At 39.9% G+C, this 288358-nt stretch overlaps 1 protein-coding gene, 1 long non-coding RNA gene and 1 pseudogene across 7 annotated transcripts; 1 reads left to right on the top strand and 2 right to left on the bottom strand.

Annotated features, from left to right (window-relative positions):
- Positions 1 to 12194: 12194 nt before the first annotated feature.
- On the bottom strand, positions 12195 to 12840 carry LOC114105016 (large ribosomal subunit protein uL6 pseudogene; annotated as a pseudogene).
- A 58301-nt stretch (positions 12841 to 71141) lies between these two features.
- LOC114105017 (transducin-like enhancer protein 1) lies at positions 71142 to 162849 on the bottom strand. Of its 6 annotated transcripts, none has more exons than XM_071600539.1 (20): positions 161532 to 162849; positions 160642 to 160742; positions 159141 to 159204; positions 158976 to 159020; positions 132062 to 132124; positions 130342 to 130446; positions 117060 to 117264; positions 116309 to 116325; positions 104195 to 104311; positions 100689 to 100742; positions 99932 to 100084; positions 98276 to 98420; positions 97086 to 97273; positions 95566 to 95642; positions 80147 to 80396; positions 78155 to 78402; positions 74934 to 75081; positions 73273 to 73423; positions 71904 to 71980; positions 71142 to 71758 (listed from the first exon to the last, which is right to left on the bottom strand). In XM_071600539.1, exons 1-20 carry the CDS (start codon positions 161553 to 161555, stop codon positions 71651 to 71653), a joined length of 2340 nt encoding a protein of 779 aa, XP_071456640.1. In that variant the 5' UTR covers positions 161556 to 162849; the 3' UTR covers positions 71142 to 71650. The 6 variants fall into 6 exon arrangements, with proteins under 6 accessions (XP_071456640.1, XP_071456641.1, XP_071456642.1 ...); XM_071600540.1 differs by having other exon boundaries at positions 117060 to 117261; XM_071600541.1 differs by having other exon boundaries at positions 130372 to 130446.
- Positions 162850 to 163158: 309 nt separating this feature from the next.
- LOC114081378 (uncharacterized) lies at positions 163159 to 281339 on the top strand. Its single transcript, XR_011704083.1, has 7 exons — positions 163159 to 163270; positions 235130 to 235236; positions 238241 to 238364; positions 239027 to 240247; positions 275241 to 275311; positions 277908 to 278010; positions 280536 to 281339. It is a non-coding gene; the product is annotated as an uncharacterized lncRNA (long non-coding RNA).
- The last annotated feature ends 7019 nt before the right edge of the window (positions 281340 to 288358 follow it).

Here is a 288358-nt window from a genome sequence, read left to right as displayed (position 1 = left end):
GATAGCTATCTCAAATGAAAGCAGATTTAAAACTACAGATTAAAGCTTACATTATACCCTAAGAAATAATAAATCAGAGAAATAAATATCAAGACATACTCTAAGAAAATAATTAAATTTAAAAGTTAATGAAATAATTATTTGTGTAGCCATCCAATATCAACCATGAAACTACCAAAATATTATCAATTTAACCTATTAAAAATGGCAATTTCTTTGGGTTCCATTTAATAATAAAAGTTTGAAAATAAAAGCCAAGAGAACATGAGAATGTAGTGTAATTACATTGACTGAAATTAAACATATTACTTTATTCTGATGAATACAGCAATAGTCTTATTATTAAAATTTATAGTAAATACTAGGAAAACAAAAGGACAATATAAGCAGATAAAATCGGGGTGGACAGAAGAAAAGGTGGGTAGAAAAATAGCAGGAATACTTATCAGTGTTCACAATAGTGAGGATTAACTATACACATATGAAACAATTCAAAACTTACAAATTATCAGTTATCAAGCAAAAAAAGGACAAACAATGCAGAGAATAAATGAGAAACAAATTAGCAAAGAAAACTTAACATTGCACAACATATATTATGGTGCCAATAAGAAGTTCCCCGCCCCCGAGAAACAAGTCTGTCATTAAAAATTGTAAATGGTTTATCTTGCATATTCAAAATATATTCAGATACTCAGGTAACAAGACAAAACTCAACCATTAGCATTATTCAAGGGCTACCTCTAATACAGTGATTCCAGAGTGGCAAAAGCAAACCTAATTGGTGGGGGGAGAGAGGGGGAGAGAGAGAGAGAGAGAGAGAGAGAGAGAGAGAGAGAGAGAGGAGAGAGAGGAAGCAATGTAGATGAAAACAGAAATCAATGACTTGGATACAGGGGTGGGTCAGGTGGTAATACTAATACTTAAATGCAAATCAAATAAATAAACCATTCACAAATCAATAGAAGACATGAAAAAGATGGCTCGGAGAAAAGGAAATAAAAATGACTTTTAAACATTTGAAAAGATATTAGATATAATTAATAAGAGAAATACAAATAACAGGAGTCCATGGTGTACACAGCATATTGGCAAATATCAATACACTTGGTAACGTCCCATGTTGGCAAAGGAAACGAGGAAACAGCCACTCCTGTGTATTGTAAATGGAAGTGTAAACTGGCATGTTCTTATTGAAAGATGATTTGGAGGTATCTTTCCAAATTAAAATATTCACATACCCTTGACCCAGCAATTGCACTTCCAGGAAACTATGCTACTAATACACTTACAGATGAACACAAAGATGGATGCACAAGATATTTATTTAGAGCGCTCCCCACAAAAAGGCCATATTTGCATATTGGAAGTAATCCAAATGTTCAATAATAGAGGATTATGTTTTAAAACATGATGGTACATCAAAATAATAAAGTATTATGACACCATTGAAAAGTGTGAGGCAGCCTTATATGTACCATGTAACAGTATCCAAAATATACTAATGAACAAGATTCAGAAGAGTTCATCTGGCATGGGAAAAGTGTGTACACAATAAAAAAGGAAGTATCCCAAGAGATGTCATAAAATATATGGAGTTGAACACTTCTGTTTTTCTCAATAGATGAGTGTATTTAGCTATGCACAAACACTACTTTGGTCCTGAGCATGAATTTCTTTACCCTTTGGTAAAATCATCCCCTTTTCTGCCTTTCTTGCTAAAAAAAAATAACCAGTGCAAATATCCATCCTCTTCAATATGACTGAGTACATTGCTCAGAACTACCTGGTTGCATGCAGGCACTCAAAAAAAGAAGTTTTAATAATGTCACTCAAAATTGGGAGGGAGATAGACAATCTTACAACAAGATTCAGGAGATATCCTTGTGGTACATTAATCTCCAGCATGTACAGGATGCCTGATTGTTTTGTTATTAACTGTTTACTGCCAAGTCAGACCCACAAAGCCTTTTCCACTCCCTTGCACCCTCCCTGACCCTAACAGCAGAACCCTGGAGAAAAGAAAACATAGTAACAACTGTGCCCAGAGAGAAAACCTTCAGAGTGGATGGAGGTGGATGGAAGAGAGATTTGTGAGATATGCTGCAAATATATCTTTTCAACAGTTTCTAGGGTTATGTGTTTACATGGCAGTTGGCTTATCATGAAAAGTTATGACAGCAAAGACCTTTCTGTTCCACACATGATCTAAAGATCTGTTGTCAGACAGCAGTACTTTCTCCTAGACTTGCATTCCTAGTAATCACAGCCATTCATCTCCAGACCTCAGTCCCAGGCCCCAAGCCTGGGAGCCAGAGGCCTAGGCAGAAGCCACCACAGAAGACAGAGAATTACTGTCCTAGTCTCTTGAGGTGCCCTCAGATATACACCTCAGAGTTTATCTGACTTGACACAGGATTAATGCTTCTGTTTGTATGACTGTAACATGTGACATTTAATCATTATGCCCTTCCTTCCCTTTGTTGAAAAGGACTTTCTAAACCATCTCTTGGTCTACTGAAATTAGAGATGGTTTAGAAAGTCCTTTTCAACAATCCATTAGTCCAACAGATCTTTCCCTAGGCCATCTTTTTGGCCACACTTTCAAAAGTCAATCAGGGTAAGCAAGACAATGCCCTATTCTGGAATTGCATGGAGTAAGTAAAAGTTTTGCCTAAATTAGGAAGTTAATTGGTTTCTGTGGATTCTATGAGGAAACAGTTTAATCCTCACAATGGTCAAGATGAAATTACCTAAAGATCTTCCTCACATCTGGATCAAGAAAATGAGGGTCTCAGCCCTTGCTTTGAACAGTTAAATCACAGTAACACCTTCTCAATTAGAAAAAACATTTAATTCAACATTTGCAGTGATTGAAATATACAGGGTTAATGTTTGCTCTCTTTCTACTACATACCAAGTATAGGAAAAAAAACTCGCTTACTAAAGAAATCCCCATCTTAATTTACTCTTAGCATTATTTTGTGCTCATTTGCATGCATATAATATTCCAATTATAAATGTTACATATGTAATCATTGAGGAAATCCATGATGTTCTTGGCAAACTCTATTTTAGATTTTTGAACGGAGAACGACATACTTAAAGCTATGTATTCATATATGTACATATGCAAGATCAAGAATTTAGGCACTTTTTTTCTTCATCTTTTATTGTTCTCAACAAGCAAATGTATGCTATATATAATATTTCTGATTTTATATCTGTCCGGCTTACAATTTCTTGAAGTTTTACAAAATATTTAGTGGAAAGGCTGGAACCCAAAAAAGTGCATGAGATGTCATGGCTTCCAAAATGTCCACAGAATATTAGTGTTTCTTGAGCAATTTCTTCATGCCTATGAAAATATGTAATGGCTCAGGTACAGTGGGGATAAAAGCAAGGAAACCAAATGACTCTTGGACAACATCCTCTGAAATGATACTTTTTCAATAATTATAACTATAATGAAAACATAAAAGAGCAACAAGAATGGCATAGAATCGATTCATTAAATAATTTACCAAATGCATCTGCTAGGCATTAGCCTGGGTTTGGGGTATACAATAGTGAATTAAAGAGAGTCCCTGCCCATGTGGAACATATGTTCTAATGAAATAGATACTGCACAAAGAAATGGAAAGAAAAATGAAGCAGATTCGGGAAAAAGAGGGTAGCGGAAAGATATAGATAGGGTGATCAGAAAGGGCTTTGAAAACTGGGTCTTGTACAGAAATCTGAGAGAAGTAAGAGGGTAAGCCATGAAAATATCTGCAAAGAATACTCCAGGCTAAGAATATCAGATGCATAGGCTCCATAAAAGGCCATGCCTCCGATGTGGTAAACTCCTGGAAGTGCTTTCTATCTTGTTCCAACCATGATAGGAGACCACTTAAGGGTTAAAGCAAGAAAATAATATTTAAAAGAGGCTACTGTGCAGTGATCAGTGTATTATAAGACAGTAGCGGGAAAACAAAGGCTAGTTGAAGCTATTGGCACAGACCATGAAGAAATTATTGCAACTTGGACTACACTGGTAGGGATGGAGATGCTGAAAGATGGTCACAGTCTGGATATATTTTAAAGATAAAAGCACATTTTCTGATTGAATGATATGGAACACAAAGGTAGGGAAAGTAGTCAGAATTTGTGGCCTGAACAATTGATAAATGGAGGTTCCATTTTTTAAAATGGGAAAAACATTTGAGGTATGGAATTCATGATTTCAGTGCTACACTTTTTAAGGCAGAGTTATCAAATTATTTCCAAGAGGATCCGCCAAAAAGGCAAATTGCGCTCAAGAATTGGAAGGCCAAGGAAAAGATCTGGAGTGGAGGTATAATTTAGACTTATTGCATTACTAACGATACTTAAGGGAACACATTACATGAGATCACATCTGCCAACATGGAAAACAGTTAAGAGCTGAGTGCGGTAATCCCAGAAACTCAGGAGGCAGGAGAATCACATGTTCAAGGCCTGTCCCTCAGCCACTTAGCAAGGCCCTAACCAACTTTTCAAGACCCTATCTAAAATAAAATTTAAAAAGGGATGGGGATGTAGCTCAGTGGTAAAGTGCCCCTGGGTTCAATCTCTAGTACCAAAAAAGAAAAAAAAAATAGGAAATGGAAAAGGAAAGAAACAGGAGGACTAAAACCTTGGGTACAATGGCATTAAAGTTCTGGAAGGTGATTCATAGATGAATGAATCACAATGCATTTTGATTTTATATATAACTATAACGCACCAGTTAAAAAAAGAAACGATTTTTTTTAAATATCATTTGTTGAGAAGATGAAGGTCTAGTTTTCTCAAAAGAGACTATGTTGTCCCTGGAAGCCAGATGAGGAAAGCATTTCAAGGAGGGAGTGGTCAACTGTGTCAAATATTCTAAGACTAGAGTAGGCTGAAGACTGAGTATTTACTCTAGAATTTGGCAATACATAGCCACTGGAGACTTCAACCAGAAGGAATCCGTGGAGCTTCAGGGGGAAAAAATTCTAATTGGAATGAAAAGTGAAACATCAGTAATTAGAGAGGGTAGTTGGAACATAGCTCCTCTGAAACATGTTTATCTATACCGCCAGCCACAAGTGTGGCTCTGCCTTCACACACACACACACACACACACACACACACACACAGACACACACTCCCTTAGTCATGCTTATGGGCTCATTTTCACCAAAGTTAAAACCTAACTCAACTTCTAGGACAATTAACTGCTTTGTGGTATATTTTGCTTTGATGTACAACTTTACACAGACACATTTTTATTTGACTATTTGGAATAAATTCTTAATAGAGGGTGTCAGAAGATGAAGAGTCTTAAAGAAACTGGACAATACCATTTATATGGGGGATTAATATAACTAAACTAAAATAACTGCTCCATTCAGTGTGACAGGAAGATGACCTCAAAGACCTTAGTGTCATTACTCTGTTGACTTTGCTAATAAGGGTAAACACATTTTCTCTGACAGAAGCCACAAAAACTTCCTTCTACAGCCAATGGAGTGAAAGGCAAGCTATGAATACAGAAGCCTAAACATGGAAATAATCTCTGTTCTGGTTTGTGTCTAACAATGCCAACCAAGTTAAGGTAGACACATGAGCTACCCTGTTCTTGATGAATGAGCTGTTTCATGTATGTCTTTTATTTAGGGTTTCTGAGTTCGCCAGAGGGTACAAACATTACCTCTAAGCAATAAGGGGATAAAAGGATAAAGCACAAATTTGTCACTTTACCTGGAAGGATAAATCCTGTTAATTTGCTAATCTCTGATGAAGATGGCAGATAATGGTGAAGTAAGCAAATCACTGGGGTGGAAATAGAAATGCTGGGCATTCACAGATCTACTGATAGCTGCTAGATATTAGCCACATCTACAAATGCAAAAATGAGAGGAGTAAAATGTGATCTATTTCTAAGACTGAATGTTTTGACGCTTTTAAATAAAGTTAATTAGCTCTATATTTTTTAAAAAAATGAACTAGGTGTATCAACATGGCTGACCTCAAAAGCACAAGGTCAAAGAAAGGGAGATGATCTTCAAAAACAATGTCACCATGTGTTATCATTTACATAAATAATACTTCAAAAAGTAACTCACAAAATAATGGTACATCTTGGTTATGTATATGGAGAGAGATAAAATAAGTTTTCATAAAGGTATATAGTGACACATACCCAACTATTGGTGGTTGGTTGCCTTTGGAGAGGTTGGGAGGGGGCATGAAACAGGAAATGATGCCTAAACAGGGTATTAACCCATTGTGTCCCATCATCCCATTTATGGAACATCTAAAAAACTTATATTGAGCAACAAATATACTACTTATGTTAACTTTTAAATGAATATTTATTTTTAGAGTTCTGTTCTTTTGAGAAAAGAAATAGATGAATGATTATTGATAGAGATCTTGAATATTACTAATGATAATAAATTATATAATAAGCTGTAGGTTGTGATTTTCAAGCTATTTTAATGAACCACGATAATTTCATTAAAATATTTGCAGAATTGAAAAAAGTGGAATGTAGTGAATTAACAGTTAATTCTGAGTAATGAGAATACAGATAATATTTGGTTTTTAAAAGATTTCTAAAATAAAGGATCCCATATTGAGAAGATGATTCAGAAAGTTCTCTGCACTGTCAGGAATCATGGAGCCCCGCAGCCCACAAGAGGAGAGGATCCATGAACAGCCACCACATCATTAGTCACACGGATTTGCCCATGCATCACCCTTAAGTCCTCAACCACTCCAGGCAGTCTATCCATCACTATGTAGTCTTCTTATACTGGGATGGTCTGATCATGGAGTTTAAGACAGGGAATTGTTTAACCATAAAGAACTACTGATAGTACAAGGAGTTTAGAAAGTTCAGCCCAGACTGTCTTTCAGGAACAGATTCTCAGCCATTCAACAACCCATTAGAAACCCACCCAACCCCCTGCCCTTGCCATACATCTGAGTACCAGGGAATGAGCCTGGAGTAGTAGCATGTGCCTGTAATCCTAGAGACCCAGGAGGCTGAAGCAGGAAGATCACAAGTTCAAGGCCAGTCTCAGCAACTTAGCAAGATCCTGACTTGCTAGGACCAGGAACATCGCTCAGTGGTTAGTGCCCCTGGGTTCAATCCCTGGTACCAGGGCAGTGAAAGAACTAGGGGATGGACTTCTGACCCCTCATTGGTCAAGGATTGCAAAGAAGGCTAGGAAATGCAACAAGACGAAGACTCAGAAGCAGCCACTGAGTAAAAGCTAAATAGCAAAGCAGCAGCAAAGCTTGTTAACACATCAGACTCAAGAACAGTAAAGTATCAATTATGTTAAAATCCAAATTATCATTTTGGCGGGTGCAATTTGGCATCCAGATGGACCACACTAAACAATTCCATTCTATTTAATTATTTAAATATCATTTTGTGAACCACTTACTTGGCAAGTAGAGCTGTTTTAAATCTGTTTTATAGGAACCACATTTTGCTATGTAGGGAAGAATTGCTATAGTCTCTGCATCACTTACAGTAGATAACTCTGTTTCAATGGACTACATGTTCCAGCAAAGAGGAAGAGTACAAAAATTCACTGATTTCCTCATATGTGACAGACCCTGTACTCCCTATCATCTCAATTCATACTAACAGATTAAGATTAAGATCATCCCCATTCTAGAGATAAGAAAAAACTAGTCTGCAATTGTTGGAATAACTCGCCTGAAGTCATATAGCTGGTAAGTGGCAGATCCAGACTTTAAACTTAAGTTGCTCAACTTCATGAGTAGCTATCACAGTAAAAGGAATTGAAATTTTTGTGAGAAAGCTGAAGGACTTGGGTTGACTGAACCTGTAGAAATCCAGATTCTTTTGCTAACTCCCCCGTCCCCACCCCCAGCGGCAATACTCTGAACTGTGCAAATCTCTCTAATTGAGATTTAGCAATCTGTGATCAAATTTAACGAGCACATGAGTCCCCTGGGAGCCTTGTTAAAGGGCAGATTCAGGTTACTTCAGGTCAGTAGGTATGGGATAGAGGTGAGGTTCTGCAGGTCGAACAGGCTTCACATGATAATGATCTTGCTTGTCCATGGACCACACTTTGAGTAACAAGGAGTTGCAGAATATTTAATTATTTTCAAGGGATGATGTCCTCCAGTGGCAATCTTCTGCTGATGAAACTCATTATACCCTGTTGTGAATGACAGGGTTTAAACTTTTTTTTTTTTTTGCTTTGACCTTAATCTTCTAGAACACACCCTATGGGATGATTTATTTACAAAAGGAGTTTCTCTCAACTTCCCAGAAATTACAGATCTGTTGTTTCACCAAATATGGGCTCAAACTCTTTAGTTTCTTTTTTAAAATACGTTGCACACACTGTCTTCTCAGTTAAACATTCAGCATAAGGAATAACCTAGTTTTGAAATAAAGTTTTTACCCGGGACCCTTGGTATACTATACTTCACTTAACTTTACTGATTTATCAGGGCTAAGGTGTAGCTCAGTAGTGCAGTGTTTGCCTAGCATGTGTGCTATCCTGGGTTCAGACCCCAGTACTGTCCTAAAAAGAAACACAAAAGAACAGGCTAAACACAGTAGCCACTCCGGACATTTTCTTAATAGAATCTGTCTCTCATAAAATGCTCCAAGACACTTAAGGACCTTTCAAGAGACTTTTTTTGTGTTTATCACCTTGAGAACAACACTGAAGTTTAAGTAATCCAAAGTAATGTTTCAAATGGCGTTTTTAAAGGACTGCATTCCAAAAACTTCCTTTTAAATTCATACCACAACAATTTGATACAAATCTTTAGATAAACTAGATATGTGCTCTCCTATAATTAAAAAAGAATTGTTTTCATTCTTATCCAGACTGAAAACATAATCCTCTCCTAATGTTTTAAAGAAGATAAACATATTGGTCAATTATAATCAGGTAGAGTGTTAACTTAGATTATAATTAAACCAAAATCATAATTTTGGGCCAAGATGTCTCAGCTACAAAATAGATAATACTAAACAATTCTACCCCTTGGGTTTGCTCATTTAATTAACTGTAGTGTATTTTGTGGCTGAAATAATCCTAATAAATCTACCTGAATGTTTATCTCATCAAAATTTAAATTTTTACATAGTAGAATTAAAGAAACTCATTCTCAAAACCAATAATGGTGAATATTGTGCTTGCCTACCAAATATGCACTCCCTCTTCTCTTGTTATTTATATTTTTGAGAAATACATATATATGAATATAATCACACCCTTCTGACTCCAGGAAGCCAATATGTTTTGGAGAAAGATGATTCAGGCCCTAGTTAATCAGCCTTAAGCTAAGCTAAAATTCTTTTCCCTTGGGCAGAGAAACTGACCCAGAGAGGGACTCTTAATCTGGTTGGAAGTCAATAAAATATGAGAAAAGTTTTGTTATCACAATGTGGGGTAGAAGCTTCCTGACTACTGAAAGGAAGCTCCCAGAGGAGGACCCCGGTCTACACACATGGCAAGTATTAACCATTTTCAACCACAAGGGGGAGCCAACCCTTACCATGGAGAGGGCTCCATGACAAGGAATGAGGGAGAGCTAGCGTGCTGGAAACTCTCCTTCACACACCCTTTCCATCTTCTATCCAACGGATGTTCCTCTAACTGATCTATGGAGACATCTTGAAAACCTTTCAAATGCAGTACTTTAGTTTCAAAGTACACACAACCACATCTGCCCTGGCACCCTAGTCTAATATATCTGTCACATTAGGAAATGAGGCCTCCCCAATGATGATCCAACCACTTCCTCTTCTTGGAACTCCAGGAAATAAAATAAAGCCCATAATTCAATAGTTTGCACAATCTGTCTTCCTCTTTTTGAAAACTGGAATGACAAAATGGCATGGGACCATATCTGATTCTAGTGTACCTTGTGTTTGCTGGGATTACTCAACAATCTCATTTACAAGGCTGTCTTTTAAAAGACGTTGAATTATACAATCATCCGTTAGAATCCATGGGAGATTGGTTCTAGGACCCCCAATCTGCATAAGCTAACATCTTCATATAAAATGTTATATATACATAAGCTACACACTCCCTTCCATATACTTCAAATCATTTCTAAATCACTCATAATACTATTACAATATAAATGTTATATAAATTATTTTGTATTGTTTAATGAGTATGACAAGACCAGTCTGGACATGTTTCAAAACATACATGATTATTTTTTCAAAATATTTCAATCCTTGATTGGCAGACTCCACAGATGCAGAACCCTCAGAATACACATGTTCCACTGTAATTTACAGACAAATTTAAAACAAGGGAGTTCTTTATCCTCTCTTTTCATTTTCCCTACCTGTTTGCCTCTCCCCACACCCCTTGTCCAATCAGAGCTCTCTGAAACACAATCCTAATTAAGGAAGTTTTGTCCTAATTTTCCCTTCTGTGTTAAATTAGATAGAAGTTTCTTTTTCCCATGTAGGCAAGACAGTAAACATAGCAGCCATCCTTAGCATGCACCTCACAGTGCAAGCTAAGAATGTCAACCTTCTTGTCCACATCCCAAGCAACATGAAGGAAGAAGAAGGACAGAAGAATGTGCTCATCTTTTTACCAGACTGTACTGATTATCTTATGCTACACTAAACTGAAACAAGAAACTCCAAAATATTAGGGGCTTACAATGTCTTTTTTTTCTCACTTTATTCCACATTTACTACTATTTCAGGATTGCTGTAAGCTGAATTTGTCCCTTCAAAATTCATGTAATACCTCAGTATATAGTCATATTAAGAACCAGGGTCTTGAAGGAAGTAATTAAATTCCATCAACAGCCCCAACTCAATGTAACTGATATCTTTATAAAAAGAGGAAATTAGGACACAGGTGCAGAATGAAGTCAGGGAGAAGGTGAGCCTTCATAAGCCTGGAACAGATCCGTCCCTCATGGCTCTCAGCAGGAACCAACCCTGAGGACACCTTGATGTATGACTTCTGTTCTTTATAACTATGAGAAATACATTTCTGCAATTTAAGCCACCTACTCAATGGTATTTGATCAACTTCAGAAAACTCATACAGGAACCCAAACTGAAGAGCAGCCTTCAGTCTGATGACAGAGGAAGGAAATGGCTGATCTACACAATTTCTCTTAAAGTATCTACTTGAGTGGGCCATTTGTCACTTGTGCTCATATTCCATTAACCAAAGCCAACCATGTGACTAGACTTACATTAACTGAGAAGCAGGGAATACTTCTCCTAGAGGGAGGCATTGTATGTAATGTGGCGATAGGAATGAATGTATAATCCTCTCAAAGGAAAGACAATAAAAATGAAAACAACAGTGCCATCTACCACAAAGACACCAGTCTAGTTACCTGTTGCTGTGTAGAAACTGTACCAGAACATAATGGCTTAGCCTTCTTATTATCTTCAGTTCTGTGGATGGAATGTGTTCAACTGGGAAGTTGTCACTCAGAAGCAGTTACAGTTAGATGGAACTGTGTCATTTGAAGGCTCAGTTGGGCTGGATGTCTATGACATTTTCCACACATAACTGGCTGTCAGTAGAGAGCTCAACTGGGACTCTTAACTAGGACATCTGTGCATGGCCTCTATGTATAGTTTGTGTTTCTCATCTGACCAATTCAAAGGGGGTGGGGGCTATAGACCATCTTTCAGTTGAAGGAGGGCCAAATAATCTGTGGCTATCTTGAATCCACCATTGGCCAGAATAATTTGGCCCCATCTAGTTTGAAGGGAAGCTGGGAAAATACTTCCTGAAAAGCAATGTGCCCTGCTAAATATTGAGGTTCCATTATTAAGGGGGAAGAGGTGAATGGATGTTATGATGGGCAATTGGCAGTCTTTGCAGATATGCTTCATTTCATTTTATCCAGTTTTCTTTCCATAAAATAATTCACATCCTCTCTAAAAATTATGAATATGTTTTTTTTATTTCTTTGCTTTTTATCATAGCATAAAAATATATAGTTTTTTTTTCAATTAAGCAGCTCCAAAAGCTTATTATAAAAAAATTCAAATAACTCTTAGCTGTCTCTTATCATTCTTCTTTGAATATTTACCTCAAAATTTCTAAACAAAACTCATCATTTGGAGAGACTTCTTATTTCACCCACTCTTTTTTTGTTAAAGTCAATAGAGATCTTTCATTGCATCACTGAAATATCAAATTGACTCCAGGACGTGTTTCTGTGACTGGACAACTCTTGGATCTTATTCATCAGCCTGCTGAACTGTTCCTTTTTCAGAAACATAAATACCATCCAAAAATTTTCTGATATCCTTGGTTTTCACTGTTGTGGCTTGCTGAATTAAAGCGGCTGAATTTGAAACAAGTTCAATATCATTTCCTTCAAGGATTAATGCATCTTTCTGAGCTTGAGACACTGAACAAGCAACACCTGTCCTCATTCCGAACCCTGTGGATGTATTTTTCACTCAAGAAATTTCGGATTTCAACAAGAGACCCATTCTCCTGAATAACAACGTTGATGGGGAAGTGAGCATACACAGACCTCATCTTGTAACGGAAGCCCAGTGTAACACCCTTGATCATGTTCTGTACATGATCAGTTGGGCTGGATCAGATGGTGCGAACAGTGGCCAGTTCCTTTCTATTTCCCCACCATTTGTCAACCCGTAGCCTCTTCTTTTTCTTTCCAAGGAGGCTGAGTTCCGCATTGATATAATTGAAATCCCTCCAGAGGGTTCCTCTTGGGCCCTTCACAATAACTGTGCGTCCCTTCAGAGTAATATCGACATTTTCTGGACTGTCAACAGTCTGATTGCTGAGAATGGTCTTCATTCTCGCAGTAGATGCGGCAAAGCTTCACCCACTCTTAAAGTTTCCATAACACAATGTAAGGAACATCCAGAGAAACTTTTGTGTACCTCTCAAGATCATCTCATCTCACTCGGGCACAACTCCAACCTCACATTACACATTATGTAACAGATATTTCCTGTTATAATTTGGATATGAAATTGTCCCCAAAGGCTCTTGTGTCAAAGGCTTGATCCCCAATGCAGCAATGTTTAGAATACAGGGAGTGGGGGTGGGCCATTGTGGTTCTGATCTCATCAGTAGATTAATACATTGATGGATTGATATTCCATGGACTATCAAGAGGTAGTTAAAAATGTAGGAGGTGGGGCCTAGTTGGAGGAAGTATATCACTAGGACCTGTCCTGGAAAGATATATCTTGTTTTTAACTACTCCCCCCCCATCTATCTATCTATCTATCCCCCCGCCTCTTTGCCATGAAGTGAGCAGCTTTCCTCCATCATTTCCATCTGCCATGATGTTTCTGCCTCCTAACAGGCCTAAAAACAATGGAGCCAGCTGACCATGAACTAAAGTTCTGAAATTGTGAGCCAAAATAAATTTTTCTTCCTTTAAGTTGATTTTTCTCAGGTATTTTTGTCACAATGATGAAAAGCTGACTTTCATCATTCACAAAGTGGAAGCTATGGTAAGATCTGATTTCCATGGCTCCTCAAAATTATCAGAACTACTTGAATCATGGACTGCACTCTGCCATTGCAGTCTGGACAGAGTCCACTCTTCAGATTCATGTCTCATTCCTTATGCTGTATCCCCATGGGAATCTGTACTTCCTCTAATCTGACTCTACCACTTCTCATAACTCCTTAACACCTTTCTCTGTTCCCTGTACAACTCAAAATCCCCTATGCTTGCAACCTTTTCTCTGAAAGTTGCCTTCGCCTCCACTTCAAGGTCAGCCTTTTCAAGCAATGGCTGCTTTTGTTTTCACACCCAATGTTCAACAAGGCTTGAAGATGAGTAGGTTCTCCCCTTGCTCCTTACCTCTGCTTCTAATCTATGCCCCCCATCTCTAAACCTGCTCAATTACATAGAAACATGCATTAGCAGATTAAATAATCAGATTAACTTGCCCTTGTTGCAATAATCTACCTACCACTCATGAATGTTCTAGACCATGTCATTCCTCTACTAACTCCAAAATTTTCACTTTAAGAGGTTACCTGGGGTCTGGGATTGTGGCTCAATGGCAGAGCCCTTGCCTCGCATGTATGAGGCCCTAGTTTTGATCCTCAGCACAATAGAGGTATTGTGTCCATCTACAACTAAAAAAAAAAAAAAAAAAAAAAATTTTAAAGAGTCAACCTGAATCACCATCATGATCATCTCTTTTCTTTCTTTCTTTTTCTTTTCCTTTTCCTTTTTTTTTTTTTTTTTTTTTTGTATCCCTCCAACAATCTTGATTCAATATTCTTCAACTGCCACTGGAATCTCCCATTGGCTGCTCCTATCATTTTTCAGCGTCCTTTATACCTTTCATGACCTCATTTGTCTTCTCACCCTGTTGAGATTCCACAATCCATCATCATGTTTCCCCTGCAGACACTTGCTGTGCCCTTGTGCCCTCTCCTTTAGTTGTACCCGCCCAGCAAAATCCCAAGCCAACAACATGCCTGCACCTATGTCCTGAGCACTGCAGAAGAAAACCTCATAATCTCCTGACACAGTTTTCTCTCCTACACTTTAGGGGGCCCATTTTGCCATGTCTCTTTTTTCTTTTTTTTTTTTTCTCTCTTTTTTACTAGTTCCTTTTAGTTATACATAATATTAGGATTCATTTTGACATAATCATATACAAGCATGGAATATAATTTGCTCTGATTCAGTACCCAGTACTTCCCCTTTCTCACTCTTCCTCCCTCCCTCTATTCCCTTCCCTGTACTGAAGGGAATAGATATTTATTTACATATTTTTTAAATTAGTGCCTTGTGGACATACATGAAGGTGGAAGTCGCTGTGAGATACACGTGTGTGTGTGTGTGTGTGTGTGTGCATGTGCACGTGCATGTATGGAAAATTTAGATTCATTTCACCATTACTTTCCCCGCCCCGCCCCCCCCCCCCAGAAGGCTTGAGCCGCTCTTCCCCTATAGCCTTGCTGGCTGAAGCCCACATGAACTCTCTTTTTGGTTGTCTCTGCTCTCTGTCTGAAGCTTTCCTTGGTAGATGCTCCACATTCCTGATATCTCTAATTTCCTGGGGTCTCCAGTTCAGCTTCAGTTTTACTCTCACAACTTCATTTTTTTCCCTTTTAGGGACTAATTGCAAGCTCTCTGACCCTGCTGTGCTCTGCCTAGCCCCCCACACTTTCCTTTGAAATCTCTGCAGAATCCTTCATGATCCAACTCCTGCATTCTGCTTACCTAAAAACCAGCATCATGCCAGGCTTATAAGCCTAGCAACTCGGGAGGCTGAGGCAGGAGGATTGTAAGTTCAAAGTCAGCCTCAGCAAATTAGTGAGGCCCTAAGCAACTTAGTGATACCCGGTCTCTAAATAAAATATAAAAAGGGCTGGGATGCAGCTCAGGAGTTAAGCACCCCTGGGTTCAATACCTGGTACCAAAACAATATGAAATAAAAACAAGCATCACATGGATAACACAAAGGTCTGCTTCCAATAGCTGAGTCTGTTTGGGCCACAGCTGCAGCCACCTATTTGTGCTTGGGTAGTTGAACAAGGGGAAATTAATCCAAAAAACAATTCCCTAGATAGCTCAATGCAAAAAAATATATATATATATATGCTGGGGAGTCTTTTAAATGAGTTTATGGGATAGGCTCTTGAGTCCTGGAATGGGTGAGTTTTCTTGATTTCTGCAATGCCTTCAAGGCATCTTTCTTATTTTCTTTTTGTTTAAACATAATTAATTATATTTTATTTATTTATTTATTTTACAGTAGAATGCATTTTGACATATGGTACCACTTTTTATTTGTTCTAAATGTTCTAAATGACAGTAGAATGCATTTTGACTCATACATAAATGGAGTATAACTTCTCATTCTTCTGGTTGTATGTGATGTAGAGTTACACTGGTCATGTAGTCATATGCATATAAGGTAATAAAGCCCGATTTCATTTCATCATTCTCCCCTTTTCCTGTCCATCCTCCCTCCGGCTCAATCCTCTTCTTCTACTCCACTGATCATCTCCTTTCTATACAAACTTCTAACAAATCTGTATTCCTTATTATCAGCTTTTTCTTTTTTTCTTTTCTTTTTTCTTTTTCTTTCCTAAGAAAATAAAAGCAAACCAAAAGGTTAACCACTCTGACAACCCATCTCAAAATGTCATTGTGAAAACCATGAGCACTCTGAATACCTGAGAAAAGTAAGGAGACAGATGGGAAAATATAGAATAGAGGCAGCGTCATTAACAGACTTTCTCTTCTTTCCATCTTGAAAGTAAGCTCTGATTTACCGAGTGGGACACCCCAGGAAGAGGCCCTGCAGATACGGAGATTAAAACTCACCCCTACTCATGGAACCTGGACTCTTGGTTTCACTTCCTTAGCATTATACAAACTTTACTGCTCGAGCCTGGAAGATTACCAACCAAATGAATGACTTGAAACTGCAAGTCATTATGCCTTATAAAATGGCATAATCAACTCCTGTGCTTTCTTTCTTTTAATGTATGCAGATTAATGGGAAAATGGGAGTGGTTTAACTTCTGTAAATCTATTTCAGCTCCTCTGGGGAAAGATGTAAATAAGCAGAGCTACATGTTCATTGTAAAGTCACAGACGTGATATTATCACCATTAGTAATAATTTAATTATATTAACTAATTGTTATTACATTCTTAGGCATTCATGTGAAAATAAATTTTGTCTTCTTGCTATCTCTGCCATTAAAACAAAAGAATAATGCTATCCTAGCTGATAAGAATAATGACTGCACCTGTCAAAATAGATTTATATCTTGAACCTTAGCCTCTGAAGCATGTTTTTGCCAGGAATGTTCATTTGTTCCTCCCTCCCTATCTTTCTTTCTCTCTTTCTCTTTCTTTCTTTCTTTCTTTCTTTCTTTCTTTCTTTCTTTCTTTCTTTCTTTCTTCCTTTCTTCCTTTCTTTCAAGGGAGGAAGACAGAAAGCAGATTTCCACCCCTGCTCTTGAGCCTCCCTCTCCAATGATGCTTGGGGCAACAACCCTTCAAAATTAGGTACCAATCAGTGCCAATTCCTTTGATAACCACTGTAATAACATTAACATGATGAACTAATGAGATATTAATGTGGTTGTAATAGACATTTCCATAGGAGTTCCATTGTAATTGAGTAGGTTAATAATGTGCCTTAATCTGTGCTTGGCGAGTGTAATGCATGATGAATAGGGAAAGGCAGAATTTTGATGACTTTCAGCTTGTAAGGTGTTCCCACTTTCAAAAAGGAAAGAAATACCTGCTTTTTAAAAAGCAGGTGCACAAGTGAACATTTGACAACGCTGAGCCCAGACTACCATAACCTCTACCCCCTCAAGGCACCCCAAGGCACTTTGTGCATTTAACTTTCTAAACAGCAATGGATTTGGAGAATGAATATTTAAGATCTTCATGTATATAGCAGTTCATCCATTCATTTGACTTTCAGTTTATGAATACTTAGTAAATTATAACTGTGGATGGCAGAGCTTTAGAAATTCAGCAGTGAAGCAATCAGCATTTCCTTTAAAGGAAGGAAACACCACACACTCAGACACATTTACACAGACACATATGTCCACACACAAAAATACAGACACACAAAGATACATGCATTCCCATAAAAGCCCACATGCATGCACTCACACACAGGAGAGCTCCGATCATTTGAAAGAAATAAAGAAATTTTAAAAAAGGTTGTGGTAAAGGAAAAGAAGGCACAAGATTGTAAGCTGAGATACTCAGAGTCTTTCAATTGGATTCAACAGGATACCTGCAAATAACCCTGGTTTGAACTCTGCTGGAAAAAAGAGGAATGAAAAAAACAGTCCTTTGTATGATTATTTATTCCAGCAAACAACAGCACATGGCAATTTAGAGCCTTTCTATTCCCTGAGCTAATATTTGGAAGACACTGTGTCTCAAGGGCAAATTCTAAGTGTTCCTCCTCTCTCTAAAGTAAAGAAGAAAGAAGGGGAAAAATGGAGGTTTCCATCATCCAAGGATAAAAAAGAAAATATTGATGAAATTCAACATTGAACATTGTACAAGGAAGATAAAAAATTAAGGGGAAAGTGTGATGATAAGCTTTGCTTAGCAAATACAGATGAAGGCTATGTAAACCCATGCAATATTTTTTTTTTAAAGCAGACTGTTGTTAAATTAACTGGCAGCATTTCAAAATCTCCTGAACAGCAATGTTGTTGCCAATTCTGTTCTTAACTCAGCCCCCTCCAGGAGAGATTACTTTCTTGGACTGCTCCTGCAGCCTCAGTTCTGAACACAGGAGGAGGTCGCTGAGCTTCCTCCTGTCTTCCCCAATTCCATTTTAAACTCCCATTAAAATGGTCCTATTTCTTTGCTCCTCTTGGAAGTGGTGACTTCCTTAGGGAGTTTCAGTGCCACCTCACATGTTGCCTGGAGGACAGTTTCCAGGGCCCTCCAATTCTCCATCCTCATAGCCAGCAGGTTCTGGATTTTCTTATTATTCTTCTCTATCTGGCCTCATGTTCATCCAACATTTCCTTCCTTCCTTCCTTCCTTCCTTCCTTCCTTCCTTCCTTCCTTCCTTCCTTCCTTCCGGTACTGGGGATCATATCCAAGGGTGTTGCACCACTACATCCCCAGTCTTTTCTATTTTTTATTTTGAGACAGGGTCTCACTAACTTGCAGGTCTTACTAAGTTGCTGAGGCTGGCCTCAAACTGATAATACTTCTGCTTCCACCTCTGAATCTCTGGGATTACAGGTGTGCATCACCATACCCTATTCATCCTGCATTTCACCACCTGCTAGTGGCCTTGTCAAGTATTTTTATTTGCCTGTAACAATGACGGCAGTAACAGTTTTTAACACAAAAGTTCTGGGGATATTAAGTAGCTAGACTAGGTAGGATAAGCTCTTCATTTTATAATTCAGGAAAGAGGATCTATTTTCAAATTCTGATTTTTCTGCTTCATATCTTTGTAATCTATTACTTAGTCTCTCAGCATTTCAGCCTCCTCATTTAAAAAAATATGGGACAACAATAACAAAGTGTGTATAATATGTAAATGAGACAACCTATGAACAGTACAGAACACTAAGTCAAGGACCTTGTACTTATCTTGACTGAGCTCCTTTTCCCTTTCAAGCAATGTAGTTATGTTTAACAGGCACTTTGCCCCATAACAGTGAATAATAGTTCAGATCATAGAGCTGCAAGATTTACTCATTTCATCCCAAGCGAAAAGAAGTTCAAGGTGGGGGGGTGGAGCCATACATTTCCCAGTGGTCTTTAAGTGACTGAGAAGCTCACTCAGGAAGTGAAGAGGCTAACTGTCATCACCTCTGTGCTGCTGATAACTGGCTGGTGCATTTTGAGGGTGCTATTCCTGAGATAAGACCTGCAGCTCTCAGAAAGACCTTTCTTCAAAGCAGCCTTTGCCCACAGGCCCAAACCACTCCACCAAAACCTCTTTCTTGCCAGACGAGCTGAAAACCCATGTTTACATGATTATCCTTCTATGGTCCTTTGTAATTCTTCTTTGAGGCTACTTCCTAAAACAGTGAACTGGAGATGAATTAACTTAGGGGTTGATCCCGCCACCACCACCGTTTATTTCACCTTTTGATCAGTAATTATCACATGGTGGCCCTGAGCTAGACCCTGGAAGTTCAGAGAAAAAGTCAAGGTCACAAGCTGGAAGGAGGTCACTGTGTAAGAGGAGAGAATGGTGAAGGCACAGAATGTTCCTGCTGATAGAGGTACTGTGGGAGCACAGAGAGGGGAGATGAATCCAGATGTCTTTCGGGTGGAGAAGTAGGAGAGGATAAAAATATAATAAAATAAAATGATATTCTTGATGTTTCTAGAGGATATGATACTAAAGGGAATTTATAATTATTAGTAAGAGTTACCAAGGTAAAGATAAAAAAAAAAATATTCCAGATAAAGAGAAGACTTTCCCAACAAGGTTTTTTTCTTAATCACCAACCCAAACATGAATCTTGTGTTTTAAAAAATACAGTGTCAGATTGGGTTCTCCAAAAAGCAGATTCCAAGAAAGAATTAATGTGCAAGAGATGGATTTACTAACCAGGTGCAGTGGCGTACGCCTGTAATCCCAGTGGATCAGAAGGCTGATACAGGAGGATCTTGAGTTCAAAGCCAGCCTTATCAACAGTGAGGGGCTAAACAACTCAATGAGACCCTCTCTTTAAATAAAATACAAAATAGGGCTGGGGATATGGATCAGTTGAGTGTCCCTGAGTTCAATCCCTGGTACCCACTCCAAAAAAGATAAAAAATGGATTTACTAAGCAAGCCACCTATGAAAGAAAACAAGGATGTGTTAGTCAGTTTCTCATCACTGTGGCCAAAATATCTGACAAGAACAAGTTGGAGGAGGAAAAAAATGATTATTTTGAACTCAGGTTTCAGAGGTTCAGTCCATGTCAGTCAACTCCATTGCTCTGGGATGAAGGTGGAAAGGAGCAACATGATAGAAAGGAGTGACTGAGGATAGCTGCTCAGCTCTTGGCATTTGGGAATCAAAGGGAGGGGAGGGAGAGGGAGAGAGAGAGGAGCCAGGGGCAAATAGAGTCCAAAACCACATCCCCAGTGATATGCTTCCTTCAGCCATTTTCATCTGCCTTATAGTTACCACCCAGTAGCCCCTTCACATTCTTGATCCATCAAGTTGATTAATCCACTCATGAATTTTACCACTCAAAATCTGATTTTTTTATCTGTGAACATTGATACATTGCCTAACACATGAGCTTTTGGGGGTACATCTTTAGATCTAAACCATAACAAAGTTCCCCTTTGCCAGAGGAAGCTGAGAGCCATCAAACCACGGGTAGGTCTGACTCCCATAAAGTAAAGAGGAAAGAAAGGCAAAGTAGAGAGGAGGAAGCCTGGACTGCCATGACGTTCAGGGGAAATTGTAGCAAAGCAGATGGGTATCCTAGAGCTAGGATTTCCTATCACAGGAGTCTCCACCAGGAATGGGTCTGACTTAGCACCTCTACCCCAGTCAATGGCAGGGAACAGCTAGAACAAGTAGGATTTTGGTGATGGACTTCAGTGTATAACAGCTTAGGTTCTCTGTTGATTATGCTCCTTGAAGTCTAATATCTGAGAGGTACATGTTCATAACTACTCTATTTGGTCTACTTTTTTTAAAAAAATAGTTATATCTTTTCTATTTAAAAATATACTATAGGTAATAAGTAATAAGAAATGAGCTATCAGTGCAAATATTCAATTGACTTGTTTAATTATATGACATGTGTTAGCCTATGTTTTTCAACCAATAGACATAACTCCAAAATCCCCATTCTATAGTAGTTTACTAGGGCTGTCATAACAAAATACCACAGAGTAGGAGGATTAAACAACAGAAATTTATTTCTCATAGTTCTGGAGATTAGAAGTATAAAATCAAGGAGCCAGCAGAATTATTGTCTCCTGAAGCCTCTCCCCCTGATTTGAAGATGGCCACCTTCTCGCTATGTTCTTACCTGGTCATTCTTCTGTGCTCAGGCATCCAGGTCTCTCTCTCTCTCTCTCTCTCTCTCTCTCTCTCTCTCTCTCTCTCTTCTTATAAGGACACCACTCATGTTGGATTAGGGCACTACCTCATTTAACTTTAATTACCTCTTTAAAGGCTTTTTCTTCAAGAAAAATTACACTGGGAGTTAGAGCTTCAACTTAAGTTTTGAAGGGGACATCCAGTCTACAACACTCACCTTAAGTGATTTTCTAGAATCCAGATACATGGCACACACCTGCAATTGTAGCTATTCATAAGCCTGAGGAAGGAGGATCACAAGTTTGAGGCCAGCCTTGGAAACTTAGTTATGATTAAAATAAAATAAGAAGAACTAGGGGTATCGCTAAGTAGTAGAGGGCTTGCCTAGCATATGTGAAGCCCTGGGTTCAGTCCGCAGTACCAAAAAAGGGGATTAAAAAAAAGAATGTGAGATTTTGATTCCGTGATGAGAACTCCTCCATTAAAATGTACATGGGAATAAGAAGAGGTAGAAAAGACTAAATCAAGTAGTATTATTTTGGGAAATTCTCTGTGAAGAAGAGAATAGGTGGAGCAGATGTAGCAGTCAGAAAAGAGACTGAAAGATGCTACACTGCTTGCTTTGAATATAGAGAAGGAGTCGTTAACAAAGGAATGCAAGAAGCTTCTAGAAGATGAAAAGGAAATATAATACTCTACTAGAGTCCTCAATTCTAGTTCCTCCAACTCTATATGCCCTGAGTCTAGAGGTAAGAGCTTCCAGAAAGAACATATTCCTGCTGATACATTTAATTTTTGCTCAGTAAGACCATTTCTGATTGGTGAACTGTGGAAATACTGGTCATGGTTTTTAAGCTACTAAAGAAAAAGAAGAAGAGAATACGGTAGAGAAAGAGAAAATTTAACTCATATGTTTTCTCTGTCCTTTCTCCCTTATTAGCAAAGATTCTTTATTTATCAGAGATAACTAAATAATGGATAATTTTATTCTTTTCTTGTATTAAGAAACATTGGCATAACCATTGTCCATATGGCCAGAGTATGCGGCATTCTAATTTCTGTCCCTGCCATTGACTAATATGGTCATTTTGAATATTACAATTTTCCTCTATTTTTAGAGGAAATCAAATATTACATAATAAAATATAGTACAAGCAAAATGATGTTATGCTTCTCGCAATTATAAGTAACCAGATCAACCTTAATCAAATTGGAGGAAGTTTTAGTCTATCAAGTCCATCAGCTGTGGTGTAAAACAAAGAGAATAGAAAGGTTATCACTAACAGAGGATAGAGATCACTCTGCCCACACCCTCCTCTGAAGAGATAAAGTGATATACAATACCTTGGGACCTTTACATGATTGGACCCAATGGATCCAAAGTTTGCCCAAACCAACATTATTAAGGGAAGATCAAGGTTCCTATGTCTTCCCAGAAATAGGACCTAGAAGTTCATATTGTTAACTCTATTTCCTAACATACCTTCAGAAACCTCAGAGAACCCTTTTTCCTTTCTTGGGATGGCTACAATGAGTTTCTCTTTCTGCATTCAAGGGAACTATCACAACCAATTCTGGGTCTAGAACTTCAGCTTTTGTGATTCTTTCAATGCCATCAAATTTAGGCAAACGCACCAATACCTGAATGACTCTCAATTCTATACCTCCTAAAGGATTTTTTGTTGGTATTTTGTTTACTAGATGTCATGTGACTTCTTTTATTACTTACTCCACAATCGATGTGTTTGTAGGCAAAAGTCAGTGCTATATCATCATAGCAGGGTTATCTCCATTTGCAAAGAATTTGTCTTAACATCTGTACATGGATTCACTGATAAATAATAAAACATACCTTTATTTAGAAAAATACTGGTCATTGCTCCCCAGCAGAATAAAGAATCAATAAATGAGTTTTAAAATCAATATTCTTACCCTTCATTTTGAAGCTTAGTAGAAGAATGGTGTATATAGAAGAGAAGAAGGTCAGAACTAGGAATCAGGAGACCTAGACTCTGGTGCCAAATCTCCCATTAACTAGAAATTGTCCACCTGTACTTGCAATTACCTTACCTTTCTATTGAGGATAACAATAGTTTCCCAAGCTGTTAACATAGTTATTAGAGGTAACTGAATAGTTAAAACACAATGTCAATAATAGGCTTTTAAAAATTATTATTATTTACTGGTATAATATAATATAATATTAGTATTATTTACTGGTCTGGGTACAATTCTGCCTTGATTATTTCAAAGTAGTGATTGTGCTTCCATTTTGACATGCAAGACTGTGACATTCAAAATGTATAGGAATATCCTTTTATCTAGTAAGTCTCCACTTCATGCGAATTTTTCTCATCATAATCAGAAAGTGTGATCTCCTTGCTGTTCCTGCTCTCAGGTCTGATCTGGACGTGACTTGGACATGATGGTTGATATCAATTTTTTCCCCCTCAGCCATACTCCTACTTCTTGTCTCCCTAATTCAAACTTAAGCATCATGTGGATGGAAGATAAATCTATTTTACTTTACACTATATGCCCCATGATCAAAAACACTGGTGTTCAATTAATATTACCAAACATTGTTTAAATGAGTATAAAAACTTTCTTGAAAACTTCTTTCTTGTGTACTGAGCTACTATAACACATATAAAAATTTTCTCTTCCTCTCATTTTATTTAATATTGTTAAATATATATTTAATATATATATTATATATTAAATATATATTTAACAATATATATATATATATATGATTTTACTTTTCTAAGTTACTGAAGCCAAGAAATTTGTTCTTGTCTTTCTATGCTCAATAAATAATGGCTGATTGAAAATTCAGCAAAACAACTATTATTCTAAAGAACACGGTCAAATCAATCATGCCACGAATCAAATGATCAACTCTTCAATCTCCTAACACCCTAATAAATTCTTCTTATTTTTTGAGAAGCAAGGATTTGAATCAATATATCCATATAGGGAATCAGGAAATTATAATTAGGAAAGTCATAAGATTTTTAATTCTTATCCTTCTTATTCATATTTCATACTCTCTTATTACCTACTCTGTATCCCAAAAGTCTTATTTTAATGAAGAAAGAACGGCAGAAGAATATATAAGAGACATCTTTGAGAAAAAAAGAAACAAATTTAAGATTTTCTAGTTTAAAAAGATTTGCGGGAGTTGAGGGGGGAAGCATTCACAAAATAAAACAAGTCAGCATTCTCAGTGCTGGAAGATGACAGTGACTAAAACAGTCTTTCTGCCTGTATGAGCACTGCCCTCTGTCCCCATCCTGGTGCTGGGTAACGCAGAAATATAATTTATGATGGATTCACAAACAAAATGGTCAGTGGTTCAGCACAAACCAAACATGAGCAGACACATTGCTAAACCCAACCGTCATGCTGCTTACACAATCTGTTGATCCATTGAACAAATATATGTTGAAAGATTAAGCAGGAGTTGACTGCCATTCAGGAAGATAAATGTAGAGTAGACTCATTTTCCGCCTGACTTAATGCTTAAGGATTTGTATTAGCAGGATGTTGGGGAGGGGATGTCTGCGGGGGATGGGAGGAAGGGAAATTCCAGTCACCCAGATCTTTAGAATGAGATTATCTCGCCAAGGACCTCACACAGAGGCTTTTACCAGCCATCATACAAACCCTGAACCTTAGTCTTTTCCCCTTATTCTTTTATTGTGATGGTGGGGAGGGGGGGTGGGGGGGGAATCCAAGGAAATACATGAATACGGCAGGAGTGCTTGCCTGGCTATTCAGGCCTTGTTGATGGAACAATGGGAGACAGAATGTTTTATACAGTACAGTTTGAGATTTCAACAGGGGGAAAAAAGAGTCAGGCTATCAAAAAGGTACATTGTTATCCAGCTGTCTCAGAAAAGGTCTGTGAGCCATTAAGCTATAGGGAGAACTGAAAGCCTGAAGCTGGAACTCAGTGTTCCCGCTGATGGGGCCAATGCCACCCTGGCAGAGAGCAGGGCCAACCTTGAGGCAGCTCAGACTTGTTGACTCCTTCCTCCATTGAGGTGGGAGGCCCGGCTTCTGGAGATGCATTTGTCTAGCTGTGCGGGGCTGAAAAAGACAGCTCACTGCCCTTGATCCCGTTAGGAGTGTCTGAGCTTCACAAGAGAGCTTTGTTAGAAAGACAGTAAAAGAAAGAGAGGAGGGAGGGGAGGAAGAAGGGAAGAAAAGACAGACGGAAGGAAGCAAGGGAGAGAAGGAGGGAGGCCAGGAGGAAGAAGAAGCAAATGGGAACAAAAGAGAAAGGACAACCATTTGTACAACCTAAGTGGAATTTCTTTGATTTGTAAAACCTGGAGCATGGAGGCAATGCAGTAATACCATCATGTCGCCTCCTTGTTCAGCAAGCTGTGAACAATTTTCAGAGACCTCCAACAATTCTGGCCTAGTTGGGAATGCATTCAAAAAGAAAAACCACTGAGCACTGCAGAAAGAGATGGATCTTGACCCACCGGAGTACATGTGCCAATAAATGCCCTGAAAAGCAATTCACTTTGATTTAACATTTATTGAGCACCCACACGGGTCATGACACAGGAGCAGAAACCACAGAAGCTTACAAAAGACATGGTTCTTGCCCTTACACAGCATATGCCAACTGAGACCGCACAGACATGTACAGAATGATGTCTGGAAGTCCAGGAAAGATATGTGGCCTTTTGTATTGAAGAATAAGTAGGATCTTCTAAATTGGGAAACATTTTAGGAGGGTGCTACATTTAAACAGTGCTGTCAAGAAGCCAGGGAGGGGAGCATGGGAAGTGAAGGGAGTGAGCACGGGGTAGACAGGAAGGCCATTCAAGGTAAGCTAAAAAGTCCTCCCACCCTTTTTATTTTCCCACTCCCCCCTCCCCCCCGCAACTTCCACATATAAAATATAAAAAATACACATGAAAATAGAAGACAGGCCAGTGGATTAGAGGAGAGCAGAGGAAGAGGATCCAGGGGGCAGAAGAGAGTCGGGAAAGGAGAGGTACGGGTAATAACATTGACCAAATTATGTTAAGTGCATGTATGAATATATAACCACAAATTCCACTATTGTGCATAATTATAATGAATGAATAAAAATAAATATGTTTTTTTCTTCTTTTTTTAAATAGGCTAAGAATATCCTTATTTGCCAAGCAAAGCAATGAGTTTAAAAATCAAGTGGTGTTCGGTAAAAATGACTGATGAGTGAGCTTAAAATTACTTTTACCCAGTCATACAAAACCCTCAGCTTTCATTTTTAAACACATCTCGAGCAAAGTGAAGAATTGCTAAAATGTAAACAGAAGTCAGGCTTCTCTGAGTTTTCATTCTTTTTAAAATTTCTAATTTCATTTCTTCTCATGAATATTTCCTACCTCAGGATCACAGGCCTCTATGTTCAAGATGTAAATGATCGACATATGCCAGCCCACTCTTAATTTCTTATTGTTGTCATTTGATTTCACTGGGAAATTCTGCTGGGATTTTAAATGAGGCCACACTATCAGTGAGTTTAGACCATCTCTTTATATAATGCATCCATCTTTTCTTGATGCCACTATCATTAGCTTAATCTTTCATAACCATTTGACTTCCAAGTAAAAACCAACTATCTAATAAGCATAAATCCCAGTCAACAAGTTTCAGCTTTGGGGCCTGGGTGTCTGCAGTCCATTTTATTCCACTTGTTTATTTTAACCAAATATCATTGACTTTGAACTGTTTAATCTTAAGCATCTGATCTTTCCTCTTCTTGGATGACTAGAACTTGGCAAGCCAAAATGTTAACTATAAGAATAGAAAAGAAGAAACAGTAAATTCACTGGAAATGATTTACAGTCTAAAGAAAATATAACAATCTGGATTAAGTTATTGTAGGTTATGGATTGAGCTTTCTGTTTGGTTTGGGTAGCGGAAGTTTTTCTTCCCATCTCCCTTTTACATTATGTCTAGCAGTACAGCGTCTGATATTACTCTTCTGAGAACAGACTTAGTCCTTATACAGGGCTTCCCCCTGGATAAGCAAATCTATGTGAATCTTGCCCATGGTGGAAGTCAGAAAATATTCTCAGGTAGATTCCTACAGCCTCCTAAACCTTTTCTCCTCTTCCCTGAGGTGCACAGGAAACATGGAGATATGTTGTTTTCTCACCAGATCAAGTCAGCAGGCCCAGGTGAGCAGTTCTGTCTTAAAATACCCCCATAGGTGAGCATAATCCCCTGTAGCTGAACATAATCTGAAAAGTCATTTTAACCAACATGGGCAGGGACTAGTACAACAACGTTCCCTGGCTGATTTGTGGCTGTCCTGGGCAAGAGATCAGGATGGATATGCGCCAGCCCTACTTTGGCAGGAGCTAATACTGGCCTAGATACCCTTTAATAAAGGTATACAGGATCACTGAAGGATTTCAAGGAGATGAAAAGTCAATGATTCTGCCACAAATTTTATTCTGGACTGAAAAATGAACTCTGTTTTTATCCCTTAAACCTTGAAGAAATTCTTCCAGAATAGCAAAACTAATGGCAGCCAAAGCTAATGGAGTGTTCTAAAAAAGTGTTTTATGCTTTCTCAATGAAGCTCCATGTGCATGATGACATTTTCAGAGGACGCTAGAAGCTATTTTGCCAAAATTAAAAGCACAGTTAGAAAATCTGCTCCAAACACAATGGTCTGCTGGATTTGAAATATTGTTCCAGAGACAAGCCCCATGGTGCAGGAGAATACCTGAATCAGCAGAAGGTGGAAGGAGCATGAAGACAGTATTTATTATGTCTTGAGACGACTCCATAGGTCATTGCTGATTTCTGTTTACAGTGCGCTGACCCTTCAGACTCCAGAGCAGTTTGTTCAGCTGTGATGTACAACCAAGATTACACGCAGCACGTCATCGGCTGGGCCCTACTCTAGCCAACTGGTATACCAAGAACAGAGGCAGTACATCTGGGGAAATGCCCACCCACCTACAGTTCTATGAATTATCTGTTGTCTTCTTTTGCACTTTTATGCTAATAAAAATTCACATGTAATGGGATACCAGAATAAGCATGATCCTAATAGACTGGATATTAACCAAACAATTATTTCCACTTTACATTGTGCTAAATGGAAAATGAGCTTGTAGAAACAGTCCTATCTCTGGGTTGTTATTTTACCCATCCCAATTCAGAACTCTTCAAATACTGAAGTGTAAGATAATACTTTTTGTAATGGCCAGTGCCAACTCTTGTAAAAAGAGCTACTTGAGGTCAGCAAGCTGTGGTTGTAAAGAACCCATGGAGAGTGCTTTTATTCTTTGAATTGATGTCTGCATTTTGACTTACTGAAGGTTTATTTTTTTAATTCGGAGCTCCCTGGTCAGTTTACACAATCATTCAAAGCAGATTCTTCTGTTCTCCCTGAATGTGAAAGCAAGCTTAACTGTACTGCCAACAAGAAAAACGCTTTGTGATTTTCTTTTTTAGGCTAAAAACAATCTCATACAAATGTAATAAAGCAATAATTAGATGATGTTTGTTTCCCAGATAAAAATCCCAATTCCAGGGACCAGACTATGCCCGTCACTCATTCCTAAACTTCATGATTAGCTCATGGGGGAGAAGGGGTCTCTTAAAGAGGACAGATTACCTCATAAACAGATTACCTTTAATAATGTCCTCTTCTAGAAAGTTCCTCTTCTGCCCCTCCTCTGTGTTCACTTAGCACCTGGTGCTTCCCCCATTATGGCTTTCAGCATCCGTGCACTGTATACCCCATGCAGCTTGCTATTTAGGGGCAGGAACTTACTCATATAATGGAGTCCCAGTGCCTACCACGGTGCTTCACACATAGTAGGCTCTCAATAAATGTGCGCTGGGTAAATAAATGAGACAAAGTCTCCGGCAATTGTGCAATGATACTGAAAGTCTAGTGAAGCCCATTGTGATGAGATAAGAAGGCTCATTTCCTTTGCCAAGAGGCTATCTGTCCTGTTCTTCCTGTCTCTAATCATTGGCACTGTTCTGAAGCCAGGTGAGAGACACACTTTGTAGGAGGCAAATGCTTAGTGATTAAAGTAGTGTGTGTCCCTGAATTGTAAGGGTTTCATGGGCAGGGTCCAAGCCTCATGTTTTCTTGGGTCCTCCGTCACTGGTTTATAGCAGATACTTTATGGATATGTATTAAATAAATCATATTCTTTAATCTATACAAAATTATAAGATGCGATAGATATATCTTATGTAATAAATTGAAGGTGTCCCTTCAAAATTCATGTATGGAAATTGTAACCCCCAGATGGATGATAAGAGAATGTGAGGACTTTGGAAGGTAATTAAGTCATGAAGGTGGGAGCTCATGAATGAGAGTAGTAACTTTTTAAAGGAGATCCCAGAGAGCTCTCTCACCCTCCTTTCACCACATGAGGATATAATGAGAAGATGGTAGTCTTTTACCCAGAAGAGGATTCTCACTAGATCTGAATCGTGTGGGCACCCTGATTTTGGACTTCTAGCCTCCAGATCTATGAGAAATTTCTGTTCTTTATAGTTTACCCAGTCTACGGTCCTTTTTTATAGCAGCCCACACTGACCAAGACATCTTGTAATATGAATGAACATAAATTGAGAATTCACTATTATTCCTGTTTGGAGCAGTAGACAATGATTATTTTAGTTCTCCCTTTAAAACACACTGGCGTCTTGGGCTCTGGGGTTCTAGATTCCTTAAAAGGAAAGAAAGAGAAATGGAGAAAAGGAGGGGAGGGAAGAAAAGAAAGAATGAGAGAGAAGGAAAAAATAAAATAAGAGATAAAAAAGAGAAGGAGGAAAGATGTTAGGAAAGAAGAAAATTAAGGGATACCCATAGCTGTCTGTGTCCGACATACAGAGACTAGTCTGAAAATGCTAATGAATACAAAGTGATCAAGTAAGCACTATTTTTGAAGATGAGACAAAACAAGATTTAGAATTCTATTTCCAGAAACATGGCAAACTAATCCCTCCAGACAGAACTAAAATGCTGAATAAAATATTTAAAATGTCATTTGAATGCATGACTTGGCTGGCAAGAAAATATAGAGATGGATTGGAGGCCAGAGATGAAGTGTGAATCTAAAAAGATAAGCAAACAGTAGAGAAGCCATCTAACAACCCTCAAGGGGCCTACAGCTCATAGTTTACTGGGCTGTGCCCAGTACAACTTGAAGCTCTAGCAAGGGAACAGATCTGATTAGAGAGCTTGGGCACAAGGCTGGTTCACCCAGATATGCACATTCTCAACCCAGGAGGAAACCTATTCCACATACACACGTTACAGAGGAGATGTTTGGCATTTATGCTTCTGTTGGCCTTGCCTTGGAGTTGGGTGAAGTAGGGTGGAAAAAAATTAAACCTTCTCAAGAATTTCTAAGTACAAGTTTTATTTCCGTGGGTTTAATGTCAGAATTCCCACTGTCCCTGTGGCTCCCCCAAAAGAAAGACACTCTAGAAAAAGGTTTTCTTTAGATAGTCCAGCCAAGATACAAAAGGAAAAAGAAGAGCCCTTTCTATTTCCCAGAAATTCTACATATCAATTCTGGCCACAATCTAGCTATTAAAGATACTGGGAGGCCGGGTAAGGTGGTACACCCCTGTAATCCCAGTAACTCGGGGGCTGAGGCACAAGGATTGCAAATCTGAGGTCAGCCTGGGAAATGTAGTGATAGCCTCTTTCAAAATACAAAGTAAGGGGCTGGGACTGTGGCTCAGTGGCAGAGCGCTTGCCGAGCGTGTGTAAGGCAGTAGGTTCAATCCTCAGCACCACATTAAAAAAAAAAAAAAAGCAGATAAAATAAAGGCATGCTGTCCATCTACAACTACCAAAAAAAATCATTTAAAAAAAATACAAAGTAAAAAGGACTGAGGATGTGGTTAGTGATTGAGCACCTGGGTTCAATCCCCAATACCACAACTCCCCCCAAAAAAAGAAAAAAAAAAGAATGCAAGAATGCTGGGAAATGTTTCTTTATTCTAAGTTCCAGGGTTCTATTAATGAAGAAAAAACTGAAGAATAAATATGGGAGTGGGGAATTGGGAGTAAGCTCTGCCTTTATCTTCAAACCCTGTGATGACTCCCAAAGAGAGAATCAAGGTAATGCTTGTCCCTGGGACATCTTTCTGCTGAGTAAGATAGGATTTGTAGACATATTGTGAAATAAATCAGTTTTATTTTGTTTGTTCTCAATGTTCCATTTTAAAAGTTTCGAAAATATTTGAAATCGGAGGGGTCAATTTCTTTCTTTTCTTTTTTCTGATTTCTTAAATAGTAAGAAAAAGAGAAGAATCCAAACCAAGAAATCATATAGGCTGCAATTAAATTACAGTTCTTTTTCCAGGGAACCTGAAGTCCCTAGGAGAGACAAAGCAGATCAGAACAGAGGCGGCCTTGACGTTTCTTTTCTGTTTCCTTTCATTTTGCTTCTTATAACACAAGTTTCCTCAAAAGAGGATGATGGCAACGCCCTCCCACAGAGCTGGAAAAACAAGGAAATAATCAACCAGGGTTTTCTTTCTTTCTTTCTTTCTTTTTAAAGTGGGTTGTTGTTTTTTGTTTTTTTTTTCTCTTAGGCTTCTGACTAATGAATAGAAAAATGCAATCTTAAATTCTTTAGGTTTGAAAAAGAACGTGTTCTGTAATAAGGGAGCATCTTTTAAAAAAACACACAGTTAATGTTTTAAATGCTCTTGGTGAAAAGGGTCTGTGAATTTCTCTTTGCAGGATTAGCTTTACAATAAAAAAAGAAATCAGAGCAACAAATCAGAAAGTTCACAATATGGTTGTACACGATTTCTCAGAAATCAGGGATATGGTTTATTCATTCTATGGCACTTATGGTAATTTATAAGAAAAATCCAAATGCACTGTGGTGCACATATTAAAATGACAGTGATGTAGTAATAATTATCCTAGGTTTTTTTCTTTCTTTCTTTTTTTTTTTTTTTTTTTTTTGGTAGCACTTGGGGTTGAACCAAGGGGTGCTGTACTACTGAGCTACATCTCTAGCCTTTTCTATTTTTTGTTTTGTGGCAGGGTTTCATAAAGTTGCTGAGACTGGCCTCAAACTTAAGATCCTCCTGCCTCAGCCTCCAGAATAGCTGGGATCACAGGCATGTGCATGGTGCCTGGCTTATCCTGGCTATTTTCAAGAAAGAATTAAATATTTGAGTTGATTCAGGGATATAAGGAGGAAACGTCTACTGTGGCAGACTCTCACACCTTCTCACACTCTTACACACTCAACATACATGTGTATATGTAAATCATGTGTGAGTCATATTAGCACAAAAAAACTTCCAGATGATTCAGCTTTATTACAGGAAATTTCAGCTATCAGATCTATTCTTGGTCCCTAAACATGCACAGCAAAAAAAAAAAAAAGAAAAAAAAAATCTATCATACTCTAGTGTCAGAAGAGGGGAGGAAACAAACAAAAAGAAATCTGCTAGAAATAGGTTGCTTTTTGAAGAGCAAGTATGGTAGATATGTTTCGTCATCTACATTTTAAATGAATCCAGATGTCTTTGTTAAGTTGATGCCTTGTAGCAGATAATACTGCCATCCTCTGCACTCTAGGCATTCCCCCTTCTATTTCTGAGAACACCTGGGTTCATATTAATAAGGCACCAAGATGTACAATTATTCCAGTCGACTTAACTTCTGAAAAATTGGAATTATGAAAAATACTAAAGTTAACTAAGGCATGATTTGACATGGGTGTATTTTCTAAGCTTGTTTTCAGTCAACGTAATGTAGATCCACATAAAAAGTCCTCGCCAAGAAAATTTAAATGTTTCTCATAACAAGTCCAGGAATGTGCATGCCATCCTATTCTATTTCTCTTTTCACTCTGCCACTTTTAGCAGTTTACTTTCATCCCCATGGTTTCAATATAGCAGCCATTCCTCCAGGCATCACATCCACATTCCAAGGAGGAAGAAGAAAAAAAAAATTGATGAAGAGGAAATGAGAATATCTTTATCAGAAAAAAAAAAAAAAAACTTTCTCAGATACTCCAAACAAAATTTGACATATGCCTTGCTAATGAAGTGAGAGAAAAACCACAAGAAATTTGGAAAAATGGGCTGTTTGCAGTAAGTGATTTGCTATCTAAAAAAAAAAAGAAAGAAAAGAATCTGCTGGGAGGCTGAAGTAGGAGAATGACAAGTTTGAGTTGAGTTTAGGCATCTTAGCAAGATACTGTCTCAAAATTTAAAAAAATAAAATAAAAAGGGCTGGGGATGTAGCTCAGCAGTAGAGTACCCCCAGGTTCAATCCTAGTGCTGATAAAAAATTATTAATAATAAAGAATCAAGATTGTGAGAGTAAGGACAGGAAAGAATCTCATAAATATTGAATGCCAAGATTCTAGAATTTCAATCCATGGAGAAAGTAATTAAGCTCCACAGGGGAGGGTATAATGTCATACTCAGTTTTTATTCTCCAAGTGCTGACACACAGTATGTACTCATTCAAAAACTATTTCCCAACTCCTCTTATATGCCAGGTGCTATTTTAGGTGCTTGGGATACACCCAGATAAAAATTCTTGTCCCCTTAGATCTTCTAGCAGGTGGAGACAGATAATAGACCGTAGTCACAATAAATAAATATGGTCTACAGTTTGTCCAAAGGTGATAAGCCCTATGGAAAAAAAGCAAAAGTACAGCTGAGAACAAAGAATTGGAACAGCAGAAGGAACAGGTTGAAATAAAAATAACACAAGAATCATGCATTAACCTATTCCTGTTTCCTTCCTCGGACCCTTCTGATTTCCGAAGAGCATGGTACATTTTATCTTGAAAAACAAGAGTTCATTATTTTTTCAACCCCCCTTTCTTGAAAGTGCTGAGTTTGCTGCTGTTATTTACACGAGAAATGTCAACGATTGTGTCAGGCAGTATGAGCGGCTAGACATCGCTCCACACCAGGGGGGAATGTTTGCAATTTACTTAAAGGGTTTAATTCCATAAGGAAGAACGAAAATTCAGTGGGATAAAAGCACAATCAACAAAGAGAAATGCTCTCCTGACCTTGTGTCTTTTGAGTGTCAGTAGCAAGGCCTTTCTGGGCAATGTGACTTTTCAATAGACATAGGTTATTGGATTAACCCTCTTCTGCTCTTAATAATAAAAATAAGAACTACCTACACACACACACACACACAAATAAGGAGTCACATTTCAGAGTTTAGGAAAAAAAAATTCCAAAATTAACATCTCCCAGGGGATTGGGGTTGATTGATTTTATTTAAACTCTGAGTGGGTTCTGACCACTAAATATTTGCTTAATTATCCCAGCAATGAAGAGTGATGCTCTCATTAGCAGGGGTTAGAAGCCCATCTGTGTTCTCTGTCGGTTTTTTACACAGGATTGTAAACCTGCAAATTGCATGTACAGTTGGGGGGGAGTCAGAAAACTATAATTGCAGCTCTGATATTCATTATCCCATGAACTTGGGGAAAGCAAATTTTTCCCCCTGGGCCTTAGCCTATTTGGGCATAAATTTTAGTTAGTAATACTCCACTAAAATACACAATTTTAGCATTTTGGGGGCAAGCCCCAAAGCCTTGCCTTGTGTACTGCTCACCGGCAAAAAACGATGCCCTATCAGATTCCAAAGCTGGATCCCAGAGAAACCACCACACAATTAGAAAGCAAGAGGAACGTTATCACTCTGGAATTGAAAACAGAGAGATCTCAAACATGTCTGTCCCTGTCCCTGAAGAAAACCGAAAGGGAATGCTTCTCGGGAGGAAACACTAAGAGTTGAATTTCACAAGTGTTTTGGGGAATGACCTAACAAAAGTCGTTTGATACTTATTCCCCTCAGGGACAAGCCCAGATTTTCTGAGATCTAAAGCCTTTATATTTTTGTGAGAGAAAGGCAGATGCTCTTTAGTAAAGGGAATACTTAATGACTATGTCTATAGAATGAAAAAAGTCACAACACACTATAAACTTTCAATAGAAAATATCACAAAATACATGAAGATACTAATATATGTAACTGTCTGGTACTATGCTATAATATTTTCTCTACATTTTTTATCTAAATTCCCAATCCATGTCTTCATAGCACATCAATTTTGAAAAAAAAAAAGACTTTTTCCAGAGGTGGATTTACCATGACGCTCTAGCATCAAAGCCCCTCACACAAGGTTCCATACTACTCTTGTAGCTCCCCTAAATCCTACAAAGAACAAAAAAACTTTCTGTGTCCCAATAATTTTGCATGTTGCATTATTATTGAATTGTATTCTTGAGAAAAAAGAACTTCCATGTGCTAGGCTTCAGGGAGAACTAAATTTTCTACTTAGAGACGAGGATTGGACAAATTCTCCATACCAGCTTCTGACTCTATGCTTCAAACTTCATTTTTCCCAGCTAGGAATGGTGGCACATGCCAGTATCTCAGCTACTCAGAGGCTGAGACAGAAAGATCACGAGTTAAAGGACAGCCTCAGCCACTTAGCAAGATCTAGTCTCAAAATAAAAACAAAGAAGAAAAAACAGAGGCGGGGACAAGGAAGAAGCAAGGGGAAGGTGGCTGGGGATGTAGCTCAGTGGTAGAGCACTTAAATATGAAGCCCTAGGTTCAATCCCCAGTGTAAAACAAATCATTTTGCATCTGTTTCTCCCATACTTACAATGCTGGGCTCTACAAGACACACTCATAGTGCAATAATTCTTCCCCACATCTTTCTAGCACACTAGGTCAATAGACAGTATTCCTAGAAGATTCCCATAACAGAACAGTTGGCCTAATTTCCCTTCTAGGTAAACATTTACTATGTCTTCAAAAGTGACTGTGAATCACAGAAATACATTCTGCTAAACTCAACTTCCTCTTACCTAGATTGCCAGCATTCACAGCCATCCCAATGCCATCTTGAACAAGAGAAAGAATAGTGGAGGCAAAGTTGGAATGATCTTAAACAATGTGTTTAAATTCATTTACTTTTGCCAGTTTTATGGAGATCTTACAAGTGAGCAGCCCCGAAGTTTAAGCATCTTTCATTCAGCAGTTAGTTCTTTCCTGATTCTGAGTTCTCGTAGCTCCACGCTGCCCCTTGAAGGAGCAGGGGAAAGCCCAAAGGAAATGCATGTCGAACAGGTACACAGTGTTGTGGATTGCAGCTATGGGGTTTTTTGGTGTCTCTAGATTTCTTGAATCTGAAGATGTGTATTTTGGTTTGGACTTCAGAGGACTCAAATTTTCACTCAGCTGTGGTTTACTCATCTATCAAGTCACCCCCAAATTCCTGTGGAACTCTATCATCATTAAATGTGCCAAGAGTTGTGATTGATTGAAAAATAAGTAAGCCATAGTCCCTGTCCTCAAGGAACCTAGCCTAGGAGAGAAGAGGAAAAACATACATAAATTACAATGCAAGGCAGACTGACTATAAGAACAAAGGAAATAGATGTCTGAGTTGGAGTCCAAATGATCAAACTCTTGGCATATTCCTTTGAATAATCTTATAACCTCTGATCCTCTCTGATCCTCAGTTTCCCTATTTATAAAGTGCAGATGTGATGCTCATGTCACAAGACTAATATAAGGATTAAAGGAGATAAAAATTATACAAAATTGACAAAACATAAGGCTTCCTATAAATATGATTCCCTAGACCAAAAAAAAAATTCTTATTTTTATATCTACTTCTGTTCTATTGCTTAATAAATCTCTGTTGAAAGTAGAATAACGAATAACATGGTGAATGAAATTAAAAATGAGATGCTAAGGGCTTCCCAGAGAACACTGGCCCTTACCTGAGTTTCAGGGGATCTTTGTACATGATGAGGAGGTACCAAGAATGTATAGGACCGGAGGAGTCTTTCAATACCAAGTGGCAGAAAGCCAAATCAGCTGGCTCAAGCAAAGAAGAGGAAATGGTTAGCTCATAAAAATAGGAAGTTCAGGGGCAAGCTTAGCTCTCGGTTTGCAGGATCTTGGATCTGAGCAATATTTCTGGAACCAGTCTCTCTCCATTGCTTGGCCCTGCTTTTCTTCATGTTGGTCTTATTCCCAGGCAGGATCTTTCCGCACCGTGGCAAATGGTCACTTGCCTGTCCAAGGTTTATGTGGGCCCCAAATTTGCCATCACTGTGGAAAGTGTCTCAGATTTGGAATCTGCTGATGAGCTCACCCATGGAGATGGTTTGGAGGAACAGGGTGTAAACAGGGAGGCAATCAGCCCAATCTGGATCAGGGCCTGAAAATCCAGCAGGTCAGCAGAAGGAGGGGAAAGGACTGCTGAGAAATTCTCCTACGAAGCACATTTCAGGTAGAGAAGAAAACAAGAGCCCAAACACAAATGTTTACTGAGCACATACTGCCCTGGTGGCTGGGAGGATAGGAAGGTGAGGAGAATTTGATTCTGGCCTCAAGTAGGGGAGGTAAGACATGTCTGAAAAATAAACAGCCCTAATCCACAGTAGGAAGTGAGTAAAGCCCTAGAAGGGTCGATAAATGCCATTTGTTCAGAGAAGGCTGAGATCTCTTTCAGCTGGAGGGATTGGAAACTTTTCAGAAAAGATGTGCCACTGGAATTGGATTTTGAAGGAGCTTGTAGGAAAAATGATGCCCATAAATCATCTGAAAATTGAAATATCTCAGAGCCAGCCCTAGCGTTGGCCTTTGAAGCTGTGGAGTTATTGAGGGTCCTGACACCTGACAATTTCCAGTCATTTCTCACATTATTGTCATGGTCAAAGACCAGAGTGGGAACAAAGGCAGATAAGAAAGGTGATAGGGTAGTTTGTATCCCGCCAAGAGTTACACTGCTGGGCCAGAGTCTCCGGTTTATGTTTGAAATAATTATGGCTTCTTGCATTTGTTTCTTCGATCATTAATTTAACTAGAGTGCTTTGTCTTATTGAGGTAAAATTTGGACCATATAAAATCAACCATGTTAAAGTATACAATTCGGTGGCATTTAGTAAACCCACCACGTTGTTCAATCATTGTCTCTCTCTACTTCCAAAACATTATCATCACACCAGAGGAAAACAGAACCCATTAAGTAGTCTCCACACACCCCCTCACCTTAGGCTCTGACAACCACTGATGTGTTTGGTATCACTATAGATTTACCTATTCTGAATATTTCATATAAATGAATATGTTTGAGACATTTTTGTGTCTGGCTTCTTTCACTAAACATATATTTCAAGGTTAACTTGACCTCTTTTGATATTCCTTCCTATATTTGTAACGTGGAGCTGTATAGACTGACTCTGTACCTAAATTCTACACCCAAACAGTTCACTGTGGAAGTCAATGTCTCCAGGGGCCATGTCTTAAGAATTCCTTGGGACTCTTCTGAGTTAGACAAGAGGATTCTTTGATATATAATGATTAGTAAATGAGCTGGTTGCATGTTGGGTACAATAGGCTCCTGAATATATTGGTTTGGATAAACAGAAACCCTTCTCCAAGGACAGTCAGTCAAACATAAGAAGTCGGCAGCTGCAGGGTGGCAGAGCCTGATTTAGGATTACCAGTTCAGTTTTCATTTCTTCCACCAGGTTCGGCCCTTCACCACAAAATTTTGAATCTGGAAAAATTCTTAAAGCTCATCCTTTTTTTCCCCTAGTAATCAAACTGATGCCTTAGAAGGTTAAAAAAAAAAAAAAAAAAACAACAAAAACAAAAACCTTTTCAAGATCATAGCTATCACAGCTACAGCATCAACATCCATTACATCTAATACAACATGGTGCCCAATACTTTTCTCTCCAGAAGCAAAAACTAATTGCAAGAAGGCAGCAGATCTCAAGAAAACCTATAGACCCAGGAAAAGTAGGAAGGAATTCTGTCCAGCATTTTTTTAAATCTGTGTAAATAATAAAGGGGATGATACTGCGCTTCACAAAGGCAGAGAAACCAAAACTGGGAGAAATTTTGATTTGAAATTATGAGCACGGGAATGAATGGACAAGGCTTTCTACCATGTGTCCATGTGAAGCTACCTTTGGAGTCATTTTTGCCTGAGTGGGGTTTCTTCTTGTCAACATGGCTTATATCTTCCTGCTTTCTAGCTCTAACGATCTTCATCCTGCCACCTCATTTCAGCTTTGTCCTCAAGGGTACTGAGAATAAATGACACAATAACAGGGAGGGGTGTGGGGATGATGCTGAGGGGACAATATTTAGGGTATGGCAGCAGCTAGGGCATTCTACCCACTGAGGAGCCGCTAATGTGCTCTTCTCCCTGTCCAAAATCTCACTTGTAAAAGGGAGCTCAGATCCTTCTAGGTAGAAATGCAGGCCTGTAAATACCATGTCAGGATCTTTATTTTTTTGTAACATAAAGTTAATGATGCTTAAAATATGCACAATATGTACCCCTGTGGAACACTGAATTATCTTGATGTCTGAACTTCTGGGGATGGTCTATAAAGAAAATAATTCAGAAGTGAGTAGAAATAGATGGAATTGTAAAACGCAATTAGGGAGGGGAAGAAAAGCCCCAGGTGTATGCGCAGCAGAACAGAGGGAGAAACGAAACAGTGCTCAAATGTGCTCATCCTTGTTTTTTAATCTCCTCTTTGAAAGATTGACTTCCTGGATTTTTGCCTCAGAGATTCGTGAACATTTCCTTAAGATAATTTACTTCTTGCTTTTTTAACTCCGGGAAAAGGTGCTTTGAAAAACAAGCTAACTGGACTGTTTTCCCCTGCAGAGGTCCAGCACTCAAACCCTCTCCGCCTAAAACAAACAAATAAATCAGAACCAAACCCAAACAACAGTAACGACAAACTTCTAATATTTAAGCTTTCAAAAGCAGGTTGGCCGCGAGTCTCACTAGGATAATCATTTGCACCCTCCTTCAGCCACATATAATACAGTCTTTATTCAGCAAATAGCAAAGTCGTTTCCCGGAAAGTCAAAGGTCAGTTTTTGCTGTATTAATAGCTGCTCTGGGAGGGTCAGTGTTGTGCTATCCTACATTTTTTCCAGGGCCTGGAGATGCAATTTCCTACAATCTGCAGGCAATTTCCCACCAATTTTCTTGGGGAGCTAATAGGCTGTGACAGGAGATGGAGCTAGCAAGCAGCAGGCGGCTTCAGAAAAGACAAATTGCATCTCTGCCACCTAACTGGGCAATCTAGATCGACAGAGTTTATAGCTTTGTAGTGTTATTGGGCCCCATGCTAACAGCAAATCATTCACGCTGCTCGCTGAATTTCATATTCCCTTCCTACTGAATTTGTTATTGCCACATATCACTTTGTAGCACTTTCCCTGGAAATTGCAATAAAAAGAGGGATCATGTGTGTGTGTGTGTGTGTGTGTGTGTGTGTGTGTGTGTATTAAATGTTTCCTGAATGCTAACGAGAAATAATTAGCATTCAATAATTTCTGTTTACAAAGTTAAGGCTAAGCCAGTAATTTTTAAGCAGTGGTATAGGAATGTTGGAAAGAAGATCCAAAAAGAAATGAAGGCGGCACAGGACAACAGGTTGCAGTCTTTGGCTGTCAAATAGACTGTTCTTACATGTAGTAGGTCCGTGGGCATATATTATATATATATTCATTTTAAAAAATAATATAAATGCTTGCAAAACATGTTAGCAACACTGATTTACACTTTGCCTAGATTGTTGTTGTTTTTTTTTAAAGCTAATAGTTTAATGTAACAGTAGAGATTTTTTTCATATAATTAAATGGAAATGTCCATATTTTATTTAAGTTTTGTTTTTTTTTTTTTTTTTTTTTTTTTGCAGTGCTGGGTAATTAAACCCAGGGTCTTGTGCATCCTAAGCACGTGCTGTATCACTGAGCTACACTCCCAGATCTAAATCTTTTCTTTTTTTATTGCTTAAATAATCCATGTTGAATCTAAAAGATTTAAAGAGGATGGTTCTGATTAAAGAAAAATCTAGTCATTATAGTAACTCAAGCATTATTTAAAAATTAATTTATAGAAGACCTACTCTGTGGCAGGCAAAACAAGTTCTAAGCTGCAAAGTTGAATAAGACAGGAGCCCTGCTGCTGGGATTTCACAGTCTAGTGAAGAAGACAGGCATGTAAACAGATAAATTGCAAGATGTTGTGGTGGCTGTTGCCTGAATGCTACTTTTGAAGAAAGGGGGAACAGACGCCTGCAGAAGTCAACTGTGATGGAGGCTGATGAGCTCAGATGAAGCTAGGGCAGGTAAATCAACAGCCAAGACTCAATCATCTCAGCTTTCCTAACCTTGTTCTATTTGAGATGACTGATGTGGAAATTGTAACCAATGCATTCTATGATTATTTGCATCTAGAGATTGTCCTTTGAAAAGTGTGTAAACAAATGTTTTGGACAGCCCAATTTGTGCTCTGATGATTGCACTAACATTAGGGCAATTGCACACTCCTGTTCTGGTGTAGTGTCAGGATGCTTTATCTATCAGTTCATTATCATACTGGGTATACATAACATGAGGCCAAAAGATCATTTCAAAGAGGAAAAAGAAACAAGTTTTGGCTGGATTGAGACTTCAGGTAACAGGAGCCCACACAGCTAGGGATTAAGAACCTTTGTGTGCCAGAGAGAAATGCAGAATTCCTAGTTAATCTTGTAAACCTCATTCCCAACTGATGTCTATCTCCAAAGAACTTTAATTCGGGGGTGGGGGGGGGTGGGGGTGGGGAGACTCCAGAAAGGTTAATCACTTCCTAAAGATTAGGAAGCACCTAATCTTTACAGATTAGTAAACAATGAGGCAGAAACACCTCCCATCTCTCTGGATGGCTTGGCTGCTTATTAGAAGGAGTATGTAGTCTCTGCTATATTTGCTGATACTGCAGATATGTTGAAAAAGTACTATGAGGATGCTTTATTTATTAGTTTATTATCATACCAGGTATGCATGACATTAGACAAAAAAAAAATCATCTCAAAGAGAAAAAGAAACAAGTTTCAGCATGGAAATTTTCAAACCTTGTGATTTGCAGGGTTGATTCAAGGAGCTCTTCAGGGCTCATTTTGCCTCACTTGAGGAAGGCAGGGAGATTTGCCCAAGCAGTAGAAATGTAAGGAGTCTCAGCAAGGTCACTTAACCCAAAAGATCTCTTCTACTCACCAGTTGTGGGATCTTAAACTTCACCATCCATACTTATTCACATTCTGAAGACTTATTTTGATTATCATGAGTCTTACAGAGTGTTTTTAATCTCAAAGTGTCCAGAGCTAAGCCTCTAATAATCCTCCATATATATTGATTGACAGAAGAGAATGAAGAGTCCCTTAACTAAAATATTAATACAGCCATCCCTTAGCATGCACAGGGGATTGGTTCCAGAACCCCTGCAGATACCAAAATCCATAGATGCTCAAGTTCCCTTATGAAAAAAAGTGTAGCATTTGTACATAACCGATATACATCCTCCCATACTTCAGGTCATCTCTAACTTACTTATGATACCTAATACAATGTGAATGATATATAAATAATTGTTATACTATATTGTATAGAGAATAACAAGCAAAAACGTTTGTATATGTTCAGTACAGAACAATTTTTCTTTTTCAAATATGTTTCACCCTTGGTTGAATCCATGGATGTGGACCCTGGAGATACAAAGGACTGACTGTACTCTCCAAAGAGCAAGCCATTTGGGAATTTTATTACTCCATGAATAGATGCCTCCAGTTCCTTCTTGTCATTTGTAGGTATAATGGTTTTTAATCAGATTCTGTATCATTTCTTGTATGCTACATTCACTTCTCTCTTTCTATAAGTAATTGAAAAGTTATCCCTAGAGTTAATGCCAGTGAAACAATAGTACACAAAATGGCCCCCTTTTGACTCACTGAGTTCTGTACTTGCGACTTGAAGACAAGGAATTAATTAATTATGGGAGAGAATTTAGCTCATTAAGTTTCTTTCATAAGGATACATCAAAGACTTGCCCAAGATCACACAGCATTTCATATACTCCACAATCTTAAAATTTAAAAAAAAAAAAATATGACCACATTTTTAGAAACCTAGGAACAAATGGTTTAGACCCTATAAATTCTCTGAGGGCACCCAAGAATTAGGAATAAATTAGTAAACGTCACTGGTAAGACAAAAATATACATATTTCATTTATGTTTAACCTTTAATGCTATATGTATATTATTAAGTTCTAGGATATTTAGAAGGACATGATATTTACTAGATTAGTAAGGTATACATTTCTTTGTGATAAGAATAAGTGAGATAGAATTAAAAATAGTTTCTACTTAAATTAACTCTGTCCAGTGGGAAAGAAAATTAGTTTATGCTTAGTATAAGGATACATAAAATTTTACTATAATTCAGCCCCAAGGAATTTTTTAATTACCTCAGTAATGAAAAATGTAGAATCACCATTAGTGCCTGTGCTGGGATCTCACAACACCCACTCCTCAGCTTAAACCACTTATCATTTTAATATTCAGTTTGATAAATATGATATTTCCAAAATGTTTGGCCCTTCAGAGCAAAACAGGAGTGAGTAAACAATAACATCTAGCTAGAATTTGGACCTGACAAGGGGAAAAAAAGGTAATGTCCATGGATTGTGCTAACCCTACTATGTTTAAATGCAAGCCAGTCATTTCTTAATGAGGGGCAGTGACAAAATCACAAATTCCACTGCTGCTCTGTCTTCAGAATTAGGTCCAACAAATAAAAAATAATGACCTTTACTAGGTTGTGTGGTCTGGCAAAGGATTAAGCCAAAAAATAAAATATTGTCCCAATCAGCAAATGTTCCTATGAATGGACTGGCCAACAACCCCAAGTGTATTTCTTTGAATTATATCTTGCATGCAATCCCATTTTTCCAATGATCCATTAGTTAACCAGAAATACTGTACATATTTTAATGGGTTAGGAGACCTTAAGGGAATCGATGCATCTCAAATGAATGCCTCAGGGGACTCTGGTTTATTGCACAGAAGATAATTCTTTCCTGAAAAGGAGCAAGCTTCATTTGAAATTAAGATTTGGAGATCATAAATGGAATCAATTGAGCCAAGAAGTCCTTTGTAATGTATGGCCCATGGGAGGCAAATAGGCGTTTGCAGGTTATTTGAGGAGTAAGAGAAAGGTCTGAAAGAGCGACAGGAATCTTTTCCCCTACTTGTGGCACTTCAGAGCCTGTTAAGAGTATGTTTTGTGAAGGAGACTTAAAGGATTTTCCCTGTCAATGTGTCACACTAACAGAGGAGAGGAAGAGGGAGAGGGAGAGAAAGGAGGAGAAAAGGAGGAAGAAAGAAAGAAAGAGAATGAATGAATGTTGGTCATGTTCCAGAATATCTTGATGCAGTTAACCACAAAGTAAGTTATTAGCTTATTGTAAGTGCAGCCAGTTTTTAAAGTAATGGAGCAGTCCACTGTGGATTGCAGCAAGGAAATGGAACAAAGGGTGTGAAATGAACAGATGGATTTGATTTTAAACAAATTAGACCCGTGACAAGGGATGTAGCAAGTCATTTTTCAGTTTTCCATGCTATGGGTTAACTTCCCTTTGTGACCTTTCCAGCCTGCAAACTCATTGTTCTACCAGGAACTCAGAACTTTCTGGAAGAGCAGCTTTTATGCTTTGCAGTTGTAAACCACTGTCTCCTGCTTCTGCTAAACTGATCAAACGAGGCACCGCGGGGACTGCCTTAACAGTGCTTGATTACTTAATCTCCAAACTATTTGTTCTCTTAATCTTGTACTCATTCCTGGACATGTTGATAAATACCAGAACAAAAGTTCTGGGGACACCACCCCTTTGTCACCCTGGATTCTGAGTATTTCAATGTCCCATATTGACATAACCACTTATGGGGCTGATGCCTACCCTAGACAGACTCAGGACCCGGGATACCTTGGTCCATTCCACTCTTCCTTTAGTCCCACCCCAACCTCCTTGTCCCAACTTTTATGTGTTCAGTGACTGAAAGTTTTCAGGGCAGTCACCATTGCAGCAAGGGACATTCCTCCACCAAGCCTGAACAACCTAAAGATATCCACTGGTCATTTCTAAAATGTTAAAAATGTTAATGCCAACTAGAGTTTTGGAGGAAAGGAATATATATATATATGAGGAATATATATATATGACTTGTTTGACCTAAATTGCATGACCCCTAGCTGACCCATGCCTTCTAGGCCACCTCCATAGAGCCATATAGGATGATCTTTTGAAAATGAAAGCATGGTCAGATTCTGGTGGTTTCCTGTGACCCAAAGAAAATGTTCAAGTCCCCACCTTCAATCCACCTGTATCCCATCCTCCCTATCTGGATACCACATCTGCCCAGGATTTAAACTTCTTCTTTTTCCTGTCATTGAACACGAACTGAAGCATTTACCTTTCTTCTAAACTTTCTTAACTTAGGGCACACTTCCTGTATCACAACATATTATTTTTCTCCTTAACTGGAGATTGAACCCAGGGCCTCATGCATTCCTAGGCAAGCAGCACTATACCACTGAGTTACAACCCAAAGCCACTCGTGACCATTTAGCAAAATCTGAAGTCAAACCAGGTGTGGTGGCACATGCCTGTGTAATCCCAGCTACTCTAGAAGGAAAAAAAGTTCCAAGCCAACCTCAACAATTGAGCAAGACCCTGTTTGAAATCGAAATTTAAAAATAGTCTGTAGCTTAGTGGTAAGAGGACCCCATAGTATCACAAAAATATAAAAATTTTAATTGAAAAACCTCAGTTCTAGCATCACCTCCTCTGGAAGTTTCCCTGAATCAGATCCACCCAAGTAAGGTCATTCCTCACTAGTTGATGTCGAAATCTTAGTTATGACAGTGATTCTCAGAAACATTCACTTCTTTTCTGCAAGTTCAGCCCTATTTAAATTATTCCATTAATCACCTATAAAAAATGACTGACATGACACTTTTGCATTAACAAGAAAAACAAAATAATTCAGGGTGTGAATAAGTGTCATAAAATGAGAATATATGATAGAGAAGAGTCAACATAAAGGCTGAGAGCTTGTTCCTTTTCCTAGAACAAGGGACCCTGGGGCCTTATCCTTTAGTCTCATCCCATAGATATCAGATAGAAACCTAATGGAAGGAGACAGGAAATTGCTATCAAAGTTCTAAAGATTATATCAACCCCAACAGCTGCTGTACAATCTGGTGAGGACTATCAACCAGGTTTCCCAAATATGCCCTCCAAACCCCTTTCTTCCCTCCAGAGATGTCTGTTTTTGTCAGCCTAACTCTGTTTTGTGGTCATACAGAATCCAGAAAATATGTGGCAGGAACAGCATGAGAGAGGCAACAGGAATGCAGAATGATATCTGCTTGCATGGTCAGCTCTTGTTTCCTAATTTCTGTAGAGGGAATCAATCAGTGGGGCAGAAAAAGCAAAAAAAAAAAAAAAAAAAAAAAAAAAAAAGCTGAGTGGGTCACAGAGAATGATAGAGGAGAGGGAGACCAGAAATGTACATAGGTTGGGTCTAGGAGATTCTTGAAGTTCAGAAGTAACAGGCTTTGTGGTCATTCAGGGGAGAAACAAATTAGGCAATAGAGGAAGGATTTGTTGAGAAATGCTGCTATGGGTTTCACAAGAACATAAAGATGGACTTCATTCAAAATGGCAGCTGCCTTGGCATGAGTATTGACTGAAAAGGTCACACAGGAACCTTCTAAGGTTCTGGAAATGTTCCATATCTTGAGCTTAGTGGTGTAGCCTTGCCTGATAAACTACAGGACACCCCACCAAATTTTGAGGATGCATTGGTATAAAAAATTATTTGTTGTTTATCTGAAATTCAAAGTTAACTGGTTATCTTGTATTTTTACTGGCTGAATATGATAACTTTAGGGTCATGATTCTTACCTGAGAATGATTTTGCCCCAGGAGATATTTGGCAATGTCTGGAGACATTATGTGACTAGAGGTAAGGGGACATGATACAGGCACCTATAGGGTAGAGACGAGGGATGCTACTAAAAATCCTGAATTGCACAGGACAGTCCCACACACAAAAATAAAATTAACCATCCCAAATGTCAATCATGAACACCTCTGCAAACATTCAGTAAAATGACACTCGCCAATATATTCTTTTTACTATACATATAACAACAACAAAAAAATCATGACAAAGCATAATTCTGAACCAACAAAATTATTTACTCTGTAATATTAGAGACCTTAAAATAGGTGAAATTTTGAATTTGTTGGGATAATGAATCTCAACAACATCAGAAAAAAAACTGTACTCCATTTATAGCTACCCATGTTAATTGAAATTTGCTTCCCCTAAATTTAAGTCCATAAAGAGACAGAGCCATAGGGGGGCATCCACATTTACATAAGACCTCATGGTTCCCTAAAACACCCCAGGAACTCCCAGGGATGCCCTTAAATATTTTAAATTTTCAAGGGAAATGCAGAGAAACTCAATATCTGCCAGACATTGTATCAAAGGCTCACTCCAGCTAGTTCACAATTTTAACATTAGGTCACAAAAGTTAGTATGAAACAGAAACTGAGGGATGTGGTACACAATCTGCTTCCAAAATTGAAGACGTTGTTAAGTTCCCAACTAATAGGAACATCCCATTAGTAGGTGTGGTCATCTAATTTTTTCCTGTCATTTTATATGTATTTGTTTAAACATCTACCGAGTGTATAGATATGGGTATGACTAAGTTGTTTGGGCCTAACTACTTAATAAGCAGAGCTATTAGAAAGTTCTTTAAGGTTTCTGGTATCATCAAAATATTACTGTGAAGCTGGGAATGTAGATCAGTGCTAACTTTTGCCTAGCACGTGGGAAGCAATGGGTTTGATCCTTAGTGAAAGAGAAGTGGCGCAGGACTGATCAAACACACACCTGGGATAAGAAGTGGGTTTATTATCAGGAGCCTGACAAGGCTGCTTTGCACAAACAGAGGGACAGCAGCAGCAACTCCCCCTTGAATGTTACCATTTATACTCTAGAATCATGGCTGCATACTAGGGGTGGGTTTAGTCTTGACTGACATAGTAAGCATCCCCTGATCTTGTGGAAGGCAAGTTTTGTTTCTTGGGAACACAGACAGGCAGTTTTCCTATCTCTCAGAAGGGGAGCAGGAAAATCGGCATGTCCCTTTACTTTCTCAAGGAGAGAACAGGGAAACCAGTATGTCCCCATCTCAGGGCCCTGTGAGTTGTCTCCTATCTCTCAGTGAAAGAACAGGGAGAAACCGGTATGTCTCCAGGTCAGTAGGTTTTATCTCGGGCTAGTTTCTATTTCTTGGGAATACAAACAGTATTCATAAAGTGGGGGTGGGGGAAAAGGAAGATGGCTACAATTATGCTAACACTCAGTAGTACCACATAGAAATAATAAATAAATTAAATAAAGGTATTGTGTCCATCTACAACTAAAAATTTTTTAAAAATTACTGTGTTCTGCAAAAGAGAACATTTGGGAGCCTCTACCTAAGAGAATGGAATGGTTGCAAAAATTCAGAATTTATATACTATATAGCATACTATTTTGCAGTTTTTAAAAATAAGCATGTCTCTCCTCCTTGAGGGAAGGGATGGTCTTATTTAGCTTTGTCCAAAGTCAGTAAAAAGACTGTTGAACAAAGAGGGGAAATGGCTTATTTTTTGCTTTATTTTTTTCTCTTCTTCTAATTATTTATTTATTTGCAGTGATGAGCACCCTACCACTGATCTATATCTCCAGTCTTTATTTTATTTTTTGAGATAAGGTCTCACTAAGTTGCCCAGGCTGGCTTCAAACTTGCCATCCTCCTGCCTCAACCACCCTGATAGCTGGGATTACAGGCCTGCACCACCATGCCCAACATAAATCCCTTTTTAAAGAGGGAGCTTGTTATTCCCAGAAGAATGAAATCGGTGTGTGATTCCAGTCAATGGGATAAAAATGTTAAAAATGTGAAACCCCACAATAAAGAAAAAAGGAAGGAAGAATTGGGATCAGAAGATTTGAGGAATGGGGCTTCCCCTGTGTCCTGACATGACCTAGCAGATTCAGTCACCTCCTCTGCTTGTGGGAAGGCCACTTCCTGTCAGCACAAAAGGCACAAGATAAAATTCCTTGGTTGAACGTTGGAGCAGCTAATGTCACCATATCTATCTCATAATCAGCAGAGGAAGACAGCCCATTTGCCTCAAGTTAGCAGAGAATTTTTCAGTGTGTTTCATGCATTGCCACAGGCAGGCTCATTTTGTCACCTGCTTCACACTTAGCCAACAGCATGAACATCATTGGGCTCCCCAGCCTGGCCCAGGTTCAAATTCCCTGGCTTTCCAGAAGCCTGGCCTCTCTGCTTTTGTCCAGGGCAGTAGCCCCTTGACCTTTTGCAATTTTCCATGATTGTGTCATATCCAGTCACTCGAAGGCAAGCACTATTAGTTGTACTGCCAAGTGCTGGTGGAGAAACGCCAAGCTGGTGAGGAAGTGAATCAAAATGAACTGAAACTACACACAGAGAACTGATGAGGAAGACACAGGCTGCAGAAAAAAATCAATGAGTTAGGGAGGAAAAAAGTGTGCCCAAGAAAATCAATGAAACCCAAGTGGGGCTGACCACAGAGAAAAATTCTCTCTTTACAGTCTGTGCCTGACTGCAGATGTGCAAGGCAAATCCAGCTCTTAACACTCAGTAGTACCACATAGAAATAATAAATAAATTAAATAAAGGTATTGTGTCCAATTGTGTTGAAGAGAGCATAGCCCATCTTCCTTGTGTATTTTACAGGACTTCTTAAGATTTCATGTGTACAAGAGTCATCCAGGAATCCTGGTTAACTTCTTGTTATCTTACAGATTCCGATTTTAGTAGATATGGGGTAGAGCCTTAGAGGGTACGTTTCTAACAGGGTTCCAGGAGATACTGCACACTTTGAGTAGCTGGCAAATAAAGGAGCATGGCTTCTCAAAGTGGGGTCGTTGGACAAGCATCATCAGAGAAATTGTCATAAATGTGTTTTTGAACTTCCAACCCAGACAGACTGAATCAGAAACTCTAGGAATAGGATCCATGAGTTTTAACAAGCCCCGCAGGTAATTCTGATGTGTTCCAACGTTTAAGAACCACAAATATTCTACACCTAGATTGACTTCACATAGGTTTTTGTCCATCTCTACCATGAAAACTTTTCATGTTAACCAAACCCTAAGATGCTAAGATCTGCTGCTTTCCTGTAAATCATCATTTCCCCCATTGTTGTTGTTGTTGTTATGTTAGTACTAGTAGTGTGTGGCCATACTTGGGAACCCAGAGGCACTCCACCTCTGAGCTACATCCCCAGGCCTTTTATTTATCTACTTTAATTTGAGACAGGGATCTCACTATGTTGTTGAGGCTGGCCTCTAACTGGTGATCTTTCTGCCTCGGCCTTTGATTAGCTGATTTACAGGCATTCACCACCATGTCAAGCTAAAATCATCATCTCTTATATTTTTATTTCTTGTTAACTTTCATATGTTCTTATTTGCCTTCCAAATTATATCAATAGATATTGTCTTATCTTGCAAACTTCATCAAGAGCTACTTGCGATCAAGCTACCACCTTGTTCTGCTCTGCATCTCCAACTTAGTAGTGTTTGTCATATGGCATGTGCTCAATAGACATTTCTTGATAGGTTGATGGATATTATGTTGAAGCCAAATTCAATCAAATAATATGCAGGAATGAATTCATTTATAGTTTGAGCATCCTTCTCAAGTGAATAAATATAAGTATTTATATTAATTATCTAATGCTGCAAACACACACAAAAAAAACCCCACCAACAATCTTAGTGGCTTCAAGCAACAATATTCATTTTTCACCTTTCATGGTTTTTATATGCCAGGAATTTTGGACCAGCAAAACTGGCAGTTCTGACTTAGCTTAGGGTTTCTTATGAGTTTACAGTCAGATATTGGCAGACTGAAGTCAACCAAAGACTTGGCTGGACCTGAAGAACCTGCTTCTAAGATAGGTCACTCAGATGGCCAAAAAATTAGTGCTGACTATTAGCAAAGACCTCAGTTCCTCTCCACAGGGCTCCTTCCAACATAGCAATGGCTTCCACCTAAAGGAAGCAATCTAAGAGACCAAGACAGAGTCCCATGATGTCATTTTATTTGTATTCTATTGGTCACATAGGTTAGCACTGATTCAGCGACAGCCAGGCACGGTGGCACACACCTCTAATCCTAGTGACTCAGGAGGCTGAGGCAGAAGCACCACAAGTTTGAAGCCAGTCTCAGCACTCAGTAAGACTCAGCAACGAAGCTAAGGACCCTGTCTGAAAATTTAAAAAAATAAAAAACGTCAAGGAATGTAGCTCAGTGACAAAGCACCTCAGGTTCAATCCCTAGTGAAAAAAGAAAAAAGATAAAAAGTAAAAAGAAAAAGACACCATAGAAACAAAACTACACAAGTGCATGAATTACAGGAGGCAAAGATCACCGGGGCCATCTTGGAGGCTGGCTATTGCAGCACGCACCTTGGGGTTGTTACAGAGAGTGTATTTTGTTTTCAAGGACTTCATATTCTTGTGGAAGAAAACAAACAGTAAACAAGTTCACAAATAAGGACTTCAGATTGAAACACATGTGAAATAATGTAAAAAGGGGGATGAGGCAGATGGGTGACATTAAATAATGAGAGCAGGAACACTATAAGGTCATGGTATTCAGCTGAATCGTGAGACGGAACCTCCATGTGGCACCAGGCAGTGTGGACAGCATGTGCAACAGTGCTGGTCTGGAAGGGGAAAGGACTGGCATGTTTCAGAAACTGAAAGAAGCAAGTGTTACTAGAACACAGCAAAGAAACGAGAAAGTGTCAATGAGGATAAGCCAGAACCCAGAGAGGCAAGAGGCAAACGGGGAGGATTGGTGTCTCTGTAGCCTAGAAAAGGGTGTGCTGTTAGCAGGGCAGTCTCATCACTTGTTTTAAATAAGATTCTTGAAGAAGATCATAAAGAATTGACCAGTGAGTTTGGCAAGGAGTGCATTGGAGACCTTCTCAAGAGCAGCATCCATGGCAAGAGTGGGGTTAAAAGCCTAATAAATGTGTTGAATTAACTCCAGAGATTGAAGAAACGGAGTGGTGAAATTATTCTGAAAAGATCTCACTTCATCAGAAGACTAATGCAGCAGTGCCCTGGGGGCCATAGAGTTCAGAAAAATTTTGTTTTGATTTGGTTCTGGAACTTGGGTTTTATGTTTTTGGTTTGAGTCTTAAGATAGGAGATGGGCCAGGCATAGTGGCACACTCCTGTAATCTCAGCAGCTCAGAAGTCTGAGGCAGGAGCTTTGTGAGTTCAAAGCCAGCCTCAGGAACTTAGTGAGGACCTAAGCAACTCAGCAAGACTCTGTCTCTAAATAAAATACAAAAAGCACTGGGGATGTGACTCAGTGGTTAAGCACCCCTGGGTTCAATCCCCAGTACCAAAAAAAAAAAAGAAAAAAGATGGGAGGTGGGACAGGCTACTGTCCCATCATGCTGAAGGGAATGAGTAAGATGTAGAAGTCCCTGGAACACAGCAGTTACTCATCCTTACCCTTGTGATTGAGTTGCATCTAGACCCACCTAATTTGAGAGAGCTAATGGGTACGCTCAGAGATTTTTGTTTCTGATTTAATTAGGATTTGTACTTCCTTTTGTTAACTTCTCACTTAACTCATGAATAGCTACTTATATTCTTGCATCTATTTTATAGCTTATGGAACTAATAAAGGAATCTTTTGTCAAAAATACAGAATTTTAAATTCCCATGGATTTAGACTTGTCTCCTTTCTTCCACTCTTCTGCTCATCCCTACTGAGTATTTTTGCAAATAAATCTGGTTGGATTCAAGACCCACAGACCAGGCTGTGCTCTGCAGAGAGTGTTTCCAGTGAACTTAAGAGGTATTTTCCTACAGATTATTGAAACAATTAACTTTCACTTAGTTAATTATGAAAACTATAAATTAGGACTCTTTAATAAAAAACAAATATCCAAAACAGCCCTTTGTGGTTGGATACACAGTACCAGTAGTCTCTATTTTCTATAGTTTGTTTATTGAGGTATGGGGAATCAAACCCAGGGCCTTGCGTATGCTAGGCAAATGCTCTACTACTGAGCTACATCCTAGCCCTATTACTCCATTAGATTTTTTGTTTTAGTCAGCTTTTTGTTGCTATGACTAAAGGACCTGAACAGAACTACTGTAGAGGAGGAAAGGTTTATTTAGGGTTCACAGTTTCAGAGGTTTCAGTCTATAAGTGGCTGGTTCCATTTCTAGGGGCTCAAGGTGATATCATGGCAGAAGAGTGTAGCAGAGGGAAGCACCTCACATGGTGATCAGAAGGCAGAGAGAGACTCCATTTGCCAGATACAAATATATACCCCAAAGCCAAGTCCCAATTCCCACCTCCTTCAGCCACATCCAACCACTACAGTTAACCCTCAGTTAATCCCTATCAGGAGCTTAATTCACGGATTGGGTTAAGACTCTCACAACCCAATCATTTCTCCTCTGAAACTTCTTGCACTGTCTCACACATGAGCTTTGGGAGGACACCCCACATCCAAATCAGAACAATCTTACACATATTTTCCTTTTGTGGCTGTGCCAAGACCTGGAGAAGATTGAGAGTCAAAAGACAGCCCAGGCCTGCTTGCTATTTTCATGGCTTCTCCTTGGTGGGCCTGAGAAAGGAGCTTAAGGTTACAGAGAAAACACTGAGTCACAAAAGAGAAATGCCCATGAACCCTTGGCAGAGTTGCAGAACAAGCAACTCATAAGCAACCCAGCAAATGTCCTTATGCTCACATTCTTGCCTGCAACTTGCTGATTGGCTGAAAAAGCAAACAAACAACAAGTCACAAGAAATCATTCTTTTTTTAGGAAGCATATGCATCAAAGACTTTGGTAACCCAGAAATGATTCTAGGCTCATTATAATAGTAAGATGTATACCCCTGGGTGGAGACTTAAGATGTTAATGAGATGTGCAAGGTAGGAAGTAGCATGATTAGATCATTCAATGCTCACGGAAAACTGGAGAAAAATTGTGTAATTCTGCACTGACTCCACCTCTGGTTCAGTCCTCTAGTTACTGTCCCTGTATAAATGTTAGATCTCAGACCAAGATAACTTATTCTCTCTCTCTCTCTCTCTCTCTGATTGTCTGCACTCCCATTCTTGTGTGTACTTTCCTTTTATAGTAAATCTTTTTCACTTTTACTCATATCTGATACTTCTTTAAATTCTTTTCTGCAACATGTTAAGAGCCTGGAAGGTCTATTAGAGGTCTCCTCTACCTCTGGAGAACCCTCCTGGGACTACCTTACAGTGATAGGCTCCTCCTCCATCAATCTTACTTGTTCCCCTTGAATAATTCCTATCCTCTTTCAGCTCACCAGCCTTGTATAGGACAATGTTAGCGTTGTTGCCTAGAGAGAGAGAAAACAAAATCAGTGATACACACATATGTTAGTTAACATCAGTCTCCCTGGTAACTGGGAGTTAACACAAACTCTAATCGGGAATCTCCACTCAGGGACAGATAATTAGGAAGTAAAAGACTCTAGACTGAAGTCCACTCTTCAGATTCTGCAGATGCTCCAAATATTATCATCTATATCAGCACCAGAGGGTTCCTTAGTTAACACTGGAATGTTAGATTGAACTTTTTCATGAGGAAAACAAATGTTTTCAAGAGGTATGTTTGGTTACTATGATTATGCAAGTTTTAGTCAGCTTTTGCATTGCTGTGACCAAAATATCTGACAAGAACAACTTAGAGGAGGAAAGGTTTATTTGGGGTTCCAGATTTCAGTGATTTCAATCTATAGATGGATGACACCATTGCTCTGAGCCTAAAGTAAGATAGCATATCATGGGGGAAGAGCCCAGCAGAGGAAAGTTATTCAACTCATGGTGTGATCAGGAAGGAGGGTGGGCCTCAGGGAAGATGCATCCTACCAGGGTTTGCAACTTCTGACCCACCTCCTCTGGCCATGTCCCACCTCCCTTCAGTTATCACCCAGTCAGTCGATTCAAACTAGGATGGACCAATTAGGTTACAGCTCTCATAATCTAATTATTTTACCTCTGCATATTCCTGCATTATCAGGAGTTTTCAGGGTACCTCATATCCAAACCATAACATGCAACACAATTATTCTGCAAGAATAAAGCAAAATAAACGCCCAAGAAATGCCAAAGCTCAATATCTTCAGAGTAGTATCCCAGTTGCAGAACCCCATGTGGTTAAATGACCCCATTAACAGAGTTGTCTAGTTGCCCCATCCAAGGAGAAGACTTGCTGATCTGTTGACTTGATCACTGACTTGTCCTTAGCATGCCTGGCTATTGGTGCTGACTGTTGATGGGGGCACCTCTGTTACACTACATATAATAGATGGACCATATGTCAGTCCCCAAGCTTTGTCACAGCACGATGACCTCATGCTTCCAAAAGTGGAAGCTAAATGGTCTCTAGAGGAACCAGCTCAACATCACTCTGACATATGCCATTGGTTAAAGCAAGTCAAAGCCAGCACAAACTCAGGGGGCAGAAAAATAGATCCTGTCCTGTGATGGGACCAGTAGCAATGTCATATTGCAAAGAGACTCTGTCACAGGAGATGATGCAGAGGAGTCATTTTTATAATGACCAACTCCATTATCTGGTGGTGAGATGATGGGGAAGAAGACAAAGAATTCCTACCTCTGATCATTTAACAAAAGAATCCAACAATTAGATTAAGTGCATCCACAACTAGAGTGGATGAAACACCCTGTTGTTTTTTTTCCCCATCGTCTTGATAATTCTGGAATTTTCTTCAGGACGAACTTCTTATTAGATCTGATGAAAACCTCAATATTTTTAACCTCTTAATTTGGCTAATGATGAGTTCCAACCATTCCAAGAAGGAAAACTGTCAGCTCTGGCATTTTTTTTTAAATTTCTTATGCTTGCTTTATTAGTATTATCTTCTACCTCCAGCTCCATTACCAGAAGATTTTTAAGATACCTGTACAATTGGTAAGGGTTAATACAGAAACTTGCCTTACCTGCTTACAATCTGCAACACATCACAATTTGCTATGGTCAATTCCCCTTCTCTGACCCTGCCATCCTTTGAGGTAGCTTGTAAACTGAATGGGACATGTCCCCCGCTGACACATGAACCAAGTAAAGGTTATATTGTCAAACCTAATATTAAATATTAGTAAGCCTTATTATTTTAGATATATATTTTAATCATGTACATATATCTTATCTTTCCATACTTCTACTGGATCCTCTTTCACACTTATCTTTTTAGACTACAACAATTACCTTAATGCAATACACTATTTGATAGTTTATTTTATAATTAGTATCATAAGAAACAGTTGCACTGCCCCACGAATCCTCTGTGTTTGCTTATTCATCCCTCCCTTTTTAGTAACCAATGGTAACCACTGATGTTTTAATTGCCTCAAGAGTTTTACCTTTTCCAGGATATTATATAGTTGGAATCATACAATATGTAGCCTTTTCAGATTGGCTTCTTTCATTTAGTAATATGCATTCAAATTTCCTTTATGGATTTTTATGGCCTGACAGCTCATTTCTTTTTAGTGCTAAGTAAGATTCCTTTGGATGTACCACAGCTTATTTATCCACTGGGATGTATTAGTCTGGGTTTTTTAACAGGACATGTGTATGTGTGTCTTTGGGAAGGGGTGTTGATTATAAAGAATTGTCTCCTGCAATTGTGTAGGCTGAGAAGCCTGAGGATCTTCAGTTGGCATGCTGAGACTCAGAACAGGAGAAATGATGGTAAAGTTTCAGTCCAAAGGCTTGAGAACCAGGAGAGCCCAAAGGCAGAAGAGGATTAGTGTTGCAATTCAAGGATGGTCAGAAAACAAATTCTCCCTCACCTTTTTTTTATCTGTACATGCTTTCAAAGGGAGTGTAATCTACTTTGCTCTGTCTACCAAAGTGTTAATCTCATCTAGAAACACCCTCACAGGCATACTCAGAATAATGATTAATTTAAATATCTGGGCACTTCATGACCCAGCCAAGTTGACAAAATAAATTAACCACTATATTCACTCACCTGCTATAGAACATCTTTAGTTTCCAAGTTTTGGCAATTATGAAGAAATAAAACATCTGTGTGCAGGTTTTTGTGTGCACATACATTTCTACCCAATTTGGGTAAGAACCAAGGAAAATGATTGCTGCGTCCTACAGAAAGAATATGGTTAGTTTTGTAAGAAACCACCAAACTGACTTCCAAAATGTCTGTAGCATTTTGTATTCCCACCAGCAATGAATGAGAGTGTTCCTGTTATTCCATATCACCATGTATATTCTTGTATTAACTATAGTATTTAAAATATTGTTGTAAAATATTACTTTTGATTGTCACCGAGTTTTTTGGTGCCATTCTAAATTCTGAGCCAAGGCCATTGCTTCCTTACTTTACCCTAGTCCTGCCTCCTGGCTCAGCTTTTCCAGGGTAGAAACAATTTCTTCTTCTTCTCTTCCTCTTCCTCTTCTTCTTGTGCAAGAAATAGAGCAAGAAAAGTCCTAGTGAAGTGTCTGACATACATTAAATGCTCCATGAATTTTAATCATAGTAATGAATATTATGTCCCTCATATAGTACCTGCCAGTTATTTTCATACAGTAAATGTTTGTAGAAGTAAACGCTTTTTATGTAATTGAAATACAGATGCCCCTAGACTTACAATGATGTTACATGCCCATAAGTACATAGTAAGTTAAAAGTTATCATTAAGTTGAAAACACACTTAATACACCTAACCTACCAAGCATCATATTTCAGCCTAGCTACCTTAAACATACTCCAAACATTAACACTAGCGTACAGTTGAGTAGAATCATATAACACAAAGCCCATTTTGTTAAAAAGTGCTCAATATCTTGTTTATACACACAGATGGGCAGTTTATACAGGACGGGTGCAAAAAAAAATCACCCCAATATCGATAAATACTGGCAACACAATACACTGCAGAGTATTGGTCATTTATCCTGGAGATCGCCTGGGTGACTGACAGCTGCTACTGCCCTGCATCAGAAGAGATTATTGAACTGCATATTGCTGACCTCGGGAAAAAATAACTCAAAATTTGAAACATAGTTTCTATTGGCCATCTATTGCTTTTATACCATCTCTAAGTAAAAAACAAAAACAAAAACAAAAAACTGTAAATTAGACCATGGTAAGCCAAGGAACATCTGTATCCTATTACTTCATTTACTTCTTTTCTGTGGAGTAGGGTGCATTGTTCCTGGGTACTGCAATACAAGGTCAATGAATGGAATAGATGGAGCAAGCTCTTATTCCATCTCCCTGCTCCTAAAATCCTGTCATCTATGTTAAAAGCATCTTGTAGTCTGTTCTGTCAGTCCCTGCCAATCTGTTAATTGGGACCTATCTGCATCTTTTTTAGGGGGGGTGGTGGGAGATATTGGGATTGAACCCAGGGTACTAACCACTGATCAACATCCCAGCCCTCACTAAGCTATTTAAAGTCTCCCTGAGTTGCTGAGGCTGGCTTTGAACTTGCCATCCTCCTGCCTTGGCCTCCCAAGCTGCTGGGATTATAGAGATGCACCACCATGCCCCAGCACCTGTTCATGTATTATATTCATCTCTAACATTTCAAAGATGACATCTGAAAAAGTCTAGTCTTATGCTTTAGGTAGCTAATGCTTCCACTAAGTTTTAGATGCAGAAAAGATCTCTGGTTTAGGCTGGAAGAAAGCCAGTTTCTTTTGCCTTTCTTGTGATGGAGTGCAATGAGGATTTGCATTTTCTCTGAGACTCTCTTGGTGATGAAAATAACATTATGATTCAATAAAAAGTGCGCCAGGCAGCCTCTCTTCCACATGGCTACATGTCACTGTGGTTGTTTTCTATTTAAAGTTTTTAAAAAATAAAGTATATAATCCAATCCTGACTTTAGAGTTTGTTCCAATGTTTTTAATCAACTAGTTTTATTTAAAAAGATCAGTATTTATTTCTTCTGTAATTTTCCTCAAATTTCTAGAATCATTGAATTGTTGATTTGAATGACTTAAAAGATTCCAAGGACTGGCAAATTATGGTATTATAATTGTTAAGCTTGGAATAGCCATAAACCAGATTAGCTCAAAATGCAGACAGTGGATGTGGTGGTACACACCTACAATTCCAGTGACTTGGGAGTCTGAGGCAGAAGGATTGCAAGTTCAAGGCCAGTCTCAGCAATTTAGCAAGATCCTGTCTCAAGGTAAAATAAAAAGGGCTGAGGATGTAGCTCAAAACAAAACAAAACAAAAAAACCAAAAAAAAAAAAAAAAAAAACCAGTTGTCTATTATGACACTTTGACCATTGAATTTTGTGAGAAGGCCGATGGAAAGGCTGAGAGAACACTTCCCATTCTAACAGGATAATCACTGATATTTTTGTGACTGTGCCAAGAAGCTATCCCAGAAGTTCTCACAATTACACATGGCAAGTCATTTAATAACCTGCTTTTGAACAGCTGTCAATTGCCCACACAAGGAACTACATTTACTACATACAATGAAATCTCTGTTCAAATCAAATCAAAGGCTTATTTATACACATCAGCATCTCCTAACTCAAAAGAAATCATATGTGCATCAAGGGCTTGAGCCCAGGTAGGAAGACCACCTAGCCCATTTCACAGTCAATTGGAGGAAGGTACAAGAGGAGGGGGAGAAGAGAAAGCAGTGTAGTCTGTTTAATAGTTTTTAGCTTCAGATAATAGCTAACTATTTATTTTAACATTTGTCCGCACCCAGAAAGGGGGAGAAAGACAGCCACCGAAATCCATTTCAGCACTTTCCCCATGTGAGTCATTCAACCAAACAACACTTCATCACCCAGTAGCCCTCAGAAACCTCCTGAGTTGTGGCCACCATGAAGCCTTCCCTCAGCTGTTGATGCCAAAAGTGGCCGTCAGGACAGTCTGGCCATGGTGCTGAGCTCCTCATACCTAGGGGTTGCAGTAGGAGTTATCACACACACCAGAAAACAGTATTGACCAAATCATATTATTATATCATGTTCACATATGAAATGTTACGAATAAAAAAGAGTTATGACACAGGTAAGCATTGTGCTAAGTATAGTTTATATATGTATTTTCCTACCATCAATAGGTAGCCATTGGTATATACTAAGTGTATGTCATTCATTGAGGTTTAAAACTGTTAAAGTGACCTTTCAATAGACTTTATTTATTTTTTGTACTAGAGATTTAACTCACGAGCATTTTACCACTGAGCTACAACCCTAGCCCTTTTCTTTTCTTTTCTTTTCTTTTTATTTTTTGAGACAGGGTCTCACTAAGTTGCTTAGGGCCTCACTAAGTTACTGAAGTTGACCTGGAACTTGCAATCCTTCTTCCTCAGCCTCCAGAGCCACTAGGATTACAGGTGTGCATCACTGTGCCCAGTTCTTTTTTTTTTTTTTTTTAAACAATTTAAGTCTCATGTTAATAGAGGAGCTCAGAGTAGATTATATGTTACATTGTATCTTTATTTTAACCAAAGACAACTGGAAAGGCTAAAATTCATAACATGAGTGATTCAGCATTTCCACATGGCAAAGCTGAGAGTTGAAATTCCCTGATAGCACACTGAAACTCTCTACAAGAGTCCAGTCCCCAGCACTGCCTAAAAAAGATTTCCAATTATTATATCCTGAGAACCCATGTCTTCTAGAAGTCAAAATATCTACAACAGAAATAAATTAGACAATGTGACCAAATTTTTAGGCACCAATGCAGAGATTAAAAAACATACCACTGAAAGTACAGGAAGTCCACATCTTTCAAATCTGAAAATATCTGATATAAGTTACAGCACAGAGTAGAAGGTTACCAGGTTGCTAACTATTAGTGCAGAATTTAGAAACATAAATATTGTAGAAAAAGTGTTTTACACATTGGCAAAGTGGGTACCATGGAAAGCAATAAAAATCACCTGGGCCATATTCCAGAATAATTATTTTTTGATAAAACATTGTAAAATGTTCAAAAAAAACGAATGTCTTGATTAGGTGTACTCTATTTTATCCACTCTTCAAATAAGAGTCTTTCCAGCCAGATGATATGTCATGGGATTGTACAAATTGGCATTTGCAGATATCAAAAGGACACCCACCACCTAGAGAGACACTTGAGTGTACTGTCGGTTGCTGGCTGTCAGTGGCCTTTCTCATTCTGTTTCTATGGAAATTGACATTAGATAGGTGGAGGAAGGAGGAGTTAGGTGTTTTTATTACATTATTTCAAATATAATGTTGCTGTCCTTTTCCTTCTTTGTACCCATCTGAAACTGGTTACCCTGGCAACAGAAGCAGGGATGCCACCCTCCGGGAGCTGAGAGGCTTACTTTGCTGGACCAGAAGGCCAGTTACCAGCTGGCTAACTATTAGTCACAATTCCTCACAACCAAAAGGGCATAAAGAAGAAAAAGAATTGGAAGTGGCTTGGAACTTCCTAAGCAACTTTGAAAAATACAAATTTTCTTTATTCTAAAATCTAGTCATTCAAGTAAAACAAATATAGAGGCAGGGAAGTCTAACCACCTAACCCCTAGGGCCACATAGCTCCTTTCAGGCTTGGTCCACCTGCTCATGTATGTTCTTATTTATTTTTGTAATATTGGGGATTGAACCCAGGGCCTTGTGCATGCTAGGTGAGCACTCTACAACAAAGCCACATCTCTAGCCTCTGTTCAGCACTTTCTTATACAACATGCTCACTTTTCTTAGAAGAGAAAAAGGGAAATTGCAGACAAGGACTCATTAGGTCATTTTTCCCCAAAGATCAATGTTTCTTCATACGGAGTGCTTGGCTTTCCAAGGGACTATAGTTGTTTTTAAAAAGATTTTTTCACTGCAGAGGGTATGTTAAATGGAGAATGTGGTAGCACTAAAATGGCTGTCTGCTTAAAAAAATAATAATATTCAAGAAACCATAGGGGAAAGAAAAGAGTAGCCATTAAGCTAAACTATTAAGAATGGTTGCACTTTACATTCCAAATGTAAAAGCTATGTATCGGGGCTATTACAATTGCAGAGTGCTATGCAGAGGATTCAGTAGAATGGCCATGTAAATTGAAAAGCAAACTAATGTCTTTTCAAGCTCTGGAAACCACAGAAGGAATTTGCTCCCAAGTGGAAAACTCTAGGCAATCAACCAATGAATCACTCACCCAAAGAATAAGAGCTTTCTTTGTCTTTTTCATCAACTGTCTTTTTATGCATAGTAGGATATGGGTCACTTCATGCAATACCAGAACTAGAAGGATGAGGCTTTGGTATAGACCCCACTGGTGCCGATGGTTTCTTTATGGAGTTTGCCCCTTTTCTTTAATTTTGCCACATAAAGCATTCTTTATGAAAGGTTATAAGTAAAATGCTTGATAAAAAAATAGAACTCTTGATTGAGATGCTTGTGTTGGACGGAGTTATTAGATTTTTACATGCAAATAAGAGAGCCAACTATACAAATGAAAAATACATTTATATTCACGCCCTATGGTCTGGCAATCCTGTTTTTGAGATTATTCCAAGATAATAGTTCAAAAGAAAGAAATTCTATATGTGAATATGTGCCGCAGTCTGGCTGCAGCAAAATAACCGGGGGTGGGGGGGTGGGGGTGGGGGGGGGTGACGAATAACTTGTGTACGTTGATACAGCAGGAGTGGGAACAGTTTATTGCAGGCCAGGAGCAGTATTTATACATTCCACACAGCTTATCTAATAAACTAGATACAGCAGTCAACCAATCAGGAATCTCCACACTTAATGGCTCGCTTTTGTTACTTCTCAAACCACTCCCTCTGGCATTTTGGCAGGCACCATCCAGACTTGTTTACGAACTCTAACATTCCCCTGGCAAAATGCCAGGTGTTATTTTGACTTGTTTACAGACTCTAACAAAGATGTTTAATACAGCATTAGATATAAAACATGGTTAGAAATAACCATGAAATATTGCAGAAGTAGTCTAAATATGATGCTGAGTCATTTGAACTGCAGACTATGCAGAAATGAGGGAAAAATAAGGACTAGCTAATGACAAAATCAGAATGTGAAAAGCAATGTATATTTGTGTTTATGTATATGAGCTTGTGAAAACAAAGGAAATATTCCAAAGATAGCATCATTAGGAGGGAAGTTTTTTTTTTCTTTAATGCTTTGTTACCTCTATACTAGTTATTTTTCTAACTAGACACACTGCAAGGAAAATAGGATAAAAAAATAGCATAGCCCTGTTCACCGCAAAGGCAATGACCATTTACATTTAAAAAAATTGTTGACATTTTGACAACTAATGAAGCAGGTGGAAATTGTGCTCACTACTTTTGACTAAAATGAGTAGAAAAAACTTTAAAATTTGCCACCCAGACTCTAAGAGATACTGAAACACATATTTTCTTCTGAGGGAGAATGGTCTGAATGATCATTGCTCTAAGAAATGAAGGGTACCCTCCCAGCTCAACCCATTAAGTAAAACCACTTACTGACATCAGGAGCATCTTTTTTTCAGAGATAAGTGAGGCTGTGCACAGAGAAGACAAATACCAGTTGTCAACCAGTTATGTCAGAACTGAAAAGTGTGCACGCTACGAAGCTCTGCGAGTTTCTTTAGAAGATAACACATGGATTTGCTTATTTCTAGAAGACACCAAAGTTCTAAGGGTCCTGGACATTGTAGTGGGGTCTGACTTCACTACAACCACCAAGGATGCGCTTGAACAGACTAAACAAGTCACCCATGGCCCTAGTCACATGGTCTGCAAGGTGTTGTTAGCGTCTACCTTGGGATGGCTTCCCAACTGCCCTAGGCAATCACAAGTTATGACAAGTGGTAGGTTCATTAATCAGCCTAACTGGGCCCTAACTGGCAACTTCTCAAAGAAATTCATGTTATATTCACACAGTATTTTATTTAATCCCTTCAACAACCTTGTGAGGTAGGTACTTTGGTTCTCCTTTTGCAGTTGCAGAAAGATTCTGGGATGGGATACTACATTGCTCAGGGCTACAGAGAAATGATAAATATATATCACACCTGGGAACTATAGCTGGGGTCGACTTGATTCCAAACAGAGCTCTTCCTAACACACCAATCTCCACTGGGCTGTTTCTAATTGTTGTTCTCATTGAAAAATGGCTTATGGGGCCATAGAAATACTTTTAATTTTATACTGAGGTAGTTTTTTTTCTATTATTTAGGTTAAAATAGATCCCTACTTTTATTATTAAGGTTTACAATCACTGCAGTTCCTAAATGCTATAATTTGGATCTGGAACATCCCTTCAAAGGGCCCAAAGGCCCTGTGTTAAAGGTTTAGTCCTCAGCTGGGCATTATTGGGAGATGGCGGAATACTTTAAGTGGGGCTTAGTGAAGTCTTCTGGTCTTTGAAGGGATAATGAAACCCAGCCCCTCCATATCCTCTTTTGTTCTGGTCATAGGGTGAATGGTTGGCTTTGCCACGCGCTCCTCCCATGATGTGCTGCCCACTCTAACTGAAAGCAATAGGTTTGCCCAATCATGAACTGGAACCTCCAAAACTGTGAGTCAAAATAAACCTTTCTTTTAAAGTTGATTGTCCCAGGTATTTTGTTACAGTATTAGAAAGCTGACTAATGTACTGAAATATCCCTTTGAGGCAAGAAAGGGATAATGATGAAAAATAATTATCACACTAATAAATTCTTGAAAACAATAGGTTCTTAATATTGAAAATAGAACACAAGTTTATACAACAAAAGCATATTGAGAAAATTAGACATTTACTTTGTCTAAAAAAAGCTATTAGGAGTATAAAAAAGTCTATGAAAGCTTTTCTAGGAATTGTTAGAACAAACATCTATTGTTCTTAATGATGGGAATAGACTAACTTCTTCAGAGTCCTTTAAAAGAATGAGTCTAAGCTAGAATAAAACTAAATAGGAAAATAAGATGCCATTTATTGGCTATCATTAGGGAAAAAAAATTGTAAGAGTAAGATTACTGAGGTTGACCTGGGGCAAGCTGGCATTCCCATGCTTTGCTGGGGACAGTATTATTAAGCTCAATATTTCTGGAAAGCAATTGGTAGTGTGTTATATCAAAGGCCTGAAATATTTTATCTTTTATTGCAGCAATTCCTCTTCTTGGGAGTATTCCTAAGGACAGGAATAGAAATAAGGAGAGAAAAAGACACATGAACATTTTCTTTATAAGGACTATAATATCTCAATGTTCAAAACAGTCTATATAGCTAACCTAACAAGTGAAAAATAAGCAAATAATTGTATACCCAATTTTAAAAATTGTGAAAAAAAAAAAAAGAAAAAGAAACTGAGGGATGTAGCACAGTGGTAGTGTTTGCCTGTCTATAAGGCCTTGTGTTCCATCCCCAGCACTACCAAAAAAGTAAAACACCAAAATAAGAGACTTGAGTGTGACTATCTGGGTTAAAATCTTACTCTACACTGGCTGTGTGACCGTAAGCTAGTTATTTATGCTTTGTGTGCCTCAGTTTCCTTATCTGTTAAATGATCTGAACCCAGTTAACTATCTTCATTAGGCTTTTGTGAAAATCAGTTGAGAGAACATAAATTGCTTAATGATCCTTTGGCATGTAGTAAACACTCACTGTATGTTAGCAATGGTAATAACTTTGATATCTGACATAGCTTGCATAAAAAAAAAAAAAACAAAACCAGAAAACAATAGTTACTGGATGGAACAATGTTTTTACTTTCTTCATTGCATCATGTTGTATTTTCCAAATGGAAAAATCAGATAAATAACATGTTTGTGATTTTTTTTTTAAAGCATCAATAAAAACAAGTATTTTTCTTAGTACACAGGGATACCTAGTATTTAAATGTAATTACATGTGAGAATATACGGAATTATTTGGCACATTGCCTGGATGACACACAAGAGTTATCCCAAACACTTGCTGGGATGGCATTGTTGGGTGCTCACACCCCTTCCTTTATTATTGGTAATTTCTTCCCATTTTCTCTCACTGGAAAAATTCCACATTAGTCACCTGCCCAGAGGCCAACTTATTGAAGTTGCATTCTCAATAAACTTTGGATTTTTGAGGGAATTTAATGTGATCATTCAAAGAATGAAAACACTCTAAAAAGCTTTGGTGTTTTACATGTAGTAAGTGTTCTAATTTTCAAAGAATAACTTCTAACTATGCATCACCACCCCAGTAAAACACTGTGTACATTCTTGAGGCCTCCCCTATATTTAAAGATTCATATTCCTTTCAGTTATGTGTAAGCGGAGAAGCACCTTTTTAATAATTCAGTTACAGCCTGGACCTATCATAATGTTCTGCATCATAAGTTTTCAGAAGAGACTATCAGAACAGATGTCAAACAAAACTTCAGTAGAGTTAACCTTGCATTCTAATTCTTGGATACAAGGCCTAAAGCATAGGAGGGCTCCACATCTTAGAATACAAATGCACGCTGTTATTATTATTAAGTTGACAAGATATACTGTACATATACTTGCTCGAGATCAGCAGTTCTCCAGTGTAGTCTCCAAACCAGCTGCCTCAGGACAACCTGAGAATTTGTTCTGGCAATGCCCTGACTAGAATCTGAGAAATCTAATTTTGGAGTACTCCTTCTGATCAGACTCAAGGTAGACAACTTCCCTAGAAATGCGAACCAATTAAGAACAAAACATCTAGCTGTTTATTAAGCACTAGGATAAAAACATGTAGGCAAAAAAGTTTTGGCTATCTGGATAAAGTTCCCTGGGGAAGAAAAAGAACCTTATACAAGTTTCATCTTACTCTTCCCTAATTAATTGGACAATTTGATTAGATATCAAGAAGTCACCAACCCATGGGCCCATAGCAGAATGGAATGTGTGTTGTTTTGGGGTTGTTTTTTGGGGGGCAGAGGGTGTTTGCGGGGCAGGAGGCCTGGCGACTGAAACCAGTGTGCACTCTACAACTGAGCTACACCCACAGCCATTTTTATTTTGAGACAGAATCCCACGAAGTTGCTGAGGGTATCCTTAACTTGAGATCCTCCTGCCTTAGCCTCCTAAGGAACCACCAGCCTGGCAGAGCAGAGTTTAAAAGAGGACCACTTAATTAACTTCTCATCATGATAGAAGCAGCAGTCTCTTGGTGGAATGAAACCATGTACAGTTAAGGCTCCAATGCCTCTCTGTGGTCTGTTGGAAAGCTCTGGGAAAGTCACACCATATAAATGAAACGGCAATTATTCATATACCTGTTTGAATAGTCTTCAGTTTTGAAACAGCTGCTGCTTACCAGTCATGCCATCTTAAAAGAGTTAAAAATAAAAAATACCATCTCTTAACCACAAAATACCTCCCATATCACTTTGTACAGGAACTTAATGCTAATTATCATGCTGATAATAGTTTTTGTCCTATGAAATACAAGAAATAACTAGCTATAAAGAAAGTGTTAACAAACCAATCTTACTAGGATTTTTTTTTTTTTTTGCTCAGTTTCATAGAAGAGCTATGTGGTAGAAACCAACAAACAAGGTGTAAAGACAGAGAGGTTAAAAAAAAATCAAGATATATAATTTGCTGATAAAAATAATGAGGAAAATATTTACATAAATCAGTGAAAACAAACTTATTGATATACCTACAATATTACATTGCATGGTATGTAAGAGAATTGTGCACACTGTAAATATTTAAATTAAATGAAGAGGAAACTTGGGAGAGTTAGGGGAAAACATACACACACACATCACTCTTAAGATGTAAAAGAATACAGAGCCCATAGTAAAACCAGAACTTAATTCTATGTCCTTTGAGCCCATGGGGACATTGCTTCCCTGAGATTTGGTTAGTTTTTAGGGACAATGATACCATTTCCTGAGATTTTTATATGTAAAACTGCCTAGCAGCATAGTCCTTGACACACAGAATGACCAGTGTCCCACTGACTCAGAATTGCTGACTCCTACTTTGTACTCCATGTTCAAGACCAAGGGGAACATCTGGCACATGGGTTCTTGCTGAGAGCCACGGCTGAGTCTGCAAATGCCGCAGTCTGGCTGGGCACAAATCACGAGCCACTGAAGCAGGAACAAACTTTATTTTTAAACTGCAGGAAAATACTTCACACAGCTCCCGGGGAATCCTCCAGAACGCGCCACGAGGCTTGTCCAGGAACCCCCAGCCGGAAATAAATCTCCCGGAAATCCCTCCTCCTGCACTTCCCCAACCAATGGGAACTCTCGGGGAATCCCCGGAAATCCCCACGAGAACTCCAAAATAGTGCGAGAACTGGGCAGAGGCGGATAGTAATGCCTCGCCTGTCAATCAATACTGTTGGCAAAATGCCAGGGGCCATACAGACTCAGCCGTGGCTCTCAGCAGGTTCTCAACAATCACATGATCCCAACCTTCTGAGGGAGAGGAGAGGCAACTGCTCACGCCACAGCTCAGGAAAAAATCTTCCCACTCGTGCCCTCCAATAGCAAGACAACCACCACTCATGTTCCTGCTCACATGCCCACTTCTGACCCCCAAGACCCTGAAAAGCAGGCACAATTTTTTTTTTTTTTTTTTTTAATCATTTTCACTAAGTAAGAAACAAGTGTCTGGCCCATTTTCCAAGATTCTAAATTCCATGAACAATGGGCCTAGCTTGCATTAGAATACCTCATACAAGACTCCTGCCATCAAGCCAGTCTCCCATCCAAAGTCAAATGGAATTGGTTTCATTAGATTGAAGACAATCTATGAAGTCAGGCATAGTAGTGTATGCCTGTAATTACAGCAACTCAGGAGGCTGAGACAGGAGGATCGAGTTTGAGGTCAGCATGAGCAACTCAGTGAGACCTTGTCTCAAAATAAATAATAAAAAGGTGCAGCGATGCAGTTCATGAACCCCTGGGTTCAATCCTCAGTACCAAAAAAAAAAAAAATTGTATGAATTAAGATTCTCAGAAAAACCCTATTAGAAAAAGAATACCTGAGGCTAGAAAACTGTATATAAAGCATGAAGGAAGATAAAGAATGCCCCCACCCCCCACCCCCAACAAAAACAAGACCATTTCTTTACCAGGAAACCTTTTCAATGTGCCTCCCCTTCTCAGCGGACTGTGGTTACACAACAAGGAACCAACACTTCCCAGTCTACCTTTTGTCAATCTGCCCTGGGACTTCATCTCTGCCAGTGGACTGGCAAATGGAAGCAATGAAATAAATCCTTTCCCTAGACATCTGTTTCGTCTCCACTGCTGCAATTACACAGCCACATTGTTGCCTTGAGTCCCTGGGTTTTAGATGGGAGAGAAACAAACCCTTGTGGCCTTTAGTCATTTAGAGTTTGTTAGCCCTCTGTCACGGCAACTGAAACTTTAACTTACAATTAGAGAAAACCAGAAGGCAGGTGGAAGAGAGAACAGAAAAAGTCAATGCTACATTAATAAGCCACCCAAATCTGGAGCATAAAAATCTACTTCATCTTACAAGGAAGGGGTGAGAGAGAAATCAGCTTTAGTAATTAGGGGTTTGCCATTCACTTAGTGAAAAGTGAAAATATTTAATACACTTTGTACATAAATATTTCTTTTGGCAAAAAGCAAACAAAGTAACATTTTTAAGTATAAAAAAGGCCTTAATGACAAACGAAAAATATTAAGACACACTGCCAACAACTTGCTGCATCATAAGAAAATAAGAACATTAAAAATTCCTTAGGTGCTATTTTTAAATAGCTAGGAAAATTGGCTTAAAATTATTAGCCATTCTTTTCTAAAATACAACAGTAAATAACAGGTACATGAAGAATAAGTCATGTAGCCTTTCCAGGGGGAAACATGCTTGGCAACTTATTAAAAGCCTAGGGTTACAGATTTCATCTAATCAAATTAGTAAAACCTTGTTCACAAAGATAAAGACCAAAGAATAATGACAGATTGCAATGGCTGGAAATGCAGGGATAGCCTTAATGAGAGAGTGGGGCTGAGTGCTAGATATGGCTGGATTAAGTAAATTATATAATAGATTAAATAAGTATTAATGAAGTTGAAGCAGGTCAGCTTTCCACCTTTCTCTTATGGGGACATGAACTCTGGAGCTCTCTGAGCAGCATAAATTATAATATAAAACCCAAGTCACCTAACATTTTTTGAAATGTGAAGCTTATGAAGACATATAGATTTGAAAAGATGGAACTTTCCAGAGAAAAGAGATATTCTGCCGTCCAATGAATCACCAGGAAAAAGTAGACCTTAATTTGTGATCTTGAAGCACAAGAGTTTCATAACAACAAACAAAAAAGACTCTTGAAGAATAAGTAACTGTAGTTTCCTAAATTAAACTGCCATTAATATACCTTCAGTTCCTCGCGATTCTTACTCTTGAGTTTCCAGAAAGTCAGAAGCGTTTGATGGGTTCTGTTTTCACGAGCAGGAGTCCACAACCACACGCACGAAGAAAGAAACACATTTTCAAACTTCTTCTACAAATGTATGGACTCTACTTACCAAACCCACGTGGATGATCCCAAAGCTTTGATTAACAACAGTAAAGAAGGAGAAGGAGAACCACTTATTGGTACTAAAGGTTTTACTGTATTAAACCAAATATATTTACAATTTATACAAATGTTTAACCTTCAACAAAAATACAAAAAAACATTTCACAAGATGCAAAACCAGGAAACAAGTTCATTGGAGACACCACTGCTCTACAAAGGACGGAACGCAAGGTGAAGTGCAAGGACAGGAAGGAAATCTCACTCAGGCCAGGTGTGGGCGACAGATCCTCCAGCGAGACTAGAACCGGCTGCAGCTCAGGTTGGCAGATTCCGTTCCTCAGTCCTACGCCCCTTGGCCCCTCTGTCCAGGTGGTCGCGGTGCTCCATTTGGTCTAGGTAGGCGACCTTCTGTTGAAGGAGTCGTTGCCTCCTCTTTGTAGACTCAAAGTAGTTTTGTGTCAAGGTTTGGAAACAGGTCTGTGTGTGTGTGTGTGTTTTCTTTTAAAGTTACAACTTTTCTATTTCTACAAATTCAAAACATTTTGGCCCAATTCAACTATAAACGTTAAATCACATGTTTTCAGTAGATGACTTCATAGACTGTGGCCTTCTTATCCCCTGAGCCAGTGACTATGTATTTATCATCCACAGAGATGTCACAGCTGAGCACTGACGAGGACTCTTTGGACTGGAAGAGAAAACAATGGGCAAGTGTTTAATGTGGAACCTGGGTACAAAGGGGCCCTGCTCCCTCCATGGTTCCTTCACTTCTGGTTTCACAGGTGACGCTGTTGTCGAATTGCCATTCTACTAGGTAAGGAGTTTTTACATACCTGGAATATACTGGCTCCATAGGGGGTTCGCCAAGCATTGAGGAGGTTATCTTTTCCAGTACTCACAAACCACTTACCTAGAATTAACAAAAAATACGAAGTTTTTAACAAAATTAAAATTCCTATAATAGTGTTGGCACCTTGAACTTAATCAAACAGAGCACTGCTATTGCATGAATAATCATATCAAAAGAATTGGTCTATGACCTGAGTAGAGGTTTTAAATCTGGGCTCCCCAGTGAATTATCTGTATGATCCCAGTAGAAGAGGGTGACAACCTCATTAGTCACTGGACACGACTTGTACGACCATATTCAACACATAGTAGCCCCTCAAATATTGAATCAGTGAAGTTGTTTCACTTTGGACAGTCTCCTCATGACTAAATGGGATTGCAAAGAATTAAATATTGAATTTAATAGGGCACAGTGGCACACTTCTATAATCCTAGTGACCTGGAAGGCCGAGGCAGGAGATTGCAAATTCAAGACCAGCCTCAACCACTCAATAAGGCCCCAAGCAACTCAGCAAAACCCTGTCTCAAATTTTAAAATAAAACAGATCTGGGGGCTGGGGATGTGGCACAAGCGGTATCGCGCTCGCTTGGCATGCGTGCGGTCCAAGTTCGATCCTCAGCACCACATACAAACAAAGATGTTGTGTCTGCCGAAAAATAAAAAACAAATATTAAAATTCTCTCTCTCTCTCTCTCTTTCAAAAAAAAAAAAAAAAAAAAACAGATCTGGGTATGAGTCTCAGCAGTCATGAGACCCTGGGTTCAACTCCCAATACTGCCTAACACCCAGCCCCAAATGTTGAACTTTTGTAAAATGCCAGTCATGTTATACAGCATATAGATTGTGCTCAATGAATGTCAGCTAACTAATCCCTTTATCCTTTCACCTATCCACCCAGAGCACAAGTACAGTCTTCACATGAACTTTTCTCCTTGCTGTAACATGGAAGAATAAAGGTATAACTAAAACCCCCCCTTTTTTTAACCCTGGGTTCCTCATCTTGGCCAGTTCACAATGACTTCCACTGTTCCTGCCCAATTCTTCTAAAGATTCCTGCCTGCCCTTCTTCTGCAGAGTGGTAACAATTGACCCACACCCCCACTCAAAACAAGTATGTGTCCAAACCTTGTATTAGGCAATTTTATCTCCTGCTGACTTTTCTCAAATTAGCAAAACAGACTGAAACAGACATTACCATGCTTGGAGGAACACATTAAAACAATAGAATTATTGCATCCAGCTGCTCGGAGAACAACATTTTTTCCAGATAGAATCTCTAACCAGATTTTTTTTAGAAGTATTTTCCCATTTAGGCCATCAATGACCTCCAGTTTCCTTTCAGTGGAACTCACCACAATAAGCAAATTTGAGGGACAGCACACAGCTCTCGTGGAGATGCAGCTGGTACTTGTCAGGCTTGTTCACATGCAGCACTTCCACGTTGCTGCTCTCCATGCCCACAGCTAGCCACTCCCCAGTCGGGCAGTATCCCAGGGAGAAGATCTGTAAGAAGCAGAACAGGGTCACTGATTATTTTGCTCAATAAACTTAGGAAGTGAAAAGGCAACCAGAAAGGCGGGTGGGGGGAGCAGGAGTAAGGACGAGAGGGGATCAGCCAAATCCAGACTGTGGGAAAGTGGACAAGGACAAGAGACCCAGCCCAGAGGAACCAAGTGTCAAAAACCTTCATGGAACAGCTGGAAAACTTTGAACACTTCCCTCATACGTGATGAAATTAAGGAATTATTCTTAATAATAGTGGCATCTGTTTGTGTGTTTTAAAGCCATCCCTATCTTTTTAGAGTCACTGATGAAAATACTCAGGGATAAAATGACATCTAGAATTTACTGTGCTTGGGGTGAGGATGACACAGTGACAAGACTGGCCATGAACTGATAACCACCAAAGCTGAAGGATAAGCATCTACAAACAGTACTCTGTATTTTCAGATACATTTGAACACTTTCTATATTTGTATAAATTTGAAAATTTCCATAATTTTTTTTTAAAAAAGGAGAAGCCAAAAATAATATCCTACTTATTAGGATATAAGGAAAGGGTACCACAGGGAAGATTATGAAAAAAAAAAAAATCAACCAAATGTTAATAGAAACATAAAATGTGTTAGGAGTCTTATTTTTCTGGGCTGCATTATTTTAATGCCAAAAAAGGGTCTGAAAGTGCCAAGTGATGATCAAAAGAACAATTCTACCAGCAGAAAGCACTTAAAATGGCAAGCACACTCTTAACCCAAAACAATTCTAGAGCCAGACACTCAAAAAACTACTTTCCACAATCCACAAAGTTGCCATTTTTATATTATTTCAAAACTCTATAAATCTAGCTGGCCATGAGTCCATTTTTCATAGGATAAGTAATAAGATGGGCATCCACTGAGATAATGCTGCATTTTTTTTTTTTTTTTAAAGTACTGGGGATTGAACCAATGGGCACTTAACCACTCAGCTACATCTCCAGCCTTTTTTATTCGAGGACAAGGTTTTACTAAGTTGCCAGCTGGCCTTGAACTTGAGATTCTCCTTCCTCAGGTTCCTGAGTTGCCGGAATTACAGGCATCTGCCACTGTGCCTGGCCTACTACACTTTTTAAGGCTCCTTGATGCAGGGCAAATGAATGAACTTTCAGAGCTGTTGTGACTTTCCCTACCCTGAATATTCTTCAAGCTCTATTTAAATGAGAATCAAATAATCATCTCTCACTCCACATTAGATGGTAAGAATAGGTACCACACACCAGCAGAGCTGGATATAGTCTTCACTGTATGAATTCCCTAAACAAACACATCTGGAAATAAAGCAGTTAACATGTTTTAACCCACAGGATTTTAGAAGCCACTTGAGGAGTTTCAGGGGGTTTTGGTTTGTTTATTTGAATCAGTTCTCTCAGATTTAACCCCGATCTGTTTGTCCTACTGCCATCATCCTGGGGTGGGAAGGATGTCCCACACAGGCCACCTCAGAGATTCCAGGGCAAGCGAAAGCCATTCAGTACCTGTGAGGTGAAGTCATGCTGCTGCAGCTGCCGCCCCTCGCGCAGGTCCCAGGACCTGACTGTGTTGTCCAAACCGCCCGTCCAGAGCTTGGTGCCATCATTAGATATATCAATACAGCTGGCTCCGTCTGTGTGGCCCTGGAATTGCCTGATAAAACAAACCAGATTGAATAATGATTTCCTGCCAGAGCTCAAGGTAAACACTGTTGTGTTGTTAGTTTTGGACTCTCTGTATGTCATCTCGTCAGTGTCTGCTGATGTGTAAGATCAAACTAACCTTCCCCCGAGGAGGAAAGGAAACAGCACCTGCAGATTTTATTTTCTTTTTTCACAATCCAAGGGCTAAACAAATGCACTGCCATTGGAGGTTGCTACCCAGAGGTCAAATATGCTACTATGGCTTCTTTGATGAAATCTGTCTAGAAGAGAAAACTCCTCCCAGCTCTGGAAAGTGTTTAAGTGTTAAAAGAAACAAAGGACAAACACACAAAATCTCAAGTGTATGCCTTAAGGAAAGATTAAGGTACTGTACTTCAGTGGTGAAACTTGAATCCAGGAAAGTGGCTACCTTGTAAGCACTGGGACAGAAGTATTCTCATTCAATGAGCAAATCAACATGGCAATGCCCTTCCTCCCAGCAAACCATGAGATCACCTGTTTGCTCAACCTTGCTTTCTGAATTAAAAAGAGCCCTGTGTTAGGAAATCTGGACTCCCCGAGACAAAGGGTCACGCTGGCCTCCTGACCTCAGAGGCACAGGGCAGAGACCAAAATAATTACGGAGGCAGATTGGTGGACACTTTGGCAAGACCTTGTCTTCAAGCTGAGCACAAGGTTTTTCATGACAGGAAAATCTCATACAGCATTCAAAAAGCACCACCCAAACCAACTAGGACAGGGATTTGCTGAGCACAAGTGGCATACAAGGCAACAGGTGGGACCTGCTATGGGGAGGTCACCAAGGCTGGTGGTCCATGATGGTGACTATCAGGGACTTGGTTCTGTATGCTGAGAGGGAGTTGGCAGAAGTGGCCAGGACAGATCAGGATCCACCTTCAGAACCTGGCAAGACCTGGCAAAGAAGTGCTTGGGAATTCTGACATTCAGAAGAAGGTTTCCATGCCTTTTCTTCCTCTAGAATGCAAACCTAATTATTCCCACCGAGCTCCAAATTCTTTTTTTTTTTTTTTTTTGGGGGGGGGGGGCGGGGGTAGGGGGGGTACTGAGAATTGAATCCAGGAGCATTCTACCAGTGAGCTACATCCCCAGTCCTTTTTATTTTGAGACAGGGCCTCACTAAGTAGCTGTGGCTGACCTTGAACTTGCAATCTTCTTGCCTCCGCCTCTCAAATTGCTGGGATTACAGGTGTATGCTACTGCACCCACTCAGAGCTCCAAACTTTTAAGACGAGCTTGGAATTTGAAAGAGTATAAGGGAAGGAAAAATTACCACTGTTGCCCTGAGCCAAGACGAGAACCATTATTTCAAAAAATTTACCCTCTATAAGCTATTCTGAATGTCTACAATTGTCCCAGGACCTCTTTTCCCACATGCCCCAAATCTTTCCCCCACTGTAGCCAGGCACAGCATCCCAACCAGGCCAGTACTCCTCCAAGTCCCCCCTACAAGTCCCCCAGGCACTGCCTTGCCTGTATTTCTTTCCTTCAAATTTTTTTGGCAATTCAGGGATTCCCTCTTCCCTCCAGTCTGACTTCTTTTCATCTCTTCAACTCAGCAAATGTTTAATCCTTCACCCTAAATATCACTCTCTATCAACTCACAGCCCCCAATGGATGTTCCTCCATCCTACCACCCTCCAAGAGAATATCTCCACATTACTCCCAAGCTACCAGACCAGAAGGCAGAATGTGCAGGGTCACAGGCGCACAAAGATTCTTCATTGCCCTGTCACACACAGCAGTCACATGCAGTCAGTCCAAATTGAGAAAGAGATGTGTCGAGCCCTACCCTCTTACATCTAATAGGCACTGACTTCAAGAGAGCCAGCACAGAGCAGGGGTTCTGGGCACAGACAGGAGAGCAGGATGTCTGGGCTCCAATTTCAGCTCTTTCGTATCTGACTGTGTGACCCATGGCAAATAACTCTGTACGTCAGGTTTTTCATCTACAAAATGTGGAGAATAGCAGTGCAGATGTTATAAGAACTAAATGGGCTAATATCTGAAAAGTGCTTACAATTTGAATTTGGGAGGGAGGGAGAAAAGGAGGAAGGAAAAAAAAATTAAACCAAGTAACTGTAGCTAGGCTAAAAGGGACTTTGGGCTCCAGCTCCACAAGTCCATTTTGCTCACTCTGCACTATGTCACAAATGTCATTCGCATGCAGAGACAGAGCTGGGCTTGGTGACACTGGGTTTCTACAAGAAGGTTTAAAGAAAGAGTGCGCTGCTTCGATGATGTCTCTGGGTCATCCCTTTTCTGTGCACACACACAACCAAAAGCATTAGAGGGGGCCAGCCTAATGAGCCACAGGCCTCAAACTACAGCATGAACAAGATGGTTTCTGAGCACAGATAAAATGTGGCAAAAAGCCAAGCACACCCGGACTTCTACCATTGATGTTTTGTTAGTGCTTTACTTTTAGAAGACTTTCCCGTAATGCTTCTGTGTGAGCACCAGCCAGGGCAGCCGAGCCACAGCAGTTGCCAGGGTGAGGAGGGCAGATTCCAGGAAGCAAGCAGAGCCCTGTTCACTCCTGAGTGGAATGACCCCTAAATGAGTCTTTTATTTACTTATTGAGAAACATGGATATTTTAAAACCATTTTTGTGGATTCAATTCATGGACTCTCCTTTTTTCCTTTCTGATGTCCTTTTGTTGACTTTTTTTTTTTTTTGGTTATCTTATCAGTTGACTTCTGTTTGCATAAACAAGGTTCTAGACAAGGCCAAAAACATCTAGAATTGAGAGCCCTTCATGCTTCCATGTAATTCATGTTATGCTATGCCACCCCTTGGCAAAAGCTAAACTTGGCTTCTATATGCACACTGAAGAATAGGAACAAGAAAAGGATGAAGTCCTGGTCACCGTCCGGCACAGCACCAGGACCAAAAGTTCCCCGGAGCACCTAGCTCCACACCTGGCACACAGTAGGCTCTTCACAGATGGACTGCTGCCTGGGGGCAGCCAGAGAAGCAGAGGCGCAGAGGGATCTTCTCCTGAGGCCATCCACTCCTCTCTGAGTAAACCGCTGGTGCTCACCTCACAAGTGTCTGGTTGTGTAGGTCCCACACGGCGATGTTGCCATCACTGCAGCATGAGAAGCAGACCTTGGAGTCAGGGCTGATGGCCAGGGCATAGCAGGCAGGGGCTGATGATGTCAACTCTGCCTTGATGCGAGGGGTTGGAGCAGCCAGGTCCCAAATGGAAAGAGTGCTGGCTTCCCCTCCCACAATGAGAGTGCAGCCATCAGGGAGCAATTTACACGAACGGATATAATTATCTCTATTCTGTGAAATAAACATAATTCAATTGCTATGATGCATTACCAAGCAATAACAGTGCCGCATTCACTAACTGCTATCATGGGTTTTGACTTCAGAATGGCATTTCACAGACTCCCATTTCTATAGTAAATATAAGGGCCCAACTGCCACTGTCCCCTTCCAAACTAACTCATAGGCTTGCTCAGTCATGTGTGATGTCAGATCACTGTTCCTGACTCCCTGCCTCAGAAAGCCCTGAAAGTAACCAGGTGGTAAGGCAGCTCTGCATGCCCTGCTACACCTAGAAACCACTTTTGAATCTGGTCAATCAATCATTTACCTCTTCCCCTCTGTTTGGAAAAAAATGCAGACCCACTGTGCATGTTCTGGTTTCCATTATTCTTAACTATATCTTTCTTAGTTGGAGGATCTTAAAAATGTAACAGCTGCTTCTCTAATTGTAACATAGCGTTTATCCATGTGTGAGCCCCTCAATCCAAAAGCCCAGGAAATCAGTCCAAGAAGGCATCATGCCATCAACCCAACATGTATAAAAAAGGGCCTAATATGACCCACCTCTAGAACCTCAATGGATGTGCTATCCTCCAACCCGAATCCCAATGGGTATGCTTAAAAGGTGGCCTATCTTTCAAAGATCAGAGAAACTTTAAGCACCAACTTTAAAAGAGAATAACTCCTACTACTACAGAATATGTTGAAGTGTAAGTTTCATTAAAGGAGGTCTTTATCTTAGAAATTTTCTTGGTGTATTATAATTACACATACTAGTGGAATTCAGTGCAATATATACGTACACACATGTGACATCATTTGGTCAATTTCATGCCCTGAAATTAACCTAAATGTTCCCACTCCTCCTCCCTCCACAGGAGATATTTTTATGTTGTTTGATTTAAAAAATACAGTAATAACTACCCCAAGTCTGTGTATCTCAAAAACACTGCCACTCTGCTTTTTGGAAACACTCTTCCAGTCAGGCAGGGAGTGGGTAAACTGAGCCATCTGAGATGGTGGAAGGCAGGCTGACATCATCCTGGATGGGCAAAGCAGGGCAGCCCAGTTGACAGTGTGCGTAAGGGCAATGGTATAAGGTCTGTAAATCCTAGGGTTACACTTTAGAGACCAGAATATGTCCTGGAGTGTCTATGTCCCAGAAAAATGCAAACTGGCATCCTCAGATGCTGGCTTATGTGCCCTGTAAAAGTGTTCCTATTGCTCCTGTTTGACTGACATCCTGATCCCCTGCAGTGTCTCCCTCAGCCCTTTCCTGAACTTAAGGTAGTGAAACCAAACCAGCTCTCCAGCTCTCCCTAACAACACAGACCCTGTTCAGAATGGCTTTCATGCCACATTATCCAATGTTTACTATTCAATATTTATTTGAAGGCTGTAGGGAAATTAAAAGTGGAATGGATTGCAGGGATCAGAGTCCAGGCCTCACTGTGTTTTCTTGCACTCACTGGAAAACCCCCCTTTATAATACACAGCTACACAAGGACAGCTTTCTGCAAACCACTGTAAAATATTTTAAAAAAGAAATCCATCAACACTGGGCTCTAACCACAGCAACAGCAACAAATGAAACCTTCACTTTTAAGGGAGGGGTGGGGGGTTATGCAGCTAACACAGGAAACAGAAGGGGCTTCCATTTCCTCCTAATGGGAATAAAACCCAGGCCTGGACAGCGATTTCCTTATTGAGTCTCGGGGGAGAAATTACCCTTGTGCACCAGTTCCTGCTCACTCACCAGACAGTCAAGCTGAGAGACAGGGCTCTTGTTGCCAGGGTGGCTGATGTCCCAGACCTTGACACAGCCCTTGCCTCCTGTGTACACGTGCCTCGTGGGGTTGCTGATGGTCACTGCACACACCACCTCCCCATGGTTGAGGGTGTTGATCTGGCGAGCGTGTCGGGGGATTCCGGGTCCAATGAGGGCATCGGGGGGAAAGGGCACAGGCTGCATCTGACCATCTGCAGTGACGTGGAAGGAGTAGGCACTTTTGGAGAGGGGAGAATTGGAGAGAAGAGAGAAAACACACTGAGCGTGAAGGAATCAGTCATGACCCTGGTTCTGCTCTAGAAGGAAGGCAATGAAGAGCAAAGCTTCCCTTGGGATGGTTCCCCTTTTGAAATCAATTTGAGAGTTGAAGAGCTTACTGATGGAACACATCTAAAATAAATGATAGCTGGAATCTAGGACGTGCCAAAAGAAACTTCTCTTGAACTCTATTTAAAAAAAAAAAAAATTAAGACTAAAAAACTGTGCTTACCCATTCTATAAAGCATTCTGTCAAATCACATTATAAAACAATGTGCTTCCAAATTAGCATAAAATATCCCCTCCCATGTATCTCATATAATTGTATGATTTCTTAGTATGATTTAAAATGATCATTTTCAGGGTTTAAAACAAAGCCCTTAAGAACTCATAACTACACATAGTAAGTCGTGTATTTCAATGCTAATGAACAACAACAACAAAAAACACAACTTTTAAAACACACTCATTTAAAGCTGAGGCTCAAACTATTTCTAAATAACCAAAAAGAGATTCTCTTACATCAAGTGGCTCTGTGACAAGAGATTTACTTAAGTAATTTTTTTAAAGTGGGTCTTGCTATGTTACCCAGGCTGGTTTCTAAACTGCTGGGCTCAGTGAGACCATGGCACGTGCCACTGCTCCCAGTAAGACTTTTGTTTTGTTTGCTTTAAAGATTTTAGGTAACCTAAAATCTTTAAAGCAAACAAAATAGAAAAAAAAAAAAAAAAAGCAAATTAAATAGGAAACCTAAAATCTTTGCGATAGAGATTTTAGGTTTCCTATTTAACAATCTCCCTTGCCTACCTTCATCACTAACCCGTTTAGCCTCAGGCAGCAGCAGAGCTCCCAGCTAAGACTGCTCTTCCCAGCTCTGCTCTGGCCAGGTAGTGCCCATATCAGGACTAATGAGGTGTAGGCAGAAGCTGCTGGGTGTCACTTTACCTAAGTTTTTCATTTGAAATACAGGTGAGAAAAGGTCATAAGGGAACTCTGTGCTTTCTGCTCAATTTTGCTGTGAACCTAAAATTACTATTCTAAAAACCGAAGTTTATCAATTTTTTAAAAGAAAAAAGAAGTAAAGAGAGGGTATGCCTGGTCTCTTCTCTTGCTCCTTCCCAATGCCTGAACTACAAGCAAGATGACTGGAGTTTCTGCAGCCTTTTGGGACCACAAGGTCTCTTTGAAGATGGAAATTAACTGCTAAGGGAGGGAGAACAGAAAGATAGATGCAGAGACCCTGTTATATCATGGGGCTCTGATACCTGCCTTGGGCTGCTGGCAGTGTCTTTTATAGGAAAGAGAAAGAAATAACTTCTATATTACTTAAGCTACAAGGTTGTCTTTCCTCCCATTACAAACAAATGAACTGAATCCTAGTTGCACATTTCTATTTCCATGCCAAGAGTCAAATTATTATTTAAGCTCCAAGAAAAAAAAATATTATGGACATTATAAAACATGCACAAAAACAGGAGAGAGGATGGTAGAAAAAAGAAGTGTTTTCACTCCACCTCCCAGTGGATAGAGTTCTGCATACCCCAGGTGAACATTACAACTTTCCTTGTCTTATCTGAGGCATTACCAGGACAGCTAGAAGTTCAAACAATAAACACTAAATGGAATATGTACAATCTCCTCCTTCTCACAACCCCACTGGGTAGGCCTAGGTCCTTTCTGGAACTTGTCATTGACACCTTTACATATGTAAACATCATGAGTTATTAATGCAGAGCTTAAATTTTCATTATTTATTTATTTATTAAATACATGACAATAGTGGAATGCATTACGCTCATTAAAATTTTCATTTTAATACTAACTCAAATTCTGTCCTATAAATTAGCAGGTACAAAATTGAAAATTGATAATAAGATATCAAGTCTCTATTTGCCTAAGCTATAAACTCACATACTTTTCCTTGGAAATAAAATGCAGGCTATTATATTCCCTTTATAAAAGCAAGATATCACATACATGGACTTTAATATTCCCAAAAAACACAATCTTTTATATTTGTTATCTCCTGGAAAACTGGTTCCAATAACTCATTTAATATCACTCTTGGTTTGAAAAATGAGCACATATCATAGGAACCATGTATAATATTCTGAGAAATTATTATGCATGTAAAACAATATACCTCAAAGCCCTCCCATCACTGAATCATTACATCCTTTTTTTTGGGGGGGGGGTGGTACTGTGCATTGACCTCAGGGTGTCATGTGTACTACTCAAGCACTCTGCCATTGAGTTACATATCCAGCCCTTTCACTTTGAGACAGGGTCTCACTAGGTTACTCAGGCTGCTCTCAAACTCGCCATTCTTCTGCCTCAGCCTCCAGAGTTGCTAGGATTACAGGCGTGCACCACCATGGCAGGCTAAATCTCATGTTTTTATCCAGCAGGATTCTTTGGTTGTCTTAGCAATATACAAAGTTCACATAACATTTCAATATATGAATATTACAGTTAGATGAATGGGTAGCTATGCCACTTAGTATGGGAATTATAATCAAATCGTACTTTGTTGTTTTTAAAGATGACTGCTGAACTGCAGGGGTTTTAGTTTATTCAATCCTATTCCTACAAGAATTTTGGACTCCCAATAACTCTAGTAGAGTGAAGTCCAGTGGCTAGCTCTATGACCAGATATCAGGCACCATGACCAGGGTGCAAAAGTGACAAACTTTCTAGGTGATGTTGAAGAAATGACAAGTGAAATTCTACAAAATAAAACAACTGGGTTGTATACATAGCTAAGGAGGAGAAAGGAGCTTCTTCTGAAAGTCCCCTTGCTATGACAGCAATGGCATAGGTGGAGGTAGGTCCTGCTCTCTGTGCACCTTCAGTTAAGGTGGGCACCTACTGGTGGGCACCAACTTCCCATCAGATGCCCCTTCAGTAATCCCAGATTTTCAGGGGAAGAAAATTTTATCTTACTTCAACTGGAACCCTGCTTATTATAGAATTGAATGTTCCAGATTAAAATAGATGCACGAAGTACAGACGGGAGATCTGTATGCTGGTCTTTGGAAGACACCCACTTCTCTCCCAGGTGTCCTCTTCTTTAAACTGCACAGGAGGTCTGTGATCATCATACTGAGGCAATTTAAAATTGATTCACAGTGCAGCGAACTGCTGCCAGAAGCTGTGAACATTTGTCTGTCCCAGGGGAAACCCATATGGATGTTAATACATCAGTCAAGGGGGCCTCTGAGGAAGCAGGCAGCACCCGCTGTGCTGGGGAGCCGCATCGAATGAACAAACCAGAACAAAGCAAAGGGCTGATGATGGTCTCAAGGAGAAATCCAGCGGAAGGTAAAAAAGTGGGGTGAATCAGATGTAGGCATCACTTATTCACCTACAAAAATAACAGGAACCTCCTCAGAGACCATATTAATGGCACATTATGACAATGTTAAAGAAGTCTGAAAAGGAAACTTCTCTATTGGTTGATGAATTATAAAAAGTAAAAACAATCAAGGAAGGGAATCTATAAAGAGATAGGGGTAAGTCAACTCCCTTTATTCATGGCGGGTATATTTCCAAACCCCTGGAGGATGCCTGAAACCAGAGAGCACAGAACTCTCTATATACTTACTGTGCTTTTTTCCCCTGTACATACATACCTATGGTAAAGTTTAATATTCAAAAGAGGCATATTGGGATTAATAAAATTAATAATAAAATCAATGATTATAGCAATGCATGCTAATATAAGTTATGAGAATGCGATCTCTCTCAAAATTTTTTACTTTTTGCCTTTCCACATAGAGGAAACACTTCACAGCTTTTCTTCAGTATATCTGAATTGCCAGCATTGCTACTCTTGTGCCTTGGGTCCTCTAGTAAGTCTAATAAGGGTTACCTTAGCACTACAGTACTATAACAATTGATCTGATAACTAAGGCAGTTATCAGATCAATTGTTATAGGGCAGGTAGCATATACAGTGTGGATACACCATACAAGGGGATGATTCACATTCCAGGCAGGATGGAGTAGCACAGTGTGAGATTTTATCACACTACTCAGAAATGCACACAATTTAAAGCTTGTGAATTATAGTGGGTGCAGAGGTGCACACCTGTAATCCCAGCAACACATGAGGCTGAGGCAGGAGGAGTCCAAGTTCAAGCCCAGAATCTTTTAGTGATACCCTGCTTTAAAACTGAAAAATAAAAAGGGCTGGGGATGTAGCTCAGTGGTACAACACCTCTGGGTTTAATCCCCAGGACCAACACACACACACACACACACACACACACACACACACACACACAGTAAATTGTTTATTTCTGGACTTCTGCTTAATACTTTCAGACTGCACTTGACCATGGGTAACTGAAACCATGAGAAAGAATACTACAGATAAGGGTGAACTGTAGTATTTATAAATATCCCTCAAACCTGAATTCAGAATGAGTCCAAACACAAAAGACTACACATGGTATGACTGCATTTACACAAGTTCAGACACCAGCAAAGTCATCAGTGATACTGAAGGTCAGGGTGGGGGTTACTGTTGGTGACGTGAAGGGAAACATGAAGGCTTTAGGATCCCTGATCCAGGGCTGGTTCCATGGGTGGGAGCCCTTAGTTAAAAGCAGCTGAGCTATACATACATGAAACACACATCATATCTCAATTCTTAAAATTTAGATTTGTTTATTTATTCAAGACAAAGCGGAGAAAAGGCCTCTAACCTATCAGCAATTAGATTAGGTCCACAGCCAAGTTGACAGCCTAGCCTTTGGCGTTCAGTGGACCTCACATGCAGAGCTCTGGGTCCCCGAAAGCACCAACTGTGGATTTACTACCTGGCTAGCCTGCAGACCGTGTGTCCGTTTCCTGATCTATAACACAGGAATAATAAAATGTAAGAGTTGCCTTATAGTAAAGTATAAAGTTATTAAAAGGATTAAAAGAGATGCCATCTGTGAAACATTGTCATTACTAAACCATGACTTTAACAAAAGGAAAGTAGGCTGTGTTGAATCAAGGCAAATGTCTGCAAGTGGGCAAATGTGAGCATCAGGGTGCTAAAGGGGAGGAAGATGCAGAGTGGGAATCGGGAAAGCAGATGAAGGGACAAGGAAAATCAAAAAAATTAAAGAAAATGAGCACCGGAGAGACGACACTTGGCAAAGTTATGTGAAAACTTTGAGATGAGGTTGTTTGGACAGGTGTGTGGCAAGCTGTGGGGCAGAAAGATGGAGTCCCTGGATCCTTGGCGAGGTCAGCAGCCCACTCCTAAGACAGCCTCACAACTGAGTCTGGCCCTACTCCACCTTCTGACCCCAGCACCAGCAGGTCAGGCTCACTTCTCATTCTGAACTCTGGTGGTGGAACTCAAGAAGAAGGGCTGGGCACGGTGTGCACACCTGCCATCCCAGCAACACAGGAGGCTGAGACAAGAGTAGCCAAAGTTCTCAGCCAGCCTGGCAATCACTTGAGACCTTTTCTCAAAAAGGGGCTGAGAGTGTAGCTCAGTGGCAGAGCATCCCTAGGTTCAATTCCCAGTGCCTTCCCCCGCTACACACACAAAAGAAAAACTGAGTGAAATCAACACTCATTTGGAGCAAGGGACTTTTCATTTACTGGGCACGTAGCACAGGTGAAGGAACTCAAAGGAAGGAGCCCCCTCTGGGCTTCCTCACAGCAGTGGTGAGCTGGAAAACAAGACTGAGTCTGGAGGAAGCAGGCTGTTTTTCCTGGGCAGAGTGGCTCCTGTTAATAAAACAATGCTGTGTTCTGCAGCCAAAGGAAAACAGGTGTTTACAGAGTTGTCAGTTTGCTAGAAATAGATAGAACTGCAGTGGCAGAGTCCAGTAAACAGTAATGAAGAGGCACGGACCCCAAGAGATGAGGACTGCGGCCAAGCCCCTGGTGCCTGGGGACTCGGCACTGCTGATGTGAAATTTCTTGCTGTATTAACAAGTCTCAAAAATCCGATCACGACAAAAACCTCCACTCGAACTTCAAGCTTTTTAAAGCTCATGAGGCCCTTTACAATTTAGTGTCAACAAGTCTTACTTGATGTGACCCTAAACTTCAAGCCATGTGAGACAGCAGGCCATTCCCATAAAATATCACATGTCACTTCCCCAAGGTGTATACAGACTGTTCCCTCCTGCCTAGAGTAACACTACCTCCCTCCTGGGTACATGTCACTTCCTCCCTCCCTCTTCCTGCCAGTACCTCCCCAGGCAGAGTGGTTATTTTCCATGGTCCTGGCTTTCCCTATGAATTTCTACTATAGCATTTATCACACTCGACATTTCTGTCCTTTATTCCAGAGTTCTTCAGGAATGACTTCACCAGCACATATACAGCTGGTGCTCCAACAATGAATCAGAACCCCACAAGTCATTGACTGCTACCTGGTCACTTATATACTGAGACATGAAAGAAAGGTGGCTCCGGTGAGAAAAATAAGCTAAAATGAGAAGGTAAGCAACTGTATTCTAACCATCTGGGTCATGCCAGCCAACTTCCAAGGAATATCTAGCATTCATCCCAAATGTGACTAAGAGTTGGTATCAACCATCCCAGGGATAAGGCAGTCCCTGGAGAGATAATGTCAACCACGATAAGACACTGAGGCAGCCATGGTTGAAGGAGAGCTAAATCTGGTGGATGTTGGATGCTCACAAAGCAAGCCAGGCAGAGACAACCACAGTGCACTGGGGACTGGCTCCATTCTGGGTCTCAGCATTGGAAGCACAATTCAGACACCAGAGTCCAAGAGGTAAGGAGACACAGGTTACGGCTCGATTTAGTCATTAGAAAGATGGGGGAAAACCAGGCGTGTAATCCTAGCAATCTGAAAGGCTGAGACAGTTCATAAGCTTGAGGTCAACCTTGCAAACTTAGCAAGGCCCTAAGCAACTTAGTGAGAGCCTGTCTCAAAAATTTTAAAAGGGCTGGGAAAGTAGCTCAGTGGAAAAGTGCCTTTGTGATCACGCCCCAGTATCCTGCCCAAAAAAGTGGGGACCAAGTTTCATTTATTTGGACCTCATTTTTCCTATCTATATATGTCGTGTCCTGACAAAATGTGTCTATGAACAGGTCTGCTAAGGTGTGGAGTACATGAAGCTACATTGGAATGTACTTCAAGAGAATTATAAAATATAATCAATATTCAATCTTTAGTTTCTATAACAAAAAGATAATTTGTTGGCCCTCATTACTTAGAGATGGAAGAAGTGGCTCAAGAGAAGCTAACACACTTACAACCATGTAGCTACTAGGTGGCACAACCAACCTACAAGTGGAGCACCTAAACTTGAACTTGGCACCTACATCAGCACTAACTCTGACTTACCCCTCAAGAGGGATAATGTGGAGCCTGTCAGGACAGAGGCACCCACCCTACATACAAGGAACATGGCCAGGCAAGTCACCATGATCAGTGTGGTTCATTATGGAGCTCAGAGTCCAGAGACCTGGGTCCAGGAGACTTTGAGAGCTGGGCTTACCTGGTTCCTTCAGAAATTGATGAAAATTTATATAATTACAAGTACAGGACTTCAAAGCATTCAGATGGGAGACTTTTTATTCTATGTGTCAGTTTGACCAGACCAGCAGAGGCCCAGATGGCCGGCAAAATACTTCTAGGTGTCTAGAAGGATGCTCCTTGAAGAGATTAGCATTCTAGGTGGTAGGTGGTAAAAAAGACCCACCCTTTCAATGCAGGTGGGCCTCACTGGGCATCATCCAATCTGCTGAGGGCCTGAACAGAATAAAAAGTAATCTCTAAAGTAAGGGTATTGTCCCCTGGTTCTCGGGCCTTCAGACTTGGAGTGGAAAATGCACTGCTGGCTTTTCTGAACCTCTTGCCTGCAGATAGCAGATCATGAGATTTCTCAGTCTCCATCATCATGTGAGCCAATTCCTCCTAATAAATTTTGGTTTAGCTATCACATTGGTTTTGTTTCTCCAAAGAACCCTGATATAATCATGCAGAGTGTAAAGAGAATTGGATTTTCAAGTCCACTAAATAAGACAGCTGTGGAATTGAGACTGGTCAACAGAGGAACCAGAAGAAAGATCAGGAACAGAAAAAAAGCGGGTGTGGGGAAAAGCTCCCGGCCACAGAGCTGTCTCCTCGGCTAGAAGCCGAGGGATGGTCTCCAGCCACTGCTGCAAAACATGTTTTCCTAACAAGCAATTTTACCCCAAAAGCAGTTATGACTTTCTTTTCCCTTTAGGCTCCAAATCCTAAAAGGTATTTTAAAGGTTTATTTAAGCACTAAACAAGTGGGTAGAAGATTTCTGAATTACATGTCTGGTATTAAAACATAGGGTGAAGGGACCTGGAACTAACCTAGAATCTGAAGCCAAGCTGTTATTAGTCTGAGTTATTACTGACCTCAAGGTGCTAGTATACGAGACTGGGAGACCTTGGCCCCCAGGTATTTGGAGGGAAAAAAGTAATGCTATCGGGTCAGGAGGAAAAAAAAAAAAAGTCTACCTTAACTTTCAAATTTCCCCACCAGAGCTCAGGGGAATAAATTTCCTAAAACTAAAAATGAATTCAAGTTAAGCTGACTGAACAATACCAATTAATTCTAGCCTTGAGGGTTTAAAAACAAAGTTTGGGTGATCTATTATAAATCAACACTACTTATTTCCAAAGTGCAAAAAAATACGAGTCTTCTTTCAAAAAGAATGAATCACACAGTCTCACCCCGTTCTGGACTCACCTACCACCAACTAAATGCAACTAACATTTGTTAACTGGGTATCTCTGCTCGAGGGGACAAGGAAACTTCAGGAACTTCAAATCTACCAGGACAAAGCAGATGGAAATGTACGTGTGATTATAACCCAAGGTCCAAGTGTGAGTGTCTAAAGACGTCAATTACTAAGTGCTACTAGAGAGACATCATGGATGGGAAGGCGCCCACAAACACTTCATGAAGAAGGAAGCAACTAAAGTGTCTTTGAAGGACTGAAAATACTCAAAAACAGTCCTATGGTGTGGATAAAGTCCCATATGCTAAAGGCTTGGTCACGAGACTGTGGTGCTAATAGGAACTGGTAGAACCTTTAGGAGATGGGACCTAGAGGAAGTAAGTTAGGTCACTAGGAGAGTGTGCCCTGGAGAGGTATTGAAACCACCACCCACTTCCTGTCCCTCTTTGCTTCCTGGACAGCATGAAGAGAGTAGCTTCACTCTTCCACACACTCTCCACCATAATGTGCTATCTCACCCAGGCCCAAACTTAGCAAGGCCCAAAGCAACTGGGTCAACCCATCATGGACGAAAAACCTCTGAAATTGTCAGTTAAAATAAATCTTTCCTCCTTTTAAGTAGATTACCTCAGGCATTTTGTTACATTAACAGAAAGCTAACTAACTCAAACAGGAAGTGAAGACTATGAGACGGGAAGGGAGGATATAAATAAACAAACAAATAATAAATAAACTCAGTGGAAGAGTGCTTGCCTAGTATGTGCAAGGCCCTAGGTTCAATCCCCAGAAATACAAAAATAAATAAGAAGGGAAGGTGCTTCTAGCAGAAGAGGCATTTGATTAACACAAAATAAAAGATAGAACATGAGGATAGAAAAGCAGGCTGGGGCCATATCACCGGTGGGTCCTGGAACATCACATGTCACATCACTTATTAGTCAACAATGAAAGATCTCTGCACAAAAATGGGACCTAACCCAGGTGCAGTGGGGTACCCCTGAAATCCCAGCTACTTGAGAAGCTAAGATGGGAAGATCACTTCAGCTTGGGACCTCACTGGGTCCAGCCCAGACATCACTGCAAGATCGCATCTCTGATAAAACAGGATGGGATAAGATAAACAGAAATCCTATCAGATAAGTGCTTTATTTTCTTAAACCCAGGGGTGCTCTATCACTGAGCTATATCCCTGGTCCTATTTTCAATTTTCTACTTTGAGGCAGGGTCTCAAATTGCCCAGGCTGGCCTAGAGCTTGTGATCCTCCTGCCTCAGTCTCCCGAGTCACTAGGATTACTAGAAAATGACACCATATCTGGTTTGTTTGATAAGTGGTTTCTAATAACAATAAACTAACAGGGATTTGATTAGGGTGAGGAGAGAGAACACAAAACTCACCCAGGTTCTTGTTGACAAAAGTGGTTATGAGAAACATATGGGGTCCTAACAAAGGATAAGACTGGGTAAAAAATAAATGAATTAAGTAAGGATCTAAGGCTGAAGCTTGGGCCTGAGTGTCAGAGAGAAGGGGACAATGCCTTAATAAAGAGCAGTTGGGAAACATTGGTGTGAGTATGAGGGATGGAAAACAACCAGGGTGGTTGGGAAGCTCTACTGAGATCTCAGGTCATTTCTACACCAGAAGCCAGTATGGAACAGGGTGAGGCTAAAGGGCCTTTGCATCAGCTGGTGCCTCCCTGCAGAGGTTCACTTCCTGCCCCTACTAGGTGCATGGAGCTCTGGACACAATTCTGCAGAGATTTCCTTTTCAGTGGGATCAGCCCCTCTACCCACTACCTTACACGTCCATACAACAGTTCCCTTCTGCCATAATTCTTACATACACTACGTTTCTATATTAGTTTTTGAGATTATTTGATTAATGCCATCCCCCTGAATATGCCACTCCCAAATATGCCACTTTGACATGGTACTTTGAGCTGAAGGCAAGAGAGCAAAGGGAGATACAGGAAAGACCTTCTAACCTCCCCTTCTGCATAAAAATGGGTCCCTCCCAGGCATAGTGGTGGACATCTGTGCACCAGCTATTTCAGAGGCTGAGACAGAAGTATTGCAAGTACAAGGTCATCCTCAGCAACTTGGTAATACCCTGTCTCAAAAAATAAAAAGGTGGGGCTGGGGTTGTGGCTCAGTGGTAGAGTGCCTGCCTAGTATGCATGAGACATAAGGTTCAATTCTCAGTACCACATACAAAAAAATAAAATAAAGGTCCATCAAAAACTAAAACAAACAAACAAAAAGGGCTAAGGATGTAGCTCAGTAGTAAAGCACCCCTGGGTTTAACTCCCAGTAGCAAAACAATTAAAAAATTAAAAAACAGGTCCTAAAACTTCTCATGATACGTCTTTTTGTCCCTTATTGCCAGTCAGGGAATCGGCGCTGAAATGGACGTGTACAAACAAACCTATCAACATAACTCTCACCTTCCCTTAGTTTTTCCAGTTTCTGTCTCAGTTACTGTCCCCTAATTGACTACCTCCAGTCCAAACCCCTTTCTCTTGTCATTACTTCACAAATTCATCACTCCTTTATATAAAAGGTATCTGAGCTGCCTGCTTTGGTTCCCTCTTGACCTCTTTCTTTTCTTGTATGGATTCCCATATACATGTAAAATTTTAGTAAAATTTGTGTGCTTTTCCCCGTTAACCTGCCTTATGTGATTTTCATTCCTATACCCGTTAGAAACTCTAAGAAGGCAGATGACAAATATTTCTTCCCCTAGACACCATTCCCAGACTGTGAGCTCCTACCAGAGTCCCTTCTGCCTGTGAGTAGGTCTAAATAAAATCTGTAGAAGCATGAATGGGAGGTGATGGTCTAGAATTCAGTGAGCAGATGATGCAGGAACTTGAAATCACATCCTGCAGGACAGGGCTGAAGCAATGGGCAAAATCAGCCAGAAGAGAAGCCTCATGGTGAAACAGAGGTCTCCAAATATCTGAACAAAGAAAGGAGGATGGAAGCTGGGTGCAGTGTGCATGCCTACAGCAACTCAGGCAGCAGGATTCAAAGTTCAAGGCCAGGCTCAAAACTGGAGGTGTGGCTAAGTGGTAGAACACTCCTAGGTTCAATTCCCTAAAAGCAGAGGACAGATTAGCAGTCCATATAAGGTCTGAGGGTTAGAAAGGCAAACACAGATGGGTCAATGTTCCAGGGAGACCCATTCTGCTCAAGGGTGAGAAGAGTTTTCACAGAGCCACAGAAAGTACACTGCTTTGGACAGCAGTGGATCCCTGTCCCTGGGCATGCACAGAGGCACGCGGGTCAGAGGCACGCTGTCACTTGGTAATGCCATCATAGCAGACTTGAACCACAGATGCATATTCATAATAACGAGACTTGAAGGTCCCTCCAGCCTCAACTGAACTGTCAGCTGTAACACTCTTGGGAGGCACTCGTCCATCTGCACATGAATCCTTCAAGCTCTCTCCCTGCATGGCATGCAGCCCCTGCCCTCGGCCTCCCAGACCCATTCTTTCCTTCACAGGCTTCAGCTTCACGAATGTGCCTGACCCCAAGGAAGGCGTCCCCATCTTAACTTTGGTCACTTCTTGACATGTTTGTCTATCACCTACTGTTCTGCCTCCACAGCACTAGTCATAAGTTTAACTACAGTATTTGCTGCTCTTTTAGTGACTACATCATCAAGCCCCAAAGCCAGAGGAGCATGCCCAGGGTATGCACCACGCCTGACCCTCAGGTCATAAACAGAGTCCAAGAACAGCCATCATGCCTTCCGGTTGCCCTACCCAAACATCTGATGAACTGGCATTTCCCAGAGAATTATTTACATAACCTTTAACACCTTGTTCATACACCCCACCCTGGGCATATTGGTTTGCCCCCATTTCTCAAAGTAGACCATACATTTGTCTGCAAACATTAGCCACGGCCTGTAATGGATGAGCACAGTCATGGAGGGCAAGCATCTAGAGACCTTCACACAGCAACTTGCCAGGCATTTATGACTGTTGACAAAACTTGGATTTCGTGACTTTCCCCCCTGTTTATTCTTATTATATGTTTCAAACCTATCAATCTTTGATATGCTGGGAAAATACCAGGCTGTCACTATAAATGGTTTGGGAAATACTGTGAGGCAACATTACTTTACTAGATGATTAAAAACAGCAAGTCCTCCCATACTAATTAATGGATTAATATTGGCAATAAGACTGTATAGCCCAGATCCTGGCAATGGGGAAATTCACTTAACCCTCTGTTATTAATTAATTCCGTCTTCCTCACATAGTATGGCTCACCTCAAATATCAAGAGAATCTTAAAAAATACATTGACTGTTTGAGAGACAACAGGAGGCACAGATACAGAGACCAAAGGTCATTTTGACCAAGACAAGAAAAGCACCTTTATATATGAGTCTCACCACTTTACCACTGTGTCCCTGTTCATGTCTACAGGCACCCTGTAATCCTCGTTCACACAGCTTTGAGAAAGGTAAGGTGCACACAGCCAAGGACGAACCACTTGGCTCTAATTGGCATATCACTTTCTTTTGCATCAAATATCCCTTCCCTCACCCCACACCTCTATAAGGAACAGAGTCCAAATTGAGCATACCCTGAATGCCAGCCTTCTAACCAGCACTGAAACTCACAGTTCTGCTTTCCAGCCCCAACTGCCCTCATCACTTTCTTCATTTTTTAAAAAATATTTTTAGTTGTAGATGAACACAATAACTTTATTGTTTATTTTTTAATGTGGTGATGCCTCACATATTCAAGGCAAGCACTCTACCACTGAGCCACAACCCCAACCCCCTCAATATCACTTTTAAGATAGGGTCTTGGCAGCTGGACAATCCCCCATACTCCCCTAACTCGTGAAGCTGGCTTTCTCTAAGGCTTAGCCAATGTTGGCCTTTTTTGCCTACTAATCCCCTCCCAAAGACTCACCAGTTAACATTATCATGGCTTCTTAAGATGGCATTACCAGTCTGCCCTTCATCCATTGACCAATCCATTTGGATACCAACAGCTACAATGTTGTAAATCATAGGGGAAAAGTACCCACAATTGCCCCCAAGGACCTCCCAGGCTGGAAGCAGTGAGCATTCCCAGGAAAATGCACATCATGGCCGTTGATGGGTGTTGTCCCGGAAGACATGGACCACCAACACTGCCCCTCTCCCACCCACCCTGCCCTGGCGGGACCTCCAGGCCATCTTAAATTCTCATCCTCTGTACTAATTTCTAGTGTAGACAAAGCCTTGTTTCCTCATGAATCAAATCTCTGTCAAATTGTCAGAACGACACAGTAAAAGCAGAACAAGGGGAATCTGCTTCCCTAAAAAGCAGGTGAGAGGCCAAGAGATTTTATTTTTCCTCAGGTTGGTGGTTTCTTTGTATCAAGGCTCCAAACAAAATCACACAAGGCTGAATGGACAGTTGAGAATGGTGCCGCTGTGACGTGCAAGTGACACAATGAAGAAAGCAGCCACGTTGACACGGGGGTGACAAAGACCAACCTGTGGTCTGAGACTCGACCACAGTACCTCTTATATTTGGAAAGACAATATTTCACAAGGTCATCTGCCATTTCTATCATAAGAAAAGGCAGCATATTTGCTGAAATTATAGACTGATTCCCCCCTCCATTATTTCAACTCCATTTTGTATAAAACTTGAGAATTTCAGAAACTCTTTCAAATCAGGCCTTGAATAACTAAGATAATGGAAAGCAAGTGATTTTTAAAAAAGTGATCCAGAAAGAATAACCAAGTTTTTCCAAATTCTGAGTGCTTTTGTGCCACTTAACCTCTGTCTTGCTTTCCCATAAAGCTGCTTTGCTTTTTGTAAGTCCAAGTCTGAGAGTAAATCACTCCTCAGAACTGTAATTGGGGGAAAAAACACAAAAAGCAACTGTAACTGGGGTTTCACCTGGGATGTTGGCCTCCCACAGGACCTACCCTTCAAATATCTTAGTTCCAGCAAAATAAGGAAAAGGAGGTACTGAGCTGGGTACAGAGATAACACACTTCAAATCTCTGAGGTTAAGAGTTCGTAACAACTTACTACCCACTCACAGCGCCAGTGAAAATCCAGCAGCCACCTTCCAACCAAGCAGCAAAGCCGAGCAGCTTTCTGAAGACAGGTCAAGCAAGGAGGGCTAACCACCTCCAGCTCTATCCTCCCACCTTGCCCTCGTCTCCAACAGCTTCCCTCCAGAAATAACTAAGTGTATGAGCTCACCCACAGGGAGAAGACAGAGGCATGACACCTACAAGTTGCCTATTTATAGAAAGTGTTAACACTTCTTGGGCAAAGACACCAGAAGTCTCCTTGGAAACACCCAGGCCTGTACTCCCTTTGGAATCCCAGTCTGCTGACACTGTGGCTGGGGAACCGCCTGTGAAGCAAACCAAAACCGAGGCATAGAGATACTTACGGTTTTCCCCCAGGGATTCCCGCCAGGTTCGGAGGGATGGTAGGTACTCTCATGTGGGGAGGAGGATCAAAACCAACCTGCAAATAAAAATAAGGCATGGCAGACTCATTTATGCAAGGTAGGCACTTTCTCAGCACTGACTTTCCATTAGAAACTAGTGTATCCCCAGAGCAATATAAGTGGGAACAATATCAGGGCTAGCATTTTTTTTTTTTTTTTTTAAGAAAAAGTCTAATGTAATTAAGTAACATAATCACCTCTAGACACCACAAGACACACTTCCTTTTGGAAGGTGGAACAGGGGTGCGATCTACTTGTGCAATGAGAACCAGCTTCGGATGATAAATCCTTCCCATAGACTTGATCTTTCCCTAATCAGGTGCAGAGAGAGCAATGCTGATAACCTTCACACTGCTGATGCTTCAGGCCAGATAGTTCTTTTCCTTGTTGAAAGGTGTCCTGGCCATTGCAGGGAGGCCTTTATTTTCAAGTGGCAACAGCGTCTCCCCAGTTGTGATCATCAAAATGTCTCCAGGGGGCAAAACTCCTCAGTTGTGCACCACTTATCTAAGTTCATGCATGGATTCCCTATTTCTGTCTACCTTAACGGCAGCATCTAGTCCCTTTGCTGCCCATCTTTGAACTCTTGCCCTCCACTGCACATCCATTCCGACAAGCACAACAGAAGGAAAAAACAATGACTTTAACATCTCCCCCAATCATAGGGTGTTATGTTATTTTCAAGAGGGGAAAGGAGAGAGAGGTATGTGACGACGGTATTTTAAAATAGCAACAGAGCTTCTGTTTGATACCTAATATTATACACCCTTTCCTGTTGCAATCAGTGACAACAGTCAATTTCACTCTTCAAATGCAGCTGTTTATCTTCTCAGTCAAAACGGGGCCATTTGCATAGTAGCAGAAGGTAGGGCAAGAAGAAACCGACAGCCCAGCCTCGCAGGTTCACGGTCTGTCTTTCTACTTGTTATACACAAATCACTTGTAAGATATGAGCCACGCTATTGGGTGTAAAGAATATATAGACATGGAAAGAGAATGCTATGACTTCTCAAATGTTTTTTTTTTTTTTTCCTAAGGTTTAAATAGAGAGAGAAAGAGAGAGCGAAGAAAAGAAAAACTTAAGAAAATGAATGAAAAGGCTTCTGTGAGCCACTAGAGTCATTTCATCGCCTTTAAATAAAAAAATCTACTTTGGTGGGAGAAAACCAGATGTCCCCAGGACCACTGAAGGAGCTTCTAAACACTGCCTTTTTTCATGGACAAAAACAGTAAAACAAAAAGCGTTTGGGCCTCACTTAATGAACCAGCATGTTGATGAAGGCTGACAAGAGGAGGGCAAGGGTGCAGTGGGAACACTGGCGTCTTTGTGTTGGAGGTGTGTGGGGCCGGCTGCTCCTGCCCCCATAGCCTGGGGAGGCCTGTGTGCCCCCGGGGCTGACAGCACTCAGTGAAGCATGTGGCTTTTCCCACCCAAGCAAAGCCCACCAGCAGTGGCCTACCATTGGGGAGCGCCCGTAGGCCACCACGGCGGCCGCAGCGGCAGCGCTCATCTGGGGTGACATGCTGTGTAAACTGGCGTAAGCGGCGCTGGGGCTGGTCAGCTCGCCGTTCATGCCGGCGTGGGGGACCATCCCAAAGGGAGCAGGGTACGGGCCAGGCACTGCCAGGGGCGTCCTCAAACCGGCGGCTGAAAGGAAACACAAGCCGCATGTCACTCGACTGCCCACTCCAGTCAAGCCTGACCAGCAATTCCAGAGTCATCTGTTAGTGTCATTTGTCATGGGGAGGGAGGAAAAGAGGCTTCCCGGGCAGCAGGGAGATTACCTCTAATTTATACACTGGATCCAATCCTCCTCAGAGCTAATTTAATCTCCAGGACAGGAAGGACCCCAGAAGCAAAACCCACAGATTTTCTCATTGGTATATGTGGCAGTGCTGGGACACCAGGGGAATTAATCAGCATCATCGTACCCAATTCAGAGAGCAAACCAAGGCACAGACACTAAGTGTTTACCTGACTTAATCTCAAAAGAAGATTTTCTTGATAAAATCCAAGATTTCTCCTTCAGTCCGAATTTTCCATTCCCTGGTACCAATTCCAAATGAAAACCAAATCCTAGATTCACGTAAACCAAAGCATGGATTTAGGAGGAATATTCTGGTGCTTACTTTCCGTTGGACTCAGGTTGTTACTTTTTTCCTTGCCCAGAGAGGAAAGTTATGAGTTTACTCATGGGCTGGAGACTGAGTGGAACCCTCCTGATTTCTACGGATTCTTGGGGGGTGTGCTAACAGAAAACCAGCCAACCACAGTCAGCAAGAAGCACGCTCTAGCCTCAAACCTGGACGTTTCGGTCAATATTAGCGAAGTCAGACACACAATGATAGTTTGGTCAGAAGCTTATGTACAGAATAATTATCGGAAACTTGACTGAAGTCCCTAGGATTTGGATTATTTGGAAATAAAAGAAAAGCTGAATGTAAACAGTTGGAGACCAAACAGGGTGCAGCTGCTGAGACCCAAGGACAAACATCTGCTTCTTACCGTGCCTTTTTCAGAGACAGGAAGGAGGGTGGTGGCAAGGGCATTTCATATGCATGGGGAAATCACGTCACTAGATTAACAGACAATTTACTGAGCTGGGAGAGGGAGGAACACAACGCAGCATAATAAGAGGCGATGCTCTACCCGCTTGGTTGACGAGGGGCTCCATGGCTGGAGGCTTGCCCAGGCCTGGACGGAGTCCTGGAGTGGCGCTGGTGCCCGGCGTTGGCATGTCGCTCCGAGGAGTCGGCGTGCTGGATTTCAGAACGGGCGTGCTGGCTTTTTCATGCTGGTATCATTAAACAAATTAAATGAGTATTATTTTTAATCCAAGCCATATTACACAATTTATCACAACAGCAGCTGGGACACTGGGCACCTTCTAGCTACTCCCTCAGCCAATTTTCATAAATCCACACAATGTTGACAGCATTAACTTGTGAGCGAGAAATGTTGACCTTTCCTCTTCCTGCCAGAATTAAAACTCGAGCTAGAGACAGAGAACATGATCACACTTCTTCCTCCGCAGATTTTATTTTGAAAAGAATTTTCCATCGGGCTTGTGGACTCAGGCTCTTTGCCAAGTCAAAATGATGACCACCCAGAGAATAACTCCCAGTCCCTTGGAAATGTGGGCACCAGCCACAGGAACATCTTAAGGGAAGCTCCTTTCTCTAATCCTGCCTTTGGGTAGCCGCAGAATTGAGACTAATGACGAAAGACAGCGAGACCATCAGTTACGTGAGAAGCAAACCAGCATTTCAGAGGCAAAAGCCCCAGAACAAGTTTTACTAAGAAGAATACCTTTGGGGGTAGGTTTTGCCACCCACCTACCTACATAACGCATGTGGACCCACCAGTACAGGCAGGGGAGACTTAACACCAGCCTGCTATCAGCACTACAGGAGGCAAAACAACAACAGGGTGGCAGGACAGTGTCTTCTGCCTCTCAACTTTTCAGGACCCCCATGGCAAAGATCATGGGCCAGCAAGGGACCCCAGCACTCTGTCTTGCACCTGGTAGGCTGTGTGGTGCAGCAAATTCATCATCTTTCCTCCCCGTACGTAGGTGACATGGGGTAACAACTGGGGGACTGTGTAAGGATTAAATAGGGTGGTAAGGGACCCTTATGAATGAAGAGATGACAAGCTTTACAACATTTGTTGAAAGAATACACTACCACACAGATGGGCTTTGATGCACCCCAACACCACCAGTTTTTTCTAGGCCTCCTTGTGTACATCACTGTTCTAATGAGCTCTCTAATATCGGGCATGCTCCCAGCAAGCCCCAACATGATGGGACAGTCTCCCCCAGTAAGTGCACAGCTTAACAAAGTCAAGACTTCCTAAGATCTAAGAGGTCTGAACTATGTGCCAACTGGTAAATTTCACAGATTTGTGTCTCTAACCACGATTCATAAGAGACTACTACAGAAGAAAAAGTAAACACACTGACTCAGTAAAAACAAGAGAAGGAGTTTTGCTTTTTAATACTTGAAAATATAATGCTCAGCCGGGCTCAGGAGGCTGAGAAAGGAGGATCACAAGTTGGAGGTCAGCCTCAGCAACTTAGCATGACCCTAAGCAAGTGAGTGAGACCCTGTCTCAAAATAAAAAATAAAAAGAGCTGGGGATGTGGCTCAGTGTTTGAGAGCCCCTGAGTTCAATCCCTGGTATCAAAACAACAACAGATATAACCCTCAAACAGCAAAACCCTGACTTTCAAATTTTTTTAGTGTCCTCTGGTCCACAAAGAAAAATGCACTGCCAAATAGGCTACCAATTTTCTTTACATACCAAGCTCATTTCTTTGGATTTCAAAGAAGTAGAACTTCCCGAGGAGGCAGTGGAAGCAGGGCTACTAGAAGCATCTTTCTTCAGCAGGCGATTTTTGTCGATTCCATTTTCCCGAGGTGAATGGGCAGGACTTGCTCGTGGAGAAGAAGGGTCCTCAACAAGTAGAATCAAAAGTTTTCATGTTTTAGCTTATAGCAGACAAACTTTTCCACACTAATTCTCTAATTATAAGAGAATACTGGAAGTCCTTTTGATTGGAGTGGGGAGGGCATGACATGCCTAGTGATGTTATAATAAATGAATGAGAAGGTGTCTGCTGAACACCCATGAAAGTTATCATAAAGAAAATTATCAAATTCCTCCTTGTGTCCAAGTACTTTCCCTAGAAGTCACTGGAAAGAGGAGCCAGACACCCAACTTAGAAATCCAAAATAACCAGGGCAACAAATTTCTTTTCTTTTCTGTTTTTTTTTTTTAATGGTGCTGGGTATCAAACCCAGGGTCTTGCAAATGTTGGGCCAGTGCTAGAGCTATACCCTCAGCCCAGACTTTTTTTTTTTTTTTTAATAAAGGGAATAATAATTTATGTCAGTTAAGACTATTATTGCTCCATCCACATACAACCATTAGGTTCTTAATGAATACAAATGCAAAAGACACTGTGGTTCTACTTCATACATTTGCTATTGGGCTTTTCTCACATTAGAACTATGCAAGTTATTCTGAAGATACACTTTTTGACAAAAACAATGATTACCTCATTGGACACATCCACAACTAAGTTGTCATCACTTTTGTCACCATCGCTGTCCTGAAAAAAAGAAATTTTACTGTCTCATGAAGACTAAGAATGGATGTGAACATAGTTAAACTTCTTTCTATAGTTCTTGGTGGCACACAAGCTAGAAAACTACATGGAACATGCCTGTGGGCTCACTTCCAGATTGCCAACCCTTCCCATTAATACCACCTTCCCCTTCTCATCTGACCCGAAGCTATGCAAAGCTGCTCTCAGAAATTCTGCTGCAGTAGCAAACCAGCTCTCCAATCATGATTTGCTTACAGGAGAAGGCAAGTTGCAAAAATATGGTGCACTATAAAGGCATAATAAATGTTTTCAATAAATATCTAGATCTTTTCTGTGATCTAAAATCTTGCTTATAATCTGATATCTGCATACCCTTACATGCGCATTCTTCTTCCATTTGATTTTCAAATTAAGTACACAATTTCATGTCATTATCTTTATACGTCTCACCTTGAAGGCAGATGGCCAGCCAATCTGGCGCTCATAGACAATTCATATAACAGACACAAATTCACTTAACCCATTTTTCCATGGGGTTTCTAGTTACAGCAGAAAACAAAAAAGATCCAATCTCATGTCAAGAATAAACCTCTTCAGCAATCAGCTTTTCGGAGAGATGGAAGGAATACAGATGGCAGTGTTTGGAGGGCATTGCCATTCTGCAGTAGGATTTTTATTGACTCTTCAATAGAACTGTAAAATCTGCTAATCAGAAGAAATTCTGGGGTTGTACTGAGTTTGGAAGAGATTCAGAAAAGCTGCTCAGTTAATGATGTGATGACTCCTCCATCAAAGTTTGGGGCAGGCTGTAAAACTCTTGTTTTTTATTTTACTCAAAAACCCTTATATCCTTTAGTGCAGAGAAATACAATAAGCATGTGGAAATTAGGACCTCTTGATGGGTCCAAATTCTTAAAAAATAAGTAGAACCCAAATTTATGATCTAAACAATTCTTTTTCTGATGTCACTGTCATTAGGATTATACAAAGAATATTTGAGAAATGTTAATACATACAAGTGCAAACATTACCCACAATGGCCTTCCGTGAACCCACAGTCCAAGCTAGTCTTCGACTCTAAATTCAGATCTCAAATGTTGTTTCCCAACCATACCCAGAACTGCACGTGGGAGACCCTATTCACTTTCTTCAATAATGTGTTAGAAGATATACTTTAGTCATTGTTATGAAGGCACCATGCAATTCACCAGTAACAACATAAAATTACAACCAATGAGGAAGCCGGGGTAATACAAAATAACAGTCTATTCAAAAAAATGTTTTCATAAAGAAGAGAGAAAAACTAATAATAAAGAAAATTTGTTTTCTCGCAGGAAAGCCCACAGAGAGCCACAAATGTTCTATGGTGTTAAGTGTGTGGCAAAAGAATACAAAATAAAAGGGTTTCCCTTTTAGAAAAAAAAAAAATATAAAAATAACTGTGCAGTATATAGGTTAAACTGGTTAAAAAGTAGCAAACAAATTCTTAAAATATTACTCTTTTTAACATTAAAGAAAAAATTTATTTTTCTAATTGACACATAATTATACATGTTTACATGGGGTACATGCGTAGTAATTCAATACATGTATACACTGTGTAATGATCAAATTAGGATATTTTAGGACCTGTTGTCCTACCTCCCTCTATTCCTGAGCCTCCCTGCCCTCTCTAATGGAACTCTGAAATTAGTTTTTCAAAGGGAAATGCACACATGGGACATCAGCACTGGGCAGCAGATAAGGGGAGAAGGTATGTATTAAAAAGCTTGGGCTGGGGCAGGGAGAACCAATGACTCTGGTTCTTAGGATATTATTACACCATAGTACAAAAAGGACTGATTCGAGGAACTGTGGAAAAATACCAATCCTGTGTGGGACTAGATGTAGGAATTTTGATTAAGAGCACAAATTTTGGTTGAGTCAGACTGCCTCTAGGCTCTGCCACTAGCCAGGACCTCTGGCAAACCACTTTGAAGGTCCAGGCCACAGTTTCTTTACGTATGAAATGGAGATGACGGTAGCTAACTCACTGGGTTACAGTAAGAATCCAGTGAAATAACCCATATAAAAACACAGGGCAGCTGGAACTAGTTTGAACTGGCGCTCAAGAAATGTTACCTGTTGCTAGCTATTGGCATGAGCAAGCCTCAGAAGGTCAAGGCCAGTGTTTAAACTTCCACAGTCTGCCCAGTAGACACTTCTTCCACCAGGGATGACAAGAAGTGGCCCAATTCAGGATCCTACTCTCATATTGTTCCTGAGAACTCACTGGTGGAGACATGCAGGGCAAGTCCAAGCTAAATCATGGCAATAATGTTTATGATTCCAGGGCCAGAGCCAATGGCCACTTGGCCTGACTTGCTCTCCTCTGAATGTGACTTCTATGGATCTATGTTGAATTCTCGTCCGTCAACCAGGTGAGCGATCTCATCTGCAGGGTGTGAACTAGATCCTCTGATGTTTCATCTGTTTTTACCACGGACTAAGATCACCCACTGCAGAAGACCATAAACTCTACCTTAAACCTAACATAAGCCTGGATATTTTAGCTGAAGAGCATCTTGAAAAATATTCTGTGCTGCCATTTTTTTTTTCTTTTTTTGGTACCAGGGATTGAACTCAGGGGCTAACCACTGAGGCACAACCCCAGCCTTTTTAAATTTTTTATTATTTTGAGACAGGTTCTAATTAAATTGCTGAGGCTGGCTTTGAACTTACAATCCTCCTACCTCAGACTCCTGAGCCCCTGCAGTTACAGGTGTGCACCACTTCCCCTGGCTTCAAATTTTTTACTCTATTTGTGCATAAGTGGCTACCAAATTTGCAAGGTCCAAGACAAAATGAAAATGCAAAGCCCTCATTCAAAAACTGAGATTTCAATGATGGTAGGATGAGACCTTTCTAGAAGCAGGGCCCAGTGCAGCCATATGGTCCACAAAGCCACACCTAAATTTTCAAAGTCCCTCTGGCAGATCACTTCTTGAACTTCTGGCTAAGATTAAGTGAAGAATAACTAAGACAGTTTAAAATGTAAAATTAAGTCCAAAAGAAGCATAATTTGCAGCCCTAAAGGAAAAGAATATTCTATAATATAAGAGTTTACCTCTTTTTAATGTTTTCTTTTGTGTGTATGCAGGCGACAGAACCCCGGGCCTGGCACACTCAAGGTAAGCCTTAACACCACTGAGCTATATACATTCCCAGCCTTTTTTTCTTTGTCTTTTAATTTGAGACAGGGTTTCATTAAGTTGCCCAGGCTGATCACAAACTTTTGATCCTTCAGTCTCCCAAGAGGCTCAGATATAGGCATGTACTACCATGCCCAGCTCTGAACTTACCCTTACCTTAAGGGATGTGGAATTATAATGGAAATTCTAGATTACACTTAGACATTCACGTAGAAAGTAGGTAGTAAGCAAACAAATAGTATTCAAAGTCCTTTATTTACTTACATAGTGGCTAGAATCCTTATCATCCACCTTCCGTTTTTTGATGTCGTTGGAAAATTCAGGCCCATTTCTGCGTTTATCTGTACCTCTTAGACTGTCTGGGACCAAAAGGGAATTACTCTACAAGACAAAAAAAAAAAAAAAAAAAAAAAAATGTGTATATATATATATATATATATATATATATATATATATATATATATATATATATCTTTCTCTCAAAGGCTTCTTTGCCGGTCTCTTTATACACATGAAAACCCTACCTGGAAGTGGGAACTGTTTTAGAAAGGTGATACCTATACAACCTTTTATTCCATTTAAGTCATCTGTCTGAAGACTTTGATGGCAAACATTTAAAGAGCTTTCCCCACTTAAAAGGACCCTGCCTTTGGTATCAAACCTTACAAATCCTGGTGAATCCTTCAGGCTCTGCTCACTCTAAATGTGCTCCTGTTCTATCTGGTGTTGGAGAAATTGGGAGCTTGCTGTTTGTGAGTGGATGTGTGTTTACTCTGTCAAGAATATGAAGGACTGATAAGCAAATCTTGAGATTGCTCCACTAGGCATATTCTATAACTCTTAAGAGTCACTGTGTACCACTCTAAACAGACACAAAAGAAACAGGTGGGATTAACAGCATGGTTTCCTAAAAGGCAAATCACATTTTCCATGGCAACGATAAAGGAACTTTTGAATTCTTTTAATTTATTGTTGAAAATAAGATTTGGTGTTGCTCGCCAGAAGCACTGAAACTTAAGTCCCTCAGGGGAAGAAATCTCAGCCTGTGACGCTTCAATAGCAAGACCAGCTCCCACACACAAAGCAGGAACAAGGACTAATCTCTTCCACCAGCCACACAGGATACTTTCATTGGCATATGCTGAGTGCGAACTGTTGACCCAAAGAAAACAGGCATTTGAGATATTTTGGGGTCACATGACATGATCTGACATCCCTTCAATTCCCATCTCCCCTCGGGCTAAGGCATGAGAACATGTTACAATGAGTTCTTTTAAGTGCAGGATTAGCATATGCAAGGAGGCAATTTGTTCAGTGATGTGTTACTGCCCTGAACGACTGTGAATGAGCTGTGCAAAAACCTCCCTTCACAAAGCCCAGATAACCCCAATTTCTGAAAGATGTTTGAGAACTAAAAGCAGGTGTCCAGGCCAACAGACAATTATGCTACCTTCCTGTGTCACAATTTAAAATAAAAAAGGGCAGGGGAAATCTTTAGGTTAGACCACATCGGAGGTGACAATATATACCAGCAGCAAAAAATCTTATGGTCCATTTTTTAAGGCCATGAGTTTTTGATCCCCACCAGACAGAGGTAATCAATCAGCCAGGTGGCTGGCTCTCAAATCTCCCCTGGGAAAAACCTGGACCCCACCATGGGAGTGCTCCCAGCTCAACCTCACACAGGAGGAAATCAAAACGGAGGACCAGAAGGCAACACGAAGCCTCGTGGCCCACTTCAGGGGCTGATTCTAAAGTGAGCTGAGCTCTTTTATTCCTGACTGTTGAAGCTACACAAATGCCAGGAGGCTCAGATAAAAGGAGGTAGAGGGAACTAGGCAATTCAATATGGAGAAGCTCAAAGTAATGGCTTTACCACAGGGGCTGGGGCTGAAAGGTGAGCTGGCTGCATCCCTGAACTAATTACCTTCATAAATGTCTGCTAAAAACTAACCTCTTCAACCCAGTCCCTCAGCCTGACAAAGGATGTGGTAGAATTAACACAACTCCAGGAAGTGCTTAAATACACCTGCCTCTGTTCTAAATCATTTCAGCCCCAAAGTCTCCTCCGGCTCTGCAAATGCAGCAAGGGAAAGGCACATATCTCACTCTACTTCCCATCTGCACAGGTACCCAGCGAAACATGTCAAAGAATCCAGGTCCGCTGCAATTTCAAAGTCTCTTTCCAGGAGGCTATCTTTACAGCCCTCCTGTGTGATTAGCACCAGGCATCCAAACCACTCACCATTCCAAAATGGTTTCTTAACGTCTTATTTTAAAAATCATGTTAGTGGAATTGGGAACGTCAAAAGTAAAGTGTACCTCTGTTAGGAGCTACACAGTGTTAGAAACATCTCTACAGCTGGCCCTTTAAGGCTCTCAGGCCTCTGCTTCTACAAGTTAGAAGTCATTACTGTAACTTCCGCACGAGCAGCTTAAATGAAGTCTATAATCTGAATGGGTTTTGAAAAGCTCTGAAGTTCCTCTAAATTTGGACTGGGCTGGTAATTAGCATCCCTGCTTTATCTGAAAATTGGCCCCATTCAACAGGCAGACTTCAACAAGTTGCGAAACAAGATGTCTCTTCATACCTTTGATGCTGTAAGACCCACTCAAAACAGGGCAGCAAAGGGGTGGGGGCTGAAAAGGCATGGGGGTGAGATCCAGGGCATCCCGGGCTCCCACTGCTGTGCAGCACCACCCCACCAAAAACACACCACGTCCTTGAACCTTTGTTTCCTGCAACCCAGTTCTGTGGGTGACTGGCCGACTTTCCAGTCCTGACACTGCTCTGGTGGTTGTTCTAGATATAAGCAAACAGTTCCAGCCTAATGAGCTGCACTGGCAGCCAACAGCAACCGTCTGGTTTCTTAACTACTGTCTAGGGGATCCTTATCTTTGTGGTTCCCTCATTTGTTCTCCAGAAACCCAAAGTGACTTCGTGGGTATTGCTACATGTCTCAAGATACCCAAAATATTTTTCCTTCATGCACCATCTGCTACTTCTTCCTTGGCTGAAGGGTGGAACATAGCCATTTTGCCAGTCACGATAAACCACTCGTATGAATCTCAAGTATTAAGAGACGATACCTGATATCGACTGAAAATCCTTTAGCTTCTTCAAAATTTAGGATTCTGTGTTGATAGGGTAACTATTGTACATACTGAACAAACATTTAAGAGGAGACCGAATTGCAAAAGAATGAAACTGAGGTTGTTTTGCTTTAAGTAACTTAAAAAGTCACATACATTCCAGACAATTAGACTCAAACCAGGAAAGAGACCAAAACAACCTTCAAGAGATACTTTTCATCCCCCTCATTTTATCTGGAGCACTATGATGTCCAAGCCAGGGTGATTTGCCTAGAGCAGCTCTTCCTACCACCTACAGAGTCCAATTATGTCGAAGTGCCACCCCTCCCAGCCTGGAGATTTCTCAGCTCAGATTCTGTACCCAGAACACTTATACCCAAGTAAAAATCACTTAAAACCCACACTGGCTCTTTAAACTGCCGTGTTTAACATTTTGACAATGTCTCACGCCTGCTTCTCTGATACTCCTCCTAACCAACAGTCAACAATCTGGTTCTATGCCTATCACTTCAAAAATACAACATGTAGCTATAAAAACTGGACATTTTACAGCCTACTTTAAAATGAACTGATCAGCCTGGTCAACACAGTGAGAATCTGCCACTAACTAGCAGTAATAATTTTTCAAAATAAAAATAAAATAAAATTAACTGAGAATAGTTCAAAATTCCTCATAAATCCTGCTGCTCATAACCTAAGCTATATCCTATCAAGGACCCCAGTAGAACCACAGCAGTCCACCTATACTCAGCATCAGTCCCTCAGGCTGCCAATCCCCACAGGTAACAGTTTTACAGACCTATTTGCCACTGCAGATGTCTCCTCCCAGAGTCCTTTTTTTTTTTTTTAAAGATTTCAATCTACCAAATAGCATTCATCAAGTGGAATTCATTTTTCAAATATTTATCTGCCAAATAAATATTTAATTATGAATAAGACTTTTTTGATCAACATGAGAACCACTGTTATCACACTGATTGACAGACTCTCGTCCCAGCCAAGAAACTCAGTGTTTTATTTCACCTTGCAGCTGGTGAAATTTACATATCTGCCAGGACTTTCCAAACACTGTAAATACTGGGCAGACTTCTATCACAAATGTCCCAAGCACTAGGATTTCCAGACTGTATATAAGTTTCTCTTTAAGATTTTGTTAAGAAATAAACAAAATCATCTTATTTACCTGTGTTTTTATAGGAACTCAAAATAGGGAGTTATATAGCCTAGGGGAGATATTACAAACCTGAGCAAATCAAGATCCGAAAACACAGTGTTTTCAAAACAAACTTAAATTCTAAAACCATAATGATGTTCTACACCTTATGGTTGCACACGCTTAAGGATGTAGAGCCAAGTAAAATGGTACAGGGACAGGCAAATCTGATAAGCCTCAAAAAGGAAAGAAAAGATCCTCCCAGAATGCTCAGTGCTAGCAAAAAAAAAGAAGCCTGGCTGCATTGACACATAGAAACTACAACTGAGATGATCAGATGCAGGTTAAGGGACAGGAAAGGCATGCTCCACAGCAAGAAAGGACCTCTCCCCCTCTTAAGAAAACCTAGAATTCTTTTGAGAACATCAAATCTTAGAGAACACCTTCAGGGGCAACAGGTAAATTGTTTGGTATTATAATTAGATGCTTCTTAAGGGTCCACATCCACCCAACAGAGTAGAATGGCTATGTGAGGCAGAGAGCTTGTCAGAAGAAAAAGATTTTCCCTTAACAGGACCTGCATGCTCTCTCTTGAGACAAACCAGAGCACAATTTCCTAACTGTGGGAACCCAACCTCCCCCTGCAGTGGTGGAATAGGTGCAAGTTAACTAGACAGTTGGCCAAGTGTTTGAACCCAGTGGGCAGAAGCGGCCAATACAGCCTATTAGATAAAACAAAAACCAAAGATCCCAATACAATTATAAAATCACACCTCCATTTAAGAACTTACAATGCAAGTAGAAGAGTCTACTGAACTTCAGAGAGTAACCAGAAGAATAAAAAGAAAACATCAAGATTTGGACTTTGTATTACCCTCATGTTGACCATTTTAGAAAGGGATGTTCACATTTTATGCTCTGAACACTCAAGATAAATATAGCAAAACCCTCAGTGCTTCAATAAGGATAAAGCCCAGTCTTTTATGGTCTTGTTCCAGGAATTTTGCTTTCTTTAGCAATCTAACAGTAATGGCTGTTCTTGTCTATTGAAACAAATCTGGAAAATAACTCCAGAAACTATGAAAGAAAGGTTTAATGAAATGTTACACTGTCAATGCTGTAATGCTACCAAACACTAGTGACAGCAGCCTTCATGTATCTCGAGGACTCAGAGCAACTCTTCTGCCAACAAGTTTTAAACCTTGAAACCACCAGAAGCAAATCTGAAAGGAAAACCCACTCATAGATATAGCAGAGCTAGATGGGTTTCCCTAATGTGAAAATAATGCACATTATTCAAATGGTTTTCTTTAGCTGCCACACTGATTCCCCTTGGGAACTTTCTCTTCCCCGCAGGAAAAGTGTTTGTGTCAGAGGTACAGATTGGAAACTCGTGACACTTCATTTATCCTCAGTTACACTAAGACAGTGGGAACCTAATTTGCTAGCATACTCTACACTGACAATTAACTTCTCTGTGAACATTAAAACAATTAGGTAACTGCGCACCCCAACACATCTGTGTGCCTGCTCCATCTACACCTGGTACCAATTAAGCCATCACCCTGCACTGTACTTTTTTGCTGCCGTCCAACTGGTCACTCATGTATTCTTCCCTGACATTTCGACAAATGTACTTTTAACCCATAAAACTAATGGGATCCTCAGTTGTCAACAACATGTAGAAAGTAGAGAATGTGTCCACGTGGCAAGCACATCACAGCTCAGAACACTGGACTGTAGCAGGTCTGAAGGTTGTGTATTTGTGCTTCCTAGCTCACGTGCAAAATACAGGAAAGAACAGAGTTGCTGAACCTCCACCTAGGAACTCACACTGTCAAATGCAGATAGATGGCTGACTCAGGAGGACTCAGGGAAAGTGGATGTTCTGCTAAGATGAAGTAAAGAGCCAGTGTATACTGGAGGTGGTCGGCACCTAAAGTCAAATAATGCCTTCCCTGTCAATCTCATACCCCTTGTGTCCTTTTATCTCCTCCAGGTAAAGCAAAACAAAAGAAATATAAAGGCTGCAGGAGACAATAAATATAATTACTTAAAAACAGTTTCTCAGCTAGGCATGCTGGGCTGCAAGCAGAGTGTGGTGGCACACCCCTATAATGCCAGCAACTTGGGAGGCTGAGGCAGAAGGACAGGAAGTTCAAAGTCAGGCTCGAGTACTAAGTGAGGCCCTAAGCAACTCAGCAAGATCCATTCTCAAAACAAAAAATAAAAAGGCAAGGGATACAGCTCAGTGGTTAAGCAATCCCTGCCACTATAAAACAAAACAAAAAACTGAAGTATAAAAATGACTTAGGAAGAAAGAAAAATGTTCTCTACCTGCCTTTTTTTTTTTTTTTTTTTTTTAGCATGAAGATCCCTTTTTTCACTGCAATTGCTGTGAGTTAAACCTGGTTTTAATTACACCCAGACCCCAGCATACATCTGGTAAGTGGCTGCACTTACATGAAACACACCTCTACCTGGTACAGGTGCACACAACCCCCGACAACCAAGACCTTTTCTTTCTTCAGGAATTCATCCTACTCTCAGCAGTGATGTCAGTTTTCCCAAAGAGGATCTGTATTTTAAGCACAGTTTAAAATCCCACAAGAGAAACCTGCAGAGGCAACAGCTTAAGAACACTTAAGTGTTCTCTTCTGTGTCTAAAAATTGACATTTTAGGTGACTCATCTAAATATTAGCCTTTATTTCCAGGCCATAGTTTGACACGCCAGGTCAAAATTAACCCATAAATGTTTGGGCAAAACAGTTCATGCACTGGGCATGGTGGGGCATGCCTATAATCCCAGTGGTTGGGGAGGCTGAGGCAGGAGGATGGTAAGTTCAAAGCCAACCTTTGCAAAAAGTGAGGTGCGAAGCAACTCAGTGAGACTCTTTGTCTCTAACTAAAATGCAAAATAGGACTGGGGATGTGGCTCAGTGGTCAAGAGGCCCTGAGTTCAATCCCCGGTAGCTTCCCTCAGCCCCCGCCCCCCCAAAAAAAACCAGACAAAAATAGTTCTTGCCAGTCCCTGTAAGTTAGGTGAAAGTGATGAGTTAATAAGAGCTGGGCTATTTCAAGATGCTGACACAAAGAACCATCAGTAAGTGCCCCAAGACATAGATTCTCACTTTCACAGAGTTCCTGATAAAATCTGCATTTTTTTGGAGGTGGGGGGCATGGCACTGAGTCCTTTTAAATTTATTTTGACATGGGGTCTTGCTAACTTTCCCAGGTAGATCTAGCAAATTACTGCACCCCGATACAATTTGTGTGTTTTTGGTACTAGGGATTGAACGCAAAGACACTTTATCATTGATCCTCATCCCCCTGTCCTTTTTATTTTTTGAGACAGGATCTCCTTAAGTTACCTACAGCCTAAGTTGCTGACCCTAGCTCTGAACTTGCCATCCTCCTGCCTTAGCCTCCCCTTAGCCACTGGGATTACAAGGAAGGAACCACAAATAATTGCATTAACTGCAAGTGATAAAGCACTTATCGCCTTGCTGCTACTCTGCAAATGGGTGAGGACCACTCCTGAAGCACCCGCCTGCTCTGCTGGGCAACCACTACTGTACTCACCAGTTACAGAGGGGAGCCTTGCCTAAGAGCCAGAAACTCCCAGGGATCTGCCTTCACCAAAATTCATCTTCTTTTTACCACCCTTAAATGCTGTTGTGGCTCAAAAATTTTCAGGAAAAAGACCCATACTAATTTCTAAAAAAAAAAAAAAAAGGTCTTAATTTCCTTCTGATCCTCTATAACATTTAATGTCATTCTAAGAAAAAGTAAAAACTTTGGGTGGTTCTGAATTTGGAGCTAATCCCAGCTCTGTCAATTAGCTAGTCAAGAAAAGCTGGAAAAGGGGGGGGAAAAAGTGACCATTTTGGTTGCCATGACTACCTTTAAGTTCCAAACATGAACCCCTGAAGCTTTTCAAGGTCAGTTATGGAGTGACAGCACAGTCCCTAGGACATGATCTAAATCTCAACCTCTATTATCATGTAACCATGTGACTAGAAGCACCAGTCTCCTTGAGCTGTCTCACTGATAAAATGATGGTGCTGTCTTCTGACTGACAAGATAGGTAAATAGTGCTCAAACTTTTCTGGATCAGGAACCCCTTTTAAAATTTTGCTGAGATCTGATCTGTCCCCAGAACCACACACAAGGTCACTGACCCACAACAAGCATGCACACACCTTCAGAGCCCAATCATGAGCCCTGCCTAAATGAACACATCCTATCTATCCTCTAGAGTCTCCCCCAGACACCCCAGGGTACTCCTTGTTTTTTCAAATACCAATCACATGAATTAGATTTCAGTGTTATTACAAAAGTCATTTATCTGTGATATTAAGGGGGATGAATGAAAAATGGCAGCAAATGTATGTACCACCTCAAACCATGCTTGGCACATATTGAGTGCTCAGCAAGCATTTATTAACTGAATCAAGGTCTTTTTTAAACACACATTACTGTATTCATTAAAAGCCACAACTCTTTGTTGATTCTGTAGTCCCAAGTCTTTCAAGCAGATGTATTTAAATGACATTTCATTCAGCCAACATCTAATGCTCTTTATCTTTAAATTAATTGAAACATCTAAAGTTTTTTATTACTATCATATACTACTGAAGAAATAACAGCCTTTCTTAAGGTCATTTCATCTATCTTTGCTCAGCAGCTGCTCTCTCATAAGGAAACTTATACATTAAAAGAAAAAAAAAGGAAGAAAGAAAGAGGTTCAAAGAATTAAAAAAGAGTCAAATTTAAAACCAAGCACAAAAACACAGAACATCCCTAAAAAATTACTGGCTTCATCATGTCCCCTGCTCAGAAACAGGAACTTTAAGTATTCATATTTTCACTGTTATTACTTTCATTTTCCAGGTTTTACATCAAAACAGATTGCTTATATTAAGGCTCATTTGTTTTCCTACCATAAAAGCTTAAACAAGTAAACTGAATAATCCTCTCTCTCTTTCTCTCTCTCTCTCTCTCTCACACACACACACACACACACACACACACACACACACAATCTACCAACCCATTTTAGGCTCACAGCTAAAAATCCAAACATATCGGCAATTCCATCTAGATTCACCTAAGTCTCTGAATTTTGGGGGCACTTGATTTAAGTATATTCAACATAGAACAGAAAAAGGTAATAATAAGTCTTAGTCTCATTGAGAGCTGAGGTTCTCAGAGTTTGGTCCAAGGACCCATGAGTGTTCCAGAGACCCTTGATCTCTATGATGGCAGATTTCCTTCCCAAACAACAAAAACAATTGTATCATAACAAATCAAATACAGAAGCTGATCAGAAACTACCTAACCTCTTTTAAGCCAGGCACTAAAGAAGTTTGCAAACATGTAAAAGAATGCCAATTCACCCTAAAAAATTTGTTTTGGAAAATGGGGTTTCTCATTAATGATACTTATCCTACAGTGATTTAAATTTTTTCTTCCAATTCAATAAAAAAATCAAGAAAAACAAGTTCTTAGGGGTCCTCAATTTTAATTTGAAGGGAGAAACAAACATCTGAGACCACAAGTTTTGAAAAACATTGCTCCAGAGGCCCTTTACCTCTGTTGGCTTAAAAAAAAAAGAGGCAGCAGTGCAATCAATTGACTTCTCTGCCAAGTGAAATCAGACTTCATAATTCAAACCACTTTATTAAATAAGTGAGTTCCTATTTTTATATATATTTTATGTATATTTTTATATTTTAGGGCCTAATAGTACACACATCACATTATTCACCGTTTCTTATACTCAATTTTATACCAAGTTTGAAGAGCTCTTTAATTTTATATAACTGTAATGCAAAATCCCCCTTATGGGGACAGTGAACAATTTAACTCCTCTTTACAGACTGAATTAAATATTTCAGTTAAAGTCAGTGCAGTCTTCCCACTTCATATCACCACCACCATTCTGCAGTAATTAGGCAGAGAACACAGGTACTCGTACTATTCTGAAAACATTCATTGAAATGACCCCTAAAACTCGTTACAAATTTGATATGAAAAAACATACAAGTCAATAACACGTAAGTCACCACTTCATTTACATTATTGCACAGATCAGCTTATGCAATGACCCACTCCATTTTGACTGGAGAGTTGATTGACTACTAACTTGAATATGTGCACTTAAAAACAATACAGTCCCCTGAAATTCAAGAACTTATTTGTATTTCTTTTAAGGACACACTAATCAACCTCCCTCCACCCAATGAAGTAAACTCCCCCAATAAATAAGGTTTTTCAGCCAATAAACAAAATACTGGACACTGAAATATAGACACATGCAGAGGTGTGAGGAACACCTGTACCAGCCTCAGTGTGCAAACCTCAGAGTTCACAGCTCCAGCATTTCAGAGCCACAAGGCATGCTGCATCTCTCCCACAACTGTGATGCCAATGTTACACAACTTCTGCTGAAACTTTCTATTCTTCTGTTTTTCTGTATTTCTGTCATCTCTCCTCGGTTTTCTGAAAAAGGTATTGTGCTACATGCCTACATACCTCTTAAACTGCAGACCCATCCCACAGTGCCTTACATGTAGTGTAAGTCAATATAGTCATTTGAGGTCTAAAAGTAATAATGAGGGGGGAAGTTGGATAAGAAGTCAATCCCAGAGCTAAAAAATAAGTCCCAAAAAAACCCCCAAAACGGTAAACATGGGCTTTTCCAACGAAACTTCTTCTGCCATGTGCTTTCTGGTCCAGGGTTAGGTCTGATATGATACTCTACTGAATGAACCCGGCAGAAAATAATGATGAGCTATAGGAATACCAAGACGGCAAAACATATAAAGGTCATCTCCATAAATCAAAGCAAGTTTACTTAAACGTGTACTTTGTGTGTTGGGTATTTTATTTCCTAGCTATAACATATTGTCCCTCCCTCTCCACTCCCAATGTTCTCCAGAGAAAACTTGTAGTATGAAAATTTAAAAAACTAGCGACCTCTGCCATTAACCATGCCCCTCCTCTAAACATATCCTAATACATGAAGCACACAAAGATCTGTCTCAAAGACAATTTTAAAAGCAACTATTTTTCTAGACAGAAGAGGGAGAGGGGGAAATAAAAAAATTATCAAACTGAAAAAAATTATGTCTTCTGCCCAAACTCCTAACAAAAAAGTATCAGAACAGGGCTGGGAGGTACAGCTCGGTAGTAAAGCGCTTGCTTGGCATGCTAAGGACCCTGGATTCCATCCTCAGCATGAGAAGAAAAAGTATCAGAATAATTCCAAAATTCAGTATCACATTTTTTACGGTCTTAAAAATGGTTAAAATAGTGTTATGTTCAGAAAGAAGGGGAAAGAGGCAAAAACTGTAGCAATCCTAAGTGAAGAGGGTAAAGTTTTCATTCATTATTCGCTCCATGATATTTGAGAGATGCATTTGCAACACAGGTCTACCCACAGCTAACTAGCAGATGCATGTATAATCCAAATGTGCATCATATAAAATGGGTACGATTTAGTCTGGTGAAAAGATGAGCTCTGTAAGCACATATCCCTGCCCACTGAATTTCCTTGTTTGTAAGCATTTGCTCAGATGCTTAGATATCCAAAATAAAATGGAAATTCAAGTTCGTACTCCAAGAACAATTATACAAAGAAAACTAGATATGGAAACCTAGCAACTAAGATGCGTTTGCAGAGGATAATGAATGGCTTAAGTAGAAGCAACACATCACTAACTTACTTCACATATGGATGGTGACTTCTTGCCTGTAAAGCTGATTTAAGATAAAAATGAATATTCTTAAACTACATGAAACCAGGTCTCAGAATGCAATGATAAGCCTATTTTTAAAGTGGGTCCTGGATACATACAGATCAAAGTGTATTTCCAGGTAAGCAATTACTGCAAACAGCTTCACCTCCAAATCATGCCCCTCTCGTCTAACACAAATTTTGTTTAAAAAAAAAAAAAAAAGACAAGAGGGGAAATAGTCATAGAAGACAAATACTTTTAATGAGAAGAAAAAGAAAAACCCAGGTCACTGAGAGATGGGGAGTGTGGGCCTGACTGCGCTGAGTTCGCAGAGGGCGCTGGCAGGTGTTGGGGCTGTGTTCGTGTGCAGCAGGCGCTGGGGTACTTACTGTGCCCGGCTCTCTGTCTGCTCCCGAGGTTACCAAGAAACGCACAGACATGCCCGTTCAGACACAGAGGCAAGAACAGAAATAAAAAAAAGGGGGGAATAATTAGAACACAAGCCCCAAACAGTTTTAAAAATGGCTTTTATTTATATAAGTCATTGCACATTCCTAATACAGTGATTTCCTGAAAATTACAGTATTTTGTAAACATAAGATTTACAGTTTAACCATTCACAAAGCCTATTTTTTTAAATTTCTTGACAGAATAAATTACTTTTCTTCAAAAAATTAGTCAAGTGCAATTTTGCCCAATATTTAATGCATACTAGAATTAAAGCCTATGAAACTAAGTAGTAACAGATGCAATTATCAAACCTTTCATTTAAACACATTCACTTTCAAATTTAACTTCTTATTTCGCCCCATTTAACAACATTACTTTCTTTGAAAATTACCCAATTAAGCAGTTAACAGTTTTCCATAATATGGTACAGGCCACTGGCATTAACTAGGCAGTTGCCAAGATGTCAAGATGCCTGCAAATCTAGTGAGATCGAGAAATCTACGATGCCCACGGCAAACCCTGCAAACTTCCAGGGTGAATTGAATTGTGTGTCAGTGAAAGCTTTGCGACAGTTCCTCTTATCTCATTGTTTGCTCTCTGTATAGGTTGGGGCTTTCGTTAGCGATGCACGCAACTTTGCAGCACTGAGTATGAGGTCAAAGTCCTAATCCGGTTTGCCCGGCCTCTCACCTCTGTGGTGCTCTGCATCATGGTGCTTCTTGTCATCTTTTATTGCCAAGTGAGACTGCCCACTCAGAGCACTAGACAGCGCGAGAAGGCTGGCACTGCCCCCGAGGGGCGGGATGCCAGGAGGCTGCAGTCCTGAAGGGTGAGGCGTTAGGGGTACCGGGGGTCCGTGGCCATGAGAAAGATGCTGAGCTTGCAACTGCTGCTGCTGTTCGCGGTGGTGAGAAGAGGATGGGGGAACAGGAGGAGGACGTGGTGGTGGTGGGGATGAAGCACACCCAGAGGGGAGAAACACAAGAGAGGATGCAAGAAACAGACAGGACGTTGGACATACACACAGAAGGGACAGAGACAGGGAAGAAAGGGGGGAAAATAAGATTAGTACTTTCAATTCATCAAAAGCTTTCACCCTTGCAATAACTTCTCCCCACCATCCCAAAAATCAAACCCTCCGATCTACACTGTCACTTCCTGGCATATCTCATGCCCTGGGAGTAGAGATGCTTATTATAAAGCAAGTCTGGCTAAGTCAGTAAACACTTACTTAAACACAAGTTTCATCTCTAAGCGCCTCCAGGGACAAAATCCAGTGTGTCACTGAATCTAAGATGCTGCAGATTTTAAGTCTCCTCTTGATTTCCGAGCAGTGGAGTTGGGGGTAGTAACGTTCAACCGACAGTGCAACAACCACACCCTGACTAGTCCCAGTGACCTGGTCATTGCACTTTACCCTAACACAAGCTATGATGAGACAAAATCAAATGTTACCTTCAATCAACAGAACCACCCCCAAAAAACCAAAGTAGTGTCTAGCTCTCTCTCCAGCACCATTCAGGCTTATATGTCCCTGTGTCACCAAGTCCTCCCTGAACTGTGAGAAAGCATGATGTTCCCATTTCTCAGAAGGAACCCAGGCTCAAAGGCACTACTGAGGTTTTCCCCCCGCCCGAGGCAGCAAAGGACTGCAGTCATTTCCAAAGCCCCATAGAGCTGCACTCCTTCTCATACCGTTCCTTGGGGGTGGGGGTCAGGGGTCGTGACAGCTAAAAGAAACCTCAGAGATAAAGCTTTGCTTACGGGCCCTTTCTCCCAAACCCCCTACCTCAACCCCACTCTTCCTGTAACAGATGAAAACACTGACACTGGGACCCAGAGAGGATAAGAAGTTTGACAAGGAAAACACGTCTCACTGACCGGTATGGGACTCCAGCCAGGGAGACCCGGGGCCCCCTCCCACCACAGCACTGGGCCTCTGTCGCATCACCCACTCCAAAGGTCATAAATCTGTTCACATTATACAGAACCGCTTCTCTCATATATTATTTTTAAAAGCATGTTGTACAAAATGAGAAAGTATCCAAGAAATGGCCCCTGCATCATAAATCTGGACACATTTCAGCTGTCCAACATAAAACGCGTTTTTGATGAGACAGTAAAAACGATTAAAGCTCAATTTCTAAGGTGTAATGTTAGAAAATTCTTAAGATTCTGATTTGTGCTCACTTCCCTGGGACTCAATTACTCGTTTTATTTATCATCCCTTTGCACGTACTGAATACATTAAATCTTCATGCCAGATCTACAGTCACTTCCACCCAGACCACAGATTTTTAGTTGAGACCCAAACATGCTTCCCACCCAAGAATAAATCACCATCTTAAAATCAGAAAGCAGTAGCTGCTGCAATTATACAGTAAATGTTCAACCACTCCTATAACCTTTAAAAGAAATTTTTGTGCACATTGTACATACAGGGGGGTTGAACTCAGGGGCGGCTCCACTCCTGAGCTACAACCCCAACTCTTTTTATTTTTTGAGACTCGGTCTGGCTAAGTTGCTGGATTATAGGCCTGCACCACCATGGTGGACATAAAAAAAAAAAAAAAAAACTTTAAGAGTGCAACATCTTTAAACTTCCATTCCTTTTTTAGAGAGCCTCACTGAAATTAGAGGGAGAAATGGAAAAGGGGTGGGGAGTGACCTTAACAGCATTCCTGAAAAGCATTTAAAAACTACTCATTCACCATCTGAGATCATAATAACAATTTCTTTATGTGTAAAATCGCCTTCCTGTCATCCCAAAGACACTAAATCTTGCTCTGTCACTTTCTAGGGGCTGGGCAGCAGTGAGACATAAAACTGAAGAAGCTGGCAGCGGCATCACGGTCCACTAGGCATGCTCATTAGCACTTAATTAGGAACTAGACACCTGCCATAAGAAATGTGCTCAGAGAAGGATGAGGAGCAGGTCTGCCCTACCAGCAATTACTATCATTACTTGGAGAGTAAGAGCTATGTCCGGCTTCTGGGGGGGAAGGCAATGATGCATACACAAGCAAGTGCAGCGGGGTAATTAAGCACGGCACTGATTAAAAGAAGATGAGAGAGGCCAAGCAGAGGGGAAGAGATGTAACTACAGGGTGGAAGACAGCATTCTATCCCCTCTCTGCATCCCCACTCCCCAAAATATCCAGAATGGAGCCACTGGAAGGGCCCCTTTGGAGATGGGATCAAATGTACCAGATTTGTATCTGGAAACACAAGATGGAAGTAGAGACTTTACCCCCAAAGTCCAGGTTAGCCTCCAGAAATATAAATGGGAAAGCAGACCCTGACATATTACTGAAAAGAAGGACTAGCTTATGTAACAACAGGGCTTTGTCACAGCTGTGAAGTAATCTGTGTAGATCTATGCTTTAAACCCAACAGTTAAGCTGATAACCAGCAACAGGGACATTCAACAGCATACCTGGCCACAGAGAACTCCCATGTCTACCCTACTCTGGCTTTCCAGGCCCCCTGAAGAAAATAGCTGTCTATCACTAGAGGAAACAGGCATTGGGTTCTTTCATCCTGAGCTCAGCCATCTCGAATGCTGCTGCTGCGTCCCCCACCTCCCAACTTCATGAAGAAAAGGAAAATCTTATCAAACTAGAAATAGTAAGTAGCAACCAGATGGGTCCCCACTGTGGAAGATGCTGTGGTTCCAGGAGATGGGGATCTACTGCCTCACATTCTATCTCTTGATCCTGCTAGGCAGTGCTCCTGGATACTATAATATATCCATGCTCATTATCCAGCCTGAGCTCAGAACAATCTTAAGGCAGGAAACATAGGTACTGGACTCCCATTTTCCCAGATGAGACTCATTCACAGCAGTCTAGCCAGGAAGCTCTGAGCCAGTGGGAGGACTTGCAAATTTCTGTTTTGTAAAACATGCTCTAAAGAGCATTTCTCCCGTAACTCCAGCAACCCAGTCCTGTTGCCAGCACAAAAGAGGGCAGTTTCCACTGGATACTTCACCCTTCTCTCCATGCCCAGCCTGTGAGATGCTCTCCAAAGCACCCAGTCCCATGCACCCAGGGAAAGATCCACCACCACTATCCAGCCTTAACAGCAGTGACCAATGTAAGTTCGTTCATAGATTTCACGAGCACCACCTCTTTCATTTCACTTCTCAATGCCTGTCCCTACCTCTGCAAAAAAGGAGGACATCATTTGCTCCCGCTCTCTTCCAAGGAAATTTTTAAGTAACAATCAAGCTTCCAGAGATAGTACTGGGTTGTTTCCAGAAGTAGATACTTTATAAGTAAAAAGTATTTTTTCATTTAAAATTAATCTAAATGAATATAGAGAGCCCATATTTAAAGAGTAAAATGGTTAACTCCAAAAGGGCAGCCCACACCGTCCATGCAACATGGCCCCCCAAGACGATATGATACTCACCACCCTCACCAAAAGGAAAAAGGATGAATGCCAGTTAAAAAATATATTTTAGGGCAAAAGTGATACTGGCTTTGCTCTATAGCCAAAAACCCAATGGCTCCCACAATCAGGGGGACTTACATACATATGTCCTCTGTGGACCAAAATCTGCTTCCACCATTTGGAAAACTACAAGATGTTTTACAAAATGACAGCAAGGGAGATTCAACCTTCCATGTGGTCACTAATTTATAAGGATCAGGAAACTATTTTTAAAGTTAACGCTTGCGGGAAACACAAGCAAAATAATTTATATAGCTACTAGTAAAGATGTTTCTGAACCAGACATTGTGGTACATGCCTGGCACCCAAGAAAACTGGAAAGCTGAGGCAGAAGATCCAAACTCAAGGCCAGCTTTAGCAATTTAGTGAGGTGCTGTCTCAAAAACTAAGACTCAGGAGGCTAAGACAGGAGGACTACAAGTTCAAGACCAGCCTCAGACACTTAGCTAGTCACTAAGCAAACTTAGTGAGACCCTGTCTTAAAATTTAAAAAAAAAAAAAAAAATTTTTAAAGGGCTGGGGATGTAGCCCAGTGGTTAAATGCCCCTGGGTTCAATACTTGGTACATAAATATAAAAATAAAAATAACTGGGGATGTGACTCCTAACACTGTCTAGATATTGATGGTTGTCACATGGAGGTGGGTGTTAATGACATCTAACAGATAGAGGCCAAGGATGCTGCTGAACATCCTACATGCACAGGACAGTGCTCCACTACAGAGAACTTTTGCACTCAAATCATCAACAGTCTGAGGTTGAGAAATGACAATCAAGACCTAAGCTGGAATCCTGTCCCATTACATTTGTCTTTGTTTCTTTTTGCACTGCTTGGATCTGAACCCAGGGCCCTGTACATGCTGGGCAGGCACCCTACCACTGAGCTACATCCCCAGCCCTGCCCCATTACATTTGAATTCATGTTCTTATATGGCACAAACTGCTGTTTAAGAAATAAAAATACTTTTCAACATTCAAGCTTTGACTGTCCCTTCATCACCATCTGAGGCCCCTGTCGCAACTCAAAAAAATGAACATCTGCTTTCCAGAGATCCCACTAACAATTTCGAAATTAAAAACCACCACCACCAACAAACACCCTCGTATATTTCATAAAACAATTTGGGAAAGAGCTACACTGAGAACTTTTCACATATTATTCTGGTGCCTCAAAGGAAATTATGGAAAGGTTTAGGCTTGAGGATAAGGAGATACACGCACTTGCTCTAACTGAAACAATCTGAATATGCAGAGAATGAGACAAGAAAAACAAACACCAAACCCAGAGTTAATGATACCGAAAACCCACAAGGAATAAAGTAACCTCATCCATGTCAAACAACAGCCACGCATTTAGAATTTTAATTCACATTTTACTTAGTGCAGCTTGGGTCAATTATGTTCCTATAATGAAATTGACTTTGCTGTTTACATTCAAAGCTGTAATGTAATGGTGTAGCGGTTTCCACATTTTGGCTTCTAAAACACAGGTGTAACACACACATGGCTTATCGCCACAGAATTGCCAATACAACTGAAGAGGACACTGGGTCCTTCCCAAAGGTGGCCAACACCCACCTTTTCCTCACGGATGCTTGGCTGCATACCACTGACCATGGAATCAACTTGAGTTTCTGAAATGTAACCCACTTATAACCCTAGGAAAAACTAGGTCACAAAAAATCACAAACTTGACCCAATCAGACCTAAAACCATGCCCTGAAGTGGCATCTTGAATGCTAAGAGTGACAGTAAGTGGCATTTATAGCACATGGTATGTAAACTCTTTTAAAAGGGGACAGAAATGTGAAAAGCAGCATTTGTTGACAGCTCTCTCCAAATCATTCTTCTACGATTTCTGCTATTTCCTTATTCCTTTACACACTCAGTTCTTATTGTGGGAGAACTGTAGAAAAAAGAAAATCAGTAAGCAAGTGGGGAAGGGCTGCTTGGCAGCAGTAATATCAAGGACACTGTAGGAGCTGCCTGCAAACCTCCCATTATGTGAATGGCCTCTCTGGTAAAGAGGAGGAAAGAGGGGCAAGGATGATAAAAAGGTAGAAAGTGCTTACTTTTGCCAAGAATTTGAAGCCACTTGAAGACAAAAAAAAGGTTACAGTGCACTGAAAGGTCACATCTCAATGCAGGAGTCCCCAGAAATTGACACCAGGACTATCTAAGGGAGAAAGGCTTTGCAAACAATGCACCTGAACAATAGAAAAACAAACAACAGCAGCAGCAACAACAAAATAAAACCCACCCAATAATAACCCATTGAAAAACTGGACAGGTCTGGGGATGTAGCTCAGTCAAGGAGGAACAATTGCCTACCATGTGCAAGGTGCTGGGTTTCATCCCCAACATGGCCTACCTCCCAGAAAAGGTCAAGGACCTAAATAGGCATTTCTCATAAGACATAAATATGATCAACAGGTATAATTTTTTTTTAAAAATGCTCACTATCACTAGTCACCAGGGAAATGCAAATCAAAATCACAATAAGATAGGCCTCACACCTCTTTGGACAGCTATTATTAAAAAGAAAAGAGCTAAATATTGTTAAGGGTATGAAGAAAGGGGAACTTTTCTACACTGTCACTAGGAAGAAAACTGGTTAAGCCATTATGGAAAACAATTTGGAGGTTCCACAAAAAATTAAAAATAGAACTATATGATACAGCAATCCCATTTCTGGGTACACGTCCAAAGGAAATATCTGCACTCCCATGTTGATGCAGCTTTATTCACAATACCCAAGAAATGGAAACAACCCAAAAATTCACCATGAAATGAACTGATAAGGAAAACGTGATACATATGCACAATGAAATTATATTCAGCCTTTAAAAAGCAGGAAATAAGCCAGGCTCAGTGGCAAAAGCCTGAAATACCTACAACTCTGGAGGCTTGCAAATTCAAGGCCAGCCTGGGCAACTTAGCAAGACCCTGTTCTCTAAATAAAATTAACAGGGATGGTGATGTAGTTCAATGGAAGAGTACCCCAAGGTTCAACCCCCTAGTACCAAGGTGGGGTGGGTGCGGGTAGGAAATAGTATCATTTGTGACCACATAGATGAAGCTGGAAGACATATGCTAAGTGAAATACGGAGGATTCAGAAAGACAAATACCCCATCTCACATATAAGTAGAATCTCGCACAAAGTACAAGGGTGTTGTAGTTGCCAGGGGTTGGAGGAAATGAGAAAGCACTGGTCAAAGGGTACACATTTTCAGTTTATGCAAGATAAGTTCTAGAGATCTAAAGTATAGCACGGGGACTACAATTAATAACACTGTATTGTGCACGTGAAATTTGCCTAACAGGGTAGATCTTAACTATTCTCACTACACACCCACACGCACCCAGTAACTGTGAAGTAAAGTGATGTGAGGATATGTTATCTAACTTGATCATGGTGATGATTTCACAATGTATACATACATCAAAACATCAAGTAACACCAGAAGCAAAATTGATTCCATGTAAGCAGGCGTGTACCAAAACAAAGAGCCTGAACCTTAACAATCTGAACTCATCTTTACTCTTACTGTCTTTCAGCTAATCCACAGGCCAACTCATTCCTTATGACCATGCCCTTGCTCATCCCACCTTCCCTGCATGACCCTAATGATCATGGAAAACATCAGAGCCTCAGGACTTAAAGGCCTAAATAAAAGTTAAGTTTTAAAAACCCATGATTAGGTAGATCCACTTCAAAAACCCTACAAGCTTTAGATGAAAACATGTTCAACATCATTAGCCACCAAGGAAATGCAAATTAAAACCACAAGGAAATACCAGTTCATACCCAAGTAGATGACTACGATCAAAAAGATGGACAAGAGGTGCTGGAGAAGATACAGAGAAACTAAAATTCTCATACACTGAATTTTAAATGTAGATGTAAAGTGGTGCATCCACTATGGAAAATAGGCTCAGAAAGTTAAATATAAATGATCAGTCAGGTGTGGAGATGTGCATCTATAGCCCCAGCTACTGGGAGGCTGAGAGGCAAGAGGATCACCTGAGCCTAAGAGTTTAGAGACCACTCCGAGCAAAAGAGTAAGACACCATTTAAAAAAAAAAAAAAAACGAATACACGCCCAGTGTAACCCTACATCATGTACAACCACGAGAATGGGAAGTTATGCCCACAAACTTATGAATGGATAAACAAATGTGGTATACTGACACAATGAAATATGATCACCCATCCAATAAAAAAGGGGACTTGAGTACTAGTGCATTCCAGAATTTGGAAAACTTTAAAAACCTTATGCCATTAAGCTAAGTAAAAGGAGCCTAACTCAAAAGGCAACATAGAAATATGATTTCATTTATATGAAATGATCAGAATAGGTAAATCCACAGTGATAGAAAGGAGACTGGTGACTGCCAAGGGTTAGAGGAGGGGACATGGGATTTCTTTTGAGTATAATGAAAATATTCAAGAATTTTTATTACACAATAAAACTGGTGATGGTTACACAAATTTGTAAATATACTACAAACCACTAAAGTGCAAACTAAAATAAAGGATTTGATAGTATGTAATTACATCTCAATAACAAACACACAGAGACATAATCCCTAAAACAGATATTCAGCTTCTATTCTAGAGCATTCTTCTCTTTCTGAATAAAGAGGGAAAATTTTTAAAATGCCTTTTCCAAAGACATCAAGTAAAATCACATGAAATATGTGGAGAAATATTAAAAACAATGCTTCAGCAACTTTTCTATTAACTATGACTACACAGAAAAATCCAGATACTGAGGCCAAGACCTGCATTTGTCAAAGATACCCAGTGGTATTCTGAATTAAAAAATTTAAAAATTAACCAAAGGAGACAAAGGCATAAAAAAGACTTCCTTGCAATGCTGCTCCTTCCCTTTGAAAATTTAATGAAAGGACTAGGCCGTTGGAATGCAAGTGGAGGGTATGTCACTAAACCTAAATTGGTGGAGCTAGAAGATCCCCGTTTGTTGTAGCTATATAGTCTTCTCTTGGTAACAGGATACGCAGCTTTATTCTCCTCGGGTGAATTTGTTTTACAAAGAAATTTACAGCTGGGTTACTGATGGGCTTTCCAGGGATTAGCTACATACTCATAAGAATAAGAGGCTAACCTCACCCTCTTAAACTTCACACACTACAATTCTATAGACAGCTGACAGCTACAGCCAAAGGAGGAAAAAAAAAATCCAACATTTTGCTAATCCTTAAACCAATCATCTCATGCAACAGTGGAGAGCCCTTCCAGTCTACAACTCAATCTCCTAGGGACACAAAGTCACCTCCTGTGAACACACCATGAGTCTGTATTTGGGGCCATCCCCTCCACAAACACACAGATATCACCTAATACCCTCCACTACTTTTATTTCATACTAAGTTGCTTGAAAGCAGAGTGTTATAAATTTTGTCTATGAAGTGGAAATACACAAATCTAACCAGAAACTGGAGCCACCACAGGCCAAGACAGGAGTTCTACTCATGGAAATAAGTCATACTACAGCCAAGTAAATGAAAATAAGAAATCAAGTTTGCTTACATGAACCCTAAATTTCTTGAGTTCCCCAAATTCAAAAGCACTGCTATAGGAAATTTTTTCACATTTCCTTATACCTAACAATCAGCACAACTAGAAATCTGGTATTTTGTGGATAGAAGGACAATCTCCACTGGTCATCTGTCCATTTCTTCTTTCTTTCTCCTTCCAACTCTATTACAACGGTGCTTGTAACTCTGAGTCAACAAAGGCACTGCCCTCCATCTTTACGTTGTGTGAGGAAGCTAAGAATGTCTTGAGCCACAATTTTGCCCTCAACTCTGTCTCCATCTGTTTTTAAAGCAACTTTTTCCTCTTGGTTTGGAACTTTTAAGTTTGTTCATCAAAAGCTAAATGGCAGAGCTTTTTCACTGCTGTGTCCTTATTAAAAGGCACTCAAGCACAACAGCTTAATGGCAGGAGCAGAGCATCTGGCTGGTCTAATCTCAAATACCCACTTCCATGAAACCACTAGAAAAGGCAAAGGAGGAGGTGACCTGCTGCTCAGAGCAATCACCCCCACAAGGGCTTGGCCAACTGGACCCTAGATCTGTTACAGACACTTAGAGAAACCAGATAAACTGCAATCAGAGTTGAGACCAAAAGGTGGGTGTAAGGATGTAAGGGCTGCCACCAAGTTCTTATTCCCACAAAAGCCATGGAAGTGAATGTATTAACCCACCTACCCATGGGGACCCTGACACAGGTTAACTGTACAAGGTCATAAAAGCAGTAAGTCACATAGTCAAGTGTCCTGCCCAAGTCCCTCTGATCCTGGACCATGCTTTTTATTCAATGCAATACATGCAAACAATGTTATATGTATTACCACAAACACCATGAAGTTGGGCAACAGGTGGCTAGAAATAAACAACCATGCAATTGTTCTCTTTAAAAAATAAAATCACACCAGGCATGGTGGTGTACCCTTGTAATCTCAGCTACCAGGGAGGCTGAGGACAGAAAGATCACAAGTTAGAGACTAGCCCCAGCAAGTGTGCATGATCCTGTCTCAAAAAATAAAAAGAGGGCTGGGGATAGCTCAATGGTTGACAGTCTCTGAGTGCAATCCCCAGTACTGAAAAGAAAAACATTAACAAAAATAGTAGTTTCACCAAATATCAACTAAAAAGCTTATCATTCTTAAATATAGGTACTGTATTTAAATGGAAGGCAGGTGGAAAAGAATTAAAATTCAGTATTCTCTGTTAGTCAGGAAAAGCTAAGATTTCTATTCTGTGCAAAATGGGCAGCATTCATTTACTCAACAAGGACTTGAGGCCAAAAAAGAGTTATGACTTGTCTCTTTCCTCTGAAGAGAACCCACAGGACAAGGACAGACTGAGCTGACCTAGGAGCCCGGAGTCCTTCAGAACATTTAACTTTTTCCAGGTTTGGTGAAGAGAAATATCTTGAACCCTGTCAAGCAAGCAGTAAGCTCCTTGATTGTACCTTAAAGGGAATGAGAATGTTTCGGCTCATTTGCATTTTAAAGGGTACTCTTTCATGATCTTTCACACTTGTAATAGATGTCTAAACCGTTAAATTACTATTTCTTTTCTTAGCCTGAAAGTCGATGCAGACTGAGAGCATGGCCTCTCCCATTGTTCTTTACCCTAAGTCGGTCCCTGAACAATACTGACAGCTGCTATCAAACTAGGCTGCATTGACTCTGCGTGCAGCTGCTGCTTGTAGGAACAGACAGTCTCCTGGTACCTCCTCCCCTCTGGGGAGACAGGTTGACACACTGCATGTTCAATGAAGGGGTACAAAGGTCCACTGAATTGTCAACCCAATTTTATGCTACTTCGATTTTCCAGGATGCACACAATTCCTTTCAAGCAAAAATCAAGCATATGCCAGAGCATTAAACTTACGGTGTGAGATAATTATTGATCATTGCAAACTTTAAAAGAACCTTCTGACATAAATTAATATACTGATGTAAAAATTTCAATGACAAAAGCTACCCAGGCCAGGATACTGAAGACAAGCAAGGGGCATAAGTCTTGTGTTGGGCTCAATTCACCAATTTGGGTTATTGTTGCTCCACTATCAGACCTAATCTGCCTTTAATCTCAACAACATTTTCCCTGGACCAAAGCCATTCGTAAAATTAGCGATTCATCTGCTCTTCTAAAACGACCTGTTTTTACTCTCTGCTTCAGCTCAAAATGGGTATTACGTATAAACATCTGGTTAATGCAATTTCCTCCCTTCTAAAGTGTAGGTCCAAAGGAGATTCACAGGTCCTGGGCAGTGCTTTTGAGAATTTAAATGTAAGCATTTTACCATTGAAAAATTACATGTGAAAATTTAGAGCTGCTCAGAAAACAAACATGTTCCACAAAGTTGAACTGGGTACTTGAGAACTGCTTTGCATATGTTTTCCTTTAATCAAAACAGGCTTTTCCATCCTCATTCATTTGGGTTAAAAAAAATTCTGTGCTCCAGCTACAAGTACAATTCGCTATTAGTCTTTGCTAATCAAACACAGTACATGCAAAAGTACCAGTGAATATTTGATTTGATCTCTAAAATAAAGCAATTCATTACACAAGAAAAGGGTACAGAAGGCAGCAGACAAATGCAGATGTAATTGTGTTTTTTGTTGAATGTGATTAGAGAGCCCACTAAGTAACAGTCAAAAATGTGATACTGAAGGGGAAGAAAGGCAGAGCCTAGATCTGGGGGAAGAGGAGGGAGAATTGTTTATGCAGAGCTAAGCTGTCAAGTGTAATAAAGCAGCTTGAATAAAATTTAAGCTGAAAATCCACTGAAGCTCCCCATTTCAGGGAGGAAAAAGCTATTAAAAGGAAATGAAGGTCACCCTCCCAGTTTATTTCACCTAATTGACTGCCAATAGCTTACCACAGGCAACCCAACTGCAGATCTGCAATTGAGAAACTGATGAAAGCAGAGTTTTCAAGCTGAGGCTCATTCTTTAATCCTCCTTGGCTCTTATGTTTTTTCTCCATCTCCAGTTGGGATGTAATTTTAAGCCCTGATGGATTAACTGGTTCCATTGTTTGTGGCCGTCATTGGACTATGGCACTCTTAATCCGTACAGCAGCATGTCTAATTATCATTACAAAGTGTCTGAGGGAACTATAAAGACCAGCAGGGCATCTTCTCACAAGCAATTAACATAAATTGATAAATGAGTGATTTGAATCTGCTCAAGGCATTCACATATGAATAAAATCAGAAAGAACCCTCCCCTGTTTCAGCAACTTCTTTCCCCTGGTCTGGAAGGGGGACAGCACATGAGAACCATCCTGGGTCCTGTGGTGGGCAGAGGGATGAACTCATGCAGGGGATGGAAGACACAGTTCACCAGGTTCCTTAATGCGGAGCAAATGACTTGTGATTGACAACCAGTCGGCAAGAAGCACTAGCTGAACTCAACAGAGAGCAGGAAACCACTGAAAGGCTAGAGAGCAGTAGGGCAGACAATTAACACTTCTTCCATGGCGAGAGAGTGCTCTTTCATTGGTGCGCCACTTAAAAATTCATGAAAGAGACACAAGAAAGCAAAGGAGCAAACAGTTACACAGGTTAGAATACCCTAGAAAGGAAAAGGCAAAGACAAAGAGAACTCCGTGAAATGGTAATTCAGAGACCTGGCCTGACCCTCACTGTGGTCCAAAGCTGTAAGACAGAAGATAGGAAAGTATTTAAAACTCTTGACTTACAGCTTTTACTCAGCTAATGGAGCAAGGGTGGTTTAAGTGTCATAAGAATGAACTACACTTATTTTCCCATGGAAAAGCAGATTTCCCCATTCCAAAACATCTCTCCTATCAGCTTCCCTATGCTAAGCCCTCTTCCCCTGTGCATCTCAGCATACTCCACATCCCCTGCTACCTCCCTTATCAAACAATTCAACATTACGCTACACACAATTATACATATACACATATTAAGACATCAAACTATTAAGAAATGAAAGCTGGTTATACACACTGTAGGAGGTAGACCTGGTAGGCCACGTACCCCGATGATGGCATTCAACTCTGCCATGGTCACCTGTTTGGCACGTTCGACAGCCTGGGCCACCTGTTGTTGATGCTTTGAAAACAGGGAGAAGAAAACATGTTAGCCATAGCCAAGAACGTCCCTTTACATTCTAATAACAAAAACACAAATGCTGCGTGCTGTGTAAGCTGAATGAAGTTTAAGGGTTTAAACAGGGCACTTCTCCAGCACACAGTATTCCAAAAACATAGGAGCAGGAAACTAAGAATGGTGCTTCCTTCTACTTCTCTCACCACTCCAGAACTTGGGACTAGTCAGGGGCACTCTATCACTGACCTACATCCACAGCCCTTTTATTTTGAAGACAGGGTTTTACCATATTGTCCAGGTTGGCATCAAACTCGCTATCCTCCTGCCTCAGCCACCCCAGTAGCTGGGATTACAGGCAGGTACCAACACACCTAGCTTTCCCTGAATTTCTAACTTAACTTCTGATGGTAATTTTTGGCTTAGAATGGCAGAAAGCCAAATAGGACATGAAGAATGGCAACTTAAGGCCTTAGACAACAGAGAGAATGGAATTTAGAAGGCCACCCTGGATCACAGAACAGGTTTACAGTGATGAAAATAGGCAGATGAAGTTTACAGCAATTTTAAAACAACTGTTTCAATACTTGAAATTTAAACATCAAATCTGTGAGCACTTCTCTGATTAATAAATCTTGACCCATCAGCAGATTTTGGAAACTCTAGGAATTCCTTTTGTTCTTTTAGCCTTTTTTTACCCTTCCCAGGGGAAACAGAAAGACCCACCCTCAATTTCAGAGGATGGAAATTCACCCTGCACACTTCCCAACTACACCCCCCCCCCGCCCCCCAAAAAAGCCACAGGTTTGTTTGGGAGGCAAGAGACTAGTATGTAGGCCAAGATCCCTTAAGTCTAAACAAGTAGATTCACAAGGCCTACAAATCAGCCTGGAACAGCAGGTGTCCACTAGATCTAACCCCTGAATTCTGACTCCTAGTCCAATAAGCACTTCACTGCCTCAAGATACATTCATCCTGCACACACTGCAAACGCATTATGGCGTTTATAAGGCGGTATCCAAAAGGAAGGTAAATCTTTTCAAAGCAAAACTAAAATACAGTCAACTTCACAGGTTATTCATATAAAGAGATTTCCCTCTCAAAAGAGTAAGGTTAAACCTCAAGAACATTGTATCTGAATAAAATGGCTTGGCTTATCTACATATGTGACTCATTAAGTGGATAGAATGTAAAAAGTAATTTTACTCTTTCGACTATTCTCATCCACTTCCTCCATGGACAGCATTCAGTCAACCAATCTGATATATAGGCACAAAAAACGGATCTACTTCCATGGTACTCTCTATTTAAACAATAAAAAGGACACCAGAATCATCAGTAGCTATCAAGCTTATACTACTCAAAACAAAAGCTTTATGTTGATAAGGCATTTTGCAGTTTTCCACAGAAAAAAATTAATTTGGGGTTGAACTATTGTCACCAATTCTACAGTGTGCCCTCAGACGTGTTAGACAGAATAGCAGGGGGTTTACACACTTCAGCTGTAACAGATGTTTTTTCAGGCTTGTTCCTTGTGATAAAATTAACATCTTAAAACTAGCTAATTTGCAAACAGAGAAGCAACATAATTGCACTTTAACAGCTGAACAGTTTTACTTACTTCCTGAGACAGAAATGGGATGACTTGTGCACAAATCGTATTCAATCTCTTGGCGATTTCAGTCTATAAAGACAAAGCCATACAAATATTTAGAATACTTCACAATCAAAAAGTTTCAAAAAGGTGCAACTTCATACCTTCAACACTTGCTTCCTCCTCTATTCTTACACTTGAAGACTTAAGACTGTTTCCCTAGGTTATGTTACCAATATTTATCTTTAGATAACAAATAAGTATCAGTCCCTCCTTACAAAAGTGCAACTGCACACCTTACTGGCTACTTAGTGTAGTTGAATTGAGTTAGAAAATGCATGTGGTTTAAGGCTCTCAGGTTTAAATCTGGAGACTGCAAGCCCCATAATAGACTTTTCAATGATGGCATACCATAGCACATTTATATATAGTTATAGCAGGTTCATTCAAACTGGTGTTGGAAATCTTATCAAACAAAGGGGCCCACTGACCTCCCACCCACGATGTCCCAACTTTAGCACAATGAAAAGAGAATTTTAATGCTAGTATCCTTCACTTTTTTTAAAATTCAAACAAACCAAGAAAACATCACTAAAAACAACTCAGGTCTAGAGTGATTGTCAAGGAATACAGGAGAGTGTTGCCAAAAGGAAAAGGCCAATGGTTCAAGAGAACATAAGAGCATGTGTGCTGAGTGTCTGCCAGGAAAAGTACCTACTCAGCTACACACCCACAGCAGTCCCTCTGCTTACAGGGACAAACCAGTGAGGGAGGGAATGGAGGCTTCCAACCTGGGGAAGGATCTGGTTGCACCACCTCCAGTACCCTACAGCAATGCAAAGCAGCTCTGCTTTCCTCTAACTCTGAAGAACCAGTTCTGCTTTGCCAAAAAAAAAAAAAAAAAAAAAAAAAGCATCTGTAAAGAGACCTACCATTGACCTTATTTGTTGCAACATTTTCTGTCTGTGCTTACTAAATGCCGCCTCTATTACTGAATTAGAACAATGAAGAGGATCAAGAGAAGAAAATTACAAAGCAAACAGGCCATGCCCTTGAGAAACAGAGAATAGAATTAAGTAAGATAAGGTAGAAACCCGAGAATTTTAAAATCAAGTATATAAAAAAGAGACCCTTTTTGTCCTCTAAGATGAATCCAGTTAACTGAGCAGCAAAGTCTTTGGTTTTATGGGATGGATTTAGCCCAAATAACCCAGTTCTCACAGATCACCAACGAGAAAAGGTTATAGATCCTGCAATGGAAGAAAAGTACTTTAAGGGAAAATGGCTGGTATAGAAAGCAAACCTATGACCTTGCTTTAGCCAGTGGGGCAAACAGATATATGCAAAAGTGGTGCAGCTGTACCAGGTGCAAAAACAGAACTGGGTCAGCCCCACCCAGTTCATTTGACCACAGCCACCCACTCAAGTTAACTCAAGGTCATGGCTCTCCTCGAAAGCACGGCAGGCTTCCCTTTCCTTTAGAACAAGGTTATGCAAAACACACACACACACACACACACACACACACACGTGCATATAGGAGTAGGGATGTTCTTTGTGGACTCCTAGGTTAAGTCTCCATACCCACCTACCACAGATTCCAACACATACATTCTATACTTTCCCCTTCTCAAAAATCCACTTAACATTTTCCAATTTTAAAATTAACAGATGCATTGGAAATGGTGACACATGTCTGTAATCTCAGCTACTGAGAAGGCTAAAGCAAGAGAATGTAATTTAGAGGGCAGTCTCAGTAAAATAGCAAGACTCAATATAACTTAGGACAGGGGATGTAGCTCAGAGGTACAATATTCCGGGGTTCAACCCAAAGTGCCTTTAAAAAAAAAAAAAAGATATATGCTTGGGCTAAGGAGTGTGGCTCAGTGGTAGAACACTTGCCCAGTATGCATGAGGCACCAGGTTTGGTGATGTTTTGTTTTTTAAGATATATACTCCCTTTGAACACACACCACATGCACACAGATGTATATGAACAGAGAAAGAAAAGAAAGTTAAAATAACCCTAAGTCCATCATTCAGAAATATCCATAAGTAACATTTTGGTGATCCTGGGACACCATCTTTTCAGGCTCTCACTTTACACGCAGAAGCCCCTAGTGAGAATATACTTTTAAGACCAAGGGGTCCCACTATACACACTGGCTTTCTATAATTTGTTGTCCACTCAAAAAATGGGTCACAGACCCCCTCCCAGTCAATACACACAGGTATGAATGACTACATCATGAACATATTCTACCATATAAGCATACCAAGATTTAAGCATTCCTGACACCAGTGGGTATTTATCTTCATTTATTTTCCACAATTACAAGACTCAATGTCAAATAACCCTCCACAAGATCTCTAAAAGGAGTTTCTGAAAGTGAAAATCTGAGTCAAAGTGTGTACATATTTTAAAATCATAATGCATGTTGCCAAACTGCCCTTCAGGCAGCTGCACCAATGCACATTACTGCCCGTCTACAAAGGTGCTTGCTCTCCCAGTGTCAATATTGGATTTTCTTGACCCTTTTTTTTTTTTTAAATCTTTATCCATCTAACAGATTAAAAAATGACCCCATTTTTATTTGAATTACTTGGATTTTTCCTGAAGTTAAACATCTTTTCATATATTTACTGGCCCATTGTATCGTTCCTTTCTCATTTTTTTGCTGGTGTTTAATCATCATTTATCTTTTTGTAGTTCTTTACATAAAACAAATATTAACCCCTCATCACAGTTTGTCCAGCTTGCGACTTGTCTTTCAACCTTGCCTAGTAAGTTGTTATATGGCCAAACCGAAGAAATTTCTTCCTATGCTTCTAGCCTTTGGGTAAGGATTGGAACATACCAAAATTAGACAAGCCATCCTTATTTGTCTTCTAGTGCTGCTACGGCTATGCTTTTTATACTCAATTACCTGATCTTCTGGATTTTATTTTGATTTAGGAAGAAAAAAAATTCCTTCATTTCTAATTAAATAGTAACTATGTGTTATGTAATAGAACAGGTTGAAAATAGAATTGAACATCATTATAGGGCAGTTAAGACCCATTCTGAGTGGGATGAATGCATACTGTAAATCTTTAGCAAGATTAAAGTGATCAAAAAGTAAACAAGGTCAGGCACCACCCCAGCTACTAGGGAGGCTGGGGCAGGAGAACTGGTATATTCAAGCAACTAAGTGAAATCCTGTCTCAAAATAAAAAATAAAAATAAAAAAGAGCTGGGAATGTATCTTAATGTAAAGCATCCTTAGATTCAATCTCCAGTACCAATAAATAAATAAATAAATGACAAAAGAAGTTGATTAAAGCAAAGATGATATAAACTGGGTTGGACTAGGTAAGACTGAAATGGGAAGAAGAAAGTTACAGATCAAAGCTCAAACTGATGTAGAATCATCAAAAGCTGTGCCATATGTCCTGAAAGTTCTAAATAAATAGTATGGAAAAGACATGAAAATAAAAGCCACAGGGGAGGATCTTATTCAAGCCATAGTCTCTCTCTGTAAACCCTAATGTTAAAACTATACTGACCAGTGAAATTGATTTTTTGAGCCAGATGACCTAAATTCAAGTTTTGCTTCCACTTCAAGCTGGTTTACCCTGCACAGGGAACAGTCTACCTCCTGGTCCTGTGAGGACGCAGCAAGCACTTGACAATGCTCTGAGAGTTCCAAAAGCACCATCATCCCTCCCTAGGGGGAATTCTCATACGTTTCCCCATTCTGTCCAACAGTCTGGATGGCAGCAGCACAAAACCTGACAGAAATTCTTGGTATTACCTTCACTTCAACCCAAGATCACTCTGATAAAATTGTTAATTTAGCACCAACTAGCAAGTAGCAATGTTTCCCACCCTACTGCAGGTCACAGAGTCTGCAGATAGGATTCCCTGGATATTGGACCCTGCTTAAACCAACACTGAGAGAGTTCTATGACCTTTCCACACATTGCCTTTCACTTCTTCCAAAGATTAGAAACTCACAGGAAAAAACTGCAGACTGATGGAGCATGCTGGCACATGCCTGTAATTCTAGTTTGAGGCCAGCCTCAGCCACTTAGTGAGAAACTATCCCAAAATAAAAAAAAAAAAAAATTAAAAGGGCCGGGAATGTAGCTCAGTGATAAAGCACCCCTGAGTTTTAATTCCTAGTATAAAAAAAGAAGAAGAAGAAGAAGAAGAAGAAGAAGAAGAAGAAGAAGAAGAAGAAGAAGAAGAAGAAGAAGAAAAGAAGAAGAAGAAGGAGGAGGAGGAGGAGGAGGAGGAGGAGGAGGAGGAGGAGGAGGAGGAGGAGGAGGAGGAGGAGGAAGAAGAAGAAAGAAGAAGAAGAAAGAAGAAGAAGAAGAAGAAGAAGAAGAAGAAGAAGAAGAAGAAAGAAGAAAGAAGAAAGAAGAAAGAAGAAAGAAGAAAGAAGAAGAAGAAGAAGAAGAAGAAGAAGAAGAAGAAGAAGAAGAAAAGAAGCAGCAGCAGCAGCAGCAGTAGCAACTGTGGGCAAATAGTATTTTCCACCCAGAAATTATTTTCCTGCTCAAAGCTGAATGTATTTGGTACCTGCTAGATCACAATGTTTATAAGTAAACTTTTCCTAAACTTGCATTTCTGATACTACAACAACAAAAAATCAGCACTCATGAGTTATCCCCAAACCAAATGTGCAAGGAATCCTCCCACTTAGAAATGTAAGGAGCTGGGTAAATGCCCCATCATCAAGCTTCACTTCAAAGACACTCTGCCTGATCAGTGGGCAGCAGAAAGCAGGGGTTCAAATCACCTATCTAGGACAATCATTTATGCTCTTTGCCCATGCCAATTCCTCTGGCTGATATGCATACGATAGAGTTAGCCCTCATGATCCAAAAATTGAAGTCTATCCCAGCAAAGGAGAGCTAGGTGTCCCAAGCCTTCTATGATAGTAATAGGAACATCTCTAACCTACTTCAGAGGTTCATCAAAATCAAGTGAGCTAATATAAGTTACAGGTCTACTATTCCAAAGAGCTATACAAATCTCAGAGTTTCCCAATCCTTCAAGGCCTCCCCTGTGCCACCAATAAACACACTCTTCTCTACCCTCTTCAAGATCCTCCATAGCACTTACTCTCATTTGATAAACTAAAGCTACATGCTGCCACCACCACCTTACATAAAGCTCCCTCAGTCTCCTCAGAGCTTCCTGCAACCAGTCTTCTCAACACAATATGGGAAGCTAACAACAAGACCCCCACTAAATACTCTATTTCTTCCCCAGACCTTGCTCACCAAAACTGACCATGGGTACATGGACCAAGGTAAAACCAGATGAATCATTACTGAACAGTGCTAGAGTTAAGGCTCTGTTTACAGAAAGAAATGTTAGTAGGTATAAGATTCATGCAACTGGAGCTGAGGGTGTACCTCAGTAGTACAGAGTGTGCTCAGCATGTGCAAAGCCCTAGGTTCAATCCCTAGCGCACCCACCCTGCCACACACAAAGATTCACATTCTTGTATATGTTAACTGACCTAAAATATGACCAAATATTGCAAAGACTAACAACAAATCAAAACCTGGTGTATATTTTGCAAAGCTTTTAAGCTGAAGATATGTTCTGGGCATCTGAACTTAAGAGTTTTAGGATTCTGATCCCTAAAAGCTTGGCTTGCCATCCCTTCTTACTCTTCACGCCTTGTCTAATTACAAGACTAAAGAGCCCACTCCTCCTGCTCCACACGCTTGTGCTCCCTACTACACACAGAGTACCGCTAATGAGTGTTGTTAGAAGCTCAAAACAGGGTGAGGACTGCAGTAATTGCCAATGGGTCTCAAAGCAATCCCATGGCACCCTGCCCAAAGTCAGCTCAGGAGGGGAAACTCCACCAGGATTAAATTCCAAATTGATGGATCATAAAAAATGGTGCTCATCCTGAGGGCTGGCAAACTGATCTCTTGGTTTCCCTGAATCAAGTGGGAAGCTAAGAGAAAAACAGTGGAGTATTGGTAAGAAGCATCTGGCAATAGATAAATGGGCAAGAATAGGAAAACAAAGCACACAAAAGGAAATAAGTGGATAATAATCTCTAAATCCCTTCTGACCAGAAGTTTCTGAGTTTGTGAAATGACAGCTTTAAACACAGAAAAAATGTTCAACATCACCAGCCATCAAAAAAAATGTAAATTCTGATATAAGTAAGGTGGGTCATTTGGAACCAGTTAAGATGGTTGGGGAAAAAAAAATTCCAATGATGATGACTCCTGGGGGAGAGGGAGACACTGGAACAATCACACATCATCTTGGAAAGCAACTGGGCAATGTGTTTCAAGAGCATGAAATTATTCAAACCCTTTGGTAGTGCTTCCCACAGCTAAGAATTTATCCTAAGGAAATAGTTCAAATGAAAAGCATTCCATGCATGAAGCTGTTCACTGCAGCACTAGTTTCAAAAAGCATTACAAAAACGGCCAGGTAAAGATGGAAAAGCAGTTCAACACATCACAACCATCTGCAGAGTGTTTGAAAAACTTAACATTTGCCCTCCTGATAAATCAGCTGTCTAATACTAGGGGAACAGTTAAATACACAGCACCAACCCACAGGCATGGCAAGTAACATTAAAGTCATACTTTCGATAATGATGCCAAAATGGCCAACACATTTACTAGACTGAGCGGGAAGGGAAGAACAAAAACATGATGTCACCACACCTCTGTGTTTTTAATCATATGCAAGTGGCCAGGCACTGTAAGCAGATATCCAAAGTAAAAAGAGATTATGCTAGTGTGGTAGGGGTTTTGATGACTTTTTTCCACCTCCAATGACTTTATGAACACTGTTCTTAATTTATTGTTTAATTTTGTTTTTTAAAAATACATATATATTTGTAGTTGAAGATGAACAATACCTTTATTTTATTTATTTTTATGTTGTGTTGAGGATTGAACCCAGTGCCTCACACATTCTAGGCAAGCGCTCTACCAGTGAGCTACAGCCTCAGCCCCTGTTTAAATTTATTTTAAAATTAGAAGGGGAGATAAGAGCATTTAGGCTCACCACCCAGATGCAATAATACTAGCAAAACCTCTTACTATTTGGGTATCTGGCCTCATACAATCCTCAAATCACATATGGAGAAATCATCACTTAAGTTAAAAATTATTTGCTCAAGATCATAAAGCAAGATTAGAAGCCATATATCCTGCCTAGCACTTTCTCCAAGAAGCAAAGTGGGAAGATGGGGCATACTCAAGACCAGGAACAGTTGATAAATTCAGCTGTATTTGCAAAGCAATACAGTGGGGTGGTCATACAGCCCCAACAGCACTGCAGCAACACAAGACTAAGGCCATACATCCTCAGCCAACAATAGTGCCACAAGAAGTGGCCCACCATCTGTCAATAATAGGGTCACACTGTACGCTAGATACCCTGGCAAAAGAGGTATTTTATAACAAACTTCGGGCATAAATTGCAAACCTTAAGTACAGCCAAACTTCATTTCATATTCTTCCTCACAGGCAGAGAGGATTATGCATCAACCCTAACATCAATCTTGCCCCCAAAGGAGCAAAATCCACAAAAACATCTCTAGTTTCTGAAAATGACATTGAATACACCAAGTGAATGTAGGACATTAGGTACACAAACTGTGTGCTGGGTGGGTGTGATGGTACACGCCTATAACCCCAGCAACTCGGGAAGGCTGAGGCAGGAAGGTCACAAGTTGGAGTCCAAACTCAGAAACTTAGCAAGATCCTGTCTCAAAATAAAAAATAGGGCTGGGGATGTAGCTCAGTAGTAGAGCACCCCTGGGTTAAGTCCCCAGTATGGGGAAAAACAACACAACTTTAAAAAAAAAATAGTTTACAAAAAAGGATATGAAAAAAATACTGCTAATCATCATCCAGTGCTTCCTTCCCCTCCACAGGAGGCAAGGTCCCTTTGCCAAGAGACAACTTTCAGGATATCTACTAAACGGTGATTTATTACTGTAGCACCTTGCTTGACAGATACACTCAAAGGTAAAAGATAGTTTATCTTAAATTCTAATACAGCATAGTAGATCTCTGCTTAAAATATAATTCCATCAATAAAATCACTAATCACATTTTGGGAAAATCTAAATTTAAAGGGTGTGTAGCATGGATTGTTGTGTGTGTTGTTTTTGTGTTGGAAGAGCATGGTGGTTGTGGTGAGGGAAACAGAACCCAGGGCCCTAAGCACACACTCTACCACTGAGCTACCAGCCCATAGTAGACTCTTCTGTTAGTTTTGTATGTTGTCTGAAGTGCTGGGGATTGAACCCATGCCCTCATACATGCTAGGCAAGCACTCTACCACTGAGCTACATCCCAGTCCCTCCATGGGTATTATCTGTAAGCTGAGGTTATAACGGTAAATGAGGTTGTTGTTGGTTTCTAAAGATGTGTGCACATCCAGGATCACCTAAAAGGGCTTGTTAAAACAGAGATGACTGCCCTTAACCCTGGGGCTGCTGATTGAGGTGGTCTGGGCCTGCAAACCTGCATTTTCCCAGTACATTCCCAGGTGATCCTGCAGCTGTTGGGCTGAGGGCCACATTGGACAATCACTGCCATCCATTCACCACACACAACTGAGGCAACCTGCTGCTTAGCACCTGCCAGGTCTCCTGACATCTTTTTAATCTTTCCTGACCCCCAAGTCCCCTGAGGGAATGGACTAAAAGGTTAAAATAACTTGCCTAAGGTCAAAACAAACTAGTGGGGAGGTCTGGCCAGCCTTTCCCCAAAAGCCTTGTCACATCACAAGGGCCAAAATCTCTACACATTTTTACAAAATGAGACCAAGGCAAGAATACAAACCCAGGGTACAGGAACACATTTGCCTCCTGAAGGAAAACCTCAAACAATAATCATTTAAATTATTCCACCCATGGCCATGTAATCTCGCCTCTTCTTAAAGCCAATGATTACAACAAAACAAAGAGTACCAGATGACAGAAACCTTTAGTGGCTCAACTAATCAGAACATAAGTCACCAATTACTGGCAGACAATAACTTTTATGTTCCATCTCCCGCTCACTGGGCTGCTCACTCCCACATCATTCTCCGTCTGAACCCTTTCCAACCAGGCCCTGACTCTTACCTATCCTTCACTGCTCATCTTTCACACTCACAGCTTCTCTGAAAACAAGGAGGGGTTAAAGAGAGGAAGAAGAAAAAAACTGTGCTGAAGGCTGCACAGGCAGAGATAGCAACACTAATTGCTCCCATTCTCTGGCTCCTAAGGCAGATTGCAGGGGCCTGCATCTCCGGAGAAAGCTCTCCTATCTTTGCTGTGGCTCTCAGCAGAGCAACTCAAGTGCCCTTAATTGTTTATGTTCTTAATGCAGAGCCTCTTGAATGCATTCATTTTTAATAGCAGGCTTGAGTGTGGGGCCCATCAAAGAATGACAAAGCAACTCTATTCATTGGTTCTCCTTCCAGCAATGATGGTCTTTTGATTTATTTGCAAATGACAAGCTTGCCAGGCCCCACTTGAGGGCTGCCCTCATTTTCCCCCCTCCCAAAGAATTCAGTTGCATTTTCCAAGACGAAGTTGAGTCTGCAATGCTGTGTATTTGTGTAAATTTTTCCCCCTTCAGTTCCTTCTAATTAATGACTTAAATGTTTTGACCCAACTGTTGCCAAGCAGAGCATTTGGGCTTTAATTTGTCATTTTGGTAAAGATGCATCTTTGACAAAAGCATCGCAGCTGTTTCAGTTCTTAACTAGCACATTTCCATTATTCAGAAACCCTTGTTATGGAGTTCAGGAAGGGCCTGTTCACAGGAAAGAGTATTGACTTGTCCCAGGATAGGGGAAAAAAAACGAACAGCTTTTGGTGGCATTAAAGGAAAATGCACTTGTTGGCCCCACAGAAAGTTTTCAAGACAAACTCCACAGGGTGAATCATGAAACATCACCATGAAGTCACCACCTATTGTTCTCAGCTGGAAAAAGAACGCCTCTCCCTGAACACACCCCAAAGCCAAGCCCACACCCTCACCTCTCCTTACAGATCCTAGTAATTAGGCAGCTCTTGAGAAATTAGATAATATCATACAACAGCAAGATTAGTGGGCGGAAAAGTCAACTACATCATCATCACAGAATGAAGGTTAAAATTGCAACCATGAAACTATAATATGCCTATGTAAAGACAAAGACTGCAGAAGAATTTGCAAAAATCAAACCATGGCTGGAAACCAGCTTACAACTTTTCACAAAATTTATAACACTGCTTTCTTTGAATAAACTCTAAAACATTCCTTGTTAACTGTAGCTACCACTTAGGCCTGTGTAATCTGTGTTTTGGTTGGTACAGACTGCCAGCAGTCTATGGTCCCAATTTCCATGCTTTCCATCCTGACAAAGCAAACACCCTGTGCACCCAACTATAGTGTTATCACTAGCACTAGTGTTTCTCATGGTCCCCACCCCACATCTTGTTTGGAGATCACTGGAGAAGCAGTTTGGAGTGACTGTTTTCCCGATGCACTGAAATTTTTAGCCAATGCAGATGGTAGAGAGAATCTTCCTGAACAAGATGACCAGAGGCCAGTGGTTCCCTTACTTTATAAGCATGCTACAGTTGAATGACCCACATTCATGAATGGCAGCTGCCACCATTCTTCCTGAGCAACTTCTTAGGGAAAGCAGCTACTCCACGAGAAGACCCAAGCCAATGGTACCATGCCAAGTGGTAACAAAACAGCTGCAAATCTGTTATGTGTACAAATTGGAAGGTCCCAGGGCAGGATCATCCCCATACTCCAAATTCAGTGTCAGTGCTGAAATTTCAGTTGAGAAGCTCCAGTCCTGAGCTGTATTCCAACTCCCCCAAGGCTCAGCTGTTGGCCAAGGAAAGGAAGACAAGGTTCCTCATTTCCCAGTTGAAGATGAATTATTCTCATTCATATTCTCTCTCTCTCAGGGGTTGAAACCCAGGAGTGCCTAATCACTGAACCACATCCCTAGCCTTACTTTGTTTTTAGACAGGGTATCACCAAATTACTTAGGGCATCACTAAATTGCTAGGCTGGTCTCCAACTTGCAATCCTCCTGCCTTTCAAGTCACTGGGATTACAGGCATGCACAATCTCGCTTTGCTATAATTCTCTTTCAATGAACATCATATGTCAATAAACCTTCAAAAAAGCTCCAGAACCAACCTCAGAGTAGCCACAAGAGGGATCTCTTTAAGAGATGGAGCTCTTTTTCAAAACCGGTACCAAAGTTGGCCTGAGAACAGTGCAATGCTGTATCCAGCAAGTTCAAAGCTGTGGGAGTAAAGGCAAAGCTTGGGAACCACTAAGACAGAAAAAGAACTTGTGAACAATTAAGTCAACAGTCAGGAAAAAAAATATTTATCTTTGATACTGTGGATTGAACCCAGGGGCACTCTATTATGAACTACATCCCCAGCTCTTTTTATTTTGAGACAAGGTCTTGCTAAGTTGCTCCCACCTCGCCTCCTGAGGAGCTGGGATTACAGGTGCACATCAATATGTCCAGCACAATACATTTTTATAAATCAGTTCAGAGGATTATTAAAATGAAAATCTGGGATATGAGCTAAAATTTTCAAAGAAAACACCTTTGGAAAAGCTTAATTTAAATATTTAAAAGATGGTAAAAAAAAAAATACTAGATGACACATGTGACAGAGTACAGCTTCACTGGGTATTGACTGACTCAGTGATGCATGTGGAGGCAAACAGGAGTAACATTTCAAGTACAAATCAAATTCTTTACCAAAATTTTTTTTTTTAAACCATCCATCACAGCATTATAATACAATCTGTAGAGAAATCCAAGCAAAAGAACAATAAGTACCATTCCTCCAAGATTAACCATCAACCTACTTTCAGGAGAAAAAAGTGTGTTGTATGTCAGAGACTCTATTCTTGGTTACACGGATTGACCAAAAATATACACGATTAAAAGTATGCCAAAGAAACAGCCCAAGTCCCTTATGCCAGTCATCATCAATTTATAATTTTAAAATTATACAGTGTTAACAACGTTGTCTCAAGATATACTGGAGAAGCATTAAATAAAAAGTGGGAAGCGATTGAGGGTAACAGAAGAGTGAACAATTTATAAACCAGGGGCCACCAGAAGTTACCACACAAGTTACTTTACAAGTGGACAAATCAATTTATGTGCCCGTGTGTGTTTTCAGAAAACATCCTAGATATTCTCCCATTAATTATGTGGGTTCCAGGACATGTCAATTCTCGTTTCCCAGAGCACCAGAAACCAAATTTAACCCACATATTATGTTACACTGGTCTGCACTTGTGTGGTTCCCACAGGGCTGGGCTGGCTCAATAATGCTGCGTTCCTTCTGGAAGAACAGAATAGACTTCCTGCCATTTGGACTGTGAAACACAGTAATCCACCAGGGAATAAAGGTCAATGTTGCACTTTTGGTCATTACTGAATCATTTGAGATGATCTGTGGTGAGGATGAGAGGAAAATCGAAGGCTGGGAAAACGCTGCAAATGGCTTGACCTCAGACCAATTTTCATCTCCATCTGTCTAATAGACATGTGGATAAAAAGCCCTCCCTCCTTCTGGGCCACTCAGCTGCTTTCAAATCTGAGGCACAAGCCAGGAACCAGTTAAACAATATATTAAAAAGGGGAAATAACCTTCTTAGCTTCAGACCAGCGCTTATTCAGGTTTTAGGTCATCAGCTAAAGTTTGGAACAAAATTTTCCAGTCTAAGTACTGAAAAGTAGACATTTTAACCAATAAGAAGAATCATCTGCAGTGCAGGGACATGTGCCAAAATCTCCTTACTTGTACATGCAAATATATGCATGCTTACACCTCCACCCCCCACCAAAAGACATCCACACGATTTCTATTGCATCTGCTCACACACACACAAAGGGGAACAGCAGTTCCAAAAACTGCATGTTGCTGCTAAATAAATCTTTTTTTTTTTTCAAATGTCCAATTAAAGGCGCTTCAACATTATTAAGGCATTTTGGTCCTTAAATACAAAACATTCTTGAGAGACCACAGCCCAATTATCATTTAAGCCATGGAATCAATGTTAATATTCCTTGATTTTATACCAATATTCCCCTTTACTGGTTTGGCTGAGTTACTTTTTAAAGATAATGTTGTGCCATATATAAGCTTAGGCCCCCACAGTATATCAATGTCAAACAACATCGTGTCAAGCTAAGATTCAATTCAGGTAAGTGCCACTGCCAAATTTTCTTGTTCCCAGACGGGCTTTAAGATTATTTTATTGCTTAAAATTTAATTTGTTCCAACTCGTGTCTCCATGACAACGTTGGCTAACCCTGCAAATCATTTGGGTAATTGGATATCTTATCTTTCTATTGCTCTCAAATCGAATGATTCTGCTAGAATTGTAACAGCCAATCAAATTTACAGTCCTCTTGAGTAATAGACTTGGAAAAGTAGCCACATTCATCTCCTCTTTACAGCCATATTAACCAGTATGCGACAAACAGTAGAATCTCGTCTTCAAACTCTACTCCAAATTATGAATGGTGTCAATACCAATATTCTCAGAGTGCAAAGTCTACTCAGAAGGCCCTTCTTCCCTTTTACATTGCTTTAATTCGAGAAGCAACAATTGATACTCATTCTATAAAAACTTTGGAGCAACTTCAGCATTTTGAGAGAAAGCTGGCAAGAGTAATCTCAGAAACTAATTAGAAAAAATAATTAAAAAAAAAAAAAAAACACTTGAAAAAAGATTTGACCTGTGCTAAAATAATAACCAAAACAATAACTGCACAAGATTTTAGGAAGGCACTCTGACACTGAGTCACATCAAGCCAGGCATGGTGCTGCATATCTGTAATCCTAGTGACTCTGGAGGCTGAGTGAGGCAGATCGCCAAATTGGAAGCCACCCTGAGCCATTTAACAAGATCCTGTCTCAAAATAAAAAATAAAAAGGGCTCGGAGTGTAGCTCAGTAGTCGAGCACCTCTGGGTTCGACTCCCAAAACAGCAAAAATAAAATGAACACAAAATTAACAACCATTCAAAATCTCTGTACCCTTAGAAAAATCCAGAGTCAAAATTTGATACGTCCTATGCTTCATTTAATTAAAAAACACCACAGCATCCACAGTAGTTAATTATGAAATACAGGTTTCTTAGTAAGAATCAAAAAGCAGCAGTTCCCATCTTGAATTAGTGGTATGATTTTGGCCTTTGGTCAGCTAAAAAGTACAAAAGTTGGATACATTTCAGTAGTCCAATTCCCGTCTTCTCAGAAGCTGGGCAGACATAGGCTCCAAGGCAGCTCATGGCCCAGGCACTGTAAAAAGAGCCAGCCTGCTTACAAATGGAAAAGGCTGGAAACCCAGCCAACTGGCAGGCCGAGGGGGTTGTCAACAACCCAGTGCTTCCCCCACAGACACTCAGGATGTCAGGGCCACTTCTCAAGCTAAACAGAAATGTTAACAGGGAGCTCCTCAGCACACCACATCAGCAGGCGGCTGAGCTTTTAAGCTCCTGAGAGCAGGTACTGGTGTCTTGCCTGAGCTTGTGTCTTCCTTTATCCCAAATACTACAGACACACCACAAGTTTCTACTGCAACGTAGGGGGCAACAGGAGTCAAAAGCCTCAACTTCCCATATGTCCAATTTCAATGGCTCTACTTTTCTCCTTTGTAAGGGTTTGTTTTGGTTTTTATTTTCCCCAAAATATTAGCACTAAGCATCAGCTGTAAATATGATGAGAAAAAAAAATTTCAAGCCCATGGAGCCAGTCTATGTAGAAATAACACAATTAGTTTACTCAGACCTTCATATCGCACTTTACAGATTTCACACACACTCACACACCCCCCCTCAAGGCTTGAGGCTCTTCCTTTCTCTAACCAAGAAAACAACATACCTTATAGTTCCACACACAATCTCCCCTCCATCCTGTTTTCAGGATGACAAATTCTTCAATGAACAGTTTTCCATATTATGTTAAAAAGAAAAACATCTCAAATACAACCCACCCTTTATGCTGCCAAAACTCAATTCAATAAAACAACCAAATACTATTTCTTCTTTATCCAGCGCCTTAAGTGAAAAAACACAACTTTGTCCTCCCTGGTAGCATAATTAATTACTTAATGTTGTCAAAAATGGAGAGAATATTTTGCTGTTTGGTCTATATAAGGCATTTTAATTCCTTCATATTCCTTAGACTGTAGGGACTGCCAATGCAGGCTGTTTCTTTTTTTAAAGTTGTTTGTTTTTTTTAATTTTTCCTTTTGAGCCTAAAGATAAATGCTTATGAACTTAGAAGGAAACAAATAAAACACTCACAGTATAAGAGAGGGAAAGGAAAAGTGAACTGATTCAGAAGTAGAGAGGAAAGAAGCCAGGCTTGGAAAAACAAGAAATAGACAGGTATAAATGAAGCAAGGCCTATGTTATAGTTTGGATCTGAGGTGTCCCTCCAAAGCCCCTGTTGTCAATGCAGGAATACTCAGAGGTGAAATGATTAGGTTATGGGAACTGTAACCTAATCAGTCCATTTCAGTTCGAATGGACTGAATGGGTGGCCCATGGCTAGAAGGGTGCATCTGCTTTGCAGTCCCTTTGCGCATGCTTGCGTGAACTCTCTCTCTCCCTCTCCCTCTCCTCCAAACACACATATCTCTCTCTCTCTCTGCTTTCCAGCTGCCATGAGTAAAGCTTTCCTCCACCATGCCCTTCTGCCAGGACATTCTGCCTCACCTTGGGCCCAGAAAAATGCTGCTGCCCAACCATGGACTGAACCCCTGAAACCCTGAGTCAAATAAACCTTTCCTCCACTAAGTTGTTCTATTCAGGTATTTTAGTCACAGTGACAAAAAGCTGATTCACACAGCCTGCAAGTCCAACAGACAGGATAGAGTTCTAAAGCGACTGCTAAGAGATTTAGATAAGAGCTATGTGTCCCTGTGCCAGGATCCAATGTTAACTGCTCCTATATACGATAACTAACTAAATCCACGTAAGTATCCAATGGGGTAGGTACTGTTGTCATCCCCTAACTCTACTTGCCTGTTTTCTTTTTAAAGGAGAAATAAAATTAATATCCACAGAAAAGGAGGTTGGGAAGGTTGACAGCTCCTGGAGAACAATTCCTATGAGTTCCATGGATGGGGATTATGGCTTACTCTAATGTCCCCCTGCCAACCCCCCTGAAAAAGCTCATTCTACAAAAATAAAATAAGCTGATTTTTGACAACCAAATAACTGAAAAAGACAACCATCTGAGAATGGAGCAGGCACCTGTAGCTGCAGGCTGCATGGGGACGGGATGCCCTGCTTCTATCCTGGTGTCCCATTCTTTATTTTCTCCATCCCAAACCAAGATGCAGATCAATGTTAAGACCCCCTTCCCTAAACTCAAAGTGACCTTTTTATTTTCACTCACTAATCCATAGAAGCCTTTCAAATGGCACAAATAAAGGCGGCTGCATTTTGTTCTCTAAATCAATTTTCTCCCTAGACATCAACTAGATGTTCCCGCACAGAGAAAGAACAGCCCTTCCCTTCTAATTCAAAAATCCATACTGCCATTGGCCTTGCGAACTGCTAAACAAGCAGTATCGGCAAGTCACTTGTGTTCTGTAATATATTTACTGCAAATCCCAATGGCTTGCCTCCAGATGCAGTTTTCTATTGTGTCTGAGTGTGTCAATACACTGGCTGGTCACCGTACTTATAAGCGGCTCTGACCAGCTGTTTGCTCAAGAAATCAAGAGGGCACAGGAAGGAACAAAGGCTGGGCTCCTGAAGAGCCGACCTGGAGGACACAGCCTTAGAGAGACAGCTCAGCATGCTGGGGACCTGAAAGAGGTTTTGTTTTCTGGCCCTTCACACCCCCGTGCCACCCACAGGTGAAATTCCCCACCAGGACAGTTTCTAAACAAAGTTCAAAAATCAAGACTCCTTTTGCAAAATCATTCTCCAGCTTACTACCCATCCACACTAAAGCCATCCCCCCTAGCAAAACATTGGTCAGATCTTAAAGGTGCATTATAATGCAAGTTTCATTAAAGGGCCAAAAGGAAGGTAGACAGGAAAGCTTGGTAAGGGGAGTCTAGTTTTTTTTTGTTCAAGTACAAATCTATGCTTCCACTTGATAAAGAAAGCACCTTAACACCAAAAAATGCTGGAGAACTTAACACAATCATGCCCAAAACACAAGGGGGCAAGTCTAGTAGAAAAATCTTATGAAAACTTGCTAAGGCAGAACTCTTCACATATACATGAAAATCCCTCTTTCACATTGAGTCTAGACTGATGTTAGTAGCTAAAGACAGGCCTGATCCTCTGACAAGCCCTTCCAAATTCTCCAGATTCTTCCTCCCAGGAGGGAAGGGAATGTCTCTATGTAGGAGATATTCAACATGCAGGTATTATAAAATGTTAATTTACAGACTCCAGGTACAATAGAGGTGGGTGTAAGATGGATGTTCACTGTGTATTTCTCTCTCCTTTTCTGTTGATTTAAAATTTTTCAAAATTCAGATGTTTAGGAGAGTTTAGGGCCAATGCAAGGACTTTACTAATCAATAGTCATAGTCATTATATTACCAAGAAAACTGGTGATTAAGTCAAATGTAATGCCTTGCAAGAAGCTTGTAATGTAATTTATCCACAACCCTATTGGCAGCTGTGGTTGTCCTTAAGCAATATGTGACAGTTCCAGGGACAGTAATGTATGCACACATCAATTCACACCAAAACCCAGGCCTCAGCAACATGCTACTTTTGTTTCCTCTTTTTAAGTTCAAATCCAAATGCATTACTATAATTAAACTCCTCATTAAGATATCTCAATGGATATTCTGACTGTGAATCACCTTTCCAAAAGAAAAACAAGAAGTGGTTAGATGAGATTATTACAACCACAATGAACAGATTTCATTTTTAAATTTTTGCTTAAGGATCCCTTCCGGCATTCTAAGTTTTTAACCTGGATTTCATGGACTTGCAGAAGAATCTTGAGATGTACACAAACAAAATTGTTGGGTAGAGCAATGTTGTGTGCTTGTGTTTAAAAAAAAAAATTTGTACAACTTTTTTTTTTTTGCAAAATAGGTTTCAACTTTCAAATGTTCAGGACCCAAAACACCTGCAACTACCACTATACATGAGGAATACACTAAATACACTATATACCAAGCACCTATACCGCAGAACTCACTGGGAAGGTAGACACACCTCATGCTCAAGCTTGGAGTGGACTACAACCTAGTTGGAGTAATAACAGAGGCACGAGAACAAACCTTATGACAGAACACAGCAAAGTAAGGGTGTGACAGCCTGCTCTTGGTGCCCTCATGGAAGGCCCTGAGGGAAATAGGCAGTGTATCTGAATGAGACCTTGGAGAAAGCTGAGGAAGGCCTGTGAAGTCTGACCAAAAAGGCCTGGACTGTTTATGAAGGAAACAAGAAACTCAGTTTCAGTATGAAAAGACTGGATTAAAGGGTATACAAGGAAAAGAAGCAGATGGAGCCAAATATGAATGAAGCAGCAGTCAGGGGCAGACACAGAAGGCTATGAGTGACAGGCAAGAGTGGGAAATAAAACTTACAAAGCCCCAAAGCCCCAAAGCCATACCTGATGAGGTACAGCATTGTACAGCATTTACCATCTTAAAGGTTCTCCCATTCCAGGGTTAGAGCTGCAAGGAGCAGATAGGTCTGAAGTAGGTTAGTCTCCGAGGTAGAAAAGGATATACCCTAGGGTCCAACTTAGGGAGTGCTCTGACATGTAGCACTTTTATTTTAACCTCTCCATTTAAAATATCCATTCATAGGGGCTACTTCGGTGTGAAAGTTCAAATGTACCTACATTCTCAAAGCCTACCCCCACCTCACCTAATGGGTAGTAACTATCTAATGAATATCTATTAGCACATCGAGAAGAGATTTCAGGGATGCTCAGCAGGTTGTTTACACAATTCTACCCTTTTCAGGAAGCTTACACATTTGTGGACATCCCCCACATAATAATTTTTTCTATTTGACAGATGAAAATTTTAATTCAATTGGTAGAATCTTCAGATTTTGTTCTCCTCCAAGGTTTTTTGTTTTGGTTTGTTTTTTTGTGGGGGCTACAAGGAACTGAACCCAAGGGCACTGTACCACTGAGCACATGACCAGTCCTTTTATTTTGAGGTCTCGATAAAGTTGATGAGGCTGGCCTCAAGCTTGTAATCTTCCTGCCTCAGACCCCTGAGTTGCTGGGATTAATGGGTATGCACCACCATGCCTGGCTCATTTTTTCTTTAACCAAAAATGACCAGTACCCCACCTTTTTTTCTGCTAACAAATTTTGTGGTCAAAAAATGACAAAGTAGGGCTGAGATGTATCTCAGTGGTAGAATGTTTGTACAGCACGCCAACGCCCTGGGTTTGATCTCCAGCACAATAAAAAATTAAAAAATAAAATTTCCTTATAAAAAATAAAAGGAGAAATTTGCTTTTTATACCCACTATGTAAGCGTGAAGGGGAAGGGAGTAAACAATTATGATTCAAAGCAGGTAAATGGAATTATTAAAAATTTAAACCTTATGACAGGCACAACAGTGCACACCTATGATCCCAGCAAATTGGGAGGCTAAGGCAAAGTGTCAAATTGAGGACAGACAGCCTGGGCCCTGTCTCAAAATAAAAAGTTAAAAAAAAAAGAAAAAAAGGACTGGGAGGGGCTGGGGATACAGCTTAGTTGGTAGAGAGTGCTTGCCTTGCATGCATAAGGCCCTGGGTTTGATCCCCAGCACCAAAAAAAAAAAAAAAAAAAAAAAGGACTGGGGAATGTAGCTTAGTAGTACAGCACACTCCTATGTTTAATCCCCAGTATAGTACCAAAAATAGAAGGGCAGGGGACTTAGCTCAGAGGTACAGCACTTCCTAGCAAGTATGTGAGGCCCTGGGTTAGATCTCCCTCACCAAAAAGATTAATGTTAAATAATGAAATATGTAATTGTGTTAAATCACATATTATTTGATAAAACCATATATTTCAACATTTCAAAAAACATTATAGTGACTGGACAGTCAACCAACTCAGCAATTTTGAAAACATTTTATTTTTGCAAACAATTATTTGAGACCTTTTTTATTAAATTAAGTGAATGGCAATACTTGAATATCATAATATGTTAAAATTTCAGTGTAAATTATTTCATTTTCCAGATGAAACCATGCATCAATCACTACCTGTACACACCTACCTCCTACCTATACACAATAACTACTTAAAACATCAAGTTGGAACCCGGCAAGATGGCGCACGCCTGTAATCCTAGTGCCTCATGTTTCTCCCCCACGAACCATCCTATGGTATACATTTTACTGAAGAAATCTCCAATATCATTAGTGAGAGCTATTCTGAAAGTATAAACGCCTGATCTTGTTGAATAAGCCAACTGACAAAAAAAGCTATCTAAAATTGAATTAAAAAGTGCTATTCTAAATACTCCACAATAAAGATACTAGCTGTAAGAATTTCAATCTAAAAGAAAATCTGAGGCAACAGTAAGCAATGGTGGGGGTGGGGAACTGAGTTGGTCAAAGTGAAGGGCCAAGTTTCTCAGTTCCCTCCTGGTCATTCTGCTGCTGGAGGGCACAGAGGTTGAGCAACCAAGAGCAAAAATTCTGCTCTCCGGATGCATAAAATGGCCCCATGAGCCAGTAACTGAATATATCTTTAATTTAACTACCACTCATGATGGTTTATTTAAATATTTACTAAAGAAACAGATTTCCTTTCTGCTTTTTTTAATAAACATTATTTGGAAGAACATCTTAAGCCCTCTGGCAAAGGACTCTCCTCAAATTCCACAGTGCTGGTTCTGTGGAGTGTGCTGGGATGATTCCTGCCATGTGAGGCCAACAGACTTCAGTCTATAACTCCCTCATTTACAAAAAGGGAACCTGAAGCCCTGGAATCTAGTGACATGTCTAGTTCCTAATTAAATAATCTTAGTGAAAGAAACAGAACCAAGGCAGATCCTACAGGTCACAGCCACTCCCAGCAGGAAGAGGGGGAGGTTCTGACCCCCACACTGGCCCAGCTCTGCCTCCCTTGCATCACCTTAATCTGACCTTGACATTGCTCATTCCCATCCTTAGAGGAAATTCTGATATTTTGTTCTGTGTGGATTTGGGGGGTATTCATTTTGAATTTTTAAAATATTTTATCAGACTTAGAGTGAATCTCAGTGGTAGCTAGAATGCTTGCCTCGCATGTGTAAGGTCCTGGGTTCAATCCCCAGTATGTACCCACCCCCCCAAAATTGTACCTGTGCCGAAACTATTACTGGGCTAGGATTTATCTCGGTACTTGCCTAAAATGCATGAGGCCCTGAGTTCCATCCTCAGAGGAATGGAGCGGGGAAGGGTATGAGGGGAGGAAGACAAGAAATGAGAAAGGGAACAAGGAAGAAAATATTACTAAACCACCTGTAATCTCAACTACTCAGGAGGCTGAGGCAGGAGGATCACCACCAAGTTCAAGGCCAGCCTGGAAAACTTAGCAAGCCACTGTCTCAAAATAAAATTTAAAAACAAGGGCTAGAGCCGTTGCTTAGAGGCAGAATGCTCCTAGGTTCCATGACTAATATCATATTTTAAAAAAAGTATATGTAAAATTAATCATGATTACTATATTTTCTGATGTCTCCTTAAACTGCATGTCTGAGGCTTTAGTCTCCTTACCCCAGAGCAGAGGCCCTGGGCAGAAACCAACCATCAGCCTGCTACTGAAGGGGCTGGGCAGGTAGCTGTTAAGTAGTGAGAAATTGGCCCTGCTTGATTTAAAAAAAAAAAAAAAAACAAAAAACGCCGGGTGGGGGTGGGGGACTGGACAGGCTAATCTTACTCAGCTAGGCTTTAAATACACTGAGAGATTTCTCTCTTTGAACTTATGCTTGTAAAGGGCAGGCCTAGCTAATGAAAATGAAGTTGGGATCATTCTAATCTTGATGACAGTTACCCTCTTCATATTACAAGGTGCTTAACACCTGGTGGAGCTTAATTCTAAGTGGTTATACTTCAGCTAGTCTGAGATTTTGACTGGGGGCGGTAGATCACAGGGCTGGGGTGAAGTTTAAGGCAGAATGTACAGCTGGTATGTGCAAGGAGGCCTGGGTGGTTCCATCCCCAGCACCAAACAAAACAAAACAAAACACCTCAAAGTGAGAAACAGAAATTAAAACTAATTAAAAAACAGGGCCAGGCACGCCTATAATTCCAGCTGCTTGGGAGGCTGAGGCAGAAAGATTGCGAGTTCAAAGCCAGCTTCAGCAAAAGCGAGGTGCTAAGTAACTCAGTGAGACCCTGTCTCTAAATAAGATACAAAATAGGGCTGGGGGTACCCCTGAGTTTAATCCATAGTAGGGTGGGTGGGAGACAGGGCAGTAATTGGAACAGTGACACATGACTATAATCCCATTTACTCTGGAGGCTGAGCCAGGATTACAAATAAAAAGACCAGCCTCAGCAATTTAGCAAGACTCTGTCTCAAAATAAAAAAGACAGAGAATATAGCTGGAAGGTAGAACACGCCTGGGTTCTACCACAGTGCCCTCGCCCTCCATACAAACATAAAAGAAAGTAAAACTTAGAACAAACAGTAAATGCTACATTGAGAAATTAACCCTCAGGGGAATCCCTTACATAATCCCACAGAAATACTTTCCAAAAAAAAAAAAAAAAAAAAAAAAACCTCACTAAAAAGCAATTATTTTTCTAAGAGAAATTTTACAGCACACATTGAAGTTCTGATTCACTCAGAAATGTATTGGTTCTTCTGTTCTTAAATGTATTTTAACCAGAAGACAGTATTATTCAGTCAGATACAACTTTCTACATACCATGGTTTGTGACACCCACAGATCTGAAATCATAGAAAACTAGCACTGCTGGTTTTCCTAACTTTTAGAACATATGCCCATCCCTGATATGTCCTGTAAATCATGAAGTTGAAGCTGGGCACAGTGGTTCATGCTTGTAATCCAGAGACTTGGGAGGAGAATCACAAGTTTGAGGTCAGCCTCAGCAACATAACAAGGCACTATCTCAACATAAAAATCTCAGTGGTAAAGCACCCAGGGGTTCAATCCCCAATAACGCCCAACACCAAAAAAAAAAAAAAAAAAAAAAAAGTGAAACTAATCAGCACAAAAAGAGGTAGATGTGGGTCACAACATACAGGTCCAATGGCAATTCTACTACTGGCCTCATCTTCCCAAGGGCACCTGGGGTGGGGGTGAGGGTGGGGAGGGAACAGCACTAGTTACCTAAAACCAGGCAACCCCAGCTAAAGCGTCAGCAGACGCTGGGCCTTAAGCAAGCCCCAGTCATGAACATGTGCTCACAGCTTCAGGCAAAACAAAATACCTATACAAACTACTTTAAGGGATGCCTATGGAGGTCATGAGACCAAATCACTATTAAAATCTGTAAAACTGATGTCACTAGTGACAATTCATAACCTGGCTTTATCAGCACACAAAAAAGATACACTATTGGGATAAATAAGGATTATGTATGAAATTTACAGTATATTTTGTTCCCCAAAATATCAAACAAGATAATACCAAGACATGGAACAAAGAAAATCAAAGATCAGGCTGTCATACACACTGCGGCATTGCCCTTGAAAACAACCAGACTCACACGGGCTTCCTATTTTTCAATGTACTTATAATACTCTGATGATCTCAGAATTCCTTCAAATTTTCAAGTCTCCACCTCTCTTTTGTTTAGAAATAGATAAGAGCTAAGCTGGGGATGTGTGCTTGCCTAGCGTGAGGCCGTGGATAAAATCCCCAGCACCACCAAACAAACAAAAAAGCTAAAATCCAACATCTACATGTTTAGAAATGGACAGACAGGGACCTATTAAAAAGCTCTAAGGAGGAAAAAATTGTCTTAATGCTACAATAAAAGACTCAAGTATCTATTCCCATGCTGGCTCTGCTGCCTTTTCAGTAAGGAACCACAAATGGGAGCAGAGAAAGTAAGAGGAAGCCTTATCAGGAAGTGTTGACACGACACAAACAGACTGGGAGCACCACACCAAGTAAGGAAACCACAATTATACCACTCTTGATTTGGCCAGTGCTTCCACTTTAAAACTTCCAGCCAGAGAAGCTGGTAGTGAGATTTGACATTGAACTCTAAAACTTACTCCTTCCGACAAGCCAGTTGAAAAGGTAGGAAGCAGAGCAGTCGTCACACTGCAGACAAATCTTAACTGCATTAAAGCTCTCTACATGGAAAGTTTCCCCATCACTGCATTTTTTTTTCCCCCAGTAACAAAGATGTTGTCAGAAATGACAATTTTTTTGTGTCCCCTGATGATGCCTTGCTAGCATTTGGTTATAAGCCATAAAGCAGGAATAATTTCAGCCTGTCAGGAGTCTTCGCTAATGCCCAGTTTCCCCCTAGAGAGAATTCCTGTCAAATCTAATGAGAGCTCCAAAGGCCCTCTCTACAATATAATGAGCACTTAGGCCATGCTGGTGATCAGGCGGCGAAAAGCATCAATTTGAGCCTGGCTGCACCCTGGGGGCCAGACGTCACCAGTTTTAATAAGAATTATGATTACTAGCTACACCAAATGCCTCCTCAGAACTTATTATTAATGTGTGACAGTCAGAAGGATGTTTTTCAAATGTAAGACCACTTTAAACTGAATTATAGCATTACTTTGCACACCACTCTAGTTAAGGGTCTGTCAGCATTTACAATATAAACTAAATTTCAGGGGGCTTAATACCCTACTATGAAGAACATGGTCTCTCTCAGCATTTCACATTTTTCAAATTACTGAGCCAGTTATACACAGCATATTATTAACGCACACATTCTCATAGATGGACAATACATACTCATAAATGCCCAACACAGTACAGAAACTCACTAGAAAACTATTTTCACACATGAGGTTTCTGACACTCTCTCTCCCCCTTCCCCCTAACATGACAAAAAGGTCACCCTGTCATGTAACCTATAGGAACCCACAAGAATTACACCTCTTTTATCTTTCCCAATAAACCCAGCACCAGCATACAACATCACACAAGGGTGGTGTTCCCTTGTAAAAGAGTCGATGAGGTTATTAAATCCTTCAAGTTTATGGGTTTAAAAAAAAAAACAAAAACTCAAGTTTCCTCTTACACTTAAAGAATATCTGTCCCCCCCCCACCCTACCCTTAAAAAATGTGCCCTTGAGGACATCTTTAAAAAAAAAAAAAAAAAGTAGCTGGGCATAGTAGCACACACCTGTAATCCCAGCAAACTGAGGCAGGAAGATCACAAGTTCAAGGCCTGCCTTAGCAACTTAAATAAAAACAAATATAAACAGGGCTGGGGATATAGCTCAGTGATAAAGTATCATGTCCTAGTACTGGAGGTTGAAGTAGCAAATTAGGATGCATAGGCAAGGTTTATCTGCATAATTAATTTAAATGACCATAGACATGAGCCATAGATCTTCTGGTTTATTTACTATCAACAAGGCATAATTGTCTCAATAAGGCACTAGCCACTGAAACAATACAAAAACAAAGGCACAATCCCAATACAAGCTAGGCTACTAACTTTGCAAATCAGAGTAAAATCAGCACTATTTTAAAAGCCCAATTACATTATTAATGAGAGGCCTTGAACTAAGCTATCACTTTCCAAACACATATCTGAAAATAGATCTAATGTACATGATAACTTAACATTATGAAATCTGTGATGAATTAAAAATCAAAGAGCACAGTTACAAAAGCAGAATTCAACTCTGAAACACACTTGCTTAATGAAAGTCTTTGAATATAAGGAAGATCTGAAAGCTGAACTAATCAATTTCTCCACTGTGCCCCAGCCGGTCAGCCATGCTCTTTAATTTAATGAAACAAGGGTTTGAGATGAAATAGCACATATACATCAAGTAAGAATTGTATTGTTGCACTTTGAAATGTGTCCAACTGTGCAACTTCATCTGATGATAATTTTTTAAGAGGCAATCGATTTCTAAAAGACTTATTGTACCAGTGTCTTGATGAAAAAGTGAATGTCAGCATATCTCCAGAATACTTACACCCTGCCATTAATGCTTTCTTTGGCAGACAATGACTACTCAATTGAGAGTCCTCTGGGCTGAGCAATCATTTAGCTTTTCTTCTCTTATGAGGTCCTTAGTGCCTTGTTCCAGCTCAATACTCTTTTTATACACCATTATAGTAGCCATAAGTGTGAATTTTATGGGAACTTGCAAACTCATAGTCATAGCTAGAGCTTTCCAGTCACTAATCTTTTCATGCTTTTAAAACCACTAGGACTGAAGTAACTCTCAACATATGCTGTGGCCATAAAAGGATGCTTTTTTCACTTCCAAACCTGCATCAACTGAGGAATTTCTCAAAGAGATGTCTGCTGATAAGTCACCAATCCTCAGGGTCACTCTGTGTAACCCCAAAGCATAAGGAGTACTCCAGTTAGTCACATACCTTGTTAAATCTGATTAAGAAAACCTCCTAACCATTCTTCTTCCCCACACAGGTCCACACTTTCTTCCCAAACAGTACAAACACTACTCGAAATTTCAGCAATTCTGTGAGAGAAACCCCAGGAAACTCTGGAGTCTCAGTTCTTATCTGTCTGTAAACAGGCTACTTTACATTTCCAAAGCACCTCCCACCTTTAAAATCAAGGTAATTGTCATTTAAAATCAAGGTAATTGTCAAGAAGCAATCCTTGCTGCAGAATACTACCATTACCAATTCGCAGGAAGATACAGGACACTAAGAGGAAAGAAAAAATGACACACAAACGCCCACCCAACAACCCCAGGGCTGAGGACAAAGTCAGTGTTACAAAATCATGAAGAAATTTCTCATTTCGGCTTGAGATTCAATTAAAGCTTACCTGCTTATGCATTTCAATGTTTAGTCCATATGACATTTCATAATACTGTAAAGAAAAAAAAAAAAAGAACCCGGTATTTCATTAACTCATGCTTTTATAATGCTAAGAATATATACTTAATGATACTTATATGAAAAGAAAAAAAGTCCAATTTTTTATACCTACCATCACATAGTGCCTCTGCATTTCTGTTTTTTCACTTGCCAGTTTCTCACATTCCAATTTAAGGCTATGAAAACAAAACAGGCAACTTAATGTAAACATTATGTCACTTGTTTTAACATCTGCCTCACATATTTGCACTTCAAGTAAAAACAAAGACCAATTTGGAAAAACCATAAACTATCTAGGTAAACACCTGAAAGCTTTGTCCTTGCATTTAACAGAGAATAAGGTTAACAGTACAGGGTATCCCTTTCAACTACAGTTTTTTTTCTTCTTGATGCATACCTGGTCCGATGCCAAGAATGAAAAGTCCATCAAAACAGATTTCTCCTCATGGTTATCTGTTCCTTACTTCCTTGCGAAGTTCATTTCTCTAGACTACACCAAAATCTGGCCTTTGCAACACTTTTCAGACTTCAGCATAGTCTGTACCATCTTGCCAATTTAAACAGTCTCTAGGTTTGAAAACCTTATCTGTAAAATTACTTCTACTATGGCTGCTCCCTTTCAAAACCTTTGATTTTTAAATCCCTGCCAAAATATGTCAAGCAGCTACTGCAATGAAGTGGGTTGAAGTTCTCCCTGTTAGGTAAACATGGTATGTGCAAGTATGCCTCAAGCTCTGGAGATAGTATCTACAAGTAGACAAAAGGTCAATAATCAGAAAGCCCCTGACAAAATAAGAAAATTCACACCCAAGCCACTTAGCTTATCTGTGTGCTTTTTCTCAAGCACTACAAAAGTAAAAATGTCAATATAGCTATTTCTTAGCTCCAATGAGCCAAAACCTCATAGGATCAAAGGAAATGAACTAACCTTTCTGGAAAATTCACCATGGGCAGAATACTTTACCAATAGTTTCATTTATAAATCCTTTGACGGTAGGTATCATTACAAGTAACTAAGGCTGACATTAATATAAATGTGACTCCTCTCTCTTGTCCCACTCAAAACAACCCAGAATGAGGCCAATGCAGGTGTGCTTTCCCCTACTTGATATCCATCTCTTCCCTCATCATCACCAGTGATGGGCGTAGCTAAAAGCATCTAGCCTTCCCTAACGGACTTTGTCTCAGACAACCCAATTTCCTAGCATGGCAAACAGCGATTTCAACATGGCTTTGCTTCCATGAACCCGCACTCCAGAGCTGAGGCATCGATTGAACCAATGTTTCAGCTCAGCCTGTTGCAAAATAAATAAATGAAGTGCAAATATTGACGGTTCTCATGCAACTCCTAAATACACGAAAAAGGACTCCCTGGAACAGCAGCAAACGGGCAAAAGGGAAACAATGGGAGGAGGAGGAGACAAGAGAAAAGAGGCGGCCCGAGAAGAGACACTGAAGGGGGTAACATGAATGACAGGTCTTAACTGCGACTCCACACGCCACCGCCTGGACGCCAGTACTAAGTACAGGCGCCGCCGCCAGTAGAATGGGAGATGAGGGGCACCGGGCAGCCTGGGCGACCGACCACTCGCGTGAGGCGGATGGACACGCACCTGTGATACTGCGCCTGCAGGAACTGGAATTCCTCCTTAATCCGGTCCAAGGACTCCGGGATAGTAAACTTGAAGGGCTGGCCTGCAGCCTGATGAGGCGTCTGGGGGCGACCAGCGAGGGGCACCGAGGCACCAGAATGCGGGCGGATGGATAAAGCAGAAAGTCAGGAGAGGGAGAAATCGGATAAGGCATAAACAAAAATAAAGTTAAGTGGTGAAAAAACGAGCCCCAAACTCAACTTTACGATTCACTTTGGAGAGAAAGTGGCCCTTCCTCCTGCCCTCAGCTTCTAAAAAGGCTCAGAACAGAATCTCCTCCATCCTCCAGGGCGGATCGCGCCTTGTGCCTAGGTCAACCAGACCCGGGAAAGGGAGCTGCCCCGAAACTGGAGAGGACTAAGCCAGATCGAGTCGTCGTCGTCGCCGCCCCCTCCCCCATGCGGGTGATAATGACCCCGGGGACCGGAGGAGAAAAACAGCAGCCTAACGTTCCCCATTCCCAGAGTCGCCAGGGCCACCACTGGGCGCACCAGAACGGGGGCTACATTGACATGTAAATAAGGGAGACAAGAAACAAAGGGGGGGCGCCCCACACGCCTCGGGAAAATGGGAAGGATGTGGCTCCAGGAAAGAAACCCCAGCCTCCCCGGGCGCCCTCGTCCGCCCTGTCTAGACGTCAAATAGGAGGGGGCCCAGAAGGAAAGGGGGGGATTGAGTTTCACTTCACTCCCTGCCCTAGGGTGGGCGAGCCCAAGACCCGCTCACCCTGGCACCGCTGGGGGCGAAGGAGCCTGCCAGGTTGCAGTAGCCACTCGTCCCTTACCGCACAGGGAAAGCCCTTCCCCAACCCTCGCTCAAGCCCCCCACCCAACCACCCGCCCTTGGCTCACCGGGTGCCGGCTCTGCGGGAACATCGCTCTGGCGGCTGCCGCGGCTCGGTTCCCGGACAACTCAATTCTCCGCTCAATTTCCAACTTTAATCCCGCCGAGGAAAATTAAGCCAGGAGGCCAGGCAGAAGCGGGCGCGCTGGCCACGCACCGGGGCGCACTCTGTGGCCTCTCGGTGCCGGCGGCAGCTCCTGCCTATGGGATTCCGCCCTCAGGGCCACATTGTGGGGCGCCCAGGTGCGGGCTGCTCCGAAAATCTGCGCGGCGTCTCTGGCGCACAGGGAAAGAGCGCGGGGGTTGCGTTCCAACCCGCGGCCCTCGGCCGCCCAAACGAGGAGGTGGGGTCGCGGTGACTCCGGCGGCACTCCTCTCCGAGATCCGCGTGCCGGGCGCCCGTCCCGGGCACACAAATCCAGGCGGGCTGTTTTGCTTTGCTCTTCTGATCAGCCTCCTCCCCGGGTTTTCCCCGCGACAGCGGTGGCAGTAGGCGAGGTGCAGGTGACGCGGCACCCCCAGCTAACCCACACACAAACAAACCCGGCGGCGTTCCGGGGCAACTCCTCGGGTCCCGGCGGCGTCTTTGGCCAGGCGCTCACTGCCTTCTGCAAACTGCAAGGTCGGGATCGAAGCTGAGGATCCTCACCCGGTGGTCCAGAGCCTCAGCCCCGAATGGGGAACGAGAGATGACGAAGCGAGGAAAGTGCGGAGGGCGCGCCGGGAGGCAGCTCGGCACGCCCCGTGCGACCGGCACTCGGTGTTCTCCGCGGTTGCACAAACGCTCCTGGACCCACAGGGCTACTCCTCGTGGAGGAATCCCGCAACCACCCGCTGTTCCTTGAGCCCGGGGCGCATTAGGGCGCAGTGCCCTGCGCGCACTTGTCCCGGCCGTACAGCCGCTCAGTACCCTTCGTCAGCGCCTCTTCTTCCTGGGTCTTTTTCTTTTCTTCCCTTTTTCTCACTCTCTGCAAAGGGCTCTCCAGCCTGCAGCAAAGTTCTCTCAAGACCCAGGGGAAGACATCCGCGAAATGGTGGAGAGAAGAGCAAGAGTGCGCTCTGCCGCTTGGTCTCCCTCCCCAGCGGGCAAACTCCTAGGGCGAGTCCCGAGTTGTCACAGCAGCGCAGCCAAAGAGGATTCGGTCGCCGCGGGACTGCGGAGGGCCAGGTTAGTGGCGCAGGTCCTGCCCGGCTGTAGGAGGGTGGGGGTGGAGCAGTCGGCTGCCTCGGGGACGCTGGGCACCGGGTACCCGCCGCTCCTGCTGCTCCTGCAGCCGCCGCTCCCACCGCCACCGCTGCCCGCGCCTCTCACGCCGGTTACATTAACACGCGGTTTCACACTCCCGAGCTAACCAGCGCCGGCCCCGCCCAGCCCCGCGCGGGCGGGGGCCGCAAGCACAGAGCCTGCGGGGGCCGGGGGCCGAGCTGGAGCCGGGGGGAGCGGAGGCCCGCGTCAGCCAATCCAGTGCACCGTGCCCAACGTGGGGCACTGACGTAGCGCCTCGCCGGAGCCTATGGCTGCGCCGTGCCGGACGGCCCGTTCCCCCTCCCCCTCCTCTCCTACCCGCCCCCCTCGCTTCCATCTCCGCCGTCTCCCCCGTCTCCCCTCCAACCCTCCCCCCGCCCCTTCTCCGCCAGCCGCGTCCTCCCGGGCTCGGTGAGGAACTGTTCCTGGAGGAGCCGCGGGACGCCAAAACCAGCCAATGGGAAGCGGCGAGACCCGGAGATTGGCACGAAGGATTGGAAGGTCGGTGGGAAGGAGCGCGGCGGGGCCGAACTGTCAATCAAAGTAACGTGGGGCTGGCTTGGGAGCGCGCGAGAGCGCGCAAGCTGGAGGGACCGTCGATAGTGCAGTGGCGGAAGCTGGGGGTAGACTTTGCAGAAACCCTTCCACTTGTTCACTTTTCCCTTTAATGAAAATCTTCAGATCTCAGTGAAAGTAACTCAGAGACTAACCGCGTTGTTTCTTATTGGGGACGAAGGGGTCGCTTTTGGGTAATTTAAGCAAAATGTGTTTTTCGGTTTTGGCCCTTGTTTGATGCTACTCTTTGAAAGTGAGGTTACGTTCAAAAATGTCTGTGAGGTTTGTTTTACCTTGAGCTACCTTTTCACGGACGCAGAAGCGAATTGTGCACTTAATGGAAAATTCATAGATGAGCAATGCATTAGGTGGCATAGGTACATCAGCGGCATTAGTCCTGACGATAATGCCCGCCCACCCCACCTATCCGCTTTGCTCCGCAAGTAGTGGGTTTCAGGTTTTATTGAAGGATCTCAAACCATTTTGCGAAAAGACCGGCCTGTCTTCTTGGCGGGAAGGATTTCCAAGGTGCGACCAATATTAGGCACGTGTGTCCCAGGCGCAGATGACTCTCCTTGGGGCGAGAAATCCCGGTCCTTGTCTGACTTCCCTGTGTATGAGGAAGGAGGAGGTGACGGAACGTTTCAGGAGCCTCTCAACCGGGAGACCATGAGTCTTTTCCATGTCTTAGGAACAAAGAGAGAATGGAATAACACATCCCAGAGACCTGAAAAACCTGCCCCGCCTACCCCACCCCCAGAGTTTGGGTGGTACCTTTGGGCTGAGCAGTGTTAAGTAGCTGCTTGAAAAGACTTTGGGTAGGTGGCATAGTTAAGGTTCTTAGTTGAAAAGGGATGCTGATAGAACTCAGAGTTTCCAGTTTCCATCCGTATGTCCAAATACACAGCAGGAAAAACCTTCAGAGTTCCCATGTGTATAGTTTTATTTATTTATTTTGTTTTGCCACTACCTACACTTTATATACCACTTTTTGGTGGTGCTGGGGATTGAACCCAGGACCTTGTGCATGCTAGGCAAGCACTCTACCAACTAAGCTATACTCCTAGCCCCCCCCAACCACTACCTATAAACTTTAAAGACTAGTTCAGTGGAGCTCTTTGCATGTGAGTAGTGAGTAGAATAGTGCTGTTTTCTTCCTCCCTAAGAAAGGTGCATCTTGGACAATCGTTCATCTTATTTTGGAAACTAGTAAACAAATGTTTGGTATTAAAATCCTCCCTCTTTTTTAAAACCATCCCTTATTTTACCTCTTAGTTTAAAACCTTATTTTACCTTCAAGAGACTTATGGGAAGGGGCCTATTTAAGTAGACATATGTTTTATTAGAAATTTTGCTTTTACAGAGATCTTTTTCTTTGAAATATTAAAAGAATCGTTTTAGATAATACAGTTCACTGTTGAAGTTGTTTTTAAATATGCATGATATTGATTTGTATGTAATTGCATCAATCCCAAATATCAATTATAAATGAAAAATAAAAGAGCAATTTTTGAGCCAGTCTGAAGACCATAGTAAATTCTTAAAACAAGTTTGGCATGGCAGTTTTGGGGCATGTTCATTAAATGGAATTGGGAAGGGTGTTATGTTATTCATATTACTACTAATATGGAGCATGAAAAGAGGGAAACACTGCCTTTCTCCTTGGTTAAACAGTGATGGTGAGAGCAGGCTTGCTCCACATACAGGACATTTGAAATCAGATGATACATGGACAACTAGGCTTTGTGCTTTGGCAGCCTGTGCCCCTGTAAATCATCATCCAGTGATTGGGCCACAAATGCCAGTCTGTGGTCAGTTTATCCCATAATCAGTGCCAGAACTGCGTAGAAAGTTCTTCTATGCCACAAGTAGACTTTGCCTACACTGAGATTTCTTCCTGGCTTCCCTGAGTTTTATGTACTCAGTGTGCCTTGTCTAACTGGCACAGACTGGTAATTAAACACAAAATGAAAGAGTATTTTTGGACAGGAGCAAAAGTGTTGCTACTTTTTTCCCTACCACACCTTCTTCAAAATTCTAAAACACTTTGCCCTTTTTTTTTCTTTTTTGATTCTGAAGATTGAACCTCAGGGTGTAGAGCCACATCCCCAGATTTCTTTTTTTTTTAATTTTGAGACAGGATATTTTTAAAAAATTTTTTGTAGTTGTAGATGAACACATTGCCTTTATTTTATTTGTTTATTTTATGCAGTGCTAAGGATCAAACCCTGTGCCTCACACATGCTAAGCAAGCACTCTGCCACTGAGTAACAGCCCCAGCCCTTGAGAGGGGGTAATTGCTAAGTTACTTAGGGTCTTGCTAAATTGCTGAGGCTGACCTTGAACTTGTGACCCTCCTGCAGTCTCTGGGATTATCAATTTAAGCTCCACAACTAGCCATATTGTCTTTAAAACGTTCTCTAATTGTTCACAGAAAATGTGTCCACTCAGAATATTACCAGTTTGCTAAGATTAACAATGGGAAATACTCTTAACTAGTACTTCCTTACCAATAAAGTTTGAAACCAGACCAGGCCTTCTGATTGTCTTAAAATGTAGTATGTTGGGGGAACAAAAGAAAGCTCCTAATGATTTTTAAATTGAAAGGCTTCTAATTGCGTGTATAAAGATGGTTGGTTTTGGAAGGTTTCTTTATCATTCAGTGCATCCTCTTTGAGAGTAGGAGAAGGCCTTGTCCCTTTTCAAGGTCGTATTTTCTCCATGATTGTCATGCTGTAATAATTATACTACAAAACTCTCATCAAACTGCTTTACAAATGATAGTGTCTAAACAATCAAGTAGCTTTAATCTTACGTTTTAAATAAATAATATATGTGCAGATTGCCTACAGCCTATTTAAAAGAAAATAGTCCTACTCATGAAATCTATAATTTTGATCTTCTATTTAAAGTCTGTTAACCATAATCTTCTTTACCTTTATCATATTCGTATGTCAGTTATGTTTTCACATAAAATAATATTATGTATACTACTTCCATAGGAAATTGACTTGGAACAAAACAGTACCCCTTTGATCCTCTGCAGAAGAAACAAAAATTGTCAGATTGTTTATCTTGATGCATATATAGGTATATTTCCATTCATTTATTGCTGATTATTAAATTTTCAACTAATAGGTTAAATAATTATAAAAACAAAATGTCATACGGTAAGATACTGGACACAACAGGAAAATATATGGATGCTGATCAAAAAATTAGGCTTTTTGTTTGTTTTCAGTACTAGAAATTGAACTCAGGGCATAGCAAGGAGCTAAGCAAGAACTGAGCTATATCCATGGCCTTTTTTGTATTTTATTTTGTTGATAGAGCCTCACTAAATTGCCTTTGGCTGGCTTTGAACTTGCAGTCTTCCTGCCTGACCCTCTGAGAAGGTGGGATTACAGGCACACACCACCTCACCCTCTTCATTTTCTCTTCGTTTTAATTACAAGTTATTGCTCATACATTTCCTCATTTGGCTTTTTTTTTTTTTCCCTGAAAGTTTTCTAAAACCTAAGAATGTAGGGTCCAGAATAAATGTTCCCAGCATTGCTTTATAACCTTTTCCTCCTCCACCCCATTACCAAAGAAAAGGACGGAATGGGTGTGGAGGTGGAGGAAAGAAGGCAGAGAAGGGAAAAAAAAAAAAAAAAATCAGTAGCAGATCCATGCAGCAGTAAAACCTCAAATAAAATCACATCCAAAGAACCTCTGTGGTTTCACACAATATGGTAAAATTAGAGATTGCAGGAAACCAACTAAATTAAGCTGGGAGCATTTGAAGAGAAATGAGCAGACTTTATGGAAATGACACATTGACTGACCAGTATGCTTTTTTATCAACAATTTCTTTGTTAAGACGCAGATCAAAGGAACCTGCATATGTTTTCATTTTGTTCTAACTAGAAAATTACATCCAGATGTTTAATAGGCATTTGGTTGGTTTTTCAGCATTGATTAGATATGTTGGTTCTGTTTGCTTACAAGTGTAGCCGGATCATTAGCTAATGCAAAGAAATGTTTGCTGTGAGTTGCTAATTAGGGCTTTTGGAAACTCTCCATGCTCAAGAACAATTTGTACAGTGGCCAGAAGAACTTGTGGGACTTGGGGAAGTTGTTTTCCCTTCTCTGGTAGGGTGGGGAAAAGCAGCCAGCCTTGTTCCCTAATCTCCCTTTGCCTAGGGGGATTGTGATGGGATCCCCAAGGATTGGAGTGCAAATAAATTAGGAAGAGACCACACAGGCATTCCCAAACAAGAGATAAATGTGTTCTTTCTGGAACAACCACTATGCTGTCTTGGGGGGCGGGGTGGAACATTTAAAACAGTGAACATTAACATGTGGAAGATGCTTGGTGCTAATGTTATCAAATACACATCATTTTTAAGTATACTTTAGAGACAGATGGGAAAGCCCTTTATGATAAATGAGTGTACTTGAATTCATTACCATAGTACTTATAATTAAAAATGTCTCCTTTGCAATTTCAATACTTTTACAGGGTACGAGAGACCAAGCTGGGGAGCAGGAAGGCTAGGTATAGAAAAAGGAGAGGAAGAGAGGAATTTTGGAAACCTGGATGAGCCTGGAACTAAATACAATGTTTACTGCCACAGCCCACCCATTTGTTTACCTTGTTAAAGCCCCAAAACTTGTAGGAGATTAGCCATTCATTCAGTATTCAAATAAACTGTTTTGAGAATTTGAGGCACCAAGCGGATAAACTTCTTAGCTAGCCAATCATGTTTCAAAAAAACAAAAACACTTGACTGTCTGCGCCTGCAGAATACCACCTCACCCAGGGTTAACCTTTTGTTTACTTAAGGCTGGTTTTCCAAAGAGGTATCAGCCCAAAATAGCATATGTTTATATGCAGTCATCAGAGTTCAGATATAAATGCCATTTTACCATGTTCTTTTGCATAGTAGTGCTCCTTTTAAGCCTGTTTACATCTAATGTACCCAGATGGCACACACCTATCTTTTAATGTAGTCTGATTAATTTGGAATTTTCACACCAATAAAATAGATTCATGATTCTTTTCTTTGAAATATTTCAAGCAGAGGGCCTAGCTGTCAGAGATTTTCATGTCTACCTGGCGAGATGCCTTGGAAAAACTGTCAGTATTTGGGGACCTGATCAAATACTGTCTGGAGTTCAGACTGTCATAGGTCTCAGTGAAGGTAGTGCACAATTGCACACTCCCTACCTTTAAAAAAAAAAAAAAAAAAAAAAAACAACTCTTCTAAAGTCTGGTAAAAGATGGGTTGATATACCTTTTTCACTCCTCTAATCTAGCATTTAGCACAATAGAAGCTGGTAGACAAAAGTAATAAAAGGAAGCCCTTTTGATGCTTCTTCCCACATATTCACATAACAAGAACAGACCTTGGCCCCTTAAAGTTCTCTATAATGACCCACCTTTGCTGCAGGCCAAGGAGTTGCTAGGAAATACATTTTTCCTTGTACCTTAGAAGACTTGTCAGTATCATTTAAATGATATTTCTTCCTGAAGCTAGCAAAGTGTTTGAAGAGTTAAAGAGTTGAACTCAATTCACCTGAGATCTCTGAGTATTCTTCTTGGTATAGTTGAAGACAAAAAGTCTGACATGGGGAGGGCACCAGCAGACAAGTATATGTTCCAGATACAGTCATGCTTCTAAGACAGAAAGTCTAGGCCTGGATGAACATGTTAAATAGCAGAAATACAGAACGTTGGTACATTTCACAAGACAAGTAGCCTGCACTCTTTAAAAATGTCAAGCTAGTAACAGTGGTTTAGGCCTGTAATCCCAGCTACTCAGGAGGTTGAAGCATGAGGATTGCAAATTCCAAGACCAGCCTGGGCAACTTAAACCAGATCTTGTCTCATTGATAGAGTGCTTGCCTAGCATGCACAAGGCTCTGGACTCAATCTTCAGTACTACAAGTGTAACAGTGGTTCACTTTATGCTTTGAATATAACCTGCTGCTCTGCCACTGCAATCTGTCTATTTATTTATTTTTATTGATTTTATTTTTTTTAAATACAAGACAGCGGAATGCATTACAAGTCTTATTACACATATATACCACAAATTTTCATATCTCTGTATATAAAGTAGGTTGACACCCATTGTGTCTTCATACATGTACTTTGGATAATGATGTCCATCACATTCCACCATCCTTGCTAATCCCCTGCCTCCTCCCTTTCCCTCCCTCCCCTCTTTTCAATTTATTTTTAAAATGGAAAAGTTTCTTTCTCTTCCTCTCTCCCTGCTTCTCCCCCTCCCTATTATTAGGGGAATTAGGATTACCTTTCTTCTGGATGCTAGGCAGATTTATCTGTCTTTGAGTGCACACCCACCATAGGAACCAAATCATTAAGACTTTGGGGATGGTTCAGAGGATTTCCAAATGAGTGTCACCCAAATTAACAAGTGAATTACAGCTCCAACAGAGAACTCTGGAATGTAGCATTTGAGTCACCTCTTTAAAAGGCCCCCTGTTCCTGCTGATTGGCAGAATCACAGCCTCTGGACAGGAGTCCCCTGTGTTTCTCCTTTACTAGCAAAGTAAACCTTCTTTTTCCTTTTTTTCAAAACCTTGTCCTCATTATTGGATTGGCATCAGGGACAAGGACTGAGCTTTCAGCAACACAAGTACACACAAGTATGGAATATGTCATTGGCAATTGTCAATAGCTCATTGACAGAGTGCTTGGGATATTAGGCAATATAGAATAATGACTCGTTTTTGATGTGGAAATATTGTGGTTATTTAGGAGGCTGTTATTCTGAGAAGATGAATGGTAAAGCATGCAACTTCAAATATTAACTGTAAGCCTGGTGTAGTGGCACATGCCTGTAATCCCAGCTGCCTGGGAGTTGAGGCAAGAGGATCACAAGTTGGAGGCCAGCATAGGCAATTTAGTGAGACCCTGTCTCATCTCAAAATAAAGGGGGCGGCAGGGGGGAGGGGGAGGCTAGGAGTATCACTGGTGGAATGCCTCTGGGTACCAAAAAAAGAAAAAGTAACTGCAAATAAGTGTGTCTAGAGAAAGAAAGAGAAAGCAAATTTGGCAATGTGTTTATACAGATCCCTTCAGAATTTAGAGATAGTTATTGATTTTATTATTCCTTCATTCTTCCTGTTTGAAGTTTTAATAAGTATGGGAAACAATTCAAAACTTATTACCTGCATCTTTGTTTCATATATAAAGTGAAACAATTTTCAACTTCATAGTTAAAATTTGATTTTTAGTAAAAAAAGTGTAAGGGCTGGGGATGTGGCCCAAGCGGTAACGCATGTGCGGGGCGCTGGGTTCGATCCTCAGCACCACATAAAAATAAAATAAAGATGTTATGTCCACCGAAAACTGAAAAATAAATATTAAAAAATTCTCTCTCTCTCTCTCTCTTTAAAAAAAAATGTAAAAAATGATTTTTTTCCTTCATCATGAAAGAACTGTGGTACTAATAACCAAGTGTTACCAAATATTTTTGCTCTGGATTTTAGAGTACTTTTATTATTAGTTCTATTTAATTTTTGTTTTTTCCTAAATGTAGATTAGTTACTTATTAATATAATATGGAAATTTTTAAATACATTGGGGCATTTCATTGATGCATCTTTTTGTGAGCCATAAAGCTCTGAATCATTAGAAAATCTACTATCAAATAAAGAGCAAAACTATTAAGAATAAGGCAGTAGCAAATATATTTTACTTCAGTTTCTTTATTTCTATTATGAATAGTTGTTCTGCTAGCCTTTTAATCACTTGAGTCTAGCAATGAAATTTATGAATTATTAATTTGATTTTTAAAATTTCTTAATAGTTTGAAATATGATGCTGATAGAGTATTACATTATGTACTAAGCTTTAAATGTTTATCTTTTTTTTTTTTTTTTAAAGAGAGAGGGAGAGAGAGAGAATTTTAATATTTATTTTTTAGCATTTGGCGGACACAACATCTTTGTTTGTATGTGGTGCTGAGGATCGAACCTGGGCCGCACGCATTCCAGACTAGCTTGCTGCCGCTTGAGCCACATCTCCATCCCTAAATGTTTATCTTTTTTTTTTTTTTTTATTGTTGGTTGTTCAAAACATTACATAGTTCTTGATATATCATCTTTCACACTTTGCTTCAAGTGGGTTATGAACTCCCATTTTTAGCCCATATACAGATTGCAGAATCACATCAATTACACATCCATTGATTTACATATTGCCATACTAGTGACTGTCGTGTTCTGCTACCTTTCCTATCCTCTACTATCCCCCCTCCCCTCCCCTCCCCTCCCCTCTTCTCTCTCTACCCCCTCTACTGACCTTCATTTCCTAAATGTTTATCTTGAAAGCATAAATATATCACTAAATCTTGAACACTGATGTTATCCTCACCCAGAATCACAGAGGCCACAGTTGTCTCTCAGTATTCACTCAGGATTGGCTCCAGAATTGCTGCACACACCAAAATCCACTAATGCTCAAGTCCCTTACATTTAATGACATATAGTATTTGTATGTAGTGGGTGAATACCCTCCATTGTGTTTTAAGTTACTCATAATACCTGACACATTGTGAATGCTATGTAAATGGTTGTTCTACTATTATTGTTAAGGAAATAGTGACAAGAAAAAAGTCTGCACGTATAAAGCTTTATAAAGCTTTTTTTTTTTTTTTTTTTTTTTTTTACCTGAACATTATTTTTTGTTTTTCTTTTTTGGTACCAGAGATTGGATTTAGGGCAACTTAACCACTGAGCCACATACCCAGCCCTTTTTTGTATTTTATTGAGACAGGGTTTCACTGAGTTACTTAGGGCCTCACTGAGTTACTTAGAACCTACTTAGTTGCCAAAGCTGGCTTTGAACTTGTGATCCTCCTGTCTCAGCCTCCTGAACCACTGGGATTACAGGTATGTGCCGCTGTAGCCAGCTTTCCTGAACATTTTTGATTGATAGTTTGGTTGATTCCATGGATACAGAACCCAAGTAGATAGGGAGGGACTGCTATGTTTATGATGTACTAATAAATAAGTAGTTTTCCAGAAAAGATATGAAAAGTAACAAGACGTAAACTAAAAGTAGAAATTGAAAAAAAAAAAAAAAAACATCCATCATGTTTTTTTCATCATAACTTTTCAGTTTGTTTTTGCCTTTTCTCACCATTATGTTTTTTGAAGGGAATACTTTTTGTGGCATTGGTAAGCAGAGTCTAGTTTGTGTATTTACTCTTTTTTTTTTTTTTGTATTGGGGGTTGAACCCAGGGGCACTGTGCCACTGAGCTACATCCCTAGCCCTTTTAATTTTATATTTAGAGACAAGTCTCACTAAGTTGCCCAGACTAGCCTTGAAAACTTGCTACCCTTCTGCTTTAGCCTCCCAAATAGCTGGGATTACAAATTCACACCACCTCCCCTGGTAGCAGATTCCAGTTTTTGTGGAAACAGATTAAACCCACAATTTGTAATGAAAAACCTGACTGCCTTAAGGAAGGCAAATATGAAAATTCTGGGAAGGCTGGACTTCTCACACACAGTGACTAATCAGTTCATCCAATGTTTCTAGCCACCATCCACATAACTAGTGACTATGTAAAATGAAAATAATGAAAAGAATTTATGCTTCATCATCATGACAGAAATAGCCCCAAGGGAACAGAGTTACCATTCTGATTTCCCCCATTTGCAGCCTCCACACTTCAGAAGAACTGGCAAGCTACAATTGGCACTTGAAAAAGTGTTACAAAACACTGACAAGTATTAGAGAAATGTTGATTAATGTAAACAGCCTGCCTGGAGGAATAATACCTTTCTTAAGAAAACTGATTTTCCAATTAGCATTTCTATGGAGACACTATTTTCAGAGAACTCTAGGGAGAATTTCAGGAAAAATTATTTGCCTTTGCTGGAGAAAGAGGGATGTCATCAGGTTTACTTATTAATTTTTTTGAAAGACTGAAAAAGAATTGATAGGTTTTATAAAGAAAATGGACTTAAAAGGGAAGGAAATTCTGACGCATGGAACAACATAGATGAAACTTTAGGAGGTTAAGTAAAATAAGTCATTCAGAAAATTGTAAAGGGTTCCACTTTCATAAGGAACCTAGGAGATTCAGCATGATGGAAATGAAAGGAGAATGGTGGTTGCCTCTCCATCTCTCTCTCTCCTCCCCCACCCCTTTTTCCAAGGATGGAACCTGGGGGCCTCCTGCCTACTAAGCAAGTGGTCTACCACTAAGCTATACCCCTGATCCACCACATTTTAAAAAATTGTTATTTATTAGTCCATTATAGTTATTCACAATAATGGGGTTCATTTGACACATTCATAGATGCATCTAATGTAGTTTCCTTCAGTTTACTCCCCAGTACCACACTTTTTTTTTTTTTGGTACTGGCAGTTAAACCCAGGGGGCACTTTACCACTGAGCTAAGTCCCCAGCTCTTTTTATTTTTTATTTTGAGACAGGATCTGTCTCACATAATTGCTTAACACCTCACTAAGTTGCCCAGGCTGGCCTCAAACTTGTGATCCTCCTGCCTCAAACTCCCCAGTCACTGAGAATCCAGGTGTGTACCACTGCGCCTAGCACCACCACATTTTTTAAAAGACAATAAAATTCCTTTTTTTTTTTTTCATGTATCTGTTCTTTGTTGTTTGCTTTTGAAGTAGCAGAGATTGAGCCTAGGGTCATTATCACTGAGCTACACCCCCAGCCCTTTTCGTTTCTTATTTTGAGACAGGATCTCCCAACTTGCTATCAGTTTCCTGATAGCTGAGATTCGAGGTTTAAGCCGATATGCACCATATTTTGGACTCTCTTCCTAATTTTTTTCTTTCTTTTTTTGGTACCAGGGATTGAACCCAGGGGCACTTAACCACTGAGCCACGTCCCCAGCTGTTTTTATGCTTTATTTTGAGACAGGGTCTCACTAAGTTGCTTAGGACCTCGCTAAATTGTTGAGACTGGCTTTGAACTGCAATGTGAGGTATGGACTGGGTGCTGCCTTTTTATTTAACTTTGAGATAGTGTCTTGCTAAATTGTTGAGGAATGACATTGAACTTTCAATCTCGGGCCTCAGCCTCCTGAGCCACTGGGATAGGCAGGCACCACCACACCCTGGCTTTCCTGTTTGTTTTCTAAGCTTATGAATATCGCTGTTTTGTACTGAGCACTTACTAAGTGCTTTCCATGTTTGTAGTACCCCATTTGATCCTCACATAATTGCTATTAGATAAGTACAATGGCAATTGTACTTACCCTCCAAGGTAAGTACTATTATCATTTCTATTTACTGTGGCCCAGTACTCTCATAGAGTCATATGGGAGAGCCCAGTTCCTAATCCTGGTGTTCATGAGAACATATGGGACGCCATTAGTCACAGATGAGTGTAGTACTTAGTTACCCTCCAGTGCCATTCCATACTGGTTTGTTTTTTGTTATAGTTGTTCTTTTACAGTATTGGGGATTTTTACCTCTACGCTTCCTCCCTATCTCTTTTTGTTTAATTTTGAGACAGTATCTGGCTAAATTGCTGAGGGATGGCCTTGAAGTTGCAGTCTCCAGCCTCAGCCTCCCATGTCCCTGGGTTCACAGTCATGTGCCACCACGCCCAGCTGCCCTATTCTTTACTATTTCTACATACCCTATGGATCTACTGATAGAAAAGTGAAACACACACACATACACAAACTATATAGTTCACAAGCTTGGTAGGATTTCTCTCAGTTTTTTGAATTGAAGTTGATACTTTAAGAATTTATATTCCTGCAGAGAGAACTAACACCTGCCCCAGGGCTTTGGAATTGTTTCTGCCAGTGGAAAAAGGCAGCCACCTTCAGTCCTGTGCTTTCTGGCAGCACCCAGTCCATACCTCACATTGCAGTTCAGCAAATAAAGGGAGGGCTCAGCAGCCAGGCGAAGCAGACAAATGAGAGTGACAGAAAGTCTTAATTTCAAAGACAGAGTAGCACCTGTACTGGTTTTCAATTTTGAAAATGCTAAAACTGAAAGGGGAAAAAATGAAAGGTACGTACGGTTTTGTGAATAGTACTGTTTTGAGAAGATTTTGGTGACAATAGACAGGTAGACTGAGTATTGACAACACATTTGGAAGCATTTGGCCTGTTGAATGGGAAAGGATGTGTTTCTAACCTCCAAAGCTCTCTTGAAATCAGTGGATTTCAAACATCTTTGACCACGAATCATATTAAGAAATACATTTTAAAAAATCTCAGCCCAGTGGTGGCACATACCTGGAATCCCAGTCACTCAGGATTCCAAGTCCAGGCCCAGCCTGGGCAAATTAGCAAAACCCTATTTCAAAATAAATGTTAAAAAGGGTTTGGGGGTATAGTCAGTGGTAGAGTGCTTACCTAGCTTGTGTGAGGTCCTGAGTTCAATACCTAGTACCAAAAAACCCACATAATCCCTCAACCCTGTTCTCTCCCCCCAACCTCATATACACACACATACCACATACATAGGTTGCAACACACCACAAAAAATATTGCTTTACATTATGCTGTACCATTTTAAATTAAAAAAAAAAAAATTGTGGTGCTGGGAATCGAACCCAGGGCCTTGACCATGCTAAGTATACATTCTAAGTACCCATAAAAAATGGTGACACAAGTCAGCCCAATAACTATAGGACAAATGACAGATTTTTCTTTCCTTTATACCATTTTGATATGAGGAGCCATAATTCCTGCCTGCCTTCTTGAACGTAATCTTCAATTTCAAATTAGTAGAATTCAAATCACTTTGGAAGGTCTTTTGAATTCTTAGAGTTACTACCTTCTCTGCTGACTGTTTTCTGCCTCAAATTTCCCCCTCCCTTTCAGCATCCCCATTCCTTTCCCACCTCTCCTGGGATCCTTCTGGCCTCCCTGCCTATCCACACACGCCAATTCTTGTGTATAACAAAAATTTTGAAAGCACCAGATTTGGGCTGGGAATATAACTCGGTTGGTAGAGTTGCTTAGCACTTCACTTTTGCCTCACATGCACAAGCTTACATGCACAAGACCCTGGTTTCATTCCCCAGCACCATCACCAAAAAGGAAAGGAAAAAAAAAAAAAAAAAAACAGTAGCAGCCATTCTATTCTGAAATGGAATCCTTCCCTACCTGTTACTAGGTATATCCTTGAACAAAACACTTTTCCCTTTGCTTTCATACCTTGAAATGATCCCCCTCCCCCCAGTACTAGGGATTGAACCAGGGTCTTGCACCTGCATGCACTCTGTCATTAAACTACATTCCCCAGCCCCTTCTCAACTCTGAAATGAAGATAACACAGATCTCTTAAGATAGTTGCTTGGATTGAAGGATTAACTGAGATAACATAATAAAATACTTAACATAGCATTGGCCTTTCCCTTTTTTTTGCCTGGGGTGAGTTGAAGGCTCTACCCTAAGTCAGCCAGAACTGGAGAAACACCACCCCTATTACCAGTGCATCTGGCACCATGGATTCCAAAGGTGTGTTCTGTGGAATTCTACACTCTAGTCATGGACCAGTACTCTGGGGCCCAAGAAAGCCATCACCATTGTATTTCTTAGGAGTAGGATAAATGGATCTCAGGGAAAGTAGGAGTCAGTGACTTTGAATACACTCCCATGTCCTACCCATTTATAGCCAGTTGCTTGGACACAAACAACACTTATGTCCAGCCATCGTGATATATGTTGTATTCCCAGCTACTCAGGAGGCTGAGGCAGGAGGATGACAGGTTTGAGACCAGCCTCAGCAGTTTAGCAAGATCTTATGTCAAAATAAAAAATGAAAAGAACTGGGGATAGAGTGGTATTAGGGAGTGAAGCAAAAAAAAAAAAAAAAAAAAAAAGCAACAAGAGTATTTGTATGTTTTTGGAACTAGGAATGCAAACTTCCAAACTTTGGGTGAGAGGGCTATAAAAACAAATATTGAACAACATACAACAGCTGTTTTCTGTGGCTAAATGCCCTGAAATGCTTGCTTAGATAATATAATAAGACAAAAATGTGGCTAACCAGTGAGAGGTTAATGGAATTAGGTCTCAAATATGCTCCCCTTGAATGTCGTGCCATCTCACCTAATGAATGTGAAGCTGTGTGTTGGAAAGACCTTGAGAAACACATACAGAAATTAGGAAGTCAATTAGATACCAGCTGGACTCTCTTTAGGAATGTGCTCTGTTCTAGGATTATTTTTGAACTGAGAACTTCGACTTTCCTCCTGGAGACTTTCACATCTTCTATTTTATTAGCCATGGCTGAAGTCTTTCAAATCTTTGAATAAGGTTTAGTGAGAACCAATGAGCCCTGGTTAAATAAGAATCCCAATAGCTCCAGCTTGCCATGATGTGGGTAGAACTCAAACTCAGTTATCTTTTTTTTTTTGCTGGTGGTGGGGTACTGGGGATTGTACTCGGGGGCACTTGACCACTGAGCCACTTCCCCAGCTCTATTTTGTATTCTGTTTAGAGACAGCGTCTCACTGAGTTGCTTAGTACCTCGCTTTTGCTGAGGCTGGCTTTGAACTCTCGATCCTCCTGTCTCAGCCTCCTAAATCGCTGGGATTACAGAAGTGTGCCACCTCGCCTGGCTCAGTTATCTTTTAATTCAACAGTTCTCTGCCTACCAAGAGACCTTCTAGAACTTCTTCTCTGTGTCCTTCTTAATTTGAAAACTTCTCTTTGAAATCAGGCTTACTTTAGGGAATTTTTCAAAAAACTATTGAAATGCAAAACTTTCATTTATTGGTAGAGTGAAAGGAAAAAAGAGAAAATATTTTTTTCTCTAGATTTGGCTTTTTCCAATTAGGAAATACTAGGAAACCAGATAAACAATCTTGTCTCAGATCAGGCTTTTAAAATAATAATAATAATAATAATAATAATAATAATAATAATAATAATAATAATCCGCCATCATCGTCAGGTGAGGTAGTATATTTCTGTAATCCCAGCTACTCAGGTAGGAAGCTGAGGCAGACTACTTGAAAGTTCAAGGTCAGACTGAGTGACTTAGACCCTGTCTGAAAACAGAAAGAGCTGGGAATGTAGCTCAATGGTAGAGCACCACTAGGTTCAATTGTCAGTACCTCAAAAAAAGTGGCTTTGGGAACCAGAAAATGGTAAATAGTGTACAATTTGCTAGTGATGGCTCCAGTAAACCTTTATGAATGAAACAATTTGTTGAAATATTTGGTTCCTTCCCTCTTTAAGTCACAACAACTATCTTAAGAGCTTAGTGCCCTTGAACATAGAACTCCAGCTGTTTGCGATCCTGTGTTTTCCTGGGCTTTTGGTCCTGAGTAGGTGGACATTTTCTAATCCCTTACAAATCAAGATTTAGTGACCCCATATCCCATTTTCTAGAGGAATGGCTGTGTTAATGGAAATAAAACTTCTGAAGTATCATCCATTCCAGGTAATACATTATTGGTCAATACATTTATTTAGATCTACCAAAAATATACTTCTAGGTATTGAGGACATGAGGAACCTTGTAAAAGATACTCTGAGAACTTGGAGGATAGCTGTATACCCAAAACTCAACACTTACCAGATGTGGTGGTACATACCTGGAACCCCAGCTGCTTGGGAGGCGGAGGCAGGAGGTTGCAAGTTTGAGACCAGCCTGGGCAACACAGCAAGACCCTGACTCAAAAATAAAAAGGGTTGGGGATGTGACTCAGTGGTGGAGTGGCCCTGAGGTCAATCCTTAGTACTGTTACACACACACACACACACACACACACACACAAATAAATGATAAATAATAATAAAGTGCTATAAGAGAGAGTAGAGTCATTCTTCAGTATTCTCAGGGGATTGGTTCCAGGACCCCTGAAAATACTGAAATCTGTGGATATTCAAGTCCCTTATGTAAAATAACAGTATCTGCATATAACCTATATACATCCTCTTGTGTACTTACTTACTTACTTTATTTATTTATTTATGTATGTATGTTGGGAATTGAACCCAGGGCATTGTTCATGCTAAGCATATTCTATCACTATACTCTCAGCCCTTCTCCCATCATCTCTAAGATTCATTTTAATGAATAGTACAATGTAAATGATATGTAAATACCTATTATGCTGTATTGTTTAGGAAATGATCAAAAGTCTGCACATGCCCAGTATAGACATAATTTTTTTTCAGATTATCTTCAGTTCAAGGTTGGTTGAATCCATGTATGAAGAACCCATGGACATGGAGGGCCAACTACATATGGTATTTTTGTTTCTGAAGATTGAACACATGGCTGTTTTAACACTGAGCTACAAACTGAACCTTTTTTATTGTTTTCTCTTTTGTTGGTACTAAGGATTGAACCCACGAGGGCTTTACCACTGAGCTACATCCCCAGTCCTTTTAATTTTTTATTTTGAGACGGGGTCTTGCTAAGTTGCTCAGACTGCCCTTGAATGTGGGATCCTCCTGCCCTAGTCTCCTAAGTTGCTGGAATTACAGGCATGTGTGCACCACAGTGTCCCACCCAACTGCATATGTTAAGTGACAAGTAAAAGTTAATGTTCCTTGAGTGCTTTAAGAATTCATGGGGTCATGGTACTAGAGGTAGAGTCACCTTGAGTGCCTCATCTGGGCACTCAGATTTGTTTGGGTGGCACTGACCTTTGATTCTGTGTTCCTGGGAGAGCACAACAAATAGTGACATATTTCATTCTCACATACAATAAAGGTTGATTTTACTAGTGGAAAGTGGCTGTTATTTCTACATTGTTTAAAATAAAAATCATGAGTGGATCTTCATGAAGGATAACCTGACTATTAAATTTGGTCTATGCCACTGTTTCTGAGCTTTACTAATAATACTTCATTTTTACTTGTTAATTCCTTTCAAACATTCATTAGCACTGAAGTTACAAAATTTAGGGATGTCATGTGAATGGCAGCATTACCCATACTAGCCAAGAAATGGAATCAACTCAGGTGTCCATCAGTGGATGAGTGGATAAATAAAATGTGGTACATGTACATGATTGAAGGCATGAATGGTGTGACTCTACTTTTTTTTTTTTTAGAGACATAAAAATTGTGCCCTGTATATGTAATATGAATTGAAATGCATTCTGCTGTCATGTATTAAAAATTAGAATAAAAACATAAGTTAAAAAGAAAAGGGCTTTATTGAGATTATGTGTGACCATTGGCACTCTGATTCGATTTATTGCTTATCAGACAAGAATAATGATGTGGGGCTGGGGATGTGGCTCAAGTGGTAGCACACTCGCCTGGCATGCCTGCGGCCCGGGTTCGATCCTCAGCACCACATACAAACAAAGATGTTGTGTCTGCCGAAAACTGAAAAATAAATATTAAAAAATTCTCTCTCTCTCTCTCTCTCTTAAAAAAAAAGAAGAATGATGTTATTGAGGATCTTTAGCTGAAGTAGCCCCACTACACAGAGCAGATGTTTCTAGGAACCAAACTGTGTTTAAGTATTTATTTATAACAAAAGAATCCTGTCTCTCATGACACATGATTGGTTGAGGAATAACAAATATTTGCAAATACATGTTTTATTATTGTTTGTTTGTTTTATTTTTGTGCTAGGGACAGAACCCAGGGCCTTGTCTGCTACCACTGAGTTATACCCCCTAGAATTATGTGCTGTGTGGGGTATTCTGCTATGAAACAGGTTGGGTGTGCTGGTTCACACTTAAATTTCCAGCCCCTCCAGAGGCTGAGGCAGGATGATTGCAAGTTCAAAGTCAGCCTCAGAAACTTGGTGGAAGTCAAGTCTTAAATAAAAAATAAAAAGGACTGGGGATATAGCTCAATGGTAAAGTGTTCCTGGGTTCAATCCCCCCCTCCCCCCAAGAAAAAAGAAACAATAAAACAGGATGCAGAACACTCAGGGGAAAAAACAAAGACAAATACCGCATGTTTTTGTTCATATGTGCAAGCTAAAAAAGTTGATTTCATAGAAATAGAAGTAGGAAGTAGAGTAGTGGTAATAGTGATAGGAAGGGGAGAGTAAGGAGAGATGGAGGCAGTGTGGTCTAGATCTGGAATGTTCCCAAGGGCTCATTTGTTGAAGTCTTGGCCCTTAGCTTTGCCATGTAGGGAGGAGGTGGAGACTTTGAGGAGTGGGTCCCATTGGAAGGAAGTTAGGACACTGGCAGCATGACCTTGAAAGGAATATTGGACCCCTACCCCCTCCTCTTTTTCTTCCTCTGTTTGCTTCCCAGCTGCCCTGAAGTAAAGAGGTTCCTTCCACTATTTATTTCCACCATGATGCCTTGCTATAGGCCCAAAGCAACAGGGCCAACCACCTATGTACTAAAACTATGAGCCTAAACCCTTCTTCCTTGTAAATTGACTTTCTCTGATATTTTGTCACAGCAATGGAAAGCTGATTCATAGAGGAGGTTTGAAAATTGTTATCAAAATACAGGTACATAGAATGAATAAATTCTAATGTTCTATAATGTAATTAAGTGACTATAGTTCCAAACAATTTATTATAGGTTTTATTTATTTGTGTTTGTGGTACAAGAGATGCTGGGCATGCTGGGCAAGAGTTCTCTACCACTGAGCTACATCTTCAGCTCCTGTTATATATTTTATAAAGAACTAGAAGACAGGAGTTCAAAGGTTCCCAGCATAAAGAAATGATAAATATTTAATAAGACGAAAATGCTGATTACCCTCCTTTAATCATTATATGTTTTACATGTATTGAATTATTATACTGTTCCCAATAAATAAGTACAATTCTTATTTTTTTGGTTGAAAAATGCTGAGATGATGACATTTTTAATTTAAAAATTCATATTTTTTGTTTTATTTGTTTTTGAAACAAGGGTTTGAATCCAGGGGTGCTTTGCCACTGGGCTACGTCCCAGCTCTTTTTTGGTTTTTTAAAAATATTTTTATTTTGAGATGGTGTCTCCCCCAATTGCCGAGCACTTGCTATCCTCTTCCTCAGCCTTCCTAGTCACTGGAATTATAGGTATGTGGCAGCATGCCTAAATTGAAAACTTTGTCCATGAACTTAATTGGGTCTGCAGTAGGTGAGGGATGTGGGTAGGCAAGGCTGTCAATATTCAAATTTAGCAATAAATTGCTTTGGCTCAGCCCCTGAAACCCAAAACACAGAGCATAGTTTGGGGACCATTTTCAGACTAAAGGAGTTGTCAGAGGAAGAATTTCAGGTACCCTTGCACCTTGAGAGTTGTCATCATGGTTTCCATTTTGTCCCCAACCTCACAGATGGTGACTGCAGAGTCACCCTTTAGTTAGGGTCCCCAACCCCGCAGGTACTGGAGATTCATCCCATGGCTACTCTACTGCTGAGTTACATCCCAATCCCTTTTTAAAAATTTTGAGACCTGGGCTCACTAAGCTGTTCAAGCTGGCCTCAAATTTACAATCCTCCTGCCTCAGCCTCCCGAATTGCTGGGATTGCAAGTGTGCACCATTGCACCCAATGAGTCATCATTCCTAACCAGGATGCATTGCCCCCTGTCAGATAGATGGTTGACTATACTGCTTTGAGCCTAACTTCTGAGTTTAAACAGGAGAAGCTAGATTTAAAGAAGTTCTTAGGAGCTCCTGTTACCCAGGAGCATCAGAAAAGCCCAGGAAGGAAGAGCTGTCTCTTGAGTTTATGGGCAGTGAAAGCAACAAGATATTAAGTAGCACCTTATGGATAGAAATCTCTCTCTCTGTGTGTGTGTGTGTGTGTGTGTGTGTGTGTGTGTACCCACACTGAGCGACAAACCTAGAGCCTCATGCTTGCTAGGCACAAACTCTACCACTGAGCCACACTCCCGTCCCTAGCACTTTGGGATTGGACAGGATTTTTCAACTTGGACAATTTGTAGTGTTTGCTCTGATTATTATCTGGCATCTTTTTCTTCACTTCTATCATTAAGGAAATCAAAACAGCTTGAAGCAAGACTCATTCTGTTTAAGGGCCTCCCAGAAGACAGGAGTTCAAAGGTTCCCAGCATAAAGAAATGATAAATATTTAAGAAGATGGAATTAGTTTGATTGAGGAAATGTGGGCTTGACCATAAGGTATCAGAAGATGTGCCTGGTGGCAAAAGAGGGAATTCCTTCCTTCCTTCCTACCCTTCTCTCTATCACAGAGCCATATTCCCAGTCCTTTTTATTTTTATTTTTGAGACGGGGTCTCATTAAGTTATAGAGGCTGGCCTCAAACTTGCAATCCTCCTACCTCAGTCTCTGCGATTACAGGTAGGCCCAGTGTGCCTGGAAGTTTTTTTTTGTTGTTGTTGTTTTTGTTTGGTACTGAGAATTGAAGCCAGGGTGCTTTGCCACTGAGCTACATCCCCAGTTGTTCTTTTTCTTCTTACTCTTATTCTTATTTTCTTTTCATTTTGAGACAGGATCTCTCTAAGTTGCTCAGGGCCTCACTAAGTAGCTGAGGCTGGCCTGAAACTTGTGATCCTCACTCAGTCTCCTGAGTTGCTGCAGGCATGTGCCAACCTGATTCCAGCAGAAAAACTTCCAAAGATCTTTAGAAAATTTGTGCCAAAGAAAATTTGTGCCAAAGATATTTTTACTAATAGTGAATATGAATAGTGGATGAATTTGCTCATTTCCCTTATTTTCTGTGCCAGAACAGTAGTATACTTTTTTGTTTGTTGGTTGGTTGGTTTTAAAAAAAGCCAATTTAAAATGTCATACATTTTTATTTTTATAAATGTTTTATATTCATTTTCATATATATTGAAAATTGTATTTTCATTAGAAATTGTCCATGTGGTGGCTCATTTTTTACAAGTGAGTCATAGTTTTCTGAATGGATTATAAAACTATATCATTAGTAATATTGCTTTATTTGCTCACATATACTGATTTTTTGTTTTAATTTATTTTTTGACATGTTGAAATAGTTCATATTTATGTAGTCAGATCTGGAATACATTTTTTTTTCCCTTTGATTAAGTACCTCTGTTTTCTGTTCTTTTTAGCCTTCATAATCTCTCTCGCCCTCACTGCAACATGTCACAAGCCTCCTTGGTGGAAAGCTTGTGCCTGGCCAGGCCCTGAGGCTCACCATGCCCCTGTCACCTCCCATTGCTCTTGCTTCTCCAACTCTTCTCAACTTTCCATAGTGGTTCCTTGCATTTTCCCGGTCTCTTATGGAAGTATTTCTTTAACCAGCATGTGCTTTAAAAATTATCTGGAGGAGCTCAGTGGGAAAGCACTTGACTAACCTGTACAAGGTCCTGGGTTTGATCCCCAGTACTGCAAACAAAACAAAACAAACAAAAAACAATCTGGGGAATATCTTTTCAAAATGCAGCTGTTGGTTGGGCATGGTGGCACTTGCCTGTAATCCCAGTGATTTGGGAAGCTGAGGCAGGAGGATTGAAAGTTTGAGGCCAGCCTCTGCCACTTGGTGAGACTCTGTCTCAAAAATAAAAAGGACTAGGAATATAGAGATGTGGCTCAGGGGTAAAGCACTCTGGGTTCAATCCCCAGTAAAAAAACAAAACAAAAAAAAGGTTTAAAATATTCTTACTATTCAAAGCAATTCTGCTGGGGCTGGGGGTGTAGCTCAGTGCTAAATCACCTGCCTGGCTATGCTTGAAAGCAGTCTGCTTCAAAGAAGCATGTGTGTGTGTGTGTGTGTGTGTGTGTGGTGTGTGTGTGTGGTGTGTGTGTGTGTGTTTGCATACATGCGCCTATATGGTGCTGGGGATCCAGCCCAGGGCTGCACACATACTAGGGGAGTGCTTTAACACTGAGCTATACTCCCATCCCTAAGAACTTATATTTAACATTTATATAAAAGATATTATTTTCAGTTTTATTGGTAATATCAACAAACAAGATAATTTGAGTGTCCAACAGCAGTGATTGATTAAATACTTATGGAAATCACATAATGCTATATTTCCTAGAGTCTTTATAAAATTTACTTTAATTAAAGACTTCTAAACCTGGATGCCAAGCAATAATAGAAATGAATGAAAGTAGGTTGGATATAAAGTAGAGACATGGAGAAAGGAATTTTTTCACTTTAAAAAAATTTTTATTCTGATTTTTTATATATGACAGCATCACAATTCATATTATATAAAGAGAGCACAATTTTTCATATATCTGTTTGTATAAAAAAACAAAAAAAAAGTATAAAAAACAAACAAAAAAAAAGTATATTCACACCATTCGTGTCTTCTTCATACATGTACTTAGGGTAATGATGTCCATCTCATTCCACCATCTTTTTTTTAATCCCCTTGCCCTCTCATTTCCTCTCCCTCCCCTTTGCTCTATCTAAAGTTTGTCTAATCTTCCCATGCTCCCCCTCCCAACCCCACTATGAATCAGCCTCCTTATATCAGAGAAAACATTCGGCATTTGTTTTTTTTTTTGGGATTGGCTAACTTCACTTAGCATTATCTTCTCCCAACTCCATCCATTTACCTGCAAATGCCATGATTTTATTAATCTTTTATTGCTGAGTAATATTCCATTTTGTATATATACCACATTTTCTTTATCCATTCATCTACTGAGGGGTATCTAGGTTGGCTCCACAGTTTAGGTGTTGTGAATTGTGCTGCAATAAACACTGATATGGTTGTGTCCCTGTAGTATGCTGTTTTTAAGTCCTTTGGGTGTAGACCAAGGAGTGGGATAGCTGGTCAAAAGGTGGTTCCATTCCCAGTTTTCCAAGGAATCTCCATACTGCTTTCCATACTGGTTGCACCATTTTGCAGTTCCACCAGCAATGTATGGGTGTGCTTTTTTCCCCACATCCTCACCAACACTTATTGTTGTTTGTATTCTTAATAGTTGCCATTCTGACTGGAGTGAGAGGAAATCTTAGAGTAGTTTTGCATTTTTCTAATTGCTAGAGATGTTGAACATTTTTTCATATATTGATTGATTGATTGTATATCACTTTCTGAAACGTGTCTTGGCCCATTTATTGATTGGGTTATTATTATTTTTTTTAATTTTTTTTGGAGTTTAGCTTTTTGAGTTCTTTATAAATCCTAGAGATTAACCATATGATCATCTCAATAAATGCAGAAAAAGAATTCGACAAAACATAGCACTCATTGATGTTCAAAACACTAGAAAAACTAGGGATAACAGGAACATATCTCAACATCATAAAGGCTATCTATGCTAAACCCCAGGCCAACATTATTCTAAATGGAGAAAAATTGAAAGCATTCCCTCTAAAAACTGAAACAAGACAGGGATGCCCTCTTTCACCACTTCTATTTAACATAGTTCTTGAAACACTGGCCAGAGCAATTGGGCGAGAGAAATTAAAGGGATACAGATAGAAAACGAACTCAAATTACCACTATTTGTTGATGATATGATTCTATATCTAGAAGACCCAAAAAATTCCAGAAAACTTCTAGAACTAGTAAATGAATTCAGCAAAGTAGCAGGATACAAAACTACACCCATAAATCAAAGGTATTTCTGTGTATCAGTGACAAATCCTCTGAAAAGGAAATGAGGAAAACTACCCCATTTAAAATAGCCTCAAAAAAAAAAAAAATAAACAAAACAAAAAAACAAAACTTGGGAATCAACCTAATAAAAGAGGTGAAAGACCTCTTCAATGAAAACTACAGAACGCTAAAGAAAGAAATTAAAGAAGACCTTAGAAGATGATCTCCCTTGTTCTTGGATAGGCAGAATTAATATTGTCACTTTCTTTTTGATCCTACAATTTAAAAATAAAAGGCAGTGTAAGTGAAATTATAAATAGCAACCAATAATCTTGAATGGAGAACAATAGGGAGTGGTAGGGACTGCAGTAAAGTGAAGACCACAGGCCATATCACAGAATCTCCTACTCCTCAGCTCCACACTGTTGAACACTGTGAGCCAATTAATGTATTCATTGGCCACCACGTTACAACCTTTGCTTTAAGATTTTTATTAGCAAGAAAATGTTTAATTGAAAAAAGTAGGTTACATAATGGTACATACAGTATAATATTGAGCTGAATAATTGTGTGTATTCATCTTCTTTTTTCTTTTTTTTAGAAATACATCTTAAGAGGCTGGGGTTGTAGCTCAGTGGTGGAGCACTTGCCTCATGCATGTATGGCACTGGGTTCAATCCCCAGCACCACATTAAAAAAAAAAAAAAAAAAAGATATTGTGTCCATCCACGACTAAAAATATTTTTAAAAATACATCTTAATATAAATAAAGCCTGTTAAGAAATAAACCAAAAAGTGGTTTAAAGTGGGTCTTATGATCATAATTTGTTAATATTCTCTGCATCTTGCTTATTTTTCATTAAATATATATATATATATATATATATATATATATATATATATATATATATATATATATATATATTACTTTTAAAAGAAACAAAACAACAAAAGTTGATTTTGAGAACAGCTAGTCTCAATTCCTTCCAGAAGGACATTTTTTCCTGGGGGAAAAAAAGCACAGGAGTCCTGTCTAGCTGTAGAATTATCAACTCTTGACCTGGAGCCAGGTCCGGGAGCCTGGTTATTTTTAAAGATTATTATTATTATTTTTTCCAGTGCTGGAGAGCCAGGCAAGTGCTCTACCACTGAGCTACGCCCCAGACCTTCACTTTCTAAAAATGCTTACTGGCTTTCAGTAACCTATGCTCATTGTCACTGCCAAGAAGTTTACAGACGCGTAGGTCAGTGAGCATGTCAGCATTCTAAGTTTCAAAGGGAAATATTATTTCTTCATCATTATATAAGGGCACTTTAATACAGACAAGTATATAAACATAGAACATTAACTCCAGATTCAGCAGCACTATTACTTGAAATAGTACCAATCTGTAAGCTATGCTATAGTTGTTCAAATATCCTTATAAAGACAGTTATGAAAAAGTTGCTGTTCACACAGTACCTGGGCAGTCTTAAACATTGATAAGTTGGCTGTTTTCCCCATCACTTGAGAGCAGCCACCAATTCATACTTTGGAAGTTAAGCCAACAAATCTCTGAATGCAAATAGAGTTAGAAACCTGTGAGTGCTTTTATTCCCTTCCCGGGCTTAGATAGCAAAATGGATTGCTTTGCAATTGTGCAGGGGGATAAGAGAATAGGGAAGAAAATAAGAAAAAAAAATGTGTGGGTTTGTGTGCCAGCTATTTGAGCATAGGATGATTTTCTTTTTCTTTTGATGAAAACTGGGATCTTAATGGGCGATCACAGGTGGCTTAGGCAGCCTCTGAAAGCTGGCCTTGTCAGACAGCACCCTAGATAGAAGGACCCATTGTTTTCTAAATCTGAAGTTATCATTCTTCCCTTCATCCTTTCTTTTGGATCTTTTAGTGTTTGCTTAATCAGAATATTTTAATCCCTACTGTGGTGACTTGATGTAATTTATCTCCTTAGCCTCTCCTATTTTCTTCTGTTTACATGACTAATATTATTGTGTTTTATAGAGCTTATACCAACAAGCCGCTCCTTTGTCCCATTGTTTCAGCTCTAGGCCAAAAATCAACAAATGAAGTTTTATCTCTCCGATCTTGGACCGCACCTACTTGTCATTCAGTTTGTATGGATTGCATGAAGAGCATGTTCTTTTGAAAACAAAGCAAGGATTCATTTTTATGACTGTAAAACAAACAGTTACCTTTCTGGAAAGGTCTTGGTCATCCCTTTTTATGAGTATAGACTGGCAAAGACACCTCAGGAAGGGAAAAAAAAGTAAATACTTCCTTATGGGCTGAAGCCCAAGGTCCCCTAGCAAGGTCCCTTGCTCCCTAACTTTCATTTTTTTTTTAATAGCACATAGACTATCCTAGAAGCAGAGAATCTGTGCACTAGAAGGAAACTGTTAAGGCAATCTCCTCCATATCCCTTCAGCAAGACCACACTCAAGCCAGATTGAGTCAGACAAGAGAATCCATCTTGTTTTTAAGCCCATATAAAGCATGCTGGACTCGATGGCACATGTCTGTTACCCCAGCTGCTCGGGAGGCGGAGACAGGAAGATCACAAGTTTGAGGCCAGCCTGTGCAATGTGTTGAGACCCTGTCTCCAAAAAAAAAAAAAAAAAAAGGTGGGGGGCTGCAGATGTGGCTCAATGGTAGAGCATCCCCATGTTCTCCCCATTACCACAAAAACAAAACAAAACCCCAACCACTGCTCCTTCTCTGAAATAGTCATCTATTTGAAATACTATGTCAGAAAAAATTTCAACCTCATAAAAGCTTTCCTGGTAATTTCCTCAATTACTGTTTCTCTTGAGATTAAAAATAGCCTATTGCCATCCTCAGGGAATCAACAACTATTTTTTTTTTTTTTTGATACTGGGGACTGAACTCAAGGCCTGACACATGCCAGGCAAGTGCTGTACCACTGAGCCCCATCCCATCCTCAGCTCTTCAACAATTTAATGAGCAATAACTTCTGTAAGGCACTATTTCTGAAATATTTAGTACGCATCAGAGTCCCTTGAAGCACTTATTAAAAAACAGAACTACTACTACTACTACTCTGTGAGTTTTCAGAGGTCAGAGAAGTGCTGGAGAGTTTGCATTGCTTAGCAAGTTCCCAGGTGATGCTGATGATATTGATGTTGGATCTGGGACCCCACTTTTGGAACTGCTGATTTAAGTCCAGTGGTAGGAACTCCAAAAGATAGAAATATACTTAAGAGGCAAAAGAAGCGAAGTTAACAAGTCAACAATTAAACCTCCCTAAGGAAATTGGGGCTAAATAAATTAACCTCCATATAGAAAACACTTAACAGACAAGTCCTTTATTGTCACAGAGCTCACCAGCTGAGGGTTCATGGCAGAGGCTGACCACTAATGCGAGATGGATAGTAGGATAGTTAGCCATCAGTGTAGGAACCATTGTAAGCACAGGAGAAGGAACACAGCATTCAAGTTAGGTGAAGAAGAGGTTATGGGGGCTTCTTAAAATTAGAATACCCTAGTCATTCTTGAATGGATTTTTTTTTTTTTTTTTTGATACTGGGGATTGAATTCAATAGCATTCGACCACTGAGTCAAATCCCCAGCCCTATTTTGTATTTTATTTAGAGACAGGTTCTCCCTGAGTTGCTCAGCGTCTCACTTTTTTTTTTTTTGCTGAGGCTGGCTTTGAACTTGTGATCCTCCTGCCTCAGCCTCCCAAACTGCTGGGATCATAGGTAAGCACCACTGTCCCTAGCTCCTGAATGAATTCTTAAAAGAGAAAGAATATCTAGACAAAGGGGCAAGGCCAGTCATGTGCTCCTCCAGCAGAGGGGACAGCATGGAATTAAAGAGGGGATATGGGATTCTCATGGGACAAGTCAGCCTATTTTCTCAGAAGAAAGAGGCAAATGAGGTGATAAGACAGAGGGGAGAGGCAGACAGAGGCTGGATCAAGAAAAAATGTGCACACCTGTAATCTCAGGAACTCAGGAGATGGAGACAGGAGAATCGCAAGTTTGAGGCCAGGCTTAGCAGTTTAGCAAAGCCCTGTCTCAAAATTAAAAAATAAAGAGCTGGGGAAGTGGCTCAGTGGTAGAGTATCCTGGGTTCAATCCCTGGTACTGGAAAGACAGAGTGTGGCAGGGACAAAGCTAGTTTAGGGTGTTGAGGGGTAGTCTCTCTCTTTATCTATCTACATATATTTCTTATCTTTTGGTACCAGGGATTGAACTCAGGGATGCTTAACCACTGAGCCACATCCCCAGCCCCTTTTTATTTTTTATTTTGATACAGGGTCTCACTAAGTTGCTGAGGGTCTCACTAAGTAGCTGAGGTTGGCCTTGAATTTGTGATCCTTCTGTCTCAGCCTCCAGAGTTGCTAGGATTATAGGCGTGTGCCACCGTGCTTAGATCATCCCCAGCCCTTTTTTATTTTTTATTTTGAAACAGTGTGTCACTAAATTGCTTAGGACTTTGCTAAAGTTCTGAGGTTGGCCTTGAACTTTCAGTCTTCATGCCTCAACTTCCTGAGTTTCTGGGACTACAGATTTGTGCCACTACACCAGGCTGATAGTCTGAACACTATTCTTTGATATAGAGAAAAAAAGAAAGATTTAATAATACTCCATAAAAGACATCAAAGGTGAAAAGAGAATATAGCTATCCCCAATCTTTGCACACCCTTCTCTGAAGGAATCCTCCACAAGTTTCCCTCTGCTTTCCTGCTAGTATCAGGACCCTGCTAGCCTTCCAGACTAGGTCTATATAAAATTCTCTTGCTTTTAATTTAGTTGAACAAATTGGGAATTTCATTAAGAGAAATTTATAAAGACATCAGGTAAACATAAAACCAAACAGAACCAAGAGAATATAGAAGTTGAGTCTGGAAGTTAACAGGTTAGTTTTCTAGCTCCATATTTTATTAGGTGCATATTACTTGAGTTTTTGTGCCATGGTTTCAGTATTTAAGGAAAATAAGTACCCTAACAAGATTTTGGTTCAGCCCCTCCTTTTTTTTTAACCTCAGTGAACACAGGCTGATCCTTACTCTTTTTTGCTTGACTATATAAATCTTTCAAATTGTGCTTGCTCTGGCCCTTGGTATCTATCACAGGGCATTCGTACGTGCTGTTTCCTCTGTCTGGTCTAATCTTAACCTCCCTCATCCATCACTAATAATTACTGCATTTAAATCTAAGACTCACTTCCTCAGGGAAATCTGTGATCTCCCTATCTCCTATGAGACACACACACACACACACACACGCACACACACACCTATTTATTTATTATTTATTTATTTTATTTTGGTGGTACTGGGGATTGAACCAGGTGTATTTAGGAAAGCAGAGGCTCATTTGAGGGAGAATGTGGGCCATCTCCTGGGAGAGAAACAGCCTCAATAAATATATATATATTTTAAATGAAGGAAGTTTGGTGCAGTGATACAGTGCCTATAATCCTAGCTACCCAGAAGGCTGAAGCAGGAGCCTGGGCAACTTAGTTATATCCTATCCCTCCACCCCTCAAAAAGAAGGAGAAGAAGAAGAAAAGGCTGGGGATAGAGCTCAGTGGTAGAGTGCTTGCTAGCATCTGCAGTACTCTGGAGATACTGGGCCAATCCCAGTATTGGCCCCTTCCCCCCACACAAAGTAATAATAATAATAATGCATTATTTTAAAATCCCAGCAACAGAGTGCCTGGAGCATAGCAGCTAATTAAGAAGTGATGGCTGTTGTTGTTCTTAGTCTCCCTTAATGGAGTCTGAGCCTATACTGGACCTGTGCTGTCCAATGGTTCTGGGCAGAAGTGCATCCTGTCCTGCACCTGTGTCTTGACCTTTGGCCTTGGCCTCCTAGATGAGTGATGCATTTCCATTTCTGGCTGCAGGACTCCCTCCTTGGATTCAGATCCTTAGCAATGACTTTTCCACCTTCTCTAGAGGTTTCTTTCTGTGATGTTCATTCTGTTTGAAGCACATCATTAGCAAGCCTTGGTTCTTGTGGGATGCCCCTTTATCCTGTCCCTAGAGCTTAGCCTCACCAAGGTTATCTAAATGATGGCTGGTTCCCTTATTTTATAGCTGCCTCCTGAAGAGAAAGCAGACAATTATTTTTCTTCTGTTAGGCAGGAGGAGCTATAAGGGTGGAGGAGAGATTCTGATGCCAGGATGTGTGCTGAGGCTCACAAACAAACCTGTATGGTTTCATGGGGGAGAGAGTGAGGCAAAGGAGAACTGGGAGCCCAGCCCAGCCCAGGAGCTGACCCACCGGGGATAAGAACCCAAAAGAAGGGAGGGTTTAGGAAAATCAGTCAGCAAACTGACCTGCAGACCTGCCTCCCATGTTTGTGTGACTCTTGCACAAAGAAAGTTTTTTACTTTTTTTTTTTTTTTGAGTACTAGGGATTGAGCCCTGGGGCACTCTACCACTGAGCAAAAAACTACCCAGTCCTTTTTTCACTTTAAAAAATTTTTAAAAATAAATTTTATTTATTTATTTATATATTTTTATGTGGTGCTGAGGATTGAACCCAGGGCCTTACAAGGTGAGTGCAAGGAGAGCACTCTATCACTGAGCCATAACCCCAGCCCCTCATTTTTTAAATTTTGAGATAGGGTCTCACTTAATTGCTCAGGTTGGCCTCAAAATTTTGATCCTCTTGTCTCAGCCTCCTGAGCTCCTGGAATTACAGACATGCACTACTACACCCAGCTATGTGTATCCTTCTTTATGTAACTCCAAAATCAAGGGGTCTTTCTGCTTTTGAATTTATGAAACATATTTTTTTTATGGTATCACCTGTCACCATTCCAGGTGGAACTCATGTGGTTTCTGCCTCACCCTACGTTGGCAGCCCAATTCATAAAATCCTCTTTGAGCAAGCATTTTATAAGTTTATACATTTATTCAAGATTTGAAGTTATGCTTTTGAAGATGGGGCATTTGGTACCATACCAAGTGTTTTTCTCAAGCGGCTGTTCTCTTTCTGCCTCCACTGCTCTTCTTTCTGAGTGAAAAGTCCACAACCCTTCCCTGCAGTCTGCATATTTCCCCACCCCTCCCCATACCCTAATAATCCAAAGAAGTTGGTCAAGGTGTTTACCCACTAAGCTGGTTCTCTCCCTGAGAGGAATACTCATATCAGCTGCTAAAAAACAACAACAACAACAAAAAACCAAAAAAACAAGAAAAAATTTCTTCCATCCTCTCTAAAACAAAACAGAGATACATGTGCCTAACTTGCAGGTTTTTGTGGAAATTAAGTGCACACTTGTGGCATGAAGAAGGCACGAGCCAAGAATGGTGATACATACCTGTAATCCCAGAGACTCCGGAGGCTGAGGTAGGAGGATCAAAGCTTCCAGACCAGCCTCAGTGACTTAGGGAGACCCTGTCTCAAAAAGTAAAAAAGGGCTATGGGTGTAACACAGTTGTAAAGCACCCATGGGTTCAATCCTTATTACTATTTAAAAAAAAAAAAAAACAACTGCAGACTCCTGTGATTCTTCTTTTGTGATTTGAAGGAACAAGAGAGATACTCCTGGAAGATATTTCGAAGTGGGGAGTCAGGATGATAAAGCAGCCAGGAAGGTCATCTCCTTGACCATCACCCTCCAGTAAAGTAAAGGAGATTATTTGCCAAGAGAAACTGGAAGAGGTGGAGGAACTCGGGGCGGAAGCCAGACAAGTCTGGTTTATCTTGGAGTTTATCCAAAAGGGTTTAGTTACTAAAACAGCAGTTCCTCTACATAAATCTATCAGGTTCTTGAAAAATATTATTAAATCACTGCTGCATCATAAGTGAACCTAATGTTTTTACTCTGGTCTCTCAGACCAAGGTCCGACTCCTGTAAGACCCCCTTCTCCTCCCGAGTACACAGACCCAAGCTCCTGGCTGAAGGGACAAGGGCCCCTGGTGAGGACCATGTGGGGGCCCTGAGCTGACTGATATTAGGTGGCCTACAGTGTATACTGGCTTTCTCTGATATGTTCCAAGTCCTTTTAAGTCAAGTTCTTCTTAGTAACCTTTCCTTAGGTGTAGGACTTGGAACAACAGGAGGTTTATCAGCAAGGTTCTGTGCATAGAGGCGTGGGAATTCAAGAATTCTGTTACTTATTTAGACTGGTCTGATGTACTGTTTGTGTTATTTATCTTTTTCTTTTTTTAACTGCAGTTTTTTTTTTTTTTTTTAACTTCTTCCAAAAGAGCTGATGGATGGCTCTCTTCCATCTTGCTGTGGGCCAAAGACATTTCTCCCCAATGTTGTGAAAACAAACACTTGTGATTAGTCAATCCTAAATTGTATCCTAAGACAACTTAGGGAGAGGGAGAGGCTCTTTTGCTCTGCTACTGCCCCATCCACATCTGTCTGTATTTTTTTAATCAAGAGGTTCTTCATGGGTTTTCTTTCCAGACCAAAGATAAATTGAAGAGTAGCAACACCTGTCTTTGTGATGTGACATCATTCTGGACTGAAAACAAAACAAACCTGGAAGGAGCTTAGGAAACGTGGTCAAAGCCCTAGTTCCTGTTGGCCCTCTGTGTGTTTTCAGAAAGATCCTTTCTTTGTGTAAATGCTTTGGTTTTATGACTTAATGTTTTCCCCAAATTGTTTGTGTTCGTCTGTGGGATTGTAGAAGGCACCAAAAAATATAAGGAAATGTAAACTAAACAAAAAACCATGCATATGTTCCCCACTGGCCGAAACCCCACTGTTAACATCCTGATGTGTTTCTCTGGAGTTTTGTTTTCTCTGAATCGTGCTTACCTAGTTAACAAATGCCATCCCACTGCACACAGAGTTTTGAAGCCTGTTTTTCTACTAACCTTTGTTTCCTGAGTATTTCCTAGACATTAAAAATTCTTCAAAAGTGCCCCTCTTGATGGCTCCATGATGTTTGTAGCATCGCTGGGCCATAACTTATTTAATCATTCTCAGATTTTTCCACACTTAGTTGGCTGTGTGTAGTTTTTCACCCTATAAATAATGCTGCAGTACCTTTTCTTTGCATATCTGAAAAATCCCATGGAAGTTATACTAGAAGTAGAATTACTGGCAAATTGAATCCTGGAAGCTCTCTTTTGTCTTCCCTGTTAAATCAGCCCAAGGTGTTTCATGTTACAACTTTGTGTGTGTGTGTGTGTGTGGTATTAGGGATTGAACCCAGGAGCACTTTACTACTGACCCCAGCCATTTTAATTTTTCATTTTGAGACAGGGTCTCTCTAAGTTGCCCAGGCTGACCTTGAACTTTGATCCTCCTCCTTTAGCCTTCTAAGTCACTGGGGTTACAGGTGTGTGCCATCACACACAGCTTATGTTAGATCTTATAACACTGTTCAGTAACTACATTGACAAAAATTTTTATTTTTGCCTATATGGTGGTTCAATGGTGTGCAACTGGAGAAAAATATAATATGATGATGTTGCATTATAATTATGATTTGGAAATATTTCATGGTGATGGTGATAGTGATAATGACGATGATGATGATGATGATGATGATGATAATGGCTAACATTTATGGATGGTTAATATGTGCTAGTCCTTTCTTTCAGTGTTTTATAGGTGTTAAGTTATTGGTACTATTATTGTCCCCTTTTGCACATGGGAAAGCTGAGGTACAGAGGGATTAAATTGATTATCCAAGGTAAATGACTGAGCCAGGATTCAAAGCCAATATTTTTGGCTACTGGCACATACCCTTAACCTGGAAGAACATGTCCTTACCTGGAAGTAATCAAGTGGTTTAAAGTCCTTACCTCCCACATACAGAGGGTTCATTACACAGCAGTGCCTAAGCTGGAGGGGAGATGGTCACTGTGTTGTTCACTGCTGACTTCCGGCTCTCCTTCCCCCCAGTTTCTTCTCCTCCTTTCCAGTTCTGTACATGCCTGGGTGGGGACAAGGCAGAAGCCAAACTGCAAAGCACCCAATTCTGTATCTGAGAAGGAAGAGCAATATATATCAGGTTATTCTCAGGAAGCTCCTTATTCAGGGAAGGAGGAGGAAATAAATGAAAAAATAAAAATAAAAACAACAATAACAAAAACCCCACCGATTTGGTGTTTTGTTTCCATTTTTTGTTTATTTGGTTTTTTTACTGGGGATTGAACCCCAGGCCACTTTACCACCAAGCTACATCCTCACTCCTTTTATTTTGAGGAAGGATATTGCTACGTTGCTGAGGCTGGCCTTGATCTTGTGATCCTCCTGCCTTAGTCTCCCCCCGTCTCTGGAATTACAGGCATGTACCACTGCTGCAGACTCAATTTTTTATCAATTGTTGGAGCGTTAGTCTTGTCTAATTAGAAGTAACATTTCCCTTCCACTTTTCACAAATTCCATTTCAAGAGGTTCTCAGCTCATGTGTTGGTATAATGCCAGATGTGAGCTGTGAAACAGGAGTTACTAGAGATGATTGTAGCTGTGAATTCTGGAGGAGGTAACTAATCATTTTTGCTACTGTTCACTGCAGATTGCCTTGGTTACGAATGGCATCCAAACAACTGTTCACCTTAGATGGTTGTAGCAGCGCCTCGTTGTGTACAGTGTGTTGCTGAAGTTCTGATTAATAGCCATTTTCTTTTGTCCCATTTCCCTGAGTTTACTTAAAACAAAACGGGTGTTACGAGAGACTCCCAGGGCACTTAGGTCAAGTGGACTGGTGCTGCAGTGAAACACAACACGACACAGCACCTGCAACCAAAAAAGCAAATACAGCAGCAAATCCATCCTGCTTCACCTTTTTACCTTGCCAGGTTCCTCTTAGGACAACCCAGCAAGAGGATTTGCTTCTGTTCACACAATGGCTCAAGACAGAAATCTGTAGAACTGCAGATAGTGTCAGAAGTGAACTCGTGGGGAAAAAAGGAACCACAGAACCTTTTAGAGAATGTTACCAGAGTAGACTGATCCCAGGGACTTAGATCTCTGCAGCAGGGGACTCTGGAATAGGCAGACATACACTTTCTACATCTGTTCTGCCCATACCTGAGCATTGTACCAGGCTCGGGGAGGTGAGCTAACATGCTGTATTCAAGTGAGTTCTGTTGAGTTGGAGTGGATGGGGTAGTAACAGGTAGAATTAGGGATGCTTGCTTTCTTTGTTTTGAGGTAGTCTCCTCACAGTAATTATAATGGTAATAATAATGATAGTTAACATTTATGAAGTGTTTACTAGGGGTCAGGCCCTGTTTCCAAGCACTTGACAAGCAATATTTCCCTTAATTCTCATGACATTTTATATTTGTTTATTTTATTTTATTTTATTTTCAGTACTGAGGATTGAACCCAGAGGCATTCTACCACTGAACCATATCCCCAGCCCTTTTTATCTAGAGACAGGGTCTGGCTAAGTTGCTGAGACTAGCCTTGAACGGACCCTCCTGCTTCAGCCTTCAGAATTGATGAAGTGGGTATTCTCAATACTTCCAGTTTACAGAGAAGGAAGCTGAGGTTAAATAATTTTCCCAGGGTTATAAAAGTAGCATGTAGTAGGATTAGAACCCAGAGAGTCGGACTCCAGAGACATTCACTATTTTACTGTCCCTCAAATTGGGTATTTTAGGAGCCAAATTTTCTGTGAGAGGTATATCTATGTAAAATCCTGAAGAAATGTTAAAATTCGGTTTGTACTATAACAAATATATATCTGTCAACAGAGGATATATTTGTATCAGTAAGTTGTATATATTTTCACTCTATACTGTGAGGCTAGTTTAAGCAGTCTTTTTCAGGGGGTACTTGGGATTAAACCCAGGGGCACTTAACCATTGATCCATAAATTCCGAGCAGTTTTTATTTGTATTTTTTTTATTTTGAGACAGGGTCTCGTTAAGTTGCTTAGGACCTCATCAAGTTGCTAAGGCTGGCCTTGAACTTGTGATCCTCTTGCCTTATCCTCCTGAGCTGCTAGATTATAGCCATGCACCACTGTGCCAGGATCATAATTAGTGAAATATTTTAAAACTTTTATTGAAGGTTAACATATGTACCAGAAAAGTACATATCATATGTGCTATGGTTTGAATCTTAAATATCCCCCAAAAGCTCATGTGTTGAAGGCTGGAATCCAATTGATGGCACTATTGAGAGGTGGTAGAAACTTAGGATGTGAGGCCTAGTTGAAGGAGTGGGTCACTGGGGACACTCTTGAAGGGGATATTAAAACCCTAACTCTTTCCTGTCTCTGTTTCCTGGTTGCTATAAGCAGCTTTGCTGTACCACATGCTTCCTACCATGATGTTCTGCCTTGCCACAGGCCCAAAAGAAATAAAACAAGTGAATATGAAATAAAACCTCTGAAACTGTGAACCAAAATAAACCTTTTCTCAGGTATTTAGTCACAGCAATAGAAGTTAACGCAATGTATATATTGCTTTCTGAATTGCCTTTATTTATTTGTTTATTTATTTATTTATTTATTGGTACTAGGAGTTGAACTCAGGGGCACTTGAACATTAAGCCACATCCCCAGCCCTATTTTGTATTTTATTTAGAAACAGGGTCTCACTGAGTTCCTTAGTGCCTCACTTTGTGTGTGGTGCTAGGGATCGAACCCAGGGTCTTGTGCATGCAAGACAAGCACTCTACCAATTGAGCTATATCCCCAGCCCACAGTACCTCAGTTTTTGCTGAGGGTAGCTTTGAACTCTTATCCTCCTTCCTCAGTCTCCTGAGCCACTGGGATTATAGGCATGTGCCATTGTGCCCAGTGCTTCCTGAATTTTTATGAACTGGAATATACTCATTCATCCATCTCCCAGCACAAGAATCAGAATATCACCAGCACCCAAGAAACTTCATCCAGTCTCTCCTTCCTTTGGGGATAACCTCTATCCTGACTTCTGAGACCACAGGTTACTTAGCAAAGGGAAGTTTTTAGTGTTGGAAAATTATCAAATTTCATGAAGAAGAAGCACTTTCCCTGAGTGTCTCTGTGAACGCTAATTGACCCAGGTACTCAGAAGCCCTAATAGCTAAAAGGTAAAGAGCCAATATCATATTAGAATATAAATCTCAAAAAATAGAAATAAAAGAGATTAATCACTGCATTCAGTCTTCTTGAGGTCACATCAAGGTGGTCAATCCACTGCCTTTATTGTAGAGCTCCAGAGCATATTTTTTTAAAAAATAGGGAGAATGAGAAGAGATTGAGCAGGAGGGTAGCATGCACTTACCTAAGTGTATGTGTACACAAAGCAACAGGCAATTTTAAGGGGTTTTTAGTGGGGTTTTTGGTTATTGTTACCAGGGAGTGAATACACGGGCACATAGCCACTGAACCACATCCCAGCCCTTCTTTATATTTTATTTAGAGACAAGGTCTTGCTAAATTTCTTAGGGCCTAGCTAAGTTGCTAAGACTGTCTTTGAACTCGTGCTCCTCCTGCCTCAGCCTCCCTAGCCACTGATATTATAGGCATGCACCAGTGCTCCTGGTTTGTGATGGGGTTTTATATAAGGATAAAAACATGCAAAATGCCTTCTAAGGTTCAGGCATTAGATATATTGCTATAAACTGAAGCCTTTGAACCTGCCTTCTAAGATCTCTCACAGGGAATTGGGGAGTGGGGTAATGACCCCATTATTACAGGAGGTCCTGCCCCCAGTACTCTTCAAATGGACCAGAAGTAGACATCTGACTCAAGGCAGTCTTGTTCCACGCTTTCCTCCAGGAACTTGTCACTGGAATGAAAGGGTGCCAGTTAGTGTGCTGGTCTCTTACACTAAGGGCATATGAACTCAACAGCTATGTTAGTGTGCCATTGGCAAGAAGCAGCCAGAGCACCAGATTGCAGAGAGGTAGAAGGAAGTAGATGTGCTAGGAGACCAGAGAAGACGAGAGAGAAAAAAATAGAGGAGGACAGGAGTCCAATGCTGGCTTGGCTTCTGCTCGTTTTCTTAGTTCCTGTTCAACCCATTATGAGACCGAGCTGTGCCTCTTTTCCTAGGGCTCCACTAGATGCTTCTAAACCTTTATACTATAACCATCACCACTATTCTGACAATGCTGGCTTGCAGGGCTTCTGTTACTTGCTGTTACAGCTACAGTGGCTGTGGAACATGTCACTCCAAAATTGAGTGGCATAAACAAGAATAACACTTATTTTATTACAAATCTGTCATCTGAGCAAGGCAGAGCATGGGCAGCTTGTTTCCATTTCAACTTGGGTTCAGCTGAGACACCTTGGAGGTGGGGGTGTGGAGGACTGATTGTCTGAATTTTCACTTATACACACCTGGTTTCTGCACTGGGGAGACTCTAGTAGTTGGTGGCTGAATAGAACAACTCTTTTCTTTTTGTGGTATTGGGGATCACACCCAGTGGTACTTTACCCCTGAGCTATCCCTAGCCCTTTTTATTTTTTATTTTTTTTTATTTTGAGATGGGGTCTTGCTCATTTATTAAAGCTGGTTTTGAACTTGCAGTTTTCCTGCCTTCTATCTCCTCCCAGGTGAACTAATGGAGTATCCAGTCATCAATGGCTATATTTCCTAATTCTACCTGTAATATTAAATGATAAATCATATTAAAAATAATAAATTTATGAATATAGGGGCAGCTTGAATAGTAGGTGTATGTATATTTATCTGTGTTAGTGTGTGTGTGTGTGTGTGTGTGTGTATGTGTGTATGTGTGTGCGTGCGACTAATGTATGTATATGTGGTATGGGAATTGAACCCAGGACACTGTACCACTAAGCTACATCCCCAGCTACTTTTATTATTTATTTTGAGACAGGATATCAACAAGTTGCCCATGCTGGCCTCAAACTTACCATCTCCTGCCTTAGCCTCCTAAATCACTGGGATTATATGCATGTACCACCAAGCCAAGCAGTAGGTATATTTTGGATTCTGTACATCTAATGATGTTCTGGTAAATGTTAAATAATTGGTTTTCCAAGGAAAGAAAGCCCCAATTTGAACTCATTCACCAAGTTCTGTGGTGTAAATATTTCTACCATGGTTAATTTTAGGCTACCCACTTAGCGTATAGAATGCAGAGTAGGAAGGAGATACACACTGCTCTGTGAGATATATGAACCAGTCCTGCATACTACTGTACAATTTCTGGAAAGCTAGTTGGGTAATACCTGGATGAACCTTGTTACAATACTAGTAGAAACAGGAATAATACATTTTATTGGCAAGGTATATGGCAGTGACATTTAATGCCCATTGAATCTCCATCTACTCCCCCATAATTTTTATTGGCTAATAGACTAGGAACAGAGATGTAAATATTTAGAAGTCAGTATGCAACCTCCTCCAGTACTGCCTTCCTTGCTGCTGCAGTTAAGGAGGTCATGTGTTTCTCATGGGGCAGATACAAAATGTTGGAGCCTATATCAAAATGGTTCCATGAATGTCTGTGTGGAATCCAATTCTCATTCACCCACACTGAATGTGCAATATGCTTTGGTTATCTATTGCTACCTATGATATGCCATCTATCTTAGTCCATTTTCTGTTGTTACAACAAAACACCTGAAGCTGGATTCTTTGTAAAGAAGAGGTTTGCTTAGCTCATATTTGTCAAGGTTGCAGATCATGGTGCTGATATCTGTTCAACTCTGGTGAGAGTCTCACGAAAAATAGCATCACAATGTGGCAAGGTGTAAATGGTGCATACACATGAGGGAGAGGGATTCAGGGGAGGTTATAACTTCCCTTCCAAGCTCCTTTATAACAACCTATTTTATATAATAAGGAACCAACTGGGGTTCCTTGAGAACTACATTAATACCTTCAAGGGCAGTATTTCCAATGACCTGATGCTCTTTGTTCCATCTCAAGGTTAAAGATTAAACCACCTCAACTCCACCCCACTGTGAACCACAAAGTTTCAACACAGGAATCTTTGGGGGATATGCACATTCTATATCCAAACCAAAACATGGTCCCAAACAAATAGTTTAAAACAACAATTCACTGTTATCTCTACAATTCTGTGAGTCAGCTAGGCTCAGCTAGGAAGTTTTGCTGCTCTTAGGGTCTCTTGTGTGGCTGTAGTCAGATGGTGGCTGGGTCTGCAGTCCTCAGGGATCTTGACTTGGCTTGAACTAAAGATGGCTTCTTTACTTATGTCTGGAACCTTACTTATGCTTTTCAACGTAGAGTTTCATTCTCCAGGCATCTCTGCATGGCCTCTCTTTCCAATAAGGATGGTTGGACCTCTTATATCATGAAAATGCCAAGATTTCCTAAGCTTAAGCTGGGAACTATCACAAGTATGACTTTGACCACATTTTCTTGGTTAAAGTGAGTCATAAGATCAGAGACAGAGTGGGAGGTAACTATAAAGGAAGGATTACCAGGAGGTAAGCTAATCAGGATGCTTGGAGCTGATGGCCACATACCACAGGTAAGAAATAAAGCATTGTTATGTTAAGTCACTTAGATTTCAGGGTTAATTTGTTCTCTTGGCAAAAAAACCTAGCATAATCTGACTAATCCAGAAATTATTAGTACAATTCTGTATGTATTAGTGAAGATAAGCTAAGTTGTCCTGAGAAAAACAAATCCCCAGATCTCAGTGGCTTAGCATATGGTCTCCTGGGGGTGTCTGATGACTGTTCAGGACTGCCGCCTGTCAGTGGTGCCTGGGATCCAGGCTGCTTACATTTTGTTAGTACGCCATTCAAAAGAGGTGGCTTCCACCTTAGAGGAGGAGGAGGAAGGAAAACATGGACCTTCTGCACAACTATAGGCAGGCTGGAGAATTGGGGGAAGCATGGGGTCATTTGATGATTAGTAAATGTCCCTGCACTAAAGTTATGTGGCATTCTTGGCCTGTGTTAGGGTTCAGATCTTAAACCAAAGTTGCATGTGCTATAGACATAATCACCAGCCTGTGACACTATTGGGACGTGGTGGAACATTCACTGTGTGGGACCAGTAGAAGGAAGTTAGGTCACTGGGGAGTGTGCCCTTAAAGGGGATATGGGGACCATGGCTCCTTCCCCTGTCTCTCTTTTTTCTGGCTGCTACGATGTAGAGCACTCCCTGCCCTGATGTTCTGTTTTGCCACAAGTCCAAGTGACCATGGACTGAGACCTCTCAAAATCAATCTCTCCCCCTTTCTCATGTGTTTCACAGCAATGGAAAGCTAACCCAGACTCTCTATTTTCTCCCTTCTCTGTACCTCATCCCCTCTAAAAGAAATATAAAAGAAAGAAATAGAGAGGAAGGAAAGGAGAGAGGGAAGAAGAAAGATTGAAGGAAGATGGAAGGAAGGAATGAAGCAGGAAAGAAGGAGAACAGAAATAAGACCATAAAGAATTTATAAGATATAAAATATGACTACTAAAACTATTAACAAAAATTAATAAGTACTAAGTACTATTAAACAGAAACCATTAACAAAAAACTATACTAGGAGAGGCTTTCACCATCTGAAATCTTTTTTTTTCTTTATAATCAGCAGTGATAAGGAAACTAAACCGGATTGAGTGATATCACACTGGTGGTGCGAAGGCAAACAAGGGGGAAAGAAGTGATTGAAGAGCACTCCAGAAAGCTGGGTACATTCACATCAGTGGGGCCTGATTACATGCATCCCAGGATATCTAAGGAATTGGCAGATGTAATTGCAAGACCCTCAGCTTTATTTTAGACATGGAAGGTGGGATAGGAGGTCTTAACAAGCAGAATTGACAGATTGAGTACCTGGTTTTTTAAAACAGAGAAAGGGACACCCGTGGTAATTATATATTACTCAGCTTATCTTGGATACCTGGGAAGATACAAGAACAAATCATCAAACTATCAATTTGCAACCAACCAGAAGAATACAAGGTACTGGGTAGTAATCAATGTGATTTTTTTGAAGTGCAAAATTATGCCAGACCAACTTAATTTTATCTGTGATGGAGTGATGAGCCTGGCAGTAGAAGAGAAAGCAACATCTACAATTGGACTCCAGTAAGGGGTGTGTGTGTGTGTTGGGGTGGGGCGGGGGGGTTAGATTCTATCCCTTGGCATGTTTCAGTATCAATTGTCTGAGAGGATGCTACCTAGAACAACAATTGGGTAGTCATGAATCTGGGTGAGGTACTCAAAATGGTAGAAACAAAGATTCTGCTCCCAGTTAATAGTAATAATTACTACAATTTTAATTAATGGATGTGACTAAAGAAGTATTACCAACAGAGTGGAGGGGACTGAGGGGGAGGGGAGGAGAGAGGACAAGGGGAAATACTAGGGATCAAAATCTACTAAACTATGCTATGTTTCTGTATGTAGACACCACAGTGAACCATGTGTGTGTGTGTGTGTGTGTGTGTGTGTGTGTTTATAATGCACTAATTAAAATAATAAAAATTAAAATAATAATAGAAGGGAGATCAGTAAAGTTCATCAATCTAATCGGTGGGAGGAAGGAGGAGAGAGGGGAGGTACTGGGTAATGATATATATAATATATAATGTGCATGCACAAATATGACATAATGAATCCCACTATAATTTAATTATAATTCACAAAAAAAGATGACAATACTGATGAAGATGTTGAAGGGGAAATACCATTTTCTCCCATTTACGGAGAACATGAAAGAAAATAGGAGACAATAAAAGCTAATCATCTAAGAGATCCAACAGCTAAATAATAGGAGATTCAGAAATGGAGATCAGATAGAAAGGTGTAAGGGACATTATTAGAGAATCATTTAAGAAAAATTCCCAGAAAAGGACACACATACTTACCTCCAGAGAGCCCCCTATGTGCCAGTCATGATAAATGGGGACAATAACATGAACACAACTTTTAGAACTCTAAAAATAAACCCAAGTAAGCCCAGTATCACAAGCCTCTAATTTCAGCTATTCCAGAGGCTGAGGGACAAATTTGAGGCCACTCTGGGCAACTTAGTTGAGACCCTGTCTCAAAATAATAAATAAAAGGAATTGGGGTTATAGCTCAGTAGTAAAGGATCCCTGGATTTAATCCCCAGTACCACAATCATTCAATCATTTCCTAAAAGCTTCCTGAAAGAAAAATTAGTCCACCCATAAAAGAATGTTAAATTAAGAATCCACGTTCTCCTTAATATTTCTGGTTGCTACAATATAATAAAGTGGTCCTTGCAGTTCTAGGAGAAATTGAATTTGAAACAAATTTGCATATCCAACCCACTTAACAACCAAATGTGAGGGTAGAGTGCAGGCATCTCACACAAACCAGAACTTCGGAAAAAAACTTACTTCCTAGAATCCCTTTATGTTATTTGAATATGTGCTGCAACAGAATAAATTAATTCAAGAAAAAAAGATAGCAAAGAGCCGGTCATAGTGGAGCACACCTGTAATCCCAGCAGCTCAGGAGGCTGAGGCAGGAGGATCACAAGTTCAAAGCCAGCCTCAGCAAAAGTAAGGCACTAAGCAACTCAGTGAGACCTTGTCTCTAAATAAAATACAAAATAGGGCTGGTGATGTTACTCAGTAGTTGAGTGTCCCTGAGTTCAATCCTCGGTACCCCCTCCCCACAAAAAAGCAGCAAGGGAGCTTCCTAAAACAGGAAAGGAGTATAAGAAAATCATCCTTGTAGGAGTAGGAGGATAAAGAGCTCCAAAGAGAAAATCTCTGGGACAAAAGAGATCTCCATGCAGTCTGTAGTGTGATTAAGTGAACAACAACAGCAACAATGAAAACTTTTTAGCATAAGATAAAGCACATATTTAGTCAATACAAAGGGCATTTAACAGGTTTGGGGTATAGCTCAATGGTAGAGTGCTTGTATAACATGTGGAAGGCCCTGGATTCAGTTTGAGCACTACCAAAAAAAAAAAAAAAAAAAAAACACACAATTAAGAATTCCAGGAAAAACAAAAAGCTAACTGAGGAGAATGTTTTGATCCAAATTTGAAAAAAAAAAATAAATACCATGTTATATGATTTTCAGTAATTTACAGATTATAAGAAAAAGATGAGTATGTGATGATATTATTTTTCTTTGCATAGATAAGGGGTATGATACTGCCCTCAGAGAAAAAGAAATTACATTTCTAACATACTACCTCACTGGGATGTGCACAGTATTGATGTAGTCTTAATAAGTTAAGTACTCTGGTTGGGTTTTTCTCTTTTTACTAGTCACCATGTTGTACATTAGATGTACAGAATTTATTCATCTTATAACTGAATGTTTTGTGTCTTTTGACCAACATCTGTTACAATCAACCTCAGATCAAAACAAAGCAGATCTTGGTTATTTTTTTTAAAGAGGCAAGTATTAATCTTCAGAATATAAAAATGGAGTACCTGACAAAAATCAAGAAGTAAAAAGTTAAAAATATATATATATGCACACACGCACGCATACACACACACACACACACAGAAGGGAGTTGGACATTGTGGCGAAAACCTCAGCTACATGGGAGGCTGAGTCAGGAGGATCACAAGTTAGAGGCCAGTCAGCAAGTTAAGTAGACCCTGTCTCACAATTAAAATTAAAAAAAAAAAAAAAAAAAAAAAGTTTATTTAAAGGGCTTGGAGTATAGCTAAGTGTTAAAGCCTTTTCCTAGCATGAGCAGGTTAGAGGTCCTGGGTTCAATCCCAAGTACCACAAGAAAATATGCACAATGAAAAAGAAATAGTATCACTGATTCCTGCAACTTGTCTAATCAGAAGTCAAGACACTGATTCCAGCTCTGAAATGAGAAATTAATTGAGTATGACCTGCTATTTAAATTTATAAGGATAACCAAAACAAAACTTGAAAATAATGATGTAGCTGCTCAATACTGGGAGGAATAAGATAATATAAATAAGCTAAATTCTTATCTTTTATACCTAGAGGTCATTACACAACGAAGATATTAGAAAGAGGAATGACTTTCCAAACATCTTATATATTCAAAGCATGCACAATCATGAACACTTCTTCATAGGCATCCCTGTGTGATTGTGGAGGTGTGATACCAGAACACAGGTGTAAACAGTCTCTGTAGCATGAGGATACATTATGGGGCTGATGATCTTGCAGTCATCCCATTTTCCATGCTCAGTTAGAGCAATATATTTACAAACTTAGAGTTATGCCTACTTGAATGCTCTTTTAAATTTTCTCAGAATTATCTCTAATACTTCAGAGTACTCTATCCAAAATTAATGGCATGGTACATGGTCATGCATTATAAAAGTGTTTTATTATATCTAACTTCTGTTCCAAAAGAATATATTCTAAGGGTTGGGTTTTTGCTTCCACTGCATGAGAGTTTGGATGACCTTGTTATAGGATGAAAGCTATTTTCAAGATTATAACTGTAAAAATTAAAATCTCAACATAAAATTCACTTGAATCACTTCTAGATTTAAATTTAAGTAACATTTGAGTGACATCAAGTAAAACCCTGCTATATCTCCATAAGTGGGCTCCCAAAACTCCAAACTCCTAATGTGTGAGGCCAATTTAGTAAAAAGTTAATCAAATGACCAAGGTGATTCCGCTGCGTGAGTACAGGAGTCAATCACCAAATTTATCATGTTCAAAGTCTCGTTTTCAAGCAGCATGCAATTCCAAGTAGTTCTTTTTTTTTTTTTTTTAGAGAGAGAGAGAGAGAGAGAGAGAATTTTAATATTTATTTTTTAATTATCGACGGACACAACATCTTTGTTTGTATGTGGTGCTGAGGATCGAACCTGGGCCGCACGCACGCTAGGCGAGCACGCTACCGCTTGAGCCACATCCCCAGCCCCCAAGTAGTTCTAATGTACGTGATTTTTTGTTTTTGTTTGTTTCATTGTTATTGTTGTTTTAAGATTCTAGGGATTGAACCCAGGGTCTCACACATGCTAGGCAAGTGCTCTATCACTGAGCTATATTCCCAGGCTCCCAATTTTCTTTTGGTTATCGGCTGAAGTGACATGACACATAGCCACACAGATAGATGCAACTGCCATTCACACTGCCTGCTAACTTCAAAATTATGCAATGCTTGATACTCTTGGCAGGAGTTAAACCATTTTAAATTTTGCACAAAATAGGAACTTTTAAAAATAGGCTAATTACTCTATTTCAAATATTCATTATTCTAATGTATCTAAAATATGAGCATATTTTAAAAAAGCAATATTTATTAAAAATTTTTGTTGGATGGGAAATTTCTTTACAACCAGAAGACCTAAGAGCAGAAATGTTTAAGAGAGTCTTCTTAGGAATCTGGGCATGGTGGCTCACACCTGTAATCCCAACTACTCTGGAGACTGAGGCAAGAGGATCCCACTTTAGAGACTATCTCAAATTAAAATTCTAAAAAGGACTGCGGAATGTAGCCCAGTGGTAGAATGCTTATCTGGCATGTTTGAGATCCTGGCTTCAATTCCAGAGTTGAGATCAGAGGTAGAAATGAGTCATAACAAATTTCTCTGCCATTCCCCGTATAGCATTTAATTTATTACAAGTAATTTTATTACTGAACTACAATAAGCATTGTTTATCATATCATAGACGATATGCCTCTCTTACCATTTCTATTCTGGTCCATGCAACATTTGCAAAAAAAAGGCAGATTTTAAAGTTCCAAACACAATCCTCTTGAACTTGATCCCTTTCGCTGGGGCCCAGGAACCTGAATTGGGACCACTGGTTTAAGTATGGATCTTGCCAAAGGCTAGTTTCTATAGTCTCTTCATCCATATTTCAGGATTAAGCTTCTCGTGTGACTGCCACACACTGTGTTGCCTTCTGTGGTATTTACCATATCCCTTCATCCCTCCTTAAAATTTCTTTATCATTAATATAAAAAAATGACTTAGGAAAATATTTGTTCTTGAGGAGCTAAGAAGATAACAGGATAAGTAAATGCCTGCCTCCCTCTCTTTCCTCCTATCCCCCGACCCCATATGGTCCTACAGTTCTTTTCAAGATTACTTAAAGTATGCCACTTCTTAAACATATAATAGCTAAGAAAACCTGTTAAATTTTAAAATTCTTAACAGTGACTGGTTTCTTCATTATACAGGGAGAAGCATTTTGAGAATGTCTTTGTATCTTGTTTTGGTGGGGATCATTTTTTCTCATTGCTGTGACTGCAGGAATATTGATCTCAGCGTTACTCTGACCATTAATGAAATATGATGGCAATAAGCAAAGACACGCACCTCTAGCCTCCTGGGAGCTTAATCTTCTGTTACAACGTTTGCATTTGTAAGTCAGCACCTGTGTAATCTATATCCTAACTATTTGTTATTCTCCTTTAATTACATATCGGTAGTGGTCCATTTGCAGGCTGAGAGCAACCAACTGAAGAGTCAAAGAGATTATTAAAATATTGACTTTAAATTAAAAGACCAAAAAGGAAACAAGACTGAGTTTGTTCCTACCTGTTCCAGTACCCGTTCAGGGACAGTTATTCCCTTTCGTATCAAGAAAAGTTTTCAAGAATTGTACAAGAAGCCCCCATACACCCCTTACATTCATAATTATTTATATCTTGTCCAGTTTCTCTCTATAGGTATCCATAGTACAAGTTTATAATTTTTTTAAGGTATTGGGGATTGAACACAGGGGTGATTTTGCACTGAGCAACATCTCCAGCCCTTTTAATTTTTTTTTTTTTATTTTGGAGACAGGGTTTTGTTTAATTGCTGAGGCTGGCCTCTAACTTCCAATTCTCCTGTCTCAGCTTTCCATTAACTGGGATTGCAGGCATGTGCCACTATGTATAGTCCAAATTTAAGTTCAGATTTTCTCAAATGTCCCAATAATTAATTACTACTTTTCCTGCAGTTCAGGTTCTAATGCAGATGAATACATTATATTGAGTTGCCATGTCTCCTTTTATCTGCAAAAATTTCTCAATATATATTTTTTTAATTTGACAGTTTTTAATGTCATTGGGCTATTTTTTCTGTAGACCAGTGATTTTTTTTCTTCCTCTTCTCTTTTTTTCAGAAGATCCTTCATTCCAGGTTTGATTGAGGTTTAAACTTATGTATTTGGGGCATGCCTTCTAAACTTATTAGTTGATGTTTTACTGTAAGAAGAGCTTTCCCTTCTCTATCCATTTACTTATTTAAGAAAGAGTAATATTTATTTAAGAACTTATTGAGTTATAGCTATTTCTCTCACTTTTTCTCCCACATTTTTTAGTAGTGCATTACAATTACATATAATAATGGGATTCATTGTTCCATATTTGTACAGCATTACTCTCATTTTTAATTTTCCCTCAGATTTTCCCAGATTTGGCCAGTGGGTGGCCCCTCCAACCTGGCTTGTCTTTTTGATATGTTTTCAGGATTGTATGAAGCATCACCTTTGTGTACAACAGTATTTTCTCTGCTCCATCCCTGGAATTAGTCCTTTCTTCAGTGAGCTCCTGGTAAACTTTGTTAAGAAAGTTTAAGGGTCTGGCTTAGTGGTGGAATGCTTGCTTAATTATGCACAAGTCCCTAGGTTCAATTCTGACACTTTGTGCATGTGTGTGCATGTGCACGCACACACACAAAGTGAAATTAACTTCTTTACCTGCACCTTTTTTCCTTTTCACCTTTTCATAATCTGTCTTGTGAGGCCCTAGTGTGATCACAATTTTTGTGTCTCTAGTTAGTGAGGACATTCTTTTTTTTAATATACCTTTATTTTATTTATTTTTTTATATATGGTGCTGAGGAATGAACCCAGGGCCTCACACAGTCCAGGTGAGTGTTCTAGCACTGAGTGCACAACCCCAGACCTAGTAAGGACATTCTGACACAGGTTGATTATCCCTTATCCAATTTGCTTGGCACTAGAAGTATTTCACATTTCAGATTGTTTTTATTTTAGGTTTTGGAATATTGGCATATACATAATGAGATATCTTGGGGATGAGACTCAAGTGTAAACATAAAATTCATTTATGTTTCATATGCACCTTATTATACACATAGCCTGAAGATATATATATTTTTTCTTTTTTCTGATACTGAAAATTGAACCCAGGGGTACTCTAACACTGGGCTACACCCCTGGTGCTGTTTATTTATTTATTTATTTTGAGATGGATCTCTTAAAATTGCTAGACTGGCCTTTAACTTGCCATCCTCCTGCCTTAGTTTCTCAGGTTGCTGGTATTATAAGTGTGTGTCACCATACTTGGTCTAATTTTTTTTTTCCAGTACTGGAGGTTGAACCCAGAACTTCATGCATGGTAGGCAGGCATTCTACCACTGAGCTATATCCCTAGCCCCTAGAAGACAATTTTGTACAATATTTTTAGTGTTCCTTTGTTTTGACTACAACTTGTCACATGAGGTGAGGTTTGGAATTTTCCACTGTGGCATCATGTGGCTACTCAAGAAATTTTGGAGTTTAGAGCATTTTGGATTTCTGACTTTTGGATTAGGGATGCCCAATCTATATAATTATTTACCTTAAAACTGTTTCGGAATGATTGCATTACCTTTCTTAAAGATGTTTGCATTTTAAAAGAGGAAGCCAATTAGAAAACAATGCTCAACATATAAAAATTAATCCCACACTGTAAAGGACTTCATGCAAAGGAGACTTAGATCACAGAGTCAAATACCCCAGTCAAACATCTCCAGCCCCCTGCCTCAAGAGCCCTGGCAGTTTGCATAACTGAAGAAGAGCCATTGGTGTCAGACACCAGGGAGTGGTCCAGACTGGGCTAAACAGGAGGGTGCAGGCCCACTTCATACCTGGCATTCAAATAAAAAACAAAGTTGAACATCCAGCAGATCAAGCAGAACTTTTTTGTAATTTTTATTTACTAGAGGGTCTCCTGTTAATGACTTTTGTGTTAGTGTTTTATTTCAGAAAATATGAAACATACAAAAAAGCTGAAAGAATAGTGACATGAACATATGTATTTTCCAAATTCACCAATTTATTAACAATTTTGTTCTCTCTCTCTCTCTCTACACACACACACACACACACACACACACACACACACACGTTTTTCTGAACCATTTGAAAGTTACAGACATCATGATTTATTCCAGATAATTTAACATACATTTTTAAAGAAATCAGTACATTCTCATAGGTAGCCATAATATCATTATCACACCTATCTTAGGTGACTCAAAAATATTAGCAACAATCCCATAGAGCTATATGGCATCTCTTATATATTTAGATTTCCCAATTATTATAAGAATAATTTGTATTTTCCCAGGGATTGAACCCAGGGCTTTGTACATGCTAAGCAAGTTCTCTACCACTGAGCTACATCCCCAGCCCCTGACATTGAGTTTTGAAGAATCCAGGTTAATTGTCCTATACATTATCCAATATTTTGTGTTTGTCTGATTGTTTCCCTATAGTATCATTTAACATGTTTCTGTCTTACCTGTTTTTACTGTATCAAAAGTAAAGTCTTTGATTAGATTAATGTTAGATATTTTTGGCAAAAATGCTTTATAGATGGAGTTGTACTATTATGAGTTTTTTACAAAGATCACTTGTTACTTGTGTATAAGAAATAAACTTGTATTTATATTATATAACACATTATTGAGATACAGTGGGGAAAAAAAAAAACTAGCAACAGAAAAAGCATGAGTTTTGCCAGCAGATTTGAATGCCTGGTCTGTACTCACTAGCAGTGTGACCAAATAAATTAACCCCAGTAGATTAATTTCTCACAAAAGATCAGAGAAGACAGAGTCACCCCTGGGAACCTTCATGAAATGCACATGTGTGCCCCTCTACTCTATATCCTGGCACTTTTTTACAATTGGGGCTTTTTCCTGGTACTTCTCATGCTGGTTCCCTCCCCCTGCACCCCAGAATTAAATGCTAACAATTCTCCAAGTGTCCTCATCCAAGAAACTTGGAAAATCTCTACCTTGGAGGGTTACGAGAATTGAAGATTAGTATATGTGTAAAGTACACATAATAAATGTGTAAAGTACATAGCAGGGAGTCTGTCATGTAATAACATGCTCAATATACCATCACTGTTATTTTCAGTACCAAGATATTTGATTTAAAAGAAAAGATGGAACTTGAAATAGGACAAGGAAGTGGTATTGTATGAAGAGAAGACTATTCAGTTTCTAAGTTGGTTACTTCAAAAGCCTTCCAAGAGTGTTTGTGCTTATGCTGCGACCTCAATAAGTGTTCATCTGGGACAATGCTATGACACTATAATCATTTACACTTATGCAGCCCTTTACAGTTTACGAAGCACATTCACAATTCATTATCATGTTTGATATGCACCATCTTTCACAGAGATCAGATGTTCTTAATGCTAACCCAAGGACACAGAGTAATAGGTGGGGGAGCTCAAATTGGGGGTTCTGATGGGAGAACAGACTTCTTTTTGCTGAAAATGTGCAGCTTGGAACAGACACCAAATGTCTCCTCTCTAAATTCCTAACCTAGGGACACTTTCCTTATGGTGTAGGTTACTGAGAGGGTTAGTTAATGCTCTTTGAGTCTGTTTCAGTTACAGCCCCTCATCTGTCATGTTTTATCTGCTTTGGTGACGTTTCCTATTCTGTTGTGTGTTGTCAATCAGAAGGCTTTATTTAGTTAGTTCTTTTTCTCTTTGCTAACAGAAAAGGACTGGTTAATAATCCCGAATTAACACTGTCACATGCAGCTATAGTTTGGATCAGGAATTTCCTCAGAGACCCATGTGTTGAGGGCTTGGTCGTTAGCCTTTGTAACTATCAGGAGGTGAGGGAACTTTTATTCGGTGGGGCCTAGTGGAAGGAAGTTAGGTCTTTGGGGGGTGTGCCCTTGAAAGGCAAATGGGACCTGGCCCCTTCTTCTCTCTGCTTCTGGCTGCCATGAGGTTGACAGGCCTCCCTGTTACACCCTTCTGCCATGATGTGATACTACAGGCCCAAAGCAACAGGGCCAAGCAACCTTGGACTGAAACTTCTGAAACCCCAGGTTTCAAAATAAACCTTTCTTCCCTTCAGGTTGATTTAGCTCAGGTTTTTGTCATAGCAGTAGAAAGCTGACTAGCACACATGCATACTAAAAATGGATTTAGACCTCTTCATTGGATTAACTTCCTTGCTCAAATTGTGTAGCATTTAATTCAGCAAATTAATGAATCAGTGAGTGTGTCTGGGGTTGTGGCTTAGTGGTTGAGTGCTTACCTAGCACATGTGGGGCACTGGGCTCGATCCTGAGCACCACATAAAAATAAGTAAATAAAATAAAGGTATTGTGTTCATCTACAACTAAAAATATTATTTAAAAAATCAGTGAAAGAATTGGTTTTTGAAGGGGTTAGGATTGAATCAAAGTTGACCTTGATAATTTTTGCCTGGTTATGTCCAGCTCTTTCTTTGAATAAGAAAATTACTGTTATTTTATATAAAAAAAAACCTGATTATTTTGGTTTAGTAAACTATTAGTGTAGCACAAAACATCTTAAAGGGCCAAGTGTGGTAGTGCACACCTGTAATGCCAGCAACTCCGAATTTAATCCTTAGTACCACCAAAAAAACTAAAGAATTTACAGAGTATAACTTAGTCTTTATTACCCAGTTCTGGAAAATTTCCAAATTCTTCTATTATTTATCCTTTGTACATATGATATTTAGAACTGTATTGCTTACCTTCCAAATAGTTTTGAATTCTAGTTATCATTTTTGCTAATGGTATCTATACGTCTATTAATCATGATATGTTAGCATAACTCTATGATGTCAAGAGAACAGATTCATCTCTCAGCCTGGTAGAAGTTGCTGACATTTACTTTGCTGTCCAGTGGATGTTACCTTTGTAAATGTTCCAAGTACACCTAAAAAGTTTTTCTGTAGATGCTGGTGGGAGAGTTCCTTTTGACAGTGGTGCCAAGTTTATGAACCTTGTTCAAATCTTCTATATTTATACTGATTAGCTTATTTTTTCTTAGTTTGAGAGTTTGCATGTTCCATCATGTGCTGAAAAAGGCATGTTAAAATCTCTCACTAGCCTGGTGTGATAGTGCATGCCTGTAATCCCAATGGCTCTAGGAGGATGGCAAGTTCAAAGCCAGCCTGTCTCAAAATAAAAAAAATAGAAAGGACTGGGGATATGGTTCAGTGGTTAAGTGTTCCTGTGTTCAATCCCTGGTACAAAGAAAAAAAAAAAAAAAAAAGAAAAATCTCTCACTAAAAAGTGTGACTTGGCTGGGTGTGGTAGTACAGGCCTGAAATCCCAGCAACTCAGGATGCTGAGACAGGAGGATCACAAGTTCACAGTCTGGACAATTTAAGGAGACCCTCTCTCAAAAAATAAAAGGGCTTAGAATATAGCTCAGTGGTAGAGTACCCAGTAATCCCCCCCCCCAAAAAAAGATGCTTTTACATGCTTTACAAAACATATATTTATTTATTATAATTATAATTTTAATGGCTACATAATATGCCATTAAGCAAATATACCATAATTTTTAAATCATCTTCTGTTAAACTTTTAGGTTATTTTTTTCTTTTTGTGGTATTGGAAATTGAAGTTAGGGTCTTGTGCATGCTAGGTAAGTGCTCTATCTACTGTGCTACTCCTTACCACTCCCCCACCCCCGCCACTTTTTTTTTTTTTTTTTTTGAGACAGGGTATTACTAAGTTGATTAGGCTGGTCTCAAATTCTTGATCCTCCTGTCTCAGCCTCCTGAGTTGCTGGGCTTACAGTGTATGCCACTGCATGCAGGTAATATTTAGTTACTTTCCTAAATGTTTGAAATATAGTCACATGCTACTAATGATGTTCTAGTCAACATCAGACCACCTATTTGATTGTGATCCCATAAGATTATCTTACAGCCTAGGTGTGTAGATGCATACCACCTAGGTTTGTGAATTATGTGCTGTGATGTTAGCACAACCACAAAATCACCTAATGATGTATTTTTCAGAACATATCCCTTTGTTAAGCAAAACATAACTTTAATTAGTAATAACTGCAATTAATGTATTTTTGAAGAAATCTTAGTCTGTTTCTCATTTTACCCAAATTATAGACAGAGAAGTGAACTTTCTGAGTCTGAAGGTTTAACATCCTCTAAAGATTTCCAAGAAAGTGTTCCAAATTTTAAAAATTCCAGTGAGCCAAAGCTTACTATATTGGAATGGATGTCCTCTTCAAAGCAGAAGCAGCATGTGAGTCCTTGTGGACAGCCGGTTACCTACAGTGCATACTTGGTTTTGGGCCACCTATTGTAAAATCTGAGAATGCCAAATACTTTCCCAGGCTCTCTTAAAGGGAGGACATTGGCAGGTGACCTAGGATAGACCTTTCAGATTGACCCCAGTCTTTGGTGCAGCAAAGTAGCAGGCAGAAGGGGGAATCCATGTGTAATATGTCTGCAGTGCCAGCAGCTAAGTTCAGCCATTAGATCTAAACTTTGGTGGTGGCCACAATGTCCTTGCCAGAAGGGCTGGGCTTGATTTTGATTCTAACTAATGTCTACTTTTTTTTTCTTTCTTTTTCTCTCTTTCTCCTTCCTTCCCTCTATCTCTCTCTCTCTCCCTCTTTTCTATTTTTTGGTATTAGAGATTGAACCCAAGATAGCTAGACCACTGAGTTATATTCCAAGCCCTTTCTGTTTTGAGACAGGGTCTCACTCAGTTGCTGAGACTGGCCTCCACTTTTTGATCTTCCTACCTCAGCCTCCTGAGGCTCTAGGATTATAGGCGTGTACTATCATGCCTGGCTAATTTTTCTGATTCTTGCCCATTTACTCAGCCTGGTTGTCCCATCTTTCTGCTCTTCTGTCAAATCCAAACATATTTTAACAAATAACTTTTCTGTGGGACCTAGTTTGTGTTTTATTCTGTTGTTTCCAAGAAAGAATTTGACTAAATTTCCTTCGAGGGATTCTCACCCTGTGCTGCAGCACCTAGTTCATATGGCAGGAAAATTGGCATGCCAAGGGAGAGCTGGGGGAACAGAGAGGGCTTGGCAAGGAATTTGGCAGAACTGGGGCTTTGGGAAGGATCCAGTTGAATAAACTGGGACAATATTGGAAGCTGTGGGTAAGAGTGTTTCCTAAGAAGGTGACATGTATAATGTTTGGGCACCAGGTCAGCAGAGTGATTCAAGAGTCCCAGCCCTTATAAGTATGTCACCAGGAACCAAATTCAGGAAGGTGACTAAATGTTAAGGCTCCACCTGGATGGTGAGCCAAGCAGCCTTGGTTGACATTGATGCTGGAGCTGAGAGTATACATGGGATAGAAGAGCAGCGGATGGTAAAGCTGTGGAGACTTGAAGGAGAAGCTGGCAATCATCATGAAAGTCATGGAAACCACTTTCGGAAATGCTTTTTGGCCATTTCTTCAGAACCAATTCCCAGGTAATACAACAGAATGTAGCCTCATTAGGTAGGAGGTAAACTTCATTAGTTGGGTGTGTTTAGTGTATGCCTGTAATCCCAGCAACTCTGGAGGCTGAGGTAGGAGAATTGCAAGTTTGAGGCCAGCCTGAGCAATTTAGTGAGACCTTTTCTCAAAATAAAAAATAAAAAGGGCCAGGGATGTTGCTCAGTGGATAGGTTTACACTGGGTTCAATTCCCAATACAAAAAGAAAACCAAGATTGTACCAATGGAGATACTTAAGAGAACACTGACAAGTCAGAGACAGTCTTTAGAATAACTATTTATTTAGCCTATTTGTGTTCCATATGTTATACAAAATGCTTCACATCACTGTCTTATTTAAATCTCTCAATAATCCTGACAGGTAGGTATTAGTAACCCCATTTTGTGGATGATGGAACAGGCTGAGGAATTAATTATCAGATTAGATAGCAAATAAATGTCAAGGCAAGAGTTAAAACCTAGATCTGGTTTGCTCCAAAACACAGACTTCTTCTGTAGGCAGTGCTTATGGAGGACCCCAAAATACATTAAACAATCTCAGCATTAGTCCCTTCTCCTCTAGAGACTGCTCTCAAGGTGATATCATTCATCTGGCTGTATAAATCTGGATGATAAAAGTGACAAGGACTCTCTTCTTGACCAAACTTGGTTCAGGCTCCTTGAAGCCATGAGGCTTTGACCTTGGACTTCAGTGTGGGCCTGCATCACCCAGTTTTAACAAGAATCCTGTTACGTCAGTTAAGAGAGAATCGCCATCCTCAATATTTGAAAACCCTTGGGTCTGTGATCACATCCCATCCTTTGCCCTTAGTATCAGATCACCTTGGTCGCCTTCAGCCTGAGTGCATGAAGCCCTGAAGCCCCCTCTTGGTAATATTCTACCCATCCACCTTCAAGCCTATCTTTAGTGATAAATCTCCATTTGTCCTTGATCTTTTTGGAATCAAACCAATTTTATACCGATGTTTCTTTAACCCTACTGCAGTATTTCCTGAATAAAATCTGTTTTTTACTACTCAAACTACTCTCCAGCTCTGGTTTTCTTTAACAGAAATCACTGTTAACATAAATGAAAGCCCTTTTGCAAAACACATCCACAAAGATTCTGCCCAAGTGCTGTGAAATCTTTGATTAAAGTCTTAAGAACAATGAAAAATAATAAACAGTAGATCTGAAAACAATTCAGGTACCAACACTTTCACTTTTATTTTTTGGTACTAGGAATTGAACCCAGGTGTGCTTTACATTGAGCTACACCCCCAGCCCTTTTAGTTATTTTTTAAAAACTTGAGACAGGGTCTTCATAAGTTGCTGAGGGTCTTGGTAAATTGCTAAGGCTGGCCTTGAACTTTGTAATCCTCCTACTTCAGCCTCTTGAGTTGCTGGGATCACAAGTGGCTTCTCTGGCTTACATATCAGCAAAAGTATTTTCTTTTTAAAAAAATACCTTTATTTTATTTTATTTTTTATTTTTTGAAAGAATGTATGTTTAATTTTTTTTTAAATTTTTATTGTTGGTTGTTCAAAACATTACATAGTTCTTGACATATCATATTTCACACTTTGATTCAAGTGGGTTATGAACTCCCATTTTTACCCTGTATACAGATTGCAGAATCACATCGGTTACACATCCATTGTTTTATTGCCATACTAGAGTCTGTTTTATATGGTGCTGAACCCAGCGCCTCACACATGCTGGGCAAGTGCTCTACCACTGATCTACAACTGCAGCCTCAACAAAAGTATTTTCTGCCTTATTTTGTATTTCATTTAGAGACAGGGTCTCGCTGAGTTGGTTAGTGCTTCACTGTTGGTGAGGCTGAGGCTTTGAACTCTTGATCCTCCTGCCTCAGCCTCCCTAGCCACTGGGTACACTCCCTGCCTGGCAGTAAAAGTATTTTCAATAATAAGAAGAAATAATAATCCTCAATGGCACTATGAAAAGGTAGCCTAGCTTGTATAACCTTAAATGAAGTTACTCTGTTTGGGCATGGTCCTTCCCCTCAGGGTACAGGAGAGCCAACTCATTTGTGGAGGGTTCCTCTGGGCCTTTCTTTCTGTGATTGTTGATTCTCACCATCTAGATTGCATTTGGCTAACAACAGGTCAGTCTTATCACATGGGAAAGGAAGAAGGGGAAATGATAAGTTAATTTACACTTCTTCCACAATGAGATGGTGAGGGAAGGATGACTGTGTGGAAGATAAGTGTATGTGAAGATTTCAGATTTTTTTAAAAAATAACCGCTAATCCTACACCTCCCAGACCCTTTCCTTGTGGGATTTTTTTTTTTTCTTCCTTGGCCTGGCCAAGCTGGGGATGCCAGGCAGAGGTTGCTCAGCAGATCAAGTCTTCATCCCACCTTCTGTGGGACTCTGTCCCCTTTATCTCCCAGTCACTGACATGGTGGGAGATGTTGATGATGGTGCTGTGACGACTGAATATTTCCTTCAAGAAAAAGCAGTACCAAACAAACAAGCAAAAACTTTGAACTTCCTGACTGTGAACACTTAGGGGGGATTCCAAGGCCGTTTTGAACCAGACAGCAACTGACATCTCTGCCACCATGTTGGGTGTGGGACTGGCGGTGGGTGGCAGGAGTGAAGGAAAGGCAGGGGAAGAGCCCAGCCTAGGGATCTTGGGTCGCTATTCCTTCTGCCAGTTGTTTCAGACATCCCAGCTTTCAGCCAGACAATCCCATAATGTCCCTGCACAGCATGCAAAAAACACTTCTTTTGTAAAAATAACTCCTTTGATTTCTCCCAGCCTTGGACCTTGTTTAGTTAGGGGCAATGACCAGGAGGCGAGTCATCTTGGTGGATTGAGGAGGAGACCACCCATGGCTTCCCCAGCTGCACTGCCTGTGGAGCAAAGAGTTCAGAAGCAAAGGAGTTTTAAAAATATAATAAGAGAAAAAAAAGAATGAAAGATAGAGGACCTCTTTGAAAATCCTCTCTGTTTCCCACTATCTCCTATAGCAATTGCCCTTTCATTAGTGTGGAAATCCAACAATGTGGAGACTGAGTTGTTTTTTTTTCCTTCTGCTTTCATTTGGCTTTAACCCTTGAGGCTAAACTGATGGTTAGCCACCTATCAAGGTTAGTTAAAGCTGAACTGGGAATCATCTTCTAGTTTATTAATTAGCTAAGGTACATTTTCATGTTCATCCTTTGAAGAGTAAAACAATAGCCGCATAGTGTTTTATTATTCATAATAGCCTTGATTGCTGTTTCTAGATAGCCAGGTTCAGTGTCTTTAGGAATAAGGAGGAAATTTATTGAGAGGATATTGGATTTTTTTTTCTTTTTTAAGGATTTTTAATACATATTTTTAGTTGTAGTTATACACAACACCTTTATTTATTTATTCATTTGTTTGTTTATTTAATGTGGTGCTAAGGATGGAACCTAGTGTCTCACAGGTGCTAAGCAAGTGCTCTACCACTAAGCTACAGCCCCAGCCCTGGAATCTTTTTTAAAACTGGGGATTGAACCCAGGAGTATACTACCACTGAGCTCCATTCTCAGTCTTTACCCTCCCCAACTTACGAGAGAGAGAAAGAGAGAGAGAGAGAGTCAGTCTTGCTAAGTTGTCCAGGCCAGCCTCAAAACTATAGTCTTCTTCCTCAGCCTCCTGAGTCACTAGTGGCACTACCACATTCACATGGGGTATTTTAAGTGATAGAAGGAGAGGTTGAAAGTCAATCTATGTGAAAGACAAGAAGCAGGAATTGTGTGTGTGTGTGTGTGTGTGTGTGTGTGTGTGTGTGTGTGTTGGGGATTGAATTTAGGGCCTCATGTATACTAGGCAAACTCTCTACCATGGAGCTACATTTCTGCCCCCCCCCCCCCCCGCCATACATTCAATAAAACAAAATAAAACTGGAATCAGAACTCTACCACCCGAATTCCCCCTCTCTCTCTCTTTGCAGTACTGGGGATTTAACCCAGGGGTGTTCTACTGAGCTACATCTCCAGCCCTTTTTATTTTTTATTTTGAGACAGGGTCTCACTGAGTTGCTCAGAATGGCCTTGAATTTGCAATCCTCCTGTTTTAGCTTCCCAAATCACTGGGATTATAGGCAAGCCCTACCACACCCTGCTGGGATTCCTTCCTTCTATGCCTACATCTTTATTCCTCTTGGCTGTCTGAGTCATTCTCCTTGTGGATCTTGAGATTCACCTACTGTGCATTAAAACATCAAAGAAGGACTGATTTTATTCCTTAATTCCAGATAGATAAATCTCAGGGGAGGATCTCTTTAGTGGGATTGGGGTCATATATAACATGGTGGCTCTCTCCATCTGAAGCACAAGGAGAAGTTCCAAGAAGGGGGTTTCTTTCTTGGAAGGAAGAATGGGTTCTGGTCAAACAAAATAATAGTGCTACATATGTAAAATAGGCTTGCACATGGACCAGAGAAGTGTTGCTTATCAATTTTGGCTATGTTGGCAATCAGGATCCTGACAAAGTTGGACATTTCCAGATATGTGTATATAACAAGAACTGTAGGATTTACTTATTCACTTATAACTGGGCCCACACTCTAAAGATAAAGCCAATATACAGAGTTTGCACTCTCTCTCTCTCTCTCTCTCTCTCATTATGTATATATAATGAGAGAGAGAGAGAGAGAGAGAGAGAGAGAGAGAGAGAGAGAGAATTTAACCAAGGAGCACATAAGGACCGAACCACATCCCCAGCTCTTTTTAAATTTTTAAAATTTTGAGACATGGTCTTACTGAGTTGCTTAGGGCCTTGCTGAGTTGCTGAAGTTGGCTTTGAACTTGTGATCCTCCTGCCTCAGCCTCCTGAGCTGCTGGCATTATAGGCATACACCACTGCAACAGGATACCCTCATCTTTTTATAAGCCATAGTATGAGGGATTTTTCTGAGTTCCTCTAGTTTTTCCTCCCTAATAAAGCAGGGGCACTGCAAATTGGTATAGCTAAGGGGTTTTCCATGTTTGTTTGTACTGGGTTCTGTTCTTTATATTCTCCATTGTTTTTCTCTTATTTGGTTGGGTCTGAGGTGAAACATCCCCTTTTTACTTTTGGGCTCTTAATTCTGAGTCTTGCCTCACTAATTTTCCAAAAACACTATGTTCACTTGATTGAGTTTGTTCTGCCCACTCTCAAGGGGGTCCTTTCTCCTGCTCAGGTGGCTGCTTCTTCAAGGACTGTGATGGTGGGTAGAATATTTAACACCCCTGAGGTACCTTCTCCCAATTGGTGTCCAAAGAACATGTTCATTTACTCCACTCAGCAGTGTTACCACAAAACCCCTCTCCACCACTCATCCTGTTGGACCCTCCCTGCCTACAAGAGATTACTGTTCATTAATTCATGCCTAACACCAAGTGGCTTACATTTGGTGCTATTGAACGTCTAAGAATAGGCACAGAGCCTGGAAGTAAGAAATGACAACTGCAAAATAGCTGAGTGGGAAAAATGAAGGAACACAGAGCAGGGAAGGCTTTTGATATTTTTTCCTACAGTCATCTTTTATAGGTAAAATAAGATTAATCTTGATAATAAACTAAGAACAACTAACCATTTTGTACCTTTTACTTCTTGGTCTATTTCAGAATTTGTTTTATTAATTTCAGCAGGATTGCATCTCGATTAGGGCCACCTGTGTAAGACACTGTACTTCACATATTTGCAATCATGTTTGCATTTCTAAAGTTTTGCATTTCAAATCAGGCAACTAGTTTTAGCAAATATGCTTTCATTAACACATGACCATAATCAGGACATAAGACTATATACTAAAACAAACCCCCCAAATAGTCTTTGGGAATAATTTTTTTTGTTTTTTCTGTTTATAAGAATTGTGGGCAGGGCAAAGGTTGGCTCTATTTTGAAAATAGAATAATTCAGCATGTAGTTTAAAGTTAAAATTGCACCCTGTTATTTTTCTAATTGTATTCTAAATTCAAACACCCTGACTGGGCAAAGGAATGCTGGAATATTCCTAGCCATGATGATTACTGCACAACCCATGTCCTCCTCCCTTTGCTCCTGCTCCCTGGGATAGCAACTACAGCAAGCATTAGACATCACTTTCTCTCATACTATGTTTTCCAGGTTATTTGACTAAGCCATCTTCTAACTTGCTGTAAAGATTATCTCACAAATAAATTTTATGACTGTGATTTTATTTAATCTTTCTAACAGGTTTATGAGGTAAACATTCTAGGCCCACTTGCTATAAATGTCAGGGCTGGAATTTTTATCCCGACTTTTCTAAGTCAAGGACCTTTTACACTTCACTCATATTTCTCAAATTAGGGTTTGAAGATCCTTGAAAGTCTGTAGTCATATTCTCAAGGGGCCTCAAGTTCTCCACAAGAATTTAATTTTGTGTTTTCATTTTGATGGCAAATAATAAGTGAATAGCAACATATTTGGTTCATTTGGGTGATCAGCTTAACGGAGAGCTGTCGCTTATTTACAGGGCTTGCATTTTTGTCTGTGTTAAGATTTTTGTCGGTGCCAGGGAGTGCTATTGTGTTAGTCAGCTTTTTGTTACAGTGACCAAAATGCCTGACAAGAACAACTTAGAAGAGGAGAAGTTGACTTTGGCTCACAGGTGTAGAGATTCAGTCCATGGACAGTCGTTTCCATCAATGTAGACGGAGGTGAGGCAGAACATCATGGCAGAAGGGCAAGGTGGAGGAACACTGCTTGCCTCATGGTGGCCAGGAAGAGAAGAGAAAAAGAGAGAGACTACAGGAGGAGGGCACGCCACCCCCATGACCCAGCTCCTCCAGTCACGCCCACCAACCTATAGTTACCACCTGGTAAGTCCATTCAAACTAGGATGGACTGATTAGATTCCAGCTCTCTCAGTCTAATGAATTTACCTCCGAACATTCCTGTATTAACACAGGAACTGTGGGGACACCTCATAATCAAACATAACAGCTCCTTTATTTGTCATAGACAAATGATTAAAAAGAGAGAATACACAAGCGGTTGATATGAGAATGTTGAGTTCTCACCAACTAAAGGCCAAATGACTTCATCACAGGATGTAAAAAGGAAGGTTCTGTGTGATTTAAATAGAGACAAACCATGGAAGCACTGAGTCATTGCAAAGCACACAGTTGGCAAATTAACTCGAAGAATCTGCATATTGGCAGTGAGCGCCACATTTCACCCTGTGGGGTGGGGTGGCCATTCTGCATTTGTCCCATTAAATTAAAATTGTTCATTTGAATTTTATGAGTTTCCTGCATTTGTTGATCTACAAGTTCATTTTAGTTGTATTGTTGCATGGTGTCTGTATGCAAACATTCTTTTTAGCTAAGTCTATATACATTAAGAATATCATTATAATAAAAATCATTTAGATGACCTCAGAGGTCTGTGAGACTATCTTTCCCTCAAAGTGGTCCATAAATTATTTACATTTGAAAAACAGCACTCCATAATATGTTAATTTTCCACAGAAGTTTGAGGACAGGAAACTAAATATGTGTTTTATGCACTTTATAGTTTACCCCTTTGTTCAGCTACCTGTGTGTGTTTGTGTGCATGTGAAAGTATTCATTTTATGTTGTGTCTTAATGTCTATAAGTAGCATAATAATGATAATTATTGACCCTCACTCTTACAGGTCTAGGAAGAGATAGAAAGACAGGCATGATAAGATCCTTGCCTACAGGAGGTCAGGAATTTGATTTCTACTTCAAGGACTGTAGATAAGAAATTACTAAGGAACAATACAGGAGAATATGTAGGCAATACAAACATTCACAGTATAGATGCAATTTGTAGGATATAGGTACTTACTGACTCACTAGGTTGAAGAGATTACAAAAAGAAACACTTGCAGAAAACTCTACAGTATAAGCATTCAGGGTGATGAAAAAGTCTTGCCTCCTTTGACAATCAAGCTTTCGGCCAAGAGTTAGAAGAATTCATGAAGATTGCTGCTCTTCTTTCTCTATTTAAATATTTCTAACTTCTACTGTTCATTTGCCTGGCAGATATGCCTGGGAGAATCTCTCAAGTCTTACAGTGTAGGTTGGATTTTCTGGCTGATTGTGAGTCAGGGAGTGATTTGCTATCAACATGAGTAGAGAAAACTTTCTCTTTCAAAAAGTTCTGTGCATCGAATCACACCAACCAGAGAAGTAAACCTAACGAACATTACCTGTCAGCCTCAGCAGTCACTCAGCAGGCTAAATGGTGGAAAAGATGGGAGGAAGGTGGAGTCTTCTAATTGGGTGGTGCACATAGCAGAGGTCACTGGGGACGGAGGAGTGCATCATGTCACAGGGCCTGTGATGGTCTTAAAGGTCTATTTGGATGCGGGGCATTACTATTTTTGCAAACTGATTATAAGGGAGCCCTTTACATCTTAGCAGTTTTGTTGTGACTTTTAAATAATAAAAAAAAAATCTAAGGAAAGAGGAAAATAATTGCAGAGGTTTTTAATAAAAATTCATTATAAGTAAAATCCACAGGGCTGAGGATGAACTTCAGTGGGTCCCTCGAATATTGTAACATGATATGCCCACCCATGTAATTTATGGTCAAAATTCTTTTGTACATTCTTTTTCTTGGGGGGAGATGGGTAATGGGGATTGAACTCAGGGGCACTTGACCACTGAGCCACATCCCCAGCTCTATTTTGTATTTTATTTAGAGACAGGATCTCATTGAGTTGCTTAGCACCTCGCTTTTGCTGAGGTTGGCTTTGAACTCGTGATCCTTTCTCATCCTCCAGAGCTGCTGGGATTACAGGCATGCGCTATCACATCGGGTCTCTTTTATATATTCTAACAGACATTTCGTAATTTTCTCTTTTTCCTTTTGTTTTGAGACAGGGTTTTTTCCTGTAGTGTCCAGGCTTGTATAGGACTCACTCACAGGATCCTCCTGCCTCAGTTCCCTGAATGCTGGGATTATAAATACACGCCTAGCTTGGAATTTCCTTTTTTGAGTTAATTACTTGGACCAAAAAGTACAGTAGAACGTCATTGTTCAAAATGAGTTTGAAACCTGCCAACACAGTTGAATTAATCTGACTACATTTTTCCTGATATCTTACAAGCTGTGAATTCCTATTGGCTCAACATTCAAAATATTCCAGAACCCAGCTAATTCTTAACTACCTCTACTATTAGTTTCTTGGTCTAATCATCATTTCTAGTTGCCTGGTTGCAGCAGCAGCCTCCTCGCCCCTATCAACCTCCCAGAGGAGGCTGTTACAGCATAAATCAGCTCACTTGACTCCTCTATCCTCCACCTTCAAAGGCTCCTCATCTTATTCAGAGGAACTACCAAAGACCACACATGGCCAGCAAGGCACCATACAACGTGACCTGCCTTCCTGTTCTTCTTGAGCTTTGCTTTTCCCTCCCTCCCTTCCTTTCCTTCTTCTTTCTTTCTTTCATTCATTTTTCTTTTTTTTTTTTTGGTACTGGGAATTGAACCAAGGGGAATTTTACCATTGTGGTGCATCCCCAGTCCTTTTTTAATTTTAATTTTTTAATTTTGAGACAGGATCTTGTTAGGTTGCTGAGGATGGCCTTGAACTTGTGATCCTCTTGTTTCAGTACCCCTAGTCGTTAGGATTACAGGTGAGTGCCACCTCAGCCCTCAGAGATTCTGCCTTGTGTTTTCCATTTTGTGTCCTCCATTTCAGCCACACTGGCTTCCCTTTGTTTCTTGAACAAAACTGGCTTGTTCCTGCCTCAGGACCTTCGCACTTGTCTGTTCCCACTGCTTGGAAAGCTCTGCCCAAGGTACCCTATGTACTCCTCAGTTGGTTCAAGTCTTTTCTACCATTACTTTGTCAATGATATCTTCCCTGATTACCCTCTGTAAAATTGCAATCCTTAACTCCTTTTCCTTTTCTCAGTTTCATTTTTCCTACATGACTTATCATCTTCAAATACACTATTGCTTTCCCCTCCCCCATACTGGGGATTGTACCCAAGGCCTCACACATGCCAGGCAACCACTCTACCACTGAGCCACATCCCCAGTCCCAAAACACACTATTTAAATTAATATAGAAAGAATGAAAATATCATTTATTGTCTAATTACCTAGAGGATTTTTAAATTTATATATCCTGCTGGGTGTGGGGGTGCATGCCTATAATTCTCATGACTTGGGAGGCTGAGGCAGGAGGATTGCAAGTTTGAGGCCAATCTGGGCAATTTAGCAAGACTTTGTCTAAAAAAAAAATGAAAAAAGCTGGGGATGTAGCTTAGTGGTAAATTGCCCCTAGGTTCTGTCCCCAGTACCATGAATAAATAAATAAATATTTTCTTTTGATCTTATATTATATGCATAATTTTGTGTCCTAATTTTCTTTGCTTTATATATAATCAGCTTTGTTACAAAGTAGCACACAATCTTACTATTATTATTTTAAATTACTATTTTACCATTACTTTGCCTTTTTGGAGTATGCCAATTATTTGCTGTTATAAATAACACCGTGATGAATATCTTTATGCTTGAAATTATTCCCTTAAGAGATATTCAAGGAGGTAATATTCCTAAGTTAGTCCCTTAAATGGGTGGTGTTTAGGTTTTTAATTCGTAATGCTAACTTACTTTTTAAAAATGCTTATAAAAATGAGTCATTCAAACAGCAACATTTGAAGGGTTTGAAACAAATTTTTTAATGAAACTTTAATAGATATTAAAATTTCATATCTGTACTTTGTGATAATAAAAGAAGCCCAAACTAATTATGGTTCTATTTTACAGCCAGAGTGATCAAAGATAGGGAAGAGGAAGGATTTAGGCAGATGGGTCCCAAACATCTTTTGGTTTATGGCTCCTCTTCTGTTTTGTAGGGTCTGCTGAGGCTTTGTTCTCTCTAGAGAGCTGAGGATATTACCATGGAATGAAAATAAAAATCAGTGATCGCTGGGCACAGTGGCACACACCTGGAATCCCAGCAACTCAGGAGACCGAGGCAGGAGGATTGAAAGTTCAAGGCCAGCCTCAGCAATTTAGTGAGGCCCTAAGCAACTTAGACCCTGTGTCTAAATTTAAAAATCTCTAAAGAAAAAATGAAAAGGGCTTAGAATGTGGTTTAGTGGTAAAGCACCCCTGGGTTTAATCTACAGTAACAAAAACAAAACAAAAACAGAGGCTATAGCTCTGAAAATATTTGCTATCTTTTTGCCCTTGGTCAAAGTATTTTGCATTGAAATTTCCTGTCTAAAAAATAGACACAATGATACCAACACCTAGACTTCATATAAAAGGATGGATTTGGGTATTTAATACTTCTTACATAGCCAATGATACATAAGTATAAAGAACTTTATTATGCCAATTACTGATTAATAATATCTAAGTGGAAAATACCCCAGGTAAGGATAATTGTTTGGCTGAAAGAATTCCAATTCTAAATTCTACTGCTTCCTCATTTTAATTAAAGTACAGAAATATATGAATTCTCTAGAGCATGCCTGAGAGCAGACAATAGTCTACAGGGTGTCTCCTAAGGAAGGATTATTGGTTTTTTCATTCTTCACATTATTGAGAAAACTGAAAAATGTTAGCCTGTGAGATGATTTTTATCCATGAGAAGAAGGTGGGAGAAATAAAAATGAGAAACCAGTAATAGTTGTCTTTAGGGAGGGAATAACTTAGAAATAGGGATGAAGAGAGACTTTTTTTTTTTTTTTTTTTTTGTGGTGGAGAACTAGGGATTGAACTCAGAGGTACTTTACCACTGACCTATGTCTTTAGGCCCACCCCCTTTTTTTTGACACAGGGACTCTCTAAGTTGCTGAGGCTAGCCTCAAACTTGCAATCCTCCTGCCCCAGTCTCCCAAATCTCTGGGATTACAAGAATGTGCCACTGTACCCAGCTAAGAAAGACTTTGTCTTCACTTCTGTACATTTTGAATTTTGTAACAAACAATGCTACATGTGCAAGAATGCACCAGTCAATAGCAGCAGCAACAGGTATGTGCTATGTCTCATAACACTGCCATGAGGTCCTACCTCTGTGGTCTGTGCTATGCAACATGATCCCTAGTACTGAGCACTATGGTAAAATCCCATTAATTAGGTTATGACTGTTAAGAAATTTTATGATGGAAATAGCAATGTAAAGAACTGTTTTTAATTATCCTGGAAGTTGCCTTAAATTTATTTAATCAAATACATCTTGAAGAACTTTCACGTGCTAGGTGTTAGGTTAGATGTAGCTCTGGACAAGGCAGACACTTTGCTCATGGAGCTGATAGCAGGATGAAGAAATAATTATGTGTGTGGTGGGTATTATGATAGACATTCAAGATGCTTTAGGGACATGGAACAAGGGGCACTTTCTCTGCTTTGGGGGATTATGAAAGGACTTCCTGATTTATGAGGGAGAGTACCTATTATCTGGTGATATCATGAGGTAGGAACTAGAGAAGAGGGTAGGAGAACAGTATGTGCTATTAGACCAGTGTCTAGACCTGCTCTATCTTATAAGGTAATCACTAGATACAAACAGGTACCAAGTTCTTGAAATGGGGCTAGTCTGGATTGAGGTAGTCCTTAAATGTAAAACACACACAGGACTTAGTTCACATACTATCACATACTGTCTTATGTTGATCATATATTTAAAATGGTGCTATAGTTTAGATCCGGAATGTCCCCCAAAGACCTAAGTGTTAGGGGTTTGGTGGCGAACCCCTGGTGTTCTTCAAAGGTGCTCCAACCTTTAGGAGGTGGGACCTAGTGGAGAAAGTCAAGTCAGAGGTGCTGTGCTCGTTCTTGCAGGAGTTTCGGGACCCTGGCCTCTTCCTGTCTCTCTTTGTTTATATTCTCCCTGGTTCCTCACTCCCTTTCTGCTTCCCAGGTACCATGAGGTAAGCACTTTGACTCTACCATGCCCTTCTATCATGATGCTCTCTGGCTGAAAGCAATGGAGTTGGCCAACCATGGACTGAACCTCTGAAACTGTGAGCCCAAAATAAACTTTTCCTCCTCTAAGTAGTCCACCCCCCGCCCCCCGCGCAGATATTTTGGTCACAAAAACAAAAAGCTGATCAATACATGGAGAAATTGAGGGAGGGGGTCCAAGATATAATTCTAAGGAAGGGAAATATTTCAGTGGTGAATAACAGAGAGTGAACTGATACAGGAGACTAAAGGAACATCCAGTGGAAGGCAAAGGGCGAGAGTGTTTCAAGGAGGAAGTTATGGTCAATAGCAGAATCTGCTGCTTAGAACGTAAGCATAGTAGATATCCATTGGCGATGGTGACCTGGACAGCACTGGTAACCTTGGAAACCAGACTGAAGTGGGCAGAATCATGAATAGCATAGGTGAAGTGGAGGCTGTAGATGGGAACAACTCAACTCCTTCATGAAATTTTTCAGGTCCAATCATGTAGCTCGAGTTGGATGTAGGACAGACAGATAGATGATAGAATTTTTTAAAATGAGATATAGCGAGCCAATGGACAGGCTGGAAGAGAAGTTGAAGTTAAAGGAGAAGGAGCGATGGAGGATAATGGATGTCATTGAGTCTGTGAGAGGCAGGAGAAGAAGGAATTAGAAGTCAAGAGGTGGGCTTTAGGTAGGAGTAGAACACCACTTCCTTTATAATAGGAGGAAAGGCAGGATATTTACTGAACACTTGCTATTGGCAAATAACAAGGAACATGGTCCCAATCTTCAGGGAGCTGCAATCTGGTTGGAGTGGCAAGACATTGCAACAATAACAAAAAAATAATAATAACTGTCTGTGCTAAGCCTACAGGCAATGAGTGCTGTAGTATTTCAGACAAGAGCAAGATTAACTCCTGATGCTGTGATCAAGGGAGTTTTCATGAGAAGTGGCATTTGATTTAGGACTTGAAAGCAGAGTAGGATTTTACTAGCTGGGGATATAAGTGGTAAAAGGAAATAAAGGAGAAAGAAAATGCATTTCATGTAGAGGGGCTGGCATGCATGTAGGACTTCAGAACTATATTTCAATCAGTTTCTCCTTTTGCAAGGAAACAATTTTTTTCTTGGTCTGTACTATGATTGAACACAGCAATTTAGAGGAATAAAGAGACTTTAGATACAGATTATTTTTATCAAATGTCCTTATTTATCAGGGAGTAGTGGCATGTGTCTGTAATCCCAGCTACTCAGGAGGCTGAAGCAGGAGGATTGCAAATTTGAGGCAAGTCTGGACAACATAGCTGACCCTAGCTCAAAAAAAAAAAAATTCTTATTTTTCTAGGTATGAAAACTGAAGCACTAAGAAATGAAAGTGACTATTAAAAGTCACAAAATGGGTATGTGAGAGAGTGGGCTCTGGTTCACAAATGTAGCTTCTACAATAACTGCAATAATGTTATTAGTATATTTAATGAAACTGTAGGATTTTATTGAATTACATCAGCAGTGTAATGGAGTAGAGACTGGATGAATTTCAGATTTTGAAAAATAAATACAGTTTTGTCATTAAAATAATCAGGGCAAGTCTAGCAAAGTTTTGCTTTGGAGATATTTCATTGCAACCTACATTAATGAAGATAATTGTTATTGGGAGATTGATGATCTCCTGAAATTCACCAGACTTATACTAGTTTCCTATGTCTTGGCAAATTAAGCCCCAAGACCAAAAATGAATTTGAAGAAAAACCTATGTTAGTATAAATTTACAAAAGAGGAGGAAGACAGCGATGAGAAGGTATTAGTTTCCTATGGAAGCTTTAACAAATTACCAGACACTTAGTGGTTTAAAGCAAATTTATCTTCTTAGCGTTTTGAAGGTCAGAAGTACAACATAGATCTCACTGAGCTAAAATCAAGGTGTTAGCAATACACCTTGGAGACTGTGGAGTATGGTAGAGGTGGGGAATCTGCTCTCTGTCTTTTCTAGCTTCTAAAGGCTGCACTCTTTTTTTGCTTTATGATTCCTTCCTACTTTTTTTTTCTTTCAATTTTTAATTTTGAGACAGAGTCTCACTAAGTTATCCGGGCTGGCCTCAAACTCATGATCCTTGTGTCTCAGCCTCCGAAGTGGCTGGGATTACAGGTGCCGGCCAGTGTGTTTGGCTTCCTTCCTCCATCTTTATATCAGTAACACTTTGGCTCTCTAAGAAAGCTTGATCTACCTCTGACACACCTGGGGAAGGTTTTTTGCTTTTAAGAACTCGTGTGACTAGATTGGGCCCACCTGGATATACAGTATACTGTCATCTCAAACTCCATACCATTAATCTCATCTGTAAAGTCCCTTTACCACATAAGGTAAGAAATTCACAGGTTCTAGAATTAGTACATGTGCATGTGGGGGAGGACATTAGTTTATTTATCACAAAGAAGGAGGCGAGGAAAAACATTTGTGGATTGTTAGGTAATTTACAGATAATTAGAAAATAATCATCAACAATGAATATACATTAATTAAAATGTAGCAAGTATCATTTCTTATTTGAGGAGTTACCAGGCAGACAGAACTGGGGAATGCCAGAGACAAATTTATCACTCTGGTTTTTCTCTTAGGATGTTCTTGTGGAAAGATGAAGCAATGTGTGTAAGATGTCAATGCAGTAAGCTCCATTCACAACTCATTAAACAACCGATGAAAAGTGGAAATAGATAAACCTTGATGAAGGTCCCAGTGAGTGGCTTTGTCCTTGATTCTTCTCTAATCACAGCATCATCAATATCTTGGATAAGGTGTATCAAAGGTTAGCTGTATCAAATCTACAGTTGATCTAAAATAGGATGAAAATTTACAGAAAATTTCAATCAACTGGCAGGATAAGATAAAAGCACATGAACTGCTACAATAGTAAATGTGAAATCTTAAATTTCAGGGAGAAAATCAGTTAAATGCAGAATTCATGATTCTGTGTTTGGTGTCCATTTATGTGGAAAAAAAAGATATATCTGTGAAAGTAAAAGTAAGGACATCTGTGAACAATTTCTGAGTAGTTACTGAGCTAAGTCTTTACCTACATCATGCATTTCTCTCTCTCTCTCTCTCTCTCTCTCTCTCTCTCTCTCTCTCTCACACACACACACACACACACACACACAAAATCCATAAAGAAGTAATGATTATCTCTGTTCATAGATGAAGTTACGGTTCAGAAATGTGAAGCAACTTGTCCAGGATTACATCATCATCGATCAGAAAAACTTGGGTTAAATGCAAAACTATATTCATTTAACAAAATGAGCGAGGTGTTCTCAAAAGGCTAAGTAATTAATTGTAGCTGCGTGAGTGAAAGCAGTGTCCAGGTCCTTCGATAGCAGAGTGTCCAGGTTCAGGAAACATATGGGATATATTTTCCAGTTTGGGCTTTTCAATTTAAGAGGGGTTTTGACAAACTTCAGAGTGCATACAGGAATGTGACCAGGGTCCTGAATGGTCTGGTCACTAAGCCACATGAGGAGTAACAGCAAACTTGATATATCTCGCTTAAAAGAAACTTGGGGCCAGAGTGGACAGCACAAAAGCATAATCATTCCCTAAAAATATTTAAAGGCAGAACAATGTTTTCTGAAAGTCATGTAGAGGCAGATTTTCATTCAAGAGAACTTTATAATAGTGACCTTTGTCCTGAAGTCAGCTATCAAGGACAGATGTGGGATGAGTTCCTTGGAAAGAGCAGTGAAAGTGCTTTCGTCTTTGAAGTTAAGTGGTGCTTGTGGAACAGGTTCTCAATTTATGTCCATTGAACAAGTGACTTTTTGAGGAATCTTCTACAAGAAATTAGTGAGTTGAGAGGAAAGTTAGAAGTGATAAACTCTAAGGTTATTTCCTTACAAACAAACTTTGGGAGTTTTCTCTGATTTATATTTGTTATTGCAGCATTATAATTATATGTTACAGAGGGATTCATTGTTACATATTTGTACATTCATACAATATATCAATATAATTTGGAATTGAGATAGCAGGGACACATCCCACAGCTGCTATATATTTTTTTTCTTATTGACAAGTTAATGCAAAGTTGTAATAGCCTAACTCACACTTTCTTATGGCCTGAGTATCAACAGTAAAAGTCCTTCATATTTGCATTATGAATAGGTCTCTTCCTAACCGTATTGGCATTTTAATAGTTTTTGAGTGGTCCCCACTAATTTTTTCCTCCATTCTTACAGGATTGATTGGCTATGTCAGACAAAACCAATTGAGCCACTTTCTCCAAGCAAGTTGACAACATGAGGATATTGAGGGGTTTGTAACAACTATAACAACAACTACCTGAGTTAAGTAGAATTTATTGTCATTGTAACCTAGGCCATTAGTAAATCTTACAAAGTTCATTATAATATGAGATCATGCCACCTACAAGTAACCCATGTATACAGTTACTTATTAACCCTTTGGAAAATGTCTCACTGGAATTTAATTGGATTCCAAATTAATTTTCTATTGCAGTCATTATTGCTAACGGTCACCTAAGTACCTGAAATCTCTCCCATCAAGATTGTTCCTTTAATTTTAGGAGAAATCCGTTTATTTGAGAAAGGTAGTCTACTAAGGCACTTGATAGAGTTAGTTTATCAGATTTGTTAGCCAATCTTTTCTTTCCTGGGAGGTCTTGTGCTTCACTCAGAATCTCTTTAGGAAACTGATGGCATTTCAAACTGAGTAATTGAGGATATTTTAGTAACAGGGCTGTTTACAAAGTTTAGGAAAAGCAGGAAGGGCTGGGACAGTGACAATGCCTCCGGCTAGTAACACTGGGGTGCAGGTTGGAGGGAGCAGGCAGTTACTGGCACCTGAAGCCATAGCTCTATGAAGAAGGCTCCCTGACAATTGCTGTGACATTTGGTGGAGGGATGGAGCAAGGAGTGACATGGAGAATAAATATCTGGCTTCACTCTTCTCTGTTATCTACTGCTGAACTAAACATGAACTAAACCCAAGCAAAACAGGAGGGTGAGGAAGCCCACTGGTACAATTAGTGATTTTATATATATATGTGTGTGTATGTACACACACACACACACACACACACACACACACACATATATATATGGAGAGAGAGAGAGAGACCCATCTTCTGGAATGGGGTGGGAAAGGATCTGGAGGGGCAAAAAGAAGAGATCGCACACAATCTGTAGCAAAGTTAGTGTCCTCCTCAGAACACCATATTTGACCACCCTCTTATGTCAACTTTTCTCCTTGGGACATCTTATTTATGGTTTTTACTTCTTTCTGTATTCCTTAAACTGATGTCCAGAAAGTCCCCTGGACTTCCTTTAGGCAGCTCACACTCAATAAAACCTGAACAAAGTCATTAAAACTCATCATCTTTATGCCCCTTATCCAACATACTCCTCCACCTATATTCTGTATCTTAGTTCAGCTATTATGCCTGTAATCCCAGCAATTTGGCAGGCTGAGGCAGGATGATTGCAAATTTGAGGCCAGCCTCAGCAGCTTAGCAAGGCCCTGAGCAACTTGGTGAGACCCTGTCTCAAAAAACAAACAAACAAACAAAGGACTGGGGATGTGGCCCGATATCAGGGGCCCCTGGATGAGGTAAAGGCAAGTCAGTATTGGGGGAAAATTGATTATCCTGGTACCCAAGTCAGAAATCCAGGAGTCATTTTGTACCATAATTGTTTCCTCATCTGCAACATCCAATCACCAATTATGCTGTTTTATCTATATTTCTCCTCTAGCTTCTTTTTGTCCATTTCTATACCCACTTTTCTGACTTAAATCATTAATACCTGTTGTATCTTTTCTTTTGGGCTCCAATTAATTTCCTCTTGAAACACTGACCCATATTACTGTCAGACTGTATGCTTAGGAGTGAAATGTTTTATTTATTTTTTTACTGGTGAAATATTTATTAAGAACTAGTATGTGCCAGATATTATGCTAAACACTGGAAATTTGGGAATGAATAGACATATTCTCTGCTTTCAGTTATAATCTCCCAGTTAGATAAGTACAGATTGATAGGTACAATGATAGAATTACAAATGAGGGACTTAGCTTATAATAGGAGTAAGGGTATTACATAAAACTCTTTGGAGCAACACCTAGGTTTAGCCCTCCAAAGACTAATAAGTGTTCAAGTAAAAGGAAGGAGAGGAGAGACAACCAGAAAAGAGATTTCAGACTATGAGGACAGCCTGGTGCAAGTTTTAGAATCAAGAGAGAGCATACAGATCTGGAAGGATTTGGAGTAATAGTGTAAGTGAAGTAGAAAGTGAAATCAGTGGTCAGATAATGAAGAGTTTTGTTAAGTATTTTTATCTGGAAGATTATGGGGACTCCTGGAGGACTTTAAATTGAGGCTTAGCATGATCAAGTCTGTTTTGGAAGTATTATTCATGTAGTTGTTTGGTGAATGGATTTCAAAGGGGGTAAGACTGAAGGCAAATTAGCCAGTTTTTAAAAGACTTCACTGAACTAAGGAAGTAGAGGCGGGTCTGGAGTGATCCAAAATATATTCAGGTGTGATTACTTATAAGTCACATTGAAAGTTGGAACCTAGAGGGTGAGGGAGAGAAAGGAATCTAGACTGATGTCTGGCACTCTGGCTTAGCAACTGGATGGACAGTGTTAATATTCACCAGGGTAGGGAATTCAGAAAGATGAGGTATAGGCAAGTCAGTTAATGAACCTGACTTGGGAAATGCTGACTTTGTGGTTCCTGTGGGCCATTCAAGTGGAGATGCTGAGCTGAGTGTTCATGTCTAGATTTTAAATTATGACAACAGATGGAACTTCTCAAGGACTGTTGGAAGAAAGTAAGAACAAGTGTTCAATAAGTAGAAAAAAAAAATATCTTCAGTCCTGAGGGAGAAGTCAACCTCTGAAGCAGTCCCCATTGTCTACTGAATCAAGCCCAAGTTCTTTTATTTTTTTAACATTTTTTTGGTTGTTGTTGTTGTTATAAATGGACCCAATACCTTTATTTTATTTATTTATTTTTACGTGGTGCTGAGGATCGAAACCAGTGCCTCACACATGCTAAGGAAGCTTTCTCCCGCTGAGCCACAACCCCAGCCCGCAAGTTCTTAATTTAAAACTTTCTCTCCAACTTTATCTCATGGCAATCTACAAATGACATTTTGAGCTCTACGAGTATGAAACTGCTGGTGGTTCTCCAGCATACTTGGGACTACTGGGTGTAACTTAAGGCTTCTAGGATATGGTTAGAGAAGGTAGGTCACTGGGGATGGCCCCTGGATGGGTTTATCTTCTCCCCAGCCTCTTCTATGCTGCTCTCTCTCTCTGCTCCCCAGGTGCCATGGGCGGAAGCAGCTTTCCTTCCCTACAGTCTTCCGCCATGATGCTCTGCCTCACCTCAGGCCCACAGCAATGGAGCCGGCTGACCATGGACTGAGACCTCTGAAACCATGAGCCAAAGTAAACTTTTCCTCCTGTAATTAGTTTTTGTCAGGCATTTTGGTCACAAAAGTTTTCATCATCATAGTGATGAAAAACTAACACTCACCTATGGAAAGAAGAAGGGGGCAGGAAGGAGCAGGCTGACGGAGAAGACAAACTCTGACGCAAACTCAGCAACTGCTTCATCTGGCACTGAGAAGCCCTCTGGCACCAGGATGGCCTTTCAGAGTTATTGCAAATTAGAATGAAGTGGTCAGGCCTTTGTATCTCTGCCTTTACCAGTCAATGGCTATGCTATGGGCCACCCAGGAAGGGGTGAGGCATCTCTGCAGCTGAAGCAATAACTATAGAGGCCAAGAGCACTCCCCGCAGCGGGGGCAGCACATCTATTTCTCAAAGGGGGATAAGGCAGTGCATTCCAGTGTTCACCACACACTGCATTTTTTCCTTGAATTCCTAAGGCCAATCAGAGTATGTGACAGACAGCAGGCCAAATTTGAGGTTTGTAGGACAACTCAGGCTAGTAGAAAAATATTGTTTGTAGCATTTTTTAAAAATTAGATTTCTACATTTAAAAATTGGAAGATTTTACATAAAAATCATCTTGATTTCTAGCTTTACCAGGGGCTCTTAACCACTGAGACACATTCCCACATTTTTTTTTTTTTTTTTAAATTTAGAAACAGGGTCTTCTTGTAAGTTGCTTAGGACCTCACTAAGTTGCTGGCTTTGAACTTGCAATTCTCCTGCCTCAGCCTCCTGAGCCACTGGGATTACAGGTGTGTGTCATGATGTCCAGTTCTAGCTTTACATGGGAAAAAAAAATGGCAACACTGGGTCTCTTTTTCAGATGCATAGTATGGGCTAGAGTGGGGTATTAGGCAGGCTGTGGTCTCTAGTTCTTCAGACGTATACCCTCTGAATGTGTTTATATTAACTATACTCCTTTGAGTTTGCTATCCTATTAGTTATTAAAGAAATGTTTGTTAAACTAAACAAAAACTAATATCCTTGCATTATGCTTGTTTTATTTATTTAGTTCCAGGGATTGAACCCAGGGGCATTTAATCACTGAGCCACTTTCCCACTGAGCCACTCTTTTTTTTTTTTTTTTGGAGCCACTTTAAGAAATATTTTTTTATTTTTATTTATTTATTTATTTTTGGCGCGGGGAGAGAGTCTCACTAAGTTGCTGAGGCTGGTTTGGAACTTTTGATCCTCCGGCTTCAGCCTCCCAAGCCACTGGGAATACAGGCGTGCATCACCTAGCCCAACTCTTGCTGTGGTTTTAATGTGGTTTGTTATCACCAAAATTCACACTGTGTCTAGGTACCTAATGTGGCAGTGTTGGGAGTTGGTGCCTTAAAGAATTGATTAGGTCATTGAGAGGGAATAGTGCTTTTCTTGAGAAAGTAACTTCTTGCTATCATGGGACTGGATTGATTACCATCTTTTTCTACACAATCCTTCCATGGGCTGCTAATCCAGGAGGCTTTTACCAGAAGCTGATGACAGTATCATGTACTTGGACCTCCAGAACTGTGAGCTAAATAAAACTATCTTCTTTATAAGATCTCAGGCATTTTGCTATAGCAATGTAAAATAGCCTCAGATGCTTCTCAAGGAATACTCACGTATACAAATTTATTTAATTCTTAAAACCATGAAAATTAGATATCATTATAATCCCCATTTTATAAGTAAGGAAACTGAGTCCCAGAGTAGCTTAGTGATTGTCACAGGTATCTTGCCAGGAAGTAGTAGGATTATGACTCAAATGAGTTTTAAACGCTTTGGTCTTCCCACTGCGATGCCTGAGGGCTTGGAGATATTGCTGTGTCTGGAGATGTTGCTGCTGCAGGACTATCCAGTGGACCCTGATGTACACTCGTCTAGTCCAGGTAGGAAAGAAAACTTCTTAAACCAAAAATACTCAGGCAGAAATAAAATGGAAATTTTCTAAGCTAGCAGCTTTGGGAAGGGAAAGTATTCTTGAGGGACCTTGTTTTTTTGTTTATGTTTTCCCCGATGGTTTGAAAGGAGTAAAAAATGATTAGAGTTGCAAGGGAGAGTGGGAAACAAGACAAGGTTGCTGATCAAAGGGGAGAGCAAAATGGGAAAATGTAGCATTTCATACACAGCCACACATACACTGAAAATGTGTCCACAACATGAGGTCACTGGTAACTGCCGAGCATGCGCCGGAGATAGATTGTTAAATGAGAGACAATATGGATGGGGCTGAGTTGTTTACCTGCCTCAAAAGGACAAAATTCTGAGAGGTGGAATGAAAAAAAAATTATTCAATTGACTATAAAATGAAAATATGATGGCTCCAGTGCCAGTATAGATCAGAACTTATTCGTGTCATTACACTGAACTTGACCAGTCAAAAGGTTTGAATATGCCAGTTTACTATTTACTTTATTTTAAATAAAAATTCTGTTTTTTAAAAAATAAATTTGTCTTTTATTCAAAAGCTGGGAGATAAAGTTCTTGATGTCTCTAAAAAACATTTTAAAGTTTAATTTTTATGATTACAGACAGTTACTTCAGATAGGAGAGATTTAAGATACCTGGAAATAGAAATGAAGAATATAAAATGTATGTAATTTCAATTCCCATCACCTTGCGTAAGTCACATGATAAAAGTCTTACTACATTGTAATTTAGACTTCTATAGATTATTTAAAAGCAGAATTTAGGAATATTTTTTCCCATAAGTTTTTGAAAATATGATTGATCAAATGAGAATTTGGGGTTGAAGAAGGGACAGCTATTAAATGGATGATTTCCAATTGCAACTTCCTTAAGTTTCATTAGCTGAGGTAAATATGATACATTTAGATCATTTTTTAAATCACAGTCTATCTTAGGGATACATACATATTATGATGTACTGAATTGGTAAACCCCTTTATATGCTGAAGCCCAAACCCCCAATGTGACTACATTTGGACTTAGATATATATATATATATATATATATATATATATATATATATATATATATATACACACACACACACACACACACATTTAGTTGTAGATAGACACACAATGTCTTTATTTATTTATTTTTTTATGTGGTGCTGAGGATCGAGCCCAGTGCTTCAAAAATGCAAGGCAAGCGCTTTGCCACTGAGTTACAGCTCCAGCCCTGGACTTAGAGCCTTTAAGGAGATAAATAAAGTTAAATGAATCATAAGGATGGGGTCCTAAGCCTATATGACTTATGAAAGAAGAAGAGATATCATAGTGCCCCGCCCCCCTTTGTCTCTGCCCCCCCCCCCCAGCTCCCACACATATGCACACAGAGGAAAAACCACATGTGAATGCAGCAAGAAGAGGGCCATCTGCAAGCTAGGAAAAGTGGCATTTTGCTGAACTACTCTACTGACACCTGGATCCTGGACTCCAGTCTCCAGAATTCTAGTCTGTGGTATTTCCTTATGCAGCTTGAGCTGACTAATACACACCCATCTACAGTATTGTAAAAGAAAGAAGACATCCCTGGAGGTGATGAACACCATATTTTAAGCTAGAGCTGAACTTCAGGGTTAAGGAAGGAGAATATAAAAAAGGTGAATGCACATGGGGATCTAAAACATTTCAGAGTGTTAAAAATAAGCATGCTCCAATTTCTACTAAAAATCTTTATTTGAAAACAAAACATACTTTAGCTTCTGTGTTTGAAATGGTAGAAACAGAGACCTAGTGGACAAAGCAAGTAGGAGACTGTCATCTTTGTGCAGATGAGAAATTATTGAGGTTCCAACTGAGGAGAGAAGTGGACACATTTCAAGACATTTTGCAGGTAGAGCTGAGTTGCTGATTGATTGGACACAGTGAGGGCAAGAGAAGAATAAAGGAAGTAACCAAGGTTTGGGGCCTGAGCAACTGGTTGCATGATTACTGAGATGCAGACTTAATGGCTTTTGGCCACAAATTCTTCAGAGAGGGTTGCTGGTTTTCCAGAATTCTTTGCAGGGAGAAATGAAGCTAAAGTGAATGTTCTTCAAAAATACAAATAGGTGCTGGGATTGAGGCTCAGCGGTGGAACGCTTGCTTCACACGGGTGGGACCCGGGTTCAATCCTCAGCCCCACAGAAAAATAAAGGCATTGTGTTGTGTCCATCTACACCTAAAAAACAAATATTTAAAAAAATACAAATAAAAAAGAGAAAAAAAATCATCAAATGAGATTCATTTATTCATAAAAGTACTAATTTCCTACTAATACTATTAGTTCTAAGTTGGTCTTTCTGACGAGAAAGCAGCAGTTCTGTGTTATTGATTCTATTCAGTTGTGTGTAATAGTTACTAATTAGTAACGTTCAGATGATGACTGCCATTCTTTTCTGAAAGCTAAAGAGCCTGACAAAGACTACATTTCATGCATCTGTGTGTGTGTGTGTGTGTGTGTGTGTGTGTTTTACTGGGGATTAAACCGAGGCCCTGAATATGCTAGCCAAATGCTCTACCACTGAGCTACACCTGCAGCCCCTTTATTTTATATTTTGAGACAGGGTCTGATTAAGTTACCCAGACTGGCCTTCAGCTTGCGATCCTCCTCCTTCAGCCTCCAGAATTGCTGGGATTACAGATGTGCACCACCACCATACCTGGCATTCCTTCTATTTTTAACCAGAAGAAGAATATAAGCGTACCTTCAAGACCAAGTTTTTTCCTACCGAAGAACTTTTGGGATTGTTCTAATGTGCAGGTTTCATACAGTAGTTAGATCTTTTCATCTCACCCTGTGGAAGAGGAGTGGCTAATACCTACCATGGGTTCTGCCGTGCTACTTTCCAGGCCATGTTTGCCTTTGCTCAAATCCGCTTTAACACAGAGGTATAGGGAGCTCTAGGGGCTCAGGGCACACCCTCAACCCTAAGAGGGTTGATCACTGAGCCTGCTGAAACGAGCTGACTATGGACAGATTAATAGAAAAAAGGTGCACAAAGTTATCAACATACAGGCACACCAAGTGACAAATTGAGACTTGAGGATGCACCAGATGGCTGAAGCCTTCCTACTCTTTTCATAGGGGAGAGGGAAGCGGAACTTGGAGAGCTCCACTTAATGGGAGAGCAAATGATTTTTAAGGAAGGTGAGTGGGCTCTGGGTGTAGCGTCAACTCCTGCAAGTTAATCTTCTGGAGGATCCAGCCTTTATGTACACAGGGAAACTTCAGAGAGAGCCCCTTCCTAGGAGGGAAAGAGGATGGAGGGACAGAGGGTCAGGGGAAGGCCAGAGAGACCCTGGGGCTGCTGCTTTGGTTCAGCATGCCAAAGTGCCAGGATTTGGGGTATCAATTCCTAAGCCCTACCCAACCAGTAGCAATCATTCAGTGTTAAGTAATCACTTAGTTCAGGAGGGCTGTTATAACAATTTACCTCAAACTGGGTGGTTTAAGCAACAGAAATTTATTTTCTCACAGTTCAGGAGGATGGACATCCAAAATCAGGGTGTCAGCAGGTTTGGTTATTTTTTCCTAAGGCCTTCCTCCTTGACTTTCGATGGCTAACTGCTCATGGTCCTTGTTTGTCCTCTTCTCTGTGTACACATATCCCTGGTGTCTCCTCTTGTAAGGGAATGAGTGAGGTTGGATTAGGGCCCAGCCTCAGGGCCTCCTAATCATGTCTTTAAATGCCCTACCTCCAAACAAGTCATGCCCTCAGTACTATGGTGTAGGGCTTCATCATATGAACTTTGGAGGGATATATTTCAGTCCATAACCTTCTGATACCTATTTTCTGTCTCAGCCACAATGTATGCTTCCAATACTTTCAGGAAAAATATAGAGTATAATCTATTATGAACAAACTGCAAATGTTTGTGTACCTCTGGATGGGCGTATACTGCTTTAAGCATTAGATCTTATTGCATGATGCTGCTTTCAGGTGGCCTCCTGTGCTTTGGGGGTACTGTGGGAAGAGATGCCCAGAGTGAGCAACATTCCCCTAAAGGAGTTGAGGAATGGGTTCTCAGGGGAATTTGTGTCAAGTCATCAATGCAACCCAAACCGTAAGCCAGAAAGGAACTGCCCTCAAACTCTGAGCCATTGTCAATATGCTTGGGAGGGTTTCTCCGCTTCCCTAGCCTAGAAAGGAAAACCAGGATTATAAAATTTAAAGAATTTGAGCCACAATGATTCTTACTGGAAAATATTGCAAACACATTCATACACACATATTGCATGGACATGTAATAGCAATCATTTTTCAACAGTTTATTATTTATGGAGAATGACAATAATACCCCCGCCTTTTGTTTGGTATTGAGATTGAACTAAGGGGCACTGCACCGCTGACCTACATCCCCAGTCCTTTTTATTTTGTTATTTTGAGGTTGGGTCTTACCACGATACTTAGGGTCTTGCTAAATTGTCCAGGCTGGCCTAGAATTTGGGATCCTCTTGTTTCAGCCTCCTTAGTTGCTGGGATTAAGTGTGTGTGCCACCGCATCTGGCTAACAGTAACACTTTATCACTTAAGAAATTACCAACATTTGCAAGTTGAAAGCTAGTAACAATCTCATTGCTCTACACTTAACATACAAAGAAATTTTATTGAGAAAAGTGTTGAAGGGACAGTTGAGAGCACAGATGGATGTTTAGCAGAAAAACTTGCATGTATTTCTCAAGGATCGGTAAATTCCCTGTAATTATGCAGTAGACACGGAATCAAAACAATCCACTTGAAACAATCAGGTGTCTGTGTACTGAATTCTTACTCTGTTATCTTTTTTTCTTTTTAATACATAATATTCTTAAGAGGTACATTTTACCATTTGTGAAATTAGATTTCAATCTTTCAATAAACATAAAATATAATGTGGTCTTTCTCCTCTTTCTTTTCATCCTTTTCTTCTTTCAATGCCCTTCTTAAAATGTGGGTGCATTACACAGATGGCATATGGTCTGTTTTTCATTACTATAACAAAATGTCTGAAGCTGGGAAACTTTATAAACAAAAGAGGTTTATTTAACTCACAGAGATTCAAGGGTTTACATCTGATGATAGCTTTCTTGATTGCAGAGTATTGAGGTGGCAGAGGGCATCTATGACAAGAGACAGAGCAGGCATATGTGTGCTTTCTGGTTTCTCTCCCTCTTCTTATAAAGCCACAAGATTTTGATCATGGGGGCTGCACTCTGATGATCTTATCTAATCCTGATCATGTCCCAAGGTCCCCATCTCTAAATCCATAGATAGATTTAAGGACAGTCCATATCTAAACCACAGCAGATGTTTCTTAGAATTGACCTAATGTGCTTCCAATTTGTTGGGAGTTTAGGTTGATCAACATTTCATGTACTGTTTCAGGTTAGATCTCCTCATTTGGTTCATAGGAAGGAACCTCAGTGGTGCACTGGTGTCCTGTCACACCTCAAATTTCAATGGGACACTTATTTGAGGTGGATCCTAATAAAGTGCTGAAGAAGCTAAGCTTGACAAAGGCCTTGTGATGGGCTCACAAATGCCACGTTCCAGGAATGAACATAGTGTCCTCCATGGCAGGACGGTTGAATCTCTTTACTCCAAGTCTATATAAACCTAGGCTTCCTTTCAGTGAAGCACTTCTGTTTTGCAAAGTAAGGTGCAATGTTTTGTATGTATGTATCATTTCTAACACAAAAATAAAACCTACCATGTTGTAGTAAGTTAGAATAAAAGAACCATTAACTCTTAAATCACTGGATACATTAAAAAAATAATTATATCAAGAATAGTCTGGGAGTTAGTCCTCTGGAACAATCTGCTTCGTAGATTAGCATAAGCGCTAATTTGCATATATTCTCTAGACATTTAAGAAAGTGTGTGTGTGTGTATATATGGCGTATATGGCATATATAGCATTTTAAAGAGAGTAAGCATCATGTAGTTAATTCTTATGGCAAGAGACAATTTCAGTGTTTTTGCAACATTTAACAATCACTTCATCTTTGTAATACCATCTAAATCAGCATTTTTAAAAAATCCCATATATTACTTAACAGAAAATGTCTAAGTGGTATCAAAAGAGACTGGAAGCAAATTAAGTTTCCTTTTGTCCAACTTTGTGTCACTTCCTGCCTCCATAAATAGGGAAAGCAAAATATCTGCACTTCTTATTCATGTACATCTGCCAAACCAATTAACACCTCCTGAATGTTATCTTAATTGCATTTATTAACATAACATTAACATAGTGGGGAGATAACATTCAGGAGGTATTAATTGGTTTGGCAGGCACTCGAATGGGGAGCATAGAGAAGGGCCCTTCTCAGTATCTTGCTTTTCCTTTTTAAAAATGTTTTTGGTGGTAGAGAGTAAATGAGATTATGCTGAAAGAGAGAAAATATATCTTAACTAAAAATGAGAGCCATATCACAGGACCACTTGATTCTCCTTTGTAAAAGTTGCAAAGAACTATGTGCTATACCACCTGCCTCCTTGCCACTTTACCCAGATGCCCTCTTTGCAACTGCATGTCTATGACTATGTGTGGCTCTGGCTTAGGAGGCCTAAGGAGGCTGTGGGGATGCAGAACGCTCCTCAGGGATGTACTGAGCCATCATTGTAAATTTTTATAGCACCTCAACTGCTTTACAAACAATCAGAATATGTTCCTTTGATAGAATTTAATAGGGCTCCTACCCTTGTAGATTCATAGAACTATAGAAGGTTATAACTAGACTCCTCCATTCATTAACTCATTCATTAGGCATTACTGAGCACCTGCTGTGGTCCAGGGACTGTGAAGCACTGGGTTACAGAGATAAACAAGGTTCCATACCTGGCTCAGGATGTCCATCTGGCATAGGAATTGGACATGAAGATAGTAATTGCAGGTGTTTGGCTTCTAGAATGAGCTAATTAATTGTGATTATCATAGGCCTGCACTGGTTGGTGGTGGCATGGAGGGTGGGAAGTGTGGGGGTTTAGGATATGAGTAGGAGAGGTGAATACTGAAGACAGCCAGGCACAGTAATCCTAGTGATTTGGTGGGTCTGATGTCATTTCACAGCCTTTATATAGAGGGGACAGGAGGATCAGAGTCGGAGAAAACAAAGGAGGCAAAGATCAGAGAGGAGAAAAGATGCCACCATTGTCTTTGAAGATGAAGGAGCCATGAGCCAAGGAATGTAGCAGCTTTCCTGGGGCACTCTGTGTAATGAGACACCTTTTATTTACTTTCTTTAGAGCACTTATCTCTATGGGGAAGTCCTTTGTTTAATGACACAATTATATTCTACTGTTTCCTTCAGGGTATAGTGATGTATGCCTATAAATCCCAGTGACTAGGGAGGCTGAGGCAAGAGGATCTTAAATTTGAGGCTAGACTGGGCAATTTAGTGAGACCCTGTTTCAAAATAAAATGTAAAGGGCTGGGGATATAGCTCAGTGGTAGAGCATCCCTGGGTTCAATTCCTAGGGTGGATGGATGGATGGATGGATGGATAGATAGATGATAGATAGATAGATAGATAGATAGATAGACAGACAGATAGAACTGGTTCCCTCGTGAGATTAAAATTTCCATGAAGGCCATGTGTGTGATTAACCACTGCTACAGTGCCAGTGCTTGACAAATGTTTGTAGAAATGAAGAACTTTTTCACTTGCTCAGGGTTGTGTGTCTTCTGGCCATCAGAATGTCCTCTGAGGGTCTTGATATATTGAAGTAACAGATGACTTATAATCACTTTGTACACTGCTCAGATTTCACTTCACTAAGGAATTATTCTGGCTCAGCTTTGGGAATGCAGTTAGCAGGCAGTCTTTGGTTATCAGGGTTGCGCCCACTGTAGAAAACTGCCTTGCCCAAGTATGCCAGCCAGTGGCTTTCTGAAAAGGGCATAAAGGCTTGGTCATTTCCATCCAGTCTGGGCTAATGCTGACAAGTTGTTTCAGTTCCAGAAATCCCTGAGGGTTTGTGCATGGTGGTCACTGTGCCCATATTACCCTTGGTGTCTGCCTCACTTGGTCCAGCTTCCAATGTCCTTCTAGAAGTGTTGATCCTCAGGATACTCTGTATACATATCCTGCACTTGAAACTCTTAGCTTCCTGCAGACCTCAATCTCAAACAATCACTAAGCTTGGAATTTTGTCTTGAGTCAGGTAGTTATAAAAAGCAGAAGCAGAATCCAAAATTTAAGAAAAATTTATAAAAGAGTTTAAGATCAATGAAATTCTATCCATTAATTATTATCTTTCTACTGAGTTAAGAAACGACTGCTATTGTTAAAGATTTATCAGTGGAATCCCCTATCATACAGATACGCCCAGCAACATGGGTTGACAGCCAGCAATTTCGATTTTTAGGAGACTTTTTTTTACATTCAGTATCACACATGTCATCTTTCTCTCTAATCTGCTCCCCTTCCTGGGTTTCCTGTGTCCCTGAATGACACCAACAGCATTCCAGGTGGTCAGGTCTGACCCTGGGTCCTTCAGACCTCCCTCTCCTCTTTTCCCTATGAGTCACCTTGTTGCAACAAATCTTTCTCCAAAGTATCTCTTGAACTTCTCTCTCTGATTCATCACCACTGTGGCTCTTAATTCAAGCCACAGCTTTCTTTTCTCCTGGTTTAATGAACAACCCTTTTGTTTTCTTATTTTCTCTCCCTTCATTGTTTTTACTGGGTGGGACTGGTCATTGTCCATCTTAAAGTCCATTTGTAGCCGCCCATCACTCTGAGTGTGGAGTATAACCCATTAGCATGTCCAAAGCCCAGGCTTCTTTCTGTTTCTAGAATCACCCCTGATATGCCCTCATAGACCTCCCCACTTCCCCAAGGCTTCTTTGCTTTGGTCCTACTGAAGTTCTCCAAAATGTCCACAATGGTGCCTAAGCCCATAATCACCTGGATTCTCTTTGGAGCTCCAGCCTTGAATTTTGCCATCCCTCCCTCTTCCTAGTCTTAGTCATAATAGGGAGTTCCTCATTCTACCTCATCTTTGCCTTTGGGCTTTTGCACATATCATTCCCTCAGTCTGGACCATTTTCCCCTGGTCTGCCCAGTCTTAGTTTGCCATGTTGATTTCTACGGCTGTTCAACCTTTCCTGGTTCTATAAGAATGGATTTGATACCCTTCCTACTGGTTTTAAATTACTCTATGCTTGTTCCTCTTTTTTTCTTCTTTTGCAGTGCTGGGATTCCAACCCAGGGTCTTGCACTTGCTAGTCAAGTACTCCACCACTGAGCTACAACCCCAGCCCTGTCCTTTGTTTTTTTTTTGTTTTGCTTAGTCCTTTTGATAGAAGTAGTATTGTTTGTAACTGCCTCTAAGCTTGACTGTCTCAGATACTAGATTAAACTTCTTATTTATAGCTGTATCCTCAGCAGCTAACTTAGTACCTAGAGCACAGAAGGTATGTGAGAAACATTTGTTGATGACTAAACGAAAGAATGAATGAATAATTGAAGTTTCACGATAAACATTTCTGGCCATATTTTGGAGAAATGGAAATTAAGGTTTACTGAGCTAAGATTATATAGAATTTGGATCTTCTGATTTCAAACCTAGTGCTTCTTACTATAAATGCCTCAATCCTGCGTTCTATAAACATAATAAAGCCTGCTTTATGTTGGGCTCTATTTTATGTGCTGGGCTGACATGATCACTCTTATGAAGCTTACATTCTTAAAAAAATGCCAATGAACAAGTAAAAAATAATCTTGAATAGAGGAAAATTCTGTAAAGGAAATATGATAAGATGATGTGATAGAGTGATATATATGGGTAGGGGTTGCTCTTTAGAAATGGGGCTCAAGATTGGTTTCTCTGCTTATAATTGACTCATGCAGATTGCATATGTAGTCACTCAAAGAGTTGAGATCTGTAAAAATTTGATTTTTCACAAATGTAAATGTACAAAAAAGATATCTCTTGATTTATTGAGGGAGTTTAAACTTTTCTTTTTTTGTAGTGGGGATTGAACCCGAGGGTGCTTTGCCACTGACTTATATCCCCAGTTCATTTTTTTTCTTTTAATTTTTATTTTGAGACAGGGTCTCATTAAGTTGCTTAGGGTCTTACTAAATTGCTTAGCTGGCCACAAACCTATAATCCTTCTTCCCTCCAGTTGCTGCGATTATAGGCATGTGCCACCATGCCTGGAAGGTTTTAACATTTGTGCATACACTTATAATGTATATACCCAAAGGCAATGCTGTGACCCAGAATGTTTTTTGATCAATCTCACCAAAAGCCTTGTTCTTCATTGTTTTTCAGATGACCAAAATTATAAAGCTGGTTGCACACAATTACCAACATGATATGCACTTATACCTTTTACTTTTTGACCCATTTCTGTATGGATATGGTTCATCTGCTCATAACTGTTGTACCCATGGGACTGTCATTAGTATACCTAAGTGTTTATGCTTCCAAAAATATGTATAGTATTATCACCTATTTTATTGTGTAACAGGGCCTATGTATGAAGCGTTGTGTCATGGTTTTAGATATTTTTCAAATAAATCTCCTTTTAAAAAATGTAACTAAGTGTCTTTTAGTGAATTTTAATATTTTGTTCCAGAATTATATGTTCAGGATTTTGATCTTTTGGGATTTTATAATTGAAGGATTTTAGATTTTAGGGATTTTGATCTTTTGGGATTTTATAATTGAAGGATTTTAGATTTTAGGGATTTTGATCTTTTGGGATTTCAATATTCAAGATTATGGTAATTGGGATTATGACCCAAATTTCCATGGGATAAGCCAAGGAGGACCTTTGCAGCTAAGGGAAGTGCATGTGCAAAGCTCTGACATGGGAGGTAACTCAGCATATTTAAGGACTGGAAAGGTCAGAAGGATGGAGTCACAGTAAATAACAAGGAGACCGATAGAGAATGTGGTCAGAGATCATGTGGTCCCAGTGTAGTGCCAGTAGATCCAGGCCAAGAGTTTGGACTTAGAGCAGGGATGGCTTGATCCATTGTATGCGACAGAGTGAAAGTGTTCGGATGCTTATCATTTCTGGAAATAAAATCCCTTCTAATTGGGAAAATGGAAGCCTAGTATGATAAGAGCTCTAAAAGCATTTTGGACATAGCAAACATTTTCCTTGGAGAATTACAGGTGCTTTTAAAAGTCATGATGATGTTTTTAACCAATATCTCCAAGGCTCATTTTCCAGCCTATCCCCAACTGCCTGCTGGGCAGCTTTTTCATTATGTCCTGCAATTCTTGTCTAATGATATAGTTTCTCTCTTGTGAGGTAAGAACTCTACCACAGAGCTACAACGCTCAGCCCTTAGACAATTTATTTTTCATGATCATTCAGGTTATTTTACTTTTATGAATAATATGTTGAATGTTTTTCTAGATTTATTGATGTATATCTCTTATCTTGGCCTCATTTTCTTAGGAAAAAATTTCTTAAATGGACTTCTTTTTTATTTTTGTGGTGCTGGGGACTGAATGCATGTCACATGGCCTTGTGCATACTATGCAAGTGCTCTACTAATAAGCTGCACTCCAGAGCTGAAATGCAATGTTTCTGGGTTTTTTGTTGTTGTCTTTTTTTTTTTTTTTGAGTCTTGGGGATTCAACTCAGGCACCCTGTACCCCTAAACTGCATTCCTCAGCCATTTTCATTCTTTAAATTTTGAGACAGGGTTTCACTAAGTTGCCCAGTCTGGACTCCAATTTTCCATCATCCTACCTCAGCTTCATGAGTCACTGGGATTATAGGCGTGTGCCACCACACCAGGCCAGGCTAAAAATGAAATTCTTTTTTTAAATTTTTTTTTTCTAATTAGCAGGTAGAAATTCCTTATCACATACAATTCTTTTAATATTTTATGGCTTCATGACTTATAATTAAGCTTTACATTTTTTTTCCCCTTCAGAAATTCTTTGGCATGAAGTATGAGACAGTGGTTTGGATTTCATTTTTTTCCTAAATGGTTGGTCAGCTTTACTCATATTATTTATAGTTTAATGCAAACTCCAATGATTAGAGATGCCAGCTCTTAAGTACATATTTTGCATCTGTTTCTGGGCTTCTATTTTGTTTCATCATTCTGGCTACAAATTTTATAAAAATGCCCTGTCTCTTTGGGTCCAGTAGCTTGCTAGTATGTTTAATATTTGGTAGGGCACATTTTAATTTGCTCTCCTTTCTTTTTTTTTTCCTTCCTTTTTTTGGTGGGGGTTGGTATTAGGTATTGAACCCAGGGGCTTTTTACTACTGAGCCACATCCTCAGCCCTTTCTATATTTGATTTAGAGATGGTGTCTTGCTGAGTTGCTTAGGGCCTTACTAAGTTGCTGAGGCTGGCTTTGAACTTGCAATCCTCCTGCCTTTTTCCTTTCCTTTTCTTTTTTCCTACAAAGATTTCCTAAATTTTCCTACCATATTATATTTTTCCAAGTGAATTAAATACCATTTAATCAAGGTTGTTTTTTTTTTTTTAAACAAAGCTTGTTGAGATTTTTGTGTTGTATTAAATTTATTTTGAAAAATAATTAGCATCTTTCCTTTTGATTTTTTTTTTTTTTTTTTTTTTTTTTTTTGCATGGTACTGGAGATTGAACTCAGGGTTATTCTGTTGCTGAGCTATCACCCTTTTATTTTTTGTTTTGAGACAAGATCTCACTGAATTTGTTAGATTGGCCTGCTTTAGCCCCCAAATTATGGGATTATAGTTTGTGCATCACCACACCTGGCAACCTTTGTATTTTTAAAATTTTGAGACAGTTTATAAATTATACCTATCTTTTCCTATTCCTGTTTTTGTTAGGTTCATATAAACTTGAGATCCTCCTGCCTCAGCCTCCTGAGTTGCTGCAATTACAGGCATAAAAATTGGCATCTTGAAAAGTATCTTTCTAAAATAAATCTAACCTCACTTATATTCTATTTAAAAACATACTGTTGTTGGTCTGGGTGTAGAGCTCAGTGGTATGCTTAAGGCCCAGGTTTTAACCCCCCCCCCCCATCCCCAAAAAAGAACAACTTTTATAGTTCCCTCTAAAGGGAAACTGATTTTTCTTGGATGGCATTTAACACCTTACATATTTTGACTCCCGTATACCTTTTCATTATCCTTTACCGATTTAGAAAATAAATTCATTAGGTGACAGCATCTCAAAGAGCATAGAATCAGCTAGGCGTGGTGATGTATGCCTGTAATCTTGGAGGCTGGAGAGGCTGTGGCAGGAGGATTGTAATTTCGAAGCCAGCCTTAGCAATTTAGTAAGCTTGTAAGCAACCTGGTGAGATGCTGTCTCAAAATAAAAAAATAAAAAGGGCTGGGAATGTGGCTCAGTGGTTAAGCACCCCTGGGTTCAATCTCTAGTACCGACTAAAATAAATAAGAACATGGAACCATCATTTGAATCTAGGGAGAGGGTTGGACCACAGAAAGCATTCATAGCCAAGTCAAAGATGTGGTTTGGAAATCTGTACTTACCTCATTCACTGTTGTAGCTGGAGCCAGGGAGCCTCCAAAGCTTGACTGCATTTTGGCCTGTAAATCCATCCAGTAAAGGACATCATTTCTAACCTACAAGCATTCCAAGATTGTGTACATGATCAAGGATATCTTTATTTTAAGTCTTGGGAAAACTTTGACTTTGGCTCCTGCCTCTTGACATTGAAGAACAAAATTCCACTAACTGCAAAATAAACAATTTGGCTGCTTTATGTTTAGCTTGCAGCATAATCTCCAAATTCTGGCCCCAGTAAAAGTTTCTGTTGGCTCTTTTCATTCCTCCTCACCCTTCCTTCTTCTCCACATGTTTCCCCATTCTCTCATGTACAAATCTGGTGGTGGAGATCTGGGTCAGAGATAGTGGGGTTGAGATGGAAATGAGAAGGAACAAGGAGAAACATTGAGAAAACTAACGTGGCAATGTTAAAACTTGCTGAGAGAAGGCAAATGTTTTATTTTAAAAATTATTTAAATTCTAAAAAATTAATTGATTCTTCAAATATCCTTTTGGATAGTAATAACGCATAGACTTAAAATGTAAACACTCTCATAGGATTTAGACCAAGATTTTTGCAGACAACTAGCTAGGATCTTGGATAGTCTTGTTTATATACCATGTTAGCTAGGAAATCTTTTAAAACTCAATATTTGAGAATTGGATTCTGTGACTATTTTGCTAATGTTGGGATATAAAAACAACTCCCATATTGTTTCTAGTATTGGGAAAAGAGTAATTACACAGTTTTTGGACTCCAGAGAGTGTACTTTGTTCAGTGATTTAAAATTTTCCTCCAAACAAGTATTAGAGAGATAATAAAATGGGTATAATTGATTAACCCGTATTCTGTTTTCTAGCCTGTATTTCTTTTTCTCCAGTTTTTTGGGGGGATATTAGGGATTGAACTCAAGGGCATTAAACCACTGAGCCATATCTCCAGGCTTATTTTGTATTTTATTTAGAAACAGGGTCTCACTGAGTTGCTTAATCCCTCGCTTTTACTGAGGCTGGCTTTCAAGTTGCAATCCTCCTGCCTCAACCTCCTAAGCTGTGGCCTATACTTCTTTATTACTTTATTACAAAAGTGATTTTGAGCAATCAAGTAGTGCAGAGATGAACCTAACAAAAACAGGAATAGGAAAAGATAGGTACAATTTATAAACTGGATCATCACCACTGAATAATCAAAACTTGGTGTCAGAGTCCATATAAGTGGAAATTGAATTGCCATAAGGCACAATAATGCCAATAAGTTTCTTGACCTTTATTTCCCTTGTGTATTATTTTCTAGCTGTCCTATGTGTTTGTGCAAATAAGATACCTTACTTTATGATCATTTTTAAGATGAAAATGTAAAATTGCTACTTTTAACTTCTGGAGGGTTTGACAATTTTATTTTAATAATTTTTAAAATTTATTTAGCAGTAGTGAGTATTGAACCCAGAGATACTCTACTAATGTTTTATTTTGAGACAGGGTCTCACTAAGTTGTCAAGGCTGACCTCAAATTTGTGATCCTTCTGCCTCAGACTCCCCAGTAGCTGGTATTACAGGAATGCACCACTCTGCCTTGTGAAATTGACCATTTTTTTTGTTGTTGTTGTTTGAATTTTGGAATGCTTTAGCATAGTTTGTATAAGATAACAATACATTCATACAATTAGTGAAACTTTGTCCTTTTTTAAATTAGGAATTTACTCTCAGAAACATTTTCAGTAAATATGATATGAAAATTGACAAATTTTTTAGAATAATCTTTTGAAAGTCCATAAGAGCTATTTCAAATTCATAGAAACAGGATTACAATGTATCAATTACTAAACATAAAAAGTAAAGAGGAACTATAGAAAGATGTACAATAAATGTTTTTTATCCATAGGAAATGTTACAGATGTACCATAGCCTAGTTTCCCATTTTGAGTGCAAAGCTTAGTCATATAAGCAGGAACTGAAAAAAAAAAAAAAATCAAGCAAGCCATTTGCCTCTCCCAAGATCTGATCATGAATTATAGAGCTTGGGGTTCAAGGACAGTAATTGCCTGTACAACCCTGCAGGGAGTTGAACTGAGCTCCGTTAGAAGTCACAGCTGGGCAGCAGAGGACAGAAGGTAATGAGATGTCTGGGCAGTAGGGCACTGGCTCATTGGCTGCTCATCTGAGAAATCCTGGTGTATGGATGAGGACCAGGCTCTGGAAAATAATGAGGCAGACAGGAACCATTGATTGAACTTGAAGCAGAGAAATGGTGAAAGACAAGGAAGGGACCAAAAACTAACTCCAGATGGTGAGAGGTATCCAGGCAAAAAGCATTCTCTATGGGGGCATTACCTAACCAGGGCTGAAAGTTAGAAATACCCCTCTATGTGCTACTTGTCCACTTATTTTAAGAGAATTTCCGAGGCCTCAAGTAATGCCAACGCATGCATGCACAAGTTAGTAAGGACTGTCCTTTGAATGGGGAAGAAGCAAAGTCCTCACACATTATAAAACCTATGCTCAAAAATAGATACTTTTTTTTTCTACTAATAAAAGAACATCTCAAAAGTACACCAAGAGAACAAATACACTGAACCTCATGTAACTGTCACAGGAGAAGAGATGGCTTAGAAGAAGGATCTGAAAAGTTCTAGAGAGAAAGGGGAACTGGACTCAGGACAATGGTGTTTTAAAAGACTTTTCAGCATATGCCAGTCAGAGCCATAGACAGAGGTTCATTTAGGAAAGCAGAGGCACATTCAAGGGAGAATGTGGGCCATCTCCAGAGGGGGAAACCACAACCTGTTAGTGTGGGGTGTTAATATTTATAGAGGGATGGTTTCTAGGGGCTGGACTGGAGGTAGAGTCGGGGCAGAGTTACACAATTTTGTACCAGTTTCCCTGCACTTGCTCACTGCCTTCATGTAAATTTTTTGCAAACAAGGGCTCAGGACAAGGGTGCAGGCTGGGTCTCTCAGGAGTTACAACGCTTCGTGTATGCTTTCTCATTTCTGTGTTTCATGGGTGTGTTCTGCAGTTCAGGGGTTCATGGGTACTTCTTCCTTTGAGACTCAACATCCTTCTCTTTTCTGTTACCCCAAATTCCTATCTCATTACCTCTGCTCAGCCTCAACAATTGTCAATATTTTAGCTATCTTGGAGAAATTATTATTATTACTATTTTGATGAAAAGAGTTGGCATGAAGAGAAGAGAGCTGGAAGGTGAAACTAGTCCCAAGCAATGAGGGGGAGACGGGGGGTGGGGGGGGAGAGGCCCACGTTGTCACCAGGGCTCCTTGAACTCCTCCACTGTGACATTATTACAAACATTACCTGCATTACTTGTTAAATGAAGGGTATTAGTTCTGTGAATAATCAAGTAATCAAAAACTAGTTACTGCTTTGACTTTTTATTACAGGTTCTTCAGCCACTTACATTTAACATTTTTAAATATATCATTATTTTAAACACACATCATTATTTTAATTATATCCAATTAAATATACCTGCATCTCCTCAGCATGCATCATTATGTACTTTACTAAAAAGCACTTTGAATCAAATTGCATACCAAGGTTCTTTATTATAATTTATGTGCACAAGTCTGCAGCAGAGTCACACATTTTGGAGATTAATTATCAAGAAGTTTGTTTAGACTTTTGGCAAATGAGAAACTTAACCTGAGCTTCAGTTTACTCTCATATTTATAATTTCATGATATCATTGTCCTATCAGGCACCGTTGTGTTTTTCTGTCTGAGGAGAGTACAGACAAAGACTAGAAGTTATTTTGGCTTGCCCCAGTCATTTGTGCCCAGGTCTTTACATTATTTATCTCTTTTTGTGTATTCTTCCAAATAATGGTCTCCAAATTTCCCATGATTCAGTCTCAATCTCAGGGAAATAATATTGCTAGGTTACAGGAACAAAGCTCATAGTGATTGCTTTTATCTCCATTTGGAAGATTTTAGTTTCTTTTTCCCATGGATCTATAACCTCTTATATCTGCTTTTGTATCACTGAGGCATAAGAAATTCTTATTACTGGTATTTGACAAATGATGCAATATGCAAAGATTTTTAAACTAGAATTGGACCTATAGTATTTGTGTTCTAGGAAGATTTCTGCCACTGGTTGCCATCCCATCTCCATGGTTATTTACAAAAAACTGATCTGAATAAACTAAAAGTGAAGACCTAATTTTTACCATTTATTATAGGCAATCAGGTGGTCCAGTTTAATACTTATCTTTATCTTTTAAAAAAAAAATTTTTTTAGTAGTAGATGGACACAATACCTTTATTTCATTTATTTTTATGTGGTGCTGAGCATCGAACCTCTTGCCTCACATATACCAGATGAGCTCTCTACCACTGAGCCACAACCCCAGCCCTAATACTGATATCTTGACTGCTCCTATATCCTAGATCCTAAATCCTTGGATTGACTCTGTGACTTACATCCTTAACTGTCCTCTCTGTTCTTGGCACATTTTCTTACTTCCTCCAATATTTGAACAGAAGTGTTTCTTTTTTTTTTTTTTTTTTAACTCAGGGGCTCTTGACCATTGAGCCACATCCTCAATCCTATTTTTTGAATTTTATTTAGAGACAGGATCTCACTGAGTTGCTTAGTGCCTTGTTTTTACTGAGGCTGGCTTGGAATGCGGGATCTTCCTGTCTTAGCCTCCTGAGCCACTGGAATTATTACAGGTATGTGGCACTGTGCCCAACCAGAAGTGTTTCTTATGTAGTTTCTGGATTGACTTATTTCTCAGAACCTGGTATCCCTTGTTTTCTCAAGGGAGGATGGCTATTTTCAGAGCAACTCTATGCTTGTCTCCTCATATGCCTCTTCAGATGGAGGTTAGAAATTGAAAATTGGGTAAATCTTGACCTGGAGTATATCAGATTTTCTAGTCTCAGTTTCATCATTTATACATGTCAATCTGGGCTTCTATAACAAAATATTACAAACTGGGTGACTTATAAACTATAGAAATTTATTTCTGAACAGTTCAGGAGGCTGGGAAGTCATTGGAGGCTGAGAAGTCACAGACAAAACATAGGTAGTTTGGTGTCTGGTGAGAGCCCATATTCAGGTTTATAGTTGCTATCCTCTTGTGTCCTCACATGGCAGAAGAGGTAAGAGAGCTTTCTGAGATCTCTTTTAAAATGGCAATGATCCCTCTTATGAGGGCTCCCTCTCATGACCAAATCATCTCCCAGAAGCCCCCCTCCTAATACTATTGCATTGAGGAATTGGGGGCAGGGGATGGAGACAGGGGCTAAACATGCAATGTATAGCATTACAACTGAGGGATTTTTACCAGTCATCTCTAGTGTCCTTTCACTGTTAACATTACTTTAATATTACACAATTAATGTATTACTATATTCACATTGTAAAAGTTTTAGATAGTACGTGAGTGTACAGAAAATGGCTGTAGAGTCCCCTCAGCTATATTGTCCTTCTATCTCCTCTCTCACAGAGAAAGATAGCTACTTATGTTAACATGCCTTGATTAATTTGCTTTTTTGTGACTGTCAGCTGCTATGATTTGTGCATTCTATTTTGGATACCACTTAACATCATTTGTCATTCAAGAGGCTCTTCTGGTGGGGAATGGTGTAGGTGATCTAGAAAACACAAGTTTCAGCAGAAGATTTGAAGTATGAACAATAAATTGTTTTCCCTGGTTTGAATGAGTCTGTAAAGTTAGTTTTCTCCCTTTCCAATTGCCAGGAAATTTGAGGGGAAGGACATGGTGATGAAAAGAGTAGAAAAAGGTGGAAAAAAAATGTTCTCTTTCAGAGATTTTATTTCCTCCTTCAGAGCAGCCTGTGAAATTTATGCAGAGAATGGTATATTTTTGGATTAAGTTTTGTGACTCTAGTGACCAAGTGTTCCATTGTCTAGAGTAACAGAACATAGATTGTGGTTGACTATTGTGTGAGTAGATATTTCTCTTACAAAAAAATGCTGTTTATTAAAATGACAACTTTTAATAGGACAACTTCTACTGGCAAATTATTACATAAATAATAGAACAAAATTTAAAGAAATACAAAGTAGCATTGTCTATTAGTGGCAGCTGATTATTTTGAACACTACTACTAAAAAAAAAAAAAATCTTAATTCACCTGAATCAGACTCCTTCCAGAGTGAATATAGTTTCGAGGCATGTGACACTCTTGCTATTTCCTTTCTATTGTTAATCTCTTCACTTTAGCAGATGGTACTTAGAATTCACTTTACATGAGAGTTTATAAGAATGAATCCCATTTTCAGTTTTAGTTTCTTTGCTTCCTTGCTCTATGCAAAACTAGAAGGGAAAAAAAAAAAAAGACTATTCCTTTATGTATTAAACATCAACTTCAGTAATTTTTTCCAAGCAGAAGAATTTGCAAATTTTCTTTAACTTTTTTGAAGCCAGTGAGTAATGCAGAAAGCCAGAATACTAAATATTATCTATTTCTGAAAGCAAATAATTTTGCATTTCAAATTCTATACTCAGCCAAACTTATGTTTTAGTGAGAAGGCAAAATAAAGGTATATTTGGATTTGACCACAGACCTTTGAAAGTAATCTTCAAAACATATTGCTGAGTAATAACATGAAAAATAAAATGAATACAGTAATGATTAAGATGTCGGGCAAACTGGGTGTAATGACACATGCCTGTAATCCCAGCTGCTGGGGAGGGAAGGTGGAGCAAGTTTGAGTTCTGCCTCAGCAATTTAGCAAGACCCTGACTGAAAATAAAATATAAAATGAGCTGTGGGTGTAACTCAGTGTCAAGCACCCCCTGGGTTCAATCTCCCATATTACCCCCCCACCCCCCACCCCCCAAAAAAGATGCAGGACAAAACCTATGAAAGTTAGATAGTCTAATGAACTATTGACACATAACATAGATAGAAACCATTGTTAATGATAGGAACTAACATCTCCAACCTGTAAAGAATAGATGTGAGAGTTTAGGGATTAGAAAATTCAAAACAGAGATGGATCTAGGACTAAGTCTTAAACTCTCACCTTGATCAGGGGATTGCTAGACATACATTGATAAGATATATACATTTAAGTGTAAGCATTAAAATGTAAAGGTAATCTCTAGGCAGAATAGAAAAGGATATCTTTCTAAAACCTGAAAAAGAAGAAAAAAAAACGGAACAACTAGATTAATTAAATAAAGGAAAGAGAACAAAAAGAGACTGAATGCAAAGCAATGATAAATAGAAAACATAAAGATAAATGGAATGGAGGGGCGCTGGGGTTGTGGCTCAGTGGTAGAAAGCTTACCTAGCATGTTTGAGGCACTGGGTTCTATTCTCAGCACCACATATATATAAATTAATTAGTTAAATAAAGGTCCATCTACAATAAAAATAAACTTTTTAAAAAGATAAATGGGGAGAAATAAGTAGTTGCACTTTATGTGAATGTTTTGAAATTTCCATTTTAAAAACATTTCAACTAGGTGTGGCCCCACACACCTGTAATCCCACTAGCTCCAAGGCTGAGTCAGGAGGATTGCAAGTCCAAGGCCAGCAATTTAGTGAGGCTCTGTTTCAAAAGAAAAAAATAAAAAAGTCTGGGGATATGACTGAGTGGTAAGTGCCCTGGTACCAAAACAATAGGATAAATGAATAAGTAAATAAATAAATAATAGCAAATTTTAGAGTTTTAAAGAAAAAGTCCAAATTTCTGCTGTTAAAATACATGACATCCCAGAGCAAAGTAATACAAAAAATTTGACCAAAGCGTTCAATAGTCATGAAATTGTAGGCAGCACAAAATTGTAAAACAGAAAGCAAACCAAAACAGCAAAATCTCAACAACAAATAACAAAAACCAAAATGATGGAACTAGAAGGAGACAGGAATAACCATACTCATGGTATGAAAATTTAATACAAGTTTTTATATATATATATATATATATACATATATATATGTGTGTGTGTGTGTGTGTGTGTGTGTGTGTATACACACATTTATTATTCCATGGGATATATATATCTTAGATACTTACAAAAATTTTATTTATAAAATAGTGAGTTTATTTTATTTAATCTCTGGACCACTCAGAAAATTTGATCCTGTATTTGTCTACTAGGAAAAATTCCATAAAATCTAAAGAGTAGAAACCAGAATCTATATTTCTGAACAAAATACTTTAAAATTAAATAATAACAAATGGTGAATCCATCTACCATAATCCATCCATCTGGGGAAAAAATACACAGTTCTTTAAATAACTCTTGGGTTAAAGAGGAAATAAAGACAAACTATAAACCATCTATAAGTTTAAAAGACAAAAGCTCTTCCAATTAATACTTATTGAATATGGCTGAAGCGGCACTTAGAGGATTTTACAGCCTTTGTCCACTTATTTGAAATAACAAGGTGTTAAAAGATTTAGTAATTAAGAAAAGAAGCAGTAAATACATCTTCAAAAAAGCACTAGGAGATAATAAACTGAATTAAGGACACAGAAACAGGGGTGGGGGGGGGGACCTCAAACGATGGACTTTGTGTGCAAACCCCAAAGCTACTTTTTTGAGGTAGTGTATGAAGAAGACAAAACCCTTGTTAAGTCTGATCAGAAAAAAAAAAAAAAAAAAGAAAATTTGCAAATACACTTCTGAAATAAGGAAGAGAAGCCTTAGGTACCAGTTTTGGGGAAATTAAAAAAGTGTGTATAATCTTTGACCTTAAAATAACAAATTCATAACTTTTTTGAAAAGTAACATTTTTCCTAGAAAAATATAAATTATCAAGATTATTTCAGAAGGTGGTAGAAAACCTAAAGAGAGTAATAATAGTCTTCGAAGTTGACAAAATTATTTTAAAAATATACCCTGGAAGATACAAGTCCTGGACAATTTTATGGGCTTTATATCTTAAATCTTTAAAAACTAGTTAATCCCTACTATAAATAAGTAGATGAAACCATTCCAGCTCATTTATTATTCCATGGGATTCTAAAATTGACAACAACCACACATACATGTAGAATGACCACTATAGGCCAATCTACCTTATAAACATACATATAGAACATCATGTAAAATATTTTCAAATTGAATTCATTATCACCAGGTAGCATTAGTCCCAGGAACGCAATAATGACTGTACACTCGGAAATTTATTAATGTATTTTAACTACATTAAAAAATTAGAGGAATCTGGGTGTGATGGCACCTGCTTGTAGTTCCAGCTACTCAAGAGGCTGAGGCAGGAGGATTACAAATTTGAGGGTGGCCTCATCGGCTAATAAATAAATAAATAAATAGGGCTGGGGATATAGCAAATCTATAACAATAGCTTAAAGCATCCGTACTCTTGAATGCCGAATGCAATGAGGTACTATTCTATCTGGGAGGATCTTAGACACATTAGAGAAAAAAATGTAAAACCATGCATAAAGCATAACTTCATCTGTATTATACTTAAAAAACTAAACCATTTATTACACATGAAACTACAAAGAGATAATCCTTCTGGAGTTTGAGAAGATACTTATCATTGATAATCTTTATATAAGCTTGTGGATGATTTGAAATGTGTTAGTTATTGCATTACTCATATTTCTAAAAAGCTTCTCCTTTCACAGTCTAATTTTTGTAGAGGAAATATATAATTCCACCAGTTTATATTTTATATATTTTGTAGATGGCATGCCATTATGAAAGAGAAATAGTACAATGTTACATTTTTATTATGTTATGCTAATCATTTTTTTAGTCAACATTTATTGGATGTCTGATTGTGCATAAAGTACTCTATCCCTAGGCATATGAGAGGATGGAGTACATGTTCTCATTTCACCATTGCTGTGGCTGATTTGCCAGAAAGATCACGTGCACAAGTGGCATACACAAGAGGCATAGAGCACCCAGCTCTGGTACTTTTGTGGACGTTCCTAGTCTACTGAACAGAGATTCCTTTGTGATGAAGGTCAGGCCAGTGCTATTTTGTGTTTGGCAGATGAAAAAGTCACTGGAAGCAAGAGCTTCTCTGAATTTCACATGCAGAGAATCCCATGTTTCTTTGCTTTGCCATGTTTACAAGATCTGTCTTCACAGAAAGAAGTCATTTATCTGCAATAACTTACTCCACAGCTAGAAGTGTTGATAGTCATTAGTGCTTTTATTTTTCTGTGGGATGGTGACAAATTTAAACTGACCAGTACTATTTCCAAACTTATTTTTCTCTCTTAAGAATCAGGCATTTTACATGCTCATTCCTTATTTTCAGTTACATCCTTTTCTTTTCCACAACTCTTATACCAAATTTAACTTCAGATCCTGCCAGTTTGAATGCTGTGCATGAAAATTCTTTAAAAACAACAACAAAAAAAGCATCAAAACTCCAAAAACTCCTCTGTAGTAGCATTTTCCTGAGTTAGAGCAGACAGGTGACACAGAAGGGGTTGCACTAAGAATGGAAAGATTTAGGTTTGAGGCCTGTCTTCCAGGAACTTTGACAAGTCCTATAACCTCTAGGCTTCATTCTGTGTCAGCTGTAAAGTGGGGGTGGGTGGGTATAGGTGATGAAGGAAAAAGAGCTTTGAAAAGTATAAAGCAGCAGATCAGCATGAGACTTTATATAAGTCCCTTAATCCCCTTCTTGCATGCACACACTCCAGCTACATGCAAGTTTTAGGTTTCTATTATCTTTCATTTGTGTTCCTTTTAAAAGTCAGCCTCCCCTAACACAGTCAACTTTGTCTTTTGTCACATGAACCCGTTGATCTCCCTGGCACCTGAGACCTTGAATTGATTTAGTTCTACATTTTGGGCACTACCTGTTTCCCCCCCCCCCCCCAAAGAGGTATTTAGTTGAGTGTCAGAAGCACAGGATGTTCCTTTTTTGTTAACTTAACCTCTGCCGTTGTTTTTTTTTTTTTTTTTAAATCTGATTTGAAAGAACAGGGACCCTAGAAAGCTTGTGATATGTAAATATTTAGCCAGGCAGATAGGGATAGTAAGCATTTTCTCTCTTAACACAAAACATGATTTTATTTGCTAGAGCTGTAATCTTGTTTGATAATCCATCAGTTTATTATCAGCTATGTGGTGAGACATAATGCCACAGGGAGATAATCAAGAACTGCACCTGACACTATAGGGTTGATTACAGGGACTGGAGAAGATAGAGTCTTCTGCAAAGGATTATGTTAAACATAGCCTTTCTATTTACAGTTGATTTTCTCCAAGCTCCTTAACTATTCTGCTCCCAGCCTAGGTAAATAGGTCATCTGAAAACCTTCAAGGAAGAGGTATCTTTGCAGGTATAGAACAACCAGACTTTTCTCCACCAGGCCCCATTAAGTTATTGTTTCATGCTCAATACATCTCTGAGTTGAAGGAGAGAAGAGATATATGATGGTGTTCCATTGCAGTCAGTATTTAGAACAAAACCAAACCAAAAAAACCTCAGAGAAGTACAGGTTAAAAACAGAACAGGAAATCTTTACACTCCATTTGGACCTTAACTCTAACTATTAGGTCCAATAAATTGGCCTACTAAATTGAAATTTGAATATGACATTGATTTGCAGGACTATCAGGCTGTCATCAATCTGTGATTTCTGAACCAAGGGCAGAGACCCTCTAGGACAGGCATCTGGAATGCACAGTCCCATAGAGTTGCATGCACATATGTGATAAAGAGACTGGTGCCACCAGATTTCTCCAAAATGGTGGCACTACTTCCAGTCCCTAGTGGGAGGCAGGGAGGCATTTCATTCAACTCTTATCTTTGTCTACTCCATTCTTCTCTGTCTTGAAATTTATCTCCTCAAGATTACCCACTATGCAAAATGTCACCATCCACAAATCCAACCTTCATCTCACAGGCCTGTAAGGTTACTCGATTGTTTTCTGGCCACTGGAAATAAAGCCTGTGTGGTTCTGCAGTGCTCTGCCATTATCATGCTTTCATGTTTATTATCTCGCTTGAGCCTTTCCTGAGATAGGTGGATGAGACTGAGTTTCAAAGAATTTAAGTATCCTGTCCAAGTTTACACAGTTAGTGATTTCTTCTTTTGTTCTATTCCTATCTTCTTCCTTTTCTTTCTCCTCAGAAGATATTTTCTTAAGAATGTAGACTCTGAAGCCAGAAGACTGGTTTTAAATCCCTGGTTCTGTATAACCTTGGGCAAATTTGCTTGGTATGCTTTGGTCCTTAGTAGTAAAATGAAGATAACAAAATTATCTACTTCATGTAGTTTTAGGGAGGATAAAGTTGGTTATGTGCACTATTGTAATACTAAGAATAGAGTCTAGCACATATCAAACAATCAGTAAATCTGAGTCCCTATTGTTACTATTGTTATTTAAAAAATTCCCTCATCAAATATTAATTGTCTTCTTTTTAACTGGGCATTGTTCTAGGCTTCAGGGATGAGTTGGAGACGTTCCTTTTCCATGGAACTCACTGTCAATAAAGAGACAAGCCATCTGATTAAGTGCAGACGTCATAGCCCTCATGTAACCATAGATGAACTGTGTGGGACCCCTGGTTATCTGTGCAGGCCCCTTGGATGAGGAAACCTGGCATCTGAATTGAACACTAGAAATGAAGTATATGCCAGGCCAATTGTCAAGGGATGTATATACCCAGAAGAGGGCTCAGTAGGTATGAAATAAAAAGAATGAGAGATATATTCGTTTTCTTGGACTGATATAATAAAATACCATTAGAGGCAATGGCTTAAAAAACAGAAGTTAATCTTCTATAGTTCTGGAAGCTAGAAGATCAAGATCACGGTGTCAGCAGCTTTGGTTTCTTCAGAACCCTGTTCCTTGGCTTATTGATGACTGCCGTATTTCTGCATCCTCACATGGTCTTTTTTCTGTATGCATACATTCCTGCTGTCCTAATCTATTCTTCTAAGGACACCAGTCAGATTGAATTAGGGCCCACCTATGTGACCTCATTCTACCTTGATTATCTCCTTAAAGGCCTTGTTGTGAAGTACTGGGTGTTAGGACTTAGCTTATGAATTTGGGGCTGGTACAATAAAGCCCATAACAAAAGTATCTGTTAGGTATGGCTGGCATCAGGTGTATGTGGATGAAGTCAGAATCACGGGCAGTGCCCAGATCTTGAAAGGCTCAACCTCTCATCAAGGCTGAGGAATGGACACTGCCACATTTAGGCTCTGCTGGCCCCTGTGTGTATGTGAAGGGCAGTCTGGAAAAAGCCACATTGTGACCTGTTGGATGAGACATTGCTTTGAATTCTTGTTCTCTCCCACCATGCCCCAAGGCTTATGTAGAGTTAAAGGGAGGAAGTGATTTCCCAGTAGAAGGGGATCCATGAGGACAAGGATGCCTGTGGGAGTAAGGGATAGAAGATGAGGAGATGGGACAGCCACAACCAAAAGTTTGCCTAGGAGCATTAGCTAGGCAGAAGGTGCAGCAGCTCATACGATTGAAGAAGTACCAGACAGCAGGCAAAGCAGGCTCTGTTTTTTTTTGTTCTACCCAGAAGCCCCGACAAGGGTTCCTAACATAATCACATATCTTGCTACCATATTTTGTAAATGAGAGAACAGCCTCCCTTCCCTTCTCCTGCCAGGTAGAAACACACAGTGGCTCATTGCTGTTGACAGTCAGAGAATGAGATAATTACCCCTCTCCAGTTTTAGCTTCCTGCTCAAACTCAAGTATTTGGTGCAAAAAAGACACAGTGTGCTAAGACACAGCCGCATGGCTCTGAGTAGTTCCATTTGCCTGGGAGGCTTGAGCCAGGGGCATGGTGCTCTAGTTCTGTTTCTGACGTAGCCATTTGGGTAGGTCACTTCATGTCTCTGAGGCTTGTACTTCTCTTTCATAAAATGAGGATATTATAAATAAATGACCAGCACACTAGTGAGGATTCAGTAAGAAAACATACTAAGCACCCTTCGTAGTTGTTTAAGCATTATATAAATAATTCGTTCTTAGGAGAAAAAAGTCAGCATTTTTGATTCTCATCCCAGCTCTGCACTTTTGTGGGGCCTTGGGCAAGGCATTTACAAATCCTGCTTTGACTGTACCGTTTTTTGCCAATTGGGAAGTGGTCTTTCCCTTTCTTGTTCCCCTTTGGCGGTTCTTCTTTTCTCTGATGATATAAGGTTTAATTGGATGGTGTTCTGAGCTGTTTGCCAGGAAAAGAGAAAGCGTGAAGTTATCATCTGGATGGGTTTGGTAAGCACTAGATTCTCTTTCCTCTGCTTTTGACAAACAGAGTGACAGCCCAGTGCTGTGTTTAAACAAGTTAATATGTATGTTCCTTGACATAAGGAAACGCTCTAATCATGAAATACAGCTTGCATGTCATTTGGTTTTGAGATTTTATTGAGTACTACTAATCTTGACATATTTTGGTTGGCACCACATTCTTGGTATAGTGGGTTAGCGGTTGAATAGTTTGCAGACTTTGTGAAACAAAATCCTCATTTAATGGTTTAGTTTGGCTACATTTTGAAAATATACAAAAACATAATGTGCATTCATTTTATAGGGATTTTTTTTTCAACTTGTGGCTTTGCTGTTTTGTCATTTTTCCTTTTTTTCAATGCCCTTTCTTTTTTCTCTGTTTCTATCTCTCCGTGTCTCATTTTAATATTCCAGTTGCTGTAGCCTGCAAAGAAAGTGTCAGAGAAAGGCAGCTTGTGAACTGATTGAACCGCAGGCAGAAGAATCTTCTTTGTGTTGCCTGAGGTCAAGAATGTGTTTACATGTTGGCCTAATGCTCTCGACTTTTGGGCTTTGGGACCTCCAAAGGCTACGGTGCCATCATATCAAGCAGTGAAAAGTCTGAAGCGCCCCAGCAGAGCACCTGAACCAGATGTGCAACAAGACTTCAGTCAACACCAGCCCCCAGGTCACCCAACTCCATGACATCATGCCAGGCTGGAAAAGTCAACAGGCCTCTGACTCCTGGCTCAGGCCCTCCTCTCTCCTCTCTCCCTCTGTTCTCCTTTCTCCTGCCTCTTGCTGTTCCTAACCCAGGGACAATATTTAGAAAGCAGAGCTGGTTCAGGCAGCCCTCTCAATTACTTTGGCTGGAACCTTCCTGAGTACATTTTGCTATCTCTTTGTGATGTAAACAGGGGCACTCACAGTTGGCCAGGGATGCTCTTTCTGCTTTAATTAGACAGGCATAATTATAGTCCCAGGGTCTGGAAAAAAGCACAGAGTTCTTTGGAGAACTTCACAGAGATTTTTTTGTTATGACATAGTTTATCTGGGGGGACAAAAACAAAACAACAATAAAAAAAATAGTAAGCCAAAAGGCATTTCCAAAGAGGAAATAATAAAACAATTCATGCTAGCATTCCAATCTGTACTGAATAGATGACAAAAATCAGAGGAGTCTTTTTTTGGAGGGGCAGAGAGTTGTCTCAAAATGTTGAACTCATGGATAGGGTGGGAAAATCTAGATAAATCCTACTGAATGGATGTGGGTGGAGAAGGATATGAAAACAAATATTTTTACTTGGGAAAGCAGTAATAAAGCATCCGCTGCATCCCACTGAATTTGTGAGTGCCCTAGCTCCCTCACCCCCATCCTGGGGATTATGCACAATGATCCCACCATAGTAATAGTAGTCTGGCTTCAACTTGAGTCATAAAAATTCCCCTTGCCCCCAGATGTTCAGTAAGAGGGCACTTTGTTACTCCGCTGATGTAGCGAGAAATCACAGAACTGCCAGGGTAATGGAGAGAGCAGTGACAGAGGTGGAGAGAGAGGGCTGTTTCTCTGTTATGAAACGTGTTTTTATAGGTAATTCTGATGTACAGTGGATATTAAATAGAGCAACTAAAAGATGTTTTATTTTAGATTAGTGCTAGAGTGATATTTTCCCCATGGCACTAATAATCCGGCAGCTTTCAAAAGCCTATTTCCCTTCCCAGTATCTCAGACTCTCAGCTCTGTCCTGGTGTAAGGATAAGCCATTGCATTGACAATTCTTTCTTAGAAAAGGAGAGAATCACCTTTATAGATGGGTGCACGTGATATTTAGAAAGGAGAGACATCGTGCTTTTGTTTATTTGTTTTTGGTAGGAAGTAAAATATTAAATAAACCCTACCTTTGCTATTTGGAGATACAGGGGCAACCCGCTTTCAAAGATGCCATTTCAACATGGGCTTTTTGTAATTGAGCGATCATTTAAAAAGCCCCTTGCTGCACGTGTGCCTTTTGGAATCCAGGGGCGCACCAGTTTGGCCTTACATCCTGGTTGTCGGCCGCATGCAGGATGTACAATCCTTGTTTAATTGTGTTCTTCTTACAGACTTCAAGGGCTGTCACAGGAACAACAGAGGCCTGTTGTTGAAACCACATCGTTTCCATCACAGTGGGGAAAAAAACAAGGTCATTGTGGGCTTGCAGCGTTGTTAAGGTTTTGAGCCTGCCCCAATTATTTTATTCATGTTAAAATTTAAGGAGATGAGAAACATATTGAAGAGAGGACAGAAGTTAATTTACATCTGCCACTTCCCCCTCTGCAATATTTAAATGCCTGTCACTCTCCCACCCCTTTTAGCTGAAGGGGGAGTCCTTTCAGCCAAGCCCCCTCCCCCTCTACTGTTTTTTCTTTTTCTTTTTTTTTTCAATTTGTTAAGATGCTGAAATCTGCTTTGTGTGATTTATGAAGGAACTTGAAGCGATTAGTTTCACAGTGCATGAAAATTCCTCAGGTTCAGGGGGGATGGCCAATCTGTTACACTGTTTGCCGTGGACTGGATGGGAACTTGAGCAGCTCGGAGCCATAAGGAGATTGTGTTGAGTTATTAAACACTTGTGGTAAAGCTGCTTATTGTTAATTCCCTGATGTCCTGCTGAAGCGATAGGATAAAATCAGATCGGATTAGATCAAAGAGCCTGGGAGCCAGCCTTTGGAGCAGATTCATTTAGTCAATAAAGAGACCTCCTGAGAGAGGGGGAGAGAATCTGGGCAGTGCTGGTAGCCCGGGGATTAAGATGGGAGGGGGCGGGAAGTGGTGGGAAAGAAACAACAGTTTATACGTCTGCATTTCCTCTTCTTATGGAGTGTAATTCTCCTCTGAAACGCTTTTAGCCACCCTCAAGAAAGGGTATAACCATTTCTTTAAGATTTCATTACTCCAATATTCTATGACTCCAATAATGCCACTACAGACCAGGAGGTTATTTTAAAAAACAAACAAACAAAACAAAACAACTTCAGTTCCATGAAAGGTATTTCCACAAAAGCAATTTAGGCTTAAATGATTCCCCAAGAAACATTAATCCCTTATGAGTTAATCTGCAAAATTTCCTATAGTCCCTTTGTGAGGAGAAATAATGGAGAAACACCAAAAGGCCAAAGTCTAGCTCCACCCCCTCTTTGTAATCCCCCCCATGCCCACATTCCAACCCCCCGCCAATAATTATAGAGCATTGTATATTAAGAAGTATGATGTGGCTCCCTTCATCCATGATTAACACTTAAGCCGAAGTCTATTCATTCATCTCTTAGCCCTACCCAACCCTGCTAAAATGTGGACTTGCCAATAAGGAAGTGACACCCATTAGAAAGTTAACCATGGAAAATGAGGGAAAAAATGAAGGATAGAGCAAATTAAGAATGCGAGTCCCTCAATGGTTATTGACCTTAATGGCGTTATAAAAATGATGTCGGCTTTTACCAGAAATAATTTATATTCTGAATTAAATAAGGATATGTATCTATAAATCCATTCTATAAAACTTAATTTTCCATCTAGATATGCTGATTACTCCGGGCCGGCATACCTTTACCGGTTGTTAATTACTGCGGGATGGTTTAACACTATTTTCCAAATCAGCATGCATGCATAAAATGACTGCAATCCAATTTGACACATTATTAGTGATGATTATTGTCATAGATAAATTAGATTGAACAGAAAATAACCTTCATCCTTAGCATGTTTTAGCTCTCAGAATTAATGTGATTTGGTGAACACATATAAATAAAAATCTGATGAGTCCCTGCTGACTACAGGGCCTGCTGATGCTGAAGTATATCAATTTCATGCAGATGATGAATTCCTTAAGCATTCAATGATAATCATGCTTGATTTGACAAGACTTTCTCATGCTATTTTAGGGCCTTAATTTTCTGTGAAGTTCTGTCAAGTGCTCATCAAGCACCCACTTATCTCCATATCTTAACCTGGCAGCCAATCACAAGGTTGCCTAACAGTAGAGCTACAGAGTGCCAGTCCATTAATATTCAAGTCACGTGACTGTCCAAGGAGAGAAACCAATCAATGGCTGATTAACATTCAGGTCACATGACTCCCGAGGAGAGTAAATGAGTTACACAGTAAGACATCAAACAAATTTTCATCTTGAAAGAGTGATTGCTTTTTCTGCTGCTGTGATGTTTGTCAAATTCGCTCTAGCCTTGTCCAATTAAGCTCCATGAGCTGAATTAATAATGAAGAGATGTAAGCACCGTGCCAGCATGAGAGCTGCGAGCGGTGCCACGGAATAAGAACTGCTAAAAAAAAATTCTTAGAATGATTGAAAAATCACATCTGGATAACTGGAATAATTGCTTTTGCAATCTTGATGCTGTTTTGTAATCTCTAGTGCAAAGTGTGAAACCAGAGTATGCTGGGACATGGCACTGAGTTGGCGTTAGACTTCAAAGATGAATGTGGCTTTGAGTTTAGAATGATTTTAAGGGCATTATACAAATACATGTTAATTGGATTATTGTTTTTGACTGTAGTAATGAATTTCATTTGCACACTCAATTATGTTCTGGGGCCTCCTAGAGATAGAATCTCTCAGAATTGTTTCACCTCTCAGAAGAAGGTAAGGAGATTATTCTGTATTCCTATCTCCTGGGTGAAGAAAGGACCGGACCAAGTACCTTAGAGTGAATTTGAGTGTCATTGTGAATCGGGTGTGTGGGTTTGTAATGTTCATTTTATTAATCATCAGAGGTCAGTAAATTAAATTCACTGAATTATTTCAAAAAGCGCATGTGAGCCCAGGGAGAATTTTCAGAAAAAGGCAGATGCTATCTTGCTGTTGATAGCCAATGACAGCTTTCGTGGAGTTTCAGAGTAAGTTCTGTTCCATCACCAAGTCGATTGCATTTCAGCACAGATGCACTACTAAATTCAGGTGACATATTTAGAATAGAGACCCTATGACTAATAAAGCTTTCATTCCTTCCCTGAAGGGAGTGAGACTTGACTAATGGTTTATTGGCATTATCAGAAAGTGTCAAATCCCACTTAATAAGTTCCAGCATGAAATTAGCTAAATTCCCAAAGGCCTTTCTGAAACAATATAGTCAAATAAAAGGTGTTGGGCATGCTGGAAAGAGTGTTAAAACCAGTTACTTGGAAGTTCGGAGAAAATAAATCTAACTGTAGGCAGGAGGCAATGTTTATGTATACAGTTAATAACCTTCTTAATGGGACTTCTTGGCTTGGTGATTCCTGTATGCGGGAGGAAAGTGAGATGTGGAACACAGGGTAGGCGAAGGGCCATAAGTCAATTCCCAGCACTGTTAGTCAAGGATAGAAATTGCAAAGAGAGAAGCAATGGATTTTAAAACCCCAGCAAGCAGAGAGTGGAAGGAGAGATGAATTGTGCATTTGGACTGGGAGGAAACAGAACTGGAAGGGGAATGGTTGAGAGTCCACACTGGACCATCCTGATGTAATTAAAACTGACTTAGTCCAAAGAACAGGGGACTCCACCACTCCCTGAGAGTCATTTTCACAGGGAGCATGAGGCCTAAAAGAGGGCATATTATAGAAATGGTATTTGTTTGTTTGTTTTTAAAAAAGCATAAGTTGGGATCTCAGCCACTAAGGTTCAAATCCAATTTCAGAGACTTATGAAAACTCAGCTTTGGGTTGCTCTGAAAAGACCCACAGTACCCAAGGTAATGTAAGTTTACCAGATATTCTTCTCCTGAATATTTTACCCCAAGACTTGCTTTGCAGCAAACTTGCAGCCTGGAGTTCTGCTTACATTCAGCTCACATGCAATGGAGCCCCTTCCTACAAGTACCCCCAACTTCCTGACACTTGAGAGCCATGGAATGGAATGGAAGGTGGCTCCAGTTGTCCTCAGTCAGCTTTCCTGGGCTCTGAATAAAAGACTATTCCAGTTTCTGCATAACTTTACATAATTAATAGTTTTCCATGCAAACTATTGTTTGCCTTAATTGTTGTTTCAACAGCTGTTTTCATTAAATCGTAAAGCCCGCTGTGTCTAATCCTTTGAGCCCCGCTATTGATAACAAGAACTGCTCTGAAGCTTGCTCTGGAGGAAGAGTTCCTGCCAAGCTGGAAAACCGTCCTGAAGTTGCTTGAAACTCAGGCCTACAGTGGGGCTGGTTGTGTAGCTAATCCATTAGGCTTTTCAAAAGAGCCATGCTCTGTACCCTTATGGCCAAATTGACCCAACAACCAATCAATGCCTTTATTTGCTGAGTGGCTGCCCCTGAAGGGTCTTATAGCTGGGTCCAAGTTGTAATCAAAGCCTCCATCAGTACTGGGGCCTGATGACATAAATGGCCAAACTTTCAACGCGGCTGGCCAGAGTCCAGTCACACCATTTTGAAGATACAAAGAGGCTGTGTTGCACGGTGGAATTCATTTTCTTGTTTACTTCCTCCAGCAACAAGAGCATCATCAGCACGCTCAGTGCATCGGATCAGACCGCGGAGCTGTTGACAGAAGCTTGGCGAGGTTTGCCAGCTTTCCACATGAAACGCTGGCTTTCTTCTCGTACACCCCCTACCGTTTGTGTCTCTGCCAATTGTAGCACATCAGAGCGGCCATTGAGATAATGACCGTGAAGTCTCATGATACACTTTGATGAAGTGTAACATTTTTTAAAGGATTTTTGTCTGTGCCAAAATGATCGACACAGCTGACTAAAAATCGCCCCATCAAAATCAAGGCTGATGAACAGCAGGCAGAGGCATGAGTCTCCCCAGAGAAGATGGGGAGGGGGGATTTGCAGCCAAAGTGTCTTTCTTTCCTTGTCTTATGTGCACCAGAGTCCTTTGTTAAAAAGTCATCTTTGTTTCAGATGAATATATGTCAGTTGCTGATACTTCAGGCTCCAATATTTTTTAATTCTTTTTTTTCCCCTTCTCGCAAACCCCAGAAGATATAGGCACAGATTCCTAACTGACAGTTCCTTACTAATACCTCAGAAAACATGTTGTTAATAACTTCATATTGGTTGAAGAAAGCATTCTGGGTACTTCCCAGGTTTTCAGTCAGAGGCTGGTCCTATACTAGTTAGTGTCCATGTAACTTTGGATTAGTCTAGTTTGGCTAGGATTGAAAAAAAAAGTTATGCAAAAGTGGTTCTGAGCCAATGAAAAATAAAATTAACCTGCTGTGAGTTTCTTTGGAAGAATAATGATGTGTTTAATTTACTGCTTGAACTGTTGTGATTATCATTCATTTCACACCTTCTGTCACTCAGAGATCGCACCAGGTGAAGTGATTTAGTATTCACATTTGCGCCTCTGACCCTCAGAACGACTCCATTCACAGGTAAGGAAACCAAGACCCAAATGAGGAAGCTGAGTGCTGGAGATGTTAAGTAACTTGACCAAAGCCAAAGAGTCGGGAAGTGGGAAGGCAGGGTCTGACCAGCACTCTTGCTTAGGAGATGTGTTCCCTTTCTGCCTGTGGTCACTGTTTCCATAGTACACCTGATGTGGCTTATTAAATGGGGCTTAGTGGGAGAAGAGAAAATGATTTGTGGTTGAATTGATAAAGGCAATGAATAAAATGGATTTACAGTTTGCCATTCTATCTCTCAGTCTTTTCAAGGAAGACATTAGCTATGTGGTTTCCTCTCCTACAAGTTAACAATATATGTTCATTTTCCTCATTTGTCAAATGATGGCTGAGTCTCCTAGAATCCCTCAAAGAACCAAAACTTTAAAGTTCATTAAAGTACAGATAATATCTTTCATATCTACTGAATCTAAGGTGATCAGGAAACTCACAAAACCAGACCAAATTAACAGATAAAAAGATCCATTTGTTTCTTTCCAAATATTCTCTAGTTCCAACCATTGCTTAAGATGCTTAATAAGTCTATTTCTCAAAGTGTGGTCCCAGGATCCAGGTTACCATCTGAAATATAAAACTCTCCCCTAAGACTTATTGAATTAGAAACTCTGGAATGGGACCCAGCCATCTTTTAACCAGGTTTTAACAACATTAGGTTTGACTGTGAGAGAAGTTGCAGCCAGGGTTTGGCTAACCTGTCTCCATCTGCAGTTTTCCTTCTTACCTAAGGTTAAAGGCCAAGACAGTTTTCCCCCTTTGAGAGGAAGTAGGGGTTGTGAACTTTAGGATTTCTCAGCATGGCACAATTAGGGGACACCTGGGTAAAGTAAGTTTACACAGAAACCACAAGTCCAAGGAGGTTACACTTCAATTGTCTTTAGAATTTTTGCCTCTGTATAAGAATCTATATGTATTCTCAAGAGCAGCCAGTATATGTAAGAACAGGGTTGAGGGTGGTGAATTGGGGAAAAGGGAGAGTAAAGGAAGTCAGGGTAAGGGAATAATGATAAAAATGCTTGTATTTGAACTTGCAAATGAGATCCCCTTTGGGCTTTTAAAAATTCTTCATACTGTTTCTCTAAGTACAGTCAAATAAAAGGTGACAAAAGCTCAGACGACAGAACAAAGGCACCAAACTAATTTTATGCACACATTGCAGGGAATAAACTACAGGATTTCACCACCCTCTCTCCAAAGAAAGTATATTTCTGGAGTCAAGATGGGTTCGTCCCAGTTTGCACTTAGATTTAATTTTATTAATTGTTTGAATTTTAAAAGGAACAGCACCCCCAAATTCCAGTTTTGCAGAGAGATCCATGCAGATAAATTTGTGCATAAAAGCCATCCTGAAAGAAAAAGGACAAGGGAGGCTGAGAAATGGCAGGAGTGTAGCTTAGGCTTCTTATCACATGGGAGCCAGGCAGGAGTTACGGATCTCCATTTGCACAAGGAAACTTGCCTAATGGACCCAGAGGTTTTCTGAGAAATCTTTCAGCCTCCCTCTTTGTACCAAAGTATGGGCATATGCATTTTCTAAAGGGTGAGTATTCTGTTGGGAGTGTCATCACCAACTCCTTAGCTCATTTCAAATGGAAAGCACTTAGATGCCAAAGGAAAAGGGCTCTAGTATATTTCGTTCAGGGGCCCGTGAGTGAGGGAAATACATAAATCCATTTGATTTTAAGGTAAGCTCTTACTATCTGTAAGAGCCCATCCCTTACCTTTGCTTTCCTCATTTGTCAAATCATGGTTTACCTTCTCTAAAACCCTCAAAGAGCCACAAGTTTATTGTTTGAGGAATCATTAGGTACAGACTAACACCTTTCATTTCCACCAAATCTAAAAGGATCAGGGAACAAACTGAATTAGTCCAAATTGACAAATAAAAAGATTCTTTGGTTTCTTTCCAAATAGTCTCTACTGCTGAACCTTTGCTTAAGTGTGTATTTCTCAAAGTGCTGTCCATGGAACCAGGTCACCAGCAGCATCTGAAATGTAAATCCCTCCCATCCCCCCAGACTTAATGAATTAGATACTTTGGAAGTGAGGCCCAGCCATCTGTGTTTAACAAGCTCTCCAGTGATTTTGATGCTCGCTTGAATCTCAGACCATTTGCTCAAGTTGTCCTGGCTGCCCAAAAGTCCTTTTTTTGAGGTCTATTCAAGACCTCATTTAAATTTTGATTTCTTCAGGAAGACTTCCCAGGATCTCCTGAATGAAATTAAGTTCTCCTTTTCCCACCATCTTGGAGCAACTTCCCTCTACTATTAACAACTTGTTATAGCTTCCTTGTATTTGCTGTTTTTGTCCAAGGTGTGGCAGGCAGCCACTGACATGGCTCCCCATGATTCCCACTGATTGTTTCCACAGTCCCTATGTTTCCCTCCCATTGAGTGTAGGTTGCTCTTATTGACTTTTGTAGCAGATGTGGTGGGATATCAGTTTTGAGATAAGGTTATAAAAAGACTGGCTCCCAATTTGGTAATGCTCTCTTGTGGGGTGGGTTCTCTTGCTTTTATTTCCTTTTTCTTTCTCTCTGTCTCCCTACTTACCTTTTCATCACTCTCAGTCCAGTCACCAGGTAAACCAGTCCAGTCAATCCTGCTAGAGAAGTTCTGGGGAATGAGAGGCTGTGTGGAGAAGCGTGGAGGCTGTTGTCTGTAAGAGTGCATGTGAGTGAATTTCTCAGTGGATCTGCCCACAGTTAAATCTTGAAATGACCTTTGCTGGGTTGGGGATGTGACTCAGTGGTAGAGTGCTTATCTAGAATGCATGAAGCCCTTGGTTCTCTCTCCAGGACAGCATAAAATCTTACTGCTCACCAGGCACCACTGTGCCCACCTGTAATCCCAGCAACTCAGGAGTCTGAGGCAGGAGGCTCTCAAGTTCGAGGTCAGCCTTAGCAACTTAGTGAGACTCTGTCTCAAAACCCAAAATAAAAGGGCTGGGGTGGTCAAGCACCCCTGGGTTTAATCCCCCATACCAAAAGGAATAAAGGAAAAGAAAAAGAAATGACCTCAGCTTCTGCCACACCTTGTTGGTGTGTGCAGTTTTGTGAGTGAACCTTGAGCTAGATCCACCTGCTTCTCTATTCCTGTGCCCCTGAAATTATAAGATACAAATGTTGGTTGCTTTAAGTTGGTAAGTGTTGGGGTGATTTATTATGCAGCAATAGATAACTAAACACATAGGGCTTGCATGTTTCTGTATTCTCCAAAGCTCATCATTGGATGCTTGGCTTCTAATAGGAGATTATTATGTGATTGTTGGAGGAATTTTTCCTTAAGAAATTTTCAAGAGTAGATATTATCTAGGCTTAAAAGGGATGTATTCACTGTAGGTTCCAGGAAAAATATGCCTAATAATTATGGGAATAGAACAAAAAGGGTGGGACCTAAGGGAACACAGTGAAAGGAAGAAGGAAGAATGTGATAAGTTTGAGGGAAACTGTCAATTAGGCTTCTAAACTTTTTCCTTTGAGTTTTCTTGCAGTTATAGATCTCAAACTTATCAAAGAAAAGAATTTTTATTTTACTCTTTAAAGAGGATTGAGGCTCTGCTACCCAAATAAATCTCTCCAATACAGAAAAAAACCAGAAGTTCTAAAATGTCATTGTGTGCCTACCATTTGAAGACAAACTATAATATTGAAGAGTCTGGGTTTGGATTTTACCAAGACCAGTATACAAATGACTCTCTCTTACTTTTATTCTTCCACCTACTACATATTGAACTTTCTTCTTCTTCTTCTTCTTCTTCTTCTTCTTCTTCTTCTTCTTCTTCTTCTTCTTCTTCTTCTTCTTCCTTCTTCTTCTTCTTCTTCTTCTTCTTCTTCTTCTTCTTCTTCTTCTTCTTCTTCTTCTTCTTCTTCTTCTTCTTCTTCTTCTTCTTCTTCTTCGTCATTAGGGACTGAACCTAGGGCTTTATGCATACTAAGCACATGCTTTACTACTGATATTCATCCCCAGCCAGATCTTTATTTTTAAAACTGACAAATAAAAATTGTATGTATCATAATACAATATATTTTGAAATATGTATGCATTGTGGAATTACACATCTCTTTTTCTCAACATTCTAATAGTCATATTGTCTAATCATTGACTCTTGACGTTTCCTTGAATAAGCTCCTAAAAAGAAGAGCGGACAAATCCTCTAGGATTTGGGAGTAGCTGGAAGTCAATCTTCCTCCTTTCATGGATATACACCTCTTGCTTGGCTCAGTGTCACCTCTGATTTCTTTCCCTTTCTTGTCTGAAGGAGACTAAGAGTGCCTGAGAGAAAAGAGTGGGTGTTGAAATCAGACTAGCAGCCCACCAGCTCACAGGCCCAGCTCACATGACTTTCTGCAGAGTGATGCCAAATTATTCTTTCTGCCCTCCAGGATTAATGCTCTCTAGGAGCTTCATAATGCTGAAGTTCCTGCCACCATGTGCACGTGCGAGTACACATACACACACACACACACACACACACACACACACTCAAAAAGAGTATAATGCACACCTCTGTGAACTCCAATCTCAGAATGCAGCTGGCTAGAACCAACAGTGGAATGCCTTTTCCTGGCCCCTGAGGACATAATGGAGAGTGGCTTTCTGGGAGATTGCTTGACTGGGTGGGGAGTGAAGACTTTAATTTCAAATAATCTTGTTTGCACTTTCCTTGAGAAAAGGCTTGGCTTGGATGACACCTAATATAATATGATTTATCTGGTGTAAGTGCAAGAAGTTTTCTCTTCATTTTAATTTCCTCATTTCCTGAACATCAGGTGTTCTTTTTTGAGATTATTATTATTTTTTTTTTTGTTTTTTTCACTCTTGTCCTGTTTGGTCTCATTTTTGAGAACAAAAAAAAGTATTCAGGAGAAAGACTCGATTAAATTTTATAATATAGGGATATTAGGTTGACTATTACTTATATTACTTAACCAAAGACAAGCCAAATGAAACAATATAACTCTGTGATTTCCAGGCACAGACCTTTAGAATAAGAGCCACACAAAATTGCTTCTGGTTATGATTTGAGGGGTGGTGTAAGCAAGCTTAATTGAGTTTGCAGGAATTTTTAAGTTTGCAGGAATTTTTAAGTTGTTGTTTATGGAAGGCTGATCTTGCTGGAGAGATCCCCCTGGGCTCTACACTCTTCAGTTTCTTACTTCTCCTTTTCCTCCACCCGCCTGCCCCACCTTTTCCAGGAAGCATCCTTCCCTGCATAGAAATGGCCCTCTTCTCTCATCCTCTCCAGGACTCACCCCTGTCACAGTCTAGCTGGGCACAAATCACGAGCCACTCAAGCAGGAACAAACTTTATTTCGGAACTCCACCAGCACACTCCACACATGCTCCCGGGAACTCTCCGAACGCCACCCACGCGGCTCCTCCAGGAACACCACACACCAACCGGAACTCCCTCCACTGGAACTTCACCAACCAACACGAACTCTTCAGGAATCCCTGCAAGAGCTCAACCAGAACTCAACGGGAACTCCGCGAGAACTCAAAAGTCATCATCTTAATGGCTCGCTGGCGTCACCTCTCAACCACTACTTCTGGCAAAAATGCCATGGGTCATCCGGACTCGGCTGTGGCCCTCAACACACCCCAGTGAGAGGAAGAACGGCATTTCTGACTGTGAGATGATGAAAATCTCTTGTCTATCAGTTCACATAGTTCAGCTGGGTAAGCAGGGTAAAGTCGATGCTCACAAGTGGCCAGTTTTTCTTCAGTTCTCAGTGGAATCCGAATCATACCACATCTCCATGACATGAGTTAGGCTAGGGAACAACAGCAGGGGATCCAGTGGGGATGCATTTCCAGATCCCAGTGGATGCCTGAAACTGCAGATAGTGTCAAATCCTATACAGTATATGCGATATCTTTCCTATACATTCATACTTATAATAAAGTTTATAAATTAGACACAGAGATTAATAGCAATAAATGATAATAAAATAGAATAACTATAATAATATGACATAATAAAGGTCATGTGAATGTTCTCTCTCCTCTCTCAAAATATCTTAAATTTCTGTAGTAATATTTTTGAACCGTGGTTGGCCATAGGTTACTAAAACCAAAGAAAACAAAATCACAGATGAGTGGGGACTACTGTGCTGCTCTACAAATCTCCCTTTCCTCTTATGAGCTTATCTAGATCTACATTTGAAGGAAAGAGTAAAAATTGATATTGGCCTCTGGTCCAAGTAGTGATTTCTCAGAATATTTGCCAGATATGAATAATAATATTTTGATCCCTCTCCCACTTGTGTGTTGAGGTCCCAATTGGCTCAGGAATCAAAGCTTGGACCACAACCAACACCTCATCAACCATTCATGCTCTAAGGGCTCATCCTAGCTCCTCAACCTGCTTGTTCTAACTCTTTCCTGCAGTTTCCAAGTCTCACTACCATTCAATCTTGGTTCATTTGGTTTTGGAAACATTGAGATAGATTCTGCTTTTCCCCATTCCAGACTTCTTCCTACTGAGGAGGAGGCTGAGCAAGTATGGGCAGAGGCCAAACAATGGTGGTTGGTAGGGATAACTTGGAGGGAGGGAATGCTGCCCCACCCTTGCTGCCTCCTTCTGTTTATCCTTTTGTCAACTTGGAAGACTTTGCCAGGGTAGAAAAGCCACACATTCCTGGTATAATTGATAGGGCACTGTCAAACAGATGGTATAAGTGGTTTATTTTGAAGGAGTTTATTACCGGCCACAAAACTTTGAGTCAGCTATTTGCAGGGAGCCCTTATGAAGGAAGCCCCTGTTTGTGGCATCCACCCTCAAAGGCGTCTGACAGAGGACTTACTGTACTTTTGCACCCAACCACATTTAATCCATTTATAAGACCCCTTTGTATGAGAAGGCTTACCAGAGGAAATTAATGTAGGATTTTGCAAACAGCTCTTAAGAATGCCTTTTATATAGAACTGTATAGTTCTAAGAGCAAAGTGGGATCCCTCCCCTCCACATTGTTATGACTTGACATCTCAAGTATGGAAAGTTTCCAGCAAGTTCTGATAAGAAAAAGCTGGACCTTTTGCTTTTGTGGAAACCACAGCCGAAGAAAGCCATTATATTATCTATTCACTTAGTCTCCTCTTATAAATACAAATGCTTAAATGCATTAAGAGAGTGGGCCCAATTTTGGGGAAGTGAGGTGGCAGCACTTAAAAGGCAGTGAGAAATTGAAAATCTAAGTTACAATGGCTGGTAATGTGGACAACTGAAGGTAAACATGTGCCTTCCACAGAGGAAGGTATTCTCTGACCCAGTAGTAAATTTTAAATCTTGAATTTCTGGGAATGGAAACAGAGTTTTTTAATTAAAAGATTGACACATCAGCCAGGTGTGGTGGCTGCACTGCAGTAATCCCAGAGATCTGTAGCCTATGGTTGGAGGACTGCAAATTTGAGATCAGCCTCAGCAACTTTGTGACAGCTTATCTCAAAATAAAAAAAAACAAAAGGGGCTGTGGATATAGCTCATTGGTAGAACACCTGGGTTCAATTCCCAGTACTGGGGAAAAAAAATTGACACATCAGCCTTTTACATTTTTTGTTGTTGTTATTAGGGCATTGTGAATAAAGCAATTACCTTCTTTTTTTTTTTTTTTTTTTTTTTTTTGGTTTCATCATCTCATAACATAAGGGATAATATGACATCAAAAATTAAGGTGTAATCTTGTAAAGAATCATTTCCTTATATTTAGTGAACCTATCCCTGGATAAAAGGTCACTACCTTGGGATTTTTTTTTTCCTCATTGCACAACAGATCTGAGTGTGTCCTTGCTGCCGCTGCCTGGCCCCAGTTCAAGACCTGGCATTAGTACCTGGGCTTTGAAGTGAGATGACCTGGGGTCAAGTCTATCCCTTGTGACTGGTTGTCTGTGTGGCCTTGGGCAAGTTTGCCCAAGTCTCTGTTCTTGTATCTGTTAAGTGTGATATCTATTCTTTAAGAAGCTCTTGAGGGCTGGGTTTGTAACTCAGTGGTAGAGTGCTTGCCTGGCATATGCGATGCACTGGGTTCGACTCTCAGCACCACACAAAAATAAATAAGGTATACAATTTGATGTTTAAAAAGGCTGTTGAGAGAATTGAGTGAGGTAAGGGAAAAGTGACAGGGTTGTGACATGCTTAACACTTGGCAGCTCTGACATGCCCTCTGGAGATTACAGGAGCAGGATGTAGAGTGAAGGCAGAAATGCTCAACAGCTGACCTCAGAGGAACACAAGCTTTTTAGTTTTGTTTCTTTCTTACCTATATTCTATCACTTATATTTATAAGCAAATCATTTATAAAAAGTATAAAATTGAAAGAAAAGAAACAAAGTATAGGTAGCCCGCAGAGGCTAGCTTTGCTGTTTTGGAAGCAGAGGGACAAAGAGATAAAAGTAACAATGTGGATTCCAAGTGCTGTTCTTCTTGGCTGGTTAGAGGCAACTTCAATCTTAGGTGCAAGAATGCTCTCCCCACCATTTATTTTCTTTCTCCTGTTTTGTGATCATTTGTCAGCTTTTGGTTAATATCCCTCCTAATACTTTTGCCTGGAACTGCATGTTCCCTCAGCCACCATACTTTGTGCTAGATAAACTGTCATCCTTCAAGATGTCTTCTTCTTAAAAATTTCTTCTGGTAACCAGGCATGGTGAGGCACACCTCTAATCCCATTGACTCAGGAGGCAGGAGGATTGCAAGTTTGAGGCCAGCTTCAGTAATTTAGCCAGACCTTGTCTCAAAACAAACAAACAAACGAGCCCATAAAAAGGTCTGTGGATGTAGCTCTGGGTTCAATCCCCAGCACCACATCTGCACACACACAAAGAGGTTTTTTCCTCTCTTTTTTTCCTAACTCTTTTACACTGAATTGTAATTTTAACAAAATATATCTTTTTTCCATCAAAGTGGGAGCTCTTGAAAAACAAATTTATAGTCTTACTGTGAAGAGTAACCCAGTTTTGCAGGTGCCACATTTAATATCAAGTAAATATTGAATAAATGTATCCAATGAGTGAAGATCAATGTATAGTTGGTACCTGGTGTGTTGGAGCAAAATATTATGCACTGATTTGTGTTTCCCTCAAATTCACATATTGAAATCCTATTAGGGATTAGTAACTAGTGATGTGACTGTGTTTGGAGATGGGGAATCTTTAAAGAGGCAATTAAGTTAAAATGAAACCACTTAGGGTGGGCCTTCATTCAGACTGACTGATGTCCTTACAAGAAGATACACCAGAAGATTAGGACACACAAAGAGACAGCAGGGATTCTCAGCCACAGGGAGAATGCCACAGGAGGACAGTGAAAAGGTGGCCATCTGCAAGCCAAGGAGAGAGACTTCAGGAGACTCCAAAATTGCCAATACCTTGACTTGGACTTCTATCCTCCAGAAATATGGGAAAATACATTTCTGTTGGTTAGGCCACCTTGTCTGTGGTGTTTTGTTATGGCAACCCTAGCAAACTAATACACAGAGTAAGATGAATAGTCATTTCTGGGGAAAATGGTGATGTATTTTTAAAATCACTGGTGTAAAAAGAGGACTTAAAGGGAGGAAGTAACTTTGTAACAACTAAATAGCAACAATGGCAGTATTATTGAGTGCTTACACATGCAGACACTTGTCAAAGTGGTTTGAATGCATTATCTAATTTTTACAATAAGCCTAGGAGGTAGTATTGTCATTCCTATTTTATAAATGGTGAAATTGAGGTTTGGAAAGATTGGGTAAAATCTCATAGATCACCCAGGTGCTGAGCAGTGGAATCAGACCTGGACTCAGGTCTGATTCTGAAGCTTAGGATCATATACTGCCACCTGATCGGATTACATTCATTCCAAGTGAATAGTACCTTCAGAGCAGGCCAGAACAACACGGAATTTGAATAGTTTCTGAGGCATGTTTTCCTCAAAAACATTAAACTTCAAAGGAACGTGACTTCAGAAATATATGGAAATATTATAGCTGAGGAGATTCTGAAAATTTGCTGATGGATGAAATTATGTATTTGGGAACTTGTGAAGACTTTTATGTGGAAACAAAATTGATTTTACAGTAGGTACTGAGTAAAGTCAGAAGTTACAAATGTGGGGTTTGCAAAACAAAATTGTGGAAGATCCAGCCTACATCATCCCCAATTAGTAATTTGCATGTGAAGAGCTCAAACCCTTTATGAATCTAGGAACAAATGAAGCAATGCCCATTGGCAGAGATGACAAGGTGGCAGAATTCTCATATAAGTGAAATGCAGAAAGTTGGCTTAGTTGTAGTTTTTGTTTTGTTTTGTTTTTCACATAAGATCTTAGTTCTTTTTTGTTTGTTTGTTTTCATCCCACAGAATTAAATTTAATAAACAAAAAGATTTGAAAGACATTTTTTTTTTTTTTTTTTTTGCTCACTAAGAATTTCTTCACCAAAGGCATATTTAAAAAAGCTTTTAAACATCTGTTTTTATTAATGAAAACACACTGCTTAATTATACCACTGATTACTATCTTTCACCGGTTGGAAAGTCTAGGAGGAGTCCATTAGCTGAAAATTCAATGCAATTCAGAAAATAAACCACAGTGAAATCTTGGAAGACTTTGAACGCTTTGCCACAAAACATTTTGTTTTGACCTCTGATCACCGCTTAACGTTCTCTAACTTTTTTTGAAGACGGTTTGTGTCAACCATTGCTTTCATATTAGCTATGTTTTCTAGCACTGGTTGACTTGGACTGAATTCTTGTCTTCTTGGAATTGGCCCAAATATTGATCAGTTTCCTTTGAAGTCTGTTCTTCCTCTGCTTCTGGAATAGCAGAAGAGAATCAGGATTATTTTCCTTTTTTTTTTCCCACCATGGCTGCTCTTGACATGTTTTAATGTATAGCACCTTCCTTAAATTCACTCCGCCAAGCCAAGAGTTGGACTGTCTTGAAATCTATATGTGCTACAGCAAAATGTGATTTTAACCTTTATAGACCAAAGAGTACCCTTTATTGTCTACTGTCCTAAATTCTTTGGGGGAAAGATTAATTAATTGCAAGGAGAAGTGTGCTGCCTGTAATTATGTGGTCTGGGTAAGGAAAGGGCAGCTCAAGCGCAAGAATACAGCTTCTTTTACAAAACAAGACCTGACTTGGGTGGATAAAAGCAACCTTGGAAATCACACTAGGAAAAGAAACCAACCTAGATGTCACTAGGTTTTATTATGAAAGTAACAATAGCATGAAATCACTTTTTTTTTTTTTTTAAATTCAGGAACAACCTCCACTTATTTGTAGTTAAAGCTCATTATTGTTCCCTGGTTGAACTTTAGAAAAATTTAAGCTGAAAGAAATTAAACGTCCAAAATGCACCAGTGAAATTCTCCTTTACTTAATGACTGGAAAAGAATAGATCAGTGGGGCTGGAATTGTGGCTCAGTGGTAGAGGGCTTGCCTAGCATTTGTGAAGCACTGGGTTCGAGCCTCAGCACTACATAAAAATAAATAAAATAAAGGTCTTTCAACAACTAAAAAATTAAAAAAAAGAATTGATCAGTGGAAGGTTAGATGTAGCATCAAATCTTAAAAAAGAAAAGAAACTACCAAAAGGCCACACATTGTCACATCCAGTAGGAGTAGGTATAACATGGACTTCTTTCAATAGAATTGGGTAAATATTTGACCTCCAATGTCATTATGGTTAATGTACATCCCAGACCTCAGAGAATATGGAGATGGAAGTTCTGCTTTCTGATTGGTTCTCTGAGAGTCTTTGGTTGCTTGAGAAAAACTGATCATTTACTCTGTCCTTTACTTGGTACAGTTCAACTCAATTGTTCAATGGATGAAACAAAAATGATCTCATCCTTTGATCATTTAACTTCATGTGGCTTGTAAATCAGTATATAATAATAACTTCTGGGTTAATTATTAACTCTCAGAAAATATTCTCACCAATAGCCTTCAGGGCTAATAACATTCCTTTATTTAATTCTGAAAAGATTAAGATGTGGTTGGCCGTGAATGTCCCATAAAATCAAAGTTGATTACAATTACACTAATATTTCTAGAATTCATGTGTCTCTTGCCTTCCTAACAAACTCCCCTATGTTAAATTACTCATTTTGATAACTATGTGAGAAAAAGATGCACAGATGGTATTTCTGAGAATGGCATCAAAGCATTTAAAATGCGGACTGGCAACATATCGCGTATTTATATGTGAGTGGAAAATCATCTTTTGGCTATATTAATACTGCAAAAATAAACACACTTTGGTCTTGATGCAAAAGTTTAAAGTTCTCATGGCAATATCTGTTCACTTTGCTTACCAGGTACAATAAAATAGTTGACATTTATTAAATGTCCACAGTTTGTTCCCATCAGGTCTACACCTTAGCGAGAAAGACATTCAAGGACTTTATGGGGGAGAAGCAGAAGCACAAATGTGTACATGTAAACAAGCAGGGCTGGCGACGTGTAAACACACACAAATGATCCGGAGCATCTGTGCAAAGATACAGGCAGAAACTGACTGGAAGGATGAAGGGTGGGTACATGGAACAGGTATCCTGCTGAAATGAGGTGAATTAGGTTTTGTGAAGGCTCTGCCGGGCTTAGAACAGGATTTGTTTTCTACTTCTTAAAAAAATTGAGGATTCATCTACATAAAAGAATGGAAGTTTTCATTCCAATTTTTGATGCAGCAAGGGAGGACTCTGTGGAATTTGCCCCAGAAGTGGTCCTCAAAATGGGATTTGGACCAGCAGCTGCAGCATTCCCTGGGCATTTGTTTGAAATGCAGATGATCTGGCAGGTTGTCCCCAAGCTACTGAGTCAGGAACTCTGGAGTGAGGCCCAGGGATCTGTTTTGGTCAGCCTGCCAGGAGATTCAAGTTGAGAAGCACTGTTCTAGGTGGTTCTCAGTCTGGAGCAGTGATAGCACAGCTTGGCAACAGTAAGTCCAGGGGCCAGCTGATATCCACAGGAGGCGTTCTACAAGGGGAGGAGGAGACAGTTAACAAAGGCCTTAAAGCCCACCACCAGAAA

Source organism: Marmota flaviventris, chromosome 13, assembly GCF_047511675.1.
Source record: "Marmota flaviventris isolate mMarFla1 chromosome 13, mMarFla1.hap1, whole genome shotgun sequence".
Lineage (NCBI taxonomy): Eukaryota > Metazoa > Chordata > Mammalia > Rodentia > Sciuridae > Marmota > Marmota flaviventris.
The sequence above is the reverse complement of the archived record's forward strand: the minus strand, read 5'-3'. Positions and strand labels throughout refer to the sequence as shown.

What these genes read in the sequence shown, in the direction of transcription:
- LOC114105017 (XM_071600539.1), bottom strand. Translation starts at nt 161,555, where the DNA reads ATGTTCCCGCAGAGCCGGCACCCG. An exon ending in TCCCGCAGAGCCGGCACCCG is followed by an intron (nt 160,743 to 161,531) that starts GTGAGCCAAGGG and finishes GGTCGCCCCCAG; the next exon opens with ACGCCTCATCAGGCTGCAGG. An exon ending in TACCAGGTCTACCTCCTACA is followed by an intron (nt 117,265 to 130,341) that starts GTGTGTATAACC and finishes CACCGCGAACAG; the next exon opens with CAGCAGCAGTTGCAAGCTCA.